The sequence below is a fragment of the Hypanus sabinus genome, chromosome 1, assembly GCF_030144855.1.
Source record: "Hypanus sabinus isolate sHypSab1 chromosome 1, sHypSab1.hap1, whole genome shotgun sequence".
Classification (NCBI taxonomy): domain Eukaryota; kingdom Metazoa; phylum Chordata; class Chondrichthyes; order Myliobatiformes; family Dasyatidae; genus Hypanus; species Hypanus sabinus.
This window is the reverse complement of record NC_082706.1, coordinates 18,951,743-19,240,100: the sequence shown is the minus strand read 5'-3', so window position 1 is coordinate 19,240,100 and position 288,358 is coordinate 18,951,743. Positions and strand designations below refer to the sequence as shown.

At 45.6% G+C, this 288,358-nt stretch overlaps 1 protein-coding gene and 3 long non-coding RNA genes across 4 annotated transcripts; 3 read left to right on the top strand and 1 right to left on the bottom strand.

Annotated features, from left to right (window-relative positions):
* Positions 1-73,573: 73,573 nt before the first annotated feature.
* Positions 73,574-79,848, top strand: LOC132391708 (uncharacterized). Its single transcript, XR_009511328.1, has 3 exons — positions 73,574-73,824; positions 76,689-76,863; positions 79,735-79,848. It is a non-coding gene; the product is annotated as an uncharacterized LOC132391708 (long non-coding RNA).
* Positions 79,849-98,839: 18,991 nt separating this feature from the next.
* Positions 98,840-110,212, top strand: LOC132391712 (uncharacterized). Its single transcript, XR_009511329.1, has 3 exons — positions 98,840-100,391; positions 109,623-109,717; positions 110,123-110,212. It is a non-coding gene; the product is annotated as an uncharacterized LOC132391712 (long non-coding RNA).
* Positions 110,213-147,463: 37,251 nt separating this feature from the next.
* LOC132391703 (uncharacterized) lies at positions 147,464-161,323 on the bottom strand. Its single transcript, XR_009511326.1, has 3 exons — positions 160,404-161,323; positions 157,427-158,217; positions 147,464-157,017 (listed from the first exon to the last, which is right to left on the bottom strand). It is a non-coding gene; the product is annotated as an uncharacterized LOC132391703 (long non-coding RNA).
* Positions 158,124-254,443, top strand: sema4c (sema domain, immunoglobulin domain (Ig), transmembrane domain (TM) and short cytoplasmic domain, (semaphorin) 4C). Its single transcript, XM_059965240.1, has 15 exons — positions 158,124-158,255; positions 190,921-191,072; positions 196,483-196,545; positions 198,203-198,301; positions 199,096-199,192; positions 208,262-208,378; positions 215,432-215,583; positions 224,010-224,185; positions 230,341-230,485; positions 231,045-231,267; positions 239,368-239,483; positions 240,238-240,389; positions 244,523-244,593; positions 245,501-246,652; positions 252,431-254,443. Exons 1-14 carry the CDS (start codon positions 158,141-158,143, stop codon positions 246,337-246,339), a joined length of 2,517 nt encoding a protein of 838 aa, XP_059821223.1. The 5' UTR covers positions 158,124-158,140; the 3' UTR covers positions 246,340-246,652; positions 252,431-254,443.
* Positions 254,444-288,358: the final 33,915 nt, after the last annotated feature.

The window sequence follows — 288,358 nt, the reverse complement described above, 5'->3', positions numbered from 1 at the left end:
TTGCAATAATCATTGGGAGTCACAGGAAAAAGTCAGTTAAATATCAACTTCTGGCTGATTGTACAGAAAGGTCAAGCAAACAAAAGCATCGCTTTCAAAGTTCTTGAGCAGTGGAATAGGTTTGTGGGGCTATTTGTGTGTATTTGGCATAATCACTATCTCATGTTCTTTCCCAAAGTACAAAATAAGATCATAAGACATCAATGAAACTGGGTACATGAGTACTTAAGCTCAATGTCAGCTATTTTAAGAATGATGGGAAAAGTTGGCATGATGTCATCCTTCCTTAAATAGATTGGTGAGGGGAGAGATGGTTGTTATTAATGAAAATAGATTGGGGAGGGGAGAGGTGGTTGTTATTAATGAAAATAGATTGGGGAAGAGAGAGATGGTTGTTATTAATGTAAATAGATTGGTGAGGGGAGAGATGGTTGTTATTAATGAAAATAGATTGGTGAGGGAAGAGATGGTTGTTATTAATGTAAATAGATTGGTGAGGGGAGAGATGGTTGTTTGTCTTATAAAGGGCAGAAAGGGAGACACATACAGCTTGCTCAATTTAACAAACTTTGTGTTCTTATTTTCTTGCAGCCTTAGGTGGATTTGATTGGTGAAAATCATGGCTTGGCTTGGCAAATTTCAACCTTCAAAGTCAAAACATTGACTTTTTGTCCTTTATTCCTCTTGACCCCAGAACTATCTGACGTGTGATCATGCTGGATTCAAAATCAACCATTACGCAAATGATAAGAGTCATTTCTTTAGAAAAAATCTTATGCTCTAGTCAGTGATAAGCATCTTTAATAACAGTTTAACTCATCATTATCAAAAAAAACAACCATTCTGTGTTTGAATCCAAAGATTGGGTGACTCAGGGGAATATGATCTATGCAGACAGGGATAGCAATCTTGTTTTTTTCCCCAAGAAGTAAAGTTTTGAATTTCTTTATAATTTTGTCAGATCTTCTCAAAATCACTCGGAACTGTAACTGTGTAAGCATCGAATACCCAGCAAGTTCAGAGAGATGGTTGGTTCATTATTGGTTTTATCAACTTTGATGTAAAGAGGGACAATAGTGGGACTGATCCCGTGCTGAAATATGTATGTGATACCTCTATTTTTCTATCTGCCAATGCAGCATACAGTACCCTTGATGCCCTATCAGAATGTTAGCTTGAGATGTTGAGATGAGTGTTCCATTATGATGGTAATGTTGTGCTGACTGAACTCAGCAGTGGCAGCTAAATAGACGATATAAACATTGTTGTATCTTACATCGGGGCACTGATGACATACCTTTCTTGGGGCCATATTTGCGAATGACATAGAAAAAGAAGTATTTTCATACCAATGTTACTACTCTGTTGCTGTTCACCGAAGCAGATCTTGTTCTCTACGTTTCTCATTAGGATTTTGTTATTTATGAGCTTCTCAGTACTAAGCAAATTGGTAATTATTTTAGATTTTTTAATGCATTTACAAATATAAACCAATATAATTATTTGGAAGGGCATTAAGCTCTGTCCGCATTGTAATAGACAGATTCAACACGAGAGAAGATAATTCCTTCCGAAGCATTTGTGCCGGCTCTTAATATAGACCTCCAATATTCCACGTTCCGAGTGTTCAAATTAAACACTAGCTTTACAGAACGTACAGAGAAATGCATCATTTGCATCAATGACCAACACACTTAGGATATGTGCTGGGGGGCAGCCCGTGAGTACCCTCATACTTCCAGCACCAACCCAGCATGCCCACAGCTTACCAAGCCTGACCATAGTCTGTATGTTTTGCAATTTGGGAGGAAACCAGAGCATCGGGAAGAATCCCATTGTTACGTTTTATAACTGTAAAATACAAAACGAATTGAAAGAGGTAATCAGTTTACTTTTAGAGGAGCGTACACTTATGATGTGGTGGAGTGACGATGTATGCCATTCACGTACGTGCAACCCGACAGGCATTGTGTAAAAACTAAGAATGATTAATCAAACAATATCTTTACGATAGTGCTGAAGTATTACTGAAATATGAAATACACAACAGCACATGGTCCCGGGGAGAACATACAAACTCGTTACCAAGAGTGGCTGGAATTGAACTGTGATTACTGATCGCTGATGTTGCAGTAACTTTATGCTAACCACTATGCCATTGTGCTGGCCCAGCGCCAGGAAGACAGCAATAAAGAGCTTCTTCTTTTTATGACTTCCTTCCTGGCACCATTCCTCAATTAGGTACAGTTCCACAAGCATTGACCATTCCCTGGTTTTATTTCACATTCAGCAGCCAGCTACTTAACCACAGAAAGTATCACGACATTGCTCATTTCATGGTCATAGAGGGATACAATACAGAAACGGGCCCTGCGGCCTGCCACGTCCATACTGACTAACAAGTATCCATCTATGCTAATCCCATCTAGCAGCAGCTGGTTTATAGCTTTCTAGTCATTGTGACTCAAGGGCATATTTAGATACCAAGGTGTGGTGGGAGTACCTATTTTCACCACTTTCTCAGGCATTGCATTACCAATTCCAATCATCCACTAGGTGAAAATGTCCTTCCTCAGATCCCCATGAAATCACTTTCTTCTAAGCCTATACCTCTACTTATACACTCAGTGGCCGCTTTATTAGATACCTGCCCACTGAGTGTATGTTTGTGGCTGCTGTGACCCATCCTCTTCAAGGCTCAGCATGTTTTCGTTCAGAGACGCTCTTCAGTTTTATGTATTCAGAGATGTTATACTGCACACTGCCATTGTAACGTATGGTTATTTGAGTTACTGTCGCCTTCCTGAACCAGTCTGGCCATTCTCCTCTGACCTCCCTCATTAACAAGGCGTTTTTACCCACAAGACTGCTGCTCAGTAGATGTTTTTTTCTGCTTTTTGCAAAGTTCACTGTAAACTCTAGAGACTGCTGTGTGTAAAAAAACCAGAAGATCAGCAATTTTTGAGATATTCAAGCCTCCCCATATGGCACCGACAATCATTTCACTGTCAGTCACATATATTCACAAGCAAACAGCATTTTGAAGGACCCCATGCACCCCTCATACAAACTCTCCTCCTTCCTGCCATCTGGGAAAAGGTACCAAAGCATTCGGGCTCTCACAACCAGACTATGTAAGAGTTTCTTCCCCCAAGCCATCAGACTCCTCAATACCCAGAGCCTGGACTGACACCTATTTACTGCCCTCCACTGTGCCTATTGTCTTGTTTATTATTTATTGTATTGCCTGCACTGTTTTGTGCACTTTATGCAGTCCAGTGTAGGTCTGTAGTCTAGTGTAGTTTTTTTCTGTGTTGTTTTTATGTAGCTCAGTGTAGTTTTTGTACTGTTTAATATAGTTGTGAAAAAACGTCTCATTTTTACTGTGTACTGTACCAGCAGTTATGGTCGAAATGATAATAATAAGTCATTTGTGTTGACCTGATTTCTTCAGCTCTCTAATGTTTGGTCTGAACAACAACTGAACTTGTTTTAGATCACATTTCTTCCCCATTCTGATATTTGGCATGAACAACAACTGAACCTCTTGACCGTGTCTGCATGCTTTTATGCATTGAGTTGTTGCATAATTGGCTGATTAGATATTTGCATTAACAAACAGGTGTGCAGGTGTACCTAATAAAGTGGCTACTGAGTGTATGTAACAAACAAATGCCTAATTCAGTACAAACATGTAATGGCTGCAGAAACCACAGGAAATCTATTAAGTATGGATGTCTGGCTGATTGTCCTTTTCCTTAGAGCAGAGGAATCATTTGTTGGTTAACTTGAGACAGAGTGGATAAGATCAGTTTTCTTTAATTTATGCTGCAAAGCAATCTCCTGCTCATAACAAACCATTTACCTCATGCCTCTCACTTTGGTCGATAGACAAAAAGAGCCCCCCCCCCCCCCCCCCGGTGTTGTTTGGAATTCTTCAATCTCATTTGGGTCAACGGTTGGGTTTCTGCAAAGCAGGAGAGTTCTTCTGTCTGCCTCGGCCATCGTCACTGACAAAGAGGTCTTTGACTTAAGTGGCTGAGAAGGTACCAGGATTACCTTTGAGTCAAAAGCCTTTGTCCCCAAGTCCCGTTGACGCCCAAGAGCAGTGCTGAGCTCCTGCTTGTCTTCTGAGGTGAATGTGAAAGGTGCACTGATGTTGTTCTGAACAAAGTGGTGCTTTACCAATTCTCAGATAACATCACAAGTAGGTTGTCTGGTTAACTTTGTGCTGCTGTCTGCGGGATCTGTTGCTCTGTGAAAATTCACTACCACTTTTCCTAAAAGCACCCTGTTACAAATGTATTTCATTAGCTCTGAAGCCCTTAGGGATTTCCTAAGGCTGTGAAACACTGAGGTCCGCTTCTTTTTGTTTTCTTTTAGCTATGGTGCCATGGTAATTTATGGGATCTTTCGGTGTACCAGTTTACCTGCAACATTTTCAAACTATTCCTTTCTAAAAGTTGCTTAATACAGGTTTTCTTTATCTTCCTCCTTTCTCCCATTCCTCCCAATTCTTTGCGCCACTCCCTCATCCACGCTCTCCCCCCCATCTGCACTCTCTCTCTACCTTACCTGCCTTCTGCCTCTTGCCTGCCCTCTCCCTTCCTCTCACCATCCCTGTCCTTCTATCTCTCTCTCCCTCTCTCCCTCCCTCCCTTTCACCTGCCCTTTCCCTCTCTTGCCCTCCCTCTCCCTCTATCCCTCCATCTCTCTCTCCCTCTCACCTGCCATCTTCCTCCCTCTCACTTCTCACATTCCTGCCTCATCACTTTCCACTTTCCTAACCCTTCTACCACCCAGTCATCATCCCTTCCTTCTCTCCTTCAACGCCAAGCTCTGCTCCCTCTCCTCCACAAGATAAGGGGAGGTCATCCAGCTCTCGGTTACAACCCAAGGACCTCCGCAGGGTGGGTTGCATGCAAAATGGAGACGGATGCGTTGTGATAACCTTATCACAAGAAATTAGTACCAAAAGAAATCTCTCATTTGATCGAGAAGCATTGACATTTCAGTACCAATATCACTGCTCTGCAGCACTCTCCAGCACCACAAGAACTGAGAGAATATTTAATCTCTTCATTTACTTGATGGTTCCGCATTTCATTTTGAGTTTGCGCTTGTCTGAGATGTAATCTTATAAATAGCTGTTTTTGAAGACAAAGTCCTCCCCAGGGAAGAACACAGAGTTCATTGTTGAATTGCCTTGTACGGTCTGTTTGCTAAAGGCCGTTCTAATGAGTCCGGCGTTCGCATTTATAGCTTGTACAGGACTTTTTTGCTTCCCGAGGTTGCAGGAGAAGTTGGCGGCTTCCTTTGACCTGGTAGAAAACTGAGTAAACTCTCTGCTCACTATGTGAAGTGTTCAAAGTCGATTTATTATCGGAGTATGTATTTAATACCATATACAACCCAGATATTCATTTTCTTGTGGGCATTCACAATAGAATTGATGTACAATAGAATCAACTAAAAACTACTTAGACTGAAAAGCAAGCAATGTGCGAAAGACAAACTGTGCAAGTGCAAAACAAATAATAATAAATACACAAACAAGTAACTAAATAATACTGAGAACATGAACTATTAGAGTTGTTGAAAGTGAGTCTGTATGTTGAGTGTTGAAGTGAATGAAGTTACCCTCCATGCTGGTTCAGGCGACTGATGGTTGCCATGCTGTGTGAAAGTGCACCTTCAACGATTGTTCAAAAGCAAAGGAGTGGGAGGGCTTCCCAATGATCAGCGGACGTGGTTTCAAGAGAAGTTAATATGCATGCATGGAGAGAGACGGTTGTGTGACATGGTCAAAAGGAGGATAGGTGCAGTTGAGCTAACAGATGGAATGGATTTATCTGTGTAATGGCTTTGTACTGATCCCAAAAATGTTATCAGCTACTGATGACCCAGGGGAAATGGAAGGAAGTTAGTGCAGTGTAGAAAGCCAAGCCATCTCATCCGATAGTGAGATAGGAACATTAGGAGTGGATTTTCCTTGCTTTGTCTTGAACACGTAGCGCCATATCAATTCACCATCCGGCTGATCTGTGATCCAACTCTATATCCTTCAATACTTTTGGGTGCTGAAGCATTCTTGATCCCGCAGTTTAATATTGGAGCTAATGTCAAATGCCTTTTCCTGCCAGAGTTCCAAGATGTCCGTAAGTCCGAGTGCTTTCAAACTTCAAACCCAAAAATTTTAGATTATTCCACCTTGTCCTAAGTACCCAAATTGTGAGAATAATTTTTCTCAAACTCACCCAAACACATCCTCTTGAATATCTTCAAAATTTCAATAAAATTGCTACCAAACCTTCTAAAATGTAATGAAGACAATGGGTTTTTCAGTCGGTTTAATGGAACCTTTGGAGTTTGTGTAATGTTCTAAAGTGCAGAATAATATTGTTGAGGGATGGGAATGGGCTCCGTCGTTGGGAAACTATTGAGGATAGGCTATTTACTACTGAATGGACCAATAAGTGAGACTGTGATTGCTCTGCATCTTGACTCCATCACCTGCCCTGGTTCCATTGCCTTCTCCATCACCAATTCTCATCCCCAAGATTAGTAATGAGAAGAGGACATGCTCTAAATGGTGAAGGTACTTGGTGACGGATGCCACATTCTTGAGGCAATTTGTTTTGAAGATGTCCTCAATGGTGGGGGCGGTTGTGCCTGAGGTGGTGTTGGTTGAGTCTCCAACCCTCTGTAGCCTCTTACAGTACTATATATTGCGATGCAACCTGTCAGAATCCTCTCCACTATATATCTATAGAGCTTTGTAAGAGTCTTTGGTGACTTACCAAATCTCATTAAACTTCTAACAAAGTAGAGCTGTTGGGATGATGGTGTCAGTATGCTGGGCCCAGGATACATCCTCTGAGATGTTGTCACCTCAGAACTTAAAGTTTCTCACCCTTTCCATCGTTGACTCCTCAGTAGTGTGTGTTCTCCTCACTTCCCCTTCCTGAAGTCCACAATCCTTGAACTTGCTGATGTTCAACATGAGGTTGTTATATATTTATTTATTGAGATGCAACATGGAACAGACCCTTCAGACCCTTTGAGCCACACCGCCCAACAACCCCCGAGTTGGCCCTAGCCTAACCACAGGACACTTTATAATGAGCAATTAACCTACCAATCGGTACATTTTTGAGCAGGTGGAGGAAACCCACTCAGTCACGGAGAGAACATACAAACTCTTTAAAGGGAGCAGCGGGGCTTGAACCCAGTTCGCCTCTGCTGTAAAGTGTTGTGCTAACCACTATGCTACTGTGCCACCCTTTGTTCCTTTATTTGTGGACAGGGCTCGGCACTTTTCCACGTTGGCAGGTAGGTGCTATTGTTATGACTAGATGGCCAATTTGTCTAGAGGCCTTCAGTTTGACAGCCAAGATCTTGTCTGGTCCCATATCTTTTGCTGCACCCAGTTCTCTCAACACTGATACTTGGTGGAATGAATGGCGTTGGCTGAGATTGGCTTCTGTGATGGTGAAAAATGCTGAAGGAATACAAGACGACTTTTCTACTCTGTACAGCAGGCTCCAAGGTGCTTACAAATGCTTCAGCCTTCGGCTTGTTAGGCCCCATCAATGTCCTTGGAGCTTCCTCCTTTCCTATGGCTGTTTAACCGTCCACCAGCATTCACAACCAAACTCAACACAACTCAGGAGCTTTGGCCTGGTGTGTTGGTTTTACCATCTCCTCTTCTGTGCCAGTTCTGCATGACACTTAATTCCTGATCTTTCAAAAAATATCTACTTATTTATTGAGGTGGAGTGCGGAATAGGACCTTCTGGCCCTTTGAGCTGTGCCGCCCAGCAATTCCCCCAATTTAATCCTACGCTAATCACAGGACAACTTGCAATGACCAAACCTACTAACTGGTACGTCTTTGGACTGTAGGAGCAAACCAGAGCACCTGGAGGAAACCCACGCCATCATGGGGAGAAAGTACAAACTCTTTAGAAGCAGTGGCGGGAATTGAACCCGGGTTGCTGGTAATGCATAACGTCGTGCTAGTCACTTCACGACGGGGCTGGTTCTACTTCCTCTAAATGACTCTACGTACTTTCGACAGTTCTCTGGGGTAGAGAACATCAAACTTTCATCTGCCACTGTGAAGAGCTGTTCCTACACATCTCTGTTTTAAATAAGCATCCTCAATTCCTGTAACTATGGCTCCTCATTAAGTATTCATGCACTAGTGGAAATGTGTTGACATCTACACAGCCATGCCCTCTTGCAGTCATATACAGAACTGTGAAAAGGTCTTACACACATATATATAGTGAGGTGCCTAAGACTTTTGCACAGTACTGTCATAACGTTATGTATTGCCCTGTAATGCTGCTGCTAAGAAAAATCAAATTTCATGACATATGTGAGTGAGGATAATGCTGATTCTGATATGGGCCTCTATTGTGGACTGAGAGTGGGAAGGAGGCAGAGAGAGGGAAATCATGATTGGAAAAAGGGGCAGGGAGAGGGGAGGGAGTGCAAAGCACCAGAGAGACATCCTGTAATGATCGATAAACCAATTGCTTGGAATCAAATGACCCTGCCTTGTTTCAGGGCAGGGTATGTCTACACCTGCGCCACCCCCCCACCCCCCCACCAGCCACCTGCCCATACCCCTTCTGCGGCACTCTACCCTCGTCATTTCCAACGTCCTTTGCTCCCGGCAGATTTACAAGCTCACTCCCCACCCCACATTTAAAAATACCGTACTGTGCAAAAGTCTTTTGACATCCTAGCTTTCTATATATACGTGTGTGTGTGTGTGCGTGTGTGTGTGTTTGTGTGTGTGTGTGTGTGTGTTTGTGTGTGTGTGTGTGTGTGTGTGTGTGTGTGTGTGTGTCTAACACCCTTTGATCTATAATGTACTGTATGTTCCAGGCTTGTGAAAGGGCAATTTGTAACACAGGAATTATATAGTGAATCCCTCTGAATTTCCTGCAATGCCAGCACTCTTTTGGTCTGCCTCACTTTAATTTATGGATGAATAGCTAAAAATACAAAGCATGTCCTAGTTGGCTTGTTTCAAGTCTATCCCTTATGGATGATTATCTAAATCTCTTCCAAGTATTGATTGGTCCTAACATATCATTGCAGTTTTAAAGAAAGCAAGATAGTAACTATACTTCATTAGGAGTTTGAAGAGATTTGGCATGTCAACAAAAACGCTCAGAAACTTCTATGGATGTACCGTGGAGAGCGTTCCGACAGGTTGCATCACTGTCTGGTATGGGGGGGGGGGGGGGAAGAGCTGTTGCTCAGGACTGAAAGAAGCTGCAGAGGGTTGTAAGTTTAGTCATCTCCATCTTGGGTACTAGCCTACAAAGTACCCAGGACGTCTTCAAGGAGTGGTGTCTCAGAAAGGCAACGTCCATTATTAAGGATCCCCAACACCCAAGACATGCCCTTTTCTCATTGTGACCATCAGGAAGGAGGTACAGAAACCTGAAGGCACACACTCAGCGATTCAGGAACAGCTTCTTCCCCTCTGCCATCCAATTTCTAAATGGACATTGAACCCATGAACACTACCTCACGTTTTAATATATATTATTTCTGTTTTTGCACAATATTAAAATCTATTCAGTATACATATACTATAGTTCTTTAATTTATTTATTTGTCTTCTATATTATGTATTTTATTGAACTGCTGCTGCTAAGTTAACAAATTTCGTGACACATGCCAGTGATAATAAACCTGATTCTGAGGCGATACCGCTTGTTTTGTTTGTTGTGGCACACAACCTGATGGCCACTGTGGGAAGGCAGGACTCCAGCTCCACAAGGACCACTGCTACCAGTGCAACTTTGAGCTCAGTTGGTGAGGAAAAGGCTCAGTAGACAGCTCCCTTGTATAGGTTCCCCCTTCATCTGCTCTCTGTCAATTAATCAGGACTAGGCCAACTCAATCACTGTAGGTAATGGGCACTGAGTTTACTGTCCGCCTTCCACTCCCACCACTGATTCGAATTTCCGCCTTTGCTGCTCTCAGTACCTCGTCCAACACCGATTGCCCGTGTGGCCAGATTTTAGATACCACTCACCATGTGCTTCACCTGAAGCGGGAACACTTGGAGCCTGGAGTCAGAGCTGGGTTTTCCCAAGGTTAATCCCGCGAATAGTGACCGGCAAGTCTGGAACACTGGATCAACGGTCAGCACAGTGGTGTAGTGGTTAGCGCAACCCTTACGTTGCAGCAATCGCCCATCAGGGTTCGGTTCCTGCCGCTGACTCTGAGAAGCTTGTACATTCTGACCGTGACCGTGTGGATTTGCTCCATGTGCTCCTGGTTCCTCACACATGTACAGGTAAGGCTTAGGGTTTTGTGGTGAACTATGTGCCTGTCGGGACACGCCCCTGCTGACTGCTCCTGTGGCTCCTCCCACAGGCCCCTGTATAAAGGAGACCTGCGGCCTGACGCTCGGCCTCAGTCTCCAGGACCTTGTATGATAGACACTCACTCCTGGTTCCTTCTTCCAGTCAATAAAAGCCGATATCTCGCCTACGTCTCAGTGTGAGTTATTGATGGTGCATCAATTTTATTGACTGGAAGTTTTAAAACATGGAACCCGTTTTGCGTCCGGACCGGTTGGATTTGGACCCTCAAGACCCTGACGCAGCTCTCGCTTTTGAACACTGGCTTGCATGCTTCCAATCGTACTTGGCGGAGCTTCGTGCGACTGAACCCGCCGTTATGCACAGAATCCTACTCTCGAGGGTCACCCCCAAAGTTTACTCCTTTATCCGGGACCTGCCGACCTACGAAGGGGCACTGGACGCCCTCAAACGACAGTACCTGCGGCCGGTGAACACCGTCTACGCAAGACATCGCTTAGCTACCCGGCAACAGCAGCCTGGCGAATCGTGCGCTGAGTTTCTCCGAGCACTACAGACACTCGTCCGAGCTTGTGACTGCAAGACGCTCACGGCAGAACAGCATGCAGAGCTGCTGGTGCGAGACGCCTTTGTGACGGGACTGAGGTCAGTGTACATGCGCCAGCGGCTGCTGGAGAACTCGGATCTTACCTTAAGCTCGGCGATAGAGAAGGCCAACGCTCTAGAAGCTGCGCGGCATAACGCCGACGCTGTCCAGTCGCGCGATTCCCCGCCGGTTTCGTGGACGCCTCAGACCCCGCCACCGCCGGCTCCCGGGAGCGAATTCGCCAACGCCGCCGCCAGTCGCCATTCCACGAGCTCCCCGACCCAGACCACGGCTGTGGCCCGTAAGAAACTCGGGCCTTGTTATTTCTGTGGCCAAAAGAAACATCCTCGACAACGCTGTCCAGCGCGAGAAGCGACCTGCTCCAGCTGCGGAAAGCGGGGCCACTTCGCCAAGGTCTGTAAGTCTCAACCTCGAGCGGAGTGCAGCGCTGCGGGTGAAACGTGGGGGCCGCCATCTTGCATGCCGGGATGTGGGCGGCCATCTTTGTCGACGTCAGCACGCCCCGCCCCCGATCCTCGGATGCTGACCGGGTACCCCAGATGTGAGCGGCCATCTTTGTCGGCGTCAGCATGCCCCGCCCCCGACCCTCCGATGCTGACCGGGTACCCCGACGGCGATCCAACTCTGGCCACTGTGACTCTCGACCAAAGCGCCCCACACCAGCTTGCAAGGTCCATGATGGACATCCAGGTGGAGGGGCATTGGACTGGATGTCTGTTTGACACGGGCAGCACTGGGAGTTTTATTCACCCGGACACAGTGCAACGCTGCGGACTTGCAACGCGGCCGGTCAGTCGGAGGTTCCATTTGGCCTCTGGGTCGCAGTCCGCAGACATCCGGGCGGGTTGTGTAGCGACTTTGGTGGTGCAAGGCACAGTATATCAGGACTTTGAACTGCTGGTCATGCCTAATCTGTGTGCACCTGTGCTATTGGGGCTGGACTTCCAGAGCCATCTCGAAAGTGTGACTATGGTATACGACGGGCCCCTCCCACCACTCACTGTCAAGAATCCTCAGTTTTGTGGGACTTCTTCACATACCCCGCTACTGACCACACACACACACGGACACACACATCCCATCCAGAACCAGGCCAACAGCTGCGCTACCGACACTTGCAGCCTCTCCACTCTCAAGATCCCTTCCCCACCGCTGTTCGCCAACCTGACCCCCGACTGTAAACCTGTGGCAACCAAAAGCAGGAGGTACAGCGCGGGGGACCGGGCCTTCATTCGGTCGGAGGTGCAGCGGCTGCTCAGGGAGGGGATCATTGAGCCGAGCACAAGCCCTTGGAGGGCCCAGGTGGTTGTTGTTCGGACTGGGCAGAAAAATAGGATGGTGGTGGACTATAGTCAAACCATCAATAGGTTTACGCAGCTTGACGCATACCCCCTACCCCGCATCGCGGATATGGTCAACCAGATTGCTCAGTATAAGGTGTACTCGACAATAGATCTGAAATCCGCTTATCACCAGCTCCCCATCTGCCCAGAGGACCGCCCCTACACCGCCTTCGAGGCGGGCGGCCGGCTCTATCACTTCCTGCGCGTCCCTTTCGGTGTCACGAATGGTGTCTCTGTCTTCCAGAGGGAAATGGACCGGATGGTGGACCAGTACCAACTGCAGGCCACATTTCCCTATCTGGATAACATCACCATCTGTGGTCATGACAGGCCAGATCACGACGCCAACCTCCAACGGTTTCTCCAAGTGGCCGCAGCTCTGAACCTTACTTATAACAGGGACAAGTGTGTTTTTGGTACCACCCGCCTTGCTATACTTGGGTATGTCGTGGAAAACGGGGTTATTGGGCCTGATCCCGAACGTATGCGCCCCCTGTTAGAGCTCCCTCTTCCCACCACTCTCAAGGCCCTCAGACGGTGCCTGGGGTTTTTTTCCTATTACGCCCAATGGGTCCCCCATTACGCAGACAAGGCTCGCCCCCTGGTCAAGTCTACCTTGTTTCCCCTCTCTGCTGAGGCCTGCGCGGCCTTCAACTGCATTAAAGCGGACATTGCCAAAGCTACGATGCATGCAGTGGACGAGACCGCTCCCTTCCAAGTGGAGTGTGATGCCTCCGATTTCGCTCTGGCTGCTACCCTTAATCAGGAAGGCAGACCAGTAGCATTCTTTTCTCGCACCCTCCAAGGCTCTGAAATTCGGCACTCCGCGGTGGAGAAAGAAGCCCAGGCCATAGTGGAGGCTGTTAGGCACTGGAGGCACTATCTTGCTGGCAAAAGATTCACTGTGCTGACCGACCAGCGCTCGGTTGCGTTCCTGTTCAGCAACCAACAGCGGGGCAAGATCAAAAATGATAAGATTTTGCGGTGGAGGATAGAACTCTCCACCTACACCTATGATATCCTGTACCGGCCTGGCAGACTCAATGAGCCCCCTGATGCCCTATCCCGGGGAACATGTGCTAGCACACAGCTCGACCAGCTGTACGCCCTTCATGCACAACTTTGCCATCCGGGGGTCACCCGATTTTACCATTTTGTGAAAGCTCGGAACCTGCCGTACTCCCTGGAGGACATCAGGACGATGACCAGGGACTGCCAAATTTGTGCCGAGTGCAAACCGCACTTCTACTGTCCTGACACGGCACAACTTGTCAAGGCCACCCGCCCTTTTGAACGCCTGAGTGTTGACTTTAAGGGCCCCCTTCCCTCCACTGACCGCAATGTCTATTTTCTCAGTGTTATTGACGAGTTCTCACGGTTCCCCTTTGCCATCCCCTGCCCCGACACCACTGCCACGTCCGTCATAAAAGCCCTGCGCCAGCTCTTCACTCTGTTCGGGTATCCCTGCTATATCCACAGTGATAGAGGGTCCTCCTTTATGAGTGAGGAGCTGCGCCAGTACTTGCTAGCTAGGGGCATTGCTACCAGTCGGACCACGAGTTATAATCCCCGGGGTAATGGCCAGGTAGAGCGGGAGAATGCCACAGTGTGGAAGGCCACACTTTTAGCCCTTAAGTCCAAAGGGTTGCCGGTCTCTCGATGGCAGGAGGTCCTCCCTGAGGCACTGCACTCTATCCGCTCTCTGTTATGTACGTCCACCAATGCCACCCCTCACGAACGCCTATTCTCTTTTCCCAGGAAGTCTGTCACTGGGACCACCCTACCAGTTTGGCTGACGTCCCCGGGGCCAGTGCTGCTCCGGAAACATGTGAGGAGCAATAAATACTCCCCGCTGGTGGAGAGGGTTCACCTTCTCCATGCGAACCCCCAGTATGCTTACGTGGTCTTACGTGATGGGCGGGAGGATACGGTCTCCATCCGCGACCTGGCACCCGCAGGTGCAGCAGACCACTACCCTGAAGGCTCTCCGGTAACTGTGAACCCTGCACCAGAGGTGACACCGTACGCACCAGGCCCTACACAGACTCCTCACGACACTTGTATACCGGGCGTTTCGTACGCGTTTATACCAGGCGCCTCGCACATGCATGAGGGATCACCGGCGCCTAGTGGGCAAGAACACGCGCAACCCCCGTCCCCTGTGCAATCGCCAATGTTGCCGGCACCTATGGGGTCACAGCCGGTGCTACGTAGATCGCAGCGACAGATTCGACCGCCTGATCGGCTTGACTTGTAAGAACCTTCGCTACATGAGGACTTTTTCAAACGAAGGGGGGGTGAATGTGGTGAACTATGTGCCTGTCGGGACACGCCCCTGCTGACTGCTCCTGTGGCTCCTCCCACAGGCCCCTGTATAAAGGAGACCTGCGGCCTGACGCTCGGCCTCAGTCTCCAGGACCTTGTATGATAGACACTCACTCCTGGTTCCTTCTTCCAGTCAATAAAAGCCGATACCTCGCCTACGTCTCAGTGTGAGTTATTGATGGTGCATCAGGTTTAGTAAACCATGAGCCTGCTATGTTGGTGCTGAAAGCATGGGGATGCTTTCAGGCTGACCCCTCGGAGAGTGTGGGTCGTTGACGTAAAAAGGACCCATTTCACTGAATGTTTCAATATACACGTGGCAAGTAAAGCTAAACTTTATTATCTTTATCTTTATAAAACTAACCTTTTCTGAGTACTGTAATAACAACTGTGCCTCTGTGGGACAGCGCTCCTAATCTGGACAATAGTCACAAAACATCGAAGAGCTTGGAAGATGCTGTATAAACATGAGAAAATCTGGAGATGCTGGAAATCTAATGCAACACACACAAAATGTTGGAGGAACTCAGCAGGCCAGGTGACAGCTATGGAAAAAAGAATACAGTTGACAGTTTGGGCCAAGACCCTTTGTCAGGACTGGAAAGGAAGCGGAGAATTCAGAGTAAGCAGGTAGGGGAGAGGAAGACGAAGTACAAGGTGGTAGGTGATGGGGGAAACCTGGAGAGAGGGAAGTGGTGAGGAGCTGGGAAGTTGATTGGTGAAAGAGATTGGAGAAGGGGGATCTGATAGGAGAGGACAGAAGACCGTGGAAAAAAGGGAAGAGGGAGGAACTCCAGAGGGAGGTGATAGGCAGGTAAGTTGAGAAAGGGAATCAGGAATGGGTAATGGTGAAGGGGACGGTGGGGAGGTGGGGAATGGCGGGCAATTACCAGCAGTTTGAGAAATTGATGTTCAGGCCATCAGGTTGGAGGTTACACAGACGGATTATAAATTATTCCTCCTCCAACCTGAGTGTGGCCTCATCCTAACAGTAGAGGAGGTCATGGACTGACCTGTCGGACTGGAACGGGTAGTAAAATTGAAATGGGTGGCCACAGGGAGATTCTGCATTTTGCGGTTTTGCTCTGTCTGAGGTGGCGAGTTAAGTTTCAATGTCATTACATTTTGTTGTGGTAATTTTGATGCAGCTCAGACACTTAGTTCAAGAACTGGTAAGGTCTGGTCGCTAATGATCCGGCTGATGATGTAATTGTTCCAAGAATGAATGAATTAATAGATGAATATCACCCCATTTAATCCGATAACAAAGTGTTGAGAAAACCTCAAAGTAGAAATTGGAAGGCTAGGTAAGTGAAAAGCATGCTTATATTGAAATAAAATGCGAGAGAATGATTGTATAGAGTGAATATACTGAAACATATCTGTCTGAATAAGTACCCAATTACTGAGCTCAGTGCTTCAGATAACACCGTGTAAATTGAGTTGGGATGTGTTCCTGTTTATTTTGAAATAAGCCTAATTATTTCAACTGTTCACTGCCCCTCACTACAAAAAAAATGCAGCAATTGAAGGGACAGAGGGAGAAGGCGGGAGATTGGGTCTGAGAGAGAAATGGATCAGCCATTACGCTTGAGTACGGGCTGGAAGCAGTCCAGCACGTATCGTTGCCGTGGGACCTGGGTCCGACTGCGGGGGACGACCCAGTGCCTGAACAATTTAAACGCCGGGCCGGATGGACTGAAAAGGCAGGGTGCCAGAGGGGAGGGTCAAGCCAGTTATGCTCTGCGAGGTTTTGCGCCTGCTCTCCTTGGGCCTGAGGCGGTGAGACTGCTCTGGCTGCTATGCACTTCGTATCGACAAGCTTTGCAGTGATTTGGCCCACTGTAGGATGAACTGAGACCAAGGCTTTGGGCCTAATCCAGTTGCTCTGGAGATTTGGGGTCTATGGACTCAATATGTTTCGGAATGCTGTTGCTTCCTTTTATTGTTGCATGATTTGTTTTTTTTTCATTTTCTCTGTGCATTGGGTGTTGGCCTCTTTTTTAAGTGGGTTCTTTCTTGCTTTGTAGCTGTCTGCAAGCAGATGAAGCTCTAGGCTGTATAGTTAATACATACTTTGATAATAGATGTGCTTTGAATCCTTTGAACAGACTCAAAGGGTCAGATAGCCAAATCCTGCTCCTAAAGCTCACAGTCTCATCAGTTTCTACTTATGTTGACAATATCCAGATTTACTCCTCCAATGTTTTTCCTGTCTACATTTGGATGTTAAAATTTATTTCAAGTAAACATTGGGAAAGCTGAACAGAAAAATTTGCTCCTGTCACTAGTTCCATTTCCTCACCACAAGCTCCATCTCTCTCTCTTGCAAATATCTTGAAAACCAACTATACATATGTTTTATAACCTTCGTGTCACCCTGAGTTGACCTATGTCCCATAAATCTGTGCTTGGAGTGATATTGCTCGCTTCAGTAATATCGCCATATTTCTCCCTTGCCTTAATTCATTTATTGCTAAGTCGCTCATCCATATTGTCCTCTTCTATCTGGCTTCCCTGTTTCTGTTCTCCATGAAGCAGGTTAACAAGAAATCCGCTGCTCTTGTCTCAGCCCCAGCATCTCATTCATGTGTCACCCTTGAAAGGTGCAAATTACTATAAAGTCACAAAAAAAAGGGATAACAGAATAGTGTTCATGGGTAAATGGACTGTTCAGAAATCTGACAGCAACGGGAAAGAAGCTCCCTTCCACAGTCCATAAAACCGTGATGAAAAACCAGGACTTCTCTTTCACAGAGAGTGGTGAAGGCGTGGAATATAGTGGTAGAGGCAGATACCTTATGGGTATTTAAGAAACTCCTTGATGGGCACACGGATGAACCCAGAGGTGAAGTTAACTTATATTTCCTCGGCAACTCACAAAGAAGCTGAAGGAACTCAGAGTATCAGACGGCATCTATGGAGGGGAATCAACAGTATGTAGTCCATTCCCCTACTTGACCATTGTGTCCCTCCAGCTTCTCTGTGTATTGTTCCAGGTATCCAGCCATCTCTTGTGTCTTACTGGGGTGGCACTATAGCAAGCACAGCCCATTTAACCTGCTTGTATTGATTGTGCTTGACTCTTCCTTACCAGCAGGCCTTACTGGTACTTCCGCCTTGGGGACTAGGCTTCCATAGACACATTTGAGAAAACATTTATCCCTCTGTAATGTTAGGGACATTTAAAAAAATCTCTTAGATAGGCACAAAATTCGAGGACTATGTAGAAGGGAAGTGTTAGATTGATCTTAGAGTGGGCTAAAACGTTGGCACAACGTTTTGTACTGAGGGGCCTGTTCTGTGCTGCACTGGTCGGTTCTATGTTCCAAAAGGAGTAGTCCACTGATTGAATAACATTACTTGATTCCTTTCTGAATATGCTCTGCTCTGCCTGTCTTATGTGATGTGAAATGTGTTGCTTTGTGGCAGCAGCACGGTGCAAAGAAAAAAATTACTACAAATTACAAAATAATTAAACAAATAGCGCAACAATGAGGTAGTGCTCATGGACCATTCATAAATCTGATGGCAGAGGCGAAGAAGCTGTTACTGCGTTATTGAGTGTAGGTCTTCAGGCTCCTGTACCTTCTTCCTGATTTTAGTCATAGGAAAGGGCATGTCCTGCTGAGGGCCCTGAGTGATGGATGTGCAGGAAGACAGGATCAGAGGGGTGCAGGTAACATGGATGGTTAACACACACAAAATGGTGGAGAAGCTCAGCAGCTTAGGAGGCATCTATTGGAGAAGTGTTGACATTTTGGGCTGTGACCCTTCATCGGCACTGGAAAGGGAGTGGGAAGAAGCCAGATTAAGAAGGTTGTGGGAGGGGAAGAAGTACAAGTTGGAAGGTAGTCATGAAATCAGATCAACAGCAGCTGGAGCAGGCGAGAGCCTCGGTTCAGCGCAGAGTCCCGGCAGAACTGGTTCGTCCCTCGCCTCCATTCCCGACACCTTGCTCTTTTCAATTTGGCCGGCCGCTTAAATCGTCCAGACATCAGGTTGTTCCTCACTCCTGGACAGCTCGGGGGCCTGGACCCCACTGCCACGATTTGGCCTGTACCCACCCTTTCCAATTCGCCTCACCGCTTTAATCAATCAGACATCAGGACCTCCCTCGCTCTTGCGTCGCCTTCGCCTTCGCCTCCTCCTCCTCATGCTTCCACACGTCTAGCCTCGCCTCTGCACTCCTCTCCATTGTTAGCGGTGATTGATATTAATAAAGTGTTATCAATAAGATGCTTAGTAGCTTTCTTTGTTTTGTATTTTGTCACCGGTAAGCAGTCGCTGGCCATCAGCAGTGCCCTCCTAAACCAGAAACCAGATTCTGTCTCTAACTCTACCTCATTACTGAAACTCCACAGTATTCCCTGAGCCACAGATCTATTTTATAGCTGGATGTTAATTAGATTGGAAATGCTTGTGTGAAATGCCTTAGGATTTGCTTTTGCTCCATTAGGCTGTTAGCTAATCAGCAAAGTGCAAGGAAGCAGTACTGAGAGAAAAGATTAGTCATTCTCAGAAGATCAGTCGCACGGTGTTCCTGTGCACTTTATTCTTTCTGTCTTTTTGTAAAGATACAATATAAATGGTGATTGTTCTTCTTGTGAGCAGCTGACCTGACCCGCTTGCTGCCTCCTCCCGACATGAGGATTTGATGCATCAAGTTCAGAGGAGGTTGCAAAAAAATCTCGTGACTTTGTCGTCACGCCAACCCGTCTGGCCAACCTCGAAGTTAACAGCAGTGCCGACCACAGATAATGTTAAGTAACAAAAGTGCTTTCTGTTCCCATCAGAAGTCTAACTCTGCTGATTGTGGGTATGCTAAGCTGCTTTCTTGCTGAGTTGTCCTTTTCCAACCATTGCCTAATCCTGGCCATTATGTTTTCCAAGCAACGTTTCCATCAGCTTCTGACCCAGCTACACCATCCATTACTTGCCTCCCTATTACCCAGTCAGGTGGGTGCAAGAATTTGGATCTGTCTTACCACCTTTTGCCCCTCTTTTCAACTGCAGTTGTCCTCAGATCTAATGCTTAGAAATTAGCTTGAGGAACAAAGCACACAGGGCAGTCTTAAATCATTTTCTTATTCTATATCAGCAGTCCAGATGAAGGATCTTGACACAAAACATCAGTAATCTATTTCCTTCCACAAATGACCCACTGAGTTCTTCTGGCATCTGGTTTGTTGTTCCGGATTCCAGCATCTGCAGTATTTTATGTCTCTTTCTTGTTCCAGGCATTCTTTAGCGTACATTTTTATTTGGTTTGTTATTTATACATATTTAGCATATTTTGTCATATTTGTTAAGTGAAAAATGTGTGAATGGTGTTGTTAACCGTTCATAATAGCTCTGCTCTGAAGAATTAGAGTATATCATTATTGCTTCTCTTCACAGCCCAGTGAATAGCGGTCCTACCCCTGAGCAGGAAGTTGTAAGTGCAAACAACACACACAACGTGCTGGAGGAACTCAGCAGGCCAGGAGGCATCTATGGAAATGAATAAACAGTCGATGTTCTGTGCTGAGACCCTTCTTCAGGACTGGAAAAAAAGTTGCAAGGTCAAGTCTTACTTTGGGCAGTTGGCCACTTGGAATTATGAACTAGTGAAGGAGTGTGGTGCCTCCCTTTTGAATGCAACATCAAATAGGAGTGGTAGTAAAAAGAAGTATTGAAGAGGAGATGAACTTACTGTGTGTCCTATGTATATTTTCAACTGCCCAAGATCGATTGTTTGATATTTCATTCAAGGAACTCCTCTGACCATGCTGTACAATTCCAGTTCTGAATCAGATTTCTTATATCTGATGTATGTCGTGAAATTGTTGATTTGTAGTAGCGATATTGCACAATACATTTTAGAAATTACTATAAATTAAGAAAAAATAGAAAAAAATAGTGCAAAACAAAGCAAAACAGTGATGTAGTGTTTATGGGCTCATGGACTATTCAGATATCTGATGGGAGAGGGAAGAAGCTGATCCTAAAAGGGGGTGGGTGTGTGTGTGTGTGTCTGTGTGTGTGTGTGTGTGTGTGTGTGTGTGTGTGTGTGTGTGTGTGTGTGTGTCTGTGTGTGTGTGTGTGTGTGTGTGTGTGTGTGTCTGTCTGTCTGTCTGTGTGTGTGTGTGTGTGTGTGTGTCTGTGTGTGTGTGTGTGTGTGTGTGTGTGTGTGTGTGTGTCTGTCTGTGTGTGTGTGTGTGTGTGTGTGTGTGTGTGTGTGTGTGTGTGTGTGTGTGTGTGTGTGTGTGTGTGTGTGTGTGTGTGTGTGTGTGTGTGTGTGTACCTCTTTCCTGAGAGGAAATCTTGGATGGTGAGGTCCTTTATAACGATGCCACCTTCTTAAGAATAAAATAGAACTTTATTGTCATTACTCGACAGCGAGATTGCATGCTGCTCTGGTCCATGCCAAACAGATATTTACAACACATGCAGTAAAAATCCCATATCTACATCCAACAAATGTTTTCAGCCATCAGGGGCCATCAGCAAGTCAGGAGGTGGCATTATTCAGCTATGCAACAGCCCTCAGGAAGACGCTGTTTTTCAGCTTCACTGTCTTGGCTAGGGTGTTTCTGTATCTCCTACCAGGTGGCAGCAGATTGGATAGACAGTGTCCAGGATGGGATGGGTCTTTAATGATGTTGCACGCGCACTCTAGGCATCAAGAGTTGTAGATTGTCTCCAGGTCCGGCAGTTGAGTCCCAATGACGTTCTTGAGGCATCACCTTTTGAAGATACCCTCGATAGTGAGGGAGCTAGGGTCCATATGGAGCTGGCTGAATCTACCATCCTCTGCAGCTTTTTCTGATCCTGTGCGTTGCTGCCTCCATGCTAGGTGGTGATGCAACCATTCAGAATGCTCTCCACGGTGAATCTATAGAAGTTTGCCAGAGTTTGGAGATTTTACCAAATATCCTCCAAGATCTAATAAGATACAGCTACTGGCATGTCTTCTTTGTTATTGCATCAATGTTCTGGGCCTAGGATAGATCCTCAGAGATGTTGACACCCGGAGGCTGCTCGCCTTTTCCACTACTGAACTGTGAAAGATGACTGGTGTGTGTTCTCCCAACTTCCCCTTCCTGAAGTCTACATCATTTCCTTGGTCTTACTGACATTGATTGAGTGCAATGTTTGTTGGTGTGACACCACCCAACCAGCCGACCGATCTCACCAATGAAGTGTCCGACTAGGTGTTGTTAGTGCCGAATCAAGAGGATGAAACCACGACTCAAGGTTTGGTACCAACACAGCTGCAGCTGACTGACTAATGCTTCCATCATCTGCGACTGTGCCAAGTTTGCTGTTGATATGACAAGCTCTGTGCCTGGGTGGGTGGATAGGCTGTGTTCAGCTTGATCATAGACCGCACCTGTTACATTCTGTGATTGAGCCATGGGCACTTATGCATAATTCGTTCATTAGTCTCGGCGCTGGGGAGGAGAAGTTTAGCTAACAAGGGAGATTGGCTCGTCTGAGGATTTTTTTCCAGGCAGGAGCCTGAGGGGAGATATAACTGAGGTGTTAAAACTCTTTGACGCGTGGGAGGAAACTGGAGCAGCCATTCGAATCCCAGAAGCTCGTAGCAAGAATGTGCAAACTCCACATAGAGTACCAGTGGTCAGGATCGAATCTGTGTCCTCTTGAGCTGTTAGGCATCAGCCCTAATTGCTCTAGTCCTGCTCCACCTGATTCCTGAAGCTCCAGTCTGTTGGTCTATTCCTGGAAAGGCTACCTGCACACTTCTGATTTTTGCACACCCTCTCCAGCATCTCTCTATCTGTCCAGATCCACAGCCCCTATTCTAAAATAGTTCAATAAAGGGTTTAGCAAAACTTCCCTACCCTTCAATTTTTCCCCTCCGGCACTAAGCTCCACTCCTTCGTTTGCCCTTGTAATAGATTCAAGATGCAAACGTGTACTCGGTCCCTGAGATGTGGGCTGATTCCCATGAGGCGGCGCGACACGGCGGCAGCGGCCTTTCAGACCTGGTGTTAATTTAATTGAATTTTCCAATTTAAGTTTGAATACACAACTTTTGATTAGGGCTCATGGATAATTTTTTTTACCTCCTGCACTGTTTAGTGCACTTTATGCAGTTTTGGGTAGGTCTGTATTCTAGTGTAGTTGTTTTTTTTCTCTCTGTGTTGTTTTTTTACGTAGTTCAGTCTAGTTTTTGGACTGTGTCATGTAACACCATGGTCCTGAAAAACGTTCTCATTTTTACTGTGTACTGTACATAGCAGTTATGGTTGAAATGACAGTAAAGGTGACTTGACTTGAGTACTCAGCCTAGGACGTTGCCTGGCTCGGCTGCCTTACGGAGCATGAGTCTTTCTCACATCTTCTGCTGTCACGGACAGTTGCGGCTCACTTGAGAGGGGGTAGCTTTCAAGGCCGCCGTTGATTTGCGTGCCTCGAAGCGTGCTCAACAGTTGTTTAGAGCATCAGGGAGGGAGGTGTCACTGGCAGAGCCAACTCTGTTGCTCCTTGCTCCGCCACATACACTGGGGATTGTTAGCCAGGCGTTGCTGAACTTTTTGTGCGTAGGCAGCCTTTGCACACTTGATGCCTGAGATGAGCTTTGTCCTGGCTACTCAGAGAACTGTTCCATCAGAGTCAGGTTTATTATCACCGGCATGTGGCGTGAAATTTGTTAACTTAGCAGCAGCAGTTTCATACAATACATAATCTAGCAGAGAGAGAAAAAAATTAATAATAAATAAAATAATAATAAAAATAAACATATAAATCATTTAGGTATATTGAATAGATTTTTTAAAGTGCAAAAACAGAAATACTGTATATTAAAAAAAAGGAGGTAGTGTCCAAAGATTCAATGTCCATTTAGGAATCGGATGGCAGAGGGGAAGAAGCAGTTCCTGAATCACTGAGTGCATGCCTTCAGGCTTCTGTATCTCCATCCTGATGGTAACAGTGAGAAAAGGCCATGCCCTGGGTGCTGAATAATGGATGCTGCCTTTCTAAGACACCGCTCCCTGAAGATGTCCTGGGTACTTTGTAGGCTGGTACCCAAGGTGGAGCTGATTAGATTTACAACCTTCTGCAGCTTCTTTTGGTCCTGTGCAGTAGCCCCTCCGTACCAGACAGTGATGCAGCCTGTCAGAATGCTCTCCACGGTACAACTACAGAAGTGGATGTGAAGGCAGCTACCACTAATAAACCAATTAACCTGTGCTGCAACTTTTCAGTGAATGGTGCATTTTTACTCCAAGATCCATTTGTTCCTTGACAGCACTTTATTTTACAAATAATGAAGAACTTTCCTGTTCTTTCTACTAAAGGTTACCACCTCACATTTCTCCGTTTTGATCTGGATTTGCTAATAAGTGAGATATTTTGCCAGCTTATTATTGTTCATGTGTAACTGTTTGCAGTCCTCCCCTAACCATGACTTTTAATCCAATTTAGTGGCATCCATAATTTAGATATTGGGTGTTTTCATTCCATATTTGAAGCAACAATGAGCTCAGCTCTCCATCCTGTCGAACCCCTGCTCACCCGCCCATCTCTGTACTCTTGGGGCAGTGACTGGCAGGGGCTTTGTTCCCATTCTCTGACCTCTGCCCAGAAAGTTGGGAGCCTCGTGCCTGAACTTGACTTTGAGCTGGAGTTCATCTGTTACTGTCACGTGTACCGCGGTACAGCGAGAGGCTTTCGTTCCGTTCATTACACAGCTCAATGAGGAACTACTAGGAAAAACAATAACAGAATGTAGAATAAAATACAGCCACGGGGAAAGTGCAGTGGAGGCAAGATCACAATGAAGTAGGATGTGAGGTCAAGAATCCATCTCTCAGTACAAGCAGACCATTTAAGTGTTTTATAACAGGAAGCAGTCCTTGAGCCTGATGGTATACGTTTTCAGGCTTTTGTATCGTCTGCTTGAAGGGAGGGGGAGAATATCTGAGATAGGTGGGGTATTTGATTAACATGCACAAAATGCTGGAGGAACTCAGCAGGCCAGGCAGCATTTATGGGAGAAAGTACAGTCGACGTTTTGGGCCAAAACCCTTATCTATAGGTGCTGCCTGGCCTGCTGAGCTCCTCCAGCATTTTATGTGTGTTGCTCGGATTTTCAGCGTCTGAAAATTTTCTCTTGTTTGGGGTCTTTGATTATGCTGGTTGCTTTACTGAGGCAGACAGAAGTGCACTACTGTGCAAAATTCTTAGGCACATACATCTAGATAGGGTGCCTAAGACTTTTGCACAATGCTGTATTTATGTGGAGCAGAGAGCGAGATTGTAAATCTGGCAGGAGCAAAGGATGTTGGGAATGGTGACGGTGGATTGCTGTGGGAGGGGTGTGGGACAGGTGGCAGAGAAGGAGTGCCAAGGACAGGGGCACGGTGTGGGTGCAGACGCAGGCAAGGTCATTTGATTCCAAACAATTGGTTTATTGATCATTACAGAATGTCTCTCTGGTGCTTCCTGCTCCCTCCCCTCTGTCTTCCCCTTTTCCCAAACATGATTTCCCCTCTCCCTGCCCCCTTCCCACTCACAGTCCTCAATAGAGACCCATATCAGAGTCAGGTTTATCATCACTCACATGTGTCATGAAATTTGTTTTTCTTTTGCGGCAGCAGTACAGTACAACAGATAAAATTAATAAGTACTGTGCAAAAGTCTTAGGCCACCAGGGCTACATATATGTGCCTAAGTCTTTTGCACAGTATTGTATTGACAGAGTCAATGGGAAAGTGGGCTGGCATGTTTCAAGTGTCCTCCTCCTTGACCTGTTCCTTGGGATTGAGGATAACTTGCTTCCATTTTGACATTGTGGGTTCTGAGGTGATTGATTGGGCTGGTGTGGGAAATGCCGACTCTCCTGCAGATGAGGCAGGAGGTACCCGATGGAGGGAGTGGCCAGGTCCTTGGTGAGGTGGTGCGCTCTCTCCACTGCTCGCACGGGGCTCCTGATGCATGGCCTTGGGGTTCTCAATACCATCCAGCCAATTGGCCCGGGACGGTTGGCACGCTGGTGTAGTGATCAGATCTGCAGCCTGGGCAGCTCCGGTCTCCCTGACCTGCGGTGCTGATGGTGTGGAGTTCGTCACTTCTCCCTGTGAATACATGGTCTCCTCCTGGTACTTCAGTTACCTCCCACATCCCAAAAATGTGCAGGTTGCTTGGTTTATTGTCCCTAGTGACTAGGTGAGTGGTGGAACGTGAAGGGGATTGAGGGGAATTTAGGGAAAATTTTAAAAAATATATTAATATAGCCTTAGTGCTTAATGATCTGCATGGTCCCATTGAGCAGAAGGACCTGTTTCCTTGGTAACCAGGAACCAGGTAACTTGGAACCAGGTTCACCCTACGATTCTCTCTATGATTTCTTTTGAATCCACAAGACCTGTATGGAGAAGTGGGAAGTAGATTAAGTCACAGCGACTCCCTTTTGCAGAGAGTTTAGTGAGTTGTAAAATTAGTCAGCTCCATCATTTGGGCTTCTTCAAGGAGCAATGCCTTAAAAAGGTGGCATTCATCATTAAGGACTCCCCACCATTCAGGACATGCCCTCTTCTCATTGTTGTCATCAAGAAGAAGGCACAGAAGCCTGAGGCGCACACTCAGTGATTCAAAAACAGCTTCTTCTTCTTTGCCATCCGATTTCTGAATGGACAGTGAACCCAAGAACACTACCTCACGACTTTTTTAAAATTTCTGTTTTTGCCCCACTTATTGAATTTGACTATTTTTACATATAATATACTAAATATATATAATACATTCTTACTGTAATTCAGTTACTTTCTATATTTATCATGTATTACATGGTACTGCTGCCACAAAGTTAACAAATTTTGCAACATATGCCATTGATATTAAATCTGATTCTGAGTTTGATTTGACTGGCAAGGACATGATGGGCCAAATGACCTTCTGCGCTGCAGGCTCTTGTGATTCCTTGGTCAGCTGTCTATTTTTGTCATCAGAGGGCTAGATGGTTCAGAGCAATCTGGCCAAGCCTGCATTTGCTGACAGAATTGTACCAGTAAGTGGGACATTGGGGAAATCTTATAGGTTATTTTAATGATAAATGTCTCAATATTGGACATCAAAGGAATGTTCTCTTCTACCAGACACCTAAACTTCACACCTGAATCAGCAGGATATCTACTTTTATTATGTTTTATTGTGGATCGGGTATATTGGCTTCCCAGTTGGAGGATCTAGTGTTAAATATAGTTGAGTCTAAACGCCCTCACTCCCTGGGTTGAATTACACTCCTGACAGAGGAGTCAACAGTATTCTTCTCTGTGTTAGCTTCCCATCCGACCCCCTTTCCTTGTCTGAGCTCAGCTACCTCTATCCTAATTCACACCTGAAAGAAACAGAATCAGAATCAGGATTAATATCACTGGCACATGTTGTGAAATTTGTTGATTTTGTAGCAGCAGCACAGTGCAATATATAATAATAAAAATGGTGAATTTCAGAAGAAGGTATTTACAAAATACTTAAAATAAATAAATAGTGCAAAAAAAAAGAAATAAGAAAGTTGTGAGTTCATATTTGTGGGTTCAATGTCCATTCAGTAATTGGGTGGCAGAAGGGAAGAAGCTGTTCCTGAATTGTCTGTATTTATTTATCTATCTATGTATTAATTAATTAATTTTTAAGAGAATTACATAAAATGAATAGAATATTAGAATAGTGAAAAATTAATATTGGCCCTCCCGATCCTGATCTGTAAAAAAAGAAAAGAAAGAAAAAAAAAAGAAAAAAAAAGAAAAAAGATAGAAAGATTGCCTGGATATCGGAGGATCCCCACATGCTCCATGGAGTTCAAAATAACTTTAGTTTTTAATTTCCCCAAATAACATAATTTTATCTTCAAAGGACCTATATACTTAATCCTATCTTTTGTCCAACGATTAGGTCCTCGGAGATCTTGACACCCAGGAACTTGAAACTGCTCACACTCTCCACTTCTGATCCCCCTATGAGGATTGGTATGTGTTCCTTCATCGTACCCTTCCTGAAGTCCACAATCAGCTCTTTCATCGTACTTACTTTGAGTGCCAGGTTCTTGCTGTGACACCACTCCACTAGTTGGCATATCTCACTCCTGTATGCCCTCTCATCTTCATCTGAGATTCTACCAACAATGGCTGGATCATCAGCAAACTAAAAGATGGTATTTGAGCTATGCATAACCACATATTCATGGGTATAGAGAGGGTAGATCAGTGGACTAAACAGTCATCCCTGATGTGCACTAATGTTGATCGTCAGCGAGGAGGAGATATTGTCACCAATCTGCATAGACTGTGGTCTTATGGTTAGGATGTTGAGGATCCAGTTGTTGAGGGATGTACAAAGACGCAGGTTCTGTAGCTTCTCAATCAGGATTGTGGGAATGATGATGTTGAATGCTGAGCTGTAGTCAATCATCAGCATCCTGACACAGGTGCTTGTGTTGTCCAAGGTGATCTAAAGCCGCTTGGAGAGCCATTGAGATTGTGTCTGCCATTGACCTATTGTGGCAATAGGCAAATTGCAATGGGTCCCGATCCTTGCTGAGGCAGGGGTTCAATCGAGCGGCCAACGATCTGCTGGAGGAAGTCAGCGGGTCAATCAACTTCCGTGGGAGGATTGACATTGTCGACACCTCATCAGGGTTCTAACTCGAAACGTTTGACAATTCCTTTCCTCCTCCGGCTGCTTGACCCAGAGAGTTCTTCCTGCAAGTTGTCTGCTACTTCAGATCCATGTCCTTCACCAAGCTTTTATTTCACCTGCATTCATATGGCCAGGCAATTTGACAATGCTCCTGCGGATCACTTCAGTGCAGGGGTTCCCAATCTGGGCTCCATGGACCCATTAGTAAATGGTATAAAAAAGAGCTTTGGGGGATCTTGCATTGTTAAAGACTAATCAGATGTAATTTCCCAAAAAATTCTGGCCAGTGCTTCTAGTCAGTGAGCCCCTCCTACACATGAGGTAAAGACAGAGCAACACACACAAAGAGGTGGAAGAACTCAACAAGTCGAGCAGCATCTATGGAGAAGAATAAACAGTCACCATTTTGGGCGGGGACCCTTCATCAGCGCTGGAAGGGGGAGAAGCCAGAATTAGAGGGGGGAGGGGACGGAATACAAATTGGCAGGCGATAGGTGAGGAGGGAGATAGGTGGGTGTAAGAGGGGCAGGATGAGATGAGAAACTGGGAGGTGATAGGTGGAAGGGGTAACAAGCTGAAGAAGAAGGAAGCTGATAGGAGAGGACAGTGGACCACGGAAGAAAGGGGAGGAGGCCACCAGTGGGAAGTGATGAGAAGAGAAGGGGTGAGGGGGAGCCAGAACGAGGAATGGATCGAAAGAGAAAAGGGAGAGGAGGGAGAAATTACTGGACATTAGAGAAATCAGCAACACTCATGAAAGTCGTCATCGTACAGGGTGTAATGGCAAACATGATGGGTACCCCAACCGTAACTATTCAGCCACTCCACTGGCGAAGCACGGTGGCAGGGGGTAGCATCATTTCCAGGATGCAGCTCTGCAGCAGCTCCTTAGGCACCACCTTCCAACCTCACCATCTCCACCAGCCAGCACGGCGGTTCCCAACCTGTTTTTACAAAGTGGAACACTGCCAATACCATGGACCCCAGGCTGGGAACGCCTGAGCTAGTGGACCAAGGGCAACAAAAGCAATGGGGCCACCAGCTCCTGGAAACAGCCCTCCAAGCTGCACAACATGCTGCCTTGGAAATATTTTGTTTTTCCCTCACTGTCTCTGGTACTCTTTCCCTGATGATACAACGGTTGAAGCCACGCCACAAAGGCTGCAGTGGTTCTTAAAGGCAGATCCCCATTACCTTTGCAAGAGTAGCTAGGTTTGGGCAATTAAATGCTGTCTCAGCCTGTAAAGCCCCTGAATTATTATTTTTTTTAATTTTATTGAGACATAGCGTGGAGTAGGCTCTTCTGGCCCTTCAAGTCACGCCACCCTGTAAGCCCCCAAGATAATCCGAGCCTGATCACGGGGCAGTTTACAGTGACCTATTAACCTACCAAATGGCACGCCTTTGGACTGTGGGAGAAAACCAGAGCACCCGGAGGAAACTCACACAGTCACGAGTAGAACATACAAACTCCTCACTGCGTTACCAGTCCGGTCTCTGGGACTGCGTTCAAGCAGAGTTCAGCTGCGACCAATGACCAAACCGTTCCTAGCCTGAGCTTCTCAGTAACCAAATTCGATATTACTAACCCCACAAAGTCAGTAGGATATGACAAAGAGCTTGCAAGACATTTACAAATGAGGCACTCTTGCCCTGGGCATTGGCTAGGGATATTTATTCATGGAAGGCTAAAAGATTAACGTCATTTTGGTTTTCTCTGAGGGCTGTGATTTCCTGTGGACAAAAGCTATCCAGAAGTGGGACAGAGGCAAGAGGAAATAAGAAAGGTTTCCAGCATTTTTATGGCAGTGTTGACGTGAAACCTGGAAAAACACTGAGCTCGGTCTGTTATCAGAAATATTGCGCAAAATTGCTCAGGTTTGAAGCGTGACTTAATTATTCACTGCCACGTCTAAGTGGAACAAAATTAGCATAAGGTCAGTCATTTTCAGTCCCAAGAGAAGGTAGCGGAGGATGAATGAAGTCAGCAAATAGATTGTCATGATCTGTAGCTGTAACTATGGGACATATGTCCACAGAGACTGCCCTGAGGCCTTGTAATCAGATCGAGCCTGAAATATACTGTCTAATTCTGGTCTGCCAGCTGCCAAAATATACTGAAAGGCCACTTTCAGGTTGGAGGAGCACCGCCTCATATTCCATCAGGGTAGCCTCCAACCTGACAGCATGAATGTTGATTCCTCTGGTAATTCCACTCCCCGACCCCCCAGGTCAGACAGCATCTATGGAAAGCAGTAAAGACCCTTCATTGGGACTGGAAAGGAAGAGGGAAGAAGCCAGAATAAGAAGGTGGTGGGAGGGGAAGGAGGACAAGTTGGAAGGTGTCAGGTGAACACACGCAGTCGACGTTTCAGGCCGAAACCCTTTGACAATCCTGCCAAAGGTCTTTGGACTGAAACGTCTATTTAACTCTTTGCTTAGAAGCTGTTTGGCCTGCTGAGTTCCTCCAGCGTTTTGTGTGCGTGCTGCTCGGATTTCCAGCAGATTTTCTCCCATAGGTGACAGGTGAGGCCAGGTGAGGTGGGTGGGTGGGGGGAAGGCGAGGATGAAGTGAGACGCTGGGAGGCGATAGGTGGCAAGGGTAAAGGGCTGAAGAAGAAGGAATCTGATAGGAGAGGAGAATGGAGCAGAAGACGCTGGATGTGCTCAGCGGATCAGGCAGCATGCGTGCACAGAAGGAAACTGTTTCAGCAGATGACCTTTCATTGGATATATTTCATCAGTGAGTTAGAATAAACTACTATTCTGTGCACATGTGGTTATTTGGCAAGCTGAAGTTTTGCAGGATCAGTTTCAAATGATTAAAACTATTTCTTGCTGTTAGTTTTTACGAACTGTTTGTACAATAGACAGGCGTGATTTAAACAGTAAATGATGTACAGGGTGTTTTATCCTTTGGGATATGGTGTCACAGCCATTGTTAGTTATGAAACAGCGGAGAGCTGTGACAAGTAACTTTGTTCTGTCACTATTCACTGCGGGGGAGTTAGCAAGCAGAGCAGGAGCAAGCACACGAGGTCCATTTCCACTGTCTTTAATTAGCCTCCAGGATGCCTGAGACAGAGAGCTCATTAGGGGAATAGAGGCCGTTGCATTCCTTCGCTCGCTTTTTAAGTAAAACCCAGCATCAGTTTTACAATGAGCACAATTTTCTTGTCATGGTGACTTCTGTCACAATGCCTATTAAGGATGCTGGAATCACTCATAATATCCTGGAAATATTTACAGGGTAATGCATAAACAGAGAGGCAGAATACATTTCAATAATAATTGCAAAGATTAAATGTGTGCTTTTGACAGAGTGGCTAAGTTTTACAGTGAGATTTGGAGAAACATTCTTGTGAAAATAGCAATATAGCTGACCACATTTTTAAACTTTTCTTTTTCTTGGCTTTTTGCACCTTCAATTCAAAGGTTTAAAGTTGAAACTTTATTTTTAAATATCAAGTTCTCTCTGCAGCCATCCACCGCGAAATATTTCCCTTCTTTTGAAATATGCTGAGTTTTAGCCCAACTTAGGCCAGCACTTAGTCGAGGGCCATTGTGTCCCTCCTTTGTGTGAGGCAAGATAGAAAATTTGACCTTTTGTAATATGTACCACCTACTCATATGACCATCCCCCACCTGCCTCCATGGCTTCACATGACCCTGATTGGTGTGGGGGAGCTAAGCAGGTCCCTTGTCCAAGGGAGACCTGTGTTCTAGCAAAAGGAAGGAACACCCTATACCTTCTTTGGTAGAGATGTATCGTCACATTTGAATATTTGATAGAAACCCAAATGAACCCAATAAAAAGACCATCAAATGCCCCAATGTGCACTGAAACCATATAACAATTACAGCACAGAAACAGGCCATCTCGTTCCTTCTAGCCCATGCAGAACACTTACTCTCACCCAATCCCACCGACCTGCACTCTGCCCATAACCCTCCATTCCTTTCCTGTCCATATATCTATCCAATTTTTTTTTAAATGACAAAATCGAGCCTGCCTCTACCACTTCTATTGGAAGTTCGTTCCACACAGCTACCACTCTGAGTAAAGAAGCTCCCCCTCATGTTACCCCTAAACTTTTGCCCATTAACTCTCAACTCATGTCCTCTTGTTTGAATCTCCCCTACTCTCAATGGAAAAAGCCTATCCACGTCAACTCTATCTATCCCCCTCATAATTTTAAATACCTCTATCAAGTCCCCTCTCAACCTTCTAAGCTCCAAAGAATAAAGACCTAACTTATTCAACCTTTCTCTGTAACTTAGGTGCTGAAACCCAGGTAACATTCTAGTAAATCTCCTTTGTACTTTCTCTATTTTGTCGACATCTTTCCTATAACTTGGTGACCAGAACTGTACACAATACTCCAAATTCGGCCTCACCAATGCCTTGTACAATTTTAACATTACATCCCATCTCCTATACTCAATGCTCTGATTTATAAAGGCCAGCATACCAAAAACTTTCTTCTCCACCCTATCCACATGAGATTCCACCTTCAGGGAACTATGCACCATTATTCCTAGAACTCTCTGTTCTTCTGCGTTCCTCAATGCCCTACCATTTACCATGAATGTCCTATTTGGATTATTCCTACCAAAATGTAGCACCTCACACTTATCAGGATTAAACTCCATTTGCCATCTTTCAGCCCACTCTTCTAACTGGCCTAAATCTCTCTAGGACAGAGAAACTGGTCAACCATGGTGGATGCACAGGTGCCTGAGGGAAGCCCTTTAGTGTAAAGGTGGCATTGTCGCAATGGGTGTGATACCTATGGGAGAATGGAAGCAAATTCTTACAGGAAGCAGAGTGGGAGGAAACGTGTGTCGGAGACTGTGCACGTGGATTGGACACTTTCATGTCCGTGCTGGCCTTTGTCCCCAAGGACAAAGTGTGGACATAAGCCACTACTACATCTTGCACAAGGGTGACCTGCAGGCTAGCAGAGGGAAGGAGCATCTTACACCTCCTTTGGTAGAGACGCAACTCCAACCTGCCACGCAGTGCGTATTGTTACGTATTCAGGCAACAATAAATATATGAGTTTGGCAAGGGTTTCTTATAACAAACAATACGTTTATTAAACACAGAAAACAAACCCCCCAAAAGTAAACAAACACTACCGTAACCGGAAACAGCTGCTGAGCGGCAGCCCAAACAGTTCTTAAAGTGATATTCCAAAAACAGTTCTTAAAAGTGGCATTGCCAAAAACAGTTCTTTAAAGTGGTATTGCCAAAAGGTCGATATGCTCACAGTCCATTTAAAAGGAGAGACTTTACAGGATGATTTAGGTTCTCTTTCACGTCGCTTGCTTCAATTCCCGACGTCGAACTTCCCACGAAGACTTTACGAAACAGAACGGCTTAAAGGCACTGACCTTTCCTTCTCCACTACCTTCAATCCTTTCTAGTTAAACCTAGGGATTAACACGAAGATAGTCAACGAAATCCTTCCAAATAAGGATCAAACAAAGGTCGGCCCCGTTTCACCGTAGAAAGCGATTCTCCTCGATCTTTAACTTCCGAACTTCCAATCTTCACTCTCCACTGTCTCGAACTAACAGGATCGTAAAGAACCTGCTGGCAATGACCTTTTAAACTTTAGGCATTAAATAAAAACTTCATCCTTCAACTAAACTGCGTCATCACTTAAAACACGCAGTGGCATGAAGTCAACCTGGCAAATCCGGCCACGAACTGCCCCTCCTCACAGGGTGGGGTCTACCTTTTATAACCTGTAAAAAAAACCCATCACATGATCTCTACTGGCGGGAAAATGACGTCACCACCATCACAAGACCATCACCTCAAGTCCAGTACAGCTTCAACCCCAGTCACGTGACAAGGGCTCCACTGTCATGTGTCACGAGTACGTAACAGTATGAAAATAAACTGAACTTCGACTTCAGTTTAATGCAGGAAATGGGATTAATGGAGATGGGGGCAAAGGCTAGCATGGACATCATGTGAAAGGGAGACGGAGAAGGGAAGGAGTCAGGATTAATGTCGCCCTCTGTTGCAGCTTCCATTCACCTTCCCTGTAGCTCCAGTGTCAGATTCCAGCTTCCTGTCAGAGAGTGAAAGAAGTTCCATTCAAAGTTTAAAAACTCCAACGTGTTATTTTATTCAATCAAACAGCTGAAAGGCTTCTTTTATATCAAAGTAAAATGCAGAGTACAGCTCCAATTCTCTTCAGGTGGCTCTCGTTGCTTCTTAATTATACTTCCTCCTCATCTAAATGTACTGGCTAAACAAGTTGGAGTGTGATTCACATCGTATACCACACGAGAATAAAGCCCTTCAGCCCATCTTCTCTGTTCTAGCACTGAGCTAAAATGGTTCAAAACAATTCTTTGCATAATGGATCTGGCATTCCCCCCTTCTCACCACCCTCCCCCAGCACTTTTGACCGATGCCACTAACTATCCTACCATTATTCTAGGCCATGCCAGAAAAAAAAGTGACTCCAACTTCACAAAGGACCTTTCACATCCTTTTTGATGCATCCCGAAGGGCCTCATAGACAAACCATGACTTTTTAATTTGTTTATTGAGATAGAGTATGGAATAGACCCTTCTGGCCCTTTGAACCACACCACCCAGTAGTCCCGATTTAATCCTAGCCTAATCATGGGACAATTTCCAATGACCAATGAACTTAACAACCAGTATTTCTTTGGACTATGGGAAGGAACCAGAGCACCCGAAGAAAACCCATGCGGTCACTCTCAGAACCTACAAAATCTTTACAGACGGTGGCAGGAATTGAATCCCAGTCGCTGATACCGTAAAGTTCCTTGGGGTGTTCAGGATTCATCCCACGTCCTAAACACACGTTGCAGGTTAATTAAACACTATTAGTTTCAGCTAGTTGTGTGACTGGTTAGAGAATGGGGAATGGTGGACGGGTTTAGGTGAGTGGTGTGAGCTGGAATTGGTTGTGTGGAAATAGTGGAAGAGTGGAGCTGATGGAATTTCTCTGTCAGCCAGCATAGGTCTTTGGCCAGATATCCTCCTAATTTACTCACAAAGCCATGCAGCTCAGAAAAAGGCCCTTCACCCCATTGAGTACAGGCCAACCAACCATCAACATTAAGCTCTTGAAATGGTGCAGATAACTTTGGTTCCCCTGCCTCTGCACTGATTCTGTGAGCTACAGACTCACTAACCGGGACTCTTTACAACTCACGTTCTCTGTATTATTTTTTATTAGCACAGTTTGTCTTCTTTTGCACTCTGCTTGACAGTTTTTGTAAATTGTAGTTTTTCAGTAAATGGCTTCAAGAAAATGAATCTCAAGGGTGTATAAAGTAACATATATGTACTTAGATAATAAATTTACTTTGAACTTTAAATTTAAGCTCCCATTTACACTAATCCTATTCTCCCCCACAGATCCATCAACTCGGATTCAATCACTCACCTTCCCTCTAGGGACAACTTCCACTGGGCAATTAACCCCCAAGCTCTCACGAATCAGACCTCCCAGAGAAAAGCAGAACCAGCAAACTCCACGTTGACAGCAGCGGAGGTCACAATTGGACCCGGGCCACAAGACCAGTGAGGAGGTGACTCTGCTGACTGTAAACACAAGAGCTTCTGCAGGTGCTGGAAATCTTGAAAAGCACACACAAAATGCTCAGCAAGTCAGGCAGCATCTATAGAGAGAAATGCACAGTTGACGTTTCAGGACAAGCCCCTTCATCAGGACCGGAAAGGAAGAGGACAAAAGCCAGAATAAGAAGAGGAAGGAGTACAAACAGGCAGGTAATAGGTGAAATCAGGTGAGGGGGTAAGTGGGCAGGTGTGGGGGGAAATGAAGTAGGAAGTGAACGGGTGGAAGAAGTAAAGAACTATACGAGAAACAAAAGAAAATCTGTAAACTGTTAGAAATGCAAAGCAACACACAAAGAACGCTGGAGGAAATCAGCAGGCCGGGCAGCGTCTATGGAAGCGAGGAAACAGTTGATGCTTCGGGCCGAGAACCTTCCTCAGGACCGGCCTGCTGCGTTCCTCCAGCAGTTCATGTATGTTAGCTGACGAAGAAGGAAGCTGATCGGAGAGGACAGTGGACCGTGGTAGAAAGTGCATCATTGTGTTACCAGATTGGACAAGGAAAGTTCCGTGGTTTAAGAAAATACAAAATCTGAAGAAGTCATATGCCCCCTTCATCACTCTCATGACCTTAATTCAGATTTCTCTGCACTGGTGAAGGCATTCATCTCCCAAACCACAACACTAGAGAGGTTTTTTTAAAATATATTTTTGGAATGCTAATGATTTGCTGCTGCATTATGAAGTGGAGAAGATCAGGCTGGCTTCCTGTGTTCCAACAGTATCCAGTGACTCATGCCAGGAAGCACATATGTGTGACTGTCAGATGAATGTTCTACCATCAAGAAACCTGCTCACATTGACTGCTGACAGTCAGACAGGAAACACTGCCATTTTAACAGATGGCTATCCATGAAACCCGTAACCCTGGCAACAGACTAAAAGAATAATCGTGCCTTCAGGGGCAGAAGATGTAAGTGCACTAAGCAAAGTTTGGGGAAGAAAAAACAAAGATGTTGTTGATAAAGGTACAAAAGATAGCAAAGAATTTTCTTTAAAAGAAATAGTAGACCGCACATCCATGCTACAAGATTCAGTAAGAAACATGGCTGATCTTTCACTTCACTGACACTAACTGCTTATCCCCGATTCCCTTAATAATCTAAAATCTATTGCTCTTTGCCTCAAATGTACTCAGTTCAGAGGATTCTAAAGATTCATCATTCTCTGAGTGAAAACATTTCTTCTCATTTGTGTCCTGAATGTCCGACTTTTGTTCTTGAGATTATGACTCCGGCTCAAGGGAAACATCATCCCTGACAGACCCCTGTAAGAATCTTATATGTTTCAATAAACTCCAAGAGTGTAGGCAAATCTTATTTAACTTATCCTCACATGTACCGTGGAGAGCATTCTGACTGGCTTTATCATTGTCTGGTATGGGGCGTTGGGGGGGGGCGGGTGGCTACTGTTGTAATTAAGCTGTAAAGAGTTGTAAAATTGGTCAGCTCCATCGTTGACACTAACCTCTGTAGTATCAAAGATATCGTCAAGGTGGGTGCCTTAAAAAAGCAGCATCCATCATTAAGGACCCCACCTCCACCCAGGACATGCCCTCTTCCCATTGTTGCCATGGAGAAGGAGGTACAAAAATTCAGTGGTTCAGGAACAGCTTCTCCCCCTCTAACATCCAACTTCTGAATTGACATTCAACCCACGGAAACCTGCCTCACTACTTCTTTTCATTTCTATTTTTGCATTACTTATTTAATTTAACTATTATATATGCACACATACTGTATTCACAGGATTTTTTCGATATTATCATGTACTGCGTCGTACTGCTGCTGCAAAGTTAACAAATTTCACCACATATGCTGATGATATTAAACTTGATTCTGATTCTGATTCTGATAGCAAGCCAACTGTTCCAGCATAGAGTCTGGTAAATGTTTGTTACACTGCCACTTAGGTAGGGGGAACCAGGCCTGTGCATGATATTCCAGATGTGCTCTCACCAGGGCTCTGTATAATTGAAACAAGATGTCTCCGGTCTCGTGCTCAAATCTGCTTGCGATAAAGACCAGCATACTTCCGTGTGCCTGTACCTTTGTGTTAGCTCTCAGTGATACAAGTATAAAGACATCCAGGTCTCCCTGAACCCCCTTCTACTCCTTGCTATTTAAAAGTTATTCTGCCATTAATCTGCCATTTTATCTAACGAAGTGCATGACCTCACATTTTCCACATTTAGAATCCATCTGCTCCGTCCATTCATTTAACCTGAAAGTTTCTCTATATCCTTCTTGCCCGTGAGGTGCTGTGAGTGTTTACCAGACTCACTTCAGGAATTATTGACCAAGGACCAGTGCTGTTCCTCAAAATAATGCTTTTGAGTTTTTGTGCCTGTCTTAGATAAAAGATACATTAGTTCATCGCTTTATCCATCTGAAGCAGCGCTTTATTCCTTAGTTATTTGTGCTCTCGTTCTTTACTAAGTCAAGTGAAGTTTATTGTCATTTAATTACATACATTTATATAATGTATATAACCATATAACATATATAGAAATGAGACAACATTTCTCCAAACCGGGGTGTAAAGCACAGTAACACACATTACTCATGATCAATTATGAAGGTAAGGATAAAATCTACAGATGAATTGCACATGAATAACAAACTATAAGTGCATCAATATTAAATATTGTAAGATGCAGAACAGTTTAATCAGTGACACTTCAAATATGATGCGGATAAGAGTTCTGATGCCTAATGGCCTGGGGAAGAAACTCTTTCTCATCGTGGCTCTTCTTGTTTTTATGCATCGCGGTCTCCTGCCTGATGGTAGAAAGTCAAGAGGATGCTGGATGGATGGGCAGGATCTTTAATAATACTAAGGGACCTGCGTACACAGTGCTCCTGATAAGTGTCTCCGATTAAATGGTAGGGAGACCCCTATGATCCTCTCGGCCATTCTCACAGTCCTTTGTAGTGACTTTTGAGATTCTGGTCTGTCCAATTACAGGAAGGACGGGGAGACTTCGGAAAAGGTACAGAAGAGGTTTGCCAGCATGCTGCCTGGATTAGAGGCCAGTAGGCCATAAGAAAAGTTTGGACAAACTTGTGTTGTTTCCTCTGGAGCTTTAGAGGCTAAGAGGAGACCTGATGAAAGTTTATAAAATTTTGCAAGGCAGGGTAAACAGTCAGAATCACTTTCCCAAGGTAGAAATGTCGAATACTAGAGGGCATGCATTTCAGGTGAGAACGAGGAAGGTTAAAGCAGAAACTACTTTTTTTAAATGCAGAAAGGTGGGTGTCTGGACCAGACTTCCAGGGGTAATGGTGGAAGCAGATACAATAGTGGTGTTTATGAAGTTGTAAGTTAACACATGTCTTGCTCTGTATTGCTGCCACAAATTTTACGATATACACTACTGTGCAAAAATCTTAGGCACATATGTATAGCTAAAGTGCCTAAGACCTTTGCACAATGCTGTCAATGCAGAGTGGAGAGCAGGACTGCCACAGGAGGGGTGTGGGGCAAATGGCAGAAGTGTGTCAGGGCTGTGGGGGAGGGGTGTGGTTGGGGGTTGAATTTCTTTTGTGTTGCAGCAGTACAGGGCAATATATAAAATTACTACGGCACTATGCAAAAGTCTCAGGCACCCTAGCTATACAGTACATAAAATCTTCCCTCACTCCAGGGAATAAAGTACAAACCTATTCATACTATCTCTGTAACTCAGGTGTTCAAGTCCCAGCAATACGTCCTGCTGGAGGGTCTTGGCCCGAAACGTCAACTGTGTACTCTTTTCCATAGATGCTGCCTGGCCTGCTGAGTTCCTTCAGCATTTTGTGTGGGTTGCTTGGATTTCCAGCATCTGCAGATTTTCTTTTGATTGTGATTGAATACCCTTATAAATTTCCCTTGTACTCTTTTAATCTTATTGGTATCTTTCCTGTAGAGAGATGACCAGAATTGCACACAATACTCCAAATTTGGCCTCTCCAATGTCCTGTACAATGTCAACATAACATCTGGACTCCTGATTTATGAAGGCCAATATGTCAAACCATCTCTTTCCAGCCCTGTAATGCCACTTTCAAGGAGTATTTGTATTATTAGGTTCCTTTATCCTACCACAAACCTCAGACGAATTTGTGCATCTGTACATATTTTGCAAAGGGTTAAAGGTCATTTCCAGTGTAGCTGTGCATTACTTCAAGTTCATTGTCATTCAACCATACATAAATACCCATGCTTAGAGCAAAATGAAACAGCATTCCTCCAGGGCCAATGCACAAAACACAATCCCAACAGTCACACACAGTACAGGGTACATATAGCACACAGAATTACGAAAGCAGTAAACATACAGTCATAAAAATGTATATATATATATATATATATATATATATATATAGCCCAAGTCCCTAAATGTCATGTCCTGTGTAGATTGACTGTACATGGGACGTTATCCAGAAGCCATGTTTCTGCAAGAACTAGGACACAACAGTCTGATCATCACATGCTAGTGTAGCAATCTAACAATCGAGCTTGTCTTTCACCAAGCGAACGCTGGAAGACAACACCGAAGGGAGGGGACAGAACCCACTACCCACTGTGCCTCACTGCCTCCGATGTCTCCTTCGCTGGCGACAGGTGACCCCGCGGCACGAGGACCAGGCTTGTGCAATGACGGAGGCCCCGCAGCTCCCCCGCCGCCTGTTTCCTCGGCGAACCAGTGAACTGGGCTTGCAGTGCTCCGCATACCAATATCCATCAGGGCCTTGAGATCATTAAAAAATAGCATCCAAGACAAGTACCTGCACTGCTTCTTGGATCACATACCGCCTCCGCATCTATCCCGAGTGGCAAGTTCGAGTCCAGCCCTGCCTCAGTTATTAGAGAGTTCAGATGTTCCTGAGCATGTGCTTCAGCAGAGCCTCTCTTTGTGGCATGTGTTACACAAGCCAAATGCTCAAGGGCTCTCTCCATGACCCAGCACAGTGTTGAAAAATTCCCCGAATTTCAGCAACCCTAACTTTAAGTGGGAAAGAACAGCTTAACTCGTCTCGTTCCAGTGCGATCTTGAAAGAATTATTTTTCATTCCCAAAGTTTGCAACATACAGCAATGAAATCAAAGAGGAACTTATAGTTTAGTCACTTCTGTAGTCTACGAAACCATGTAAACAACTCGAAAGCTGTATCTGGAAAGGTGATAAGGACTCTCTTAATGCTCTGATGTCTGCATGCCCCCACCACATCCTCCTGAACACAAATTACACATTTCACCTATGTTTCTATGTACAGTATTGTGCAAAAGTCCTGGGAAAGGTGTATATAGCAAGGGCGTCGAAGACTTTTGCGCAGTACTGTCGTAATTTTATGTATTTCATTGTACTGCTGCCGCAGAAGGAAATCATGGCATATGTGAGTGTGATAATAAACCTGATTCTGACATGGGTCTCTATTGTGCGCTGAGAGTGGGAAGAGGGCAGGGAGAGGGGAGTCATAGTTGGGAAAAGGGGCAGGGAGAGGGCAGCGAGCAGAAAGTACCAGACAGACATTCTGTAATGATCAATAAACCAATAGTTTGGAATCAAGTTACCTTGCCTGGTGTCTCAGGGCTGGGTGTGTCTACCCCCCCACCCCACTGGCAACTCTGGCACTTCCTTCTCTGTCACCTGTCCCACACCCCTCCTGTGACACTGCACCCTCATCGTTCCCAAAATCTTGCTCCTGTCAGATTAACAAACTCTCTCTCCGCTCCACTTTGACAAATACACTGTGCAAAGGTCTTAGGCCTAAGACTTTTCACTGTACTGTACATATGATAAGCAAATGTGGTGAACTACATATACCTGTCTGGACACGCCCCCTGCTGACTGCTCCTGTGGCTCCTCCCACAGACCCTGGTATAAAGGCGATTGGAGGCACTGCTCCTCCCTCAGTCTCCAGGATGTTGTGTGGTGGTCACTCACTGCTTGTTCCTTCTTCCAGTCAATAAAAGCCGATATCTCGCCTTTACGTCTCAGAGTGAGTTATTGATGGTGCATCAGCAAATCAAATCTGAATCTGAAATACCATGAGGACACCAGTCATAACTTGTCTCCCAGGTTCTTTTACATCTACCTCAGAGAGTAGGCAGGGCCCCATGTGAACCCAGCCAAAAGGTGGAAATTCTGAAATGACACCATGCCTGGAGTTCTGCACAAGATGAACAGCAGGGATCTCATAGTCCAATATCCAGAATGGTTGCACTTGAATCTCCACTCACATAAGTGGGAAGCCCCCTGAGTGACAGTGGGATCTTGAGTACATAATAGTTGCTGTGTGAAAATCAGTGCCTCCCGAGGAAATTCTGTGCAAAGTGACTGGAAGGAGATGTGCCCTGTCTTTCCTTTTTTCGGAAGCAGACGTTCCAGCGAAAGAGCAGAAAGCTGAGCGGACTGTGCACCAAGTGTCGATCGTCGTGAATCAACGTACAAAGCAAAAGCTAGCTATTTCTGACTTCCCGTACTTTAAATGGTCCCGGAGCAAACATTTCTGGCAGCCGTGGGGACTAAACCAGCCACCATTCCCACAACCCCTACACAATTCAAAGGAAATACTGAGACAGACTCATTGGGGCTCTTGATGTAGGCAGTTCAAGAGAACTGCTCGATGTCACGGGGGAGAGAGTAAGCAACGCATTCAGGATGCACAAAGGCTTCTTGTTAAGCTTGCTTCTGCACATTGGGGCTAACCTTTTGTTCCCCTTGAAAATACCCAGTTTTCATCCTTCTCTCTCACTGGGGAGTCGAATGCGGATGTAGGAAAGTTAGGTTTCAGTTACGAGGGCAATCATAAAGCCACATCTGGAGCACTTTGCATGGCATTGGTCTCTGTATTTGAGGTAGGGGATTAATGGTTTGGAAACAATTCAGAGGCCTGTTGATTTAACATCTGGAATGGGCGGGTCACCAAGAGGAAAATCTGTGTTGGCTCAGCCTGTGTCCACTGGAGTTTAGCAGATCTGGAGGAGACCTATCTGAAACATGTAAGATCCTTATATTGACAGGCTGGAATTGGAGAGGCTATCTCCTTTTGTGAGCGGTCACTGTTTAAAAAATAAAGTGTCAGACACTAAAGGCAGAAATGAAGCTGTATCTTTTTGATGTTGGAGTCACTGGAATTCTCTTCTTCAAGGGCAGTAGAAGCGAAATCTGTGAATATTTTACAGGCTGATCGAGGCAGATGCTTTAGAACCCAGAAGTTCAATGTTTGATGACACACTACTATGGTTACACAGAAATGTCGCAGATTCAGATCAAGATTCGTTTAAGCATACGGTGAAATATATAATTTGTGTTAACAACCAACACAACCCAATGATGTGCTGGGGACAGTCCATAAGAATCACCATGCTTTCCAGTGTCAATGTAGCATACCCACAATGCTCGGCAGAACAAAACATGCAACAAGACCAAAGTAAGCCCCATTCCTTCCTCCCACACACCCCTACAGATAGTCCACCATCTTCCAGTGGACTTGTGAATTCACAAACATTGGCCCTTTGACTTCCCCAGTGGACCTGCAGAGAGTCCGGACTTCCAATCAATCTTCAGTATTGACCCCATGACCTGCTGATGACGACAAATGAGGATCTCAAACACTAGGCCTTGAACTCTGGACTCGATGATGACTGGGACCATAAAGACTAGGCCTTGAGCTCCAACCAACACCCCAAGCACTAGGTCTTAAACCCCTGACTTGACAGTAACCAGGTCCCCAAACACTAGGGAATGTGGAGCTGAGGTGATAATCAGATCAATGTTCCAATCAGTAAGTGAAGCTTCTCATGTTGACCTCCTGCAGTTGCTGCACAGAGCAATTAGTGCTCAGATCTTGGGGAGTTTGAGAGATCCGGAGCTGTACTTTAGAGATTCTGCACAGGTTGTAACCCGTTAGAGAGAAGGGTCCATTGGTGGTTCAAGGGCAGAGAAAATCCAGCAGGTACAAATACCTCCATTACCTTTGTTTGAATCTTTGCTTCTAATAGCTCCACATGGAGTCCAAATGAACCAGGTCCTTTCCCCACTGACTCCACAGGCGACCATTTACACTAATCACATTTTATTCTCCACACATCACCCTCATCCCCACACTCATATTCCACTACTTTCCTACACAACAGGGTGTAGTTTACAGTGGCCAATGAACCTATCGAATCAGAGACATTTTCCACTACTTCAAAGAACAGAATCTGCTGTCAATGATCCTCATGACCTAGGTCGTCCCCGCTTTTCCCTGCTACTGTCAAGCAGAGGCTAGAGACGCACAAAGTCTAAAAGGAATCTGCACAGCTCTAATCCTTCTCCACAATACAACACAATGGCCGTCTCTTACTCTGCCGTGGACTCCACTCCCTATTCTCCTCTCCTGGGCATTCATGACTTGTCCATCAGCACCCTCCTGTTCCCCACATTACCCCCTTTTGTTCTGCTGCCCTCACCTATTAGATTCCTTATTCTTCAGCCTATTGAAGAAGAGATTTGAAGAGATACCATTTATCTCTCCGAACTATAATCTCCTGGCGTCTCGCATCATGCCCCGCTCCCTCTCCCACCTCCCTACCTTTCACCTCATCTGGTTTCCTTTCCTTCCCCCTCATTCTTATTCTGGCTATGGTCCCCTTTCTTTTCCAGTCCTGATAAAGTGTCTCAGCCTGAAACGTCAACTGTTTATTCCCCTCCGTAGATACTGTCTGGCCTGCTGAGTTTCTCCAGCATTTTGTGTGTTTTGCTCAAGATTTCCAGCATCTTCAGAATCACTCATGTCTTACCGTTGATTTTTTTTACACTGGTGCCTTGTTTTGCACAGTCAGTTTTCCCTCACTGTCTTCGATCATTTGTGTCTTGGATACTTAGGTTCTGTGTGTTGCTGTCTTTGCCAACATAAGTGCAGTACTCAGCAAGTATGCTCTTTATTGTACTGTATCTTACCATTCTTGTGCATGTGACCATAAGATCCAGGAGAAGAATTAGGCCATTTGGCCCATTGAGTCAGTTCCACCATGGCTGATTTATTATTCCCCTCAATCCTGTTCTCTTGCCCTCTCACAGAAATCTCTGACACCCTTACTGGTCAAGAGAAGCTAGAGAGCCCGGGGGAAAGCAACATGGCTAAAGGATGTTCTAGCTCCAAACAGAAAGCACCAGAGATCAGGACTGAAAGTCCTCAACTCTAAACACACTTCACTTTCACCTCATCACCCTGGCTGTATCTGTCCCTTGTATGGCTGCACCATTCTCAATGTTGTGCCTGCCACCGTGTAGCTTCCAGTACTCAGTTAAGGCTGATTTATACTTGTGCGTACGGGCTACGTCGCAGCCTACGCCGTAGCCCTGATTTTCACTTCTGCGTCGCTCTACGCCGTAGCGAGCATGCGTTGGTGTGTGCCAAAATGCTAGTTGGCGGTGGGGTTTCTATGTCACTGTGTTGAGTTTATATATATATATATATACACACCCTCCACTTCAGTCCAGAACAGACCCTCCGGCCCTCACTCTGATCCAGACTCACTTAAATCACTGAGTTCAGTCCTCCCCTTCCCTGAACACTCCAGACGCCACAGAAATAACTTTTGAAGAGCGGATGTATGTTCCATAAATATTAGGAACTGTCGTGTTTGGGAAATGTTTGTTTAAAGTGTGTGGCAATGGCGGCAGACTGTACTTAGCTCACTGTCTTTTATTTGTGCTCTGCAGTACCCTAATCAATATAGTTCAGCACTTTAATCACTTAGCATTAAAATGGACTTCTGTTTTTAATTTTCCTTTCTGGTAGAAGTTGAGCACAATTTCTGTTTAATAATATTCCATCTGGGTACCCTCCAACCTGATGGCATGAATATCAATTTCTCCCTCCAGTAAACAAATTCCACCCCCTTCCTCTTTACCCCACTCTGACCTTTCACTTCTTCTCACCTACCTATTACTTCCCCCCGGGTCTCCTCCTCCTTCTCTTTCTCCCATTGCCCACTCTCCTCTCCTATCAGATTCTTCCTCCTCCAGCCTTTGACCTTCCCCCATCCACCTGGTTTCACCTTTCACCTTCCAGCTAGCCTTCTTCCCTCCCCCCGTGTTTTTATTCAGGCAGCTTCCCCCCCTTGAGTATCAGCCCGAAGTGCCGACTGTTTACTCTTTGCCATAGACGCTGCCTAACCTGCTGAGTCCCTCCAGCGTTTTGAGAGTGTGGATTCTGTTTAATAATGTTTTTTTTCTCGTGAATACCCCTTATATGATACTATGTGCCCATGATGCTGCTGTAAGCTTTTCATTGGACTTGTGCACGCATGGACTAGGTCACATGACAATAAACGCCTCTTGTTTTTGACAATGGTGCCTTTCAGAAGGGAACCAGCTTCCAGTCACCCCGAGAGAATGCTGGGTTCAGTGTGCTTTGGAAACCAGTGCCATAAATAAATGTGATGAGCAGCAACTGGCAGTAGCTGAAGTTTAGAGACTAACTTTGTTTGTCACATGTATATTGAAGTTAGTTAGTTACTGCCTGTTATGCCGTTGGTGTTTAGGGCAGCAATGAAGATTCTCCATCTCCATCTGTCACACACAGATGTAGAAGAATTGGGTCTCTGCCGAAAATGTCGACTGTACTCTTTTCTATAGATGCTGTCTGGCCTGCTGAGTTCCTCCAGCTTGCGTGTTGCTTGGATTTCCAGCATCTGCAGATTTTCTCTTGTTTGTGGAAGAATTCCTCATTCCTCATTCCGTAATGATTTTTTCTTTTGACTGGTTGTTGGCCCCCAAGGACTGGTGGACCACTCTTAGTCTGGCCTCTACCCTTTGACCTGTTTGGCATGTGTGACCCTACCAAGAGCCAAAGCATAAAGCCCTTGACTCCAGCCAACATTGCTCTCCAGGTCACTTAGACACACAAGCCTCCAAATCCCATGACAAGGTTGTGGTCCTCTTGGAGGATGTACATCGAAACAGATAGTGAACTGTGTTGTTTTTTGCGTCAACAGCCAACACAGTTGAGAATGCTCGTACCTCCTGTTGCAGCCAGTCACCCTGTAGTTCAGAATAGTCCATGAACACCATCTCACTATACCTCATTTACAATATATTTCTTACAGTACCTTACTCAGTGGCCACTTTATTAGTTACACCAGCTCATTAATGCAAATATCTAATCAGCCAATCACGTGGCAGCAGCTCAGTGCGTAAAAGCACGCCGGCGTGATCAAGAGATTTGTTTGTTGTTCAGACCAAACATCAGAATGGGGGGAGAAACGTGAAGGAAGTGACTGTGGAATGATTGTTGGTGTCAGATGTGGGGGTGTGTGCATCTCAGAAACTGCACGCCACCTAGGATTTTCACGCGCAACACTCCCCAGAGTTTACAGAGGTTAATGTGAAAAGCGAAAAAAAACGTCCAGCAAACAGCAGTTTTGTGGGTGAAGGTGCTTTGGGGTTGAGAGTGGTCAGAGGAGAAAGGCCAGACTGGTTCAAACTGACAGGAGAGTGACAGTAATTCAAATAACCATGCGTCACAACGGCACTGCTCGGAAGAGCTTCTCTGAACATACAACACATTGACCTTGAAGGGGACAAGCTACAGCAGCAGAAGACAATGACCATACTCTCAGTGACCACTTTGTTAGGTGCAGGAGGTATCTAATAAAGTGGCAACTGAGTGTAGAGTAATTTCTTATGTCTGCACAGTACAACTGCCACAAAACAACAAATTTCATGTCTTACTCTATGTCAGTGACAAAAGCCCGATTCTGATTCTAAAGGGAAGGCTAACAGAATCAGTGTTCTCTACAGAGAATCTCGGTTGCTTCCCCTCCTTCCAGTGATGACCTTCTGCCGCACGGAACTGATGGAACAGGGGGCCTTTCATTATGGGGTGGGAAGAACAAGTCCTTACTGCAGCGCTGGTAAGAAAAAAAATAATTGGCTTCTGGGGAGCGACGTTACCCAGCAAATAATTGAGCCAGGAAAGGACTGTTCAGGCTGATGACCCAAAGCTAGGTTAACAGAACGAGGTTTCAAGGAGTTGGTCAAGTGCAGGAAGGGAGGTGCCGGTGGAAGGAAGGAAGGAATTGCAGAGGTTGTGGCTCCGGCTGTTGAAGGTTTCCAGCACCAGAGTGATTGGAGTCAGGTCATGTAAAAAGTTAAAAAGTAAACTGTTGGAGGGACACAGTAGTTCAACCAGCATTTGTGTGGGGGGTGGGGGGAGAGGAATTGTCTGATGCAGGAACTTGACCTGAAACAATGCTGTCCAACCTGCTGAATTCTTCCAGCAGCTTGATTTAGAACACAGAACGGTACAAAATTACACAGGTTCTTTGGCCCAGAATGTTGCGCTGACTTTTTAATCTGCTCAATGATCAATCCGATTCTTTCCTTCAAGTTTCATTTCATCAATATGCCTATCTAAGAGTCTCTTAAAAGGTCCTAGTGTATCTATCTCTACCACCAACCCGGCAGAACGTCCCACACACTTGCCACTCTCTGTGGAAAAAAAACTTACTTCTGACATCCCCTTCAGTACTTTCCTCCAATCACCATAAAATTATGTTATTTTGGATATTTAATTCTCCCTATTACCACAACGAATGTCTGCCCTCAGCCTCCTCCGCTGATAGATGAGGGTAAATGTAAATACTGAAACACCACTTCATCTTCGTGTTCCAACTGGGTAGTCTCCAACCTAGCAACATGAACATCAGATTCTCCAAATTCCAGTAACTACTGCTTCCCTGCCTCCTTTTCTCTATCCTCCTGTTCCACCTGGTTTCTCTCCCCCCCCCCCCAACACCCTCTCTTTCTGCCCATTACGCACACACTCCTCCCACTGGTTCCCTTCCCTTCCACTCTCCTCTGCCCTCCATACCTCCTTGCTTTCCATCTATGCTCCCCCTTCCTCTCCTATCATATTCCATCACCTCCCTACTTTAATCTTTTCTCATTAGCCTATCCACTTGCCTGCTTTTGCTGCATCCCTTCACCTTTTTATACCGACCACCTCCTTTGCCATTTTCAGTCCAGATGAAGAGTCTCAATCTGAATCGTTGACTATTTCCCACTGCGGGTGCTGCCTGACCGCAGTGTTCTTCCAGCATTTTGTGTGTCCCTCCAGCAGTTTGTTTTTTCACTCCAGATTCCATCATCTGCAGTCTCAAGTGTCTCCATGCTAGAGGTTAGAGCTAATTAAAATGACCACAAAATGGGAGTGGGAGCAGTACAAAACAAAGGCAGCGTGGTTGTCACGAGCCCTTTGGGTCTCTGTGGCTTACCTCAGGGCATTGGGCCTCGAGGTTTCTCTAGTTCCTATATTTACTAATTCTTATCTTAACTAGAGCAGTTAAGCACTTGTGCTTTTGGTTTAATCTTGTCAAGTAAATTGTGATTGGCACAGGTTTCACACATTCAATGACTATTTAAAGGGGTCTCTCCTTTTAGCACAGGAGCAGGGTCCTAGCTGTTTGTGGATAATGATTTGTCTGGTGCAGTTGCTTAGGCATGCCTCTGATGCTCTGTTGGTATTCCAATGTATAACCTTTTGTTTCCTTCTCTTCACGGGGGAGTCTGCCTTTCCGCCGCTCCTGGGTTCAGTTGTTGCTAGCGCTTACCGTGACAGAGGTTTGGCTCCCGCCGCAGTCTGACAGGAGTTTGTCTGTTCTTCCCATGGTCGTGTGGGTTTATTCTGGATGCCTCTGTTTCTTCCACATTCCAAAGATGCACAGTTAGGTTTAGTGAGTTGTGGGCATACTGTGTTGGCATCCAAAGCATGGCGATGCTTGAGAGCTGCCCAGTGCAATCCTCGCTGATTTAACCTGACATAAAAAGACACATTTCACTATGTTTCAATGTGCATGTGACAAATAAAGCTCATGTTCATCTTTAGCTTAAATTTCATCTGGGTAGCCTCCAACTTAATGGCATGAGTATTGTTTTCTCCTTCTGGTAAGAAAAATTCCCACCCTCCCCTCCTCTTCTATCCCCCACTCTGGCTTCAAATCTCTTCTCACCTGCCGAGGACTTCCCCCTGGGTCCCCTCCTGCTTCCCTTTCTCCTATGGTCCACTCTCCTTTCAGATTCCTTCCTCTCCGGCCCTTTGCCGTTCCCACCCACCTGACTTCGCCTATCACCTTCTAGCTATCCTCCTTCCCCCTCCCTCCCAGCTTTTTATTCTGGCATCTTCCCCTTCCTTTCCAGTCCCGAAGAACAGTCTCAGCCTGAGATGTCGACTGTTTATTCATTTCAAGCTGCCTGACCTGCTGAATTCCTCCAGTGTGTGCTGCTCTGGATTTCCAGCATTTACTGGCTTTCTTCTGCTTATGATTTTCTCCCCACCCTCCCTGCCTTTCTTCCATGCTCCACCTTCCTCGCCTAACATATTCTATCAGCTCCCAGCTTCTAATGTGCTGTCCAGATGAAAGTTCTCGACCCGCCACAGATGTTGCCTGGTTCATTAAGTTCCTCCAACAATTTGGTTTTATTACAGTTCAGCTTCCAGAATCTACAGTTGTTGAATCAGCTGTTGCTCAAGATTTCCAGCATCTGCAGAATCCCTTGTTCTGATGATCTGCAGTCTTTTGTGTGTCTCCAGGCTAGAGGAGCAAAGCAAAAAGATCAAGAAATGTGAATCAGAATGTGATTTAATATTACTGGCATACGTTGTGAATTTGTTGATATGGGTCAGAGTATAATGCAATACATAATAATACAAAACTGTAAATTACGGTAAGCATATGTGTAGAGTGCCTATAAAAAGTATTCACTCCCATTGGAAGTTTTCATGTTTTTTTGCCTTACAATATTGGATCTCATTGGATTTAATTTGGCTTTTTTTGACACTAATCAACAGAAAAAGACTCCTTTGTGTCAAAGTGAAAACAGATCTTTACAAAGTGATCTAAATTAATTACAAATATAAAACAGAAAATAATTGATTGCATAAGTATTTACCCACTTCAAGTTGGTATTTAGTAGAAGGACCTCTGGCAGCAATTACAGCCTGGAGTCTGTGTGGATAGGTCTCTATCTGGGCTCTGCAATTTTTCCCCATCTTTCTTTGCAAAACTGCTCAAGTTCTGTCAGATTGCATGGAGATCATGAGTGAACAGCCCTTTTCAAGTCCAGCCACAAATTCTCAATTGGATTGAGGTCTGGACTCTGACTTGGCCAGTTCAGAACATTAACTTTGTTGTTTTAGGCCATTCCTCTAGTTTTGGTGTTATGCTTGGAGTCATAGTCTTGGTAGAAAACAAATCTTCTCCCAACTTGCATTTGTCTTGCAGACTGCGTCAGGTTTTCCTCCAGGATTTCCCTGTAATTCACTGAATTCATCCTGCCCTCTACCTTCACAGGGCTTCCAGGGCCTGCTGCAGTGAAGCACCCCTTAGAATCCTGTAACAGCCACACTGCTTCACAGTAGAGATCGTGTGTTTTTGATGATGTGCGGTGTTTGGCTTACACCAAATATAACGTTTAGACTGATGGCTAAAAAGCTCAATTTGGTTTCATCGGAACATAGAAGCTTCTTCCAGCTGACTTCAAGGTTCCCCACATGCCTCCTGGCAAAGATTTCATGTGAGTTTCTTCTTCTCCAGTGGCTTTCTCTTTGTCACTCTCCCATACAGCAACGACTGGTGAAGCACCTGGGCAATAGTTGTCTGTGTAGTCTCTCCCATCTCAGCCACTGAAGCTTGTAATTCCTCCAGAGTTGTCAGAGGTCTCTTGGCCTCCCTCACTAGTCCCCTTCTTGCCCAGTCACTCAGTTTTTGAGGATGGGCTGTTCTAGACAGATTTATAGCTGTGCCATATTCTTTCCATTTCTTGATTATCAGCCTGACTGTACTCCAAGGGATATTCAATGACTTGGATTTTTTTTTGTATTCTTCTCTTCACTTATGCTTTTCAATAAACTTTTCATGGATTTGTGTTCTTTTGTCTTCATGGTGTAGTTTGTGCCAGGATACTGGGTCACCAATAGTTGGGTCTTCAAGATACAGGTGTACATTTACTACAATGGATAAAACATTGGTCTAGTGATCTGAAGGTCACTGGTTCGAGCCTCAGCTGAGGCAGCGTGTTGTGTACTTGAGCAACGCACTTAACAACACATTGTTACTTAACAACACCAGTGCCAAGCTGCTTGGGTCCTAGTGCTCTTCTCTTGGACAACATCGGTGGCATGGAGAGGGGATGCTTGCAGCTCGGGCAACTGCCGGTCTCCCACACAACCCTGGAAAAACCTTCCAAGGTGCAAATCCATGGTCTCTCGCGACTAACAGATGCCTATTTACTACAATCAATTGAAATACCATAACTGCACACAAGTCTCCAAAAGCAGATCTCCTTTTAACTAATTATGTGACTTTTAAAATAAATTGGCTGCACCAGTGATGATCTGGTGTGTCATATTAAATATTTGGTGTCATATTTGGTGGGTGGAATACTTATGATGGAGATGGGGGTGTGCGATGGTTCCTCTCTGTTCTTGTGGTCAAAGCAGGCATAGAAGACATTGAGCTCACCTGGAAGCGAAGTTCTGCTGTGTGCTATGTCGCAAGATTTAGCTTTGAAGGAGGTTATGGCATCCAAAACCTGCCACAGCTGTCAAGCATCCCTCATTGATTCCAGTCTAGTCCAGAATCTCCACTTCGTCAAAGATCATGCCTGCACCTCTTCTAGCATTCTTGATCTCCAGACTTGAATAACTCAGACTGTTATTATGACACTTCAGCATGTTCTTTACAGGTTTCTGTCCCACTCTCGGTGTCTTCTACCTTCCTGTTTGCCGTGGGTGTCTTTCCATCAACTGTGGTCACGTCTGGTGTGGCCGGCTGGTATGCCTCTCTTAGGTTCTCTGTAATTGCGCGGTTACCGGGTACACTTGATCCCCCACTCTATCTGTGCGAGCAACAAGAAGGTCAGTCACATGGTTTCCACTACTAATCCCACAATGAGAATGGGTGTGTATTCCCTCAGTTTACCCTTTCTGGAGCCTGTAATCAATTCTCTAGTTTTACCATTCTCTAGTTGAATGGAAGGTTGTTGCTGCAAGGACTTGAACAATGAGGAACATTTTAAAAAATGGGAAAACATCCTCACAAAAGAAGACTGTATTTCTCAGCGTTCAAGTTTTACTGGTTCTTTCCCATTGTCGGTGACCTACAGTCTGGGTTGTGTAACTTGATGCTCTATTATGTAGAACTCCTACCTTTGCCATTTCAGCTATAGCCTGGAGCATGTGCAGGTGCTTTAACGAAGGAGAAAGAAGCATTGTTATTGTTTAGTTACACGCAAACATAGCTGCTACTTTGGATTCTGCAAGGACCCCAACATAGCAATGAGATCATTAGCCAATGAAATGGTTTTAAGTTCAAAGTAAAATTTAACATACAATGTAGAACGGTAGAGGCCCTTCACCTGCAATGTTTTACTGACCTTTGTTTATTTATTGAGATACAGTACAGGTTAGGCCCTTCTGGCCCTTGAGCCATGCTGCTCAGCAGTCCCCTGATTTAATCCTAGCCTAATAACAACTTACAATGACCAATTAGCCTACTAACCGGTACATCTTTGGACTGCAGGAGAGAACCAGAGGCACTCACAAATTTCTACAGATGTACAGTGAGAGCATTCTAATTGGCTGCATCACCATCTGGGATGGGGAGGGGGGGCATGGCACTGTACAGGATCAAAATAAGCTGCAGAAAGTTGTAAACTCAGTCAGCTCCATTATGGAGCTTCACATCCAGGATGCCTTTAAGGAATGATGCCTCAAAAAAGTGGCATTCAACATTAAGGACCCCCATCACCCAGGGCATGCCCTTTTCTCATTGCTACCATCAGAGAGGAGATACAAGGGCCTGAGGACACACTCAACGATTCAGGAAAATCACTGAATGCAAGCAGGCTTTCTCCACTGAGGCTAGGGGAGAAAATAACCAGAGGACATAGGTTAAGGGTGGAGGGGGGGGAAGTTTAAAGGGAACATGGAGGGGGGGCTTCTTCACACAGAGAGTGGTGGGCGCATGGAATGAGCTGCCAGATGAAGTGGTAAATGCGGGCTCACTATTAACATTTAGGAGAATCTTGGACATGTACATGGATGAGAGGTGTATGGAGGGATATAGGCCAGGTGCAGGTCAGTGGGACTCAGCAGAAAAATGGTTCAGCACAGCCAAGAAGGGCCAAAAGACCTGTTTCTGTGCTGTAATGTTCTATGGTTCTATAGTTCTATAAAATCTTCTTGTCCTCTGATACGAGGCTTCTGAATGGACGTTGAACGCATGAACACTACCTCACTTTTCTTTTCTCTTTTTGCATGACTTATTTAAATTAACATTTTTAATATACAGTATATATATTCCGTAATTTACAGGTTTTTTTTTGTTATAACAACAAACTTCATGACATATGTGAGTATTACTAAACCTGGTTCTGTTTCTGAGCAATTCGAGTTTTGGTCTGGTCGGCAGATGATTGAGGTAAACACACAGAACATTTACTCACATGTACGTCTGGGTAAATATAAATAATCTGCTGGAATTTACAAAGAAGTATGCACATACACGGGGAGAAAAAAACAAAGGTAATCATAGTCACTGAGAATATATGAGTGATGTTGCGTAAGGTACCTTAAAATACTTTAGAACCAATAAAATTAGCCTTTGCTGTAATGCGGGGGATGAGGTAGACAATTTATGCATAATTAACGACCACAGAATGAAACTTGGTTTGAACTTGTCTTTCCAGCACTTTCCGTTTCTATTTCAAATTTCTGGCACAACTAGTTTCTTATTTTTATCAAGAATCTCTTCTTGTTTTCGAGTCTCACCCTTTCAATAATCTCCTGACAATCGTCTGGGACATCTATAATCTAATCTAATTCTAAACAGAAACCAGAATAAGAATATGGGGGGGGGGGGGGTATGAGCTGGTAAGTGATAGGTAAAACCATGTGAGGGGGAAGGTGGGTGGATAGGGGAGGAGGAATGAAGTGAGAAGCTGGGAGGGGATAGGTAAAGGTAAAGGGCTGGAATATGATAGCAGAGGACAATGGATCATGGAAGTAAGATGAAGGAGGTCTGGAACCAGAGGGAAGTGGTGGGCAGGTGAGGAGAAAAGAAGAGAAGAGAGGGCAACTAGAATGGGGAATGGAAAAAGAGAAAAAGGGGGAGTTAGAGAAATCGATGTTTTTGCCTTCAGGTTTGAGGCTACCCAGATGGAATGTGAGATGTTGCTCGTCCAACCTGAGTTTGGCCTCATTGTGGCAGTAGAGGAGGCCCTAGACAGATAAGTCAAAATGGGAATGGGAAGGTAAACTGAAATGGGTAACCAACGGAAGATTTTGCCTTTTACAACAAACAGGGCAAAGGTGCATGACAATTCTGTTCAAGTGTGCATCTAAATATGTAATCTCTCCATCACTGGCATCTTGACCTACTACTGTCAGGGCATGAGGTTTCACCACTAAATCTCTCTACCACCTTTCATCCATTAACTCCACTCAAAATCTTTATGTCCGATTAACTTACAGTTGCTCCGATGTACAACAGCAGTGGTTTCAGTTGAATGGCACTCCTCTGAAAAACCAAGAGGCAATTTTGGGAATGGCATATTGAAAATAGGAGAGAATAGCGGGCGTTCAAGACTGTGCTTGTAGGGGTGTTTAGCAAAGTTGATATCCACTCTAAAATTAGTCCACCAACTGTGGATATGGTCAATTATAGAGCAGCAATTTTTTACGATCCAGAAAGCAAAATTGAGGTTCCAGGTAGGAGGGTGTGAATGTGCAGCTGATGTATCGCTTGTACTTGGCAAGGCTTCAAGAAGGTGGCATAAATCACTTGGGACCCTCGCCATCCAGGACGTGTCCTTTCACATTACCTACCATCAGGGAAGAGATGCACACACTCAAACAGCTTCTTCCCCTCCACCATCAGATTTCTAGATGGTTCGTGCACCCATGAACACTCCCTCTCATTTGTACTATTAATTTATTTGAGTTTTGTGACCGACAGTGTGTTTTTTTAAGGTTTTGCACTCTACTGCTGCAAAACAATAAATCTCACACCCTATGCCAGTCACAGTAAAGCTGATTCTGGTTCTAATTCTGAAAGGAGGTGCATAGGATTACCCGTGAAGGTGACAAGGGATGCAGAAGTGAACTAAGTTGCTTTTGGGTGACCCTTTCGCATAGCGATAAGGCAGCGGGACTGAGTAGCTGGGCAATTCATCTCTTGCAGCCTCTTATGGAACTGGAGCCGATCTGACAATCAATCACTTGGAGATTTTATTAAACTTGACAACCAGTTTTTAAACATGACAAACACAAAATGCTGGATGAATTCAGCAGGTCAGGCAGCGACGACAGGAAGGAATAAAGAGTCAATGTTCTGGCCCAAGCCCGAAGGGTCTCAGCCCGAAACGTTGACTCCTTTCCGTGAATGCGGCTCTGCTCCAGGTGTGTGTGTGTGTGTGTGTGTGTGTGTGTGTGTGTGTGTTTTGCGTTGCTCTGGATTTCCAGCATCTGCAGAAACTCTTGTGTTTGAACACGACAAGCGCAGTGCATGCCCACTTAACCGCCAAATCCCCTTTATCTCACTGTTTCTTTCATTTGAAATCTGTAAGAGTTCCAGAACCTTCTACTTCTATTTCAAATTCCCAGCACAATTCATTGTGATGAAGAGTCTCATCTCAAAACATTGGCTGTTTATCTTCCTCCATAGATGCTGCTTGGCTTGTCGAGTTCCTCCAGCATTTTCTTAAAGATTTCCAGCAACTGCAGAATCTCGTGTTTATGATTTGTATCTCACTTTAGCGACTCTGCGAGGAGCACTCTATTTTTAATGTCCTTGTTCCACATATACAGGATGCTTTGATGATGTTAATTCTGTCTCCTGTCAGGGAACACTAACAGGACTTTCCTCAGATAGGCTGCAGATGTACAGGAACTTAGTTTGGTGTACATTTCAACAGCTGAACCGCAACTTCTTGTTCTACCAGAATGCCAACTGCAGAAAGTGATATTGCATTCCATCTGGTGGAATTGTGCAATATTCTGATTTTAAAAACTAATAGAATGGACACAGGGAGGTAGTTTCCTCAAAACTGATTTCTTCATTAAGTGCCACGTCGTATGACATAGGCGATCCATGGTCTTTCCATGACCATGAATGTTCTTGGCAGATTTTTCTACAGAAGTGGTATACCATTGCCTTCTCCTGGGCAGTGTCTTTACAAGATGTTGACCCCAGGCACTATGAGTATTCTGCAAAGATTGTCTGCCTGGTATCAGTGGCCGCATAACCAGGTCTTGTGATGTGCACCAGCTGCTCATACGACCATCCACCATCTGATCACATGGCCTCACGTGACCCTGATCACCTTGCCCAAGGGTGACCTGCAGGGTAGCGGAAGGAAAGGGCACATTATACCTCCTTTGGTAGAATCATGTCTCCACTCTGTCACACACTCCTCAAAACTAGTCACGGCTTAATCTCAGGGTCAGAGTCAGTGATAGTACGCTACAGAAATGGGCCCTATGGTCTACTGAGTCCATTGCACTGATCTACACTAATATTTTCATTGTCCCTATCAATACCCTCAAATCCTACCATTCACTTACTGTACGGGTTGGTAGGTTGATTGGCCAATGTAATAATAACACAAGCACCTCTGGGATGTGGAGGGAACTGCGGGGGGAATGTGCGAACTCCACACAGATAGCAGCAGGAGGTCGGGATCTGCCTGCGCCACCATCCCTAGCAGTGCATTGCAGGCATCCGCCACCCTGAGTAGACAAAACCAGCACCACACAATTCCTTTGAAGATTCCTCCTTTCACCTTAAAACGCATTCCCTCTGCTATTGGATATTTCACCCCGGGGGAAAAAGAAGATACCAGCTATCTTTGTGGGCATCCTTCTGTCTCGAGAGGCGGTGGGTGGCACACGAGAACAATCAACTCGTGGTTGCGCACTACCTAGAATGTCCGAGGAGATTCCGAGGTGGCAGTCTCCCCCGCACTGGCTGCAGGTGAAGCGAGATGGGCTGTTATTTGGAGTGGCCCTCTCCTTCTGTTGACCCCTCTTGTCAGGCAGCACATCGATGCAGGTACTCTCTGCTCTTTGCATGTCTTTCTGAACTGCCAGACTCCAGGCGGCCCAGCCTACTCTACCTCTGCCTCCCATAACTTCTCACTGCCTTGATAAAGCTGCAGTCAACATAATTAAAGACATCGTGCATCCCAGACATTTTCTCTTCTCCCCAGTCCCATTGGGCAGAGGCACAAGGGTACCACTGGCTCAAAGACAGCTACTACCCCACTGCTGTGAGACTATTGAATGGTTCCCTTGTATGATAAGATTCACTCTTGACATCACAATGTACCTCATCATGGTCTTGTATCTTAATGTCTGCAGGCACTGCTCTTTCTTTGTAAATGTTACACATAATTCTGCATTCTGTTATTGTTTTTCCCTTGCACTACCTCAGTTCACTGAAGTGTCTGTATGGATGGCATCCTTTCAGAATGGAGACACTTTTAGAGTTAGAGAGGGGTGAATCTGTGGAATTAGTCGCCACAGGCAGCTGTGGAATCATTGGGAATATTTAAGGCAGTGGTTGATTTGTCAGGGCATGAAGGGATATGGGGAGAAAGCAAGAGATTGGGGCCGAGAGGGAAATGGATCGGCCATGATGAAATAGCAGAACGGACTCAATGGGCCAAATGGCCTAATTCTTTTCCTATATCTCAGAATTAGCATCAGGTTTAATATCACAAGCATATGCCATTAAATTTTCCTATGGTGGGAGAGTCTAAGACCAGAGGTCACAGTTTTTTTCTGTTCATCAGTGACAAAAAAAACAAATTAAATCCACTGTGATTCTCTGCTGTAAAATAATAAAACATGAAAACTTTCAAGCATGTGAATACTTTTTCTAGGCGCTGTATACAATATATATTTACTGTAATAGATTTTCTTTCTTTTCTATATTATCATATATTGCATTTACTGCTGCTGTTAACAAAATGAAAACAGTTCTCTACAAAGTGAACTAAATTAATCACAAATATAAAACACAAAATAATTGATTGCATAAGTATTCACCCCCTTTACCATGATGCACCAGTTCATCACTGGTGCAGCCAATTGGTTTTATAAGTCACATAATTAGTTAAATGGAGATTATCTGTGTGCAGTCACGCTGTTTCGCTTGATTATAGTAAAAATACACCTGTATCTGGAAGGTCCAATGACTGGTGAGTCAGTAGCCTGACAAAAGCTACACCAGACAAAAGAACTCTCCAATCAACTCCATGAAAAGGTCACTGAAAAGCATAACTCAGGAGATGAATACAAAAAGAAAATCCAATTCATTGAATATCCCTCAGAGTACAGTTAAGTCAATGAAGAAATGGAAAGAATATGGCACAACTGTGAATCTGCCTAGAGCAGGCCGTCCTCAAAAACTGAGTGATCATGCAAGAAGGGGGCTATGGAGGAGGCCACCAAGAGACTATGACAAACCTGGAAGAGTTACAAGCTTCAATGGCTGAGTTGCGAGAGACTGCGCATACAACAACTATTGCCCAGGTGCTTCACCAGTCACAGCTTTATGGGAGAGTGGCAAAGAGAAAGCCACTGTTGGGAAAACACTCACGTGAAATCTTGGCTAGAGTTTACCAGAAGGCATGTGGGAGACTCTGAAATCAGCTGGAAGAAGGTTCTATGTCTGATGAAACCAAAGTTGAGCTTTTTGGCCATCAGACTAAACACTATGTTTGGTGTAAGCCAAACACCGCACATCATCAGAAACACACCATCCCTACCGTAAAACACAGTGGCGGCTGCATCATGCTGTGGGGATGTTTACTGCAGCAGGCCCCAGAAGGCTTGTGAAGGTAGAGGGTAAAATGAATGCAGCAAATTACTGGGAAATCCTGGAGAAAAACCTGATGTCATCTGCAAGAGAACTGCGACTTGAAGATTTGTTTTCCAGCAAGACAATCACCCCAAGCATAAAGCCAAAGCTACACAGAAATGGCTTAAAAACAACAAAGTTAATGTCCTGGAGTGGCCAAGTCAGAGTCCAGACCTCAATCCAATTTTAAATTTGCGGCTGGACTTGAAAAGGGCTGTTCACTCACGATCCCATGCAATCTGACAGGACATGAGCAGTTTTGTAAGGAAGAATGGGGAAAATTGCAGTGTCCAGATGTGCAAAGCTGATAGAGACCTATCCACACAGACTCAAGGCTGTAATTGCTGCCAAAGGTGCATCTACTAAATACTGACTTGAAGGGGTTGAGTAATTATGCAATCAATTATTTTGTGTCTAATAATAGTGCCGAGGGAGAGTCAAACTGTGGGAGGGATGGCACTGAGGAAGGGTCACACTGTGGGAGTAAATGGCAGGATACTTGGAAGTGTGGAGGAGCAGAGGGAGGATACATGTCCACAGATCCCTGAAAGTTGCCTCACAGATAGATAGGGTAGTTAAGAAAGCTTATGGGGTGTTAGCTTTCATAAATTGAGGGATAGAGTTTAAGAGTCATGAGGTAATTATGCAGCTCTATAAAATTCTGGAGTACTATGTCCAGCTCTGGTCGCCTCACTATAGGAAGGATGTGGAAGCATTGGAAAGGGTACAGAGGAGATTTACCAGGATGCTGCCTGGTTTAGAGAGCATGGATTATGATCACAGAGATTAAGGGAGCTAGGGCTTTACTCTTTGGAGAGAAGGAGGATGAGAGGAGACATGATAGAGGTATACAAAATATTAAGAGAAATAGATAGAGTGGACAGCCAGCACCTCTTTCCCAGGGCACCACTGCTCAATACAAGAGGACATAGCTTTAAGGTAAGGGGAGGGAAGTTCAAGGGGGATATTAGAGGAAGGTTTTTTCACTCAGAGAGTGGTTGGTATGTGGAATGCACTGCCTGAGTCAGTGGTGGAGGCAGATAGTCTAGTGAAATTTAAGAGACTACTAGACAGGTATATGGAGGAATTTAAAGTGGGGGGTTATATGGGAGGCAGTGTTTAAGGGTCGGCACAACATTGTGGGCCGAAGGGCCTGTACTGCGCTGTATTATTCTATGTTCTATAATTATAATAATTTTAGACCAATTTGTAGAACATCATTTTCACTTTGACACAAAAGACTATTTTCTGTTGATCAGTTTAAAAAAAAAGCCAAATTAAATCCAATGTGATTCAATGTTGTAAAAAACAATAAAACATGAAAACTTCCGGGGGGGGGGGTGAATACTTTTTATAGGCACTCTATGTATATTAAATAGTTAAATTAAAAATAGTGCAAGAACAGAACCTTTAATAAAGTGAGGCAGTGTTCATGTGTTCAATGTCCATTTTGGAATTGGATGGCAGAAGGGAAGAAGCTGTACCTGAAGTGTTGAGCGTTTGCCTTCAGGCTTCTGTACCTCCTTCCTGATGGTGACAATGAGACGAGGGCGTGTCCTGGGTGATGGGGGTCCTTAATAATGGATGCCGCCTTACTGAGCCACCACTTCTCAAACATAAGAAATAGGAGCAGCAGTAGGCCTGTGGTGAACTACATATACCTGTCTGGACACGCCCCCTGCTGACTGCTCCTGTGGCTCCTCCCACAGACCCCGGTATAAAGGCGATTGAGGTCTGAGCCCGGCCTCTCTGTCTCCAGGATGTAGTATGGTGGTCAACCACTGCTTGTTCCTTCTTCCAGTCAATAAAAGCCGATATCTCACCTTTACATCTCAGAGAGAGTTTTTGATGGTACATCAAGGACATCTGCCTCATTGAGCCTGCTCCACCATTCAATAAGATCATGGCTGATCTGGCCATGGACTCATCGCAACCTGCCTACCTTTTCTCCATGACTCTTAAACCCTCACTACGCAAACATCTACCTTGGATACCACAAATATTAGTTCCCCTGACGGAGCTGACTAATTTTACGTTTTTTTCTAGCTTCTTTCAATCCCGTGCAGTGCCCCCACCCCACCCCCATACTAGACGGTGCTGCAGCCTGTCAGAACGCTCTCCATGTACCATATATCAAGGTCCTGTGTTCTAATGTTGAGGCTGGAATGCTTTTGAGGAAGGAAAATACTCTCCACACTTGAGCAGCTCTCCACACTGCCAGCAAAGGAAGCCATTGACCTGGACACCAAAACACAAACCCGATCATTGTTGCTACTAATTTGATGCCTCATCCAGTGGGTATGATTGAGTTACACCTGAATCAGCCTCTGTATCTTTGATGTTTCTGAAGGTGGTTTCTTAGTCCTTTCTTCCTGCTTGTTCCCACCCAGTAATATGAGCCCCTTTTCTTGTTGTGTTCATTGAAGCAAATCCGCATCAAACCAAGTTAATTATCAGCGCGCCACAATGTTGAATCAAACCCGAGATTAGAAAGGCCTTTCTTCTGCAGGAACTTTCGGTGTAAGAGGTAATTGGATCTGCAATCGCCTTATTCACTTTAGGTTACACATAATCAGACCATAATCTTAAAGTCACTAGGTTCAAAAATAAGGCATAATTAACACCCTTTGAAGTACCTTTATTTTTAAGAAGTGATTGCTTTTAAATAGAAAATGTCTAAAACAGGGGGAACTGGCACCATGGTAACGTAGCGTGGTTACATTACAACTGGCGGTGTTCTGGAGTTTGGAGATCAATTCCAGCCCCATCCTATAAGGAGTCTCTGTACATCCTCTCCATGGAATTTGTGAGTTTTCTCTAGTTTCCTCCCGCAGTCCAAAGACCCGGTAATTTAATCGGTCATTGTAAATTGTCCCGTGATTAGGTTAGGGATTACAAGCGCGAAAAGATCTGCAGATGCTAGAAATCCAAGGCAAAATGCACAAAATGCCAGAGGATTTCAGCAGGTCTGGCAGCATTTGTGGGAATGAAGAAACAGTCAACGCTTTGGATCCGGGATTGTTAGGGGTTATGGAGGCAGCATGTCTTAAAGGGTCAAGGGGCCGACCTCTCGCTGTATCACTAAATAAATGAATAAATACTTCAAGCGTAAATTCCCAGGAATGAAAGGGTTATCATACATTTGATGGCTCTGGGTCTGTGCTTGCTGGAATTCAGAAGGATTGGGGGTGGGGGGGGGGGCGGTATTTCATTGAAACCTTCTGAATGTTGAAAGGCCTAGACAGAGTAGATGTGGAAAGGAGTTTCCCATGGTAGGGGAGTCTAGGACAAATGGCACAGCCTCAGGATAGAGGGGTGCTCTTTCAAAACAGAAATACAGAATAATTTCTTTAGCCAAAGGGTGGTGAATTTGTGGAATTTGTTGCCACTTGCAGCTGTGGAGGCCAGGTCATTGGGTGTATTTAAGGCAGAGATTGATAGCTTCTTGATTGGACATGGCATCAAAGGTTATAGGGAGAAGGCCGGGAACTGGGATTAAGGTGGAGGAAAAAAGGATCAGCGATGATTGAACGGTGGAGCAGACTTGATGGGCCAGATGGCCTAAATCTGCTCCCATGTCTTATGGTCCTGTGGTCTAAATTCAAAACTATCTCAGGCCTGAACCTCAGTCTAAGTTTCACTTTAACAACACCTGCATTTCAGCTAGTTCCTTTAATGTACCTCCAGTAGCAAAAAGACATTCTAAAGCCCTGCAGAGGAACATTTCTTACCAAGACAAAATTAATGCAAGCCACATTAAATCTAATGATTAAAAGTTTGGGTAATCTACAGGGCATCTTTAAGAAGAAAATGGGGGCAAAGGAGGCTGAGTTAGAGAGGGAGCAAGTTAGAGACACCAAAGGATTACTAATTAATGTTGGTGTCAGTAGGCACAAGAACGACAGGAAGGTGGGATTTGCCTTCATGATTATGAACACAAAAGATCACCTACCAAGTAGGTGCTGTGCAGGAAGATAGGAGGCGTAGATGAAGTGAACAGCCCAAGACTTTTTCCCCAGAGTGGAAATAGCTAAATCGATAGGGAAGAATTTCAATGTGATTGAAGGAAATTATAGGGTCCATGTTAGAGGCAAGTTTTTTTTTAACAGAGAGAGGGGTGGATGCGTGGAACGTCCTGGTGTTCCATAAGATGATGGTAGAAACAGCTACGTTAGATAAATTTTTTAAAAAACTCTTAGATAGGCAGTTAGGTGACAGAAAAATGGAAGGGAAATGCAGGAGGGAAGGGTTAGATTAATCCTGGAGTAGGTTATAAAGTTGGCCCAACATTGTGGGCTGAAGGGCCTGTACTGAGCAGTAGTGTTCTATGTTCTCCCCCACCCACTCACCCACTCACCTATAACCTGACAACTTGTACTTCTTCCCTTCCCTTCCCTCTCCATCTGACTCGCTGAGTCCCTCCAGCATTTCTGAGTGTTTCTCAGGAAGGTGGTTCAGCTGGAGGAGATTTCAGAGATGGGGAAATTGCTACAGCTTAGGGCAAGGAGTGGAGGAGTTGAGGTGATCTCATTCATGGAGAGATTTCTATAGCAGATCAACTGAGCGAGTTCAAAACTGCTTATCCAGTGTAAAGGAGAAAATTAGACAGCGTTTCTGCTCCTGATTGTCATCTTGTGACCTCTCCCATGTGATGAATGTCAGTCTTCAACATTGAGAAACAAAGGCAAATTGAGAGAGAAAAACAGGTCAGCTGTACAAAAAGAAGTCAAAAAAATGTCAAAAGCAAATTTATTATCAACATGCGATATACTTCCTTGAGATTCATTTTCTTGCATGTGTTTACAGGAAAATAAAGAAATAGAATGGAATTTATGAAAAATTGTAAACAAACACTGATAAACAACCAATGTGCCCAAAAGAGACAAATTGAACACATAAATAAAAATTACCGAGAACATGCATTGTAGAGACCTTGTAGAGTCTGTAGGTTATGGAATCAGTTCATTTTCAGAGATGAGGAGAATGGAGTTATCCACGCTGATTCAGGAGTCTGATGGTTGTAGGATAATAACTGTAACTGAACCTCATGGTATGGGACCTCAAGCTTCTGTACCTCCTGCCCGATGGCAGTAGCGAGACGAGAACATGATCTGTGGTGAGGAAGCTTGATGATGGATGCTGCTTTCTAGTGGCAGTAATGTGCTCAGTGGTGGTGAGAGCTTTGCTGGTGATGGACTGAGCTGTATCCTCCACTTTCTGTAGACTTTTCTGTTCCAGTGCATTCCTGTGCAAAGATTTTATTGCTAATGTTATAGGGCAGGGCACTCCATGCAACGTTTTTTTTCCCTGTTGAAGTGGTGTGTTCTGTTCTCAGTGTTTGGGTAACTGTGAAAGATAACGGAAAGCTTAGGAAAGTTGTGTCAGCCAATCAGGTGGGTGGAACTGGCAGAAGGTTCTAGAGAAAGCTGGGGAGAGTTTTTGTGATGGACACTGAGCTGGGTCAAGGTCTTTTTCGGCAGAAGATGGAGAGAGAAAAAGGTCAACAGAACCAGACGTAGGATTCAATCAAGCGGGAATGCGCAATTCGATGGAGGTGGGGGGAGTTCTGCCAGGGATTGGTGAAGATGAGGTGATTCCATGAGTACCTTGGGCACAACAGATTTTGCAAGATTTGAGCTCCAGCCTGTGCACATGTGACTGTTTAATTACAATGGACCCTTTTTGTTTATTTTACTTTCTTTTCTTTATTAACTCTTTGGTTAAGTTAATATTCATAAATATACCTTCTTTATAATTGTATGTAGTGCACAATGTATTACTTCTTGCCAACAGGTGATTGCATGGAGCAGTAAATCACACAATATTCACACAAACTGGAGTTTGGGTGGGCAACACATCCCGATGTCAAAGGTTTGGTGGGACCCAAGTCATATCTACCCTGGACATAAGTGAGTCTGAGAAAGGTGGCTTTCTCGACACTGAGCTAATGAGGGGCTAACAAGCTGCATCTCTAGAGACAGCTGCTAAAAAGGGGTTTTATGTGTTTCCATACCAAACCTTGACGTTACCAGGCCTTCTTCCTCTGACATCTTATTTTTTCAGTCCTGATGAATGTTCTCGGCCCAAAACATCGACTGTTTACTCTTTTCCATGGATGCTGCCTGCCCTGCTGAGTTCTTCCAACATGTTGTTTGTATTGCCTTAATGTTACCTGTCAGTATACTCTCCATTGTGCATCTACTGAAGTTTTTTGAGGTTTCAGATGACTTGCCAAATCTATGCAAACTTCTAAGAAAGCAGAGGTACTGTTGTTCCTTGTGATGGCATTTGCATGCTAGTCCCAGGACAAATCATCTGATATGATAATGTCAAGGAATTAATGATTACTGACCCTCTCTACCTCCAATCCCCTATTAAGGACTGGTTCATGGACCTGCAGCTTCATGCTCCTGTAACTAATTATCAGCTCCTTGTTTCTAAGAAGGCAGAAGTTCTATTTATAGAGTACCTTCTGCAGTGTCCCAATGATCCAAAACACTTTACAAAAGGAATGAGGGATAATGGAATTGCATTAGTTTGGGAAGTCAAGTATACAAGGACATTTTGGCTGACTAAGGAACAGATGACGAAAGACCAGGATTTCAAATCTGACTCCATATAATCCCTGGGCCTAGGCCACTGAACTGATGAAGCAAATGAGTGTTTTGTCTCTCTGTGATGGGAGGCAGAGGTGAAACAGTAGAAGGGGCGCACAACATCCCGACCAATCGACCACACCTCTGCCAACCAACATTTAAGCCATCTCCCAGGTTGGTAAGTCAATTGGCTGCTAAAAATTGCCTCTGGCATGTAGGTGAGTGGTAGAATTAATAGGGAATTGAGGGGAATCAGCTTCAAGTTCATCGTCACTGACATACAGTGCAAAAACATTAAAAATATATATGTAATTTCTGAAATAAAGAAGTAGTACAGAGAAGTGTATGAGGTAGTTGTCAGAAACACACTGAGTCTCAGCAATTTGCAGAACGGTAAACTTTATTTTTCGAGTCTGCAGAGTCGGACCCAACCAGCTCCTGCTAGATTGAGTGCCGAATTACACTTTGCACAGTTTTTTATACCCTACTTGTTTCCGACTTTGTGAGTTGCACCCATGTGAGGTGCAGACATTCTTCCTTAATCTCATTACAAAATTACAAATGTGATAACCCTTTGGCCCACTTATCAGCCTCAGCGCATTAACACCGTTATTGTTCAACCGTTAAGCATGTCTTCCCGTTACCCGTATCGCTTCTTTAATCAGCAAGCTATTGTTTCATCCTGATTTTGCAAATTGGTTTATACGTTGCCCTGCAAGTTGCTTTGCACGTTCTTTCTGTGTCAGCACATTCTAAATGGACTCCTTAAGTACCGTCTTTAATTTAATCATTTCTCTCAGTAGTGTTCGTGGGTTCATGACGGTTCAGAAATCAGATGTGGAGGGAAGAAACTGTTCTTAAATTATTGAGTGTGGCTTTTCAGGCTTCTGTACCTTCTCCCTGATGGTAATAAAGAGAGGAGGATGTGTCCTGGATGGTTCAAAATTCAACTTATATTTATTATCTAATTATGTAAACAGTATACAACCTTGAGGTTCATTGTCTTGCAGGCAATGAACAAGAGGGTTCTTACTAACGGATACTCGAGGAAATCTGCAGATGCTGGAAATTCAAGCAACACACACAAAATGCTGGTGGAACACAGCAGGCCAGGCAGCATCTTTAGGTCTCAGCCCGAAATGTCGACTGTACTTCTTCCTATAGATGCTGACTGGCCTGCTGCGTTCCACCAGCATTTTGTGTGTGTTGCTCTTACTAATGGATGCTACTTTCTTAAGGCACCAGCTCTTGAATATGTCCTTGATGGTGGGGAGGGTTGTACCCATGATGGATCCTGAGATCCTGTACGTTGGAGGCTCCATGTCAGCCGGTGATGTTAGAATTTCTCTCCACCGCGCATCTATAGGAATTAGCAGGTCTCTGGTGATATACCAAATCTTCTCAAACTCGGAGCACCCAGAGCCACAGGTAAATGTGCGCAAACTCCACACAGTCAAGCCCTAAGGTTGGGATTGATCCTGGGACACTTGCCCTGTGTAACAGTGTCTCCACCAACTTTAAACCACTGTGATGCCTTTTTAAGGTAGCACTGGAGCCCCACCACCAAAGAGAAAGAGTTTTCATCCGGCTACAGATCCATTCCTTTCAAAATCCTCAGGGGTTTCAACAGGAAATGGTGGCTTCCTGTTTCAGGAAAATTCATTCATAGTGTGACTGTTAGCACAAAAGAGGTGTGAATGCTCCCCTTTACCAGTCAATTGAAAGCACAACTATCTGCAGGAGCCATTTCCTGAAACTTTTGCCAGTGTGAAGCGGACATTGTGATGTAGTGTCAATGTAAATCAATGTAAAACACGCCCACCTCAAACTGGTTCTCCCAGGTCAGTGAAGTGATTATTGCACAGAAAAATCTTTTCTTGTTTCAGAACTCTATTTATATAATATGCAGCGTAAAGCCAATGGTGCATGATCTTTTGTGGGTTTATTTTCTGTTAATCCAATACATTATTTTACATTACCTCATACAGACATTGAAAACTACAGCTCAGAAACCAGCCCTTCGACCCATCTACTTCATGCTGAACCATGCCTAATTCCATCGATCTGCACCTGGACCATAGCTCTCCATACTCCTCCCATCCATGTAACCAATGGAAATCAGAATCAGGCTTAATATTGAATTGACTTTATTACTTATATCCTTCACATACATGAGGAGGTATAATCTTTACGTTACGTCTCTGTCTAAATGTGCAATGTGCAATCATAGTAATTTATAATAAATAGAGTAGTCAATGTAACATAGAAATGCACTCATATCAGCGTGAGTTAATCAGTCTGATGGCCTGGTGGAAGAAGCTGTCCTGGAGCCTGTTGGTCCTGGCTTTTAAGCTGCAGTACCGCTTCCCGGATGGTAGCAGCTGGAACAGTTTGTGATTAGAGTGACCCAGGTCCCCAAAGATCCTACGGGCCCTGTTTACCCACCTGTCTTTGTAAATGTCCTGAATCATGGGAAGTTCACAACTACAGATGCACTCAGCTGTCTGCACCCCTCTCTGCAGAATCCTGCGATTAAGGGAGGTACAGTTCCCATACCAGGGAGTGGTATAACTAGCATATTTCATGAAATTTGTTAACTTTATGGCAGAAGTACAATGAAATACATGATAATGGAGAGAAAAAGAGAATGTGAATTACAGTATGCATATTACATAGTTAAATTGAATAAATAGTGCAAAAATTTGAATTTTAAAAAAGTAGTGAGGTCGTGTCCAAGGGTTCAATGTCCATTCAGAAATCAGATGGCAGAGGGGAAGAATCAGTTCCTGAATAACTGAGTGTGTGCCTTCAGACTTCTGTGCCTCCACCTTCCTGATGGTAGCACTGAGAAGAGGGCAATTCCTGGGTGGTGGAAGTACATAACGATGGACGTCACCATTATCTATGCAAGTTTCTCTTAAATATTGAAATTGAACCCAAATCCACCACTTCTGCTGGCAGCTCATTCCACACTCGTGCCACTCTCTGAGTGAAGAAGCCCCCCTCATGTTCCCCGTATACAATTCACCTTTCACCTTTAACCCATGACCCCTAGTTTTAGTCTCACCCAGCCTCAATGAAAACCTCACGTTTCCACTTCAAACAATGCCATGAGCATCCGAGAAAATATGACACGGAGCCCAGTTTCCTTGTGTCCTGTGGCAGCAGGTGTATCTGTTGAGTGCACCACCAAACATCAAAGTACATTTATCATCAAAGAATGTATGAATTAAGCAGCCTTGAGATTTGTCTGCTCATGGGCAGCCGCAAAGCAGGGAACACAAAAGAACCCAATTTAAAAAATAAAGACCAACCTCCAACGCACAGAGAAAGAGAAAAAGAAGCACAAATAATGCAAGCAATAGAAGTGACCAGAACAGCTTTGAGTCCTTAGATCCAAGTCCCCCAAGCTGCAGAATCCATCATATTAGCGGGGCAAGTTGTCGCAAAGTTTGGAGACACAAAGCATAGCAGTCGGCAGCAGTCTCACAGACTCAGCAGTGTGAAGAGAGGAGCCCTCGGTCTATCTGGGCAAGCGTTTAAATTGTCCGAACAGCAGATTGTACCTTGTATTAGGACCTGTGTTCTTCTGCGGTGAGTTGCTCCAGGCCTAGAACACGCCACCCAGCGATTCACTTTGGGCCTAGATTTCACGACTGAAGAAGCCGTTCTCACCCTCTCCGAATTGGCTTCCTGCTTAGAGCGACCCACTATCGCACCCCGGTTAGTTGGACGGGCGTTGACATGGGTTCGTTGACTGTTCACAATAGTGATAGGGGAGGGGAAGAAGCTGTTCCTGAATCGTTGAGGATTTCAAAGAGATGATAAAATTGACCTTGAACGCTGAACCTTTTTAGTGCCATGGCCCCTCATCATTAACCGAGGGGGTCTGTGGAGCCCAGGTTGGGAACCCCTGCCGAGGACTCAGCACTTCACAGCCATCAAACAGTTAATGCGATTTCACCGTCAGAGAGTCGGGTGAACCACAGAGACATTGTGCAGAAGCCACCAGAGCTGAGATGAGCTTTGCTGTCATTCAGTATTGAAATGTCAAGTCAAGTTTATTGACATTATGTCCAGAGTATTGTAATATACACAAATATGTGTATACACAGGTGCAAAGAAAAGCTTACTTGGAGCAGCATTGGTTTGACATAACTTTAGAGATCAAATGTTCAAAAGAAGAACATAAATGATACAAAATCACAAAAAGTACTTACTGCCTGTTATGCCAGTACAGTTTAGGGCAGCAATGAACATCCGCCATCTCTGGCAGTGTTCAGGCCTTCCTTCATCATGTCAGTAGCTTCCTCTCAGTTTTCACTACTCTGTCTTGCAAGTCCCGGGTGGAGGCTCAGGAATACCGTTGCGCTCAAGTGTAGCATTCGTCTTTGCTGTTTCCGTTTTACTAGCCCTGAGCTTAACTTCCAAACCCGGTCTTAGTCTGGTCTCTACCCTTTGACTGTTTTGGAACGGGTGACCCTGCCAAAAGCCAAAGTATAAGGCCCTGACTCCAGCCAGCATAGCTCTCCAGGTCAGTGAAGCGCGCAAGCCTCCAAACCCTACAACGAGGTTGTGGTCCTCTCGGGGGGGGGGGGGGAAATCGCACAAGGAGGAACTCAATTTGAACAAAAAGGAAGCCAGTTGGATTGCAAAGTGTTGGTATTCTGAGATAGTGATTAGGATTGTTCAGAAAGCGAGTGGTTTTAGGGAAGTAGCTGTTCTTGAACCCGGTGGTGTGGAGCTGCTACCGACAGTAGCTGTGAGAAGTTGCATGGCCCAAATGGTGAGGGTCTTTAACGGACTTGGCTAGAACAATGAGTGAGGGCTTTCCTGTGTTGACACATTTCCCAGGTTTATCTATTTATTGATTGATTTATTGATATACAGCACGGAGTAGACCCTTCTGCCTCTTTGAGCCATGCCACCCAACAAAACTCACTTTAACCCTAGCCTAGTCGTGACAGAGTTTGCAACGATTAATTAATCTACCAACCGGTACGTCTTTGGACAGTGAGAGGAAATCAGAGCACCTGAAGAAAACCCACGCGGTCACGGGGGAGAACGTACAAACTCCTTACAGGCAGATCTTACTGGCTCCCTCATCACCACCCATTAAGGTATGATGGAAGTTTCTGCCTGCACTTCTCTTTGTTTCGACTTAGAACCATAGTGCCTACACAGCATAGAAACAGGACCGAACAATTTGCAAGTCAGAAATGCAGCCGGAAACTGAGTTCCCACATAGCAGAAGGTACAGCAGCTGGCAAATCCTTCCCACCCGTCAAACACTTGCTTGTTTGTACAGTTGTACATGAGTCCGGCAAATTTTTTTTTTTGCATTCTGTGAGTGCAATTAGGCCATTCAGCCCATTGAGCCTGCCCTGTCATTTCATCAATGCTGATCCATTTTCCTCTCAGCCCCAATCTCCTGCCTTCTTCCCGTAACCTATCACACTCTGACTAATCAAGAACCTATTAACTGCCACCTTAAACACACCCAATGACCTGGCCTAAGTTTTGTAAGCTGGGGAGGACATGTAGTGCCTTTCCTAAACTCAGGATATCCCAAAGTACCTGCCAGCAAACAAGGTCCTGCAGAAGTGCAGCCAGCATTGTAAAGGAAGGTCCTCATCGTCCAACTTGCACATAAGAAATGTAATATTGTATTAGATAGATAATCTGTTTATAATGTTGAGTGAGCAATAATCGTTGGCCACAAGGGTCGACTCAGGAATCTCTCCCCTGACGTTGAGAGTGACGGTAAGCAGACTAAGGATATCTGAAGTTTATGCCTCCACTTCACACTCGAAGGCCAGCCATGTGGGTGTGGAATGAAGGACATCTGTAATCTAGGCCTCTGCTCCAATCCCCAGTGACGTGGATGTGTGATGAAGTATGTCCGTGGATACAAGGCTGTAGCAGGACGGTGGGTCCCAGGATTGCATGTCTATACAACCCTGAGGTATAAGGGCCTGTGAGTCAACGAGGCCAGAGTTCCGAGTCCAATCGTCAGCTAGTCCAGGAGTCAATATTGAAGATCAAAGCCTGAGGGCCAGTCAGAAGTCTGGAATTTGAAGGCCAATGGCCAAAGGCTTGGGAATGGAGACAGAAGCCTGTCCTGGGGCTGGTACACAGTCCATGAGCAGGCTGCCCTCCAGCACACTCTTAGGTTGTGTTGGTTGTTATCACAAACAACACAGTTCACTGCAGGTTTCGATGTACATGTGATGAATAAATGAATCTGAATCAGAAGATATTAGGAGATATGGGGAAAAGCAAAGTGTAGTTAAGATGAAGATCAGTTGTGATCTCATTATGGTATAGGCTACGGGACTGAGTGATCTCCATTCAGTGACTTAGGCGTTCTGCTCCCATTTCTGGAGTGAGAACTGAAACCCCACAACTTCTTTATTCTGTGTCATTCATCAGGCTGCAACATAGCGTGCCCACAACTCACTAACCCTAACGGTAGCATGACCTAGTGCTTAGCGTGATCCTATTACAGCTCCGGGTGTTCCAGTGCTTAGAGTCCAATTCCAGTGCTGTCTGGCCTTGGACTTGTACGTTTTCCCCAAGAATGCGTGGTTTGCCTCTGAGTGTCCAGGTTTCCTCCCACGTCCAAAGACGTACCAGTTGGTAGGTGAGTTGGTCATTGTGAACTGTCCTGTGATCAGGCTAGGAATAAATTGGGGGAGGGGGGTTGCCGGGCAGTGCAGCCCAAAGGGCAGTAAGGGCCTATTCCACGCAGTATCTCAATAAGTGAAAAATAAATAAATGACCCCCCCCCCCCACCCCAGTCCCCAGGACTCGGTTCCCAGCCATCACTGGGCCTGTTCCACTTAGGGAGGCACAGAACTGTTTGCTTTCTTGAGCCTCCAACCTGATGGCATGAACATCAACTTCTCAGACTCCTGGTAACTGTCCCCCCCACCCCGCCATCTCCTTCGTCATTCCCCATTCCCATTTCCCTCTTTCACATTATCTCCTTACCTGCCCATCACCTCCGTCTGGTGCTCCTCCCCCTTCCCTTTCTCCCATGTCCTTCTGTCCTTTCCTATCAGATTTCCCTTTCTCCAGCCCTTTACTTCTTTCACCAATTGTCTTCCCAGCTCTTTACTTCACCCCGCTCCCTCACCTGGTTTCACCTATCACCTACCTCCTTGTACTTCTTCCTCCCCCCCTCCACCTTCTCACTCTAACTTCTCATCTCTTTCTCCAGTCCTGATGTAGGGTCTCGGACTGGAACCTCGACTGTTCACTCCCTTCTATGGACGTTGAGTTCCTCCGGCGTTTTGAGGGTGCTGCCTTGCGATATGCTTTAAACCTGGCTGTGGGCGTACGGTCTGCGACACAGATGTTTTCAAACCACATTGAGACGGAGGAGGATCAGTAGCAGTTAGACAGCAGCCTCGGTAGGACGACAGTCTCCACTGTCGAACTATACAAACCGCCTCGTCTAAAGGCGAGAGCAACAGCGTAGCATCTCTTTGAAACATTAATAGGCGAGCTCTATTACACTTATCAATGAATGGGGCTCTGTTACACAATGGCTCAGATCACAGCTGAGGCAGCCCACAGTGCACAATGTACAGGATATGTTGCTCTATCATTACTAATTGCTGAAGTGCATGCAGCTAGTCCTGAAGGAGGAGTGGGGGATGGGAGATTATGCTGTTCCCAACTCAGGTTTTCAGCTGTTGTTAGGGTTGCTCAGAAATCCATTTAAAAAAAGCACTTAAAAAAAAATAGACATAAGAGGTACTGCAGATGCTGGCAACCTGGAGCAACACACACACACACACACACACACACACACACACACACACACACACACAATGTGCTGGAGGAGCTCAGCAGGTCAGGCAGCATCCATGGGAAAAAGCAGTTGACATTTCATCAGGGTCTCGGCCCGAAATGTCGACTGCTTATTCCCATCCATAGATGCTGCCTGATCTGCTGGGCTCCTCCAGCATGTTGGCTGTGTTGCTGTTTTTTTAAGTTATTTTCCATCTGGAAGTGCTGCCGCCTGGTTGCCTGGGTTGTGGCAAGCTCCTGTGTACTTCAGCGAGTCGGGCAGCATCTGTGAAGGGAAGTGGACGGCTGATATTTGGGGTTGAGGCCCTGTATCGGTCTACTTCAGCTTCAGTGCACCCAACAGGCCTCTAACATATCACTAGAAATTGATTGAAAATGGAAGATCCTATATGCATCTCACTGAGTCGTGCAGCAGGAAAGCAGGCCTTTCAGGCCATCAAGTTCCCATTGACTATCCCCAACTCTCTCCCTTTACTCTATGATCAACTGTCCTCTCCTATCAGATTCCTTCTTCTTCAGCCCTTTACCTCTTCCACCTATCACTTTCCAGCTTCTCACAACTCACCCCCTCACCCCACTTTCTCACCTTTCAGGTATACTCCACCTCACTCCCCCCTTCGTATTTTTTATGGCTTCTGCCCACTTCCCTTCCAGTCCAGATGAAGGGTCTCTGCCTGAAACACAGGCTGTTCATTTCCTTCCATAGGCACTGCCTATCCTGCTGTTCCTTCAGCATTTTCTGTGTGTTGTCTACTTGTACCAGTTCCATTTTATTTTCTCAGACTCAACCACTTCCCCTCACACAAAAAACAATCCACAGAGGCCGGTGAATGTGCACGACCAGGGGGCGAGGAAGGAGACCAGAGCACGCGGAGGGAACCCACATGGCCACAGAGAGAAACCCAAAGGTCACATGTTTAACGCTTGAGGTCAGGTCACCAGATCAGACCCAGATTCCAATCACTGGATCACCAGGCATCATCTATGGTTCGGGTTCCGATTAGGTTTTCTGAGTCAGGTTTATTATCACTGACATGTGTTGTGAAATGTGTTGTCTTCAGGCACAGTACAGTGCAATACATAAAATAATACTTACTATAAGTTACAATAAAAATAAATGGGTAGCGCCTAGCCGTATGTCAAGTGTAGAGCGAGTGGAACAGTGGCTGAGCAAGGATCTTTGAAATGCACCTGTGGTGATTGTCGGCAAAAAAGTTGTTATTTCTGATCTAGTTCTTCAGCGAGGAAGTCAAAAATCCAGTTGCAGGGAAAAGTGCAGAGGCTTCAACAAGTTTTGAAGCTGGTTGATTGGAACTGAGTGAATGTTGAGCTGTAGTTGATAAAGAGCAGCCTGAGGTAGGTATTTCTTTTGCCCAGGGTAGTTCAATCCTGAGCGGAGAGCCAGTGAGATTGCATCCGTGAGGACCTATTGTGGTGGTAGGCCCAATTTTGTGTGTGTTAGAGGCTTACCATTACCGGTGCGGCAGAAGAATTCCTCTTGTATACCAGAAGATGATTAGTGCATTTGAAGGGCTAGTTCTCAGTGACCAACTGTCAGACAGGATGCCATCATCACCGAGTGGAGGAGCAACACCTTATATTCCGTTAGGGTGGCCTCCAACCTGATGGGATGAACATCGATTTCTCTTTCCAGTAATTGTTTTTCCCTCCTCCCACCCTTCTTCCTCTTTTCCCCATGCTGGCCTTTTACCTCTTCTCACCTGCCTATCAGTTCCTCAGGTCTGCCCCTCCTTCCATTTCTCCTATGGTCTTCTCTTCTTTCCTATTAAATTCCTTCTTCTCTAGCCCTTGACCTTTCCCACCCACCTGGCTTCACCTATCACCTTCTAGCTATCCTCTTGCCCCCACCCCCCTACCATCTCTTTATGCTGGCATCTTCTCCCTCCCTGCCCTGTCCTGATGAAGGGTCTCAGCCCAAAACACCGGCTGTTTGTTCACTTGCATCGATGCTGCCTGACCTGCTGAGTTCCTCCAGCACTCTGTGTGTGTCCTAATCACAACCCGTTAAATCCTACTCACATCTCAATTACAGAGCAAGGGCAGATCAAATTTGATAAAAGCAACCACAGATCTCTCTATGCAGCCATGAGTAAAATAAAACACTGGATTTCTAAAGTAATTTCCACTCGCAAGTCTTAGGAAATATAAGCACATTAAACTCTGACCGCTGGAGTTAGTTTTTTCGTTCTGGGGGAAGGGGTGTTTTTTTTTGGTGGAGGGGGGAGGTTGATGTTCCTTTCCTGTTTTGTGTGAGGGGAGGGGTTGATGATCGGGATGCGGTTCTTTTTTGTGCAGGGGTGGGGGGTGGGTTTGATGTATCTCTGAATGCCTCTCATGTTCTTTCTTTGTTCCGTGGCTATCTGGAGAAGACAGATTTCAGAGGTGTGTACAGATACATTTTTTGATAATAATAAATGAACCTTTGAACCTTTGGAGTCAGGATCAACACCACAGCCCAGAAGGGAGTAAGGACGAACACCTTGGACTGCTGCAAGAGGACAGACATCCAACACATTCAGAAGATCAGTGGTGCTGGACTGATGAGTCTGCAGATAAAACCAAGATTGGGGCACGGTGACAAAAGTTATCGAAGCTTGCAGCATGATCTTTACAAGGTGGGAAAATGGGTGCAAGTACGGCAGATGGAGTTTAATGCAGACAAGTATGAGATGTTGCACTTTGGGAGGACAAACTAAGGTAGGACTTACACAGTAAATGATGGGGCTGTGAGGTGTGCTGCAGAACAAAAGAAGCTGGGAATACAGACCCATAAGTGCTTGAAAGTGGTAGCTAGAGTCATGAAGAGAGTTGTTGGCACATTGGCCTTCATTATCAAGGTATTGAAAACAGGAGTCAGGATGTTGTGTTGGAGTTGTACAAGATGTCAGCGATGCCAATTTGGTGCATTGTGTGCAGTTCTGGGCTGTTCACACGAATATTATGAACAAGCTGGAAAGAGTGCAGGGAAAACATTTATAAGGATGTTGCCAGCATTTCAGGACCTGAGTTATAGGGAAAATCTGAATAAGTTTGACTTTATTCCCTGGAGCATAAAAGAACGAGGGAAAATATTGTGGAGGGGTGAATGGGGTGAATGCATGCAGGCTTTTCCCCTTCAAGTTAGGTGGGATGAGAACTTGAGATCATAAGTTTGGGGTGAAGGTTGAAATATCTAAAGGAACCTGAGAGAGATCTTCTTCACTCAGAGGATGGTGTGAGTGTGGAATGAACTGCCAGCAGAAATGGGAGATGCAAGTTCAATTGTAACATTTAAGAAAAGTTTGGATAGATACATGGATGAGGGGGAAATGGGCAGGTAGATGGGACTAGGCCAGGCATGGGCAAACTACGGCCCACGGGCCATATGCGGCCCGTTAAGCTTTTTAATCCGGCCCGCAGAACTTGATGAAATTATATTAATAAACCTTGTTAACGTTTTCTCCCCGCAATTCTGGCGTTTTCCCAATAGATGACGCACTCTATATACATTGACCTTTGTTGAGGTGCAGCGTATTACTTCACATTTGCGCTTTACTTTGTGACCTTGTGGCAACCCATTTCCTGGCACATCCGATCCGGCTCACAATTAGCCAGCGTTCCAGCTAAGAGAGATCGCCTGCGGGGATTTGCGAGCACAGAGCTCCGCATACCGGCGCGCTCTCCCTGCTTTGTCATTGTGCGGGTCGTTGTTGAGTTTTGGCACAGGGGACAATTGAATAAGAAGGAGCAGGACAAGTAGACCTGCATCTCCTACCGTTTTTGAAATAAAGACAGTCAGGAGGAGAGTGATGATGATAATATCTTGAAGGATAACAGAATTTTCAGTGCTTTAAAATAATAACTGTTACTATTAAAAAAAGCTGTATTTTATTCATTTAATTTTCAGTGTTTTAAAAGTCATTTCAATAAATAGCTAAATACCATGGGACTTCAAAGACAGATATTTTGTTGTAATGCATTTGTTCATTTTCAATTGAAATTAAAGCACATGTTTTCTACATATCCCATGATATTTTATTTTCTCTTATGAGGTGTATTACCAAAACACTCCATCCATCTGCTCCTGATCCGGCCCCCCCGTCAAATTTTAGAACCCTTTGTGGCCCTCAAGTCAAAAAGTTTGCCCACCCCTGGACTAGGCAGAAGACCATTTGAGCACATACAATATTGCATGAAGGGTCTATTTCTGTGCTGGAACACTCTATGACTCTATTAGGTGTCATTTCCATTAACATTTCAACATACTTTTAATTAACTGTATTTAGATCTTACGCTGCTTTACTAAAATTTCCAGTGCACCTTGTAAATTGAAATGGCACACAAGAACTGGTGCTCTAGTGTGTTAAAGGGAGGGAGAGAAATGTTACTTTGTGGCGACCCATTTCCTGGCACATCCGAACCGGCTCACAATTAGATAGCCTACGGGGGTTTGCGAGCACAGAGCTTTGGAGCCTCTGCGCCACGGGGAGCAGGTTGAGGGAGGCTTAAAAGTGAGGCTGAGGATTTCGAATAAAGTTTTTTCCTTCGACTGCAGTTACCGACTCCGTGTCGTAATTTTAGCGCTGCATGTGGCACACCGCTACAACTTCATCAATCAGATCCTGAACCATCAGGAATTTCAAACAGCAACTTAAAAGACACTGCTGGAACTCAATGGATCAGAGAGCATCTATGGACGAAAATAACAGAGGATCTCAACATGAAACATTGGCTATGAACTTTCCTCCACTGATGCTCCCTGGCCCACTATGTTCCTCCAAATTCTTGTGTGTTGCTCCAGGTTCCTGCATCTACAGTCTCTACTGTCAGGATTTCCTAACAGTTGCATGGCAGATCGATGGTGTACAGCAAGGCAAGGAGAGTGTGTGGAAAGAGAAAACGAGTTAACGTTTTAGACCTGCAGCTCAGTTTTTCTCTCTCCACAGATTCTGCTTGGCCTGTTGACCATCTTCACTATTTTAAGCTTTTATTTTGAAGTTCCAGTTTTTTAAAAAAAATTGCATCAATATATTTTCATAAAACCAAGATTTCAAAGGTTTAAGAGAGGTTTGGATAGGTACATGGATGGTAGGGGTATGGAGGTCTATGGTCCCAGTGCAGGTTGATGGGAGTAGGCAGTTTAAATGGTTCAGCATGGACTAGATGGGCCAAAGGGCCTGTTTCTGGGCTGTACTTTTCTATGACTCTATGGGTCTAAGAGACTACAGGTGTTGGAATCCGGAGCATAATGTAAACTGCTGGGAAAACGCCTACATCTTATGCCTTATAAACTCAGAGGGTCAAGCAGCACTTGTGGAAGCACTCCTGGTGATATTAACTTTGGTATAACTATATTGATCAGGTCTCTAGGGGTAATTTTCCTGTTTGAGCAGTGTATTGTTTCTAACAGAGAGACTGAAGGAATAGAAGTTGGTATTGCAATTGGTTTATTATTGATACGTTACCGAGATACAGTGAAAAGCTTGTCTTACTTACTGTTCATACAGATCAAATCATTATACCAGATCCTGAACCATCAGGGACCTGGAAGAAGATGGCGTCAGCGAACAACGCGGCCAAGGGCGACATCCTTCACACGATTTGCCAAGCTACTTCTTTTGCTCTCAAATGTGGTTCTGCTGCTGGGAGAACCTGTGATCTACATTTTGGTGATGTGTTTTCAGGCCAATAGAGCAATCTGGTGCTTTGCCGTCCCCAAAGGAGGTCAGGGAGGGTTCCGGTGAAGTCTGTGGCCTCGAGGCCAAGAACCTGGAGGTGGGACGTGAGCCCGTGAGCTTCTTGGCTGTCTGGGGGAAGCTGAGTCTGGCATGTGTCGTGAAATTTGTTGTTCTGTGGCAGCAGTACATTACAACATGTAACAATAAAAGCTGTAAATTAGAGTAAAAAGTGTTTATATCTCATTAAAATAAATAAGTAGTGTGAGGAAAAAGTAGTGAGGTAGTGTTCATGGGTTCAGTGTTCATTCAGAAATCTGATAATGGAGGGGAAGAAACCGTTCCTGAATTGCTTTCCCTGTGGCTTTTATAAAGGACTTAATTAAACATCCATATAAAAAGCAGCATTTCCAGAAATGTAATAATCTTTTACTCCCGTTGTAAATTGGAGGGGTGGGGGAACCACTTTGTCAAGCACCTCTGCTCCATCCTCCAAAAGCTGAACTTCCTGGTGGCCCAACATTTTAATTCCGATTCCCATTCCTGTTCCCACATGTCGGTCCGTGGCCTCCTCTTGTGCTAAAATGAGGCCAGCCTCGGGGGAGGAGCAACACCTTGTATTCAATCTGGGTTCACTCTCCTGGCTTGCTGTGGCTCCATACTCTGTACATTTTTGGCCTTGGCAGGCTCGCTCAGCCATAAGCTGACAGGCCTGGCATCCATTCAGATGGGAAGCGTTCTGCAGCCAGCCACAGCAACAGCTGGGTCCGATCCCACTCCCAGCGGAGGACTTCCAGTTCTTGGGAGGCAGGAGCTTTTCCAGTGTATGACCGAGTCCTGTCTCCAGGGCAACTGGTTACTTGGAAACTGTGACAGGGAGAGGTGAGGTGTGGAGCTAGGAATCTAATCCCAGGCCGCTGAGGTCTTTGGAAACACAGAGACATAGTGCAAGACAGCTTAGGAACAGACCATTTGCCACACTGCTTCGTCGAGCACCTTCACCTCCTCCTGCACAAAAAGCAGGATCTCCTGGTGGCCACCCAATTCAACAGTACATCCCATTCCCATTCTGACATGTCATTCCATGTCTGCCACTACTGCCGCGATGAGTTTGCAGGAGCAACACCTTATCTTCCAGCTGAGTAGCCTCCTCAATTTCTCTAACTTCCAGTAATTGTCCTCCTCGCTTCACAATTCCCCATTCCTGTTTCACACTCTCAACTTACCTCCTTACCAGCCCATCACCTCCCTTTGGTGCTCCTCCCCATCCCTTTCTTCCGTGGCCTTCTGTCCTCACCTATCCGATGCCCCCTTCTCCAGCCCTTTACCACTTCTCACCAAATCAACTTCCCAGCTCTTTTCTTCAGCCCCTCTCCTCTCCCGGTTTCACCTATCACTTACCACCTTGTACTTCTTCCTCCCCTCCCCCACCTTCTTACTCTGACTTTTCCTTTCTCCCCAGTCCTGATGAAACGTCTCGGTCCGGAACTTCGACTCTTTACTCATTTCCATAGATGCTACCTGGTCTGCTGAGTTCCTCCAGCATTTTGTGTGTGTTGCTTTCCAGTGTCTGGAGATTTTCTCAGATTTGGCCCATCACACATTTGCTAACCATCATGTTTGATACCTACAGTGCCTATAGAAAGTATTTCCCCCTGTGGAAGTTTTCATTTTTTTTTACAACATTGAATCACAGTGGATTTAATTTGGCTTTTTTGACACTGATCAACAGAAAAGACTATTTCATGTCAAAATGAAAACAAATTTCTACAAATTACTACTATTATGTTGACTCAGGCCTAGGGGGCCGGTGTCAGGCAAATTGGTGTAAATTAATAATGATTATTTGATTGCTTAATTACTCAACCCCTTCAAGTCTGTATTTAGTAGATGCACCTTTGGTCGGAATTACAGCCTTGAATCTGTGCGGATAGGTCTCGATTAGCTTTGCTCATTTTGACACAGCAATTTTTCCCCCTTCTTCTTTACAAAACTGTTTAAGCTCTGTCAGGTTGCATGGGGGTCATGAGTGAACATGTCTTTTCAAGTCCAGCCACAAATTCTCAATGGATTGATGTCTGGACTCTGACTTGGCCACTCCAGGACATTAACTGTGTTGTTTTTAAGCCATTCCGATGTAGCTTTGGCTTTATGCTTGGGGTCATTGTCTTGTTGGGGAAAAAAAAATCTTCTCCCAGGTCACAGTTCTCTTGCAGACTGCATTAGGTTTTCCTCCAGGCTTTCCCTGTATTTTGCTGCATTCATGTTACCCCCTACCTTCACAAGCCTCTCAGGGCCTGCTGCAGTGAAGCATCCCCACAGCGTAATGCAGACACCACCATGCTTCACAGTAGAGATAATATGTTTTTGATGATGTGCAGTGTTTGGCTTAAGCCAAACATAGCCTTTAGTCTGATGGCTGAAAAGCTTAATTTTGGTTTCATCAGACCATAGAACCTTCTTCCAACTGACTTCGGAGTCTGCCACATGCCTTCTGGCAAGCTCCAGCTGAGATTTCATGAAAGGTTTTTTTCAACAGTGGCTTTCTATTTGCCACTCTCCCACAAAGCTGAGACCGGTGAAGCACCTGGGCAACAGTTGTATGCACAGTCTCTCCCATCTCAGCCACTGAAGTTTGTAACTCCTTCAGGGGTGTCATAGGTCTCTTGGTGGCCTGGCTCCCTTCTTGCATGGTCACCCAGTTTTTCAGGATGGCCTGCTCTAGGCAGATTTACAGTGGTGCCATATTCTTTCCATTGCTTGATGAACGACTTAACTATACTCCAAGGGATATTCAGTGACTTGTATCCATCTCCTGACTTGTGCTTTTCTTTCTTTTAATTATTGATTTTGAATGCATTTTCTACAACACTACAAACAAAAAAAAACACAAAAACAAAATAGGAAATTAACACAGTGCAAGATAAACATACAATAATAATATAATACAGAATAAAATCATTGAAAAAGTACCCAAGTTTAAGTCGTGTAAAGTTAGTGTCCACCCCCAACCCCACAAAAAAAAAGCTCCAGACCAACCAAAACAAAATGTAGAAAATATAAATCAGAACATTCAAACCCCCAAAATTGTAAATACACTTGAAAACAGAAGATATTAATGCCTACTACCAAAAAAAAGCACTGAAAGGACTGAAAAAAAACTTAATTAAAAGGAAAGTTATGAAAATACTCAATAAAAGGTCCCCAGACCTTATGAAACTTTATATCCGAATTAAGAATAGAATAATGAATTTTTTCAAGTTCTAAACAGGACATGATATTGTTAAGCCATTGAGCATGCGTGGGTGGGGCAACATCGCTCCATCTAAGAAGGATTAGACGTCTAGCCAGGAGAGAGGCAAAAGATACTATTTGACATTTAGTCAAACTCAAGCATATATCTGTCTCACCCAAGAAACCAAACAGAGCAATTAAAGGGTTAAGTTCTAAGTGGCAGTTCAGAATACAGGGATAAGGTTGTTATAAAAACATCTCACAAAAATTTCTCTAGACTAGGACAGATCCAATACATATGAATAAGAGAAGCCTCGCCACTTTTGGTTTTGCTTTTGCTTTTCAATAACCTTTTCCTGGAGTTGCTTGGAGTGTTTCTCATTTAGTAGTTTTTGCCAGGATACTGACTCACCAGCAGTTGGACCTTCCAGATACAGGTGTATTTTTACTACAATCAAATGAAACACCTTGACAGCACAGGGGGATCTCTATTTAACTCATTATGTGACTGCTAAAACATATTGGCTGCACCAGTGATGATTTGGTGTGTCATATTAAAGGGAGTGAATACTCATGCAATCAGTTATTTTGTGTTTTATAATTTAGATCACTTTGTAGAGATCTTTTTTCACTTTGACACGCATCTTTTTTTCTGTTGATCAGTGTAAAAAAAATGCCAAATTAAATCCACTGTGATTTAATGGTATAAAATAATACAATATGAAAACTTCCAGCTGGGGGGAGGGTGAATTCTTTTTATAGGCACTGCATGTAATCCCAGTCACCTGTATTAATTCCAGTTCCCTCTTTGCCTTCCTCATTTAACCCATTATTTAGATTAAATTGGTATTAACCTAATTAATCATAGAACATAGAAAACCTATTCGGGCTCATCAGCCCACAAATCTGTGCCGACCATGTCCCTGCCTTAGAAATTACCTAGGGTTACCAATAGCCTTCTATTTTTCTGAGCTCCATGTACCTGTCCAGGAGTCTCTTAAAAGACCTTATCGTATCCGCCTCCATCAGCACTGCTGCCAGCCCATTCCATGCACTCACCACTCTCTGCGTAAAAAACTTACCCCTGGCATCTCCTCTGTACCTACTCCCCAGCACCTTAAACCTGTGCCCACTTGTGCTAGCCATTTCAGCCCTGGGAAAAAGCCTCTGACTATCTACACAATCAATGCCTCTTATATGTTCTTATTGTTCCTGCCTCCACCGTCTGCATTGTCATCTTCATCCAGATACCAACCCCACTTGGTGTGAAAAATGTACCCCTCAGATCTCCTTCATATCTCCTCCTCTTTCTCACCTTAAACTACTGCCCTCACGTTTTAGACATGCTGCTCATGGGAAACTGACACTTACTACCTTAAAAGATTGAAAAGTTTGGTTTTGTTTGTCATGTGTACAACAAAACATCTAGTGAAGAACGTCGCTTGCATTGGGGATGTGCTGGAGGCAAACCGTAACCGTTGTCACACCTCCAGCGCCAAAATAGTATGTCCACAACTTACCTAACCTTCAGATTTTGAACTGTGGGAGGAAACCTGTGTGGTCACAGGGAGAATGTTCAAATGCCCAAGTGACTTTGACCAGGGAATGATTGTTGGTGCCAGAAAGAAAGAAACCGAGATTTTCACACACAACAGACTCTAGAGTTTACAGAAAATCGTGCGAGAAACCAAAGAAATCCAGTGAGCGGCAATTCTGTGGGTGGAAGTGCCTCATTCACAAGAGAGGTCAGAGAATGGCCAGACCGGCTCAAGCTGTCAGGGAGGTGACAGTAACTCAAATAACCACGCGTTACAACAGCGATGTGCTGAAGAGCGTCTCTGAACGCACAACACCTCGAACTTTGAAATGGATAGGCCGCAACAGCAGAAGACCATGAACATACACTCAGTGGCCAGTTTATTTGGTGTACAAAGTACCTAATGAAGTGGCTACTGAGACTATTTGGTAATGTACTTTGGGGAGCATTCCATAAACTGGCATTGAATTGATGATGTGCTGGATCTGGGAGCACGCTTAAGGAATCCCTAAGGGAATTAGAGATACAGCAGACTAACAGGCCCGCCCTTCCGACCCAATGAGACAGCGTTACCCAATTACACCCACGTGACCAATTAACCTACTAACCTATATATCTCTGGAATACATGAGGAAACCAGTGCAGTCAAGCAGACGTAGGGAGAACTCATTACAGACAGTGGCAGGAATTGAACCGGGGTTGCTGGTGCTAAAATAGTGTAACGCTAACACCTATGCTACAGTGCTGCCTGCTAATATTTGAGTCTACTCCTGGTAGGATTACGGGTTACTTACTTCTGTTATTTCCGTAGGTATCTGTCGGAGAAACAGTCTTAACGTCCCATTGAACTAAAGTCTGAATTTATGGTAGGAAGGGATGAAATTCTAAGAGATTTGATAGTGCGTTAATAAATGGATGGACACCTATAAATGGGCACGTCCCATTCCCATTCTGATATGTCTATCCATGGCCTCCTCTACTGTTAAGATGAAGCCACACTCAGGTTGGAGGAACAACACCTTATATTCCGTCTGGGTAGCCTCCAACTTGATGGCATGAACATTGATTTCTCTAACTTCCGTTAATACCCCCCACTTCTTACTCCATTCCTATATATATATAAAATTATTTTTTTTAATTTCCCTTTTTTTCTCTTTTCTCTTTTGCTTTTTTTCCTCTCTCTGTTCCCTCTTGCAATCACTCCTTGCCTCCTCACCATCTCCCTCTGGTGCTCCCCTCCTTTCTTTCTCCCTAGGCCTCCCATCCCATGATCCTTTCCCTTCTCCAGCTCTGTATCCCTTTTGCCAATCAACTTTCCAGCTCTTAGCTTCCTCCCACCCCCTCCTGTCTTCTCCTATCATTTTTGCTCTCCCCCTCCCCTTCCCACTTTCACAGCTCTTACTATCTCTTCTTTCAGTTAGTCCTGACAAAGGGTCTCGGCCCGAAACGTCGACTGTTCTTCTTCCTATAGACAATGCCTGGCCTGCTGTGTTCCACTGACATTTTGTGTGTGTTTCTTGAATTTGCAGTATCTGCATATTTTGTTGGGTTTGAGGAGAAAGAATCCTCCCACTATGGAGAAAAAGATACCTCTCTCTGACCCTAATCTGTGCACTCGCTGTGCTACAGGCTCCTGACCCTTGATGACATGAATTGAGATCCTCCAGAAGCGAGATAGCCAACAAAATAGTTATCCGTGCAAGAATATACAGTATACACTGTGCAGTGAATGCACAGATACCCAATGCAATGCACGAGGAAGATATCCACCACAGTGATTCTCTAAAAATGAGTGAGATACTCACTTTTGATATTTTAGGGAATATTTGAGCTTCAGAAAGTAAATGTGTTCGAATACTTTAAGAAGCATTGGTGCCAACCATTGTTGTGCTCTTTCTTCAGGCTGTCTCCTCTTTCTTAACTCCTACCTTCCTCCTTTTATTTATTGATTGATTGATCGATTGGGATACAGCACAGAATAGACCCTTCTGCCCCTTTGAGCTGTGCTACCCAGCAATACCCCAATTTAATCCTAGCCTAATTACAGGACAATTTTCAATGATAAATTAACCTACCAACCGGTACGTCTTTGGGCTGTGGTAGGAAACCAGAGCACCCGGAGGAAATCTCTGTGGTCATCAGGAGAATGGGGAGAACGTACAAACTACTTACAAACAGTGGCGGGAACCTGGGTCGCTGGTACTATAAAGATTTGTGCTAACACCTACTCTACCGTGCTGCACCATTGTACTGTAACAGTGAATTTGCCATTTTGCTGACTTTATGTTCTGTCTCAATGCTGCCAAACTTGTAGTTTTACCTGCCAGACATCAGACAAGCTCTACTGTCCTCTCGAGCAGCAACTAAATGTAATTTATTCCCAAGCCAGATGTCTGCTTCTTCTCTGCTGACACTTAATGTTTTGGGACTGACCTAAATCACTTTCTGCACAAAGGCTTAAAGTGGTTTTGACAGGAATGAGACAACTCGAAAGGTACAGCAAAAAGAGAAAGCATCATTACTGTAGAGGAAAACTGTGCAGGTTAATGAGAACGATTGCGGGGGAAGGAGGACTTGGATTTAGGATCGTAAGACATAGGAGCGGAATTGGGCCATTCTGCCCATCGAGTCTTTGCCACTCATAGAAGCATCGAAATCTACAGCACATTACAGGCCCTTCGGCCCACAATCTCGTGCTGACCATGTAACCTACTCTAGAAGCTACATAGACCTCCATTTTCCTAAGCTGCTCATGGTGCTTCTGCAGGTTCACCTACAGAAACCGTGTTACAACTTTCTCTTCCTCTAGATAGTCAAGTTTGATCATCTTCTCGGTGCTCCACGAGAGCTGTTGCTGACCCCGGAGGGGCCAATCTATGAACTTCACTAAACCACCCAATTAGTAGTAGCAACGGGCAGTGTGTACAAAGGCCATTCTATCATAGCTGATTTATTATCTCTCTCAACCGTTTTCTCCTGCCTTTCTCTTTAACCTTTGATGCCCTATTAATCAAAAACCTCTCAACCTCCAAGGGCTGAATAATTAAGATACATTAATAACCAGCTACATGGTAACCCCACACTGCACCAGCGGGCACCAGGATCTTGTCCAGCTGCCAGTGAGAAGGGCCCTCCTAGTCAGATCCTTTCTGCATGCCCGGAGCATCACACCCACCTCGCACTGCCCGCAAGGTGATTGTAGTGAGGACGAAATGGCCGCTCACTTCGTTGCAGACTGTGGAATAGTGAAGAAGGTTTGGAGAAAGACGCAAGGGTTGGTCTCACGTTTCAGGCTGTGATTCTTCCTTGCGTGTCGCCACTCGGTACGTTGGGTGATTACACTCTCGCAAGGACATCTCCACTTGTGCTCTGTGCTGGATAACTCCATGTTGCACAGACACCCATTTAGCACTGTGTCGATGGGCCGAGTGGCCTAATTGTGCTCCTACATCCTATGGTCTTGGGAGAACTTTCTCTATGTTAATAATGAGCAGTGCTCTTGAAGAACTTCCACTGATCAGACTAGAGGTGAATGGTCTCTCGGTCAATTCAAAGCCTGAACCAAACCATTCAACCTGGGCTGCAGGAAATCTTTGATCTCACGTACTGCCTAGAACCTCATGAGTCACTCTAGAGCAATGGGCCCATGGGAGTTGCTCCAGGATAAGTGTTATCTGCTCTATTATTCATATGGATCTCCCATACCAACATTTTTATGAAGAATTTAGGACAAGTTTGCACTGGTATTGAGAGCAATTTTGGGCCCCATATCCAAGGATGTATGTTGTGGCCTTGGGGAGGGGCCAGAGGAGGATTTCGTCAGGAATGAAAGGCTTTAACGGATGAGGAGCGTTTGATGCCTCTTCCCTTGCATTCGGTGGAGTTCAGAAGGATGAGGTGGGATCTCACTGAACACCCCCCCCACCCCTCAGAAAAAGATAAAGATTAGCTTTTTTTCTCTCACATATACATCGAAACATTGAAGCGCACAGTAAAATGTGTTGATTTGCATCAACAGCCAACACAGTTCCGGGATCGCTCCCGCGGCATCCCGCAAGTGTCACAACGCCTCCAGTGCAAACACAGCATGCCCGCAACTTGCTAACTCTTACCCGTACGGTACAGCTTTGGAATGTGGGAGGAAATCAGAGCACCGGGAAGAAACACCCGCTGTCATGAGTTCAGCATACAAACCCCTTACAAACAGTTGCAGGAATTTAACTCTAACCCTGCTCACTGGCCTTGTAAAGCATGAGGGTGTCTGGCTCAGACTAGATGGGCAGAAGGGCCTGTTTCTGTGCTGCAGTCTTCTGTGACTCTATTGGAGCTTCCCAATTCACTTAAATAACTTATTGCGGGTTATATGTATAAATGCATGAATTGCATACATGGTCAAGCTACCATGTGATACATGCACACCTTGCTTAAAGTAAGATCGAAGTTAGACCCACACTTGGAATCCCGTGTCTTCCTTTGAATTAGTTTAATGAATTGAAATAGCAAAACATAACATTAACCACTGTGCTACCATGCCACCCCAGTTGCTATTGTGCTGCCCCGGTCTCTACTGTGGATACTGAAAAGGCCTGGATAGTGCAGATATGGAGAAGATGTTTCCAGTATATCAGAGGTTAGAATCCAAAGGCACTGCCTCAGAATAAAGAGAAGTCCTGGAACTGAGACAAGGATGAATTTCTTCAGCCAGAGGGTGGTGAATCTGTAGAATTTGTTGCCATTAATGTTTATGAAGGCCAAGACACTGAGTGGACTTAAAGGCAGAGATCTACGACGGCTGATTGATATGTTCGTGGCCTAAGGTAGAAGATGTCAACTTTAGAAAACCTAGCACATTTATTTTTCAACATAGTTCCCTCCTACATTTACACACTTAGTCCAGCGGTCGTGGAACATACGGATCCCTTCTTTGCAGAAGTCGGCGTCTTGGACCTCCAGAAGTGGTCCACAACATGGGATGATTGATAAGTTCGTGGCCTAAGGTAGAAGGCGATGAGCTATTAACTTCAAACTTTCTGCATAATCACTCAAAGAGTTGAACTGTATAACTCATCTCCTTCTACCTTAAGCCACAAACTTATCAATCAATCCTGCTGTCGACCACTTCTGGAGGTCCATGATCTGTATGTTCCTCGACCGCTGGACTAAGTGTGTAAATGTAGGAGGGGACTATGTTGAAAAATAAATGTGCTGGATGTTCTAAAATTGACTCCTTCTACCTTAGGCCACGGACATATCAATCACCCCTCGTAGTTATTGAGTGGTAGGGATTTAAGGGTTATGGGGAGAGGCGGGAGAATGGGGCGGTGGTGAAATAAACCAGCCATGATTGATTAGCGCTCATTAGGCCAAATGGCCTTAGTTTGCATCAATATCTTACGGTCTGATATCAATTTTCCTTGTGTTCTTGGGGTAAGGTGGCAGTGCTTTGAATCTCCTGTCCTGTTAAAATAGACTGCATTTCTTGAAATACCTCATGAATCTCCCTAATGCTTCATGTTGTACTTGAAGGCAGCACTGACACTAAGTGACAGGAGTTGTTAACCCAGAGCACAGCTTGGAAGGTCACTGTCATCATTTGTCATGATGTCCGGACGTGTGAGCCGCTCGTAATGAGGGAGCTGTGACTCAACCTGCCTTTATCTTGCAGAGCGGTTCATGTACATCACTGTCAGGTCCAAACCAATAGAGGAAGAAGTTGACTCAAACCATGGGCGCTGGCAACGTGAAATAAAAGCAGGAGCTGTTGGAAGTGCACAGAGGGCTTGTCGGCATTGGCAAGGTCAAAGCCAAAGACAACTTTATTGTCATATACACAAGTGCAATGCCTACGTGAGGAACTTGTTTGTGGATTTTAGCTTTGCCTTCAACAGGATTGCTCTGGAGTTACTCCACAGCATGTTAACCCAGCCATCTGTACCCTACAGTATCTGTCAAACATCCAGACAGGAAGGAAGCAGTATTGAAGGCTGTGCTCCACTTGCCCAATCCAGCATCTATAAGCACAGGCTTTCCCCAGGGCTGTGTTTTTTCACTTCCTCCTTTTCTCACTTTATATAGATGATTGTAGCTCCACAGACGAATCCATTCAAATCCTAAAGTTCACGGATGACACGACTGCAATTGGTCTGTTCTCTAATAATGATGTGAACTGCTGTCAAAGAGAGGTAGACCATCTTGCAACATGGTGTGCTCATGACAGCTTGGAGCTTAATGCCATCCAGACAGTGGAAATGTGGATTGATTTACGCCGGCAACCCTTACCTACAATCCCTTTCGAAATTAATGGTCTGGCTGTGTCTGTGGTTGAGTCGATCAAATTCTTGGGGATTACCATCACTGATACATCGAAGTGGGATAAACACATTACGCTCATCACTAGGAAAGCCCAGCAGAGATTGTTCTTCCTGCGCCAGCTCAGGAAACATCTCAGGGTGTATCCTGAGAAGATGATTAGTCCACCCACCCTACTCACCAAATTGCCATCAGGGAGACACTACAAGTCCATCACCACCAGGGCTACACATCATCTCCGAAGCTTCTTTCCTGGAGCTACCCAGCTTCTCAACAAAACTCACTCAGGTGTAATACCCTGTCACTGCACAACATCTGTTAAATGGTCTTTCCTACTCTTTTTTTTGTTGATAATTATTGAGTCTGTTCATGTGTTCACATTTAAATAATTTGATTACTTAAAGTTTACACATGTGACCATTCTGCTAATTGTTGATTACTCATGGCTGTTTGCACTATTCGTCTTGTAAATTGTTGGTTGCTATTGTGTTGCCTGTCCTGTGTTTTATGCCTGGCACCAATCACAATGAGTTCTTATGCTTTTCATATACTGGCAATAAAATGATTCTGATTTTGATACGAGTATAACTCTGCCACGGACGACTCCAAGCCCGGCTGTGAAAGGAGGAGGGTTAGGCTTGGAGTTAGCAACCCCATCCCATAAAAAACCCAGAGCTACAGAAATGCCAACAGAAACTTCGAAGACCTCATCCCTGAAAAAGAAACGATTTTTGAAGATGGGCTACACCTGGGAACAAATTGAAAGACCAGCCCACGACAGAAGACTGGTGAGCTGCTGTCTGCGGTCTATGCCCAATCGGGGTGACGGGCTTTAGAAGAAGAAAAACGAGTACATAAATGCACAAACTTACGTGTACCAGCAACATACACAGAGGACTGTCCTTGTGTGGTTGCATGGGAAAGGAGGAAAGGGGCTTGCTTTGCTGTTGTTGTTTTGTTGCTTGTTGTGTTCTGTGTTGTTCCACCCAGCACGACGAGCATGCGCTGCTGGTGCCAGAATGCATGGCAACACTTGGGGGTTGGGCCAGCACTTTCTTAAACTGGTAACCCAAACGATGCATTTCAATGTACGTTCAACGAAAGAAAACATCAAACACCCAACTTACAGAAAAAGGGATCAAATTGCACAAACGGCAAAAAAAAAGTTAATTAAAACAAGCATATAAACCGTCGAACCATAAAGTCCTTGAAACAGTCTAGGAATGTGTAGTTTATTTCGGTTCAGCTCAGTTTCAATGCACATGTGTTAAGTAAATCCGAATCTGAATCAAAATCACAGACACATAGCGTCATGCTAGCATGATTCACAAGAAAAACGTAAATTGATTCTACACTTATTTTACAAGAAAGCACACTATTAGGATGAAAAACTCCACATTAGTGCAAAGTGACCAAAGATAAACAGTAATGATTACATTGTGATGTTTGAAGGGAAGTGGACAGTCTTGATCCTGGTGGTCTGGTCATCCAGCCCAATGGTAGCTGTGAGAAAATGACATGGCCTGGATGGCGGGGATTTTTTGATGACGGATGTTACCTTCTTGAGACAGCGCCTCCAATAGATAGCACCGTTGACGGGGAGGGATGTTTTTGTGATGTGTTTGGCAGAGCCAGCCAATGATCTCACTTTAAGGACGCTCACGTTCTCGTTAATTATTGCTATTTATTTATATTTGCATTTGCAGAATTTGTTGTCTTCGGCACTTCGGTTGATCTTTCACTGATCCTGTTATAGATACTACTCTATAGGAGCCCGCAGGAACATGAATCTCAAGATTGTATATGGTGACATATATATCCTTTGATAATCAAACTTACTTTGAACTTTGAATGTTAAATTTGAGTGCACTACTCTGCAGCTTCTTACATTCCTAGGCACAACTTACTTACTTACTCGCTGCCCGTTATGCCGCGGGTGTTTAGGCAGCAATGAAGATCCTCCATCTCTGTCCTTGGCCATCTTCTCTATTGTGCCCCCAGGTGTGGTTCAGGGTCCTCATTTATGCCTCTACAGTATGGCATCAAGTTGACTTTGGTTTCCTGCATTTCCTCCATCCTTCAAGGGTCCAGTGAAGTGCTGTCTTGATGATGAAGTTGGCCTCTTTTCTTATCTCGTGCCCAACATTTTCTTGTGGTGATTGTGGCCATGTCCTTTGATGACACTGAAGGAGTACGGCATGGCTGGAGGTCTTTCTCGGCCAGAATATACGGAGGGTCATCAGGAGAATGACGACAGCTTGGCAACATTGCTCTCTGTCATGCACCAGCATTTCTGACCCCGTACAAAAGATTGGGGACAGAACATAGCTCTGGTACAGCTTCACCTTGGTGTGAACGCTATGGAGTGACAAGGCAAGGTAATTCGCAATGAATAAAGCGCATTGACTGGTGTGGAAGAACAGAGCAAGTGGCTGTCCACAAATCCCTCAAAGTAGTGTGACAAATAAATGGTTAAATATGCTTTTCCGCATTAGCCAGGGCATTAAATATAAGGGTAGGGTGGTCATGCTAGAGTTGTATACAATGCTTGTCAAGCCACACCTTGAGCATTGTATACGTTTCTGGTCACATTACCGGAAAGATGTGGAAGAGTACTGCTTAGATTTATGAGCACACTGCAGGGAATGGAAAATTTTAGATCTCATGAGAGGTTGGATAGTACTGGGGTCCTTTGTTCTGGAATGGATGAGACTGAGGAATGACTTAATTAAAGCTCAGGCTTGCCAGTAGCTTATAATAAGGGTATAAAATTATAAAAAACCTATTTAAAGTCAATAGAAAGGACAAATTTCCTTGAGCAAAGGAGTCAAAAGACAGGATACTGTTTAAAAAACCTGTGGGAAGATTAAAAATTGATTTCATCCAGAGAATCTGAACTCATTACCTGAAAGGAGAAACCATATGTGTGAACCTTCAGGCAATCCATCAAGTTCGAGAAAGTAGATAGAAGTTGGCAACTATGATCAGAGTGAGCTATCTCTCCTCTCCTTTTTAGTCCAAATAAAGGGCCTTGACCCAAAATGTCGACTGTCCAGTCCCCTCCCTAGATGCTACTTGGCCTGTTGAGTTCCTCCAGTGCTTTCTCCATTGCTAGGATGAGTACCTTTCTTTATAACCAGCACAGACATGATGGGCTGAATGGTCTCCTAGCTGGTAAATATTTCCAGACTCTGTGATTTTATTTAAATATTTGGAGACTTATTTCTTTAGTAATGCCTCAAACATCCCAATGTTGTTGGTGTTTTCACAATTGTTATTCATACTATTCACCCACTGTCACTGGGAGGGGGTTCTTTTTACAAAGTAATATGCCGAGAAAACTCTGTGGGTCAGTTAGCATCTGTGGAGATAAATAGGCAATCAACACTTTGAGTCAAAATATTTCATCTGGGCTGGAAGGTGTGGACTGTAGAGTCCTTTCACAAGCTCTACAACTCATGTCCTCAGTACTAGTTATTTATTTATCTGTTTATCCATTAATTTAATTGATTGATCATTTGTTTATTTGTTTGTTTATTCATTCCTTTATTTATCCTTGTTCCAGTTTGCCCTGTTTTCCCCACTTTGGTTGTTTGTCAGTCTTTGTGTGGGTATAGCTTTTCATTGATTTCACTGTGTTTCTTTGTCCTGCTGTGAATGTCTGCAAGAAGATGAACCTCAAGGCAATAAGCGGTGATACACTTTGATAATGGATTTACTTTGAACTTTGAAAGAGTAGAAGAGGATAGCCAGTATAAAGAAGAGAAGGAAAGGGGTGCAGCAAGAGCTGGCAAGTGATAGGTGGATCCTGGTGAGAGTGGTGATAGGCAGATGTTCCCTTAAAGATGCATGGGTATGCGGCCGCACCGTGACTGAAGTGCTTCCGTGCACATACCCTTTGTTGCCACGCAGCGGGGTTTTTCTTTTATATAATGTTAACATATTTTGAAATTATGCTAATATAATTTTGTTATCTATGTTTACTTATTTGTGAAGTACCCTGTGATTAATTATGCTAATTTGTATAATCCATAAATATTCTAAATAGTTAACGAACCACAACTTTACTTTGAAACCTTTTGAGCTTTGAATTATTTACTGTCAGTGTCTCAAATTGTAACAATAAACACAGAATGGACGTTGATAGCTCATTATTAATTTTTTCATTACTGTTTTAGTGAGAAATTATGAAGCTTTGACCCAGTATTGCAAAAACCAAGTTAATGAACGTAACAATCCAATCAGCAGCTACTGCCTGAAGATTTGACTAATCCACAACATTGAGTAGCATTAACTGTCCTTAATGATGTTTTATAAGATCTGGCACCTCTTTGTAAATTCCTTTCAGAAAACCTGTTTGAATACAGTGCATTTGAAACACTGCAGTATGCAAAAGCAGAAATTAACAAGTTACGGTCACAGTATCTTGGCGATACTGTTTATTGGAATGACCAAGTGAAAGAGCTGTTTGCATCTATAGTTCTGACGTCAATACTGCGCCTATTATTTGATTCATTCAATGTGCGGATAATCACTTGGATAATAGATTTCCTGACAATGATTTAAGAGAATGGCAAGCTTTTGACCCTGTTGCTATTGCAAACACAACCAATTTTGAATTTGGAAAAGAGAATGTTGCACGACTGACAAAAAAATGTTCAGCTACTATTACAAACTATAACAAAAGCATTGCTTCAAAAAATATCGCAATGATACTGTGATTTCAAATTTGTTATTTCTGAGAAAGTTAAGACTGGCTCAATCAAGATGTTCACTGATATGTTGAACTACAGTACTGTATGTGCTTAGAAACAAAGATTTTGAAGAACAGTCAATTCTTTTTGACAAAATTGGAACATTGCAAGTTTCAAGTGCTGACTGCAATTGTGGATTCAGTGTTATGAATTCAGTCAAATATAAACACAGAAACAGACTAGAAGCAAAACATTTTTATGACCTAATGTGGGTTGAGACATACCTTTCATCTGGACGTGAAATTAATCTGGGCAGTGTTTATAGACAATGGATTTGTGATAAAGAGAGATCAGAAAAAGTTTACAAAAAGTGAAAGATTTTCTTTGATGTACTGTAATGTATTTCATTACACATTTCAATTAATACATAAAATCAAAAGTATGTGATTTTTCAATTTACATTCTAAATATTCATAGTATGGATATTACAAAAAAAAAGAGCCACGCAGTTATCAGGATGTGTAATAATTTCCTGCTCAGAGCAGTGGCTGGTCTGTCCAGTTGTTAGAAAGACAGAAGGAAAGCTGGATAGAAGAGTGGAAATAGTGACAGAGGATGGGCGATGATAGACGGAGGCTATAAAGAGCTGCAGATGGTGGAATCTGATCGGAGAGGAAGGTGGAGCCTGGAATCAAGTGAGAAAAGTGGCAAGAGCAAAAGGAATCAATAGGGAAATCAGAAGGGAACAGTAGGAAGAAGGGATCCTGTGGAAGGGGCGTGTGGGCAATGGGAGGATAGAAACTTTTAGGTTTCTGGTTTTTTGGATCAGTTTGGGGATAACTTCTTGATTCAAAACAGCAGATATTTTTGATGATTTAAGAAACGATTAGTCATGAAATGCATCAACTTTCAGTCTCTCCAAGCTACAACTAAGTTGAAATCTGTCCAAGTAACTCCTTCTGCAGTCGAAGTCCATGGCCTTGTTCGAGCTTGCTCTCATCTCTTACCACCACCTCGCTCAGACCAACGGACTTAGTCAGTGGTCTCTCTCTACCTTTTAACTGTTGCCTTTCTAACGTAAAGTGAATAAAAGTGCAAACGCTGCCTGGTTGACATTCATTGTCAGCTTGTGGCTTTATCTGTAACGCGGGGTGGCGTGGTAGCATAGTGGTTAGCACATCACTTCACGGTACCAGTGACACAGGTTCAATTCCCGCTGCTGCCTGTAAGGAGTTTCTACATTCTCCCCGTGTCCACGTGGGTTTCCTCCAACTGCTCCGGTCTCTTCCCTCAGTCCAAAGACGCACTGGTTGGTAGGTTAGTTGGTCATTGTAAGTTGTCACATGGTAAGGTTAGGGCTAAATTGGGTCGCTGGGTGGCATGGCTTATCTGAATAAATAATAAATAAATAAATATGAGTAAGAGATAGTTACAAGCTTTCCAGCAAGATAGTTACAAGTTGTCCAGGTCTTTTGTTTCAGTTTTTTAATATACAAGATGAAAAGTAGGGGTGAAAATATCTGAATTTTGAAGCACTTATGAACACTCTATCTTCTTGTGCAGAAGCAAAGAAATCTCAGCAAGCTGATGGTTTAGTATGGAGGAGCCAAATTTCCATTTAAGTACAAAGTTTTCCTTGTAATCTGGACTGTTGGCAGCCTGTGTTGGGCAGAATAGGTGGTAAACTAAAATATTAATTCTGTTCCTGTGGAAAGAAGGAATCAGGGGCTCAGACTGGGTTTTGCAACAGGAATGTACTTTATTTGCCATAGTCTTGTCTCTCAGTGTATCCCTTGACTCCAAAAAATACTGTAAAGTCAATCAAGAAACCACAGGAGCTGGAAATTCAAAATAAAAGAAATAGAAATGCTGGAAACATTTAGCAAGTCAGGCAACATCTGTGGGAAGAGAAGGAGTTGCCTACGAACTTCAGGTAGGGACGCGCAATAGTCCTCATTGAGAGGCCAGGAGTGGAAAGGGTGAGCAGCCTCAAGTTCTTGAGTGTCAACACCTCAGAGGATCTGTCCTGGGCCCAACACATTGATGCAATCATGATGGAGATACACCAGTGGCTCTACTAGGACTTTGAGGAGATTTGGTATGTCACCAAATTTCTTTAGATAGATTGTGGAGAGCATCCTCACTGGCTGCATTGCCAGCTGGAATGAAGGATCCAATCCACAGGATCGAATGCAGAGTGCTGTAGCCTCAGCCAGCTCACCAGCAAGGCTTCAAGAAGGCAGCATCAATCATTACAGGCCCTCGCCATCCGGGGCACGTCCTCTTCTCTTTACTGCCACCAGGGAGGACGTACACGCACTCAATATTTTAGGGGACAGCTTCTTCCTCTCCGCCATCAGATTTCTGAATACTCCATGAACCCACGATTCCACTTTGCACGCATTTATCTATGGTAATTTATTGTAATTTTTTTTATGTCTTGCACTGTAATGCTGCCACAAACCACAAATTTGACAATGTACAGCACTGTGCAGAAGTCTTAGGCACATGTAAAAAAAATCCTGTAAAGCAAAAATAATGAAATGAAAAGTTTAAAAATCTCAAAGATATTTACTATAAAGAGCAGTAAACAGCAAAAAAAAACTAAATCAAATCAATATTTGCTATAGCCACACTTTACTTTTAAAACTGTATCAATTCTGTTAGATACATGAGTTTTTCTGCAGACTTAACCTTTCTTGCTAGCTTCTATCTCTCCAGGTAACCGTAGACAGCCTGGTTAATGTAGAGACTTCTGAATGATCCATGAGCCCATGATGACTACCTCACTATTCCTCTTTAATATTAATTATTAATTTTATTTTTATTTAAATTTTTTATGTCTTACACTATACTGCTGCCACAAAACAACAGATTTCATGACATACTATAAATTACTGGTAGTAATCCTGCTTCTGTTTCTGTTTCAGGTTTTGATAAAGGATCCCAGACTCGAACCATTAACCATTTCCCTCCCCGTAGATGCCGCCAGACCTGCTGACAGTTTCCTGCATTTTCTATTTTTATTGCAGAAGTAACAGGACTGTAAAAACCAACACCTCAACGTCTGGTTCCTCTTGTATCTCCGAGATGCTGGGGCAACTCAGTGGGTCAGGCAGCATCTGTGGAGGGAAATGGACAATCGGTGCGTCAGACCCTGCTTCACCCATTCCCTTCAGCTTTTTATACAGCTAGCCACTCCTCAATCTTACGGTGCAGCTGAAAGGTCTCAACTCAAAACGTCAACTGTCCATTTCCCTCCACAGATGCTGCCTGACGTGTTGAGTTCCTCCAGCACCGTGGTTATTGTCCCTCATAATCTCAGTGGCCTTAAGTGTGGACGTCTAATTATTTAGTGATACTGATTATTTAGGCCCTTCAAGCCACATTGTGCCCAGCAACACTGGAATTTAGAAGGATGAGAGGGGATCTGATTGAAACATAGAAGATTATTAAAGGATTGGACATGCTAGAGGCAGGAAACATGTTCCCGATGTTCAGGGAGTCCAGAACTACAGGCTACAGTTTAAGAATAAGGGGTAGGCCATTTAGAACGGAGTTGAGGAAAAACTTTTTCTCCCAGAGGGTTATGGATCTATGGAATGCTCTGCCTCAGAGGGCAATGGAGGTCAATGCTCTGGATGATTTCAAGAAAGAGTTAGATAGAGCTCATAAAGATAGTGGAGTCAAGGGATATGGGGAGAAGGCAGAAATGGGGTACTGATTGTGGATGATCAGCCATGATCACAGTGAATGGTGGTGCTAGCTTGAAGGGCCGAATGGTCTACTCCTGCACCGATTGTCTATTGTCTATTATCAATCCCACCCCAATTAGCCCTACCCTAATCATGGGACAATTTACAATGACCAATTAACATACATGGCACGCCTTTGGACTGTGGGAGGAAGATGGAGGACCTGGGGGAAATCCCATACATTCATGGGGAGGACATATAATAGAAATTCCCTACAGAATGGTGCCAGAGTTGAAGTCCAAACTCTGGAATTCCCCGAGCTGTAGTAGCTATAACTTGGGACAGCCCCTTTCCCTTAGCCAAGAAGTTGATGATCATGGGTTATTAGCTAATGGTGGAAGGATTAGAGGGGAGATGAAAAAAGGATTTCTTCAACCAGTTAAGCTCTGGAATCTGTGCTGGGTGGTAGGTACCAAGGGTGGTAGGGGCAGACGTCCTGTCCCACCACATTTAGGATGTTTTTGTGTGAAGTCGGAGATGTGACCTGCAGAGCCTTGGTACAGTCACCGGATAGTGGGATGAGAATGGTGGCTCTATTTTGACCAGCAACTGGTCTTTGCTTCTGTGTCCTTGAGTTTTCCATGAATGGGAAAGGTGCAAGGGAAAGTAACTAGTATGGATCGGTGGAGCAGAAAGGTCTAATTCATTGATGGTTTTTGTGTTAGTTTATTGTTGTCACATGTACCGAGACACAGGGAAAAGGTCATCTCACATAGATCATTACACAGTGCATTGAGCTAGAGTATGTAAACAATAACAACACAGAATAAAGTGTAACAGCAAGGGGAAAAGTGCAGGTAACTGGTAAAATGCAAGATCATTTTGAGTTTGATTATGAGACCAAAAGTCAAGCTTATTGTACAAGAGTCCGACAAGGCTGTCCTCGACCCTGGTGGAACGCACTTCCAGGCTTTTGTATCTTCTGCCCAGTGGAAGAGGGGAGAAGAAAGAATGCTCAAGGTGGGTGGGGTTTCTGATCATGCCGGCTGCTACTACATCTCTTAGCTACCTCTCATTAACACACCATTGTAATCTACATCCTTAGCTAGCCTCTCATTAACACCAATCTTCTACATTCTTAAGATTTCATTCTCCTACTAAATTAGATACAAACATAGTAAATAGCAAACTCAAATCTGACTACATAATCTTGGTTACACAGCAAACAATGCAACTTTTATACTCCAATAGACACTCTGAACCTCTTATCTTCAGCAAACCATCCAGGATTCCAATCACTCTCACCTCTTGCCGGTTTCATCAGTGTTCTCCATAAATCACAAAAAAATAAACGGCTCCCCGAGTGAAATTCTCTGCTCTTCCAAACACACTCGTCCCGTTTACCTCCAAACCCTTTCTCCTTCCATAAGCTTTTTACAATTCTTCAACATATCGCTAATAATTTATTGGTTTAAAAAAAGCCTAACTTTCAGAAACATTTTATGCTTGTTAGTTTGCAATTTCAGTTTTCCTCAGATGATGATAATCACCATTTACCACCAGCGACATTTTTTAAGGGCTGATCAGGTAAACTTATCTGTACTTTGTGTCCATTTGTCTGTTGTTGTGGATGTCAGACTTGGCTGTAGAATAACAGACTGTTGTCTCAATCTTCCAGTACCGCCCAGGAACAGGCCCTTAGGCTCATCATGACTGTGTCGACCATGATGCTAATCTAACTAATCGCATCTGCCTGCACACAGGGTGTATCCCTCTTTTTCCCGTTTGTTCATGGCCAAGTGCTGTGAATGCTTCTTAAACAAGGGTAACGGGGCGGTGATACGTCTCTACCAAAGGAGATGTAAGATATCCCTTCCCTCTGCTAGCCTGCAGGTCACATTTGGGCAAGGGATAACACCTGCTTAGCCCCCGATCAGGGTCATGTGAAGCCATGGGAGCAGGTGGTGGATGGTCACATGAGCAGCTGGTGCATATCACAAGTCCTGGTTATATTGACGCCGGACAGACAGACAGACAGACAGACAGTCTCTGAAGAGTATTGATCATGGCTAGTGTCACCCATCTTATAACTGCCCAGAAGAAGGCAATGGCAAACGACTTCTGTAGAAAAATTTGCCAAGGACAATCACTACAAATGGGAAAGACCCAGGTCATACACACAGTACATAATAATGACAATGAGCAGTGAGGGTTTTGATTGGTGGAAAGGAAGAAGGTGAAGGGTGATTGTTAATGAGGAAGGAGCTGTGAGGTGAATGGTAATCATTCCACATTCCAGTTCACCTCTCACCCCTTCTCTTCTCCTTGTCTGTCCATCACCTCATTCTAGTTCTACTTCTCCTTCCCTTTCTGTCATGGTCCACTGTCCTCTCCTATCAGATCCCTTCCTCTTCAGCTTGTTACCTCTCCCACCTATTACCTCCCAGCTTCTTACTTCAGCTCCACTCCCCAAACTACCAATCACATGTTCTCTCCACCTTCTTATTCTGGTTTCTGTCCCCCTTCCTTTCCTGTCCTGATGACAGAGCTCAGCCTGAAATGTCTCCTCCATTGATGTGACCTGGCTTGCTGAGTTCCTTCAGCATTCTGAGTGTGTTGTCTTGCTTCATCTCTGCTTCCATGATACAATGGCAACCTTAAAGAGGCATTTAGGCAGATACAAAAATGGGCAGGGAAGGATATGGAGAATGCACGGGCAGATGGGATGAGTTAGATCGGCATCTAATGAGAGGCAGAAAGGCCTGCCCCATTAGGGTGGGCGGTTGCGAGCTCTGCCAATAAGGCCCACACTTCCTCGAGAACAAATAACAAAAGGTAACCTTCTTTTCAACCGGTTGGCAGCGATCTTGAGAAACTCAATTGCTTTAAACATGCTTGTCATTTACACATTTCCCCCTCTTAATGAACGGGCCTTTAGCACTCTGTGAGGCCTTTGTGAATTGAAACATGGGCTGTAATGGAACATTCATAGAGGAGGCCACTGAACAAAAGTTAGTGTCTATCAGCACTGGGTGAGTGGCAGGTCAAAACAATGGAACTTCTTCTTATCAGGACTTCAGGGTCATGGAGCTGAATGAGCGACAGACTAATGTGTTGAGTGTCCTTTACTTTACAGGAAAACAGTCATTCCAGCCTCTTCTGAATCACACAGTTGTGCTGAGGAGAGGCAGGCCTGGCCTGACCCAGATGTACCCAGACAACTTCTAATGTAGAAAAGCCCTTCAGCTACTTGACAGGAACAACAAACATAAGAAGGCATTTTTCCAATCACAGAGAAGAGAAAATCTGCAGTTGCTGGAAATCAAAGCAACACACACAAAATGCTGGAGGAGCTCAGCAGGCCAGGCAGCATCTATGGGAAGAAGTATAGTCGATATTTTGGGCCTAAACCTTTTGGTAGGACTGGGGAGGAAAAAAAAGACGAGCAGTAGATTTAAAAGTTGGGGTAAGGAGAGGAAGAAGCACAAGGTGATAGGTGAAACCAGGAGGGAGAGAGATGAAATAAAGAGCTGAGAAGTTGATTGGTGAAAGCGAAACAAGGTTGGAGAAGGGGAAGTCTGATAGGAGAGGACTGAAGGCCATGGAAGAAAGAAAAAAGGGGAGATTGATGAAAGAGATACGGGGCTGGAGAAGATATTTTTCCAGTCTTTTAATGAGTTTAGTTAAAGATTTGAAGTATCTTCTTAAAGGGAAGAGTGAGGTAGAGAGAACTCGAAGGATTCAAAGACATTATCAAAGTAAGTATGCAGTACAAAACCCTGGGATTCATCTTCTCCACAGACAGCGACGAAACAAAGACAACCATGAAACCTGTTCAAAGAAAAACATCAAAATCTTCCCTTCATTTGTGGCTGAAAGAGTGCTAAATATAGAAGGTAAAACACAAGATTTGCTGCACACTTGAGTGCTTGATGGGGGGTGGGGGGTGCCAATGCTTTCTGCTGGTGGGGAAGAGAGGGTTGTTGCTGTGCTGCTGCTTGTGCGTGGGGGGAGTTGGGGGGGGACTTTGGGATTTTAACATTTAGCTGTCTTTCATACTTTGGGGCACTCCTCTGTTCTTGTGGATGCTTGCGAAGCAAAATACTTTCAGGATTTATGTTGCACACATTTCTCTGACATCAGCATACTTATTGAAACCTATTGAAGATTGAAAGAGACCAGGCATGAGAAAATCTGCCGATGCTAGAAATCCAAGGCAACACGCTCGAGACGCTGGAAGAACTCAGCAGGTCAGTCAGCATCCATGGAAGGGAATAAACAGTCAACGTTTCTGGCTGAAACCCTACATCAGGACCGGGGAAAAAAGATGAGAAGTCAGATTAAGAAGGAGGGGGGAGGGGAGGAGGAAGTACAGGGTGGTGGGTGATACGTGAAACTGAGGGGGGTGTGTGAAGTAAAGAGTTTGGAAGTTGATTGGTGAAAGAGATAAAGGACTGGAGGAGGGGGAATCTGATAGGGGAGGGTAGAACATCAGGGATTAAAGGGAAGGGGGTGATGAGTAGGTAATGAAAATGGTGAGAGATAGAAACCGGAATGGGGAAATAGCGAAGGGGAGGACAATTATCAAAAGTTAGAGAAATGCCATCAGGTTGGAAGCTAGCCAAATGGAACACAAGGTGGTTGATGAGGCTCTGGACCAAAATGTTGGAATGGGAACGGAGAGAGGAATTGAAAAGGGTGGCTACAAGGAGATCCCATCTTCTTCTGGTAGGTGCTCGGGAAAGTAGTCACCCAATCTACATTGGGTCTCACCAGGAGGCCACACTGGGGGCACCGGATACAGCAGATGACCCCAGCAGTCCAGGTACATTCAGTTCAGTTCTAGCACCGTGTCATTAGTTATCTGCAGGCCACCTTGATCAAAATCATCCAAAATAGTAACCAAAAAAAGGACGGGAATGTACTGCCTGGGTTATGTATTTACATTGTAAATGTATGTTAGTATTCATGCACATTTTATTTCCTATCCATACTTTGACCTGATTTTTATATAATTCTTTATTCTTCATGATTGTTGAATATTGTTTTTGTTACACGTTGTGCCAACGTACCTCAGCAAATTCCTAATAGATGTAAATATATATGGTGAATAAAATTGATCCTCGATCCCTGATGATGGGGCAAATAAAATCATAAGACCATAATATATAAGAACGTTCGGCCCATCGAGTCCGCTCCACTGGTCCATCATGGCTGATTTATTATCCCTCTCAACCCCATTCTCCTGCCTTCTATCCATAACTTCTGAGCCTTTATGAACCTTTACTTAAAGTAACAGGGCCCAGGTCTGAGGGTGAGGAACGATCCAAGGTTTGACCAATTTAAGTGCCTGGGCAGATTGGAAATGTCAGTTATGAGCCAAATCAAGGTGGTGGGTCCAGGGCCCGAGAGCATACTGAAGCTGGAGGGCCCAGTACCTAGAGCGAGGAACAAGCTGAGTGTTGGCCGATTTAAGCACTGGGCCGAATCGGGGCAGTGTGTTCTGGGCTTGAGAGCGTATCGAAGTGGCAGGGGCTTGGTCTGAGAGTGAGACCAAGGCTGAGGTTTGACTGATTTAAGTGGTGGGTCAGGTTGAAAAGGTCAGCATTGTTGGGGCTGGAGGAGAGGGATGGGTCAGAGTTCAGCTCACTGCTCCAAAAGGTGTATTCATCTCTGCGCCAAACTGAGGCTGCGGCCTGCAATTAACGGGCTCCTGGATCAGCTGCAATGACGATGGGTCTCATGGCAGTGAAATGACTTTCGTGAACTTCAGTTCTGAATGTTATTTACTTTCTTTTGTTGCTTGCACAGTTTGTTTTCCTGCACAGTAGGTAATTGACAGTCTTTTTATAATGGCTTCTATTGGGTTTCTTTGTTTTGTGGCTGGCAGTTAGGAGACAAATTTCAAGGTTGTATAAAGCATTTTTACTTTGATAATAAATGTACTTTGATCTTTGAACTTTGATTTGGCTTCCACAACAATCTGTGGCAATGAATTACACAGACTCACCACCTTCTGGCTAAAGAAATTCCTCCCCATCTCTGTTCAGCAGGAACATCCTTCTATTCCAGGGGTTCTTAACCTCGGAGGGGTCCCTCCACTTGGATGGGAAAAAATTAGCACCTGTATTTTTACTAACCTCTAACTGAAATTAAGCATTTCCTTCAATTACGAATGTAGACGACAACCACAGTAGTATTAGCAGTGCTTGGGACTTTGTACCAATAGAAATCACAGATATTTTCAAATCACATTATAGTTGTTACAAATATCTCAAAATATCATTTACTACATCACAACTTCAAAATTATGGTAGTTAATTAATGTGTTGATAAAGGAGTACATATATCTGCTCATGATTTAAACAGCTCTATAATCCTAATCAGTCCTCATTGTTTCAATGAATAAAGTGCTAACCTTCTCAACATTAAACCAGAAGAGTGCAGAGGAGATTTACAAAGATGTTGCTGGAACTTGAGGTGGAGAGAAAATGAGCAGGAAGATCTTTGGTGCTTTGCAGAAAGAGGGGCAACTTTACAGAGGCATGTTATACTCATCAGAGGCATAAATAGGGTGAATGAGCACAAGGGTTGAGGATTAAAGAACTAGAGGGCATAAAGTTAAAGTGAGCGGGGAGGATTTCAATAGGAATATGAGGAGCAACCTTTTCACCTACGGGGTGGTCCATGTATGGACTGAATGGCTGGAGGAAGTGGATAAGCTTGATACATTAACATTTAAGCGGTTTTTGGACAAGCACATGGATTTATTTTCTGTTCTTTAGCAGTACAGCATGGAGCAGGCCCTACGATCCGCGCCCTGCAATGCCCTGACAAACCCGATTATCCCCAAACTAGTCACGGGACAAATTACAATGACCAATGAACTTACCTGGTACATCTTTGGATTGTGGGGAGGGAACTGGAGCACTTGGGGAAATCCCATACACCCCACAGGGAGGATGTACAGAGACTTAGTATAGAATGGTGGCGGTATTGAACTCTGAACTCTGGAACACCTTGAACTACAACACCGTCGCGCTAATCGCTACGCTAAGCTTTGAGCAGGGGTTCTTAACCTTTTTTTATGCCTCGGACCCCTTTGTCAGTCTGGTGAAACCTATGGACCCCTTCTCAGAATAATGTATTTCAATATATAAAATAAATAGGATTACAAAAGAAACCAATTATATTGAAATACAGTTATCAAAACAGTAAAAAATTGTGATACAGTAATATATGTGCTTCTTTATTAACACATTAGTAAGGAGCGATCAGCCTGCCGTAAATGACATTTTGAGATATTTGTAACAACTATAATGTGATATGAAAATATCTGTGATTTCTATTGGTGACAAAGTCACAGGTACTGCTAATACTTCTGAGTTTTGTTGCCTTCATTCATAATTGAAGGAGATGTTAAATTTCAGTTTCGAAATTAGTGAAAATAAAGATGTAATTTTTTTTCCCATCCAAGTCCATGGATCCCTGGGACTCCATTCACAGATTCCTGAGGGGTCCATGGACGCAGGTTAAGAACCCCTGGTTAAGAGGGATATGGAGCAAATAGGACGTTTAGATAGGAATCTTGGTCACCATGGATCACTAGGGCAGAGAGCCTGTTTCCATGCTGTATGACTCCTTAGCAGCTTAGTGTAAAAAAATTAGGGGCTTGCCCCAAAATATAGAGAAACAAACAAATAAATCCCGTTCAATAAGGCTGGTTGCAATGCTGTGGACATGGTACTGCAAGGGGTGGTGAGGCTAGGCACAATCTTTCATTATCAGCCAAGTAACCTCCTTCTTTGTTGCAACTTTTCTATAATTCAGTGATTCAAGAGAGTTGAACACATAGATCTGCCTCACACTTCACTGCGGAGCTGACTAAGTGCTGCCCTCATTGTCGGAGAGGCCATCTTCTGGATGGAATTTCAGATCAAGAACTTAGCTGATCTCCTGAGTGGACGTGAAAGACCTTGTGGCCCCAGTTTGAAGAACAAGTCCCCATTCCCGTGTTCTGGGTTTGTCCCCACTCACTATCACTAAAGCAGATTATCCAGTTACTCTCATGCTTGTAGAAGCTTGTGGTGTACAATTGTGTTGCCTGCATTAAGGTGGTGACGGACTTTAAAAGAGCACTCTAGAACTACTGGAGGCTGTGAAAAGTGATGTATTTCTGTTTCCACAAGGTCAAGGTCTATAACTCCACTGCATGCTGGTTGTAAGACCACAGAAGGGTCTTCAACGTAAGATGATCCCTCTCTCTTTCCACAGATGCTGCCTGAACAGCGTGTTTTGTTTTATTTAAACAGGACAGATCTGCAGCAAGCATCTCAGCAGAGGAAAATAGAACAGGCATATAATTGATAGGAGAGTCCTTGTGAAAGAATTTTTAGTGCAGCTTGACATTGACGATTGCTGAGCGGAGATGGATTGTATCTCAGTCAGGAGGACTTTTATTTCTCGAACACCTATCTTCTCCTAATGAGGGCCCTGACCTACACCAAGGTCCACTTCTGCTGATAATTCTTTTCTCTAGTACGTCATCCAAGTAGCTGTTCTTCCGGTGTGAGTTTCTGCAGTGAATGTCAGGGAAACAGGCTCGGAGGATATTGAAGCCAACATCACTGCTTCACAACAGGACAGCTTTACTTGGTAGGGGGATAAATATCCCACAACCTATGCTATGTTGCCGCCAAATGCGTGGGAAATCTTGCAAGCTGCCCAGCATAGTCCTCGCTGATTTGATATTTACCATTTCACTCTATGTTTCCATGCACACGTGGCAATCAAAGCTAATCTTTATCTCTTATCCAGGACATTGTTTGGAAGGTGAGGGGTGTGATGCAGAGTTGGAGTAGGGTTGGGGTCTAGCTCCTGATTGAAGTAATCCCCCAACGTCTACCTGAGTGACACTTAGCTTAATGTCTCATCAGAAAAATGGTGTCACGAGCCCTTTGGACTTCCAGAGCTTGCCACAGAGCTTTGGGCTTCTGGGTTTCTTGAGCATGTGTACTTACTAATTCTTGGAGCCATTAGGTCTAGGTGCTTTCTGTTTGGACAAGTCAGTTGGATTGTGACAGACTCGGGTTTCCTGCATACTATGATTATTTAAAGGGGATTCTCTTTGTGCTCTGGTAGCGGAGTCCTTGTTTGCTTGTGGGGGATGATTTGTCTCACGGTGTTGTTCACTCCTGCCTCCGATGCTCTGTTGGAATTCCTATGTCTAATCTCTCGCTTCTGTGTCTTCATAGGGAGTCTGTGTTCCTCTGCTCCTTTGTTGGGTCATTACTTTTGCCCACCGTGGCACAGAGAGTCTGCCGTTCCTCCACACTGGGGTCCAGTCCTGTGAAAGAGGGCGTCTCTGGTACCGGAAAACAGGATTAGCCACAATCAATTTAGAATTGATTGAAGTTTATCTGTCACGTGTAAACCGGATCATACAGTGAAATGCACCATTTTTGTTAACAACCAACAAACCCGAGTGTGTGCTGAGGGCAGGCAGCAAGTGTTCCCACACACTCTGACAACAACGTGGCATGCCCACAATGTTCAGCAGAACAACACAACAACAACAAAAGCAAAAGAAGCCCCGTTCCTTCCTTCCACCTCCACACATACGCAGTCCACTGACTCCAAGACAGGCAAACTTCTTCGGCCTCCGGCCACCAGCAAACTCAGATTCGGACATGGACACACAGGCATCGGGCCTTCAAATACCCCAGCATACTTGTAGAGATTCGCAGACCCAGGCTGCTGTAATTATCAGAATAGGATGTGGACCATTTGTGGAATCAGTCATGGCTTAGCCTCACATTTGAGATCAAAGGGTCAGACATCGCAGAAACTTGTATTTCAGCCTATCGAGACAGCATCAGTCATTTTCTCTCTAATCCTATTTTATTAGCCCCAATCCTGATGAAGGATCTTGCCCCAAAATGTCGACTATACTCTTTTCCATAGATGCTACCTGGCTTGCTGAGTTCCTCCAGCATTTTGTGTGTGTTGCTCAGATTCCCAGCATCTGCAGACTTTCTCTTGTTTCCTATTTTATTATGTCTATATTCCCCTCATCTCCGTCTTCAGTTGTACCGCCCCTGTACATCGTTTGCTCATTATGTGCCGTGTCATGATGTGGGCGATCATGGTCTTTCCGTGACCGTGATTGATGTCGGCAAATTTTTCTGCAGAGGTTCTTTGCCATTGCCTCCTTCTGTGCAGTGTCCTTACATAATCTATTCATTTCCATAGCTGCTGCCCGGCCTGCTGAGTTCCTCCAGCACTTTGTGGGTGTTGCATCTGAATAAAGTTGCCAAACATTCTGAAGGAGGATGCTGACAGAAACAGTAAGAATGGGTTCTGCATTAAATTTCATATAATAGTAGATTACTTATCATTAAACCAACATCTACCTATACATTGAATGATTGATAGTTCTCTATATATGGATTTTTAAATCTGTATTTAATATAATTTGTCTATAAGGTTGATAGGGTCATGTCTAGGGAGTTTTTGTTTTACATCTCATCTAACCTGTAGTTGATCAAATACCAATCCTGGGAATGAAGTACATTTGATTTCTCTGCATTAACAATCCCTATTTTGTGGAGCACAAAAGGATATTAAAGTATAAATGGAAATGAGCAGATCCAATAATCCATGATGGGTTGAGGAGAAGATTTGTATTGAGACCTTTCACATGCAATGTTTCATAAAAATTCTAATGAGCTGTCAAATATGTAAAAATGCAGTGTTGCCTTGGAGACTTCCTTCAAAGGACGCTCGTCTGCTCGAGCTACTTTCAACATAAATATATTCAATCATAATGGGAGAGAAACACAGTTTGCAACGAGCAGGTCCAGGGTGATCAAAGAAACACAAGACTCCCAAGACGGATGAGACGCAATCACTGGAAAGTTACTGTAGGCAATAAATTAGTGTGACATTGCTTTTGGTTACATTCATATGCTAATCACTAATTGCTAACCAACATCACTAAATCTGTTCATTTGGCTATAATCACGTTGTTTTCTTTTGTGGGATCTTGTTGCACCACATTTCCCATGTTACAACAGTTCAGACTTAATTAGGTGTGAGGTCATCAAATGTACATAGAAATGGCTCCAATGCTAATGGGGGGAGGGAAATCAAGATTCCAAGGAAGCGTTGCTGGCAAGAAGCAGACGGTATGTACAAATTGAACGGTCACCAGCCTCCATCTCATAAACCTCCGGCGCCGATATGTAGCCCATTATACCTATGCTGTCCATCAAGACCCCATCTATACCTTTCCCGTTTACCAAGATCTGGCCTATAGCCTTCCATGCCTTTGCAATACAGTGCGTCTTTGTTGGAAACTGACACATAGTTGAGCCGGTGTTAAGATCAAAGAGGGTGTTGAAACACATTTTGAAGGCTTGTGCTGGATAACAGGAAGACATCGTAACAGAATTCTCCAAATTTCTTTCATCAGAATATGCTCTGAATAGCCACAGTCAGTGTTTTAGGAACAGCTTCTTCCCCTCCACCATCAGCTTTCTGAATGGTCCATGAACCCATGAACAATACCTGGATATTCCTTTTCTCTTGCACTCTTTATTTCCTTTGTAATTGATAGTGATTTTATGTCTTTGAACTGTACTACTGTTGCCAAACATCAAATTTCACATCAAATCAAAACCACAAGAAATTCTGTAGGTGCTGGAAATATTGAGCAGCACAAAACACTGGAGGAACTTGGCAAGTCAGGCAGCTCCTACGGAGGGAAATAAACAGTCAACGCTCCAAGCCAAGACCCTTCATTGAGACTGGAAAGGAAGGAGGCAGAAGCCAGAATACCCATATCTTCTTCTGGCCTCCATGGTGGCAAAGGGACTGTTGGCATTTCGGGTTGAGACCTTTCATCTCAACTGCTGAAGGTTGAACAGCCTATTTCAATGCTTGGATCATTGACTCTTTGACTCTACACTCACAGATCGGATTGAGGTTTTGAAAAGGGTAATTTTTCACTTTGTGTTTGGAAAACACATGACTCCAGGTGCAGAGCAACATGAATGACTTTTAATCACAATCTTAGATGTCCTTGCTATGGTGCCGTATGTACCCGATTGTGCCAGCTTCCAGGGTTTTTCAATCGGGCTATTGTGTTTCTTGTTTTGTATTTGCCCACAAGCAGACGAATTTGAAGGTCAAGAGCCTTTGAAGCTCTCTTCTTCAAAGGGTGTTTGAATATTTTTAAACCAAAGTCAGAAAGAAACTTGATAAATAAGGAAATGTAAGGTTACCATGGGGTAGATGGAATTGCAGGGTTGAGTTCTGATCAGCTCTGATCTTACTAAGTTGTAGAGGATATTTGGACAGTCAAGTGACCTACATAACTCCTAATTGATAGGTTGCTATGTCTTTATTGTAATCTGATATCCAAGATGTTTCCTCCAGCACAAGAGATTTCGCAGATGCTGGAAATCTTGAGCAACATGCACAAAATTAGGAAGAATGTAGCAAATAGCTGAGTTTCTCCAGCATTCTGTATGTGCTGCACCTTTACACCAACATCATCTTGCTTCTTTACATCAACATGATCTTACTCCCCTTAAAATCCTGGAAACCTACTCTTCCTTAGTCTTTTCTCTTAAGCCATCATACGTGCCCTGTCCTGGGCCCAGCACAAAGATGCTGTTACAAGGAAGGCACACCATTGCCTTTACTTTCTTGAGATGTTAAGGACGTTTGGCTTGTCACCAAACTTCTACAGATGTACCATTGAAAGTATCTTGACTGGTATGGTATAGCAATTTGAATGCGCAGAAACATAAGAAACTGCAGAGAGTCATGGACTCAACCCAATACATCATGAGCACACCTCTGCCTATCATTGGTAGAAATCCTGAGAAGGCAACATCCATCATCAAGGATCCCCACTATTCAGTCCATGCCATCTTCTTGCAGCTACCATCAGGCAGGAAGGAGGTACAGAGCCTGCAGTCCAACACAAACATGTTCATGGACAGCTGCCTTCCCTTCAACTGTTGGGCTCTTGAACCAACCCTGCACAATATTAATCACAACAGTTTAGCACACAACGACCACTTTCATCTCTCTGCTCTAGAATTGGACTTGCTTTTTGTGTTCTTTCTTGTTAAAATTATGTAGAACATGGTTAATTTATGTTGTTTCTTGTGAATTCCAATGATCTGATACTATAGTATATGCCTGCAATGTTGTTGCAAGTTTTCCACCCAGCTTGTGTGTATATGTACAGTGCAGATGACAATAATCTTGACTTTGACAACTTTCCCCTTGAAGCCACATGCGGTCACTTCCCAACTTTTTTCTGAAAATATCCATTTCAAATCTCTTTAATATTCATCCGGTCTCTGAGAAACGTGGTAGTCAAAGTGGACTTTGGGATGTTCCCCATTTTGGTGCTCTCTCCATCCTTAATTTCTCCATTCCTAACATGACCATCCACTCCATACTATAACACCATAAAACAAAGGAACAGAGTTCAACCATTCAGACCATCAAATCTGATTGATTATATTTTCCCTGTCCAATCCATTCTCCTGCCTTCTCTCTGTAACCTTTGATGTCCTTACTAATCAAGAACCTCCAACTTAAGTATATCCGATAACATGGACTCCACAGCCTTCTGTGGCAATGAAATTCCACAGATTCACCACCCTCTGGCTAAATAAATTCCTCCTTATCTTCGATCTAAAGGGATGTCCTATTCCGAGGCTGTGCCCTCTGGTCCTAGACCAGGCATGGGCAAACTACGGCCCGCGGGCCATATGCGGCCCGTTAAGCTTTTTAATCCTGCCCGCAGAACTTGATGAAATTATATTAATAAACCTTGTTAAGGTTTTTTCCCCGCAATTCTGGCGTTTTCCCAATAGATGACGCACTCTATATAATTTGTGGCGACCCATTTCCTGGCACATCCGAACCGGCTCACAATTAGCCAGCGTTCCGTCTAAGGGAGATAGCCTGCGGGGATTTGCGAGCACAGAGCTTTGGAGCCTCTGCGCAGGGGGGCAGGTTGAGGGAGGCTTAAAACTGAGGCTTGAGATTTTGAATAAAGTTTTTTCTTCGACTGCCGTTACCGGCTCCGTGTCGTAATTTTAGCGCTGCATGTAGCACACCGCTACACATTGACCTTTGTTGAGGTGCAGCGTATTACTCCACATTTGCGCTTTACTCTTTGTTCGGCTCGACCTATTTGTGTGAACAGGCGTTCAGCATCATGAACATCAACAAAGCCAGCCACAGATCCAAGTTAACTGACCAACACCTCAGATCCATCCTGAGAATCGCCACAACAAAACTAAATCCAGACTTTGATGCGCTGGCTAAAAAGGGAGACCAACAACACTGTTCCCACTGAAATTAAAAATAAGTTTCTTCGTTGTGTTATGTAAAAAATGCATTTGAAAATATTTTTTTCAATATGCCTTACATGTTACATGTCATTTCTGTTAAGTGATGGATATGAGTAATGCGCAGGTGCACGTACGTTCTCAAAATAAAAAATGCGCTCCAGATCAAATAACGCGCTCTGCATACTGGCGCGCTGTCACTGTTCTGTCCTTGTGCTGGTCGTTGTTGAGTTTTGGCACAGTGGACAATTGAATATGAAGGAGCAGGACAAGTAGACCTGCATCTCCTACCGTTTTTGAAATAAAGACAGTCAGGAGGAGAGTGATGATGATAATATCTTGAAGGATAACAGAATTTTCAGTGCTTTAAAATAATAACTGTTACTATTAAAAAAGCTGTATTTTATTCATTTAATTTTCAGTGTTTTAAAAGTCATTTCAATAAATAGCTAAATACCATGGGACTTCAAAGACAGATATTTTGTTGTAACGCATTTCTTCATTTTCAATTGAAATTAAAGCACATGTTTTCTACATATCCCATGATATTTTATTTTCTCTTATGAAGTGTATTACCAAAACACTCCGTCCATCTGCTCCTGGTCCGGCCCCCCTGTCAAATTTTAGAACCCTTTGTGGCCCTCAAGTCAAAAAGTTTGCCCACCCCTGTCCTAGACTATTCCACCTCTGTTATCCACCAGTGGACACCAGTCAAAATAATTTGATTGATTGTTAGCCATATATCTCAAGAATGTCTTCCACCCTTTGCCCTCACAAAGCTCATTAAAGATTAAGCACTAGGTGTTGAGCATACTAATTTAGTTTTTGCTTATTATTGAGATACTGCATTGAATAGGCCCTTCCAGCCCTTCGAGCCACCCGGCCCAGCAACCCTTGCTTTAATCTTAGCCTACTCAGGGGAAGATATACAACGGCAAATTAACCCATCAATCAGTACGTGTTTTGAATGTGGGATGTACAAACTCCTCACAGGCAGTGACAGGAATTGAACTTGGATTGCTGTTAACCACTACCCTACTCTGCTGCCCTATTTACAATGTATGTGAGACTCTTGACCAGTGTGGCGCTTATCTCTGTGCACAGAATATAAAATCTAGTCTAACTAAGCAATGCCCATGGTTAGATTCTCCATGAGTCTCCCCTTCAAGTTCCAGTGTGCACTCGTGTGGTGTTTTTAGCATAATAGGGCACCCTATTAATAGTGTTTCTTAGTAGTGCTTCGCAGGAACATTAATAATCCTGTGCAGTAGCACCTCCCCTACCATACCATAGGGTGATGAAGCCAGTTTCACCAGTTTAGCAGCTGCGCATTCATCACGGGCTATTTCTCGTCATTTGTGCCATATTTTCCAGATCAGATGATTTCGGAGAACTGCTTCCCTTCACTTTGCACAAAAGGAAGTTGTTTTCCTGCACGTCTGTTGCTTTGCAAATGCATTACGTCGTGTTCAATGGAGACCATTGTACTCAGCGTGGTACATTGCCACACATTTGATCTTTGCACATGCACGGCACCAGACTAGTTGCTTCCTCTTTGTGTATTATCCATGAATATAATTCTGCTTGCAACTGCAGCATGCACTCTGAGAGTCTGCTCATGATCTTCTGTTACCGCGGCACATCCACTTCAAAGTTCAGCGTGTTGCGCGTTCAGAGATGCTCTTCTGCACTCCGCTGTTGGAACGCGTGGTTACTTGAGTTACTGTCGCCTTCTTGTCAGCGTGAACCAATCTGCCTGATCTCCTCTGACCTCTCTCATTAACAAGGCTCGCTGGATACCTCTTGCATTTTGCACCATTCGCTGTAAACTCTAGAGACTGTTGTGCGTGAAAATCCCAGGAAATCAGCAATTTCTGAGATACTCAAACTACCCTGGGCTGTTGAGCAATTATTTTTTACTAAAAGAAGGACATTTTGCTCATCAGTAATCTAGCTTGTGCAACAGATTGGGGCACCATCAACGATGGAACTCCACCGCGGGGTTATTACTTTCTTGAAAAAGCTGTACCAATCATATTTATCATTTGCAGACAATACCTTGTCACAAAATATCCCAAGTGATTGTTTATGCAAATCGTTAAATTCTGTTATCTCAGTGATGAATAAAATCAAATCCCATGCTCTCAATTCTCGACTACTTTGAAAGCCTTGTATTGAGAATGACTAACAGTTTGAATTCACGTAGAATTCAGATGGCTCTCAAAAGGAAACTGCCTGAGGTGCTTCTATACGATTTTAAAAATTGTGATAAAATTCTTTGAAGACTCAAATGCTTAATTAAGTAATCAGCTCAAGATTATTTGGCATGACATTGCTTACTCGTCAAAATTATTTGCAAAGTCTAATGAAATTAATCTTCAATTGCAAGGAAATTATGTAAATCTTATCAAAATCATATCAGTTGTCTCCACATTTCTGTCCAAATTAGTGTGATGTAAGTGCAACTTTAGCCATTGTGACCTTTTCCAATTTTCGAGCCACTCTGAATTGGAAGAGAAAGAGAGAATACCAGATGACGATCTTCGAGTATACTGTGCCTGTCCGGGTGAGCCGCATATAGACATTTCAGAGAGATTTCGAGATTTTCTCTAGATCCAAGTTCCAGATTGGGTAATCAGTCCTGAATACTTGTAATGAGGAATTAACGGGAAGGATGGAGGAAGAACTGATCTGACTACAAGATGACTTTGAGCTGAAGCTGAGGTTAAAAAAAAAATCAGATCAAGACTTTTTGTTGCAGAAAGAAATCTCTGAATGCTATCCTGCACTGCGGAAAAAAGGTCAACATCTTTTTTATTGCCTTTCCAACATCATATTTAGTAGAGCAGTTTCAGAGCAGTCACCCAACTTCTTTCAAAGGAACAAAATAGACGGCAAATTACTGAACGTGGGGATCTGAGACTCCTTCTGAGTGACTTTCAGCCTGATGTTGAGGAGCTGATGTCGCTAAAGGAATAATTTTATTTGTAGTTTTCAATAGATTTGAATACATTTTGCAATTATTTGTCACTGCAGTTCCTATTTTCATTCACTGAGCATCGGAAATCAAAATTCTTTATCGTTTTTATGTAATGACCAGAAAGGGAGAGGGAGATGCTGGGGATGTGGTCTGGGAGCCGAAAGGGTGGTACCCAAACAAAATTTGGGAACCACAAATCTAGGCCTTTCAATAGTTGGTCACTTTCAATGAGATCCTCCCTCATTCTTCTAAACTCCAGCAATTACAAACCCAGAGCCATCAAATGTTAACCCTTTCATCACCGGGATCATTCTGTGAACCTCCTCGGGGCCTTCTCCAATGCCAGCACATCCTTTCTTATACAGGAAGCCCAAAACTGCTCACAAAACTCCCAAGTGCTGTCTGACCAAAGCCTTCATAAAGCCTCAGTATTACCTTCTTTCTTATATGTTCTAGTCATCTCAAAATGAATTGCACTTGCCTTCCTTATCACAGATTCAACCTGCAAATTACATTAAAAGCTGAAGGAACACATATATTAAGAACATTTGATGGCTTTGGGCTTGTGCTTGACAGAGTTTAGAAGAATGAAGGAGGAGGATCTCACTGAAACCCATCAAATATTTAAAGGCCTAAACAGAGAGGACGTGGAGAAGATGTTTCCAATAGCAGGGGAGTCAATGACCAGGGTCACTGCCACAAAATTCAAGGATGTCACGTTAGAACGGAGATGAGGAATTTCTTTAGTCAGAGCATGTGGCACGGTATGGAGGCTAAGTCATTTGGTACATTTAAAGCAGAGGTTGATTGGTTCTTGATTGGTAAGGGCATCAGTGGTTTTGGGGTGAAGGCGAAGAGAATGATGTTGAGAGGGAAAACAAATCAGCTGTGACTGAATGGCCCAACTCTGCTCTTTTGTCTTATGGTCTAACACACACAGTGATGGAGGAACTCAGCAGGTCATGCAGCATCTATGATGAAGAATAAGTAATGTTAGAGCATTATTTGGGTTTAACAAATTTACTTTTAACAAATGACTTCAGCCACCAGTCTTTTAAATCAATTCAAATTTTATTTAAAGAGCAGTTCCCTAATAGCTTGAATCACCAGACAACGCTGATTTAAATTAACTTAGATGTATGGGGTGGGTGTAAATCAGGAGCTGTGAAGTCTTTGTGTCATTTCAAAGAAAGCATTGTGAGTATATTGTAAATATGGATTGTCCTTTGATGTTTAGCCCACATTGGGCCAGCCAGAGCTTTCACTGAAAACATCTCCACATGATGCCTGCTGTATCTTGTTTTGTCAAATAAAGGAGCTGCTTCATATCTACCAGTACTTTTCTCCAGTGTCTTCAATCTCAAATGAACTAATAGTCAACATTTTGAACTGAGACCTTTCAGCAGGTTTCTCAGCCTCAGAACATTGCCTACTTATTCTCCTCCACGAATGCCACCTGGCCTGCAGAGTGCCTCCTGTATTTTGCGCATATTGCTCAAAATTTCCATTATCTGCAGAATCTCTTGTGCCTGCTAAGAACTGAAGACCGATTCTCATTTGGATTAATAGATAATAGACACCAATAGGTGCAGAAGTAGACCATTTGGCCCTTCCAGCCTGCACTGCCATTTTGAGATCATGGCTGATCATCTACTATCAATACCCGGTTCCTGCCTTGTCCCCATATCCCTTGATTCCCCTATCCATAAGATACCTATCTAGCGCTTTCTTGAAAGCATCCAGAGAATTGGCCTCCACTGCCTTCCAAGGCAGTGAATTCCAGACCCCCACAACTCTCTGGGAGAAGAAGTTTTTCCTTAACTCTGTCCTAAATGACCTACCCCTTATTCTCAAACCATGTCCTCTGGTACTGGACTCTCCCAGCATCTGGAACATATTTCCTGCCTCTATCTTGTCCAATCCCTTAATAATCTTATACATTTCAATCAGATCCCCTCTCAATCTCCTTAATTCCAGCGTGTACAAGCCCAGTCTCTCTAACCTCTAACTCTCGTAAGACAGTCCAGACATCCCAGGAATTAACCTATTTGCTATATTCACATAATTCCCCAAAAACCTCTACCAGAGTTGGACAGTCATCTTCTGACATGGTGGAAGAAGGTCAATGACGAAGCAGCTAAAGATTACTGTGCCTGCAGTAGTGATTTGAGGCAAATTATTAACCACCAGCCACCACAACCATATCACAGTCTTCAAGATAGCTCTACAACCACCCCCTCCAGTGGCTATTTTATTAGGTACACTTGCTCGTTGATGCAAATCTCTAATCAGCCAATCATGTGGCAGCACTCAATATATAAAAGCATGCAGACATGGTCAAGAGTTTGAGTTGTTGTTCAGACCAAACATCAAAAATGAGGAAGAAATGTGATCTAAGTGTCTTTGATTGTGGGATGATTGTTAGTAAAAGGGGGGGGGGGGTTGAGTATCTCAGAAATGGCTGATCTCCTGTGATTTTTATGCACAACAGTCTCTGGAGCAAGGTTTCCTTAACTTTTTTTTATGCCATGGACCCCTACAATTAACCAAGGGGCCTGAGGACCCCGGGTTGGGAACCCTGCAGAATTTACAGAGCATGGTGCGAGAGACAAAACAAAAATCCAGTGCGAGGCAGTCCTGTGGGTGAGAATGTCTTGTTAATGAAAGAGGTCAGAGGAGAATGGCCAGACTGGTTCAAGCTGACAGGAAGGTGACAGTAACTTAAATAACCATGGCGTGACAACAGTGGTGTGCAGAAGAGCATCTTGAACCTTATAGTTGGTAGGTTACAGTAACAGAAGACAGCTAATACACGTGCAGTGGTCACTTTATTAGGTACAGAAGGTTTTCATTGTGCCTGCACCTCTCTGTAGTGCACATGATAATAAACTCTGCCTGTGACTGTTGAAGAATATTGGTGAGGATTGGGGAGGGGGGCAATTTGTTGCGCTCCTTCACTTTGTCCGCAGCAGGCAGAATTCGAGATGGCTGACCATTTTATTTCCACTGCCTGTTCCTATTTGGTCCTCTACTGCCACAATGAGGTCCCTCTCAGGCTGGAGAACAGTTCATATTCTGCCTGGGTAGCCTCTAACCTGATGGCATGAGCACCGATTTCTCTAACCTGATGGCATGAGCACCGATTTCTCTAACCTGGTAATATCTCCCCTCCCCCCCTTTTCCATTCCCCACTCTGGCTCCCTTCTTACCCCCTTCTCTCTCCCCACCTTCCTATCACTTTCCTGTGGTCCACTCTCCTCTCCTATCAGATTCCTTTTCCACGTATCACCCCAACTTCTCACTTAATTCCCCCTCTCCTCCACCCATCTACCTTTCCCCTCACCTGGTCTCACCGATCACCTGCCACCTTCCTCTCCCCCACCCTCTTTTTTGACTTATTTCCCCGTCCTGATGAAGGGTCCCGGACTGAAACGGCAGCCGCTTATTCTCCTCCATAGACGCTGCTCGACCTGCTGAGTTCCTCCAGCATTGTGTGTGTTACTCTGGATTCGCAGCATCTGCAGAATCTCTCGTGTTTACCATGCTCCGTCATCTGCTGCCTTGATTTTAAGGGATGTCGTTTAAACCACATATCCCAAGAACAAGAGAGTTCTTTGCACAGTCGGCTGAAAATAAAAGCTGAGTTAGGGTGAGGGAGTTCTCAGCGCCGCTTGACCGCATTCTAATGATATCTTCCCTAACTTTGTCGATGGTAACCGTAGACAGGGGATGGATATTTGTAAGAAAGGCAGAAATGGTGGTTGACTGTGGAAAGAGAAACAGTTAACCTTTCGGGTGGGAGACCCTTGGGGAGGGGGAATATCTCTGGGGGGTCAGGATTTGTCTTTTTTTTAGGACCAGTCCAGGTGAAATTTCCACGTTCATCCAGCATTCCAACATTCTCTGAGCAAATTAGGGTTTATTCTGTTCGGGCGCGATCTTTGCCTGCGCTCAGCGATGCCTCTGTGTGTGCGTGTGTTACTTCCTTCGGATTGCACGGTGTCGTTGACTGGGCGGGCAATCTATGGGTTAGAGGCTGCGTGGGGTATCACACACAAGTTACAATAAGGAGAACGAGTGTTGGAACCGCGCGTGGAAGAAAAAGGGCGAAGGGAGTGAGGCTTCTGTTGACGATCCCTGAACAAGGTTCTGCCCGTGCTGAACATTTGTCCACGGGAAAAGGTTCTACAGAGAGAGAGAGAGAGAGAGAGAGAGAGAGAGAGGAGGAGGAGGAAAAAAGACTGGAGACTCCTCGCAAGCTTTCACGATAGAGTTTTAACCATCTGGTCATTTTCAACGCGAATCTGACAGGCTCCTTTATACAATTTCCTTCCTCTCCTCCCTCTCGCTATTTTCCAGCCGGACTTCCCTCAACATCTGCGTATTGAAGTTTCACAATAAGGGTAGAAATCGTGGCTCGACTTTGGAAAGGAACAGGCTCCAAACCGGGGTAAGTAGAATTTAAGTGTCCAATTGTGTACAGCGCTGTGCCCACATTCCCGATTATTCTGTTAAGCTTTGTGAAAAGAAAGCGTTTTTTTTTGTTTGTTTTGCTGTTACGTTGAGGCAGGAATATATTCCGTCTATTTTCACACTGCCGCAATTTTTCGCTTCTATCAATCGTGAATTGATTTAATTGAATTAAAGTGAATTCCAGCGAAGCCTTCATTTGCTTCAAGACAATGAAAACAAGCGAGGAATGGGCGAGACCAGTTAATTCAATAATTATATGACCAAAATTGCCTCATCTTAGAGAAAAAAATTAAAGTACATGGCTTTTCCCCCTAATTTCTCTCTCGAGTTTAAATACTGTTTGCAGTTAAAAAAAAACAGTTTGTTGGCGAGCCGAAGCGTTTCTTTGGTTTTAAATTGCATTTTCCGTGCTTGTGTTGTTACACAGTCACGGGGGTCAGCGGGTTGTTGTAATTCCTTATCTTGTGGGGTTTGTTTCTCTCCGCTTCTAAACAGAAATGGGTTTAAAAAAAAACCCCGTTGCGTGCAGGCTTCCTCAATGCAAAAATACAAAGAGCGTGCAGATGTTTAGGAGGGGTGGGGTGGATGGAAAAGATTTAACCGAGGGATCATTTGGATCTGGAGAGAGGCGCCGTGCAGTTCAATGGAGTGTTTGTAACCGTGCCCCGTTTGCAAATAAAAAGATTTAATAATTTTATTTCCACAATCGGAACGAATTCCAGTGTGGAATAAGAGGTGGGGAATTGTCAGCGGCTGAATCTGCTCCTGCACCTGAATGTTGTGTGTGTAACACCTTTTGTCTGATCTGCATAATATTTGTGAATCTCCAGACTGGGAGACGCAGACACACAGAGCAGCAGCTTCTTATTCTCACGTTGCATTTTTTTTTGTTGTTGTGTGGAATCCCTCTGCCTCAAATAAAAATCGGCTTTCTAAAATGTGAGGGCTTTGAAGGCTGTTGTTTGGTGGTGGAGAAGGCGCTGGATGTGTAACTTCAGCCTATTTTGTTTCAAACTGTGTATGACGTAATTTCATTTAAAGGGGCAGTCCGCCTGTTCAGGAATAATAGACACCGTTTTGCTCAGCCCTGCACAGAAAGAGGCCACTTGGCCTATCAAGTCTGTATCTACGTTTTTTGGGGAAAGGAATAACTGTTTAGTGTATACGGTTTAGCATTTTGGGGTTTCTAGAATTACTTTAAAGCCACTGAGTTATTTCTCCCAAGTTGCTTGCTTGTTGGAAATGTGACAACCAAATTGTATTCGGCAAGCTCCTACAAGTATCTTGCATTATAGCTACCAGATCTATGTCTTTAAGAAATGTTGATTTGGGTTTGATTTGGCCGGGGGGGGGGGGGGGGGGATTTGCATCCATGTGGAAGGTGAGTTAATGTCCGGTTTAACCTCTTGCCCAACAGTGCCGAAGTTCCCCCAGCACTGCTTGGGATCTCTTGCTTGGGGATGTGGAGTGCATGAGGTACAGGGGGACATTAGAGGAGGGGATGAGATTGTTCTGTGAGCCTGCAGCGATGGGCAGAATGGCCTCTTATGCCAAGTTGTGTGTGGCACGGTGGCGTAGGGATTGGCTCTACTGTGCCAGCGACCAGGGGTTTGGATCCCGCTGCTGTCTGTAAGGAGTTTGTAGGTTCTCCCTGTGACTGAGCAGGTTCCCTCAGGGTGCTCAGGATTCCTCCCACATTTCAAAGATGTACGGGTTAGTAGGACAATTGGGTGTAACTGGGCTCATTGGCTGGAAGGGTCTGTTACTCTGCTATGTTATTGTCTCTAATACTAAAACTAAAAGCAAAAATCCATATTTCCTTATCAATGGTCTGGACTCATCTTTATTATGGATGTGTCTAGGGGACATTTTCATTTAAGAAGAATTGGGCTATTCTTCGTGCCAGCTGTGCTCAATATTTATGCCTGAATCAACATTTATATTTAATTAAAAATAGATTTATTTGACAATTTCTTGGAGCACTGCTCATGTTTCTCCAGTGGGATTGAATCCAGAGCTTTTTGACTCCCAGTCACTATTTGCCCCCATGCCAGTTAGCAGCAACACCATCTTGTGCTCATGTATGGGGCATCAAAGGGGGCAAGTGAGCTCTAGTCAAAGTGTTGGGTCATTGGGACCCTTTTTAACTGTTTCTGTCACCCTTTGCCAACACTAAGCATTTATTGTGTTCAAAGCAGTACGTAATTAACCAAGTTCAATATCACCAGCAATTACCGTGAAATTTGTTGTCTTTGTGGCAGCAGTACAATGCAATACATAATAATAGAGAAAAATTGTGAATTGAAGTAAAGTAAAAAGTAGTGAGGGTAGTGTTCATGGGTTCAGTGTCCATTCAGAAATCAGATGGCGGAGGGGAAAAAGCTGTTTCTGTATCGTTGAGTGCGTGCCTTCAGGTTCCTGGACCTCCTACCTGATGGTAGCAAGAGAACAAGGTGTGACCTGGGTGATCGGGATCCTTAACGATGGACGGCACCTTATTGAGGCATCGCTCCTTGAAGATGACCTGGAGGCTACGGAGGCTAGTGCCCACGACGGAGCTGACTGAGTTTACAACTACAGTTTATTTCGATCCTGTGCAGTAGCTCGCCCCGTACTGGACAGTGATGCAGCCAGTTAGAATGCACATCTGTAAAAATTTGTGATTATCTTTCTGACGCACCAAATCTCCGCAAACTGCTAATGAAATTTGGTTGCGGCCGTGCCTTCTTTGTAACTACATCAATGTGTTTAGTCCAGGATAGATCCTCGGAGATACTGACACCCAGGAGCATGAGGCTGCTCACTCTTTCCTCTTCTGATCCCTCAGTGAGAACTGGTGTGTGTTCCCTCATTTTACTCTTTCTTTAATCCACAGTTTTTTCTTTTGTCTTCCTGACATTGAGTGCAAGGTTGTTGCTGTGACACCACTAAACTAGCTGATAGATATCACTCCAGTACACCCTTTCGTCACCATCTGAAATTTTGCCAACAATAGTTAAGATCAGAATGAAGCCTCTTTTTACATTGCCAGGTCAGATATAGCAGTAGTACGTCTGGATTAAAGCTCCCTCGGCTGCCCTATTGACCGGTTGCAAACAAAAGACAAAATGGAGTTGGATTTGCCTCTATGTTGTCTTTAGGTTAAGCTGCCTCAACCAACAATAAATCAGATCTGGTCATGGTGACCTTTCCCTGCTTGCACTGTAAGATTAGATTTGGCACAATATGAATCGTGGAGTTGGGTTACAGATCGATGGATATTGTAATTTGGAACCATTTCCATTCAAAGCTCTATTGAATTTAATACTTTGGATTGTGGAAGACCTTTTTACCCCAGTTATTCTGGTTCCTGATTTGGTTGTCTTCAGACCGTTCACATTCCTGAAGTCGGGGTTTTTGAAGTTGCTCAACTTCCTTAAATTTTTTTTCCCCCAATTTAAGGTATTTCCCCCCTCCAACGCAGCAGTTCCTTCTGGTCTGATGGATTATGGAGGCCTAGTGTTTGGTGATTGGCCGGTCCCTGGGGTCAATGTCGATAGCTGAGGCCTTTGGGGGAGGGGGAGGGTGGAATTGGAAGTCAAGGCCCCTTGGGTGGAGTCCTGAGTCTGTGGATCTCTTGAGTCCACTGGGGAAGGTGAAGCCCGATGTTCGCAAGTCTGACTCTGCTGGAGGCCGAAGAAGACTACCTGTGTGACAGGGAGGGAGGGATGGGGTTTGTTTTGCTGTGGTTCTTTTGTTGCTTGTTGAGTTCAGTTTTGTTCTGCTGGGCATTGTAGTTATGTTGGCGCTGGAATGTGTGCCGACACTTGCGAGCTGCCTTCAAAACATCGTTTTGTCTGTGTTAGTTGCCAGTGCAAGTAGTGCATTTCACTGTATATTCATGTGATCTTCAGTCTGGTGAAATTCCACTGGTGGTCCATGTTGTTTGGCGATAACAATGTCCTCCTTCCTGATCTGGAGCTGGCTGGGCCATGAGTGAGTAGCCCCTGACTGGGCTGGTGGGCATTAACCCACAGTTGGGTTGGCACTGGGTGCCAGTGGGCATAGCATAATAGCTACAACTTTTCTGAGCACAACATTGGTGTGCTTTCCATGCCCAACACCAGCTCATGGGCATCATCAAGTCACGCATGATGGAAACAGGCTCTTTGGCTCACCAAGTCTTTGGCAACCATCATGTACCCATTTAGAACACAGAACAGTATAGCACAGTGTGGGTACTTAGGCCCACAATGTTGAGCAGACCTTTATGTACATATTTAGCTCGTTTTTACATACGTACTAGTGATCAATTTAACCTCTTCCTCCTACTCAGACCATAGCCCTCTGTTTTTCTTCCACTCCTATCCTTATCTAAGAATCTATTAAATATCTCTTAATGTATCAGCCTCAAGTATTCGACCCCCTTTCCCTATGGCAGTGCGTTTCAGACACCTACCCCTCTTTGTGTGTTTTTAAAAAAAAGCTTACCTCTGTCATCTACTTTTTTCCACTCATCTTAAAAGGATGTCCTCGGGTATTGGCCATGGCTGCCCTGGGGAAAATATGTTGGCTATCCACCTATCTCTTCCTCTCATAATCTTGTACACCTCTATCAAATTGCTTGTCATCCTCCTTCGCTCCAAAGCAAAGGGAAAAACCCTTAGCCCACTCAAGCTTTTCTCTGACGGCATGTTCTCTAATCTAGGCAACATCCTGGTAAATTTCCTCTACCCTTTCTCTAAAGCTTCCACATGCTATTCATAATGAGGCGTGGTAGTGACGCTTTACAGTACCAGTGACTTGGGGTCAATTCCCACCATCGCCTGTGAGGGATTCGTATGTTCTCTCTGTGACCATGTGGGTTTCCTCAAACAGTCCAAAGACTTACGGTTGGTAGGTTAATTAGTTATGTAAATTGTCCTGTCATTAAGTTGGGTCAGTGTGGCTCAAAGGGCCAGAAGCCCATATTCTGCACTGTATCCCAATAAATAAATAATTGTATTATTAATAATTAAAATAACCAGAACTGAACATAAGTGTGACCTGACCAGAGTTTCACAGAACTGCAACTTCACCTTGTGACTATCAAGCTCAAACCCCCTAACAGATGGAGGGCAATGCACCATAGACCTTCCTAACTACGTTATCAAACTGATTAGCAACCTGTGTAAACACCACTGCTATTTTTATTTCACCCCCCCCCCCCACCTCATTCCCATCAGCTCTCCAGAGAAGTTTGGACAGGTACATGGATGGGACAGTAAGGAGAATGATGGTTCAGGTCCAGGTTGATCAGAATAGTTCCTATTCTATGGATTTGCTGCATATCCCTGCAGAAAAAAGAATCTCGGGGTTGTATGCTGTGACGTGTATGTACTCTGATAAATTTTAATTTGAACTTTGACAGTTTGGCATGGGCTAGATGGGCTGAATGGCCTGTTTCTTTGTTGTTGTGCTCTTAAGTCTATGATTCTGTCATTCGCCTCCACGTGGGTGCCAATTTACAGCGGCCACTTTTTGGACGTGGCAGGGAAACTGGAGCACCTGGAGTAAAGGCACAGAGAGAGAGAGGACACCTGAAGTCAGGATTGAACCAGAATCGCGCGAGCTTCGAGGCAGCAGTTCCTCTGTGCTGCCAGGTTTGGATCACGTCCTCCATCTGAGCAATTGAGAAGTTGTTGGGGGGAGCTCACCCTAATGTTCTGGCTTGGCAATGAGACGACGTGTTAATTGGCTGAGGAGAGTTCCTGTGTGAACATTGGTTTGGTGTGTGGTTTACACTGAATCAGAATCAGGTTTCATTGTCACTGACATATGTCGTGAAATTTGTTTGCTTTGGGGCAGCAGTACAGTGTAATACATAAAAAATACTATTAAATTACAGTAAGTGGTTCAAAAAGAGAGCAGAGTAGTGTCCTGGGGAATGGTCTCAGCCCGAAACGTCGATAGTGAGTCCTGACGAAGGGTCTCGGCCCAAAATGTCGACAGTGCTTCGCCCTATAGATGCTGCCTGGCCCTATAGATGCTGTTTGTTTTGTTTTTTTAAATTTCCAGCATCTGCAGAATTCCTCGTGTTTGCATAGTAGTGTGGTAGTGTTCATGGACCCTTGAGAAATCTGATGGTGAAGGGAGAGAAGCTGTTCCTAAAACGTTGAGTGTTTCTTCTTGTACGTGGCAGTAATGAGACGATGGCATGCCCTGGATTGTGCGTCTCTTCAATAATGGATGCTGCCGCCTTGAGGCATTGCTCTTTGATGATGTCCTCTCGTGGGGAGGCTGGTGCCCAGGCTGAGGTTGGGTGGGTCTGCTGCTTTTTCCAACCCTGTGCATTGTCCTCTCTGTACCGGTCAGTGATGCAGCCAGTCAGGATGCTCTGCACGGTGGGGTCTTTGGTGACCTAGCAGGTCTCCTTAAACTACCCTCTGAAGTCTTCTTCGTGATTGCATCAACATGCAGCACCCAGGTTAAATCCTCGCGTGATGTTGGCATCCAGGAGCTTGTAGCTACGCGGACTTTCCGCTGCTGACCCTCAATGAGGACTGGTGTCTGTTCCGCTGACTTTTCCTTCCTGAAGTCCACAATCTTTGGTCTTGAAGGCAAGGTTGTGGATCATAGCTTGATCACTGAGACCACTGCTTTACCCTGGATTGGCACAGCTCAGCACTGGAAACTGCCATGAGAATTTTTTTTTCTCCTGACACTCTTAGGGCACGATTGTCCAGTCAAGTTCATTGTCATTTAACCATATACATGTTTACCACCAAGGGCGACGACGTTTCTCCAGACCAGGGTGTGAAGCACAGTAGTACACATAACAAACAATAACTTAGGAAGGTAAGAAGTCAATCTACAAATGATTTATGCATAGATAAGTGAAGTGCATAAATTAAATATTGTAGGGTAGAGTACAAATTATCCTGAATGTGTGCAGCAGGGAGTTCAGAAGCCTAAGGTCCTGAGGGAAGAAGCTGTTTCCCATCCTGACCGTTCTTCTCTTTATGCATCGGAGTCTCCTGCCTGATGGTAGAAAGTCAAAGAGGATGCTGGACGGATGGGTGGGATCCTTAATAATACTAATGGCCTTGTGTTACGCAGGGCTGCTCTCAGCTCTCAGCCGTTCTTTGAAGGGACTTCTGTTCCGATGCTCTGCTTCTCCCATATAGGATTTAGATGTAGCTTCTCAGGATGCTCTCAATTGTTGACCTGTAAAATTCCCTCAGCATGGGGGCCTTATTTAGAGGCCCATGAGGTCCAGTTGTAGGTGCGCCCAGTCCTCTGTTGCTTTAACTGAGGCTGTGGTCTTATACTGTGATCATATGTACTTATGAACTCAGAGACCTTTGTCTAATGTTTTTTCTGCCTTGATGTCTTGTGGCTTGTGTTCAGATTCTGTCAGGAATCAAGAGGCCGAGAGATGGGGAGGAACCTCTCAGTGAGAAGACATGGCTGAACGGGAGAGTGATTAAATTTTGGCAGCAAGCAGCAGGGGAGAGTTAGATGTGCAGAGAAACATGCAAAATGCTGGCGGAACACAGCAGGTCAGGGAGCATCCAGAGTTTGACATGTTGGGCTGAGATATTTCATTCTAGCATCTTCAGAATCCTTGTGTTCAGATGGTCAGAAAGCTTGGAAGGTTTGTGGAAACACTATTGAGACATTCAGCAGGAAGCAGGCCATTTGGCCCCTCGGATTTACACTGATCCTTATTCTGATGATGGCATCACCTCCACTACACCCCGGATTTTATAACCCACCTACACACTGGGTGTAATTTACTGTGGCTAATTAAACTACCGATCCTAATTTCTCAGGCGAGACCTTCGTGGTCAGAGGAAGAATGTGCAAGTTCCACAAAGCAAGCAGCGAAGGTTGGGTAGCTTGGAGCTGTGGGGAACATCTCTACTTAACTCAAAGTTCAAAGTAAATTTATCGTCAAAGTACATATGTGTCCCGGTTGCAACCATGAGATTAATTTTCCTGCGGGCATGCTCAATAAATCCTATAACCATGTAGAAACAATGAAATTCCGCCCCAGCGGCGTTGAACTAGTGTGCAAAAGACAACAAACTACAAATACTAAAAGCAAGTGATACTGATCATAATAAATAAGCAATAAATATTGAGACCATGAGATGAAGAGTCTTTGAAAGTGAGTCCATCAGTTGTAGGAGCATTTCAGTGAAGGGGCAAGTTATCCCCTTTGGTTCAAGAGCCTGATGGTTGAGGGGTAATAACTGTTCCTGGACCAGGTGGTTTGAGTCCCAAGGCTCCTGTACCTACATTCTGATGGCAGGAGTGAGCAGAGGTGGCGGGGATCCCTGATGATGGATGCTGCTTTCCTCTGACAGCACTCCGTGTAGATGTGCTCAATGGTGGGGAGGACTTTCCCTTCGCCGTATCCACTACTTTATGTAGGATTTTCCAGTCAAAGGCACTGGTGTTTCCTCATCAGACTGTGATGCAGTCCGTCAGTATTCTCTCACATCTATAGAAGTTTCTCAGAGTTTTACAGTACATGTCATGCTGAATCTTCACACTCTCCTAAGGAAGTAAGGGGGACTGTTGTGCTTTCTTTGTAATTGTACTTTGTGCTCGGCCCAGGGCAGGTCCTCTGAAATGATAAACATTGAAGAATTTAATGTTGCTGACCCTCTCCACCTCAGATCCCTCAGTGAGGAATGGATCATGGACCTCTAATTTCCTCCTCCTCGAGTCAAAATCAGCTCTTGGTCTTGCTGACGTTGAGTAAGAGAATGTTATTGTGGGCAGACTTTCAATCTCCCTCCTGTATGCTGATTCATCACCACCTTTGAGTCAGCCTATGAAAGTGGAGTCATCACCAAACTTGAATATGGCATTGGACCTGTGTTTAGCCTTACAGTCATAAATGTAAAGCGAGTTAGAGTAGGGGGCTAAGCACATAGCCTCGTGCACCTACGCTGATGGAGATTGTGGGGAGATGTTTTCGCCAATTCGAACTGACTGGGGTCTGCAAGTGAGGAAATCGAGGATCCAATTGCACAAGGAGGTTTTGAAGCCAAGGTCTTGAAGCTTATTGATTAGTGTTGAGGGGATGATAGTGTTGAATGCTGAGCTGTAATCGATTAAGACCATCCTGATTGTGCACATTTTCCAGGGTTGAGTGAAGAGATAATGAGATGGCCCCTGCTGTGGACCACTTGTACTGGTAGGCAAATTGGAGTGGATTCAAGTTGCTTCTCAGGCAGGAATTAATATGTTTCATCGCCAATCTCAAAACACTTCATCACTGTGGATGTAAGTGCGACTGAATGATGGCTATTGAGGCAGGTTACCATGTTCTTAGGCACGAGTATAATTGAAGCCTGCGTGAAGCAGCGGGGTACCTCAGACTACTGAAGTGAGAGGTTAAAGATCTCAGTGAACACTCCAGCCAGTTGATCAGCACAGGTCTTCCAGTCCCCGGCCAGGTCCCCATCTGGACCAGTAGCTTTCCGTGGGATCATCTTCCTGTAGGATGGTCGCGCACTGGCCTCAGAGACTGCACGGTTCAAAGTAAGCTTATTGAAGTACATATGTGATACCGTGTACTACCTTGAGATTCATTTTCTTGTGAGCATTCACAGTAGAACAAAGAAATGCAATAAAGTCAATGAGAGACTAAAGCTAGCAAAGTGGTTAGTCTAACCTTCTACAGCGCCAGTGATTGGGGTTCAATTCGTGTCATTGTCTTTAAGGGTTTTTTTTTAATGTTCTCCCCACGATCGAGTGGATTTTCTCCAGGTATTCTGATTTCCTCCCACATTTAATGACATACAAGTTGGGGTAATTTGTGGGCATGCAATGTTGGCGCTGGAAGCATGGCAACTCTTGCAGGCTGCCTCCAGCAAATCCGTGGTCTATGCTGCTTGTTGACGCACATGCATTCCACTGTGTGTTTCGATATACATGTGACAAAGCTAGTCTGATCACTGCATTGGTGGAGATTACATCAGAATATGCCTGGATTCTTTCGATTTTTGTGTTTTATATTGTGTTTTTTGCTTGTTTTTGTTGCCGTGTGCGCTTTTTTGTGCATTGAGGTGTTTGATGTTTATTTTCCTCTGGGCGGGCTCCATCACTTTATTTGTTTCGTGCTGCCTGTGGTGAAGACGGTTGAAAATTGCATACATGCTTTCATAGTAAGTGCGCTTTGAATCCTTGAATGGTAGTTTTGCCACTTGCAAAATTATAAACTTTTGCTTTCTCTTGGTTAATGGGGCACTTCTGTGATAGAAACAGGGACCTCACTCCCCTGTCATTTTTCTTGATTTAAGCTGTTCTTTCTCTCTATAACCTATGCCCCCCCCTAATTCATGTATCGGAATTAGCTGGAATATTGCCCCATCATCTGCGACGAACTTCCTCCTGCTGACCCCAGTGATCATCGCTCACGGCTGAGCTTGGACGTTCAGTGTCATCATTCCAGCTTCATCCGCCTTTTTTCCCCCCTCGCAATCTATGCAGCCCAGGAGAGAGAGCGGGGGTAAATTGTCTTAATGTACACTGGTTCAACCTCCCCCCCCCCAGGACACCAGGCCCACTGAAGCTTGTTGCACTATTCGGTCAGTGTTTATCTTGCCTTTTCAGTTTTGAGGTGTGCACCGCTTGATTCAGTGTGACTTGTCCTGACCATAATTGCAAAAGGAAGGCGAAGTCCTGATGACCCCTCACCTTGTCTGTTGTGGTTGTCTACTATAATCTAGTGCTCCCGATGCGGCCCCTCTACACTGATGAGACCAGATGCTGATTAGGGGACTGCTGTGTTGAGTGCCTTCGCTCTGCCTGACGCAAATGGCAGGATCTCCTGGTGGCTATCCATTTTGATTTGACTTCACATTCTGACATAATTGGTCCATGGTCTCCTCTACTACCATGATGAGGGAGCAACCCTCGTGCTCTGTGTTGGGGTAGACTGCAACATGATGGTTCCTATAACTTCCAGTAATTTCTCTTCCTCCCTCCCCATTCCCCATTCTGGTTACTGTCTCGCCTCTTCTCATCTGCCTGTCACCTCCCTCTGGTGTCTTCCTCCTTCCCTTTCGTCCATAGTCCACTGTCCTCTCCTATTAGAATCCTCCTTTGATTCTTCATCTCTTTCACCTATCACCTCCCTGCTTCTCATTTCATCTCTTTATTCTGGCTTCTGCCCCCTTCCTTTCCCGTCCCGATGAAGCGTCTTGGCCTGAAGCATCAAATGTTTATTCCCCTCTGTAGATTCTTGCTGATTCCCTCCCAGGATTTTGAACAAAATCTTGAATTTCATTTGTGCCCCTTGGGTCATTTTCAGCATATTTTCAAGATGTGTTGCAGGTGGTGAGGTTCCTTAGAACTTAAGGAGGGCAAGTCATTGGTATATTGAAAGTGGAGGGTTGATTGGTCCTTGATTAGTTGGGGAGTCAAAGATCACGGGGAGATGGTAGGAGAGGGATAGTAAGCCATGATGGAATGGTGGTGCAGACTCAATGGGCCAAATGGCCTCCGATGTCTCATCATCTTGTGGTCTATTGTTATTTGAGAAATATAACAGCTAGCCTGCACGCCGCAAGACCTACAAACAGGATAAGTTCCAGTTCCCCTTCCACAGATGCTACTTGACCCACAATTCCTCCAGCAGATCTTTGCCTCAGATCACACGCACGGCCGCAGATTCAGAGCCAGTGCCATTTAGTGATTCTCGTTTTTTTGATGACTATTGTTCAGGAAACCAGGGAGATGCCCTAGCACAGCTCTTTCTTGAAGTGACTCCTTTGGATCTTTCATGTCCTCTTCAAAGCGTTAGATTAAAACACAGCCCAGAAGGATTAAAAACTTTTTTTTTGCAGTCAGTGTCCCAGAGTTAGAAAGAAAGGAAGACATTTTCTCCCAGAAAATTTCCAGAGGAAATGTCCCTCCCTTCTACAGAAGGCGAAGGGTATCGTGGTTCCTTCATGAGACACGAGTTGTATTGAGTCATTTCTCGATTTTTAAAAAATATATGTACATATACAAATTGCAATTTTTCATGTATTGCACTGTACTGCTGTTGCAAAACAATTCATTTCATGATATGATTCTCATCTGCGATAGAGATGATCATGACTTCTAGGGTTTGCTGGTGAAATTCTTGTAAATTGGTGCTGCTTTTCCTGCACTGCGTGAGCGACCACACTTCGGGATTACTGCCGTTCAAAGCACTGAATGACGACACACAACGTGGGTCAGGCAGCGTTGATGGATGGAAATATCTGATGAAGGGTCTCAGCCCGAAACAACGACAGTTTACTTTTCTCCATTGACGCTGCCTGGCTTGCTGAGTTCCTCCAGCGTTTTGTGTGAATTACTTTGATTTCTAGCATCTGCAGATTTTCACTTGTTTTGTGGAATTCCAAGCAGTGGTGCTTTAGGACACGATGATCACCAGCAAATGCCATCTTTTGTTCGTTGAATTTTTCCTCTTGTTTACCAGATGTGACCCACTGTGGTTTGATGAAACATTTTCAGTATGATGCTAATGTTTGTTTGTCAATTCCCAGCGAATCTCTTTTTTTTACAACACATTTGTGTCATTATTACGCAGGCTCTTGAGAATGAGTCACTAGGATTTATTGATTCAACCAAATTGTCTCTTTTTTTACAAGTGGTTGCAAGTGAATTATTGGTTTATTTGCCTTTCCTAAGTGTCCCACAGTATGGTGGGAGAGGGAGCAGTGAAAGGATAGATGATGGGCTGAATGATTGTCACCGAGAGAAGGGGTTAAACTAGGGTAGGGAGGGTGAAGGTCTGACTTTTTGAGGGACATAAGAGACTTGCAGATGACTAGAATCGGGAGCAAAACACAAAATGCCGGAGGAGCACAGTGGGTGAGGCAGCATCAACGGGAAGTTGAGGGCCGAGGCCCTTCATCTGAATTAGGAGGGGAGATAGCCAGCCAAAAGCGCACGGTGGCGTGGTGGTTAGCATTATGCCTTACAGTAAAGGCAGACTGGGTTCAATTCCTGCCTGTAAGGAGTCTGTACATTCTTCCACGTGACTGTGTGGGTTTCCTCCGGACGCTCTGGTTTCTCCCCCAGTCCGAAAGACGTACCAGTTGGTAGGATAATCACCCCCTACTCCCCCGCCATCGATTTCCAAAGGGCATTGAACCCATGAACACTGCCTCACTACTTTAAAAAAAATCCTTTTTTTTTGCACTACTTATTTAGCTATTTTTATAAGAACACATTCACACACTTTAAATCCCAGTTTCCCTTTTCTCTGTATTATCATGTATTGTACTATATTGCTGCCACAGAGTTAACAAATTTTACAACCTATGCCAGTGATATTAAACCTGATTCTGAATCTTAATTGGTCATTGTAAATTGTCCCGCGTTTAGGCTCGGACTAAATCGAGGAGATAGCTGGACGGTGGTGCGGTTTGAAGAGCCTATCTGCACTGTATGTTAGTAGTAAGATAACAAAAAAGGTGGAGCACAGGTTCCACAACTTATAGGCTCTTCCAAGGACTCTGCAGCTCGTTCTCAGTATTATCTATTTACTTGTAATTTATGTGCACAGTTTGTAGATTTTCATTGATTCTATTGTACTGCTATGTTTAGCTGTAAAGGAAATGCTTCTCGGGTTAGTATATGGAGCCATATATTAACCTTGATAATAACTGGGTGGTGGTGGGGGTTGAAAGGCAGCTGGGGGAGTGGAGAATGGGAATGATGCCAGGCAAAGGGTGGACTGAGGGACGGTTTAATGACTGGTGGGCATGTGTATGGAAGTGAATATAATACTGATGTACAAGAGAGGGAGAGGCGGGACTGGTATCTCAGGGGGAAATTTGGTCCTGAAAGAACCCCGTTGGTTTCATAATTGCGTGGAAGAGACAGCCCTCGAAGTAGGTACTGTACGTGTCAGTTTCCGACTGTGGTAATAGAAGCCCCTAATGCACTAATGCAGCGAGAAGCACAGCCCTACTTACGCAGGAGCGGTGGGGAACATTTTCGAAAACACTCGCTCCTTCTGCTTCAGTGGCTATATCCTGTCGCTCCTGCCTGGAGTTTTCTGATGTTGGAAAACCGATTTGCTGGTTGATACTGACATCGCTGCAGATAATTCCTGCACTCCTTTTGAACATCTGTTGTTTGTTCTGTCTTGCATGACAGCGCTGGCTCCGGTGCTTCTCCTATGCCAGAGGAACACCGATCATCTGTCGTCTTTATTTATTTAGCAACACAGCGCCGAGTAGGCCCTTCCATTCTTTCGGGCCATGCCGCCCCAGTAACCCCCTCCCCCCCCCCCACCGATTAACCCTAACCTAATCAGGGAACAATTTACAATGACCGGGGGTCGCCCTGGAGAAAACCCGTTCACTCTGGGGGAGTATGCTGGAATTGAACTCTGAACTCTTAAATACCTCGTGCTGTAGTCGAGTTGCTCTGACCACTTGGCTACCTTGGCGTCCAGTGTTTCAAGGCTTGAAACTTGGTCTTTCTAGTCACCGGGTGTTAACTTCACTTACAGGCCCACAGTTAATACCCATCATTTATTGGCCTTGCTCTCAGTAGCTTTCACGGGTACTTGAGCGTCAACCACAGTGAGTTGGTTTGACAACCAAAACTGGGGTTAGACCCAGCATGGATTCCCGTACCTGAAAAAAACACGTTACCAAAGTTACTTTGAACCTTGTTAACGACTCAGCTGGACTTCTGTTAACTTCAGCCTGGCCTAGCATGGTGTTGGTGCAACCGAGAATTGAGCTGCCCACATGCTGAAATTGCAAAGAAAAGTCTTGCATTTCCTTAGTGCCTTTCCTGTCCCTTTTCAGTCAAGGTCTGCTTAGGCTTACATTAGTTGTGGGGCATAATTGGATTCTACCCTGACAACATGTGGTCCATGATGAGGCATGAGGCACTGACTTTCAGTTCCACCAGTGTGCTGAAGTTTAGTAATCTTTGGTGTGTGGGTTTTGTCTTTGGGGACATGGTACTCCACTCCCCCTCACCCCCACCCCATTGGACCCCCATCTGGTTTACCCAGTCAGGACCACTACCCCACTCTGTGTTCCCACACTCCTCCCTGTTGTCCTTGTCTCTTCAGTGAATATAACCAGCACTCGTTCTTGTCTTTATTTGTCAAGAAGTAAGCTGCATTTGCAGTTTTATAAAACTCCAATTGGGTGACCTCTAGTGGAATGCATTCAGTTCTGGTCATCCTGTTGTAGGGATGTTGTGGTATGTGGAGAGGGTGATGGATCCCAGAGGACCCTTTATCTCATGGCCCACTGTCCTCTCCTATTAGATTCCTCCTTCTTCAGCATTTTACCTCTTCCATCTCCCCTCCCAGCTTCTCTCTTCATGTGCCCCCCGCCCCACCCAGCCACCCACCTTCCCCACTCACCTGGTCTGATCTCTCACATGCCGGTTTGTACCACCCTCCCCTCAATCTTTTTCATTCTGGTTTCTGCTACTTCCCTTCCAGACCCGATGAAGGTTCTTGGCCCCAATGTTGACTGTTCATTCTCCTCCACAGATGCTGGCTGGCTTGCTGAGTGCTGCCAGCATTTTGTGTGTGTTTGCCGGGATCCTACCCGAGTTAGACGGGCTGTGTTATAAGAAGTTAGACACATGTGCACTGTTTTCTTTGGAGTGACTGAGACTGAAGGGAGATCTCATAAACATTTATAAAATTGAGAGGCATAGATAGAGTAGGCAGCTGGCATCATTTTATCCAGGGTCTAATTACCTAATATTTTTTATTTATTCATTGAGATACAGCGCAGAATAAACCCTCCTGGCGCTTTGAGCCAAGCTGCCCGGCAATCCCCCAATTTAATCAGAGTATAATGACCGGTTAATTACAATGAGCAATTAACCTCCCAAATGGTGCATCTTTGGACTGTGGGAGGAAGCTGGAACTCCCGGAGGAAACCCACACGGTCACGGGGAGCACATGCAAACTCCTTACAGGCAGCGGCGGGAATTTAAACCAGGTCGCTGGCACTGTAAGGCGTTGTGCTAACCATTACGCTACCGTGCCCCCCCCCCCACAACAAATACGAGAGGGCCTGTATTTATGTTGAGTGGAGCAACGTTCAAAGGGGATGTGTGGGGCAATTTTCTTCACACCAGCGAAACTGCTCACTTTACACCAGTGGGTGCTGAGTGCCTGGGATGTAATATAAGCAAATATGAAAGAGGTGTTTCAGAGGCTCTTGGATAGGTGCACATATATCCAGAGAATAGAGCAGTGGTTCCTAACCCACAGACCCCTTAGTTATGGTCAGGGTCCATGGCATAAAAAAGGTTGGAAATCCCTGAAATAGAGCTATATAGACAGAAAGGATTAGTGTAGTTAGCCAGTTAATTACGAGTTTAATTAATTCAATACTTAATTATTTAATTGGCTCAATCTTAAAAGCAGGGTACAAGGTCAGTGGCAGGATTCTTGGCAGTGTGGAGAAACAAGAGATCTTGGGTTCTGACTCTGTAGACTTTCAAAGTTGAGACGCAAGTTGAGAGGATGGTGAAGAAGGTTTATATGGAGTGCTGGCATTGGGTTCAAGACCCACGATGTTACATTGCAGCTCTATAAAACTCTGGTTACAGCACACCGTGTTCTTTTCTGGTAATCTCATTTCTGGAAAGATGTGGAATCTTCAGAGAGAGTTCACAGGAGATTTACCAGTGTCAGAGAACGTGTATTAGGAGGAAACACAAGGTACACTGCAGATGCTGGGGTCAAAGCAACACGTACAATAAGCTGGAGGAACTCAGCAACTGTAGTGTACTTTGTGTTTACTCTTCGTTACTCCACTGCGAAGTCTCTTCGAAGTATGCCTACCCTGAAGACGTTTAAATCTTCGGGAGTTCAGTGAGACCCTTTCTCACTGCTCACACTCTGTGATCTCCTTCTCTCTCCGACTCTTTGATCACCTACCAGCCTTCTCCTTCCCACCCTCCCTCTTCAGTCCTGACGAAGGGTCTCAGCCTGAAGTGTTGACTGCTCGTTTCCACGGATGCTGCCCGACCTGCTGAGTTCCTCCAGCTTGTTGTTAGTATTAGGAGGAAAGGTTGGACGAGCTAGAGCTTTACTCTTTGGAGCGAAGGAGGATGAGAGGTGATAGATGTGTTTAAGCTGATGAGAGGCAGAAAGAGAGTGGACAGGCAGCACTTCCTCCCCAGGGAGGCACTGGCCAACACCAGATGACATGCATTTAAGTTGAGTTTATGGGAGACGTCAGAGGAAGATTTTTTAGCCAGCTTGGAATGTACTGTCAGGGGTGCTGGTAGAGACTGATACACTAGAGACATTTCAGAGGCTCTTGGCCACATGGATGTAAGAGAAAAGGAGTTTTATAGACTGTGTAGGAGGGAAGTATTAGAAAGATAGTTGAGAAGGTTTATCTAGGTCAGTGCAACATTGTGGGCCAAAGGCCCTGTACTCTGCTGTACTCATTTATGTACATCAAGGGCTGACGGGCCGGGACTGTTCTATGTACAATATCATCAGCTCACAGGTTCAGACTCTGTTCTTCGGTTCTATGCCCCTCGTAATTTTCCATTCCTCTATAAAGACTCCCCTTACTCCCCTGTGTTCCAGGGATGTTGTGCTAAAGTGAGATTTGAACCTTCCACCTACCTTCTGCTAGATTGATACCTTACTGCCACCGGTACTGGGATACAGTGACAAACTTGTCTTGCCTACTGTTCAGTTCTGCGCGTTGGGTGTTGACGGTCTTATTTTGATGGCTTCTTTTGGGTTTCTGTGTTCTGTGGCTGCCTGTAAGGAGATGAATCGCAAGGTTGCATATTTTGATAATAAATTTACTTAGATCAAATCATTACAACTGTGCATTGAGGTAATACAAGATAAAACAATAACAGAATAAAGTTCAAAGCAATTTTATTATCTAAGTACATATACGTCACCATATACTACCCTGAGATTAATTTTTTTGTTGGCATTCGGAGTACATGCAAGAAACACAATAGAATCAATGAAAGAATACTCCCAACAGGACGGGCAAACAACAAACGTGCAAAAGACAACAAAAGAGAGGGGGAATCAGTAAAAAGAGAAAATAGAGAAAAAAGAGAACTATGTGTGTGACAGCTGCAGAGAAAGTGCAGGGCAGAAAGGAAATTAGTTGTGAGGTCATTTAGAAGTGTGAATTCTCCCCGTGGAGGCTTGCGACTGATCCAGGCCGACTGGGCCTCGTTCCATGTTTCCTGGATTCTGTCACTAATGCCACGTTTGGGAGCTCGTGGCTGCTTATAATAAGGTCTGATTATGAAGCTCCTGGGGCCAGTGAAGCCTTGCTTGTTGCAGGCGGCAGCCTGGCGTCTCTGCCAGGAGTGACAAAGACCTTACTCCTCACCTCGCGAGGTGGCGAATTCTGCCTAATAAGGCCCTAGCAGCCAACTGTCAGGCGTGACAGATAGAAAGTGGTTCCGTGGTGTTGACGGGGGGGGGGGGGGGGTGTTACCATTAATAATTTCTGCCGCTCTCTCTCCAAAATCCTTGGGCATTGCATTTAGCAAAGAAGCGGCTAAACTTCCTGAAGCTACGTGGAGCGTGTGACCGGTCCAACTCTCGATGCCAAGACAATTACACAGTATGGATTGGCACACTGAAAAGGTAGTTTTAGTCACACAATACTGCGATTGTAGGAAGTGTAATCGAAGGCTTTTATTACCCCCTTCTAAAGCGCCAATTATTACCATTGCAATTTTGCCCCTCTGACGCCTGCCTACATTTCTCCCCTCTCTGCTAATGGTGTTTCTCTCTCCCCCCCTCTGGGAGCCATCTTCAGTGCTAGTTCAAATCGTTATTCCTCCTCGAGAGATGTATAAAGTTGGCAAGTGGCAAGTGAAATTGTTGCTGGAGGCGATGCAGCTCAGATGCTACATAACAGTTCTGGCTCTTGTAAAATAGCTTGCGTAAGCCTATTTCATTCCCTTGAGGTTATCCAAATCCTTTCCCGAAATGATGGGAATTTAGTGAAGATGTAAAAGCTGCCTTCTCTGGTGACGAATTCAGAACGAGGGAGGGGAGACGAGAGCGAAAGAGAATTAGCATTATTTGTCACATGTAACTCAAAGCGTACAGTGAAATGCGTTGTTTGCGTCAAATCAAATCAGCAAGGGTTGTGCTGGGAAGTTTCAGAATTGGGTTTAAAGTTGGCGTGTCATGAAAGGTGTTGTTAAGATGTGGCAGCAGTACATCGCAATACATATATAAAATGCAAAGTTACCCAGTTTATTATCAGAGTATGTACGCATCACTGCATACAACTTTGAGAGCGAGAGTGTGTATGTGTTTGTGTATAGAATGATGCAGTGACCACTACACTATGTGCCAGTATTCGGCAGTAACATCAGAAGCAATTTTTCTCAGACAAAGTCTACGTCTCTCTCCCCCCCAAGAAATAAAATAAGCAGTGCAAAAAGAGGACAGCGGAAAGTGTCCATGGTTTCACTGTCCACTCGGAAATCTGGTGGCGGGGGGGTGGGGGGAGAACCCGCTCCTGAATTGTTGAGTGTGTGCCTTCAGTCACCCACACTTCTGGCACCGACGTGCCTGCTCGTCACCAAAGGAGGCAGCAACATTTGCATCTTCACTGAATTTCCATCATTTCGAGGAAGGATTAGGATCCAAATTCAAAGGGAATGAAGCAGACTTGCGCAAGCCATTTAACAGGAGCCAGAGCTATTACGTAGCATCTGAGCAACGTGCTAACCCTAACCGTCCGTCTTCAGAATGTGGGAGGAAACTTTATCACCCAGCACCTTAGAGACAGCAGCAGTACCTGAACCCCTAACCTTCTAGTTGGTGCTGCAGAGCGATGTGTTAATCTCTGCTCTGCCTGTCAAGTGTTCAGCAGTAAAATCAGCAGCAAATTTTCTCACATAGTCTGTGATTCTCTCCTCCAAGAGAGCAGTGAATTCTGGGTCAGCATCTTGAGCTTTGCATTAGTGGAGAGCTGACCTAATCCTCTCAAGATATCTGGAATGTGAGACCAGTTTAGATTTTGCTTCCAGATAATTTGACTGTGTGGGTTGTCTCACACGATAGATCTTTTTGCTCATGAATATGTAGGGAGAGTGTGCAGCACTGGGTACAAATGATAGATTTCTACACCACAGCACAGAAACAGACCATTTAGCCCATCTTGTATGTGCCATATGAGATGGGAGGATGGTTTTTGTCCATCTAGTATAGCTGTTCAGAGCAACTCTGTTCCCCCACTAACTTGATGGGCTGAATAGCCTAAATCTGCTTCTGTCTTAGAATATAGTCTTATTTTGATTTTTCATTATTTATAACCTCTCCATAAGACATAGGAGCACATGAGGTGAAAATGTTCTAAGATGTACGGGCGGTGTTTTTTTTACACAGACTGGTCAGTGCCTCGTATGTGTTACTGGGGGAACAGATATGAAAGTGATGTTTAACAGGCATTTAGACAGATAGAGATACAGGGAATGGAGGGATGTAGACCATATGCAGGCAGAAGGGATTAAGCTTAATTTGCCATGACGATTGGCACAGATAGCGTGGTTTGAAGAGCACCACACAAAAAATGCTGGAGGAACTCAGCAGGCCAGGTTCATCTGTGGAGGGGAATATGGAGGGTTGAAGAGCTGGACTGTGCTGTTCTGTGTTCTAATAACAAAGGTTTGTAGGAACAGAGTTGGTTGCAGGGTTGCAGGGAGAGAGAGACTGTTTCCACCATATGCATTGCGGAGGTCTGGAATTTGTTAGAGTGAGTTTGTCCATTATGTTTAAACCGGATGTGGATGAGCTCTTGAAGTGCTTTAACGTACAGGCCCAAGGGCTGGACTTTGGCATTTTATTGTATAATTCTTTATCGGCCGACATGGACGGACTGTCCCCCTCCTGTTCAATTTTATATAGTCAGCATTTCATACTGTAACGGCTTAATGCAAGGCTAAAAATCAAACAAAAGGCCACTGTGTTGCTGATGTCTGCAAACAATCAGCAAATGAGTGGCTTGTGCTCACAATGCGATTTATGCATGAGCTCACTCTTAGACCCTTTCTTCCTCAGTCCCTGCTTTATTCTCCCCACCCCTCTCTTCCCTCCCTCCCCCAACCCCTCTCTTCCCTCCCTCTCCCCCAACCCCTCTCTTCCCTCCCTCTCCCCGACCCCTCTCTTCCCTCCCTCTCCCCGACCCCTCTCTTCCCTCCCTCTCCCCGACCCCTCTCTTCCCTCCCTCTCCCCGACCCCTCTCTTCCCTCCCTCTCCCCGACCCCTCTCTTCCCTCCCTCTCCCCGACCCCTCTCTTCCCTCCCTCTCCCCGACCCCTCTCTTCCCTCCCTCTCCCCGACCCCTCTCTTCCCTCCCTCTCCCCGACCCCTCTCTTCCCTCCCTCTCCCCCGACCCCTCTCTTCCCTCCCTCTCCCCCGACCCCTCTCTTCCCTCCCTCTCCCCCGACCCCTCTCTTCCCTCCCTCTCCCCGACCCCTCTCTTCCCTCCCTCTCCCCCGACCCCTCTCTTCCCTCCCTCTCCCCCGACCCCTCTCTTCCCTCCCTCTCCCCGACCCCTCTCTTCCCTCCCTCTCCCCCGACCCCCTCTCTTCCCTCCCTCTCCCCCGACCCCTCTCTTCCCTCCCTCTCCCCCGACCCCTCTCTTCCTCCCTCTCCCCCGACCCCTCCCCTCCCTCTCCCCCGACCCCTCTCTTCCCTCCCTCTCCCCCGACCCCTCTCCCCCCCCCCCCCATTCCAGGCTTGGACAGATGTGCAGAGCAGCTGCACAAGCGGCTTCTGATCAGCTGAATATTGGATGGATCGGCTTCCTCGTGTGTCCTGGGCTTTTAGCCATCCCGGCTCTCCCAGGCCAAGTTCTGCCTGATTTTTGTAGCAGCTGCCTCCAGTGTCTGGGTGGATGGGTTCGAGAGGATAATTGAACTTGCAAGAAATTAAATAAAAATCTTATCAATCTCTTAGGTGCTGTAATTGTTTTTGGTCAGTTACAAAATGGGTTCTGCTTCCAATGAACAGGGTGAATATTGAATCTGTCCAAGTGATTATGCAAAGGATTATAATTCAGTCAGTGTGTTATAAATGTCAAAGGCAAGATTAAGTCAGTGATGAATCTAATCAAGGCTTTTGAATGGTTTATGTAAAGGAAGTTAGACAGAATGAATCACAGGCCAGGATGTAATCTGTGTACAGTGAAGTTAGACTGGGAGAAACATGTCATGCAAGACTCCAATAATCTGATTCAGAGTTGGGATCTGAAATTCAGTCGTGTTAGGATTAAGACCATAAAATATAGGAGCAAGCTTAGTCCTGTTTGGCGCATCGACTGCACTGTGCCATTCCATCAAGGCTGTCTTTGTTATTATTTCTGAACACCATTCTCCTGACTTCTCCCCCATAACCCATAACCCCTTTACCATTCAAGAACCTGTCAATCTCTGTCTTAAATACACCCAGTGACTTGCCTCCACGGCCCCCTGGGGCGATGCCGTTCCGCGGATTCACTGCCCTCCGGCTGAAGAAATTCCTCCTCATCTCTGTTCTAAAGGAATGTCCTACTCGGAGGCTGTGCCTTTGGATTCTGGGCTTTCCCACTTGTGGAGGCATCGTAGACGGGGACTAATGAACTGGGGTATCTATTGAAGTTCAGCTGCTCTTCAAAGGTGAGGAATAGTGGCAGATGTTGTGACCGGTGAAGGGCCACTCCTGCAGATCCCCAGACCGTGCTCAGTGGGCGAGTTTCCCAAGGCTGTGTGGCAACGTAGTGTGGTGTCCATTAATTTGGCTCCTGCAGGCCGTTCAGAGGATGCTTAGCAGCGCAAAAGCCTCAAGATCTGCTATCCAACAATTTGGAAACCCCAATAACTCAGTGTTTGGCTCATCTTCATTTGCCGTACTCCTCGACTTTGGGCTGGAATTCCATTTCCCTCACTCCATTTTAAAGCCACTACCCCTTAAAGGCAGCGGTGGGAATTGAACCCTGACTGAGATCACCAGCGCTGTAAAGCGTTACACGAGTTGCTACGCTACCGTGCTACCCCCTGAAGCTGCTTAACAACTGAAGTGCCCAGATGGCACGGTGCCGTTTTCTACGTCGTTCTTTAAAAATCGTTAGTGGTGTAGCTGGTAGATCCACAGCCCCAGAGACTCGGCTCAATCCTGATTCAGTGCGCTGTCTGAACGCGCGGCATTAGTGCGTCCCACCCCATGATTGGGTGCGTTTTGCCTTGAGTGTTCTGTTTCCTCACACATCTGGAAAGACACATGAGTTGAGAGATTGATTGGCCTAAATTCCTCTGTGTGAAGGTGAGTGGAGGTGTCTGAGAGGAAGGTTGTCCAGCGGTTCAATTTGCTATCAGAGAATGTATCTTGTATACAACCTGAAATTCTTACTCTTCGCAGACATCCACGAAACGGGGAGAAAAAAACCCAACGGATGAATGACAGAAAATTGTCAGAGCTCCAAAGCCCTCCTCCCCCACCCATGGGCAAGCAACAGCAAAGGCACCAACCCTCCCCCCTCACCCCTGCCCCCACTTGTTGCAGCAGGAAGCAGCAGCCCCCACCACCCACCAAACAAGCAATAGCAAAGCCCCCAGTGAGACAATGATCTGCAGTCCAACAAAAGCTGTGTTGTGAGGAGATTTGTGGCGATCTGTGAATATCCTGGACCCACTGAGTACGGGATATGATTTATCTGAACTGGCTTCATGTTCTAACCAAGAATGGAGACTTTAATCTTATCAGTCTGGGCCAAACCTGTAGCTTTTATTTTTATCGACCTGTTTGGTCAATCTCCTTAATGGATTAATTAAACGTAAAGACACAGGAGAAAAGCCAGAAGTAATTGAGGCAGTGAGGAATTAGCTTCGAGAGAGGCTGTGCAGACTGAGTGGGGCTCTTTGCCCTTGAAATTTTCATTGTCGATTTCTGATGGCTTGCATCTGCCCAGCTGGGTTTGGCTCTTGCAAGTGCTGAAATAAACTGGTGTTTTACACACTGCTGCCTGCCTGTCCCAGCCTGGAGAGGTGGAGGTGTTGTGGGATAGGGAGGGAGCAGAGTGCAGCCGAGACAGAGTTTGGAAGTTGTACATTCATTTGCGGATGGGTCTGTTGAGATGACCTCCCCACCCACCTTCACATTTGGCCCAAATTGACCATGTTAGGGCTATTTAGATGCCGATCCTGGTGGGCATGGCGCGTTGGGCGAAACGGCCTGTTTCTGTGCTGCATTACTCTCTGAGCTTAAGCAGTTGACAGTCCCCTGGTTTCACGGAGGAACAGGCCCCCCTCACCTGGTTTCACCTATCTTCTGCCAGTTTGTACTCCCCTTCCTTCCAACCGCACCGCACCCCCCCCCCCCCCCCCACCGGCTGCTCTCATATTCTGTCTTCTTCCCCCTTCCTTTTCAGTCCTGATGAAAGGCCTTGGCCCAAAGGGCAACGGTTTCTTCCCCTCCCTCGATGCTGCCCCACTTTGCTGATATCCAGAATCTGCAGAAATACTTGCGTCCAGTGCACATCCAGTTCCAGCAGGGCTTGATAGGTTCTCGATTGGACACGGCATCAAAGGTTGTGGGGAGAAGGCTTGGGAGTGGGGCTGAGGACGGGTGGGGGGGTGGTGGGGAAGGATCAGCCATGATTGAATGATGGAGCAGACTCGATGGGCCAAATGGCCTAATTCTGCTCCTATGCCTTACAGTCGTTTCCAGGAAATCTCTGTCCTAGAAGATGGTGGAGGCCTCATTAGGTGTACTTAAGCTGAAGCTAGATAAATATTTGGAATATTGAGTGTTTATCAGGAAAGGAGGCAGAAGGCGAGTTAAGGCCAACATAAATAAGCCGGATCACCTTTATTTATTTTTTATGTAGAGTTACAGCACGGAGCAGGCCCTTGTGTCCAACCCACTGATTTAACCCACCAACCGGTACATCTTTGGAGTGTGTGTTTGTGTGTGTGTGACAGAGAGCCAGAGCAGTCACAGGGAGAACTTACAGACTCCTTCCAAGCGGCAGTAGGAATTGAACCCGGGTGGCCTGTACTGTAAAGGTCGTGATAACCACTACCCTACCGTGAGGCGAGCTGTAATAATGCCGCTCTAACCTCCGCGTCACCGTGGCGCCCCAAGGTAGGCCGGAGAGGCGGAATGACCGACTACCTGTTCCTGGTCGGGGCTCAATGGGCCGTGATGAGTCCAGACTTGACGCCCAGCGCCTCAAACCCAAAAGTTTTGCTGCCAGCAGGGCAGAGCAAAGCTGGAGACTGTTTTACAGTGTTCTTAAAGGAAAACAAGTGGTGAGCTGGAGGCGGGAGATTGGGAGATGTTCCCACTGGGGTAGTATAGATGCAGATAAGAAGCTCCATGGCACTGGATGGGAAAGCAGTTGGAAGTTGTGTGCTGATAGTATCAGAGGAGGAAGGATGGGAGGAGGCTCGGGTGGGACACAAACTCCGGACTGGATCTCGTTTACAATCCTTGCAGTTCCTGGAACCACTCGGGGCCGTGCAAAGTGCCCTTGGCACTTGAGGCTGCAACTCCCCACAGTCTCTTCTCACGTCACAGCCACATACAGGACTGTGGGAACTGAGTCCAGGATCCTGAGGGAGTATTTATCTCCGTCATGACAACTTGCCTGTAAAGCTGGGAATGGGATACAAGTGATGCTGTCTGTTATCTGTAGAGAATCTTACTTCAGAGCTTCCACAGGAGGTCCTTCTTTGTTCTCAGTGTCAGTCTGCTGATCTGATTTCTTAAAAAGTGCATGAGGAAGCTTCTGCCCACCATTATTCTGTTTTAACTTCCTGGCCGGTTATCTTGATTGCAATTCCTCACTTCTAGTGGTACCACTGGCAGATCGTCTTTTTGACATGCAGCCATTAAACAGAGTCCCACGCCCGTTACCAAAGTGAGAACTATGGCTCCCCTCTCTCCTCACCTCGAGTACATGACTACACTTCCAGCCTTTTGACAGATTGACTTCTGTCAATCACTGTCACTCCTTTAAAAAGGAAGGGAATGTGTGGCAGCTAAGTTCCAAAACTTTGCCCTCTGTATGTGTCTTCCCCCTCTCCCAACCTCCCTGCCCCTCCCTCCCTGTGTCTCTCTCTCTCTCCCCTCCTACCCCTCCCCCTCCCTACCTCTGTGTGTGTGTGTGTGTGTGTGTGTGTGTGTCTCTGTCTGTCTCTCTCTCTCTCCTACCCCTCCCTCCCTGTGTGTGTGTGTCTCTCTCTCTCTCTCTCTCCCTCCCTCTCCCCATCTCTCACTCCTCCTATCCCTCCCCTCCCCCCCCCCATCTGTCTGTCTGTCTCCCTAGACAAGGTAGACAAGGTCACAGGAGGCTGCGTGAGCTGCTGCCCTCTCGCTACTCGGCAGAAGTGGCTGATCCATTACTCTCGTCAGATTTCCTTCCACACACTCACAGGCGGTATTGCTCGGGTAGAGAGTAACTGCTGGCTTGGCATAATCCTATTAGGTTGATCCAGTAAACTTGCTGTCAATTATTAGCTGTTCTCCTTGCTAAGCTGGTAAACTGGTACATTTATTTTTAAAAAAACTGCTCAAGCATGTCCTGTTCACAAAAACCTGTTGAAATCTAGTCTGACTTTTTGCTCCCCAATAAAAGTCAAAGAGTACATTAATTATCAAAATACATATATATACATGACTGAAGATTCATTTTCTTGTGGGCATTTAAGGAAAATAATGAAATACAATGGAATCTGTAAAAAAAAAACACCCAGAACATTATAAACAACCAAAGAGCAAAGGAAGACAGAATTTGAGTGAATAAAAATAAATAATATTGAGAACATGAATAGTGGAGTCCTTGAAGTCAGTCTGTTGATTTTGGAGTCAGTTCAGAGTTGTGGTGAGTGAAGTTACCCATGCCAGTTCAGGAGCCTGATGGTTGAGGGGTAATAACTGCCTGAACCCGATGCTGAGGGACTTAAAGAGACCTGTACCTCCTGCCCGATGGTAGTAGTGAGAAGAGAATGTGGCCTGGATAGGGAGGTCCTTGATGATAGAGGCCACTTTCTTGTGGCAGCATTCCTTGTAAATGTTCTCAGATGGCTTTGCCTGTGATGGACTGGGCTGTATCCACCTTTCTGTAGGCTTTTCCATTCCCGGGCATTGGTGTCTGCATACCAGGGCGTGAAGCAGCCAGCCGGGATGATTTCCACTGTACATCCACAGACATTCAGGTGACCGCTGAATCTATGCAAACTTCAGTCGGCCTACTCTTGAAGCCTAGTTGTGGAAGGTTTTCTCTCCAGGAACTTGGTCACCAAAGCCCAGTTTCAAGATTCATGGACAGCTTCTGTTGTCAATACTCTGTCTCTGCCCTTCTATCTCTTTGACTGCCATATTGGTCATCTTGAATAGATTGAATGTGCTTACAGTAAACGTGACCTCTTGATCTGTTTGTCTCCACCATCAGCATCTGGAGGTCACCACTAGTTGGAAACTTAATAAGATTGGCCACACACACAAAATAACTGATTTTTAAAAGCTAGTGCAAAGAGAACTGGAGGAGAGAGCAAGGTATTTTGAACATGATTCAGCGTGATATGATCTGGAAGACCCTGCCAGAAGAGGTTATTCAGTACTAACTTGAAGAAAGGGAAGGGGCTGAAGAAACACAAAGTTCTGGCTGAGTCATGATGGCCTTCTGTAGTGTGTGAGTCTATTCAACCTTGACAGCAAAAACAATTTTGGAAAGTAATGTTTAGACCAAACCCAGTTCTGAGGAGTTGTTTTTGTATCCTATAGGCTGTGTTTTCAAAAAGCTTCTGTTCTCTATTGTACGCGGCAGTGTGAATTGGATGTGCTCCAGACAAGTTCTCTAAATGTGTGCCAAATGCAGGTACAAACAGGAAGGCAAGGGTAATAATGAACCTTCACGCTTCGAATTCAGTGTGTAACTTCAACACTTGTGGAATAATTAGAACCGTGCTTGGATTCCAGTCTTTCAGATTGCTTTTCACCTGGTTTCCCTCATGACATCAATGTGCTTCTGCTCCAGAACTTTCCAGCTGTCCTGTGGGGTTAGTGAGCACTGGGTGGGCCATGTCCCACTCTGATCCACTGTCGCTGGTGGTGGGGGAGGTCCAGGTATCTACATTTCCTACGCAGCCTCCTGTCATGGCAGCAATGTCGTCCCAGCGAAACACGTAACTCAAGCAAGTTGATAAGGTGGTTGAGAAGGCATGTGATATGTTGGCTTTCATTAGTCGGGGGAATGAGTTCAAGAGCCACGAGGTAATGTTGTAGCTCTATAAAATTCTGGTTAGATCACACCTGGAGTATTGTGTTCAGTTCTGGTCGCCTCATAGGAAAGGTGTGGAAGGTTTAGAGAGGGTGCAGAAGAGATTTACCTGGATTCAAGAGCATGTCTTAAGACGAAAGGTGGAGCGAGGGAATTCTGTTTTTCTTCGAAGTGAAGGAGGATGAGAGCTGGTTTCATAAAGATGCTTAACATAGTAAGAGGCATAGAATGGACAGCCGGGACATTTTTCTTAGGCTGGAAATGGAAGATGTAATTTTAAGATGATTGGAAGAAAGTATCGGGGGGATGGGTTTTTTAACACAATGAATGGTGGGTGTGTGGAACGCTCTGCCAGGGCTGATGATAGATCCCTGATTGTAATGTAATCTGTGAATACTGGTTTGATTGGCGTTCCTGGAGCCAAAGATTTAAGAACCGGTGATGTGGCCTTTTGCTCTTGTGTACCAAAAATCTGGATACTCTACTGAGATAGTGCAGTGGAATGTTTTAAAACACTTCTCCAAAAAAAAATCTACTTTAAACTTGGCCTATTTATAGGATTATATAATGCTTAATGATGTTTGATATATTGATTACATTTTGTTCTATATACTGTAATGTCTGACTTTATGGTTTTCAATTTGTCTCGTATTTTTATGACTATTGATATGTCTTTACAATCTGTGTAAAGCACTTTGAGCCTGCATCTTAATGTATGAAGGGTGCGATGTGAATTTATTATTACTAGAGGCAGATACATTAGGGTTATTGGAGAGATTCATAGGCATATGGATGAAAGAAAAAGGAGGGGTTTTTGTGGGAGGGGAGAGTTAGAATGATCTTGGAGTAGGTTAAAAGGTCAGCACAGTGTTGTGGGCCGAAAGGCCTAAAATGTGCTGGTCACCTCAAGTTGAGGTTACCGTTTGCCCAAGTACAGTGAAGTACAGGTATAATGAAAACCTCATAGCTTGCAGTATCGCAAGCACACGCAGTTCTGATGAAGGATCTCAGCACAAAATGCCGACTGCTTATTCCTTTCCGTGGACACTGCCTGACCTACTGAGTTCCTCCGGCATTTAATCTGAATTAGTCTGGAGTTCACTGGCCGGCTGGCAGTGTAGTGGCATCAGTTCCAGACTTTGAGGTGAATGGTTCTAGGTTCAGATCCGGCCAGCTCCTTGCAATCTTTACATCTGTGCTGGATTGAGTGTCGGGCTATCAACTTGGCCTCGTCAAAGACAAATGCTGAAGAAAAGGCACGGTTGCCAACCGATGCAGAATCTCCCGTATTTAGTATCATGGGCACGTAGATTCAGACAATGTATAACATTAATGAAAAGCATTAGACCACATTAGCACTTACGAGGACTATGTGGGTGCATTGAAACCTGCAACTCTGAGCTGGCAGGCGACTTGTGTTTGGGCCCCGAGTATGGTGCCAAGTTTAAACGGTAGCTACCATTCTGCCTGCCTTTAGCAACACACTCAAAATGCTGGTGGTGCTAAGCAGGTCAGGCAAATTTGTGGAGAAGAAGTGACCATCTATTCCCCATCGTGGATGCTGCCTGCCTTGCTGAGCTCCTGCAGAATTTTATGTGCTTTTCAGCATCTGCAGAGTCTTGTGTGTTTACGAATCAGCTTGTCTTGCCCCCGCCACCTCCCTAAGCTGTGACACACGAGCACAACAGTTACCCAGCTCTTGGATGCACTGTCTCTTCTTCAGCATTGAACTTGAGGGAATGGGTCCTATGAGCTGCTTAGCCGTGTGAGGCTTCAGACTTGCCTGTTTGCCTGTTTCAAAGTTCAGATAAATTTATTATCGAAGTACGTATGTGTATGCCACCATACTCTGGATAGTCACTTTCTTGCACACATTCATAGTAGAACAAAGAAATACAATAGAATTAATGAAAAATTACATACGAAGACTGACAAAGAAGACAAATAATAAATAAATAATAAACCTAACCTCCAACTAGATTATCAAACCCTGCACATACATATCCTGCAAGGGGACCACAACCTTGTCGTAGGGTTTGGAGGCTTCCATGCCTCAAGGAGCAGGAGAGCTACGTTGTGCTTTGGCTCTTGGTAGGGTCACTAATGCCAAACAGGTCAAAGGGGAGAGGCCAGACTAAGAGAGGTCCACTGGTCCTCCAGGTTTGGGGGTTCAGCTCTGGGCTAACCACTTTGACAGGTTAAACAAAATTGTTACGGAAACAGCAAAGAGGAATCTTTCTGCCTTTGAGTGCGATGGTATTCTTGAGTTTCAGCTCAGGACTTGTAGGACTGGCAGTAGTGAAAACCAAGAGGAAGCTACTGAGATGATGAAGGAAGCCCTGAACACTGCCAGAGATGGAGGACCCTTGTTAACAAGTAATAAACTATGTTGAGGACATGATTTGTAGAGGCTTTAAAGGTAGAGGTTGTGGAATCAGTTCATTGCTGAGGTGAGTGAAGTTATCCATGCTGGTTCAGGGCCTTGATGGTTGAGGGGTAATAACTGTTCTTGAACCTGGTGGTGCAGGACCCAAGGCTCCTGTACCTTCTCCCTAGTGGTAGCAGCGAGAAGAGAGCATGGTCGATGTTTCTTTTTGCACTATCCTGACTTTATTTATCTATTTAGGGATACGGCGTGGTAGCAGGCTTTCTGGTCCAATGAGCCATGCTGTTCAATCACACCCATGTGACCAATTAATGCTGATGTCTTTGGAATGTGGAAGGGAACAAGAGCACACTGAGGAAACTCATGGGGTTATGGAGAGAATGTGCTAATTCTTTACATAAAGTGGCAGAATTGAACCCGTAATTGTGTGTGTGTTTGTGTGTGCACGTGCATATTGTTTAGAGATCCCTTGTCTCATTAAACCGCCGACACTTTGTATAATGCAAAGCAGATCCCCATGGAGTCTCATCTCCCTGTCACCTTGATGCGGTGACGATGCATTAGATCATGGCTTGTCCCCAATTACATCATGTTCATTGTTCGCTAGCTTTAAGAGTTCTCCGAGTTAAGGTGCGAACCACCAGCTGTCTTGCATTGAGCAGACTTTCCCCCCAGCAGCCAGTTTCAGAAGCCTCTACCCTTAGTGAGGTTTAACAGAGCAGGGCTTCCTGTACATAATAAAGTGGCCACTGGTTGTATGTTCATGGTCTTCTGCTGCTGTAGCCCATCCACTTCAACGTCAACAGGTTGTATGTTCAGAGATGCTTTTCTGCACGCCACTGTTCCAACACGCAGTTATTTGAGTTACTATCGCCTTCCTGTCAGTCGGACCATTCTCCTCTGACCTCTTTCATTAATGAGGTATTTTCACCAACAGAACAGCCACTCACTAGACTGTTTTGTTTGCATCATTCCTTGCAAATTTTAGAGATTATTGTGCAGAAAGTCCCAGGAGATCAGCAGATTCTGAGATTCTCAAACCATCCTGTCCGGCACCAACAATCAAAGTCACTTGGATCACATTTCTTCCCCATTCTGATGCTTGACTTTTATACATTGAGATGCTGCTATTATGATTGGCTGATTAGATGTTTTCAGTAACAAGCAGATGTACCTAATAAAATGGCCGCTGAGTATACGTAGCCTGGACCACTAAGGATGTGGCGCTATAAAAGTTAGAAGTGAGCAATTCTTGTGGAATTAGGTCAGATTTATTTTTAATGCACGTGTACACACAGTTACAATGAAAAGCTTACTTGCAGCAGCATCCAATAAGCACCATTCACCAGGAAAAAAACATAAACACAACTTTTTACAAAAAAAAACATAAACAAGAATTTCCATTTCACTGCAGTGGTCAGAGAAAATTTTAGCTGTGGGGAAAGGCCAAAACTAGAATATAGAACATAACAGCACAGGCCTTCTGGCTATGATGTGTGCTGACTTTTAACCTACTCTTAAGATCAGTCTAACTCCCCCCCCCCCCCCCACGTAGCCCTCCATTTTTCTCTCATCCATGAGTGATTGCAGAGATTTTTTAAATGCCATTAGTATAACAGCCACCACCTCTGTGTGTCTTAAAAATATATACACTCTGTCTTCCCCACTATCCTCCAATTGCCTTAAAATTATGCCCTATCATATTGGCTGTTTCTTTTTGGGGGGTTGCGGGGAAAAGGTACCGTCTGTTAATTCTATCTGTGCCTCTTATCTTATACATCTCTATCAAGTCGCCACTCGTTCTCCTTCACTCAAAGGAGAAAGGCCCTAGCTCACTTGCTGTGCCTGTAAACTATGAGACTGGCCACTGTGACTCCACTGCAGACTTGGGGATAGATTTCTTCCCTCAGGTTCTGGCGAGGGACGTAATACTCGAGCCCGCGTTGTGTGATTGAGACCGATACCTGCGTCCCAGGGGTGGGGGGGGGGGGAGGAGTGGAGGGGCTCCCAGATAGTTTGGTCATTTGGGAGGGATCGGAGGGGAGCGCAAATTTCCTGCAAGCGCCGGTTGGCCAGCAGAGGTGGTGAGAAGCTCGCCCGGGAAATCACATTTATCCTTTTCTCACTCTCCTGACAATGTGGCGTTGTGATATGGTGCGGAGCTCCAAGGAAACAGCAGAGATGATGTAAGTGGGGACAGGCCATGATCTAATTTATCTCCAGTATGTCATGCCCACAAGGGGGACAGGCTCCTTGGGGAGCTGCTCCTAGTAATGTAAAGGGTGAGTGTTTTAATAGGAGTGATCTCACTGCTGCGGATTCATGTTAGATTGCTCAGTTGGGACTTGAGACAGACTAGATATGCGGTCTTGCCTGCAGAGCCTCTACTGCCTGTGTGTTAACCAGGACCCCTCGTCTTGCTCTGCCTGTGTCACTGATTTGGGTTCGGTCTGGGGCGTTTGGAGACCAAAGGAAGTGTTTTTGAGGGCATCTGGGCAGTGGGGCAGCTGAAGACCCATTGTGAAGCCCTGCTGAGGGTGAGGTAAGAACTGAACCTTTATCATGCACAATTCTGGTCGCCCCTTCTAGGAAGGATGTGGGGGCTTTTCGTAAAGGGTGCGGTAGAGGTTACTATCCAGATAACAATAGGGGGCATAGTTTTAAGGTGCTTTGAAGTAAGTACAAGGGGGATGTCAGAGGTAATCTTTTTTCAAAAAGAGTGGTGGGTGCGTGGAATGCAATGTGGTAGAGGTGGATACAATAGGGTCTTTTAAGAGATAGGTACATGGAGCTTAGAGAAATAGAGAGCTATTCAGTAGGGAAATTCCAGGCAGTTTCTGGAGTAGGTTACATGGCCAGCATAACAATGTGGGCTGAAGGGCCTGTAATGTGCTGTGAATTTCTATGTTCTGTTAGAGGGAATGAGCTACGAGGAGAGGCTGGACAAACTTGGCTAGAGCAGGAGCTCCTAACCTGGAGTTCATGGAACCGTTTGGAACCGTTTGTTAATGGTAGGGGTCCATGGCATTTAAAAGAAAAAGGCGGGGAACGCTGGTCTAGAGTATCAGAGGCTGAGCGAAGACCTGATAGCAGTTTGTAAGATTGAGAGGCATTGATATGGTAGACTATTTCCCAGGGTAGAATTGTTAAGGTCTAGACGAAAAAAGTTTAAAGGAGATTTGCTGGGCAAGTTTTATTATCGGAAGGGTGGGTGCTGGAATGGGCTGCCAGGGACATTGGCGGGTGCAGGTATGAGAGTGGTGTTTAAGAGGCTGTGAGAGTGTGCGGGGGGGGGAGGGTGATGTGGGTTATGTGCAAACAGAAGAGGTTTGGTCTCATTTGAATTCATGTTCAGCACGTTGTGGGGTGAAGGGCCCAGTTGAGTCCTGTGGAGAGACTTGAGACAGGTGGGCCACACGCGTGCCCATGTATACGTTGAGATCGTCGCGTCTGTGAAGGCCACTAGGAGGTCATAAAGGGGCAAGTGTAGGGAGAGTGGTGGGAAAAGCTGTACTTCATGACCTCTGAGTATCAGCTGGTGCGATGTCAGTCTGAAGTAACCTTTTTCCTTTGACGACAAAATGACATAGTCACGAGGGTGGTTATTGAAGCTGTTTTTCGGCTTCAGGGACACCGGCTCAAAATCAACCTCCAGTGCTGTCTGTGTGGAGTTCGCTTGTTTTCGTTGGGATGGGGATAGGAATCCCTCTTCTGTTCCAGTTTTATTTCTCACCATGATGGTGGGGCTGCTGGGCTAACTGGCCACAGTACGGTACCCTGTAGTAGAGGGGAGTGACAAAGGGAGGCACTGGTCAGTGGGTGGGTGTTTGATGGACATGTCCTGGTTGACGGAGTGGAGATGTGCCTCTACCAAATGAGGGGTAAGGCGCTCCCTCCTTCCACTAGCCTGTAAGTAGTACCTGCTTAGACCCCAATCAGGGTCACGTGAATCCGTGGGAGCGGGTGGCGGATGGTGCTAGCTGTGCAACCACTGACGCCAGGCAGACAATCTCTGAAGAGTATTGATAATGGCTGGGATCACCCGTCTGGTAAAGACACTGCCCAGAGGAAGGCAATGACAAACTGCTCCCGTGCCAAGAACAGTCATGGTCACGGAAAGACCGTGATTGCCCACGTCATACGACAAGGAACAAAACGAATGCCCGCGCTGCCAGGGGTGGTGATAGCGGTAGATACATTGGGCGGCACAGTGGCACGGCAGTTGGCGTAGTGCTTTCCAGTGCCAATGATCAGCGGTCATGGTTTGGTTTCGGTCACTGTCTGTGAGGAGTTTGCAGGTTTTCCTCGTGACCACGTGGTTTCCTCCCACATTCGGAAGACTTGTCTGTTGGGGTCACTGAGTCATGGGCGTGTTCTGTTGGTGCCGGAAGCGGGCTGCCGCCCCTGGCACATCCTCGGACTGTGTTTCAGTGCATTTCAGTGTATGTTTTGATGTACGTGTGATAAATGAAGCTAAAACATTTAGGAGACTCCTGGATAAGCTGTTTGGGCAAGAAGGGTTAGCTCGATCGTGGAGTAGGTTAAAATGTTGGTATACCATCATGTTCTGAAGGGTCGGTGCTGTTCTGTGCAAGAGCGAACAAGTTTAAGGGGTGCAGGGACCTGAGAAAGGAAAATATCTGGTAGGATATGCTCAGCTGGGGGGCCAGTATAGACCCAGAAGGCTGAATGGTCTCCTGGTCTGATTGGTTTCATGTGAGGCAGTGTGATAAGCTTCCTCCGCACCTCACACCAAAGAAGGCTGATGTGGAGATAAGATCACAACACTATCTTTCCTCCTCTATAGTGGTTTAACTGGTTGGCACTGATAAGACAGCAGGGTGGGTATTGAAGGGGTAGGCATTGCTAAGGTGTGCGTTGCTGTCTGGGTGCGGCCTTTCTCCAGTCTCTTTGACGCCAGGATTGGAAGGAAGTCTCTCTTTTGCCCCGTGCATTTTATTGCTGCTGATCTGCTCGGTATGGTCTGCCTCGTGCCTCCTAAAAGCCGGCATTGTTTCCCTCCGCGAGCCGGGAGGATTGATGTGGATTCGATGCGTACTTGCAGTCCTGGCAGAGTACATGCCTGCTGAAAAGCCGTTCAAAGCTAATTGGCACAACATCTGCGGAGAGGCACGACGAGGATTTGCTCTTAACTCTTGCACTTCCTGCGATGCGAAATGTGTTGCCTGCAGGGGAGTTGTAAGCAGATTCAAAAGTAATTATCAAGAGGGAATTGTGGATCTACTGAGGATGACACATTTTTTTTAAAAAGCTGTGAGGGAATGTTGAAAGATTAGGTAGAGTTTTAAAAATTGTGTACTTCAAAACATACAGTGGAATGCATCGTTTGCACTAACAACCAATGCAATCTGAGAAAGCAACACACACAAAATGCCGGGAAAGAGTAAACAGCGTTTTGGCCAAGACCTTTCATCAGGACTCTTGTCCTTTCCATCGATGCTGCCTGACCTGCTGAGTTCCTCCAGCATTTTCTGTGTTGTATTTGGATTTCGAACATCTGCGTGTGTGTGTGTGTGTGTGTGTGTGTGTGTGTGTGTGTGTGTGTGTGTGTGTGAGTGTGAGAGAGAGATTTACCGTCTGTGCTGGCGGAAGCCTGCAAGTCATGCTCCCTTCTCACTGCTGCCATCAGGTAGAAGGTACAAGGGCCTCAGGACTCACACCACCAGGTTCAAGGGCAGTTACGACCCCTCAACCCTCAGGCTCTTGAACGAGAGGGGATAACTTCACTCAACTTCATTTGCTCCATCTTTGAAATGGTCCCACAACCAATGAACTCGCTTTCAAAGACTCTTCAGCTCCTGTTCTCGTTATTTATTGCCTTTATTTATATTTTTTTTGTCTTCTGCACTGGTTGGTCCTGTAACAGTTACTATTATATAGATTTGCTGAGTATGCCCACTGGAAAATTAATCTCAGGGTTGTATGTGGAGACATATATGTACTCTGATAATAAACTTTCTTTGAACTTTGATTCCCCCATCCCTCTTTGTTTCCTCGTAGGGTATGCTGGGAGGGTTAGTAGGATAGCCATGTGCACTCTCTGTAAATAGAAAGGTCCTGCTGGACCCAGGTTGTCTTCCTGCCTCTGCTTTCTCACATTTGTGTGTTGATCTGCCCATCTGTTTCCTTCTCCACAGATCCTGTGCTTGTTGACAACAGCCGAGGCCCACCAGCGTCATTCACCTCCCGTTCCAGCCGTTCCGGCAGCGCGCAGAGTTTGGAGGCAGCGAGGGTCATTGCGTCGAAAGTTGCCCGGCTCTCGGGGGTGGGGGGGGGAAGTCTGAAGAGATGGCCGCCGATGCTCCCAGGTCCCTGGTTTGCAAACTCGTGATCGTGGCACTGGTTCATTTAGCCCAGACCGACGGCTGGAACACAATACCACGCAAGACTGTGAGGCACGATGGTAAGTCACAAACCTTTGCCTTGTTCCTGTAATTGTTTCTGAGGGCCCCAGGGCAGCTGTCCAATTGAGAACTAAAGGTGAATTAAAGAGCGTGCCTGGTGTGAGGCAAAATGGGGGGAGGAAAATACCCATACTCGGAACATTACCACAGCGGGTGGTTTGCGTGATTAGGTACAATCTCTATCTGGTTAGCAAATACTCATCCCGGCTCTTTTAAAAGCACCGATGAAAGAGTGGGAACAGACAGGGCATTCCAGAAGAAGGGTCTGTTGGTCACAGAGTGAATTTGGTGGTGAAGTGAATGTTGTTTCTAGTTTGTACAGCACAGAAACTCAGCCCTTTGGCCCGTCTATTCTGTGCCAAGCTCTTTATTTTTAACTTTACTTGGAGACGCATTGCGGAACAGGCTCACCCCAGCCCAACGAGTTGCACCACCCCAGAAGCCCACCTGTTTAACCCTAACCTAATCCCTGGACAATTTCCAATGACCAATTAACCGACTAACCCGTACGTATTTGGAATGTGGGAGGAAACCGGAGCACCCGGAGGAAACCCACATGCTCACGGGGAAAGGCGTACAAACTTCTTACAGAGGAAGGTAGAATTGAACTCCAGACTCCACCCTGAGCTGTAATCGCGTCGCACTAACCACTACGCTACTGTGCCGTTTTGTTTTCATTCTGCCAAGTCCCTCCGACCTGCACTTGGGTCCATAGCCCTTCATATTCTTCCCATTCATGTACTTATCAAACCTCCCCTTAAATATTGAAATCAAACCTGCATCCATCACTTGCGTTGGTAACTCACCTTCTGAGTGAAACATAGAAAATAGGTGCAGGAGTAGGCCATTCGGCCCTTCGAGCCTGCACTGCCATTCAGTATGATCATGGCTGATCATCCAACTCAGAACCCTGTACCTGCTTTCTCTCCATACCCCCTGATCCCTTTAGCCACAAGGGCCATATCTAACTTCCCCCTCATATTCCCCTTAAACATTTCACCTTTCACCCTTAACCCATGACCTCTGGTTCTAGTCTCACCAATCTCGGAGAAAAAAGCCTGCTTGCATTTACCTCATCGATTTTCCCCTCGTGATCTTAAATACCTCTGCCAAATCACCCACTCTGCTACTATCCAGGGAATAAAGTCCTGACCTATTGAACCTTTCCCCGTCACTGGGGTCCTCAAATCCAGCAATATCTTGGGTCTTAACCTGAAAAATGGGGCTGTCGTGTTGCCTCTCTCGATGCTGCCTGACCTGCTGAGTTCCCCAGCAGATGGTTTCCCTTCTTAAACAAGAGGAAATCTGTAGATGCTGGAAATCTGAGCAACACACACAAAATACTGGAGGAATTCAGCAGGCCAAGAAGCATCTATGGGGGGGAGTATAGTTGACGTTTTGGGATGAGACCCTTCAGCAGGACTGGAGGTAAAAAAGCTGAGGAGTAGATTTGAAAGGTGGGGGGAGTGGAGAGAGAAGCGCCAGGTGATAGGTGAAATTTGTAGGGGGAGGGATGAAGCGAAGAGCTGGGAGGTTGATTGGTGAATGCAACTGAAGGCCATGGAAGAAAGAAAAAGGGGGAGGGGCACCAGAACATAGAACAGTACAGCACAGTACAGACCCTTCTGCCCCAAAATTGTTGCAGCCTTTTAACCTACTCCAAGATTAATCTAACCCCACCCACATAGCCCTCCTTTTCTCTCATTCATGTGTGTGAGATTCTCTTAAATGCCCCTAATGTACCGGCCTCTACCACCTCTCCATGCACCCACCACTCTGTGTGTGAAAGAAACAACAACGTAAACAAGAAGGAACAAACTGTCCCCGAGTCCCATCCCCCTATACAATCCTCCAATCACCTTAAAATTACGCCCTCTTGTTTTAGCCAATTTTGCCCCGGGGTAAAGTCTGGCTGTATGCTTGTTTACTGTATCCAATCCTCTTGTCATTTTATACAAGTGACCTCTCATCCACCTTCACTCAACATCTTCTCATTAGGGGAGCTCTTTAATCCAGGCAGCATCCTTATAAATCACCACTGCACCCTCTCCAAAGCCTCCACGTGCTCCCTGTAATGAGGTGACCAGAACCCGAGTGCAATATTCCAAGAGTTGTCTAAGCAGAGTTTTGTAGAGCTGTGACATTACCTTAAGGTCTTGAACGCAGTTCTCCTGACTAGTGAAGGCCAATGCACCAGACGCCTCTCTCTTCTTGCGCAGCAACTTTGAGGGATCTCCGGATGTTAATCTGGGGATCCCTCCATTTCTCAACACCGCTAAGTTAAGCGTTGCTTCTCTGGTACTCTTGCTTCTCAGCCTCCCTTCACATACCGTGCCTTGCAGGAATCTAGCTCCCACGGATATTATTTGAGCCAAGCAGAAAGCTCAATACCGTGACATCGTTGAATTGAAATCTCACTGAGGCACTGCAAGTTAATAGGTGCTTTAAATGGGGACATGTATAGCTCCCTCGACGCAATGAACTCGCTAACTGCAAGCAAGTTAAGTGTTCTGCTGCTTGGCAAAGCGAGTCAGGCTTAATTATTAATGAAACAAATCCTGTAACAAGGGAATGAAGTCTTCAACACATAGATTCTACGAAAAAGCCAAGTACTTAGATTATCTCACCCGTGGAACTGTGTGAAAAGCTATTGTTTCATTCATCCAAGTTTGTGAAGGCTTTTAACAATCTCTTTTCAGTATTCTGTTCTTCTCCATACTTCTCCAGTCTTGTTGAAGCCACTTCCACCAGCCTAACAGGTAGTCCTTTCCAAATGCTAAGCCTTCCTTAGGCTGGTGGAAGTGGATAGAATAGCACAATTTAAAAAGGTGGATTTAAAAATTAACAATTTAAAAAGCACTTAACAAGCACTGGGGGATTGTGGAGTTCTTGAACTCTTGTAAGGTCCTGTTGGAGAATTTATTCATTGAGGGATACAGCGTGTGCCCTTCTGGCTCTTTGGGTCATACCACCCAGCAATCCCCCGATTTAACCCTACCTAATCACGGGTAGTCAATTTACAATGACCAGTTGACCTACCGGACTGTGAGAGGAAACTCGAGCATCTGGAGGAAACCCAAGCGGTCACGGGGAGAACGTACAAACTCCTTACAGGCAGCGGCGGGAAATGAACCCGGGTCGCTGGTACTGTAAAGCGTTGTGCTAACCACTACGCTACGGTGCCGCCCTGAAAAACATTGTGCACCAAACATGCCATTCCATGTTGCAACATTTCCAAAGCCACACTGATGGAGTTTATTTATTCAAAGTCCATCTCTTTCCCATCAATCCTTCTAGCCATGCAACCTGCTTAACTGAGCCATGGCTCATGGTACATAGTTCTCTCTGCTCAGGTCGTGACTGTTGACAATCTTTCAAACCATCCCTGACCCCCTCGGAATAAACATCCACTTATTATTCCACTTACTGGCCAAGACTCCACCTCCATCTTCCCTTTCTTCTGGAGTCTCTCAGTGACTTGCTGGCTGCCCAACACTCCACCAGTGGGCATCTCCAACTTGCTCCTTTGGAAAGCTTCCCTGGTCTGAAACGAGCTCACGGAGATCAGGAAGTTAACAAGGCCGAGTGGTGAATTTACCAGTGGAGGGAGGGAAGGGCTTCACTCCTGACTACCAGTAGCAACCCCCTCCCCAGCCAAAAATCTTGTGCTGTTTAGTTGAGTGAAGATCTGTTTGTACGTCACGTTCCTAATCTCTTGGAGCTTTTCAAATTACAGAGTGCCTCTGCCAGTTTATGATTTCAAGCCTGTAATTATATGCAAAGAATATAATTTTCAGTGGACTGGAATGGTGTGTGTGTGTGTGTGTGTGTGTGTGTGTGTGTGTGTGTGTGTGTGTGTGTGTGTGTGTGTGTGTGTGTGTGAGTTTGTAGTGGGGGAAGGGCTGCTTCAGCCATTTCTTGGCTGGAGTATGAGTCGGTTTGCTTAATGACTCTGTTGGTGACTCTCAGGTCAGCTGAGGGGCACCTTTTCAGAGTTTCCCCAAAACTCCATAATACGGTTTGCTGCAGGGTTGATTTAATTTAAGAAGGCATGTGTTCATCGTTAGGAACAGTACACCATGATTAAAAGCCCGACCAGTTCACTGTGCTTCAGAATTGCCCCTTCCTGTTGTCCTCCCTCTTGAAATTTCTCCCTCTCCCTCTCCCTCTCCCTCTCCCCCTCCCTCTCCCCCTCCCTCTCCCCCTCCCTCTCCCCCTCCCTCTCCCCCTCCCCCTCCCCCTCCCCCTCCCCCTCCCCCCTCCCCCTCTGTTATTACCTCTTTCATCCAACTCTTGGCTACGTGCACCCCCAGATTCTCTCTACCCTGCTGGTGTGCCTCCTGCCCTGTTCCTCTTGCACGACCCCATGCGGTGCCCTGTCATATGTGCTGCCTCCCCCGCCGTATGTGCCCTGCCCCACCTCTCTCAGCGTGCCGTGCTTCCCCCATCTACCTCTGTGCTGCTGCTGAAGGAGACGGGGAGTGAATCCCGTGGACCGATGACCGCCACCCGCGGTGTGCGTGCATGGGGATGCTCAGTCCTTCCTGTTGCGGCTGGGGCTGGCGCTGATTTCCAGCACTGCTCACTGAGCTCAGCTTCTATCCAGTGCAGGTGCTCGGCAGCTTCATCCGCCCTGTTGCCGCCCTGAGGCCCGGGGGGTCATGCTTCTTCCTCAGTTAACATCTGCTTTCGATTGCTGCGGAAGAACGCCCCCTGAAAAGTAGTCCTTGTGAAACGTGAGCTGCATGCTGGATTTAGAACAGACAGCTGTGGCCTTGATACCCATCCAAGGAGAATTCCACGTTGGATCTGTTATTACCCATTGTCCTCCTAAAGGATCATTGTTTCATGTGTCACCAACCTTCTAATACTAGGGCCATGTGCTGGAATGAGGCAGATGTTAATCTTAATCACTCAAAAGGATTGTGGGCCTTGCGGGCTGAGTCGCCAGTCGGCAGGGTGGTGGTGAGCTGCCTTCTGAACCAGGGCCGTACCCGCAGGGCTGTTAAAGGAAAGGGTTTGCTGCACTTCGACCCAGCAACAGCGATATATCCACCGGGTGGCCACTTTATTAGGTTCAGTTTGTTGTCTTCGTCAGCTGTTCACGTGAACACCACTGAATGAAACAACGCTCCCCCCCATCCCCCCCAGACCAAAGTGCACAACGTGGTACTACATATACCTCACACACCTAACTCCAGGTGCTCCAGTTTCCTCCCACAAACCAAAGACGTTATCGTTTGTTAGGTTAATTGGTTGTGGTAACTTTTCCCATGATTAGGCGAGGGTTAAATCCAGGGAATTCTGGGCAGCTTGGCTGGAAATGCCTGAAGGGCCTATTCCATGCTGTAGCTCAGTAAATAAATAAAGTAGTGTTACTAGGTATAATAAGGAGCATTTATGACACAAGTTAAAGAGAAATGCTACTAGTGTTTCATACATGATGAAACCTGGGTGGTGGCAGGGACTGGGGAGAAGAACCTATATGTCACGGTACATCCTGCCTGATCTTTTTTGGGAGGGGGGGGCGCGGAAGGTCAGAGAGATTGTTGAGTGTCCAATGAGCGCGTGTGTTCGTGGTCTTCCGCTGCGGTAGCCCATCTACTTCGAGGCTGAATGTGTTGTGCGTTCAGCGATGCGCTCACTTTGTGGGGTTATTCGAGTTACTCTCACCTTCCTGTCAGCTTTATCCAGGTTGGCCATTCGCCTCTGCTCTCTCTTGTTAACTAAGTGCTTTCGCCCACAGTATGGATACTTGTTGGATTTATTTTTCTGTAAGCTCTTGGAGACTGTTGTGCATGAGAGTCCCAGGAGGCCAGTGGTTTCTGATAACCACCCTATCTGGTACCAGCAATCATTCCACGGTCAGAGTTAACTTAGATCCCATTTCTGATGTTTGGTCTGAACAGCGACTGAACCTTTTGACCACGTGTGCATTTTATGCATTGAGTTGCTGCCACATGACTGGCTGATTAGATATTTGCATTAATGAGCAGGCATAACTAATAAAGTTGCCACTGAGGTGACAGATTGAAGATATGAGTAAGAGGATAAATAGCTTTGGGTGATGGGTGTAGGGGCGTGGGGGGGGGGGAATCATTGATGTGAGGAAGGAACAGTGAGAGAGGAGAGGGGACCATGGGAATGGAAGCCATCATTAAACATCCTGTCAGTTGTGCAGATGGAGAAGGAAGCAGATAATGAGTTTACTGTGCTGAGGATGCTTCCCACAGCGACATGAGATAACACATCAGGAATCATGTTTGGGCATCAGAGAAACAGCAGTGCCAAGAAATCATCTCTACCTGTCCTCCAATTTTTCTCCCCTCGAGTTCCGATCGAAGGATCGTCGACCAGAAGTATCGGCTGTGTTACTCTTCCTTCAGATGTGGCCTGACCTGCTGTACGCTTCCACCATGTTCTGATCTTTCTTTGATTTCCAGTAAACCCCCAATTTAACCGTAGCCTAATCACGGGACAATTTGGAATGACCAGTTCATCGAATAATTTTGGACAGTGAGAGGAAACCGTACAGCTGGAGGAAACCCACCCTTTCCCCGGGGAGGAAGTACAAATTCTTTACAGAGGATGCTGGGATTGAACTCTGAACTCCTGACGTCCCAAGCTGCAATAGCATCTCACTAACTGCTACACTACCATAGCAATCAATAATAATAATTTGTTTTCATATAATTTCTTTACAAAAATATTTTTATATAATTGCATTTCTTACATAAAGCAACACATTTCATGGCATTCACAAACGATAAAATTTGCAGATGCTGGAAATAATCTAAGCAGCATGCATAAAATACTGGAGAAACTCAGCAGGCCGGGCAGCATCTGTGGAAAAGAGTCCAGTTGATGATGTGGGCCAAGACCCTTCAGCAGAATGGACTTCAAGGCATTAGTCAGTGATAATAAATCTGAATTTGATTCTGATTAACACAGTCCCAGGTTATTTTAGATTCTGTTGGTGAGGGCCATCTTTAAACCAATTCTCCATCGATTAGATCAGTCAATTTTCAGTAGTTACCCATACCATAATACTATACCATAGTTACTCATACCATATTACTAAGTACACTTGGATTTAATTTAATCAAATATTCACCCTGTCATTACCCACAATTAAACTAATGGAATTGCCTTCAGTGAGTAATGAGCCTTATAAAACATTATTAATATTAAAGTCCAAAGTTCATTTATTATCAAAGTATATGTACGTTATACAACCCCGAGATTCGTCTCCTTGCAGGCAGCCACAAAACAGAAACCCAAAAGAACCCAAAAATAAAGACCATCAGATGAGAGGGAGAGGGAGAACATTGTTCCTCACTCTTGGGCCGCTCTGGGTCCTGGAGCCTGGCGTCACGATTCGCCTGGTGCTTAAGTCAATCAGGCGGCAGGACTTCCCTTGCACTCAGGGAAGCCACAACTCTGCTTTGATCCCGACTCGGATCATAAATTCACGATAAATTGCTACTTATCATCATGAGGAGTACTTCTGAAAGTAAGTGGATGAATTTGCATAAAGTCAGATTTCCATAAAGCAGGTTATCCGTAATTTGCAGAGCTTAATGACCCCAGGCAGTTCCATGGTCATTAGTAAATGGCAGTGGCCGAGTTCCTAACATGGACACTGCTCTATGAGGAGGTTAACTGGACTGGGAGTAAGAAAGTTGGTGGTATGTTCAGGATCAGATGCACTATGGGACACAAAGACTTCAGGGTCGTAGAGCACAGAAACAGGCCGTTCGGCCTGTCAGGTCTGCATCAGCCTGGTCTTCTGCCTAGTCCCTCCCGTTCTCTTGTGCTTCTCTGAATGTTACAACTGAACCGGCAACCACTACTTGTGCTAACAGCTCGTTCCACACTCTCACCACCTTCTCCCCCTCAGATTCCCCTTAACTATGTCCCCTTTCATCATAAGCCTCTAGCTCTAGTCTCACCCAAGCTGAGGGGACAAGGCCTGTGCATGTATTTACCCTATCTGTACCCTTTCCAATTTTGCATACCTCTGTCGGATCTCCCCTCGTTCTCCTATGCTTCGGTGAAGAATGGGAGTTCACCTCAGGAAGGAATAATGCTGTTTATGAAATGAAAGCAAGTTTCCCATCAGTGATGCCATCTGAATGATACGAAGTTGCTCGCACGAGTGTTACCAGCATGGATACTGAGTCGGGTAATGGGGCAGATGCCAAGGACGTAGAAACGCTGGGAAGGATGGAAGCAAGGTGAAGAGGTTTTAGGTTTGTCGCTGAAGAAGGCCTGGCTGCCAGCGGTTCAGTGATTAAATGTGGTGGTTATCGGGAGGCTGGATCTGCAAGCCTGGTAAGCTGGTAAGGAAGGTGGGCTCTGTCGTGGGCACAGAACTGGAGAGTATGACATCGGTGGCAGAGCGGAGGGCGCTGAGTAGGCTACGGTCAATCATGGAAAACCCTGAACATCCTCTGCTCCGCACCATCCAGAGACAGAGAAGCAGCTTCAGCGGCAGGTTGCTGTCAATGCAATGCTCCTCAGACAGGATGAAGAGATCATTACTCCCCAACGCCATTCGGCTCTGCAATTCAACCACCAGGAGCAAGACATGTTAAAGTGCCGGAGTTAGGACTGAGCTTAAGTTACCACTCAATGCACTTTAGTAAACTATTTAAGAACTTTTTATAAGCTATTTATTAATGCTTTTTGGGAGGGTGATTTTAGATGCATATCATATTTATACTGAGTTAAATACTGTATGTAATTAGTTTTGCTACAATAAGTGTATGGGACACTGGAAAAATGTTGAATTTCCCCTTGGGGATGAATAAAGTATCTATCTATCTATCTATCAAGGACACTGCTACAGGAGTAGAGGAGGGTTCACCAATACAGAGGGTGAGAACCGTGGCGAGATCTGAAAAGTTAATGAATTTTAAAAAGGAGATTTTTTTTTACAGTGTGGTTGGGGAGCAGAGCAGTCGTGTGAGGCAGCACTTTTGAGAGACAATGCTGCAGAGGGTGGAATTAGGAAGGCAGTGCATGAGGATAGTCAGATATGGGTCTGGCCAGATTATATTTGGAGGGAAAAAAATGGACTAAGAGATTAGTCTTTTCTTCATGTAATGGGGAGGGAAGGTCTCCAAGGAGTCTTGACACAAGGAAATAGCGGGAAGGGCACAGTGGCCTGACCGTCTCCGGTGGAGTTGTTCAGTGTATAGCCTTGCAGTGCCATCCTGACCGATCATTACGGGGCTCCCAGCCATAAGGGATATGCACCAGTGTGTGCACGTTGCACCTGGCTGTCGTGAACAAGGCACAGAGAGCTGGCTGATATTATAAACCATTCATTTGAAGCTGGATTGTAACACAAACAGGCGACCAGGCTGCCAGTTACTGGCAGCGGGCAGGAATCCTTGGGGAAATAATATTTCCTGTTTCGCTATGGGAGAGTATAGCAGCAAACTGGAAAGGGTGTGGAAGGAAACACTCACAGAAAACACCAACTCAGGATTTCTCTTTTGTGTTTGATTTTGCCGTTTGTGAAGTTGTCAACATAAATTCTGTCTTTTTCCTCCTTTCTATTGGTAGCTCGGGTACGCTGCTGAGTAGAAACGGGGGAAAAATATTTCCTCTGCATTGTCCCACAAGTATATACTGTGTTAGATGAAGGGTCAAACTACCAGTTATATCAAATGCACAAGTTAGATACAGTGTAGAATGCCACATGTTATCCCTTAAATACACCAAGGCTGGTACAGCATAGAGTCCTAGGAAAGTACAGCACAAAAACAAGACCTTCAGTCCCATCTATTCCATGCCCAAACCATTTAAACTGCCTCCTCCTGTTGACCTACACTGGGGCCATAGCTCTCCATACCCTGACCACCCTTGTATCTATCCAAACTTCACTTAAATGTGGAAATTACGTTCGTTTGCACCACTTGCGCTGGCAGCTCATTCCACACTCCCACCACCCTCTGAGTGAAGAGGTTTTCCCCATATTTTCACCTTAAACGTTTCACCTTTTACCCTTAACCTATGACCTCTGGTTGTAGTCCCACCCAACCTCAGTACGTGCTTGCACTTGCCCTATCTATACCCCTTATAATTTTGTATATGTAACCCCCTGGGTCGCCTCAGGCTCGCTCATCTCATTCTCGTCTAGGGGGAGCAGCCTTCGGCCCCGCCAAACTGGGTAATCAGCTGGTGTGGATGCTGTGTGAGGTCCCCGCCTCACCCAAAAACAGACAGTACACCATATGCGATTAAATGAGTACAATTTATAAAGGTTACTATAACTAAGTGATTAATAACGATACAGTATATATGAAGAGAAAATTAAAGAAAAGGCGCCAAACTTATCAAAGTCCAAACCACTTCGTGCACAGCCGTTGGAGCTCAATTACTGAAGTCTTCTGGCCACCATTCGATCCCCTCCGAACTCCTCGACTCGCAGCTCAGGACCCTCCGACCTCCTCGGACTCTCCAAACTGCTCAGGACCCTCCGAACTCCTCGGACTCTCCAAACCGCTCAGGACCCTCCGAGTGGTCAACCAAGCACATCTAGCTTCATCCCCCCCCCCCCTCGGAGAATCTCCCGGCCTCGGACCCCCCTTTGGGGTCCGATCCTCGCCCAGCTTAGAGCATTGCGTCCTCTCTCTCGACCCCCTCGTGCCGATCTGCCCAAAAGCCCGTCAACAAAAGCTTACAGACTCAGAAGAAAGAACATTAATCCCCATTTGGTTTACAAAGGAATACCATTCTCGTTATCAGTAAATTAGCATTCCTGCTAGTTAACAAAAAAGAAGAAACCCTCTTTACATATACCTCAGTCAAATTGGCTGGTGGCGCAGTGACATCAGCGCCGGACTCTGGAACGGAGGTTCCCAGGTTCGAATCCAGTCGGGCCGCTCCACGCTTTCCATCCGTGCCGGGTTGAGTGTTGAGCTCGCAACTCGACCTTGTAAAATAAAGAAAAATACTGCGAAATGTCTGTGTGAGTCTTCCGTTCCGTACCTTGTAAGGTGTGAAAATGCCCGATGTTGGCCTTTCAGGCATGAGTCAATGTCATCATCATCAGTCAAATCTCCCCTCAGTCTTTTACATTCTAAGGATTAACGTCATAACCTGTCAGGCAACATCCTGGTAAATTAATTCTGTACTCTTTCAACCTTACTTACCTCTTTGCTAGGTAGGTGACCAAAACTGCACACAATACTCCAAATTAGGCCTCACCAATGTCTTGTACAACTTCAACATAACGTCCCATCTCCTGCACTCACTACTTTGATTTGTGAAGGCCAATAGCACACGGGAATGCCTTTTGCTTCAGGAGATCCTTTTGGCTGGATTGGTAGATAGGGTTCTAAAGAAGGTGTACGTTATACTTGGCTTCAATGGTTGGGACATGGAGCACAAGAGTAAAGAAGTTGCTGTACGCAACTTTGTTAGTACGTTGTACATTTTTGGTGGCGTCATTACAGGATTGGGAGATGGGGTGGAGGTACAACTCTACCAAGGGAGGTGTAAGGTGCTCCTTCCCTCCGCTAAGCTGTAGCACCTGCTTAGCCCCCCGATCAGGTCACGTGAACCTGTGGGAGCAGGTGGTGGATGGTCATATGAGCAGCTGGTGCGCATCACAAGAGCACTGACGCCAGGCAGACAATCTCTGTAGAGTACTGATAACGGCTGGGGTCACCCGTCTCTGAAAGGCACTCCCCTGAAGGCGGCAATGGGAAGTACTCTAGGATAGGACATGATCATCCACGTTGTAGGACATGGCACATCATGACGGTGAACATTACTGGGCAGATGAAGAGGGTACAGTAAGGGTTTACCTGGATGCTATCTGGATTAGAGCATATGAACTATAAAGAGAGGTTGAACAAACTTGTGTTATTTTCTCTGGGGGAGTCAGAGGTTGAGGGGAGATCTAAAATAAGTTTTTAGAAATTTTAAGTGGCATAGATGATGTAGACAGTAAGAATCTAGAAATGTCAAGAACAGCAGACAGGAGGGTGAACTGAAGGGAGATGTGTTTGGTAGGGTTTTTTTTTACAGAATGCTTGTTGCCTGGAATGGACTTCCAAGATGAGTGACAGAAGCAGGTATGTTGGTGGCATTTAATAGGTTGTTAGAACATGAATACGCAGGGAATGGAAGGATAAAAAGTGACGAAAACAGGTGACGTGGTGGACTTTTAACATCAAGGGCACTAGCCTCCGGTATTACCCAGGACACCTTCACGGAGCGGTGCCTCAAAAAGGTGGTGTCCATCATTAAGGATTCCTCGCCACCCAGGTCATGCCTGCTTCTCATTGGGAAGGAGGTATAGGAGCCTGAAGGCACTCACTCAACAATTCAGGAACAGCTTCTTACTTACTTTACTTTATTGTCACCAAACAATTGATACTAGAGCGTACAATCCTCACAGCGATATTTGTTTCTGCGCTTCGCACTTCCCCAGTGCCATCAGATTTCTGAATGGACATTGAACCCAAGAACACTAATTTTTTATTTCTATGTTTGCACTACTTATTTAATTGAAGTATTTTGCATATACTTACTGGAATTCTCGGGTTCCCCCCCCCCCCCACTATTATGTATTGCATGTACTGTACTGCTGCCTCGAAGCTGACAAATTTCGCAACATATCCCGGTGATATTAAATCTGATTCTCATTCCGACCTTCTGCATGAAGGACGATCATTATTGTAAAATCTTTGTTCCTCCGGCATTTAATTGAAACCAGAACTGGTAAATACCCATCTCTGGCAGGCCAGGCTCGGTGGGACCGTGTATGGGAAGGCCCTGAGATTTCACAGGAGGTTTTGTTTACCTGCTTTGGGGCCACAGAGTGGAAGCTGAGCATGCGCTGCCCACTCCACCACCCAGATTTTTAATTAGGCCTGCATGAGTAAAAATTAATCCTTGCGGTCCCTTTGTTGGTTCTGTGTTCAGACTGGTGTTGTGGTTTTCATTTCAGAAGCTTCTCGGGTAATTGCAAGCACGAAGGAGGTAGCTTGCAGCTGTGAAGCATTAGGATGCGATGCAGTGCCCTGTGTTGGGCAGTGTTGGGCAGCTTCCAACCTTGTACAGTGTTGCAGCTGGCAAGGTGTTACTGCCAGCTGTGGGCGTGTCTGCCAGCACGGTGATGAGTCGAGCCACAGCACCTGGCAAACGCAGCAGTAGCCTGATGAGTTAGAACATAGGACAGTACAGCACAGGAACAGGCGCACAGTGTTACGTTGAACCTATTAAGTCAGTGATCAACTGGCTAAATAAGCTCTTCTCTTCTGCCTGCACAATGTCCAAGAAGTCTGGAATACGAGAGCTGGGATGTGTTGCTGAGATTTCATCAGGCATTGATGGGCCTCACGTTGTGTACTGTGAACAGTGTTGGGCTCCTCATCTGTGAAAAGATGTGCTGGCTTTGGAGAGGGTTCAGAGGAGGTTCACAAGGATGATTCCGGGAATGAAAGGGTTATCGTACGAGGAATGTTTGATGGTTCGAACTTGGAAGGATATGGGGGGGGGGGGGGGGGGGAAATCTCATTGAAACCTTTGGAATGTTGAAAGGCCTAGACAGAGTAGATGTGGAAAGGATGTTTCCCATGGTGGGGGAGTCTAGGACAAGAGGTCACAGCCTCAGGATACAAGGGCGTAAGTTTACAACAGAGCTGCAGAGAAATTTCATTAGCCAGAGTGTGGTAAATTTGTGGAATTTGTTACCACTTGCAGCTGTGGAGGCCAGGTCGTTGGGTGTATTTAAGGCAGAACTTGATTGGTTCTTGATTGGATGCGGCATCAAAGGTTATGGGGAGTGGGGCTGAGGAGGGGAGTAAAGGATCAGAATGGCAGACCAGACTTGATGGGCCAAATGGCCTGATTCTGCTCCTACATCTTATGGTCTTGTATCCTTTCATTTTCCTCACATTCATGTGCCTGTCTAAATGTCTCTTAAGGTCTCTCACTCCAGTCGATTGGTCAGGCAGTTAGATGCTCAATCTGGTCGGTCAAAAGTGTGTATCACGAAGTACTGTAATGTCATACGGTAGGTGTCTGATGCTTCAATCACTGAATAAAACTCTTGGAAAAGGGTTAAAAATGAGCTTACAATTTACAAATGTTTGTAAATTCCATGCTGCTCGTTAAGTAATTTGGCCATGGTTGGTTCTGTTGTGTTAAATCCATCACAAAGTGGAGATATCATTGAATCATTCTGAAATGCCTAGATGGACAGAGGCTGAAAGGTGGGTTTCTCGGGCTGGAGAATCCAGAAACAGAAGTTCAGAGAAGAGGGATTTCAACTGTTCCTCCTGGAGCAGAGCAGGTTAAGAGGAGAACGGGGTGGCATAGCAGTGCAGTGTATCGTGCTGCTACCTCACAATGCCAGACGCACAGGTTCAATCCCAGCGCCGGGTGGAGTTAGCACATTCTATGTCTGTCGGTTTCCTCTGAGTGTTTGATTTCCTCCCATGAGCTAGCGATGTGCGGGTTGACATGCTAATCGGCCTCTGCAAGTTGCCCTTTTTTTCTAGATGACTTGTGGAAAATAAATGCATTAATATAGGCTAGCTTCCAACCTGATGGCATGAACATCAATTTCCCTAACTCCTAGTAATCACCCCCTCCTCTTACTCTCTTTTTCCACTCCCCTATTCTGGTTACCTTCCCACCCCTTTTTTCTCTTGACTTGCTCATGACCTCCCTCTGCTGCCCCTCCTCCTTCCATGGTCCTCTGTCATCTCCTATCAGACTCCCTCTTCTCCAGCCCTTTAGCTCTTCCACCTATCACCTCCTAGCTTTCTTCAGCCCTCTTCCTACCTTCCACCTCACCTGGACCTTGTACTCACTCCTCCACCTCCTCCCATCTTATTCTGGCTTTTGCCCCCTTCCTCTCTAGTCCTGATGAAGTTTCTCGGCCCAAAGCATCCACTGTTTGTTCCCCTTCGTGGATGCTGCCCAATTTCCTGAGTTCTTCCAGCATTTGGCTTATTTTTTAAGAGATTCAGCAGGGTTACAGTCCTTTCTGCCCTAATGAGCCTGTACTACCCAATTACACCCAGGTGACCAATGAACATATTAAGCCATACATCTTTGGAATGTGGGAGGAATTCTGTATGTCACTGAGATTTGGTTTGGATTATAAAAGATCATGATGCATTCAGATAAATAGAGGTGCTTTTAGGTAAAACACATACAAAATGCTGGTGGAACGCAGCAGGCCAGGCAGCATCTATAGGGAGAAGCGCTGTCGACGTTTGGGGCCGAGACCCTTCGTCAGGCGTCGTGTTTGTGCTTTTGGGTAGAGTAGTTATTAGTTCTAAGACCGTGCATTTGAAAAATGCGGGTTTGAGGCTGAGTTTTGATGCACAGAGAATGGGTGATGCTCTATAGCTTGCTTTCAATAGTGTTTGGAGAAGCAGCTTCCACCCGGGATTTTTAAAAGTAACTGGATGAGGACCCAAGTGCAGGAACGGGACTGGCAGGATTGCTCTACCAAGGGGCTGAGTGGGTGTAACATGTTGAACGAACCCCCCCCCCCCTTCATGTAACAATTCTCTGAACCAGGAGCAAAGTGCTTGAGATAAGGGATTGAGTGGGGAATTTAAAAAGAAATTGGTCTTATTTAGAATACTCCCCCCGCCCCGCAGAAGTACGCGGACGTTCTGTGACTGAGCCTGTACGAGGCAGAGATCAATAGATTCCTGGATACCAAGAGATTGAGAATGATCTGGATCGCCCATGACCTCATTGTGGTGGAGCAGCCTTGAGGAGCTATATTGGATTTCAAGCTTCCCACATCCATACAAGGCCATCCAGCTGCTAACTGAAGTCAGTTGTTATTACAGCAGATTTTCTTTGCCAGCAGCTGTTTAATCAATGATCTTGCTTATTGCCAAGGTTTCAAGAGATCTGCAGACATTATTGAATTTTTTTTAAAATGCCCATGCATTTTAGGGTGTCCGGCTGTGAAATTACTATTCTGTCCCGAGGCATCTTTATCTGCAGACGCTGGTAGCAGATATAATTTTATTGTGATGTAGGGGCAAGATCGAGTAAATGGTCTCTGTCATTTCAGCTCTACTATTGTAAGCACATGCAATATGCTCGTGGTCTTCTGCTGCTGTAGCCCATCTACTTCAAGGTTCGACGTGTTGTGCATTCAGAGATGCTCGTCTGCATTTGTGGTTGTTTGAGTTACTGTCGCCTTCCCGTCAGCTTGAACCAGTCTGGCCATTCCCCTCTGATTTCCCTCATTAACAAGGCATTTTGCCTGCAGAAATGCCACTCACTGGATACCTTTTTGGGGTTTTTTTGCACCATTCTCTGTAAACTCTGGAGACTGTTTCATGTGAAAATCTCAGGAGGTTAGTTTCTGAGATACTCAAACCACCCCATCTAGCACCAACAACCACTTCACAGTCAAAGTCATTTAGATCACATTTCGTCTCCATTTTGATGTTTGTTCTGACCAACAATTGAAGCTCTTTATCAGTCTTTTTTATTGAGTTTCAAATAGATAAAGATAACAACGATAATGATAAAAAGAGATCGGGATTACATTAATAATGGTTAACGGATACGGAGACAGACTCTGAGTAGTTTGAGTAATCTAAGCCTCCCAATCTCTTAGTAACTAAACATGAGAAAGATTCAAAGAAAAAAGATTTTTATGGGGGAAAAAATCCTCCTAAACCTACAAAAAACACCAAAATAAAAACAAAACAAAAGCTGGGCTGCCTGGTTTCATCGGTTAAAATCTTTATTTGTCATTAACTCTGCTCCGCTCCTCTATACACGTAAAAAAAAGTTATTGAGAAGGATTCGAAAAAGATCAGTTTACATTCATATGAAAATGTTGAACCTCTTGACCACGCCTGCATGCTTTTCTGCATTGAGTCTCTGGCACGTGATTGGCTGATGAGATATTTCCGTTAACAGGGCAGGTGTAGCAAATAAAGTGGCCGCTGAGTGTATGAAATCGCAGGACTGACTGGGTACTGGTGCACAGAAAGATCTCAGTTTTGATTTCCCCAGCCCCCTTTCTGGACTGAGCCTCAACCGGGTTGAACTTGACAAGTGTCACCTGTCCAGACTCTTGATCACAATCCTGTGAAGCCTTCATGTGGACTTTGGGTGAGAGTAGTTTGGACTCTTGTGGTGGAGGCTGGTACAGTTGAAACGCCTGTCGTCGATCACTGTTCACCCATTTAGGACCCTTGCCATCTTGCCATCTTCTTGTTGCTACCATCAGGTAGGAAGTACAGGACCCTGAACGCCCACACTCAACAGTTCCACCCTTCCACCATCAAATTTCTGAACGCTGGTGTTCAGTTCATGAACAGTACCTCCTAGCTTTGCTACTTTTTTTTGCAATTTTATTGCTTGTTATATAGTTTTGTAAATTATAGTAAATTTATGTATTGCACTGTACTGCTGCCACAATCAACAAATTTCACAACATATGTCAGTGATCATAAATCTGATTCTATTATTGACACTGTGGAGCTTTGCGTTACTAGTAGATTCTAACTGGTGTACTATTGAAAGGAACAACCATTTGAGCCATATGCCTGGGGGAGGAAATTGGAGCACCGTTGGCCATTTTGCAGTAAATCCACACATCAATGCGAGTAGCTTCCCCTCTTCTGAGGCAGGTACTCCAGATTCTGGGGGGGGGGTTTTGAGTATGACCTGCCTCTCAGGACCCCTCCGTTAATGGTAAGGGTCCATGGCATAAAAAAGGACTGGGGAACTTCTGCTCTAAGGAGAAGCTGTGTGAGAGCTTTACCTTGAAAGAGCAGTTCCTGTTTAAAATCGCTAGCATCTTCCAAAGCTCCAGAGACCAAGTGCCTCCTGGATGGTGATGTCATCTGTTGTCGCCTGAAGTCTCCAGGCGTAGTCCCTCAAAGGTTCCCTGCGAGAAAAGGTGCTGAAGAAGTCCTCCAGCCCTGCATGTACTCACTCTTCACACTGTCATTGCCCAAGAAGAGCAGGCTGGGCTACCTCAGTGGTCACATGGGTGTAGTTGAATGGCGTGGGCTTGTTCGGCCAGTAAGACCTGTTTTTCCATGTTGTATCCAATGTATCTGTGAGTGGTGGGGTGGAGATACGTCTCTACCAAAGGAGGTGTGAGGTGCTCCTTCCCTCCGTTAGCCTGCAGGTCACCCTTGGACAAGGTGTAGTACCTGCTTCCCCCACCGATCAAGGTCACGTGAAGCCACGGGAGCAGTTGGTGGATGGTCGTATGAGCAGCCGGAGCACATCGCAAGTCCTGGTTATGTGACCACTGACGCCAGGCAGACAATCTCTGGAGAATATTGATAATGGCTAGACTCACTCATCTTGTAAAGACAATGACAAACCAGGTCTGAAGAAAAATTTGCCAAGAACTGTCATGGTCATAGAAAGACCATGATCACCCACGCCATACCCACGCCAGATAGTGAACGAATGATCTCTAAATAAGTTTAAAAAGCAGGATATAAGAGTGGTGTTAGAAGTACAGAGGCTTAGTTTTGCTCGTATCCCATCATCAGCAATATGTTGAGAGTCTTCAGTGTCTCCTTCAAAGGATAAGTATTGGCCAGGACACTAAGGATTCCTTCCCTAATCTGTGTCATCGGAATCGGGTTTAATATCACCAGCATGTGCTACGAAATTTCTTGACTTTGTGGCAGCAGTACAATGCAATACATGACAATAGAGAGAAAAACAAGAAACTGAATTGCAGTAAGTATATATATATTAAATAGTTAATTTAAATAAGTGCAAAAATAGAAATAAATCAAGTAGTGAGGTAACGTCCTTGGATTCAATGTCCATTTGGAAACTGGATGGCAGAGGGAATGAGGGGAAGAAGCTGCTCCTGAATCGCTTCTGGCTTCTGTGCCTTCATTGCGATGGTGACAATGATGTTGTGGCCTCCGTCGGTTAAGGTCAACCATGGACGTTGCGTTCGAGCTGTCTGGTTATGCAAGCCATGGCAGTACATTATGGAGAGCAAGCTCAGTACGTCTGATGAACCCAAAGGAACGGCAGAGACCGATACGGTTTGGTACCAGCAGCGTCTCCGGAGTTGCCAGTCTGCACTGAACTCAACATAGGACTGCCTTAGAGACCCCAGCTCTGGATTTTTCCCTCGGGGGTTACTCCCGAAGTCTTCCCCATGAGTGAGTACAGCCACAAGGCGGTGGAGGTTTGAGATCAGGATTTTGCTTCTCCTAGATGAGCTGTCAATCACTGCTGACGAGCCCCATCTGCCCGAAGCGACGGGTTTTAAGGCGCCGTTAGCCCACCTTTGCCTCTTCCCGTCTGTTGAAATGGTTCCACTGGGATTAGTAACTCAGCCACACGTGAAGGCTGGGAGCTGGATGTTCTTGTCAGAGACTATCTGAGGTGCACGGCATTTGGAGCATTTAATAGATAGTGAGAGCTTACCCCCAGTATCACCCCTGCTACAACAACCTTGAGGAACAACGAGAACGAGGCATGGCCTGGGTGATGGGGGTCCTTAATGATGGACATTGCCTTTTTGAGGCATTGCGCCCTCTCTCATCTGGTCTGCAGAGAGATTTCGCAGGATTGTGGCCAGGAGTGCAGGCAGCTGCCATTTTGCAGATGCCAGCTGGGCAAGGCTCAGTTCACAAAGGAGAAGATTCGAAATTGAGATCTTATTGTGCATCGCTTGTTCCTGCAGCTTCACACGTGCTCACGACAGTGCCTCAGTGTGGATGATACTGTTGGGTACCAGTGGTACTCTCCGTGTTCGTGCTCAGTGCAGTGGGACTTGAGCTCTGCAGCTGTGTGAGCTGTGAGCCATGGGTTTCATCACTGTCACGATGCACACTTCCTTTGTGTTCCAATAGATGCTACTAAATCCTCGGTGCTGAGGTTTTCAGTTGAATTATGTGAGTACATTGCATTGAGGTCTGTAGAGGGAATCTGTCATTGACTGTAGATTCCACAGACCTCCCACAGCCTCAATGCCAAGTTTACATTATCAATGATCTCACTACTGGGTAAAACGTTATCAAAACATGCGGTCAAGACTGTTCCTCAAGAGACTTTCTTGGTCACTGCGCTGAGTTGAATCATGCAGATGTGGCCTCCCATCCCACGCAGTGGTGGATGTGTTGCAGTGATCTCGGTATCCATGGATAACCATCGGTGTGGGGAATGGCAACTCCTATTTGTGATTGTATAAAGTGTCCGAAAGACCTCCCAATGTCAGAGAATTTTAAGCAGGCTCTTATGCCCAACTTGTCAACATCAACCAAGATGTCAATCCAAGCTTGTCCCAAATCATACCCATTCATGTACCTGTCTAAATCCCTTTTAGGTACTGCAGTTGTGCCCACCTCTACCACCTTCCCTGTTGGCTTTCTCTGCACTTCTGCCATCCTCTGCGTGAAGTTGTACCTCAGGTCCCCTCTACATCGATACCCTCTGAAGAATTTTCCAGAATTTTCTGAGGACTTAGAGCACTTTTGCAGTGAAGTTGCCCCTGAGGTCCACTCTAAGTTGCCACCCTCTGAAGAATTTTCCAGAATTTTCAAAGGAATTCTCCAAGCACTTTTCCAGAGTTGTTATTCCCGCTCCCCTTTTTTATCCCGGGATCTTTTCAGTTTACCTACTTTTGCACATGCTGCCCCTCCTCTCTGATTAGCCATCATGAGCTAGGGGCAGAAATAACCAGTTTGATGGTTAGTTCCTCTCTGATATTTCTTCCACCTTTGCCAAGCGGGAAGACGAGTCGGCTTGCCTTGCGTGGAGCTGAACTTTCACATGGTTTTGGACTCGCATACAAAATCCAGGCAGAGATGGCCTGGCTTCTATATACTGTGAAAGATTTTTTTTTATCCCCTCTGTTTGTTGCTTTGTTGTGGCTGCAACCCCAAGCGGTGTTAAGGTTAGAATCTGAATAAAACTTGGGAGACCAGCTTCTTATAGTTACCACAGTTTATTGCACACCCTCCTGCAGAAGCTCGAGGTCCAGTTGTCGAAGGGAAGGCATGTAAGTGCTGCCACCGTCTGACAGGTGGGCTCCCTTAGTCATGTTACAGCCGTATATTTATACATAGTAAGCCCTATACATTACTGTTGCAAAATGTTATTTGAACTGGTACGCCCACCAAGTCTGTTGGTGCACAACTTAGTTTCAGATAAGAGAGTCCGCTAGATCAAGGCTTAATTACAGATGGATGTGCTGTCCAGTCCTTATCAGTTATTCCCTTTGCTAGGCCCTGACTTAATTACAGATGGATGTTCATTCCTGTCCTTCTCAGTGAGTCCTCCTTCTCCTACTCAAATGAGGGTACATTTGTACAATTCTATCAAACTCTCAATGTCTCTCTGCAAACCAAGGGAGAGCTAGTATAAGCCACTTTTTGCTAACTGCTGAAGACTGAGTTTATTTCAGTTCAAAAATTCCTATTCAGTCCCAATTATTCTTTTAGCCAGAGGTTACATAGGTTCAATATGATTTTTTTTAATACCCTCAGTGGGGAGGATTGGAGACGAGTCTAAGCCACAACAGAGTAAAAATCCTCCACAGGGCTACCTGCCGAAGCCACTTGTGTTGAAAAGAGACAGCTGTGTTGTTTGACCTAAGTGAACTGGTTTGAAAATTCTATACAAGGTATCAAATAGATCCCCCCTCCCCCCCAGACCTGTGAACTGCTCTTGAGACCTGTTAAAGAATAAAAGATTAAATAATAGCTTTACTTGTCATGCACATTGAAGCACATTTCCGATGAAATGTGACGTGTGCATCAAATCGAATTAGCGAGGACTGTGCAAGTGTCACCTCGCTTTGTGTTGGTGGGGAGGCGATTAGCAGATAGAATTTTCATCCAACGATCGAGGTGTTTAGTTTGTAATAATGCTTTTGATCTGACATTTTCTCAGGTAACGTCTGCGCTGCACAGTGACCTGGATCTGTTACTGGGTTGCTTGCGGGGTGGGGGGGGGGCGGCGGGAGAAAACTTTATGGCGGTCATCTTGTTCTGGCCAATAATGGATTCCTCAGAAATGAGATACATATAGGGATTTTGGCTAAAGGTGTATGTGGAAGGTAATTGATACCTGGGTGTGATTTCCTGCCTGAAACACTTTTGTCATTCTCAGCTGTGTGTAAGGCCCCAGGGCCTGCCTCTCAACATGGGGATTACCTGCTAGCGTTCTGAAATAGTAACAGGTTTAACAGCATTTTGATCCAGTATCCTGGTTTATGGGAAGAGCAGCACTGGTAACAGCCCGGGAGATGTGGTGTCTTGCCTGTAACAGCAGCTGGAAATACCTGTTCCACAGCATGTTGGTTTGAACCAGCGGCAAGAATGAATTGTTCCCGTTTGGTCAGGTGTACAAACAACAAGCTGAGGTACTCCTCCTCATGCAGTGGGAGCTAGTAATGAACTACAATTGGAGGTTCCAGTTTTGGAAAGTGCAGCAATCATTGTCTCAGCATGATGATTAACTTGGTGTCTCTTTCCACAGACGCTGCCTGACCCGCTGTTTTTGTGGCATTTTTTCATGTTATTTCAGATGACAGGCTTTTCATCTTTCAGCTTTTCAAACGGAAATGGAAATCCAATCAAACCACATCTAAAAAAATATGGTGGGGGGGGGAAGGAGGCGGAGGGAATAGGGTATTTATATTTTTGCCTTCCAGATGTGAAATAAATGATTTTGAAAAATCTTCACAGCTGTGATACAAGGTGAAGTTGTTTTCACTTTGAGTGGATCTTTTCATCGGAACACAGCAGTCGGCAGCGTTACAGTTGACTTCTCTTTCTTTCCAGTCCCGATGAAGGATCTCGGCCCGAACGGCGATTGTTTACTCTTTTCCACAGATGCTGCCTGGCCTGCTGAGTTCCTCCAGCATTTTATGTGTGTTGCTTTGGATTTCCAGCATCTGCAGATCATCTCGTGTATGTGACTACAGTCTGGAGCAGGGGTTCTCAACATTTTTTTTATGCCGTGGACCAATACCATCAAGCCAGGGGTCTGTGGACCCCAGGTTGGGAACCTCTGTCTTAGACGAAGATTAGCTGTGTTGACACCATCCAGGATAGAGCAATGTGCTCGAATCCTCCCACCCATCTCCCATCATTAGTATACCAGTTATGGTTCATGGTGAGGCAAGGTCTTGCAGGACTTAATTAGGTGCCCACTTCCAACATGCAACTCCACATTAGAAGACACTTTCCTGTCCTGCTTTTGCACCTTCCTGATTCAGAAATGAATCGTCATCCCTCAGCAATGGGGTTCGGATCCTGTGACTCCTTACCCAACGCACGGACATTCATCACCTAAACTGCAGCAGTTTCAGGCAGCTTGCCAATACCAACTCAATCTATCGATATTGGTTTATAATTGCCACTTGTACCAAGGTACAGTGAAAAGCTTTGAATGTCATCCAGATCATTCCATACACCGTAAATTAAATCAAAATCAGATTTAATATCACCGGCATATGTGGTGAAATTTACTTTTGCAGCAGCAGTACAATGCAATATATAATAATAAAAAGAAATGTGAATTACACTAAAAATATTGTATTTAAATAAGTAGTGCAAAAAAAAATTGGTGAGGTAGTGTTCATGGGTTCAGTGTCCATTCAGAAATCTGATGGCAGAGGGGAAGAAGCTGTTTCTGAATCATTGCTTGTGCTCCTTCAGGCTCCTGTACCTCCTCCCTGATAGGTAGCAATGAGAAGAGGGCATGTCTCGGAGGATGAGGGTCCTTACTGATGCCGCTATTTTGAGGCATTGCTCTTAACTTTATCGGTCACCCATACATAGAATCGTACAATGAGATGCATCGTGTGCGTCGACAGTCAGCACAGTCTGAGGATGTGCTGAGGGCATCTACGAGTTCAGCCAGGCTTCCGGCGCCTGCAGAGCACGTCCACAACTTGGCAACGTACCGAGCAGTATCAAGACAAACAGGATAAAGTGTTGTAGTTACCGAGAAAGTGTGGTTCAGGTTGACTAAGTACAGGCTACGTGACTTTGTAGGGTGGGAGATCAAGGGTTCATTTTAAAGAGATCAGGACTCTGGCTCTTTGCTACAAATGCACCAAGGGGAGCATTCTGCCTGGTTGCATCATCGTCTGGCTCCGATGCACGGGATAGAAAAAAAAAGCTGCAGAGGATTGTAAACTCGGCCAGCTCCATCATGGGCACTACCCATCCTACTACCAGAGGCATCTTATAAAGGAAGTGCCTCAGGAAGGGGCATCCATTTTGAAGGACCCTCACCAACCAGGAGATAGCTTCATTACCACCATCAGGGAAGAGGTACAGAAGCCTGAAGGTCCACACTGGAATAGCTTTTCCCCCTCTGCCGTCAGATTTCTGAATGGTCCATGGACACTCATCATTTGTCATTATGTCCTATGACATGGGCGATCGTGGTCTTTTCATAAGCATGATTTTTCTAAGTTGCTTTCTTCTGGGTAGCGCCTTAGCAAATGTGTGACCCTGGCCATTATCAATACTCTTCGGAGACTGTCTGGTTGGCATCAGTGGTCGCATGACCAGGACTTGTGATAAGCACCAACTGTTCAGATGACCATCTAACCTGCTCCCATGGCTTCTCATGACCATGATCAGGGGCCCAAGTAGGTGCTACACCTTGCCCAAGGGTGACCTACAGGCTGACAGAAGGGAGGAGACCTCCGAGACAGGGGGGACTCTGCCACCCATAAGCATTATCTCACTATTTTTGATCTTGTATGTATTTTTACATTACCTTTATATACTGCTGCCACAAAAACAACAAACTTCATGACATTTGTCAGTGATAATAAGCCTGATCTTGAAATGTATCATTTGGGATGTCTGTTCAAGAGTCTTATAACGGCCCCGAGCCTAGTGGTATGTGTTCTCACATTTTGTATCTTCTGCCCTGACGGGAGAAAAGAGAATTAATGATCAGTAAATTTGGGCCTTGCCAGAAATGAATGCGAGAGAAAGAAATGTTTTATTTATTTATTGAGGTACAACACAGAATTAGCTGTTCTGGCGTCATGAGTCACACCACACAGCAACCCGGCATTTAACTCTAACCTAACACAGAACAATTTACAATGACCGACCAGCCAATATGTCTTTGGACTGTGGGAGGAAACCGGAGCACCCGGAGGAAACCCACGCATTCCATGGTGAGGCTGTACCGACTCTTAGAGGATGCTGGAATTGAACTGTGGAATACCCTGAGCTGTAGTAGGGTCACGTTAACTGCTGTGCCACAGTCCCCTTCTTAAACTTTTCACCTTTCACCTTAATCCATGACCTCTAGTTGTAGTCCCACCCACACTCCGTGGAAAAAGCCAGCTTACATTTACCCCATCTATACCCTCATAATTTTATATAGCTCTATTAAATCTCTCTTCAATCTTCTATGTTCCAATGAATAAAGTCCTAACCTATTCAATCTTTCCTTGTAACTCAAGTACGCCAGTCCTGGCAATATCTTTCCTGTGATTTTTTTGTTTGTACACCATCGGTATCTGTATGTGTGAAGAAAAATGCATTACCTTTGAGTCATCCCGTGTATGATTGCTTTGCAGTGACTTTGCACCTGGGAACTGTGGTCACTATGTCCTTCAAACTAAAGGCGATTTGTGCCTCTGTCAAATCTCTTACAAAAGACAAGCTGCTGTGGGAACTCAGCAGGTCAGGCAACATCTGTGAAGGGAAACGGACAGCTGAAGTTTCAGATCGAGGCCCTTCATCTGGACTGGAGGAATAGAGGGGAGATAGCTGGAGTGAAGGGGTGAGGAAGTGAGCTGGGGCAAGAGTTGACACTTGATAGGTGGGATCCAGGTCAGGAGGGGTTGATTACCAGGTGGAAGTTCGTGGGGGAGGTAAGGGTGACGATGGCAACGGAATTAGATGATAGTTGGACATGACCAATAGGCTTGAATGGGAAGGTTCCATCATGGGCGATAGCCTCTCCTGCATCCGGGACATCTTCGAGGAGCAATGCCTCAAAAAGGCAGCATCCACTATGAAGGACCTCCATCACCCTCTTCTCAATGCTACCATCAGGGAGGAAGTACAGGTGCCTTGAAGCCGCACATCTAATGTTTCAGGAATGGCTTCTTCCCCTCTGCCATCGATTTCTGAATGGACTTTCAACACTACCTCACTATTTATATTTTCTCTTTTTGCACGATTTATTTAATTTAGCTTTTTAAAATATAACATATAACAAAAATAGAGGGCTTTGGGTAACCCTAGGTAATTTCTAAGGTAAGGACATATTCGGAACAGCTTTGTGGGCCGAAGGGCCTCTATTGTGCTGTAGGTTTTCTATGTTTCTATATACTTTAATTTACAGTTTTATTATGTATTGCAATGTACTGCTGCTCCATAACAACAAATTTCATGACGTATGTCGGTGATATGAAAACTGATTCTGAAAATAAAATGGGATGGCGGGCAGATTGGAAGATTGGGGAGTTAGTTGGGGAGGGAAGAGGGTGATCCCGGAAGATAAGGGGAAGAGAAGGAAATAGGGCGATGTGTAGCGGTGGGGTTGGAAAGGAGGAGGTGTGTGAGAGAGGAATAGGGTAGATCAGAAGGCGTGAGGGAAGGATGGGGAGCAGTCGTCTGTAACAGGCGAATTCTAAATCTTAAGTGTTGGTGTGAAATCTCCCATAGTCACGGTGACATCCATCTCTGTCGCACACAACCTAACTGAATTATCCCAGAACCCTGCTGCTTATGCATGTTTCAGCCTTGGAAACCAAACTTATTTTCTTCCAATCGAACCTGGGAGAATGAGGTTGACGAATGCCAGCTCCCATTGTGTTGTCGGTTCCCTGCAGTCAGGCTGTGGAACTAGTTCCATTGTCTGCCTTCTGGTAGCTGAGGTCTGGAATATCCTTGTTTACACAGACCATTCTTTGAAAACACCAAACAGCTGGGCCTCTCCTGGTACACAACTTTACTTGCGAGTTCCTGTTGAAGTCTTTGCAAAAGACTGTGTCAATCTTGCGGGCAAAGATTCTTCCAGGAGAATGTCCCCTTCTGATGGAGAGTTGAGACCGTAAAATACAGGAACAGAATTAGGCCATTCATCCCATCGAGTCTTTACTACTCAATTATTCTACCCCATCATCCTGCCTTCTCTCAGTGACCCTTATCAATCAAGAACCCATCATTCTCTGTCTTAAATACACTCTGAGACCATGACAGTGAGGCATGACAGCAGCTGTACTGATTTTGCAGACCTCTGGCAAGTTGTATATTTGGCTTGTCTGCTGAGACCACTTGCTTGACACAAGGTTGAGCTTACCACTGTTTGGGAACAGAAGTGGGGTGTTGGGAAAAACTTGGAGCAACAGTTATTGTCACTCCTGGAGAGATGCAATATGGAAACAGGCACTTTGGCCCATTGAGTCTATACTGGCCCCTCAATAATCCTGTGTATTTTATTGCCCCAACATTCCTACTAACTCCCCCCAGATTCTGCTACTCACCTCCACACCAGGGTGGGGTTTAAATTCACGGTGGCTGATTGACCGACAAACCTGCATCTCTTTGGAATCGGAGCAAGCAGTCAAAACCAATGTGGTCAACAACGTGAGAATGTGCAACCTGCACGGGCAGCATCCGCGGCCGGGACCGAACGAACCCGGGTCTCCGGTGATGCAAGCCAGCGGCTCGACCAGCTGCGCCGATGTGGAAGCACGTTTGGGCTAAAAGCGAACGCCTCAGCCAGATCACGGTCGCAACGTTGTGGAGTCTGGGTACACCGGGCCTCCCACAGAGCCGGGTTGTCCATCCTGCCTGCTGCCAGGATCGCCAGTCGTCCCCCTGGCCAGTTCCCAGGGATTCGGCCTGCTTTCCTGCAGGGGGTGGGAGGGGCTGTTTTCTCACGAGCTGCTCGGGAGGCTCCTCTAAGGGGGTCACCGGCGTAGAGGGCTCCAGCCTCTCCCTGAGTGATCTGTTCTGGTCATTGTCCAATGCTTCTAACCCACCTTCTGCCCACTTAATCACAGACACAGCCAATCAAATCCATTGCACCGCTGAGCTGCGGTTCTTCACATGACCCTTCTTTCCTAAAGAATCGATTATTGAGCAAAAACACTGCACAGTCGTGATGAAATTGTCATAAACAGATAGATAAAAAGCATTTTTCTGTAATGTGTGGGCTTCACCCCCTTCCTGAAAGAAATAATCCCATTGACGTTTGCAAATTACCGCAGCTATTAAAAACTGTTCCACTGTTTTATGAAGTCCATTCAGTGTTTGGGAAAGGCCTCGCTTTTGTTTTGCTATCAGTGGATTGGGATGAATGTCAGTTGTGGTTGGTTGTGGTACAGAAGGGCAACGTTTAGTCATGTCCAGCCCCCGTGTAACCAGATCATGGTTCATAAGAAAGAGCCCTTGATGTTCAGTGATTAAAACCATAAGTGAGGGATGGTGCTGGAGAATTGTTTATTTGGTCCTTTTGATGTGGCCCCGTTTAAAACTCCCTGTCTGATTCTCAATTGGACATTACTGACAAGAGGGGAGTGCAGCCACTTCGGGATCAATTGTCCCACAGCTCAAGCAGCAGGAGAAGGATTTAGAGGAACAAAGCTCCTTTGCCAGCTAATCAGGAACAGATTTGACCATCGGATATTCAAATCCAGTCTCACCGTCATGTAAAACGGGCTATTGAGTAAGTGGATAATGTGAAAATAATGGCAGAGCCATCCACACATCAGAGAAGCAGGTTGCTTTTATTAAAAGTGATTGAGCAGAAGGACCTAGATGTACTGGTGTGCAAGTCACTGCAGGTGGAGCAAGTGGTTAGAAAGGGAAATACTTTGCTGTGATCCTGTCGGGCCTCGGTGAGACTACTGTGAACTGTATTTGCCTCATTGTCGTAGAAAGGATAAAGACCACAAGGGATAGGGACAGAATTAGGCCATTCACCCCATTGAGACTGCTCTGCCACTCCATCATGGCTGATTCATTATCCCTCTAAATGGACTTTGAACCCATAAACACTACCTCACTACTTTTTTAATTTGTTTTTGTTTTGCACAACTTAATTTATATTTAAACTAGTAGACATAGGTCTAGTTAACAGACGTATATATACTTAATGTAACTGTATTTATCATATATTTCATTGTACTGGTGCCGTAAAGTTAACAAATTTCACGACGTATAATGGTGATATTAAACCTGATTCTGATTCTTCCCATTCTCCTGCCTTCTCCCCATAACCTTTGATGCCCTTACTAATCAAAAACCTATCAATCTCTGCTTAATTACGCCCAATGTCTTGGCCTCCACAGCCATTAATTCCACAGATTCACCACCTGGCTGAAGAAATTTCTCCTCATCTCTGTGCTAAAGGGGCGACTTTCTATTCTGAGGCTCTGCCACTGGTCCTAGACTTTCCCACTGTAGGCAACATCTTCTACACATCCACTCTAGCTAGGCCTTTTAAAGTTTGAAAGGTTTCAGTGAGATACCCCCTCATTCTTCTCAATTGCTTGCTGTAGGGAAATTGGAAGAACTTAGAGAGCAGTTGGTGATTGACTGCCATGGCAGGCGTGGGTAGAGGCAGACACATTAGAGTCATGTAGAAAACTCTTAGATAGTCATGTGGATGATAGAAAAATGGGTGGGAGGGAAGGGTTAGATTGGTCTTAGAGTATGTCGGCGTAACATGATGGGGCCGACAGGCCTGTGCCGTGCTATATTGTTGTACGTTCTTGAAGATTCAATTGGACCAGTTCCAGAGAAGCTGGGTTTGCTGTATTAGAAGAGATTGAGTTAACTAGGCTTGTTATATCTAGAGTTTAGAAGAATGGTTTTTTAAGGTTGTTACAGCCAGGAGTGGTAGTGGGGGTAAGCTTCCACCTACTAAATGCACCTCTCAAATAGCCTCTGACAACTCCTGGCCTTCATGTGTGGCTAAGCTACTATGCCTGTTTCTACTGATAGGAGAAGGGGCACAGGCTGGTTCCCATTGCATTAAAACCAGTCGCTTTGGGAAGATAGGGTCGTGATCGTTAGCCATGGCTGGAACTCCCTCGTTGGAAATATTGGTTCATCATTGTCACATTTTATCTATTTATTTATTGATTGATTGACTGAGATGCAGCCCAGATTAGACCCTCTGGCCCTATGAGCCATGCCACCCAGCAGTCCCCCGATTTAACCCTAGCCTAACCACAGGTCAATTACTGTGACAAATTAACCTACCATCTGCTACATCTTTGGTCTGTGGGAGGAAACTGGAGCAAACCCACACGGTCACAGGGAGAACGTGCAAACCCCTTGCAGTCAGCGGCGGGAATTTACCAAGATACAATGAAAAGCTTGTCTTTCACACTGTTTACTCGGATTAATTAGATACACAGTGCATTGAGCTCGAATGATGTAAGCCAGTAACAAGGCAAAATAAAGTGTAGAGGCTATTGAAAGGTGTAGTGCAGGCAAGTGATAGTGAAAGTTTATATAGAGGTAGACTGAAAGGCCAAGATTCCATCTTGTCACACAGGAGGGTCCTCAGAGTCTGCTAACAGTGAGATGGAAGCTGTCCTTGAGCCTGGCGATACGTGCTGTAAGGTTTTTGTATCTTCTGCCCGATGGGAGTGGGGAGAAGAGAGGACGTCCAGGGTCTTTGGTTATGCTGGCTACCTTCAGTAGGCAGCGAGAAGTGTAAATGGAGTCCACAGAGGGAAGCCGCATTCCCATGATGTGCTGAGCTGTGTCTAAAACCCTACAGTTTCTTGTCGTCACGTGTAGAGCAGTTGCTATACCAAGCTGTTGTGCGTCCAGACGGAATACGCTGCGGTGTAAGGATAAAACTTGCTAAGGGCTGATGGGGATATGTCAGATTTCTTCTGCCCCCGCCCGCTCTGAGGAATCTATCTTTTACTTACGGATCAAGTGCAGGTAAATGGGATTAGTATAAATGGGTACACAATGGTCGGCAAGGGCCGATGTCTGTGCTGTCCAAATCTGTCTTCAGTGTAACCAAGGCAGACCTATAACTCAGCGGGTCAAGAAAGGGATTACTTGCAATGAGCCAGACTGCTTGGAAGCCTCCAGCTGGCCACCTGCGTCAAGGATTCCCAACGTGCCAAATGACCGCAGTACCTCCCAAAGTGGCTACTGAGTGTATGTATGTGGTCTTGTACTGCTACAGCTCAGCCACTTCAAGCTTCGACTTGTGCGTTCAGAGACGCTCTTCTGCGCACCGTTGTTGTAACACGCGGTTATTTGAGTCACTGTCGGCTTGAACCAGCGTGGCCATTCTCCGCTGACCTCTGAGCTCTCTTATTAACAAGGTATTTTCACCCACAGAATCACCGATCACTGGATTTTTTTTTGTTTCTCACACCATTCTCTGTAAACTCCAGTGAATGTTGTGTATGCAAATCGCAGGGGGTGAGCAGCTTCTGGGCCACTCAACTCATCCCATCAGGCACCAACAGTCATTCCACGGTTAATGTCACTTAGATCACATTTCTTTCCCCATTCTGATGTTTAGCCTGAACAACAACTGAATCTCTCGACCATGTTTGCGTGCTTTTCTGCATTGAGTTGCTGCCACATGATTGGCTGATTAGATACTTGCATTAACAAGCAGGTGCACCTCATAAAGCAACGGCTGATTGTCGTTAACAGTGGCATGGAAAATGTTTTCTAGTGTGATGGTGGTGTTGTGGTTTGGGTTTGCAGGTTTGTAGGTTTGTGTGGTGATCTGTAGTGTTTAGAAATGGGTTCAGACCGTTTTCCTTTGGGAAGTTAATGTGGGGTGGTTTGTGACACTGAAGTAATGGCCTCGCTGATGTTCTAGTGTGCTGGGGCTGTAGTTGTGAGTTTCTGGGTCTGAGTGGCTGTGAAGTGGGAGGCAATGTAGTGTAGTGGTTAGTGCAACGTTTTACAGTGCCAACAGTAAGAAGGGTTCAGGTCCCGCCACTGTCTTTAAGGATCTTTCTGAATGGCGGGACAGGCTCGATGGGCCGGGTGGCCTACTCCTGCTCCCATTTCTTATGAGTTTGTACATTCTCCAGGTGATTTGTAAGGTTTTCTGAGCATCTCTGTCTCCTCCCACATTCCAAAGATGTAGCATTAGATTTCGTAAGTTGTGGGCATGCTAATTTGCATGGCTGCTCAGCACAATTCTCGCTGATTTGCTTTAACCTGACGGAGCATTTCACTGTATGTTTTGATGCACGTATGACAAATAAAGCTAGTCTTTTAAAGCTTCTTTCAATGACCGCACATCCAGTCTACCAAACCTGGGCACAGTCATGCTCTCATAATCCACAATCACTCAGACCGTGGTGAGACTGAGGGCTTTCTTCACCGATCTGCAAGGCTTAAGTAGGTGAGAGGGGAGAGGTTTAATGGAAACCTGAGGGACAACGTTATCACCCAGAAAGTAGTCTGTATATAGGAGGAATGCGGGGCAACATGGCTGAGGCAGGTTTAAATGGTTCCTGGACTGGTACGTGGATAGGAACATTGAGTGGAATATGAGCCAAACACAGTTAAGTGATACTGCCTTGGATGGAATCTTGGCTGGCATGGGCCATCGGGCTGACGGCCTGTTTTCCATGATGCAGGACTCTCACTATGAATGCTTGTACCCTGTGTGGTTTCCACGATTTTACTAAACGGGAGCCAATCTATTCTCTTGCAGCAGTGAAAGAGGTGAAACGCTTCTCAAAGCCCAGGATCTTCAATTACACCACCCTTCGCCTGGACGAAGACGCGCAGGTTCTCTACGTTGGTGCTCGAGAGGCAGTGTTTGCTCTTTCAATGGAGGACATCACGGTGGAGGTGAAGGAAGTGGTGAGCATCACAGTCCGTCTCAGTTACATCATTCTCATTTGATTGTGGGGTGACCTCTGTCCCTCTATTGCACCTGCTGATCCACTGGGAAATCTAGGCTGGTGTCACCTATAGGTACCTGAGGGCCTTTCCAGAATACCCATCATGCTTTGGAGCAGCAGGCAGTAGTTCCTTCACACATCCCAAAGACACGTGGATTGGTAGATTAATTGGCCTGTATGGATGGGTGATTAAAGAATTAAGAGGGAAATTACTTTATTGTCACCAAACAATTGATACTAGAGCATACAATCATCACAGCGATATTTGATTCTGCGCTTCGTGAGAGCTACAGGGAAATTAGATTTGATGAGAGTTAACATCAACCCCTGGACTGAATGGCCTCTTCAGTTGAAAGCTTTCATTATTCCCTTCCACCACCATGATGTTAAAATGTTATGAGGATTTTTAATCCAGTAACCTACAGTATAGATATAAGGGCAAAAGAATACATAACCTATGGACTGTTGCAGTGATGGGGGTGTTGTTATCTGTATATTGCCTCCAATGGACAATGATCAAGCCATAGCGTTGTCAACTGTACAAGGGGTGCTGTTCAGGCAGATCAGTAGTGTTACGTCACAGCTAAATCCATCTCTCCCAGTTCCGCTTTGCTTTCTCTCCCTCTCCCGTTGCAATATAAATATCTGGCTAATGGCTGTGTTTAATTTTAGCGACATCTCGAAGTCGAGGGCACTGCTGGGTGAGGAGTATTTTTGTGCCCATCGGAGGAAGGGAGGGCACCAGCTCTGTGCCAGAGTCTTCGAGTTGAGCAGTGTCGATGTGCAGCTTTACGTTCCTGGAGCTGTGGTCAATTTCCTGTTCGTGTCCAAGCAGGCTCCGTAGGCGATGCTTAATCCCAGTGAATTGACCAAGTATATTTGATAACTGTCATCGTCTCAGTCAGGGTCTGCAAGGAGGGCTTGCATTTGATAATCTTGCTAATGCTTCTTACCTGTACCTTAATACTGACTGTCTCCCCTATCTTTCAGACCAGATATATGGTCTCAGCAGAAACATTGTAGCATCACAGAGCATTATAGCACAGAAAGAGGCCCTTTGGCCCATCTAATCCATGTCTGGTGTTCTGCCTAGATCCATTTACTTGCACCAGGACCCAAGTCCTCCATGCCTCTCTCATCCTTGTACCTATCCAAACTTCTAAACCAACTGAACTGACATGTGGCACCTCGGCCAGCAACTCACACCACCCTCTGAGTGAAGAGCTTTCCCCTCAGATTCCCTTTAAATATTTCACCTTTCCACCGTAAATCTATAACCTCTAGTTCTAGTTTCACACAAGTTGAGGCTGAAAGGCTGAAAGTGTTATAGTGTCTCCTTATCTATAGTGTCCAAATGAACACTGCTATCAGCCCAATACCCTGGTTGCCTCCATTCTTGATTTTGCCTGACCCCCCAGCTGCAGTCTCGTGTCTCCATTTAGCTTAAGACGTACAGTACAATCTTTGTGTAGTGAAGGACTAGCCAGATCAGTCTCGCTTCTACCCCACTTCTTTGTAGCCCCTCATCTAGCTGATGAATTCATAGACTAATCCAGAACAGAAACAGGCCCTTCGGCCCATCTGGCCCATGCTGACCAAGATGCCCATTTCCTCTAAATAGATTTTTTTAAATCTCTGTTCTAATGGAGAGTTGTTGTTTCAGCTGACAACTCGGTACCACTGTGGAGTTGTTTTCAAAAAGACTCTGAGTGTGAATCCCTTTTGTGTTGGGCTAGCTGCACTTGGCTTCAGCTAAACCAGGGGTTCCCAACCTTTTTTTATGTCGTAGACCAATACCATTAAGCAAGAGGTCCATGGACCCCAGGGTGGGAACCCCTGACCTACACCTTCCATCTCTCAGTATGGTGCACCTTAAGAAGCTTATCGTTGTATCTTTGGTTGATTGCCAGGAACATCTCAGGTGTGCCAGGCCATTCAGCCCCTCTACTCAATTCTTCCAGTCAGTGAGGCTGATGCCAGCTACAGATGTACAGTTTCTAGTCTTTTAGCTGCCAGATTTATGATTAAGATTCAAGAACTTAAATTTTCAAGGCTTAAGCTTCTGAACTAAGCAATGGGGACTTGAAGTAGGGTGGGGAGAGAGAGGGGGGAAGTTATGAGGGAAGGCTTTATACTAGGCTTGTGTTCTCTGTGGTATGAATGGGTAAAGGGCGATTTGATTGGCAGTAGGTCGGCAGTTATTATTCCATCTGGTGAGAGAGTTCACCACGAAGGAACTCGATATTAAAATCTGAGCTGGTCTTCAGTCATCAGCTGCACTTCCTGTGAGGACACAGGAGACACTCTCGTGAGGGTGTCGAGCCGTCGCCTTGGAGGTCTAGGAAGCTGGGCTCAATCTTGACCTCCAATGCTGGCTTTGCGGATTTTGCATGTGGCTGTGTGGGATCCCCCTGGACCTTATAGTTTCCATGCACAATCCCAATGACGTGTGGGTTGGAAGGTTAATTGGCCATTGTGAATTGTCCCTAGTGTGTGGGTGTTTAGTGGAATTGAAGGGAACGTGGGGAACTGTTTAAAGGAAATACTGGTGGGTGTGAAGTGGGATGGGACTGCTTTGTGATTTAACAAAGTTTAACAAGCACAGTTTAACAAAGAAATATAGAAAGTGTAAGAATTTTCTAACTCCAATTTTAATATTGGCTCTCCTTTACTTGTCATATGTCACCCTTGGGAATAGCTCTCACAACCTATCCGCAATGAGCTAAACTCACTCGAGTCACCATTTATATTGTGGAAATTATGAGCCTAGAATGAATCTTGCCTCAGAACTTTACCTCCAGTTTAGTTCTATATTGTACCCATTCTGGAAGCCATGCGCACAAGTTCTGGGACCACGAGTAATTTTCGAAGTACCAGATCTTCAAGAATTTCCAAAGATATTCCTGGCCTCAGAAGTTTGGCTGCAGCTGGTATGTTTGTAGTTCAGGGCAGGAGGGTATGGGATGGAGTGGTAGAACACAGAAACAGGCCCTTCAGCCCATCATATTCTTGCCCATCACATACTTGACTGCACTAATCACCACTTGGTCTGTCACTTTCTGAGCCTTGGTGATTCAATGCTCGTCAGCGAACTCGCCAGCGTTGAGTTGATGAGCGTTCTTGTGCAAACGCACGTGAATCATGAATGCATGAGTGAAATAAAAAAAATAACTTGGACCTGCATTTTCGGCACATAACATCAGATAAACACGATTCCTGAGGAAAAAAAGTATAAATTATACAAAATTTTACAAGTGTATTGCCAGGATTTGAGATACTGATTTATAGAGAAAGATTGAGCAGGTTAGGCCTTTATTCCCTGGAGTGCAGGAGAATGAGGGGAGCTTTGATGGAGGTTTTAAGAGGGGCGTAGATAGGGTTTTTCTCCCCACGTTGGGTGTGACTAGAACTTGAAGTGATAGGTTTTGTGTGAAAGGAGAAATATTCAACAGAAGTCTGAGGGGAAATTTCTTCACTCAGGTGGTGTGAGTGTGAAATGAGCTGCCAATGGAAGTGGTGGATCTGTGGGAAAGAGTACAGTCGACATTTTGGGTCCTGCTTGAAGGGTTTCAGCCCAAAATATTGATGGTATTCTTTTCCCACAGATGCTGCCTGGCCTGCTGAGTTCCTTCAGCATTTTGTGTGTGTTGCTTTGGATTTCCAGCATCTGCAGATTTTCTCTTGTTTGTTGGGGGGCGGGGTGGGGTGGGAAATGGTGAGGTAGTGCACATGAGTTCAGTGTCCAATCAGAAATCTGATGGCGGAGGGGAAGAAGCTGTTCCTAACACATTGTCTTCACTACAGCAGGAGCAGGCAAAAGATCAGGTTGGTATGCTCTGGATGGGCCATAAGGCCTGCTTCTGCATTGTAGTAGTTTATGACTCTACAGTTTTTACAAGGGCACGCATTAAAAGTAAAAAAAAAAGTCCATTGTACTGCAAGGTGGTTCAATGCTGTTCCAGCCTCCAGATTCCAGGTCAGTTGCCCTCTGGGTGATGACTTCTTCCTCAGATTCTTTCCCTCTAAACCTCGTACAGGTTGCACATTGGGCCCCCGTTCCTTGGGATGCAGGGTGAGCCTGTGGAATTAGTGGATCTGTACCCCAGAATTACCCCTCCAGTTGGCTTTTTGGGGCAAAATGTGGAAAACTGAGGCAAGCACGTTTCTGTCTCCTTACTCTCTCCTCTTCATCCACCCAGTTCTTCCCACATTCACCCAAGCCTCCATCTCCTTATCTTTTCTCCCCTCCCCAGCCTATCCATTTGCCCATCACCCGCAAGTTTCCCTTCTCCATCCTCTCTTATGAGATCCCATCACCTGTAGCTCTTTATCACACCCACTAGTGACCTCCCAGCTGCTGGCGCTATTCTCACTCTCCCATTGCCCCATCTGCCTACTGCCCTCCTTGCCAGATCATGCTGCACCTTTTTTCTCTGTCTCTTTCTACTGGCTATTCATCATCATTATGTGCTGCGTCATATGACATGAGCGATCATGGCCTAAATTAGTTCTTGGCAAATTTTTCTACAGAACTACAAAAATTTCTGTAAAAATTCTATTGGTCATTGTCCTTCTATTAGGCAATGTCTTTGCAAGACAGGCAACCCCAGCCATTATCAATACTCCACAGAGCTTGTTCGCCAGGCGTCAGTGGTCGCATAACCTGAACTTGTGATCTGCATTGGCTGCTCATATGACCATCCACCACCTGCTCCCTTGGCTTCATGTGACCCCGATCGGAGGCGGGGGGCGCTAAGTAGGTGCTACACCTTGCCTAAGGGTGACCTGCAGGCTAGCGGAGGGTAGGAGCACTTTACCCCTCCTTTGGTAGAGACGTATCTCCCCGTGTGACACATGGCCAAGTGGCTAAGGTGTCAGTCTATTGCTTGGAAAGTTGCTAGTTTGAGCCTTAGCTGAGGCAGTGTGTTGTGTCCTTGAGCAAGGCACTTAACCACACATTGCTCTGTGACAACACAAGTGCCAAGTGCCAAGGTGTATGGGTCCTAATGCCCTTCCCTTGGACAACATCGGTGGTGTGGAGAGGAGAGACTTGCAGCATGGGCAACTACTGGTCTCCCATACAACCCTGCCCAGACCTCAGTCATCATCGAAAATCGATGGACAGCCAAAGAGATCTCCACCCCACAACCGGCTATTGCCCCCTCTTATCTGCAGACCTGAAAGATCTCAACTGGAAGTGTCGACTGTTCATTTCCCTCCACAGAGGCTCCCTGACCTGCTGAGTTCTTCCAGGTTTATGTGCGTTGCTGCAGGTTCCAACATCAGCCACCCCCTTTGTCTTCAAAAGAGCTGGACCATTTAGCCGGGGCTAATTGTCATTTTTCTATTTACGCTCTCTGTTCAAACAGATCATTTGGAATGCCCCAGCGGAGAAAAAGAAGGATTGTGTTCAGAAGGGGAAGAACAACCAGGTTTGTGTCCCATTGATGGTGTGATCGTACCTCGGGCCGCTTATTTCAGAAGTACAGAGCATACAGTAAACAGATTAAACCATCGGGGTGGGGGGGGGTGTGTGTCAGTATGCAGCACAGGCAGCACAACACTGCAGTCTGGACTGTGTCATGACAACATGGCGTGTTTTCCTCTTTGCGTTCCGCTGCCTTTTCTCATTAGGGTAGAAGGGCTCTGAGGAAGAGCTGGAATCCCAGCAGGTAGGGGGGTGTGCGTGTGCGTGCGCGTGCGTGTGCGCGCGCCTCAAGCGGCAAGCCTGCCCTGTTGTCTGTGTGCGCTGTAGCGGCTCCATTGTGTTGACTAAACTCTGGTTATTGTTTCCTAATCCCTCCTCCCCCACCCCCCGAATGAAGCTTGTTGTTACAACGCATACATGAATCGAGCCTTTTAATACTCTCTCATTCCCCTCCGCCCCCATTACCTCTTGTCCCCCTTCTAAACCTGTTAACCCCTCAAGGTCTCCATTGGATGGTGGATCTCAAAAAGCTCAAATTAAATTTATTATCAAAGTACTGTACATACATGTCACCATGCAGCACTCTACCCTGAGGATCATTTTCTTGTGGGCACTCACAATAAAAGGAAGAGGTACAATAGAATCAGTGAAAAACTACACACAAATGAAGGTTGATTAACAACCAGTGTGCAAAAGAGGATAAATTGTGCTAAATCAAAAAAAATGTAAATAATAAATAAATGAATAAAACCCTACCTTTAAAAAGCTCCACCATTGTCACCCCCACCCCCCCGCCTTCAGCTGCCAAGGTAATTAGTTTTCAATCTCCCTCACAAAACTCAAAGAGGCTCCTTGAAACCTACTTCTCGCTTTAACTAAATCCACAGTGTAGCTCCATGTAACATCATGTTCGATGCTGGGATAAACACTGGAGGAACTCCTTAAATCCGGCCATTCATGAAGGGCAATAAGCAAAATGTCAAAGGTTCAAAGGTTTATTTTAATATCAGAGAATGTATACAATCTGAAATCCTTACTCTTCACAGACATCCACAAAACAAGATACCCCATAGAATGAATGATAGCAGCATCAAAGACTCCTCTCTTCCCCCCCCCCCCCTTCACAGTCTTGTGCTTTAGGCCGTTATTCCTCCTCTGTAAGTGCTGCCAATCTTGCCGAGTTCCTCCAGCATTGTGTGCGTGTATGGAGCAAAATCACAGTCGATGTTTCGAGCCAAAACCCTTCAGCAGGATTTTAGCCTGAAATACCGACTGTGCTTTTTTCCATGGATACTGTCTGCTGAGTTCCTCCAGCATTGTGTGTGTGTGTATGTGTGTGTGTCTCTCTCTCTCTCAAGATTTCCAGCATCTGCAGAATCAGATGTGCTTTGATGTTGTAAAACACCTACAGATATTTTTAATATATTAAAATCATTATTTAAACATGATGTTATTGAGAGAGCAGGCAATAATTTGGTAACCTGCCGGCGTTAATTCCATTTTTCCCCCTTGTTGTTTGGTTAATTACACTAGTTACTCAGACTTAACCCTGTACTTGATGCACTTATGTTCACCAGATTTATACTTAGTGTTTCCTTGGCTCAGCTTTGAACGTCACCTTGTCTCGGTTGAGGAATAAAGTATTTTCCCTCTCTTTATAGACCGACTGTTTCAATTACATTCGCTTCCTGCAGAACTTCAATAGCACCCACCTGTACACTTGTGGGACCTACGCCTTCCAGCCCAGATGCACGTATATTGTAAGTACCCCCTTTATAGGGCATGAATGCTGTGTTATAAAGACATGAAATGCTGCCTCCGGGTTTATTGTCACTGACGTTAGTGTGAAATCAGTTGCTCTGTTGGTAGCAGTGCAAATACCTGGTGCTTGGGTTACTCCAGTTACTCCTTTGATAAAAATGGAACGGGACGGTGGTGTGAGAGCTCGCACTACGCTGTGCAGTGCCAGCTGTGACATTGGGGTTCAATTCCTGTCACTCTGGAGGGAATTTGCACGTTCTCCCCTTGAACACTGGTGCTTCAGTTTCCTCCCTCATCCAAAGATGTATGGTTAAGGGTTAGTAAGATGTAGATGTCCTACGTTGGCGCTGGGAGCATGGCGACGCCTGTGGGCTGCCTCCTGCGCTTGATCGTACTGTGTCGGTCCTTAACACAAATGAAGCTTTAGCCTTTAAGCTTCCAGGTTTCCAGCTGCACGCTCTCTGTGCTGACTGGCTTTCAGTCCTTGTAGCAAAGAGGAGGCAGAGACTGGGCTGGCTGGGCCCGTAGGTAGTGTGCCCCTTCCCTCTGGTGCAGACTCTCTGCGGTCCTTGGCATGTACTCCTGCAGCCTAGAATGTGCCAGCCGGCAGCAATCCTGTATGGACATCTCGGTGTCCTGGCAGTCCAGCAACTTCCTGGATTCCCAATTGGCCTGAAGTTTTGGGACTTTCTGCAATTAAGTGTTTCCTCAGCAGATGTTGCTCAGTGCAGTAAGCCTTATTGTGGGGATGGGATTGAAATGCTTTCTGGTGAACTTTTAATTCTTCTCACAGGACATGCAAAATTTTACTTTAAGCAAGGCGGACATCGGGAGCGGGAAGGGGAAGTGTCCCTACGATCCTGCGAAAGGACACACAGGCCTAATTGTGGGTGAGTACCTCGGCCCTAGCTTGCGGGCTGTGCCATATTCAGTCCTAACATTCCCTCCTTCCTGTGCACTGTGGACCTCCGCCACACCTCCCTGGAGGATTCTGCTGGAAAACCGTGCTGCTTTCTCTTCTTTTAAGTTCCCCAACACATCAATCAACGCAATTCTGTGGGGATTTGAACTCGTTCCCTCTTAACTAAGGGCGACAATTCGAAAGTGCCGGTTCATTGGCCTTGTCCAAGAGCTATGCGCTCATCGGGCGCGCAGTGTGACTTGACCAATCATAAGACGGTGTCAGTGTGTGGCTGGATTAGTGAGCTTCTGAAACCTGAAACTTGTAAAATGAATGGCTTTCTGGCTGGGCTTTTGTTTGTTTTTGATCAGGCTCAATTAAGTACTTTGATTGCCCTGGAAGTTAATTGCATCACCCTGTGAGGCGTTGTGTGATTCCGCTTCGCGTTCCTGCAGTCCGCCTCCTTTCTATGGTGTCAGCTTCTAAAGTGTCGGCCATGGTGAGAGGGGGTAGAAGCGAGATGGTGCACTGTCAATTTGTGTGTGCTTCAAGACAGGGAATGGCCGGGCTGTGAGCCTTGCACTGTGGACTGAAAGCAAGTTTGGGTGATGAGGGGTTAATAGTTACTGGAGAGGGAGAGGGAGAGGGAGAGAGAGAGAAAAAAAAAGCCTCTTGTGTGGAGCAAGACTTTGTCACAGGGGCAGGGCACGAGTGGCCTAAATCAAAATGTTTGAGACCTCCTGCTTGCAGATATTGCCTGCCTGATCCTCACACTCCTTAAACCAGTTGAATGCAGGGACACTTCCTGCAGTGGGGAAGTCCAGGACCAGTGGGCTCAGTCTCAGAAGAGAAATAATTTCTTTAACTAGAGGATGGTGGATCTGTGGAATTCATTGCCACAGATGGCTGTGGAGGCCAAGTCATTGGGTACATTTAAAGCAGAGGTTCATAGGTTTTTGATTAGTAAGGGTGTCAAATGTTAAGGGGGAAAGGCAGGAAAATAGGGTTGAGAGGGATAATAAATTGAACTTGACTGAATGGCGGAGCAGACTTGATGGGCTGAATGGCCTAATTCTGCTCCCATCATCGAATTACAGGAAGGATATTAATAAGGTTGAAAAAGTGCAGAGAAGTTTTACAAGGATGTTGCTGGGACTTGAGAAACAGAGTTACAGAGAAAGGTTAAATAGGTTAGGACTTTATTCCCTGAAGCGTAGAAGAATGAGGGGAGACTTGATAGAGGTATATAAAATTATGATGGGTATAAATAGAGTGAATGCAAGCAGGCTTTTTCCACTGAGGCTAGGGGAGGAAAAAAAACCAGAGGACATGGGTTAAGGTTGAGGGGGGGGGGGAGTTTAAAGGGAACATTGGTGGGGGGCTTCTTCACACTGAGAGTGGTGGAAGTGTGGAATGAGCTGCCAGATGAAATGGTGAATGCGGGCTCACTTTTAACATTTAAGAAAAACTTGGGACAGGTACATGGATGAGAGGCGTATGGAGGGATATGGGCCAGGTACAGGTCAGTGGGACTAGGCAGAAAAATGGTTCGGCACAGCCAAGAAGGGCCGAAAGGCTTGTTTTTGTGCTGTAATGTTCTATGGTTCTATGTCTTAGGGTCTGAAGGGCTTCGAGTGCTAGGAGCAGGATCTGCTAACGTTGGAGAAATTGAACAGCTTGCACAGCCGAGCAGCCGTGTTTATGTGGGAGTTATCCTGTCTGCCAGCTCTTGTTCCAGCTGATTGCTACTGTAAGCTGACCTGTGCAAACAACCGGCGGTCTGTTCAAACACAACTCTCCTTCCCCGGTTGCACTCCCCCTCACAAATCTTCCCATCAAAACACACGGTTTGCACAGGCGAGGATGCAGCAGCCAGCTTCGTCCCAGAGAGTTCTCCGCTGCCTCAGCATGCTTCAATAGAACAGTCACTTGTGCTCCATTGTTCCCATTGTGACCTCCTCTACATTAGTAAGATCAGCATAAACTTTGCTCTGTCCGCTGTGGCGGTCAGATCTCCCACTTCCCAGCCATTTTAATTCTCTCTCCCCCATTTCCGCACAGTCTTGCCTGTTCTTGGCTTCTTCTGCAGCCAAGTTGATGCGATACACAGACCAGAAGAACAGCACCTCAGTTTCTGCCTGTTGGTGTAAAAATTGTGAATTCTACAACTACTGGTAAACTGTTCCCCCTCTATCTTTTCTTCTCTCTCTCTCCCCCTGGTCTACCCTGTTCTTCCTACACTCACCCCACCCCTCATTGTCTTATTCCCCCACACACTCCATCTGCTCCTCACCGACACTCCTCCCACTCATTCCCCTTCTCCACTACTCCCCTCTGCCCACCCCACTCCTCCCCCTTGATTCCACCTTTCTCTCCCATCAGCATCCATCACCTTCAGCCTTTTAACACCTCCTGACTCTCCCTTCCCCAATTTACCCCCCCCCCCACCCATCACCTGCCAGCACTTTAAAGTTCAGAGTAAACGTTATCAAATTTCATATATGTTGCCATATTCAAACCTAAAATTAGTTTCCTTGGGGCCTTCACAGTAAATAGAGGAAACATAATGGAATCAGTGAGAGACCTCACCAACTTCGGCATTCAACCAGAGTGCAGAGGAGAACAAACTGAGCAAGTACTGGAAGGAGAAATAGTAATAAGAAATAAATGAAAAAATAATAAATATTGAAAACATGATGAAAGAGTCCTTGAAGGCAAGTTCGCAAGTTGTGGGAACACTTCAATGATGGGGCGAGTGAAGTTGAGTGAAGTTATCCCCTTTGCTTCAAGAGCCTGAAGGTTGAGGGGTAGTAACCGTTCATGAACCTGGTGGCGTGAGTCCTGAGACCTTGGTACCTCCTTCCTGTTGGCAGCAGTGAGAAGTGGTGTGTGTCCCTGATGATGGCTGCTGCTTTTCCGTGATATTAGTGTGCTTAGTGGTGAGGGGGGCTGTGCCCGTGATGGACTGGGCCGCATCCACTGCTTTTTGTAGGATTTTTCCATTGAAGGGCATTTGTGTTTCAGTGCCAGATTCTGATGCAACCCAGTCAGTATACTCTCCACTACACGTGTATAGAAGTTTTAAAAAGTTTTAGGTTAGTCGCCAAATCTTTGCAAACTTCTAAGGAAGTAGAGGCACTGCCGTGCTTTCTTTGCAGTGACATTTACCGAGTTGGACCCGGGTCGGATCCTCTGATTTGACAAAAGTTGCTGATCCTCTCTGCCTCTGATACCAATGAAGGCTGGCTCATGAACCTCTAGTTTCTTCCTCCTGCAGTCAGTAATCAGCTCCTTGGTCTTGCTGACATCGAGTGAGATGTTGCCGGTGTGGTACCGTTCTGCCATATTTTCAGTCTTCCTCCCATAGGCTGATTTGTCGCCACCTTTTATTCGGCCAACCGCTGTCGTCAGCAAACTTAAATATGGTGTTGGAGGTGTGTTTGGCTTCATATTCATGAGTAGAAAGTGTAAAGTGCTCCACCATTTCCCTTCACGTCATTTTCTGCTGGCTCTGTTCTCTCACTTTCAGTTCAACTGAAGGGTCTTGACCCAGAGTGTCAACTGATCAGATCATTCCCTAGATGTTTCCTAATCTGCTGGGTTTCTCCAGCTCTTTGTGTGTTGCTCTAGATTTCAGCATCTGTCGTCTCTTTTGCTTCCAGTATTTGTTGCTCATTATTCGAGCAGGTGGTGAACTGTCTCCTTGACCCACTGCAATACCAACTTCACTTCCAGCCATCTTGACAGTGACCGTGTTGCCGTGAGCCTGGAGTCACACGCGGGCCAGCTGGGTGGGGCTGACACTGAGCTTTGATGAGCCAGTGCGCCGCGGTGGCACAGCGGTTACGCAATGCCAGCCATAAGGTCAGGTAGAATTCCGGCCGCAGTTTCCCCGCGACCGCGTGGATCTTCTCCGAGTTCTCCGGTTTCCCCTCGCTTCCAAAGCTGTATGGTTCAGCGTTAGTGAGTGGTGGGGATGGTATGTGTTGTGGCGTGAACAAAGTCACTGGTAGATATGAAGCCACCTCTTTATTCATCAGAATGAGATACAGTGAGCATCGCATGGACACCCTCTCAGAGGAAGGTCTGCCTGACCCAATGTGACATGGCATTTTACAAGGGGTGATTGATAAGTTCGTGGCCTAAGGTGGAAGTCCATCTTAGAAAACCTAGCACATGTATTTTTCAACATAGCCCCCTCCTAAACTTACATACTTAATCTAGCAGTCTTGGAGCATACGGATGTTGGACCTCCAGAAATTGTTCACAGCAGGGGTGATTGATAAGTTTGTGGCCTAAGACAGAAGGAGATGAGTTATACAGCTCTCATTACATGCACATGCAGCTCAACTCTTTGATTATGCAGAAAGTTTGGTTAATAACTCATCAGGGGTGATTGATAAGTTTGTGGTCTGAGGTAGAAGGGGATGAGTTGAACTACAAGTGCATGTAACGAGAGCTGTATAACTCATCTCCTACCTTAGGCCACAAACTTATCAATCACTCTGCTGTGGATACTTTCTGGAGGTCCAACATCCGTATGCTCCATGACCGCTGGACTATGTATCTAAATGTCGGAGGGGACTATGTTGAGAAATAAATGTGCTAAATTTTCTAAAATTGACGCCTTCTACCTTAGGCCACAGACTTATCAATCACCTTGCCTATGTGCTAAAGATTTTTAAAAAAGTTCAGGACAATTCCACATTTACGATGCTTCCTTGGAAGTACACACCACCCTCACAACTTCCTCTTCAGACCCACACTGCGGACACCCCAACACACGTAAATAACGAATTTAAAGCAGCGATGTCTGCTGTTCCCGTTCACAGCTCTCAGCTCTCATCCATTGTTAGGGATGCAGTTCAGAGTTAATCCACAGCTCACATTTGAATCTGAAGACCGGTGGCTGAAATCAGTTGCTGAAGTTATTTGCTACATGTTCTAACCCCTGAAACAAAACACTCTAACAGCACGTCAGCAACGGAAACGTGGCGACCCTCGTGGGCTGCCCCCCGCCTGCCCCCCGGCCCACCTTGGTCTGTGTTGGCCAAGCAGTACATTTCAGCCTGTCTCGCTGCGCGCGTGACAAGTGGAGCTAATCTTTTCTTAATCTTGTGTTACTGCGGTGGTCATTACTGGGATTGGATTTTCTTTGTAAATACCTAATTATTAATCAAATTTAAATTCCGCTGTGAGATTTGAAGTCTGGTCTCTTGATCCTCACTTCAGGCCTTCTGCTTATTAGTCTTGTCGCTTTAAGCTGACCCATCACTACCTTTATTCCTTCCATTTATCTCCCAAGGCCCCTTGACCAGCACGTATCCTGCGTGCGTTGGTAATTACCTCATAACGCAAGGTAATTCCCACTGGCTTGGGAGCCAGTTTTTCCACACGTTTTCAATTTGATGGAAAGTTCGTAACAGGAACTGGTAAACAGGACATGATAATTGCAGATTGAGCTGAAGTTTTTAACTGCAGTGTAAATTTTACCCATTGACCTCCTGCTGACATTTTAAATACTGTTCTATTTTTAAAGGATTAATTCTGCCTCCCATGGAGGCACTGGCTCACCAGTTCTTTGTCTCCCGATTTAGCCAAGCATTCAAGGCAGTTTCTTGAAGCAGGCAGTTGTTTTCCCAGGGTGGGAGGTCTCCGAAACAGGAGGGGACAGGTTTAAGGTGAAAGAGGAAAGATTTAAAAGGGATCGGAGGGGCAACTTTTTCCACTCAGAGGGTGATAGGTGTATTAAGTGAGCTGATAGCGCAGGGTTTCCCAGGCTTTTTATGCCTTGGACCCTTACCGTTGACGGAGGTTGGGAACCCCCGTGCTAGAGCGAAGTGTGGAGGTGGGTAGGTTTGCAATGTTTAAAAGACATCGAGCAAGGACGTTTCAGGTGACGCAGTAGTGTAGCGCTGTTACATCGCCAGCGACCCGGATTCAATCTGTGCTGCTGTCTGTAAGGAGTTTGTACATCTCCCTGTGACCCCGTGGCTTTTCTGGGGGTGTTCCAGTTTTCTCCTGCATCCCAAGGTCACCTGGATGTAATTGAGCCGCAAAGGTCTGGAAGGGTTGGACGGGCCTGTTCCCGTGCTGTGTCACTGATTAAATAAAATAACAAACGTTGATTGGAAAGGTCCAGAGCAAGAATTCACAACCCTTGCTTAATGGTAAAAGGTCGGGGGTCCCCTGGTTTAGAGGGGCATGGGCAAATGGGTCTCACTCAGTGGATGAATTGAATTGAAGGGCCTATTTCTGTGCTCTTTAAGTGTATGATTACCAGGCACGAGGACTTGGCATCAGTGGAGATGATTCTACTGGAGAGCTAGCAGGCCTTCGGTGGGCTGTTTGACAGACATTTTGATCTAAGACATTTTGGTTTGATCTGACCCTGTCTTTGTGGAGACAGACGTATCTGTGTATGTACTCTGGAGGGATTGAGCTGATCGCACGTGCCTCAAGTTGGTGAGACGATGGCCCGGCTAGAAGCAGAGTCCCGGGTTCGATCCTGACCTTGGCTACTGTTCCTGTGGAGTTTGCACGTTCTCCGTGTCACTATTGGGTGCTCTGGTTTCCTCCCGTGTCCCAAGTATCTGTGGGTTGATAGGTCAATTGAACACAGTAAGTTACTGTACCCCATGTGTGTAAGTGAACAGTAGAGTCTGATGAGAATGTGGTGGAGTAAAACAGGATTAATAAGGGATTGGTGTGGCTGGCATGAACTTGCTGGGCTGAAGGGCCTACTTCCCTGATTTAGACTGAAGCAAAGAGGGCAACACCAGAAGTAAAAGGGTACTCTACTGACATACCACGCTAGAGACTTAGAGTCACAGAAACTGGCCCTTCGGCCCATCTAATCCATGCTGAACCATTTAGACTGCCTACTCCCATTGATTTGCATGGGGACCACGGCCCTCCATACCTGTACCATCCACGTATGTATCCAAGTTTTCCTTGAAAGCGTTGAAATCGAGCTTGCACAGGCAATTTGTTCCATGCTCTCACCACCCTCTGAGTGAAGAAGTTTCCCCTCGGGTTCCCCTTAACTTTTTCACCTGAGATCTAGTTATGGTCCCTCCCAACCTCAAAATAGCCCTCTTGCATTCACCCTACCTATACAACTCATAATTTTGTTTACCTCTATCAAGTCCTCCCTCAATCTTCTACATTCCAAGGAGTAAAGTCCTCACCTCTTCCATCTTCCCTTACAACTCAGGTCCTCTAGTTCTGGGAACATACTTGTAAATTCTCTCTGTGCTCTTTCAACCTTAATTAAATCCTTCCTGTAGGTAGGTGACTGAAAATTAGGCCTCACCAATGCCTTGTACAACTTCAATGTCCCATCTCCTGTACTCAGTACTTTGATTTATGAAGGCCAATTTGTCAAAGCTCTCTTTGTGACCCTATCTACCTGTGCCGGCAATTTCAATTAATGATGGACCTGTATTCTGCCACACTACTCGGAGCCCTACCACTCACTGTAAGACCTACCCTGATTGGTCCTACTGAAGTGCAACACCACACACTTGCTTGCATTAAATTCCATCGGCCATTTTCCCAGCCAGTTCAGATCCCTCTGCAAGTCGTGATTGTTTTCTTCGCTGTCTCCAGCCTTGGCGTCATCTGTGGTTAGCGTTAAACCTCCAAAGATAGGAGCGCTGTCGACGTTTCGGGCTGAGACCCTTCGTCAGGACTAACCGAAACGTCGACAGCGCTTCTCCCTATAGATGCTGCCTGGCCTGCTGTGTTCCACCAGCATTTTGTGTGTGTTGTTGGTTGGAGATTAAATTAGAGTATCTCAAAGGAGGAGAGGTGCTAGTGAATTTCAGAGCTAAAAGTCATTGGTAGTTCAAAATGTTGGAGTAATTAAAATCCGGAAATTGCGTGTGTTCAGTTTGACTGAAATTTGCTAAGCTAGAGAGCTGAGTAAGAAGGAGGAGAGTGTTGAAATGAAAGATGGCGAACTTTTAAAAAATTGAGGCATTGCTGAACAGAGAGCTAGTGTAATCTGCAAAGAGCCGGTGCTTTTTCCAGAAATGATGGCTCCTAAGTGTTAATAGAATGTGTGTGGATCGCCTGAGCCTGCTCGGAAAGTAATTAAGCTGAATATCATGGGAATAGAGGACAGGGTGAGCTGTTGTTGAATATAATGCCAACTAGTGAGGAGAAAGTGAGTGAGTCAGCGAGGGGGAGGTACATGGATGGACTGTACATAGTCTTTTGTACATAATTGACCTAGATACCATTACATCTGAAAATAGCGAGGCAATGGGAGGAGACAGTGCAGCCTTTTCTTTGGAAGTGATTGTACACTCATTATATGCCCATCCAGAAAACAAAGTAAAATTGAATATGATAGCGGAGTATTGCATATCGTTATGATTAAATCGTAGAAGGTCCTGGGTTGGCGTGAAAGGTTCGGTGTTTGGTGTCAAGTGTGTGTGAGGCCATGAGCCCTTGTGAAGGGCTAAGGATGGGTGATTAAGTCCTCTTCGTGCATGGGGCAAGGCACACGCGGGCATTGTCACCTTCAGATGATTCACTTCACTCAGCACAATCCTCGCTGATTCGATTGAATGCAAACGGTGCATTTCACTGAATACTTCTACGTGCATGTGACAAAAAAAGAAACTAATCTTTAATCTTTGAATGAACTAAACGTGAAAGGCACAACAATGGAAGAAAGTTTAGGGAAACTTCATGCAGAATGGAAGGACAATTTTGTAATCTTTTAATTTGTTAGTAATTAATAGATAAGATAGCGTAACTCATTAACTATCTGAAAGTTGAATTCAGGTGAATTTTTTTTTTCTGTTTGTCAGTTTTATAACTAATCCACCAGGTAGAATAGTGAAGGTTTTCAAGGTTCAGCACGGACAGTTTAAGAGTACAATTCCATCAGGAATGCCCATTTTTCTTCACCTTGACGGTTTGTCTCAGGCAGATCCAGAATGGCTGGATGTTGCAGGGAGGGTGAATGTTTGTTAACGCGCCCATCCTGCGCCGCTATTTCCTTCTCGGAAACATCTGATTAGTTCTGCTGTTTGCTGTTTCACAGATGGCGAACTGTACTCTGCGACAATGAACGACTTCCTTGGCACGGAACCAGTTATTCTGCGGAATCTAGGGCATCGCTACTCGATGAAGACCGAGTACCTCGCTACCTGGCTGAGCGGTAATGGCTTAAAATAGTTTACCTTCTGCGGGCTTCTGCGATTTTAATCAAATGAATGGCGGGATTGGTGACAACAGGAATATCTTCTAATGTCAACATGAACTTGGGTGAAGAGTCGTAATCCAAAATAAATTTGTCTTTGCATTGCCCCATCAATTACTCCGGGGAGGGGCAACTTAAGTCAAGTACAGAGTAAAGCTCCCCCTGTGCTGATCCATCACGTGGCCAGCCCCAGGGCAGGACAAAACAGGTTAAATATGAGGTGATCCTAAACACAAAGTCCGCAGGTCCTCAAAGTCCAAAGGAACACATGCAAAGTGCTGGAGGAACTCAGCAGGTCAGGTAGCATCCATGGAAATGAATAAACAGTCAATGTTTCAGAATCAGGTTTAATATCTCCGGTATATGTTGTGAAATTTGTTAACTTTAAGGCAATAGCACAATGAAATACATGAGAAATCCACACACAGGAAAAAAAATGAATTAAAGTAAGTTTAGTATATCTATGTATAGGTGTCTGTGTATCATATATATGTTAATTAAAATAAGTAGTGCAGAAATAACAGAAATAGAAATAACAGAAACAGAAAGAGGTAGTTTTCATGGATTCAATATTCATTTAGAAATCAGATTACAAAGGGGAACAAGCTGTTCCTTAATCGCTGAGTGTGTGGCTTCAGGCTTCTGTACCTCTTTCCCGATGGTAAGGGTGGGCAGAGGGCATGTCCTGGGTGGTGGGCACCCTCGATGATGTACTCCATCTCCTTAAGGCACCGCTCCTTGAAGGGAAGGCTTCCCGAAATGGCCTGAAATGTCGACTGTCTATTCCAGGGGTCGGCAACGTTTACCACTGAAAGAGCCAATATGGACACATTTCCCACAGAAAAGAAAACACTGGGAGCCACAAAGCCCGTTTGACATTTAAAATGAAATAACACTGCATACAACGGTTTTTTTTGCCTTTATGCTATGTATAAACAAACTATAATGTGTTGCATTTATGAAATTGATGAACTCCTGCAGAGAAAACGAAATTACATTTCTGCATGCAACAAAAACATTTTGAACTCTGAAAAAAAGACGTTGGGTTGAAGGTTACTCCATAGTTAGCCTACCTTGGATCGAAGAATTAAAAGAAAGCACGCACTGGCGGGTGTCAGGCATTGGCAGTGGTGATGTATATTAATAGCGATAAAAAACACGTTGTAGCGGTGTAGCGCTACACACAGCGCTAAAATAAAGACACTGCAGTCAAAGGTAACTTTATTCGAACTAAACAGCCTTGATTTAAAGCCTCCCTCAACCCGTCCCCATGGGCACGGATGCTCCAAAAGACTCGAACTCACAAACCCCCGTAGGCTATCTCCCTCAGCCTGAACGCTGGCTAATTGTGAGCCGGTTCGGATGTGCCAGGAAATGGGGTCTCCACAACATTTTTAGATTGTACAAGATCACCATAATCTTCAAATTTCGAATTACATTTCAAAAACTAACAAACTACCGGGAGCCGCAGCACAGAGATCAAAGAGCCGCGGGTTCCCGACCCTTGGTCTATTCATTTCCACAGGTGCTGCCTGACCTGCTGAGCTCCTCCAGCATTTTGTGTGTGTTGCTTTTAATTATGAAGCAATGTTCGCACTGTTATCTAATCAGGCTGTCCAGGCAGGCGCAACGAGTGTTACCATCCCTCTGCATGCCCGGGTCACGGAGAACACAGATTAAATTAGATTGAGATTCTGATTCATTTATTTATCACTGGGGCACCGAAGCATGCGGTCAAATGTGTTGTTTCGTTGACCTCCGTTACAACTTAAAGATGTGCTGGGGGCCGTTTGGAAGTGTTGCTGCGCGTTCTGGTGCCCACCAGGTTCACATGACAAACTTAGAGGGTGGTGAGAGTGTGGAGCCAGCTGCCAGCGCAAGTGGTAAACGCAAGCTCGATGTCAACAGTTAAGAGAAATTTGGATTGGTCCCGGTGCAGGTCGATGGGAGTAGGCAGTTTAAATGGTTCGGCATGGACTAGATGGGCCGAAGGGCCTGGTTCTGCGCTGTGCTTTCCTATAACTTTACCTCAGCAAAACGTGACCCGATGCTCCCAGCCATCAATGTGCATATACATTCAGTCCTTTTTAAAAAAAACAGTTAAGTCAGAGCCACAACCTTGACAGAGGCGGCAGCTTGGCGCCATCTTGACCAGAGTCCCCCTGCACTATCCCATCTGACATTCCCAGGGCAGGGACAGCATGGGTTAAAGAGAGAGCAGAGGCCCCACTTGGCTGGCCTGTCAGACTCGCCCAGTGCGCGCTTGGCATGGTACCCACCACTGCCTCTACCTCATTGCTTCAGAACGTCAGTGCTGCCCGAGCGGAGTTTGCACGTCCACCCTGTGTCGGTGGGATTCCTTCCCCAGAAGAATGAGAGGGGATCTCCTGAAGCGTGCCGATAGAGTGGACGTGGAGAGGATGTTTCCGTTAGCGGAAGCCTTTACCAGAGGACACAGCCAGAGAATAGAAGGACAACATTTTAAAACAGAGATAAGGAGGAAATTCTTTAGCCAGAGAGTGTTGAATCTTTGGAATTTATTGCCACAGATGGTTGTGGAGACCAAGTCATTGGGCGTATATTTAAAGCAGTGGTTGATAAGTTTTTGATTAGAGAAATGTTTTGGAGAGAAGACAGGAGAATGGGGTTGAGAGGGAAAATAGATGGGCTATGATCAAGTGGCAGAGCAGAGTGGAATGTCCCAATTCTGCTTTTGCGTGTTCCGCCCAAATCCCAAATATGCGCTGATGGCAAGTTAATTAGCCACCGTCAATAGTAGGTGGGTGACTGGAGAACAGCGGGCAGTTGATGTGCCCATGAGAGAGAAGGGCATTACAGGGAAATCAGTGGCAGAATGGGATTTTTCAGAATGATAATCCGACATTGAGTCTATGGACCAAATGGCCGTCCCCTATGTCATAAGGAAACATAAACTATGATATTCCATCTAATAGTTCCAGAGTGGGGACTGCATGGGTTAGACACCGAGTGAAACACTTTGTACTGTCCTTTCATGCCAGCTTGTAAGGATTAGCAGACACATGGGACACAGTGATTATTCTTTTACCAGTGTATTCAATTTCCTTCTCTGTCAGCAGTTTTGTAGCCTCAAATGTCACTGGAAACCGTGTTGCTTCTCCCCCGGGAGAGGTGAGTTGCCTTGGAAATACTGAAGTAACCTCTTTGCCCTCATCCTGCACAGTGGCTTCCGCTCAGCTGGTATAAGCTGAGCACAGCCAACCTGACGTAAATTCATCATCTCCCCTTGCGGGTCAGTTTCACTCTCAGTTTCAGGCTCTCAAGTAGTCCTGGATATTTTAACTGAATCCTGAACTTCAGTGGTGTTCTAACCCAACAGTTCGTTTCCTCTCTGTGTCATCCACCTCCTCCCCCCTTCTCCCAGGGACAGCGGAGTAGAACAGGCCATTTGGCCCATAGAGTCTACTCTGTCATTCTATCATGGATGATTTCTTGTCTCTCTCAAGTCTCTCGTAGCTTGCTTATCTACCATTGAGCCACTGGCTGATTTATTATCTTTCTCAATGCTACTCTCCTGCTTTCTCCCTGTAATGTTTGGATGCCCTTGCTAATTAAGAATCCATCAACTTCCGCTTTAAATATATCCAATGGCTTGGCCTCCACAGCCGTCTGAGGCAATGAACTTCACGGATTCCTCACCCACTAGCAAAAAGAAATCCTCCTCACCTCTGTTGTCATCTTTTTGTAAGTTATGTACCCAGTGAATATACAGGGTCAGGAAAGTAGTCAGGCAGATCTGTGCAGGAGAGTGGACAGTCGAGGTTTTGGATCAAGGATCTTGGTAAGGACTTAGGAACAGAAATATTGGCTGCCCATTTCCTTCCAGATCTCTTCCAATATTCTGTTTGTCGCTGCTGGTCCTACCACTTGCGGACTCTTGTGTCTCCATGTAGCCAGGGATCCGAGTGCAGGTCCTGGTGGATTTGACGTTGAGCTACAGCTCAGAAACAGGCCCTTCGGCCCACCATGCTGAACTGTTATTCTGCCTTGTTCCATCGACCCCCACTTGGACTATAGCCCTCCTGTCCATGTACTTATCCGTATTTCTCTTAAATCTTGCAAGTAAATTGCATGTCCCATTTGAGCTGGTAGCTCGTTCCACACTCACACCACCCTCTAAGTGAAGAAGGACCTCTTAAACATTTCACCTCTCACCCTTAACCTATGACCCCTAGTTTCTGTCTCACCCAACTTCAGTGGAAAAGGTGGGTAAACAACACATTTCATGACATATGCTGGTAGTATTAAATCTGATTCTGATTGTTTCTCTACCTGTACCCCTCACAGTTTTGTACACCTCTGTCAGATCTCCCTTCATTCTCCTATGCTCCAGGGAACTACTACTGTTTATCCGGGCCCTCGTTTTGACCTCAGACTCCAGTTCATCCAACCCCGCCATTGATTTGTTTCCCTGTGAGGCTCTGACTGAGGAGAGAAAAGAAAATTGACTTAGTTTAACCTTCACTGCTGTGCCTGTTGATACGGCGTGCCATAATGGACCGATATAATCAAAATCCGGTGTATAATCACTTAAATGATGTAAAATCTGTTGTTTTGTGCATTGTGGTACAATAAAATGACATAAAATTACTATAGTTTATAGAAAGTAAATAAATAATGCAAATAGAGAAGGAAATGGGTTTGGGTCAAAACACACACAAGGAGCCTTGATGAAGGTCTCAGGTCTCAACCTGAAATGTCGACTGTTTATTCCCCTCCATTGATGCTGCCTGAGTTCCTCCAGCATTTTGTGTCTGCTGCTCTGGATTGCCAGCATCTACAGAATCTCTTCAAGTCAAGTCAAGTTTATTGTCATTTTGATCATAAACTGCTGGTACAGTACACAGTAAAAACAAAACAACATTCCTCCAGGACCCTGGTGCTACATGAAACAACACAAAACTACACTAGCCTATGTGAGACAGCACAAGGCTACACTAGGCTACATAAAACAACATAAAAACTGCACTAGACCACAGACATGCACAGGCTACATAAAGTGCACAAAACTGCAGTACAATAATTAATAAACAAGACAATAGGCACAATAGAGGACAAATTACAATATAATAATAAATGATGTACATGTCAGTCTGGACTCTGGGTATTGAGGAGCCTGATGGCTTGGGGGAAGAAACTGTTGCACAGTCTGGTCGTGAGAGCCCGAATGCTTCGGTACCTTTTGTCAGATGTCAGGAGGGAGAAGAGTTCGTGTGAGGGGTGCGTGGGGTCCTTCACAATAGTTTGCGGGTGCAGCGTGTGGTGTAAGTGTGTTTTTACCATAGATTCACGTTTTGTTGTGACCTTCAAGGAGAATATTTCCCATCCTGTCGCCACTAGCTCACAAAATAATCCTTTTCTAATTTTTCCCTCTCTTACACGGTTATTATGAACAAAATGGGCACCACGGTAGTGTAGAGGTTAGTGTGACACTATAAAAGCATGAGACACAGGAGCAGAATTAGGCCATTTGGCCTGTCGAGTCTGCTCCGCCATTTCACTCATTTTCCCTAATCTTCTGTCCTCTCCACATATCCCTTCATGCCCCGACTGATCAAGAATCTTATCAGGCTGTGCCTTAAATACAGCTCAGGTCATCAGAGTTCTGAGTTCAGTCCCAGCCTCCTCTGTAAGGAACCTGCACGTCCTCCCCGTGGGATTCACGTGTTCTCTCCGGGTGCTCTGGATTCCTCCCGCAGTCCAGAGACGTGAGATTAACTGGTCATTGTAAGTTGGCCCGTGATTAGGTTAGGTTTAAGTCGGGGGTGGTGAGGAGTTGCTCGAAGGTCTGGAAGGGCCTATTCCGCGCTGTATTGCTAAATAAAATAAAACTGGAATTAAAATTCCTAAGCATAGAAGGCTGGTAAATGTGATTGTATCAATGGTACTTCAAAGTCAAGTTTATTGTAAAGTACACCAGTCCATGTATGCACATATGTAATGAAATTCTGATTTATTAATTTATTGATTGATTAAGATACAGGGAGGAATAGGCCTTTACAGCCCATCAAGCTGTGCCGTCCAGCAAACCCCGATTTAACCCGGACTAATCACAGGTCAAATTATAACGACCAATTCATCTACAGTGGGGTCACTGTTTACGATCCTTGGGGTTCTTCCAGGTCAGAAATGACAAGCAGTCTTACTTCTAAGATTTCAGTTTGTTTTAAAGTAAAACATACAAGTACTAAACAAACTAAAAAGGGGGCGAGAATTGATGTTTAGAGGTGAATGCATGCAAAGACAAGAAATAAGAAGCAAAGATGGCACCTCTGAAAAATCTGGATCTTTTATAGAGAAGATGAGATGTTCCTTAGATAGGAATAAACTAGTTAATAGACTACATAATTATAATAGTTAGATCACATGGGTAATGTGCCAATGAGAAAGGTGGTGAATTTTAATGAGGTTTAATTTCTATACCGCTTTCTGCCAGTGATTGGGGATGAAATGCCACATACTGTGGAAAAATACATGAGTTTGTTAAAAAGTAAACATTTTATTAAATATTTAAAAAACCCAGTAGTTTCCAGTGCTACCAACCGGTATGTCTTTGGACTAAGGGGGGGAGGGGGGAACCAGAGCACTGGAGGAAACCCATGCGGTCACGGGGAGAACGTACAAACTCCTTACAGGCAGCAGTGGGAACTGAACCTGGGTCGCTGGTACTGTAAAGTGCTGTGCTAACCACTATGCTACCAGACTGCTCACACACACAGCAGCATCTCAGGCATAGAGCATCACACAAACAGCATTCTTAAGCAAATGGTATATCAAACATGAAATTATACGCAATTTTTACAAGGACACGGGAAAAAGAATTGCCAATTTTCATGCAAAGTGAGACTTGATGGTTGCTTGGAGATAGTTCTGTGCTGTATGACAAAGATCAGGGCATGCGATTCGATTAAAGAAATCGAACTGTTGACTTACGTTTGTCCTGTTTATGCAATTTGTTCCACTTCATTCTAGAACCAAATTTTGTCGGTTCCGCCTACATCCAGGAAAGTGCGAACAGCGACTTAGGAGACGATGATAAGATCTATTTCTTCTTCAGCGAGAGAGCTGTAGAGTACGACTGCTACAGGGAGCAGGTGGTGGCGAGGGTTGCCCGCGTCTGTAAGGTAAGAGGAGTGTTGAGGTGGTTCAGTGCTGATGCACGTGAGGGGGGACTGATGGACTTTGCAGAGAAGACACCATTCTATTCAGGATGTAGGCGTGGACGCCGACAGCTCTGGAAACTCATTCAGAACCTGAGCCCTTAGAGGGTCTTTAGCTTGGTACGTTGTGCCATCTTCTCCAGGATGTACTGGTGCAATTTCATACTGCTATCCTAGAGAGCATCCTCATGTCAGCCATCACTGTTTGGTTTGGTGCAGAATTTGGTGTCGTAGTCAACTAGGTCGGTTATCAGGATTGACAGAGTGTTCTTCATCAGCTGGGGTAGGTAGACTGGGAAATGGCAAATCGAGTTTGTTTGTTTGTTTATTTATTGATTATTTAGAGATACAGGGTGGAACAGGCCCTTCTGGCCCAGCAACCCATCTATTTAACCTTAGCTTAATCACAGGACAATTTACAATGATAAATTAACCTACCAACCAATACGCCTTTGGACTGTGGGAGGAAAGTGGAGCACCCGGAGGAAACCCACACAGTTTATGAGAAGGGCGTACGAGCTTCCTACATATGGCATCAGAATTGAGCTCTGAACTGCAGCATCCCAAGCTGTAATAGCTCTGCGCTGTTTAATTTGAATAAGAACAAGATTTTGGGAAGGAAATTTGGGATTGGACTTTAACAGTATGGTTCTGGGGAGTACTTTGGAGTGCAAGTACTTGGTTCCCGGATGATAGCATTCTACTAGGGTGATGAAGAAGGCTTTTGGTCATCTGGCCTTCAGCAGTTGAGGCATCTACTGTAGAAGTTAGGATGTTATGTTGCAGATGTGTAGAACGTTGTGTGAGGAGACCTATGGAATATTGTGTTCAGTTTTGGTGACCCTGCTATAGGAAAGGTACTGATAACTAGAAAAAGTGCAGAGGAGATTCACAATGGATGCCAGGAATTTAGGAACTGAGTTATGGAAAGGGGTTGAGGAGATTGGGAGTTTACTCATTGGAGCATAAGGGAATGAAGGCTGATCTTATAGAGGTGTCTGAAGTCATGAGGAGCCTAAATGGGGTGAATGCGCCCAGTCTGTTTCCCAGGGTTGGGGAATGTAGAAATAAAGGGCATAGGTTTAGATGAGAAAGGAAAGGCATTTCACATGAACCCAAGGGACATCTTTTTCCACCCAGAATGTGGAAGGAGCTAATCATAAGCTGAGTGAGTGAGTGAGTGTGTGTGTGTGTGTGTGTGTGTGTTATATGGAAGGAGCTACCAGAGGAAGTGGTACAGGCAGGTTCATTAACTGTATTTTAAAGGTTCACAGATGGGAAAGGTCGAGAGTAATAAGGGCTAAAGATGAGTAAATGCTACTAACTTCAGTGATAATCTTGTTTGGCATGAGTCAGCACGGCAGAAGGGCCAGTTTCCGTATTGTATGACTCCATAACTACTGTGGTTCCGTCATTCACCTTTGTTGCCACATATTTTACCCTACCTCCAATTCCCCTCAAACATCCATTAATGTAACAGTGTCTTATTTCAGCTTGTACTGCTGTAATGAGAGCGAAGTCACAGGAGAAGCAGTGAAGCCAGTGGCTATAGAAATGTTTTATTCAGTGAAAACAAGCAGCAGGCACCATATACAGACACTGGTGAAATTAATATTTGCTATATACTGTGACACCGAATACGCCCTAACGCTGTGTCTACAGGGCTTTATAATCTAGTTGGAGCTTGGGTTTCCATCCCACACACCCACTTGTTCCTCTGGATCACTCTACCTTTCTGCATATATCCTATATCCTCCCCTCAATGCCGGAGTGATTGAAACCCAGAACTGATAGGGCGTTGGAGCTGAAATTGTAAGATGAGGTATTAACAGACAGAATCAGGTTTATTATCACTATCATATATAGAGTGTCATGGTAGCTTAGTGGTTAGAACAACTCTTTACAGTACAGGGGACCTGGGTTCATTTTCTGTTGCTGCCTGTGAGGAGTTTGTACGGTAAACAGTGTAGGTTTCCTCCGGGTGCTCTGGTTTCCTCCTACAATCCAAAGACGTACCGGTCGGTAGGTCGGAGGGTTGCTGGGCGGCACAGTTTGAGGGGCAGAAGGGCCTGCTCCACACCGTCTCTCAATACATAAACAGAACATGTAGTGAAATTTTGTTTTGCGGCAGCAGTGCCGTGAAATACACAACAATAAGAAACGTATAATCAATAAGTAGTGCGAAAAGAAAGTGAGGCAATGATGACGGGTTCACGGACTGCTCAGAAATCTGATGTTGAAGGGGAAAAGCTGTCCCTAAGACTTCATGCTCCTGTACCTCCTCCCGGGATTGCAGTAACGAGTCAAGGCTATGTCCTGTGCGGCGAGCGTCTTCAATAATCGATGCTGCCTTCCTGAGGCATCAGCTATTGAAAATGTCCTTCACCTGGGGAGGCTGGAGAGGAGAGAGGGAACGATAAGGCAGTAAAACCCACTGCCAGGCTATTTCACAACTGTTTGCCAGTACCCTAGCCCAAGGAATGTTGCACTTCGTCTTCTGGCCATTGATTTATGCACTCTTTTCCATCAAAGCCTTGGGACGTTGAAGGATACCCCTGTCATTCTGACCTCCTGTTTCCCGTCCTCCCGCCCCACCGCCTTGCGTTTGTGCCTGCATTCAAGTTAGCATCCACCATCCCCCATCCCCCCACTTCCCATCTCGCATCTGCTCTCTAACGAATCCTTCCTCTCCCTCCCCCTCCCCACAATCGCTTCTCGTTAAATCCCCTTCCATCATGCATATCTTTCAACAAATGGGGCTTCCCACTGGGGTGGGTGTGGCAAAAGGGGTGGCAACCTTTTGACCCCCAGGTCCTCATTTTCAGTTCAATTGGAATCAGATCGAGGTTCCAGCTGCTGGAGGAACTGACAAAGTAATTTCTGGTCAGCATCAATTAAATCCCAGAAGGCTTGTGTTTTTTTTTGCTGCAACCCACATAATTTTGACAACCTGATTGGGAGAGGTCGTGGGTTTAAAATGCATCTGAAATGTAAAGGGCAGAGTAGGTCAGACAATCTTGGTCTGAGAGGTTTGATTTTATCGCCTGAGCTAATCACATTCTGAGCTATCTAGACTGGCTTCAGGGCACTGAGAGTCCTGTGTAGGCTCAGAAGCTAATTGCGTCCCAAGTCATTAAGCAGTCTCCTCCCTTACTTGCCTCCGATTCGTGCGCCTTGCCGCTCCAGATTTCAGTAGATTCTGTTCGTTCCCACTCTTACCATTCTCCCTTTCGAGTTAACTCTGCTTCCATTACTCGAAAGAGAGGAAGCAGCTGGGTATTGTAGTGGTTAGCGCAGTGCTTTGCTGTACCGACGGCCTGGGTTCAATTCCCGCCGCTGCCTGTAAGGAGTTTGTATGTTCTCCCTGTGACCACATGGGTTTCCTCCGGGTGTTCCAGTTTCTTCCCACAGGGTAGGTAAAGGTTAGGCTAGGTTCTAAGCTGGTGAAGCTGGAATTCTGCACTCTATCCCAGTAAATAATATAGATATTCAGCCAGCTGCTGAATATCTAGAGCAGGCATGGGCAAAATCCGGCCCGCAGAACTTGATGAAATTATAATAATAAACCTTGTTAAGGTTTTTTCCCCGCAATTCTGGCGTTTTCCCAATAGATGACGCACTCTATATACATTTGTGGCGACCCATTTCCTGGCACATCCGAACCGGCTCACAATTAGCCAGCGTTCCGGCTAAGGGAGATAGCCTGCGGGGATTTGCGAGCACAGAGCTTTGGAGCCTCTGCGCCACGGAGGGCAGGTTGAGGGAGGCTTAAAAGTGAGGCTGGGGATTTCGAATAAAGTTTTTTTCTTCGACTGCAGTTACCGACTCCATGTCATAATTTTAGCGCTGCATGTAGCACACCGCTACACATTGACCTTTGTTGAGGTGCAGCGTATTACTCCACATTTGCGCTTTACTCTTTGTTCGGCTCGACCTATTTGTGTGAACAGGTGTTCAGCGTCATGAACATCAACAAAGCCAGCCACAGATCCAAGTTAACTGACCAACACCTCAGATCCATCCTGAGAATCGCCACAACAAAACTAAATCCAGACTTTGATGCGCTGGCTAAAAAGGGAGACCAACAACACTGTTCCCACTGAAATTAAAAATAAGTTTCTTCGTTGTGTTATGTAAAAAATGCATTTGAAAATATTTTTCTCAATAAACCTTACATGTTACATGTCATTTCTGTTAAGTGATGGACATGAGTAGTGTGCAGGTGCACGTACGTTCTCAAAATAAAAAATGCGCTGCAGGTCAAATAACGCGCTCCGCATACTGGCGCACTGTCACTGTTCTGTCCTTGTGCTGGTCGTTGTTGAGTTTTGGCACGGGGACAATTGAATAAGAAGGGGCAGGACAAGTAGACCTGCATCTCCTACCGTTTTTGAAATAAAGACAGTCAGGAGGAGAGTGATGATGATAATATCTTGAAGGATAACCAAATTTTCAGTGCTTTAAAATAATAACTGTTACTATTAAAGCTGTATTTTATTCATTTAATTTTCAGTGTTTTAAAAGTCATTTCAATAAATAGCTAAATACCATGGGACTTCAAAGACAGATATTTTGTTGTAATGCATTTGTTCATTTTCAATTGAAATTAAAGCAAATGTTTTCTACATATCCCATGATATTTTATTTTCTCTTATGAGGTGTATTACCAAAACACTCCGTCCATCTGCTCCTGGTCCGGCCCCCCTGTCAAATTTTAGAACCCTGTGTGGCCCACAAGTCAAAAAGTTCGCCCACCCCTGATCTAGAGCAACACATATAAAATGCAGGAAGAATTTAGTAAGTCAGGCATGGAGGGAAATAAACAGGCTGAGACCTGTCATCAGGAATGTCAGCTGTTTGCCACAGTCCATAGATGCTGCCTGACCTGATGTTGTTTTCATTCTTCACTGCACAATGTGTTCTAGATTGCAGCTGCTCACTGTACAGAAGTAATTTTGCCTTCCGCAGAGAGCAGAGCACAAGGATGAAAGGGGGAAGGACCCCACAAATTGTTTTAAAGCCCAAAGCTGGAGTAGCATTTACTCAAAGCGCAGCAAGGACGCAGATTGGGAGCTGCCAGTTTCCACTCCTTTGTTCCAGCAGCTATCTACATTCGCCTCTGGTGCTTTCCCCTGAAAAGCATCCTCAGTGAGTCCCTCCGTCCAGGGTTTGCACTTTCAGTCCCGCAGAAGTGCACCTTGAGAGGTTGAAGTATTGCACTGAGGCCCAGATTAATGTTCAGAAATTAGATGAAATCCCACCTCTCTAGTACGTGCAGGGCGGGCTTAATTGTTAACCGAGTACACCGGATCTCGAAGAGGACCACAACCTTGTCGTGGTCTGGAGGCTTGCGTGCCTCAATGACCCGGAGAGCCATGTTGGCTGGAGTCAGGGCTGTATGCTTTGGCTCTTGGTAGGGTCACCTATGCCAGACAGGTCAAAGGTTAGAGGCCAGACTACGAGTGATCCCACCAGTCCTCCTAGTTCTGGAGTTCAGCTCAGGGCTAACGACCTTGATCGGTAATCAGTAAATTAGAAACAGCAATGAAGAATCCTTCTACATCTGAGTGTGATGGTGTTCCTGAGTCCCCACCTGGGACTTGCGTGACTGACAAGGAGTGAAAACCGAGGGGAAGTTACTGACGTGACGAAGAGATGGAGGACCTTCATTGCTGCCCTAAAAGCAGTTTATAAAAAAAGTACATCGGAAGTACAAAACTAGTGTTGATAATGTGCCAACGAAACTGGATTTTTTCAACACAGAGTCATGACTATCATAGAGGGAGACAGCACGGAGAAACATCTGTTAATGAAGAAATCCTGGGGCGGAAGAGATTTACCAGACGCTGCCTGGATAAGAGGCAGTTGCTATATAGAGAGAGTGGACAAACTTGAGTTGTTTCCTCTGGAGTGGGGGTGGCTGAATGGAGAACTGGCAGAAGTTTGTAAAAATTATGAAATGTATAGAGCTGACAGCCAAAATCTTTTGTCCCAGGGTTGAAATGTCTAACACCAGAGGATGTGCGTTTAAGGCAGATAAGGTGTGGGGGGGGGGGGGGGGTTAAATTAAAAGGATTTTTTTAAAAACTCAGAGTGATGGGCGTCTGAAATGTACTTGCAGAGCGATCAAGAGGTTCTTAATTAGGCATGAGAATGTGCATGAAGTTCTGTAGGAAGAAGGGGTATTATTACACAGGTTAATGTAGGAAGAAGGGGAATTATTACACAGGTTAATGTAGAAGAAGGGGTATTATTACACAGGTTAATGTAGGAAGAAGGGGAATTATTACACAGGTTAATGTAGGAAGAAGGGGTATTATTACACAGGTTAATGTAGGAAGAAGGGGAATTATTACACAGGTTAATGTAGGAAGAAGGGGAATTATTACACAGGTTAATGTAGGAAGAAGGGGAATTATTACACAGGTTAATGTAGGAAGAAGGTATTATTACACAGGTTAATGTAGGAAGAAGGGGAATTATTACACAGGTTAATGTAGGAAGAAGGGGAGTTATTACACAGGTTAATGTAGGAAGAAGGGGAATTATTACACAGGTTAATGTAGGAAGAAGGGGAATTATTACACAGGTTAATGTAGGAAGAAGGTATTATTACACAGGTTAATGTAGGAAGAAGGGGAATTATTACACAGGTTAATGTAGGAAGAAGGGGAATTATTACACAGGTTAATGTAGGAAGAAGGGGAGTAATTACACAGGTTAATGTAGGAAGAAGGGGAGTAATTACACAGGTTAATGTAGGAAGAAGGGGAATTATTACACAGGTTAATGTAGGAAGAAGGTATTATTACACAGGTTAATGTAGGAAGAAGGGGAATTATTACACAGGTTAATGTAGGAAGAAGGGGAATTATTACACAGGTTAATGTAGGAAGAAGGGGAATTATTACACGGGTTAATTGGAATCTGCATTGCTCTGCCTGGAAAGATGGTGAAGGCAGGTACTCTCTCTAGAGTTAGAAACATTTCTGCCTGCCTCGAATTGCCAAGGTGAACAAAGTCCAGATGTGGGTAAATGGGACGAGAACATAGAGCACTGTACAGCGCAGTACAGGCCCTTCGGCCCAGTATCTGCCAACCTTTTAACCTACTCCGAGGTCAATCTAATCCTTCCCTCTCACATAGCCCTCCATTTTCCTATCATTCATGTATCCATCTAAGAGTGTCTTAAATGTCCTAACATGTCTGACTCTACTACCACCATGACACCATGTTCCATTCATTTGCCACTCTCTCTATGTAAAAAGAACCTGCCTCTGGTGTCCAGGCACCTTAAAGTTATTCCATTTTGTATTGGCCGTTGCCACCCTGGGGAAAAGGGCACTGGCTGCCCACTCTTTTCAATGCCTCTTATCATCATGTAGATCTTCGTCAAATCATCTCTCATCCTCCTTCATTCCAAAGAGGACAGCTCTAGTTCACTCAATGTTTCCTGATTTATACTTCTGCGTCAAACCTGCGTTGTACCCTACGCCGTAGTCTGACGGGCCCCTCTCCAAAAATGGAACTGCGCGACGCAGACCCCAACAACTGTGATTGGTCCACTTGGTAGCATCACATTTCCTCCTGTCTATAGGCATACTGTGCGTACACTGATGCAAAATAAGTGGTTGGAGGCAATGAACCAAATCGTCAAATCTACCTGCCGACATCCGAAAATATTTGAAATGCATTTCATCGTCCGTGTCTCTCAGTGGCTGGACAAGCACAGAAAATTCACCTCAATCTGTTCATAACCATCTCCCCTGATGTCTTCTCTCGTTTCTGCGTTGCAGTAATTTCAATAAAAGTAACCCCTGTTCAACATTTATTACCTCCAACTCCAACATGATGCGCTCAGTACACAAAGAAACACTACACAGTGGCATAGAAACCCTACCACCAACTAGCACTTTAGTGGTGAACTGCAGAGCGACACAGACACACCAATGCACAGGTATAAATCCTCACAACGGCGCAGGCCCCTTACGAAGGCTGCGGCATAGGCTACTACGCAGAAGTATAAATCAGCCTTAAGATGTGGTCTCTAATCCTGGCGTCGTCCTGGTAAATCTCCTCTGCACCCTCTCTAAAGCTTCCATATCCTTCCTATAATGAGGTGATTGGTATAGATAAGTACAGTGGTTAGTATGGGCCACTGGGCCTGTTTCTTTGCTGTATGATTCCATGACAATGTGTGATTTCCAAACCCCCATGGTCGTGGCTGTCTGCAGGCTTCCCATGGAAGTGGCACACCAATCCGCTCAGTTCACAGGCACTTTGAGGTGGGGCACGTACAGTCGGCTGCGGAACTGTGACTCTTCTTCAAAAGCTGCAAGGAATTGTGAAGTTGCTCGGCAAAGTTCACGTTTTGTCCCTTTCGATTGCAGGGTGACCTGGGAGGGGCTCGAACGCTTCAGAAGAAGTGGACCACCTTTCTGAAGGCCCGGTTGCTATGCTCAATCCCCGAGCAACAACTGCACTTCAACAAGATTCAGACGATCTACATGTTGAACGATAGTAGCTGGCAAAACACAGTGTTTTTTGGGATCTTCCAGGCTCAGTGGTAGGTTTTCATGTCTGATTTATCCCTTTCCCTTCCCGAAGAGCATTTGATGGCTCTGGCCCTGTATTCATTAGAATTCAGAAGAATGAAGGGTGACCAAATTGAAACCTATCGAATGGTGAAAGGCCTTGCGAGAGTGGATATGGAGAGAATGTTTCCTATGAGGGAGAGTCTGGGACCAGAGGACACAGCCTCAGAATAGAGGGGTGCCTTTTTAGAACAGAGATGAGGAGGAATTTCTTTCGCCAGAGAGTGGTGAATCTGTGGAATTTGTTGCCACAGGCAGCTGTATATTTAAGGCAGAGGTTGATAGACACTTGATTGGTCAGGGCATGAGGGATAAGGGGAGAAGGCAGGAGATTGGAGCTGGGAGGAAAAACAATCAGCCATGATGAAATGGTGGAGCAGACTCGATGGGCCAAATGGCCTAGTTCTGCTCCTGTATCTTAAGGTCTTGCGGTTTCAGCCCCACACCTCCAATGCCACCACTCTCAGCCTGTGTCTCACTGCATTTCCTCGATCTAGTCTGTCTTTGAGAGTCTCCACTGCAATAGAAGCCAGTTCAGCTTTCACGGTTTCACTGCTGACCCTTGCACAGAGAGTATACTGTTCAAGGCCCCAGCTGGAGTACTGCATGCATTTCTGCTCTGCTTACTTAAAGATAGACTGGCTTCGGAGCCGGCGCAGGGGAGCATCACCAAGTTGATCACAGAGATGAGGGGGTTAGCCTGTGAGGAGAGATGTTGCCTGGGCTTATCATCAGACGAATGAGAGGGGATCTTCTGGAAACGTGAAATGGATGAATGACATTACATTCAGGAACGTTACTTCCACGAGGAGGTGAGATTAGAACTAGGGGACATGGCTCCACTCTCCTCAGGGGCAGTAGATTTAGTGCAGAGGAGGGGAAAGTAGTGAATCTGTGGAATTAGCTTAGGGAAGCTGTAGAGGCTACTGAACACAGTAAAGTAGATTTTTGCATAGCAGGAGTGTTAAGGGTTATGAGGAAAAGGCAGGTGGGTAACGCTAGGTCGAAGGCCAGATCAGCCGGAGCAAGCCCGACAGGCTGATGGCCTACCCCTGTTGTTCTATGTTATGAGGCCTCAGACTTCAGACACACGTACCATGACTCCACTCCTCACAGATTGCGAAGCTGACGGAGTGCTTTGGGCATCTCTGTTGACCATTCCACACTGGGCCAAGGTGTTGTGGGTGAATTAGATAGATCCATAGAAACTCTCTTAGCAAACCGGAAGGCCATTTGGCCTACCACGCTCACGTTTCACCAGTCACTCGAGACACAGATTGCAGTGTCTGGAGCAAAAATAAAGAGCCCGAAGAACCCAACGGGTCAGGCAGCGTCTGTGGAAGGAAATGGACGGTTGACATCTTGCGTCAAGACACTTAATCAGGATTGAGAGAGTAGAGAAGGAGGCAGCCAGTATTATTTTTTAAAAAAAGGTGTGGGGGAGTAAATCAGAATCAGCTTTATTATCACTGATAAAATACTGATGCTCAGATGAAGGGTCTCGGCCCCAAAATGTCAACTGCTAATTCCTCTCCTCAGGATCTGCTGATTTGGTGTGTGTTCTGGATTTCCAGCATCTGCAGAATCTCTGGTGTGTTTATTGTCACTGACATAAATCGTAAAATAGTTGTTTTGTGGCAGCAGTACCATACAAGACATTTAAGGGAAAAATGCTCTGAGTTAAAAGTAAAATAAATAAACATCCCAAAAAAGGGAGAACGAAGCCGTGTTCATAGGTTCATGGACTGATGGCAGATGGGAAGAAGCTGGGTAAGACAATGTTACTACATCTTGCCTGCTCTTGCTCTGCCTCATCCTCTCACCTCTTATCTCCCTCCTCGTCTTCTAGTCCAGCTGAGCAGTATTGACCCAAAATGTCGATTGCCCACACAGAGGTGGCTGACTGCCTGAGTTTTCCCAACAGCTCGTTATGTAGTCAGATCGGCTCCCATGCTCTTTGCCCTGAGTACTGCAAATTATTCCCATTCCAAAGACTTGATTGACTGTTTTCACCCTGATTATAATTACTCTGTGTAAGCGATTTTCTCACATCCCTCTTTTATCGTCTGTCCTTCACTTTAACTCTGTGGTCACTGAACTCTGTACCAATATGAGCTGATTCCCAGTGTGTTCTGTCCAATAACAACCCTGGCCAAACCCTGGAGATCTATTTATTTATTCAGATACGGCGCCGAATGGGCCTTTCTGGCACTTTGAGCCAAGCCACCCAGCAACCCCTGATTTAACCCTAGCCTAGTCACGGGACGATTTACAATGACCAATTAACCTCCCAACTGGGAGGGAAGCCAGTTTGTACGTTCTCCCACCTGAGGAGACCGTACAAACTCCTTACAGGCAGCGACGGGACTCGAATCCGCGTCTCCTGTACTGTAAAGCATTGTGCTAACCACTACACTACCATGCCAGCAGTCCCCAAACTTGGGGACGCGGACCCCTTTATGGTATTGGTCCATGACGTAAGAAAAGATTGGGAACCCCTGCTGGAGATGAACTTCAGTGTCCCAGCACATAGATCTGCTGGTAAATGTTAATAACCATGCCTTGATTGTTCCAGTATCACCTCCTTCTCTTACCCCCCCCCCCCCACCCCCGCCCCACAGCGGCATAAAAAATGCACCTCCAAGCTATTTCTTTTGAGCATCCTGTATATTAATTTTCAGTTTGTGTGTGCTTATAGAAAATGATATTACAGCCTAGTGGGGGAATGTGTTTGAGTCTGGCTTCTAATGGTAGGGATGGGGGAAGTGTACAAGAGTATCATTGATTCTGTCTGCCACTGAACGTAAAAGGACTCGACCAAAAGCATCCTATCTGGAATTTAATGCACGTTCCCGGAAAGAAGAGCAGTAAGTCAGCACTTTCACAATCGACCTGGCGATCGTGGATTTAAACTACTTGTTCCACAGGGAAATCTGTTCTTCCAAACTCCAGAGGCTTACGTTGCGAGTAATAGCTTGGGGAAAGTTTCGGGTAGCAAAGGTTGAAAGGTTTGGTGTAGCCTGAAGCGTAGAGGGTCACTGATGATCAGCACCTTCCAGTGGGCCCCAGTGGGAAAGATCTGGGAGGGAGCTTTAGACAGCATTCACAGCTCTATGCGAGAGAGCCCTGGCGCTGCCAGTGGGATGTGAGGAGGGGTTGCTTCCTGTGCATGAAGGGAGATAATGGGAGGCCTATTACTGTTGCCATGTCAGCAGGGGAACAGCATTGTCTAGGCAAGAAACCATGGCTGGTTATGTGTTGTCACACATGATGGGTATAAGACATTGCCTAGAAAATGTTCCCTATCCCAGCAGCCATCAAATACATTCTCGCTCACTCTCTTTTGTGTGCTCTGATACTCTTGTCCCTCTCACCCCCCCCCGCCACTCTATCCCCTTTCTGCTCCTACTCTTGCTGTGACCCCTCTCCTGCTGTCATTCATTCTCCCCCTCTCCCCCCTCCCCTCTCCCTCCCCTCTCCCTCCCCTCTCCCTCTCTCTCCCTCTCTCTCCCTCTCTCTCCCTCTCTCTCCCCCTCTCTCCCCCTCTCTCCCCCTCTCTCCCCCTCTCTCCCCCTCTCTCCCCCTCTCTCCCCCTCTCTCTCCCTCCCCTCTCCCTCCCCTCTCCCTCCCCCTCCCCTCTCCCTCCCCTCTCCCTCCCCTCTCCCTCCCCCTCCCCTCTCCCTCCCCTCTCCCTCCCCTCTCCCTCCCCTCTCCCTCCCCTCTCCCTCCCCTCTCCCTCCCCTCTCCCTCCCCTCTCCCTCCCCTCTCCCTCCCCTCTCCCTCCCTCTCCCTCCCTCTCCCTCTCTCCCCCTCCCTCCCCCCTCCCCGTGCCTTTTCTCCCCTCACTATAAGCCAACCCATCCACACCTCTCTCTCCCCCCTCTCTCCCTCCCCTCTCCCTCCCCTCTCCCTCTCTCTCCCTCTCTCCCTCTCTCTCCCTCCCCTCTCCCTCCCCTCTCCCTCCCCTCTCCCTCCCCTCTCCCTCCCCTCTCCCTCCCCTCTCCCTCCTCTCTCCCCCCCTCTCTCCCCTCTCTCTCCCCTCTCTCTCCCCTCTCTCTCCCCTCTCTCTCCCCTCTCTCTCCCTCTCTCTCCCCCTCTCTCTCCCCCTCTCTCTCCCCCTCTCTCTCCCCCTCTCTCTCCCCCTCTCTCTCCCCCTCTCTCTCCCCCTCTCTCTCCCCCTCTCTCTCTCCCTCTCTCTCTCCCTCTCCCTCCCCCCTCCCCATGTGCCTTTTCTCCCCTCACTATAAGCCAACCCATCCACACCTCACACTCTCTCTCCCCCCTACAGTGTGTTCCCTGGAAGATGTCTGCATTGTAGTTTCTCTCCTGAGCTCCTGTAGTCATCAGCCTGAAAGCCATGGAGTTAATTCTCGGACTCTGTGCCCCTGGGGCCAGGGTTGCTGGCATCGTCTGTTGTGTACAGGTGGAGTGTCTCTCACAACCTGAGTTTGTCCAGCAGGAAGTCTCCTGATATAATGGCTCCTCGCTTTGTATTTGCTCCCATTTTAACCTGATGGGATTGGCCTTGACAGGAGCGGGGTCAGGGTGAAAGACCCGGCATATCCGCATTTCCTTCCACATATCTCCAGGATTCTTGAGATCCCCCTATTGCGCGGAGAACAGGAAATCGGTTGTGTCAGAGGCTGGGGCACAGCACGGCAACTGGCAGTTTATCTTCCATAATCAGTGTGATCCTGGCCCTAAGTATAGGAGGAGTAGGAAGGCAAGGAATAAAAGAAGATAAAGGGGAGTCAGTGGAGGACCAAAAAAAAAATGAGGCAGGAGGGGGAGCTGGGAACAGCAGGAGATGGAGGATTCTGTCAGTGCAGTGCTGGGGCGTGAAGAGGCGAGGCAGGGAGCTTAATTTAGTGGACAGGGTCGGTCAGGGAGGAAGTCACGTGAAGGTTGTCTGCGATTGGGGAGAGGCAAGGAGCAGTGAGGAAGGGGGCGGGTGCAGAGAAGGGAAGAAATAAGTGGCTCAACGGTGGGCCCAGAGAGAGGAGGCAGATACAGGATTAAAACCAGCAGATGGGCACATTTGGGCAAGGTCCAGAAGTGAGTTTAACAAGAAGTAAGTGATCTGGAAACTTTGGAGAAGAATTAAGGAAATTCAGATTCAAAAACCAAATCAAGAGGGCAACACTTAGTGGCTAGCAAAACATTTCCCTCTGTGCAGCCCATTCCTAACTATTAAATCTTCAGATTAACTGGTACATCTTATTTGCCAGCTTCTCCCACAGCTCAGCTCCACACTTACGGCCTCTCGATCAAGAGGCATTTACGCCTCAGCTCTTTCATTGGGACAGGAGGTTTGAAGCTGAGTGAGGGTGGGGCAGGTCTGAGAACAGTGGGTGAAGTGGGTGAGTAGGCCCCAGAAATCCGTATTTGGGAACTCGCGCCTGACTTGCAGACGGGTGACGAAGGAGGCGCAGGAGTCTGCAGCAACATGGGTGCAGCTGGTGGTGGGGCAGCAGCTGTGGAGGCTTCAGGTCAAAATCGGGTGAGGTTCCAATGAAGAGTCCTGATCCAATGTTGACTTGCCTCCATAATGCTGCCTGACCCACTTGGTCCCTCCCAACGTCTAACTTTCCTTGCTGGATACACATCAAAACAGAAGAGTGAAATGCATCTTTTTTTGCATCAATGACCAGCACCATAGAAAGGATTGCATTGGGCCAGCTTCTGGGACCAATTTTGCAAGCCAGAACCCACTGACCCTAACCGTCACCGTGCGTGGTTTTTGTTTTTGGAGATCGAGAGGAAACCAGACCACTGGGTGGGAACTCACGCAGTTCCGGGGAGAACGTCCGTTCTCCTCACAGAGAGCAAGTGAGCCCAGGGTGCTGTGAAGCGTGTCTAACTCAAACCGGGCACCAGCCGTACAGTTGTTACCCCTCCTGCCCTTTGCCCTTTTGCTCCTGCTTGGTTGTCCGGGTGTAAGATTAAGCTCTGTGATGCGACTCTCCAGATCAGCGTATTGTGATGCTTCTGGAGATCAGAACCATCTGTCGTTCCCCCCAGTGACGGGCGGAGCTCCAGCACCTTGGCACTGAGCCACTGTGTGAGCTTGCCGCGTGAAATGGCTTCCCTGTCTAACTGGCTTCTTTCCCCGTGCATCTGCCCACAGGGCTGACCTGGACGTGTCTGCCGTCTGCCAGTACCGGATAAAAGATATCCGGCAGGCGTTTGATGGGCCCTATAAGGAGTACCGGGAGCAGGCAAAGAAGTGGGGGCAGTACTCCGATAAGGTGCCCAGTCCCCGACCTGGAGCGGTAAGTCATAACGCTCACGGTTCGAGTTCAAATTTATTGTTGTACAGGGAATCAAAGCTGTGAAAGTGAGCTTTTTGCAGCAGCTGCACAGTACACTACAAGACAACAGGAGCTTCGAAGTTAACACAACCCTAAATTAACATAAATTATACTTCCCTTTTGCTCCTCTCCACTGCTCAACTCATCGTCCCCTCTGTTCCGTTCTGCCCCTCGGCCCCACCTTCAGCTTCTCAACACACCCTCCCTCAGCTCCTGACACCTCCTTCACCCCCTGCACTCGGGTCCTAAGCTTCTCGCACACGTGCCTACCCACGCACCTTCCACTCCTGATATCCCCTTCCCTTGTTCCTACCCCCTCCGCACCTCATGATAACTTGATCCGATGTTAAATCCTGCCCTGTCCTCTTAACCACAATTGCCTAATCAGTGGGCCACACTGAGAGTGGGATCTTCCAGGCCCAGGGTGGGTGGTGGTCTCGGGCTCAGCATTCAGGGTGATAATGGCCCCCCCACCCCCCAGCTCCTCACGTGTGTGTCTCTCCTCCCCTCCCGCTTCCAGTGCATCACCAACAGCCACAGGATGAGCGGTTACAACACCTCCCTCGAGCTGCCCGACAGCACCCTCAACTTCGCCAAGGAGCACCCCCTGATGGATGACCTGGTGCAGCCTGTGGGAGAGCGGCCATTACTCATCCAGAAGAACGTCAACTACACGAGGATCGTGGTGGACCAGGTCCTGTCTTGGAATGGGATTCAGTACACCGTCCTGTACATTGGGACAGGTCAGTCTTCCTTTTCGTTGGGGAATGGGGATGTGTGGTGCTGTGTTTGAAACAATTGGATTCGGTCTCAAAAGCAAGGCTGAAGTTCCGCTGGAGCCGTAGAGTAGACCAGTTTGGAAACAGGCCATTTGGCCCACTGAGCCTTTACTGACCATCGAGTTCCCATTTACACCTATCCCATGCTAACCCATTTTATTCTCCCTTTATTCCCGCCAACTTCCCCAGATTCTGCTGCTCAGGAGTGGCGAAACTATGGTATGCACAAGTATCTTGTTAGCATGTGGCATGCAGAGCCACCAATCAATTCTTTAAACTCCACCCATAATGGGATAGCATGGTAGTGGAATGGTTAGCCCAGGGGTCAGCAACCTTTACCACTGAAAGGGCCACTTGGACCCTTTTCCCACAGAAAAGAAAACACTGGGAGCCGCAAAACCCGTTTGACATTTAAAATGAAATAACACTGCCTACAACGTTTTGTTTTGCCTTTATGCTATGTATAAACAAACTATAATGTGTTGCATTTATGAAATTGATGAACTCCTGCAGAGAAAACGAAATTACATTTCTGCATGCAACAAAAACATTTTGAACTTCGAAAAAAAGACGTTGGGTTGAAGGTTACTTTTAAGTAAAATACTCAACGTCTATTTGAGTCCTTCTTGTATTTATGAAAAACGCCAAACTTAAATTTGCCGCCAGCAGCAAACCAAAAATAACCTGAAAAATAAAAGGACTATTTCACTGAACAATGAAAACATATGAATATACGTAAAATAATAGGCAATTAAAATATTTATCATACTTGGTCAGGTTGACTCACACCTGACAATGCAGTCGTATTCAGTAGGGATGGATCGATGCTTAGGGGAGTGACCGGGAAGGATAATGTGTTTTTTTCCTCTCTGAACTCACAGAAGCGTTTCCCAAATGATGTTTGCATTGCGATGATTGCAGAATGTAAATACTCCGAATTTATCATGTCGTGACCTTGTTTGAACTCTCTCAAATTGGGGAAGTGAGACAATGTGCCTTTCTGTAAATCTCTGGCAAGCACTGTCAACTTGCGTTCGAATGCCAAAACATCTTCCAACATGTGCAGGGCTGTACGTCCTTACCCCTGAAGAGCTGTGTTCAGCGTGTTCAGGTGCGCTGTCATGTCTACCATGAAGTGTAGCTTTTCCAGCCACTCTGGCTGTTCCAGCTCAGGAAAGGTGGGCCCTTTGCTGCCCAGGAAAGTTTTCACTTCTTCCAGACACGTGACAAAGCGTTTCAGCACCTTCCCTCTGGACAGCCAGCGATAAAAACACGTTGTAGCGGTGTGCTACACGCAGTCAGTAAACTGCAGTCAAAGATAGCTTTATTCGAACTAAACAGCCTTGCTTTTAAGCCTCCCTCAACCCACCCCCCATGGGCGCGGATGCTGCAAAAGACACGTACTCACAAACCCCCGTAGGCTATCTCCCTTAGCCTGAACGCTGGCTAATTGTGAGCCGGTTCGGATGTGTCAGGAAATGGGTCGCCACAACGTCTTAATTAGATTGTACAAGATCACCATAATCTTCAAATTTAGAATTACATTTCAAGAACTAACAAACTAACATAAAATACATTTTAATTAAATACTGACCAATTATTTCCCAAAGCAACAGGGAGCCGCAGCACAGACGTAAAAGAGCCACATGTGGCTCCGGAGCCGCGGGTTGCCGACCCCCGGGTTAGCCCAACCCAGTCTCCCTGAGTGTGTGTGTGTGTGTGTGTCCAGGTGATCCGGTTCCCTCCCACAGTCCGAAGACATAAACCCATGGGTAAGTTAGTTGGTGATTGTAAATTGTCCCGTGGTTAGGCTAAGATTAAATTGGAGGGTGGCTGGGCAGCGTGGTTGGAGGGGCCTATTCCACTCAGCATCTCCATAAATACATAAAAAGATGCATAATGATTATCTCTCCTACCAAATGAAGCAGCAAATGATCTTTTACAACCCAAAAGCAGTGAGATGTTTTCACAAAATATATCTTGTGCCGCCTTGACATCAATGAAATGGTTTCACGGACATGTGTTGTTGGATGATACGTTTAGAAATCGTCGCCGCCAATATTTGGACAGCGAACAGTACATAACAATACTATTTAGAAACGGTGTTATTTTCAATTGTATTAATATTAATTCATATTTAATATTAATACATGTTTTCTAATGCTTCATTTACTTCTATCTGTCTCTTATATACTTTGAGCGATGATTCGATGTGAATATACAACGGGGCTAATCCTTTATCCTGTAAAATGTCCACAGTTAATTTATTAAGCAGTTGACAGGATGTTTTTATTGCCAATTTGGGAGGGCGCTCTCAAAAAGGTTCCCCACCCCTGCCCTCGGGGCCATTTCCAGTGGGTGATTGTGGAAGAAAACCCACACGGTCACCGGGAGGATTTGCAAAGCCCACACAGGAGCTGGAGCTCCGGGCCGAACCCTGATCAATGGAGAGGTGAGGCAGCGGCTCTGCTAACTGGACCACTGTGCTGTCTGCTCAACATCGTGGGCAAGCGTTGGGTTTGGGCCACTCCAGTGACGGGATAAAAGTGGGGGGGGGGGGGGGGAGAGGATGCAGTGATCCAGCAGGTACTCAGCCCCTTCAGTCTCTTTAAATGGGTGGCAGTGGTTAGAGGAACACTACTACAGCACTATTTGTCACGCGGCTGTTATTAGGCAGTGTCGGCTCATTGGGCCGCAAGTGCCTGTTGTAGTGCTGAATCTCTAAATAAATAATAATAAAAATAAAACTCTCAACTGGTCAAGCCCTCTCCCTAAATCTAATCTGTTACAAGAACATAGTACTGGTTCAGAATTCTTGGAAAAGCTGATGGGAAAGGATGGTGACTTGAATCAATAGAGCATGTCTTATGAGGATTTTCTCTTTGGAATGAACGAGGAAGAGAGGCTGCTTGATAGAGGCATATAGGATGATCAGACGCATAGAAGCCAGTGGAAAGCTGGAGACTTATTTCCCAAATCATAAATGGCTCGTACAAGGGGGCATAGCTTTAACGTGATTGGAGGAAAGTGTAGTGGTGATGTCAGAGCTTATTTTTTTTAACGCAGAGAGTGGTAAGTGCATGGGACACGTTGCCAAGGGTGGTCGTAGAGGCTGATACATTAGGGATTTTTAAGGAACTTTTAAGAGGCATGTGGATGATAGATAAATGGAGGACAATGTAGGAGGGATGGGTAGCAGGGTGGAGATATTCTGTCCCGAAGGAGGTGTAAGGCACCCCTTCCCTCTGCTAGCCTGCAGGTCACCCTTGGGTGAGGTGTAGCACCTGCCTAGCCCTCTCCGATCAGGATCGTGTGAAGCCACGGGAGCAGGTGGTGCATATTACAAGTCCTGGTTATGCGACCACTGATTCCAGGCAGACAATCTCTGAAGAGTATTGATAATGGCTGAAGTCACCCATCTTGTAAAGACACTGCCCAGAGGCAGGCAACGGTAAACTACTTCTGCGGAAAACTTTGCCAAGAACAATCATGATCAAAGACCATGATCGCCTACATCATATGACATGCCACAAGATGATGATGTAGGAGGAAAGGTTTAGAGTGATCTTAAGAATAGGGTAAAAGGTCAGCACAACATAATGGGCTGAAGAGCCTGAACTGTACTGTAATGTTCTATGTTCTGTCTCAAGTTTTCTCTGGAAGACTGGTGGAGGGAGAGGGATATATATATATATATTTGGGGGGGGGGGGTCACACAAAATAGCAGGAGTAGGTCAGTTGGGCCCCCCCCCCACCAGGTGTACTCCATCATTAAACGTAATCATGTCTCATCTGTCCTGATCTTAATTCCCCTTCTGCGCCTGTTCCCCATTTCTGATAGTTTTTTTAAAATAATCATCCTCCACAATCAGCTGGTGTGGAAAATTCCAGAGTTTTGCCATCCTCTGTATGGAAAAAATTCTGGCACACCTTAGTTTTAAAGATCACCCTCTTGTAGCCTCATACCATCATTCAGGGTTCTCCCATGAGCGGAAACATCGACAGCACAGCACAGGCCCATAACATATCTGCTGACCACTTAAACTAATCCCATCTGTCTGCATCGGGCCGAGGACAAATTCCTTTCTCAAGTGTGCTGTGAATGCATGGTATTTCTTGTCAGTGTGAACAGAGGTATAACGTTGAGAAGGACAGGCTGGTGGGGAGGAGTCTGTATGTCTTCAGGCTCTGCGCCTCGACGTCCCCTCGCTGGGAAACTGTACTCTCTTGAAAGTGGGCAGACAGATTTAGTTCAGGGGTGGTACTGACGACAAGCAGACTCGCATTAAGAGTCACACGTGGTTGGGTTATTTCTGGAGAATATTGCAAACAGATCCAAGCCCTGCGGCACAGGGAGAGCACATCAACCCACACCCCTTGCCAGCTTGCTTAAACTAGTAAATGTTGGATCCTGATGCTCCTCCAATCTGAAGCTTCTTCAGAAGTCAAGAATGAACCACAAAAATTATTGCTTACGATTGTTTTGTTAAGTATTACAAGTACAAAGAAGAAGCATTGAGAGAACAAAGAAAAGCCCAGACTAAATTGTAGCTGTGGACTTCATGTAGACTAGAGATTAACCCAGAAAAGCCAGGTTCATGTGGCATGACTCCTGCTACAGAAAACTTTAGAAGTTTCTAGGTAAATATGGAAGTAACTACACTGTAATTACCAAAAAATTCACTGAATAATTACATGTATTTAGGTGATTATATTAAAAATACAAGCAAGCAGGAAAATTTAGGTGGAGGGCAGGTAGTTTTGAGGAAGTAGGGAGGCTACAGAAGGACTTGGATAAGGAGAATAGGCAAAGAAGTGGCAGATGGAATACAGTGCCAGGAAGTGTACGGTTATGCACTTTGGTAGAAGAAATCAAAGGGTGAACTACAAACGTTTGTATTTTCTAAACGGAGAGAAAATTCAAAAAATCTGAGTTGCCAAGTGACTTGGGAGTCCTTGTGCAGGATTCCCGAAAGGTTAATGTGGGGGTTGAATCGGTAGGAAGACAAATGCGATGCTGGCATTCATTTTCAGAGGACTAGAATATAAAAGCAAGGATGTAATGCTGAGGCTTTATAAGGCACTGGTGAGGTCTCATTTGAGTATCGTGAGCAGTTTTTGGCTCCTTATCTAGGAAAGGATGTGCTGACATTGGAGAGGGCTCAAAGGAGGTTCACGAAATTGATCCCGGGATTGAAAGGCTTGTCATACTTACTGCAATTCAGAAGAATGAGGCGTGACCTCATTGAAGCCTATTGAATAGTGAAAGGCCTCAGTAGACGGGATGTGGAGAGGATGTTTCCTATGGTGGGGGAGTCTAAGATCAGAGGACACAGCCTCAGAATAGAGGCATACGTTTAGAACAGAGATAAGGAGGAATTTCTTTAGCCGGAGAGGTGAATCTGGAATTTATTGCCACAGATGGCTGTGGAGGTCCTGTCATTGGGTATATTTAAGGCTGAGGTCAATAGATTTTTGATTAGTCAGGGCATGAATGGACATGGAGGGAAGGCAGGAGGTTGCAGCCGAGAGCCAGAATGGAGCAGCCATGATGAAATGGCAGAGCAGGCTCGATGGCTGAAATGGACTAATTCTGCAGCGATACATTATGGAAAATTAAACTACAATAACAATTCTAATGCCTAACTAAGCTAATCCACTCTGCCCACACAATATCAGTATCCCTCCACCCTTTGCCTATCCAAGAGCTTTTTAAATGCACCTTTCATAGTTGTGTAATCCTTTTTGAATTAACAAAACATTCTGTGCAAGCTGAATGCACTTGAAAGGTACTTTGCAACTTTCATGTACTGTATATACCTCCTTTTGATGTAAGGAATTGTCTTACGGCTTTTCAATAGAGAAGCAGCCAGAACTGTATGAGCTTCATTGCCTGTCCTGCTGAGTCCCTCAACTATGTTATTTAGTTTTTTGTTTGTTTATTTATTGCGATAGAAAGGGTGCAGAGGAGATTTACAAGGATGTTGCTTGGTTTGGGGAGCATGCCTTGTGAGAAAAAGTTGAGTGAACTCAGAGGCTGAGAGGTGACCTGATAGAGGTGTATAAGATGATGAGAGGCATTGATTGTGTAGATAGTGTGTTGTGTGGAAAGGCTTTTTCCCAGGGCTGAGATGGTTGCCACAAGAGGACACAGGTTTAAGGTGCTGGGGAGTAGGTACAGAGGAGATGTCAGGGGTGAGTTTTTTACTCAGAGAGTGGTGAGTGCATGGAATGGGCTGCCAGCAACGGTGGTGGAGGTGGATGCAATAGGGTTTTTAAAGAGACTTTTGGATAGGTACATGCAGCTTAGAAAAATAGAGGGCTATGGGTAAGCCTAGTAATTTCTAAGGTAGGGTCATGTTTGGCACAACTATGTGGGCCGAAGGGCCTGTATTGTGCTGTAGGTTTTCTATGTTTCTATTTATTTAGAGATACAGCGCGGAAATCCCTCCTGGCCTTTCAAGCCTCACCACCCAGCAACCCACCGATTTAACCCTAGCCTAATCATAGGACAATTTACAATGACCAATTGACCTGCTAACCAGTCTGTCTTTGGACTGTGGGAGGAAACCAGGACAACTCAAAAGCAAATATTGACTAACAACTAATGTGTAAACGGAGACAGACTGTTCCAATAGGGGGGGGGGGGGGGGAAGCCCAGTAACAAGAGTGTGTGTAAATTAACTAATTATTTCAATAATACTGAGAACAGGAGTTGGCAAATGCTTGAAAGCGAGTTCATAGATTGTGGAATTAGTTTGGTGAACTCGATCAGGGTCATAACTGTTGCTGAACCTGATGGTGTGGGAGCTAAAGCTCCTGTATCTCCTTCCTGATGACCGTAATGAGAACCGAGTGTGGCCTGAATGGTGTCCGTGAGGATGGAAACTGCTTCCTTATGACAGCGCTCAATGTTACTTTCAGGCCCCGTGTCTGTAGGCTCCTCTGCTCCTGCGTAACCTTCCCCTTTTATCTGCTCCTCCAGTTCTGGCTTCATGACTCTCCCTGAATTTAAGTGTTCTGCCACTTAGTGACTGCTGCTTTGACTTCAAGTCCTGGAAACGCCTCCATGCAGAGTTCCTGCGTCTCCCTCTCCTATAAAATGACGCTAAATACTACAAATATGAGAAAATCTGCAGGTGCTGGAAATCCAAAGCAATGTGAAGGGTCTCGGACTGAAATGTCGACTATTCAGTCTTTTCTATGGACGCTGCCTGACCTGCTGAGTTCCTCCAGCATTGTGTGTGTTGCTTAAAACTGTCACTTAGCCCAAACTGTCACTAGTCTAAAATAACAACAGGAAAATGCCAGAAGCACAGCTGGTTAGGCAGCATCTATAGAGAGAGAAGCCTGAGCATGGATGACACGCAAGCTCGTGAAGCATCCCAGATTGTTTGCTAATATGAGGAGGTATAATTTTATGTTGATTAGAGGAAAGTATGGTGGGAATATCGGAGGTAGGCTTTTTTGTTACACAGACTGGTAGGTGAATGGAACACACTGCCAGGGATGTTGCTAGAGGCAGATACATTACGGACACTTAAGAGACTCTTAAGTAGGTACTTAAGAAAAATGAATGTCTGTGTAGGAGGGGAGGTTTGGGGCAGGGGTTTCCAACCTTTTTTAAGTCATGGACCCCTACCATTAACTGAAGGGTCTGCGGATCCCAGGTTGGGAACCCTTGGTTTGAAGTTGGTGGAAGGACTGGCACGAGATTGTGGGCCGATTGGCCTCCACTGAGCTTTATGAAACAGTTTTACTTCAGTTTGATGACTTCATCTCTCCATCATGCGAACTTCTGATTGCTGCGTAGATGCAGTTTGCTATTTGACTCTTGTTTCTTGGGGAGTTAAGCCTGTTTGGTTACATTTCCCTGTTCAGAGGAAAACCGAGATCTCTGTTCCATCTGCTGACCGGACCCACTGAAAGAAAGAGCCGTAACTTGGGCTGAATCCTGATGCGGGTGGATTTGTGTCTTGGTTTTCTCATCGCTCGGTTTGCTGAGGTCCATTTCATGTGATTACAGTACCGTGTGCTTTCCTCTTCCCCCTCCCCACCCCCCAGGAGCGGGATGGCTTCAGAAGGCCGTAATGATCGGATCTACGGCGCACATCATTGAGGAGGTCCAGCTGTTTCAGGAGGCGCAGCCCGTGGAAAGCTTGGCCATCTCCAAGAGAAAGGCAAGTCGGCCCAGTTTCCTGTTATCAGACCAGTGGGATGAATCCACCTCCTAAACTGCATGCAGCAGCCTCTGAAGCTCGATGTGCTGAGGCATGTGCACCGGAGGATAGGCCCACAGTCCTTTCGGCTGTGTCCCTGTCGGCTGCAGTGTGTGTGCCTCTGAGTGGGACTGTGCAGTGGCACGTGTCAGATGGGCAAATCTACAGTAGGGTCTTCCAACTTGTGAAGGGGAAACCTGGGCCAGAGAGACAGTGAGAGGTTGCAAGCCCGTTTTGATACCACCTACAAACATGGAGGTTTTTGCTGTTGTGTCGAACTTTCGACCTACTCCAAGAGCAATTTAACCCTTCCCTCCCATATAGCAACCCCTCCATTTTTTCTGTCATTCATGTGCCCATCCAAGAGTCTCTTAAATATTCCTACTGTATCTGCCCCTGGCAGTGTGTTCGACATACTTAACACTCTGTTTTTTTTTTAAAAAAAGTTACCTGTGACATCTCCCCCAGTACTTTTTTCCAGTCACCTTAATCATATATCTTGCTGTAATTAGCCGCTTTGGCCCTGGGAGCAAAAGGTGCTGGCTGTCCACTCCATCTACGCCTCTTATCATTTTGTAAACCTCTATAAAGTTGCCTCTCATTCTCCTTCGCCCCAAAGAGAAAAGTCCAAGCTCGCTCATCCTTTCTGCTGTTCTGGATCCGTTTAGAGTAACGAGTTCTCGATTAATTCTGACAATCCCCTTCCTTCCCGCAGAAGCTCCTGTTTGCCGGCTCACGGAGTCAGGTGGTCCAGATCCCTGTCAGTGACTGTCAGAAGTATCAAAGCTGTGCGGACTGCCTGCTGGCCAGGGACCCTCACTGCGCCTGGGCCAACCACGAGTGCTCGGCCATCGACGGCTTGACGAAGTAAGCAGCGCGATTCCTGCCGCTCCTCAGATTATCCTGGTCCACTTGGCCCAGCATCAGAGGGGGGATACAATATGAGAACAGCTTTTACATCAAGGCACATGATGAATATAGGTATCATGAATGTTTAGGAGAAAGCTGATTGATATTTATTTATTGAGGTACAGCGCAGAATAGGCCCTTCTAGCCTTACAAGCCACCCAGCAATCCCCCGATTTAACCCTAGCCTAATCACGGGACGACTTACAATGACCGATGGGCTGACTTTGGACTGTGGGAGGAAACCGGAGCAAGTGGTGACGGGGAGAACGTACAAACTCCTTATAGACAGTGACGGGAATTGAACCGGGATCGCTGGCACTGTAAAGCGGTGTGCTAACCACTTCGCCCGATTTGGAATGGCACTGTGTGTGATTTATCTTCTCAAGTCAAGATGGGTACAAGTACAGTGAGGGACGATAACAAGCTTGCTTTCAGAAGCGTCACAAGAGTACAGGTACAGACACCATACAGAATGCAAGTGATCTATAATTAAACAAAATGATACTGTATGGTGGAAATAAAGACTGCGAAAGCAAGACGTTAGTGCAAAAAATATACAATTAAGGGCAAGTCCATGGCTGTATGCCCAAGGTTCAAAGTTCAGAACAAGTTTATTATCACAGTACATGTATGTCACCATATGCTACTGTGAGATTTGTTTCCTTGCGGGTGTTCACACTAGAATGGAGAAGTACGATAGATTCAGTGAAAAAAGATTGACAAACAACCGATATGCAGAAGAAGGCAAACTGTGCAAATAAATAACACTGACAGTGATTTGTAGAATCCCCTCATAACGTGTGCCTACGTCACCATATACTGCCTTTTCTTGCAGGCATTCACAGGAAAGTAAAGGAATGCAATATAGTTTATGAGAAGTTATACCTGGCTAGGACTGACAACCATTTAATGCGGAAAATCGTGCCAATAATAATTTTTTTTAAAAATGAATAAGTAATACTGGGAACATGAGGCAGTCGGTAGTGTTCTGATGTTGAGCTAGGGTTAAGGTTGTGCTGGTGGTTTCAAGCTACTGATGGCTGTAGGAAAGTACCTGTACCTGGACCTGGTGGTGTGGCATTTTAGGCCTCTGGTTTATGCGCTTTGACCTGTGTTGCTTCAGTGTCAGCCGTGCACACGAGGAAAATTGCAAATTTGATCTTTCATTTCTATCTTTTGCAAGAGACTTTGTTCTGCTGTCCAGCTCTCTGGGAGAGGGAGCAAAGCTCAGGAAGGTCCTGCCACCAATCACATGCATTTGGCATTAAGAAGCTGAGCTGAAGTAGTTGCTGCACGTGGTTTTCAGATGTTCCTTGAACTTTCTAGACTGCACGGTGGTTGGGCAGCAATTTTTAATCTGCCTTTCATGGGTTAGCGTTTACTGCATATGGGCTTTGGGCGAGGAAAGCTGAAGGTGATGCCTCTCACAGTCAAAAAGCCGAAATGTGTGAGAATTGGCCACAACCGAACAGCAAGGGTGTTTGAGGACAGACTCCTGACCTCACTATTTATGTCGTTATGATCTTGTCTGTCTACTTACTGCCCCTTACTTCACGGGCACTTGGGGCAATGATGAAAGTGATGTGGTGTTCGGGATTTTTTTCATCACGTCAGTAGTTTCCTCTTGAGCTGTGTGCATTGAGCAGAGGATGTCCTTTATTGAGTTTGCAGTCAGCTACTATGCAAGGAGGTGGCTTCCTTTTAGGAAGAGGGCAGGTTTTGAATCCTTGAATAATTGTTTGACCCCAGGGGCCGGGGCTTTGTGTTCGCGAAAGGAAGCGGTACACGCGGAAGTCAAGTTGTACAAAGGGTCAGACCTGTGTTCTAATCTCTACTGCTTCGTGTTGGCCAGAAGCCATGAGAGGAGAAGCTGGGGAGGAAAAGGAAGTTGCCTAGATAACTGCTGTGCAACCTACTCTTCATCGGTGAGAGCGGACGAAGATTGGGAATTGCTTTATCGAGCACCTTTGCTCTGTCTGTTACGGAAGGCAGGATCACCTGGTGGCTACGCATTTCAATTCTACTCCCGATTCCCAGACAAACACGTCTGTCCGTGGCCTCCTGTACTGGCACGATAAGGCCAAACTCTGGTTAGAGGAGCAACACCTTATAATCGGCTTGGCTAGCCTCCAACCCGATGGCATGAAATTTGATTTCTGTAACTTCTGATGATTGCTCCCTTCTCCCTCCCCCTCACTTTCCATTTCCTAGTCTAAAGAGTTCTTCTGTGAGATTGCACCAACATGTAACGCTCTTCCATTCGATCGGCTGACCTCCACGCTTGTATAACCAAGTCTGACAGATTAAAGCAACAGTGATGGTGAACACCAGGTAGTGCTGCTCCCTCACAACCCCAAACATCTGGGACCTGACCTCGAGGGCTAGCTGTATTCTTCCCGTGACTGGATGAATTTCCACCAGGTGTCCCAATTTCCTTCCACATCTGAAAGACAGGTTAAGTAGCCATAGGAAAGTTGGCGCAAGCTTTTGGTGATAAGTGTATGGAGTCATAGAGAGATACAGTATGGAAACAGACCCTTCTGCCCACCAAGTCTGTGCTAACCACCAACAGCCCATTCACACTAAGCCATCATTTATGCTCCTGAGGTATCTTTATCTTTCTGCCATTTTGTCTCGTGTCTTTCAAGCTCCAAATAACATCTCTGCTCTTCCTTTTTGAATGTACTTCCTCGTGTTTATCTGTGTTTGCCTATTCTTTACTAATTCCCTAAATGTGTTCCTTAAGGTTGTAATAGCCGGGGGTGGTGGTGGGGACAAGCTCCCACCACCTATTAAATGCTCCCAATGGTGCGTGCCTCAAATAGCCTCTGACAAGCAAGACCAGCTCCTGGCCTTCAGGTGTGGCTTAGCTACTAAGCTTGGTAGAACTGTTTTTACTGACAGGAGAAAGGGCAAAAGCAGGTTACTGGTGCCTTAAAGCCAGTCACTTCAGGTAGATGGGGCTCATCAGCTGTCGTTGTCAGCTCATCTAGGAGAAGAGAAACTCTGATCTCAAACCGGTGCTGCATGGTGGCTATACTCACTCATGTGGAAGGCTTTGGGAGTAAACCCAGAGGAAATATCTGGAGCTTGTTTCCCCAAGGCATTCCTATGTTAACTACAACGCTGACTGGCAACTCCTGTGATGTTGCTGGTGCCAAATTGTATCGGCCTCTGCCGTTCCTTTGGGTTCATCGGTTGCATGGAGAGGGGGAGCTTGCTGCCTGGGCCACAGCTTGCCCTCCATATTGTGCTGCCCGGGCTTGCGTATCCAGAGAGTTAGGGCTCAACATCCATGGTCGATCCTGACCACAGAAGGTTAAGTACAAAAAGAAAATCATATTAAGAACCTCTTGCGATCTGATTACTCGTGCAAAAAGGGACTGCCTTTGAAATGTTGTGTTGAGCACAGTTAGCCAATCATGACCAAAAGCAGTCATCAGCATGAAACATCAACTCGTTTCTCTGTCCACATAAGCTTTTGAGCAATTACTGTTTTGAATTCTGATTTCCATTGACCATGGTGTTTTAAGGAGAGGGGCTCGGTATCTCAAGACAAGTCAAGTCACTTTTATTGTCATTTCGATCATAACTGCTGGTACAGTACATAGTAAAAATGAGACAATGTTTTTTCAGGACCATGGTGTTACATGACACCGTACAAAAACTAGACTGAACTACGTAAGGAAAAACAACACAGAGAAAGCTACACTAGACTACAGACCTACAAAGGACTGCATAAAGTGCACAAAACAGTGCAGGCATTACAATAAATAATAAACAAGACAATAGGGCAGTAAGGTGTCAGTCCAGGCTCTGGGTATTGAGGAGTCTGATGGCGTGAGGGAAGAAACTGTTACATAGTCTTGCCGTGAGAGCCCGAATCCTTCAGAGCCTTTTCCTAGACGGCAGGAGGGAGAAGAGATTGTATGAGGGGTGCATGGGGTCCGTCATAATGCTGTTTGCTTTGCGGATGCAGGGTGTAGTGTAAATGTCCGTGACGGCGGGAAGAGAGACCCTGATGATCTTCTCCGCTGACCTCATTATTTGTCGAAGTTAACCTCCAGCCAATCTTCTTTTTGTTTCCTTAGAAATGCTGTGGTGTATCAGGACGTAGAATTTGCCAACGTTGATTTGTGTCAAAGGATGGAGCCTGCCAAAGGTAACTGGTGTCGGAAAGGAAAGGGTGTTGTCTCATGATGTTCGCGTGTACTGGGAACCTCCATCTGGTCAGGAGCAGGCAGACTCCTGCTCAGCTCGGCAGCTGGTATGAGGTACCCATCACAAGGACTCACCTGCCCTGGCTGGTGTGTTGGCATTCTCGAACACACCTACTAAGAGTAGGTGGCTGGTGACTTGGTCCAAGTTCAATAACTCTGTGCTCGAACAACCGTACTGACATCTGGGTTTGTGTGTGTGAGTGAGGGAGAGAGAATTAGGCAGTTTCCCCCCCCACTCCCTTGCCATATACTATCTTATCAATTGGTTAATATTTACATTGAAATTGTTCAACCACCGTTCAAACACTCCTGTCTTTTTAAGATAAGGTGTTTCAGATTGATTTCCTCTCCATCTGCCCTCCAACGCATCTCCTTCGGGAATTACAGCCGGAAGTCATGGCTGACTCTGTAGTGTGACACCGAGATGCTCTACTGTTGGAGGTGTGGCCACGGATCGGCCTGAACGAGTCGGGCCGAAGGGCCTCATCCCCTGCTGTGTACCTCTGATGCCAAGTATTTGGGTGTTTGTATGGCATGATTTGTGATTGGTATGGGGGCTAGTAAGGGTTGCAGGGAGAGGGTGAAGAATGTGATCGGGGGGGGGGGGGGACTCAGCCAAGTTTGAATTGCAGAATAGGCTCGATGGGCCAAATGGCCCAATCCTAAGTCTTATTGAATCAGACATCAGAAATCAATAGATCAGAAGATCTCCAGAACTAAGGGAGTGTAGATGATGGGATCAGATCAAACTGTGGAGCTGTCTTATTGATTGATGAAGCAGACTCGTTTGTCTCCTGCTTTGGTTTTCTGCTTGAGACTGATTATTCTCTCTCTCTCTCTCTCTCTCAGGGGACCCGAGATCCAAGACCGTCACCGTGGTCGCAGGCACTGACATCCTCATGCCTTGCGTGTTGTTATCCAACATGGCTGAGCCCAGGTGGCTGTTTGAGGGCCAGGACCTGACCAGGGGCTCCAGTAGAGGCTACGAGATCCATCCCAAGGCCCTGCAGATACTGGACGTGAGCTCGCAACATGGTGGCAGCTACTCGTGTTACTCGGAGGAGAAGCACGGGCGAGTTCTAGTGGGGAACTACTCATTGGTCGTGTTCTCCAGTCAAGCTGTGGCCTTGGAGAGCCGCTCTGCAGGCTTCAACCTCGGCTTGGTCTGGCTGGCCGTCTTGATCCTGGGTGCGCTGATCTTGACCTGCCTGCTGGGGACGGTCATCTACCTGAACCGCAAGCTGAAGAAGCAGCTGGAGAAAACGGCCGAAGCGAGGGAGGCTTCGGGCTCTCGGGCCACCGAGCTCATCCTGCCCAAGGAGCTGCCCCGGGGCACCACTTTCATCCCCAGCCAGACCTCCAGCTCAGACGAGAAGCTGTGGGAGGCGCCCTCCTACTATTACTCTGATGGCTCCCTGAAGATCGTACCGGGGCACGCCGTCTGCCAGAACGGGGGATCGCCGTCGCACAATGGCGCGGCCAACGGAATCCCCGGCCAGCCCCTGCCCACCGCCGTTCAGTCCCCCACCCGCCTCAACCTGGCCAACATACGCGGCGCCAACACCAACGGCTACATCCGGCTGCAGCTGGGCGAGGAGGGGGCCGACCCCTTCTCCGAGGAGCTGAGGAAGAAGCTGAAGCAGCGGCAGATGTTGCCCGACGCCAACCCCGAGGAGTCTTCGGTATGACCAGAGGGCACGGCCCCTTCTCAGCACCCAGCTACCTCAAGTTCCCTGTAAATAGCAGCGAGGAACCCAACACTGAAAACTTGTACATAATTCACGAGAGACGACATTTAAACGCTTGAATCCCGAACAAAAACTAACTCCAAAAGACATACGCAGCTGAGGCACCACAGGCTATATCTGTGCACTCCCATTCACTCTTACTGTGGCTGAACTTTATCCGTACTGTGAACAAGCAGAGAGAGACTCGTGGGCTGGCGCATGCTTTCCCTTCGTTCCACGGTTGCTCTGGATGGGGCTGCTGCCCGGTGGTCAGGTAAGGGCAGGTTACCGCGAGGGCCCTTTCGTTTTGCGCGGGCGGGCGGGACGGTGAAGGGGGCCTTTTTGACGCGCTGGGCTTCGTAAGCCAAGGCACCGAGTGTAGACGCGGGAATGTCTTTACGAAGCTGTCGTTAAAGATGTTGGCGAGGCTTCATTTGGAGTATTGTGTTCTGTTTTGGCCACTCTGCTGTAGCGAAGATGTCGTTCTGCTGGGAATATTGCAGAGAAGGTTTATGCGGACTTGAGGTACTGATTGATAGAGACAGGTGAGCGGGTAGGGGCTCTATTCATTGGCGAGTGAAGGGTGATCTTATAGGAGAACGGAAAATGAGGGGCTTAGATAGTGTGAATGCACACGGTCTTTGTTTTACCAGGGTTGGGAGAGTCTACAATTAGAACTCATAGGGTGAGAGGGGAGAGAATTAATAGGAACCTTAGGGGCAACTTTCTCACCCAGAGGGTGATCAATACATGGAATGAACTACCGGAGGATGTGGTTGAGGCAGCACATTAACAACATTTAAAAGGAGCTTGGCCAGATACGTGGATGGGAAATCTTCGGAGCAGGGGTTCCCAACGTTTTTCATGCCATGGACCAATAAGGCGCGGTAGCGAAGTGATTAGCGCAACGCTTTACAGTACCGGCGCCCTGGGTTCAATTCACGCCGCTGCCTGTAAGGACTTTGTACTTTCACTCCGTGACCTTTTTCCTCTGGGCGCTCTGGTTTCCTCCCACAGTCCAAAGTACCGGTTGGTTGGTTAGTTGGTCATTGTGAATTGCCCTGTCATTGTCACACAGTGGGTACGTGGAATGAACTGCCAGCGACAGTGGTAGAAGCGGAAACAATAGGCTCTTATACGAGACTATTAGGTAGGGTAACTCTAGGCAGTACATGGTCGGCACAACATTGTGGGCCGAAGGGCCTGTAGGTTTCTAAGTTCTATGTATGTTCTATTAGGCCAGGATTAAATCAGGGGGTTGCTGGGCAGCATGGCTCAAAGGGCCAGAATGGCTTATTCTGCGCTGTACGTCAATAATAATAACAATTAATTAATACCATCAAGCAAGGGGCCTGTGGGCCTCAGACTGGAAGCCCCTGATTTAGAGGGATATGTGCCAAATTTTGGTAAATGGGATTTGCTTAGTTGGGAATCTTGGTCAGTGTGGGCCAAGGTTTGCAGTTGGGCTGAAGGGCCTGTTTCTCTGCTCTGTGATTCGATGTGGTGAGGTATTAAGGTGAGTGGTCTATACCTCTCCTTGAGCTGTGGAGCCACATGGTGCAGAAACAAGCCCTTCGGCCACCAATTCCATGCTGACCTTCAACCGCCCACTTACACCAATCCCACCAGCACTCACCTACACACCAGTGGCCAATTAACCTACCATCTTTGGGATGTGCGGCGGGGGTGGGGGGGGGGGGGTGCAGGAGCACCCGGATAAAAACCACGTGGTCTCAGGAACAACTTGCCAACTTCACATGGACAGAGCCAGAGGTCAGGATTGAACCGGGATCATTGGAGCTTTGGTGGGGCAGCGGATCTATTAGCTATTTATGGAGAGGGTAACGGTCAAGCTATCAGGTTGATGACCATGGGCGTGTTGGGAGTAATGCTACTGCATCTTGATGGATGTCATTACTATGGACTAGCTCCGCCTGTCTCTATCATCCCCGGCACAGCCAGTGTCAGAGGACGCTGAGCCAGAGGGGTTGACAGCCCAGTTTGTCCTGCTGCCCATCTGGGATTCAGGGGTGGATGTGTCCCAGTCCCATCAAGTTTGCTGCCTTGAAGTTCATGCCAGAGCTGGTCTCTTCCCTGAAGATGACCTTTGGAAAATGGACCTGGGGCCGGTGCCTATCTCATTTTAATGGGACTGCTGTTAGAGCATGTAGAACATAGAACGGTACAGCTTTGAACAGGCCCTTTGACACACAATGTTCTGCCAACCTTCGATCCAACTCCATGATCAACTTAACCCTTCACCCTACACAGCCAGTGCCCTGCATTTTTCTTTCATCTGTGTGCCGACCTAAGAGTTTCTTAAATTTCCTTAAATGTATCTGCCTCTACATCCATTGTCTTCCAAGCACTAAACAGTCTCTGAGTAAGCAAACCTACCTCTGACAACCCCCCTAAGCTTAAAAGAATACCTGCAGGTACTAGTCATTGGCACCCTGGGGGACTGTCCACTCTAACAATACCTCCTATAATCTCATACAGCATTATCAAATCACCACTCATCTTCCTTTACTTGAAAGAGAAAAACCCTAGCTTACTCAACCTTTCCTCATAAGATATATTTTAAAAAAAAGGCAGAAAATAATTAATTTCACTTCTCCTTGTCGTCAAGTCCCAAATGCAGGCTGGAGTGTAATCGAGGGTTTGGGTATTGGCTTGGTTGTAGCATCCTTTGAGGGGCGGACTTTGCCACTTGCCCCACCCACCCGGACCTGCTGTGATACAAGGATCAGCCAATTAGATTGTGGTGACCTTTTATCTCAAAGGAATTTTCCAGCCCTACAGCATGGAAATGGGCCCTGAGGCCTATCTGACCTGTGCTCACCAAGCTGTCAAAATGAGCTTCTCCCATTTTGCCCGCCTTCAGCCCAAATCTCTCTCAGCCTTTCCTATCCATGAAGCTGTCTAAATGTCTTCATAATGTTGCAGTTATACCTGCCTTGACTTCTGTCAGCTTGTTGAATACACCCACCAACCTCTGAATGAGAATTCCCTTCAATTCCATCTTAAATCTTTCACCTCTCGTTTTAACTCTTTGCATTTGTCCTCTCCACTGGGGATATAAAAACACACAAGGACCCACAGGCCTTGATTCTCTTAATCTCAAAACATCTCTGTCAAATACACTCAGCAGCTGAGCTTCTACAAGCTATGATTTAGATAATTCCAACAGTTCAACACTCTGGAAAGACATTTCACTACATCGGACTCAGCCCCTCATTCTAAGATGGACCGCTGACTGTAGACACTGTTGCCAATGGAAACATCAATTTTCTGTAAGAATTTTCTATGTTTCAGTAACATTTTATTTTTCTATGTTCTGAGTAAACAAACCTACCTCTGACAACTCCCCTAAACTTTCCTCCAGTCACCTGGCAGCCTAAACTCTCCATCCCAGGAATCAACATGATGAACCCTCTGTCTCTTCTGTCTCTTCTCCCTACAGCACAAATGTATGTTGAGGGTAGTGGGTAGCGTGAGGTTTTTCATCACCGGCTGTAAGATCACGGTTCATTTACCACCACGGTCCATTTAGGAGTTTGTACGCTGTGTGTGTGTGTGACGTGAGGCTCTTCTCTCTTCTCCCCCCCCCTCTCCCCCCCCTCTCTCCCCCCCTCTCTCCCCCCTCCCCCCCTCTCTCCCCCCTCTCCCCCCTCTCCCCCCCTCTCCCCCCCTTTCCCCCCTCTCTCCCCCCTCTCTCCCCCCTCTCTCTCCCCCCTCTCTCTCCCCCCTCTCTCTCCCCCCTCTCTCTCCCCCCTCTCTCTCCCCCCTCTCTCTCCCCCCTCTCTCTCCCCCCTCTCTCCCCCCCCTCTCTCTCCCCCTCTCTCTCCCCCCTCTCTCTCCCCCCTCTCTCTCCCCCCTCTCTCCCCCCCCTCTTCCCCCCCTCTCTCCCCCCCCTCTCTCTCCCCCCTCTCTCCCCCCCTTCTCTCCCCCCTCTCTCTCCCCCCTCTCTCTCCCCCCTCTCTCTCCCTCCCCCCCTCTCCTCCCCTTCCCTCACTCTCCCTCTCCCCCCTCTCTCTCCCCCCTCTCTCTCCCCCCTCTCTCTCCCCCCTCTCTCTCCCCCCTCTCTCTCCCTCCCCCCCTCTCCTCCCCTTCCCTCACTCTCCCTCTCCCCAGGTGCTCTGATTTCCTCCCACATTCCAAAGACAAAACGTTAGGCGTAGAGAGATGTGGCCATGCTGTTTTATTGCCAGAAGCATGGTGACTCCTGTGGGCTGCCCAGCACAATCCTCGCTGTTTTGATTTGACGCAAACAATGTATTTCACTGGCTGTTTCAATGTCCATGTGACAAAGCTAATCTGTATCCATTCTTGGGCTGATCAGCATGAGGAAAGAAGATTCCAGATGTCGTCTCGCCAGGCACTGTATTACTGGATTAACGCATCCCTACTCTGCCTTCATACCTTACTTGCTTTTCTGTTTCTTTGTCCCATGACGATGATCTCTCATTTTCCCTGTGTTTATATTCCATCTGCCTCATCCTTACTCAGTTACAAAACTGCTTTGTGTCTCTCAGAAAGTCTCACTGCTTCTCACAGGTCACACAGCGATGTGGCTTACTGTGATCAGAAAACGTGGAAGTATTGCCTCAGAACTGTCATCCAGACCATTGTTACACACTGTGAACAGCTGAAGGCCTAGCTCTGTTCACGCTGGTCATAGTCTCCCTTGTGGGTGGCGTGGTGGCTACTGCCTCCCAGCTGTGCTCAGTGCTCACCTCCACTGCTGTCTCTGTGGACTTTTCCTGTCTCCATGTGGGCTTTCTCCAGATTTCCTCCCGCATCCCAAAGATACTGATTTTTCATATCTTTGTATTAGTAAGTAATCATTAATTTGGGTGGTGGAGTGGAGATGCATCTCTACCAAAGGTGCTCCTTCCTTCCGTTAGCCTGCAGCTGTCCCCCACCCCTCCCACAGATCAGGGTCGTGGAAAGCCATGGGATCAGGTGGTGGATGGTCGTATGAGCAGCTGGTGCACATCACAAGTCCTGGTTATGCGACCACTGGTGCCAGGCAGACAATCTCTGAAATCTTGTAAAGACACTGCCCAGAAGAAGGCTGCGGCAAACCACTTCTGTAGATATCTTTCCCAAGAACAATCGTGGTCATGGAAAGATATCATACGACACGGCACATAATGAATGAATCATTGATTACTGTAAGTTATCCCTAGCATGAAAGTGAGTGGGAAGGATGGTGGGGAAATCAGTGATATGTGAAAGAGAGCATAGAAAGTACGTGAGCAGAATGGGATTGTTCTGTGAGTCAGCATAGACGTGATGGTTTCATTGGCCTCTATTGTAGAAAAATTATTTCCTTCTGTCTTCTGTTCAGCAAGCCCACTGAGTATTTCCCTTAGGACATTGGTCAAACCACTTTTGGGGTATTGTGAACAATTTTGGGCCCCATATACTGGGTGTGCTGGCATTGGACGAAATCCAAAGGAAGTTTACAAGAATGATCCTGGGAACAAAGGGGTTAACATCTGAGGGGCGTCTGGACCTGTACTCACTGGAGCTTAGGAGAACAATGGAGGATCTCAGTGAAACCTCCTGAATACTGTAAGGCCTAGGTAGACTGGATGTGGACAGGATGTTTCTTATTGTGGGACGGTCTAGGACCAGAGGGCACAGCCTCAAACATCCCTAGAACAGAAATGAGGAATTTCTTTTAGCCAGAGGGTGGGGAATTCATTGCCACAGACAGCGGTGGAGGCCAATTCATTGGGTATATTTAAAGCGGAGGCCGATGGACTCTTGATTAGTCAGGGTGTCAAAGGTCACGGGGAGAAGGCATGAAAATGGGGTTGAGAGAGAAAATAAATCGGCCACAATGGAATGGCAGAGCAGGCTGGAAGGTTTGAATGTTCTAACTCTGCTGCTATATATTATGGCCTGAGTGCTGGGGCTGGAACATTTTGCAGTGCTGAGTTTAGGTACCAGAGCAACTGAAGGAATGATGGGATGCTGTTGTATGTTTCTGGTCTGTTCCCTCTCCCTCACCGAACTAACCCGGCTTTCCAATCCTTTCCAGCGTGACCTGCCAGTGGACGAGCGGTTACTGCAGTGACCCCACCGAGAACTGCCTGCTGCCATGCCACGTTGGGCAAAGTCGCCAGGATGTCCTCTCTGGTATGACAGCAAGAGACACTGGGGCAGATGGTGTTGAGGGGCAGCGTCTCTCGTCGGAACGGCGGCCGTCTCCCTCTGCGCAGAATGGGATCGTTGAACAGGAGCTGAATGTGTGGCCAAGTCTGGATGGAGTGATCTTGCACTTCTTACAGTCCTGCTGGGAAAGGAAGTAGTGAAGAAGTCAGTGCGGTTCAAACAACATTGGTCGCCGTAAAATCGGGCAGCAGACCGAGAAGTTGGATGATTTCTATATAAATCATTGGACAATCAGAGAGCGAATTGCCAGACAGGTCTCTACCAGGGGTTAAGGAGCCTTTGTATAGAATGACCCTGCCACGCGGGTGGTGGGAGTTGGTTTGAAAACAGCGTTAAAGGTGGCCCCTACTGCCTGTGTTCATGGACTGGGGCATGCGCTGTGAACATTCAAGGAATGTTTAACTTGTTGGTTGCTGTTGTACTCTACACTCAGTGGCTACTTTATTAGGTACAGGAATGGAACCTGGTGTGGTCCTCTGCTGCTGTATCCCGTCCACCTTGAGGCTCAACATGTTGTACTTTAGGAGGTGCTCTTCTGCACACCACTGTTGTGATGTGCGGGTGTCTGAGTTACTTTCACCTTCCCGTCAGCTTGAACCAGTCTGGCCATTCTCCTCCGACCTCTCTCGTTAATACAGCGTTTTTGTCCACCAAACTGCCACTCACTTTGGTATTTAATGCACCACTCACTGTTAGCTTTGGAGACAGTTGAGCGTGAAAATCCCAGGAGATCAGCTTCTGAGATACTCAAATCACCCCATCTGGCACCAGCAATCATTCCGTGGTCAAAGTCACTTAGATCACATTTCTGATGTTTGGCCTGAACAACAGCTGAGCCTCTTGACCATATCTGCGTGATTTATGCTCTGAGTTGCTGCCATATGATTGGCTCTTTGGATATTTGCATTAATGAGCTGGTGTACCTAACGTAGTGGCCACTGAGTGTATTTAACAAGATAAGGATATGTCAGTGCTGTGTGGAGTAATGTGACAAGATGATCTGCACTGTTGTGCTCATTTGGAGAATTATTGTGAGGATAGCTGATAATTTTTAAGGAGACTGAAGGGACTGACTCAGTATCTGCACATCCCAGTCACAATCCAATTGTGGGAGTGTGCCTGATCCCTCTTTTGTCTTGTTTAAAAATGTTTTAGTTGTACATAATGATTGTGAAGGTGCGGAGAAGAGGTTAAAGGAGTGAGATCGTCCTATGAGGACGAGAGAAACCGGGGGGGATTAAGTATGTGTAATATAAAGGGAGAAAAAGTGGGTGACACTCAAAGTAAGACGGTGTCGAGGGAGAGAGAGAAAAACGAGGAACGTTTTAAAATTAGTGTGGTGCAGAGGTGAGGTTTTAGGAGGATCGGAGAGAATTTCCTGAGGTCTCGCCCCGATTCTGCTAAAGGGAGGGGGGGCAATTATCACCTATTTGAATGAATCGAGAGGGAACAGTAGAGAAGGGTGCCAATGACTTGGAAGCAGTTGGCGATGAGCGGGAAACGGCAGAAAAGAGGAGGGTTGTCCAGCTCGATGCTCTGCAGAGAGGTGACAGCCTTCGGAGTCACACGAAGCAGCAAAGCTCACGCCGACCGGGCCCCGTTGGCCTTGGGTTGATGTGAGGAGGGGCGATGGGGAAAAAACCAAACCCACCATCAGAACAAAGTAGCACATTCTGCTGTTGCGTATGCCCAGCGCTGTGGATCTGTGTGTGTGACGTGGTTGCGTCCAATGTACTTGAATCAATCTGCAGGTGATACACTACTTTCTAATGTAACTTATTGAGTTCAGCATGTAATTTAAATAATGTACAGCCTCTCTGGAGAAATATTTATGAAAGTATTTTTATATCAATTTAAAGGATTAAAATTTAGTAAGGCACCAGCAGTTTGTCTTTATTTCTTTGTCATCTGATATTGCTGCTGAACGGGGTCTGTTTTCAGATGAACTTTAAATGGCGAGGAGATTCACAAGACTGAAAGGGATCTATGTGTCATGTGTACGTCAAAACATTTCAGGTACATGCCACAAAGCAAGAAACCGGAAAGGACCCAATTTAAAAAAAGAATAGAAGACCAATGCCTGATGTGCAAGAGAAAGCCAAAAAAAATACAAGTCATGCAGACAATTGTAAAATGTGTCGTTTTGCGTCAAATCAGATCAGGGCAACCCGTAAGTGATGTCATGTTTCCGGTGCTGACTCTAACCCGTACGCCTTTGGACTGTGGGAGGAAACCAGAGCACCTGGAGGAAACACACTCGGTCACGGGGAGAACATACAAAAGTTTGTTACAGACAGCGGTGGGTATCGAACCCCGATCTCACAGCTTGTTGATGTAAAGCGTTGTGCTAACCACTACGCTACCATGCTGCCTATGAACAGGCTATCCGGCCCCCAGTGTTGTGCCAAACTGACTAAAAAGTAAATCAAAAACCCCCAAACATTAAATCCCCTTACCTAATATTGAGGAGGCATACATAGGTTCATTGTCCATGATGGAGGGGAAGAAGCAATTGCTAAAATGTACTTGGAATTGTCACTTCTGTGGTTAGATAAACCTGAATGTAACACAAAACCATAAGACAGAATTGAGCTATTCGGACCATTGAGTTATGCTCTGCTCATCACAGAAACCCTACAGCACAATACAGGCTGTTCGGCCCACAAAGTTGCACGGAACATGTCCCTACCTCAGAAATTACTAGGCTTACCCATAGCCCTCTATTTTTCTAAGCTCCATGTACCTATCTAAAAGTCTCTTAAAAGATTCTATAGTATCCGCCTCCACTCCTGTTGCCGGCAGCCCATTCCACGCACTCATCACTCTCTTGAGTAAAAAAACTTACCCTGACATCTCCTCTGTACCTACTCCTGTACCCTCTTGTGGCAACCATTTCAGCCCTGGGAAAAAGTCTCTGACTATCAATGCCTCTCATCATCTTATACACCTCTATCAGGTCACCTCTCATCCTCTGTCATTCCAAGGAGAAAAGGCCGAGTTCACAACCTATTCTCATAAGGCATGCTCCCAAATCCAGGCAACATCCTTGTAAATCTCCTCTGTAGCCTTTCTATGGTTTCCACATCCTTCCTTGTAGTAAGGCAGCCAGAACTGAGCACAGTACTCCAAAAGGGGTCTGACCAGAGTCCTATATAGCTGTAGCATTACCTCTCAGCTCCTGAATTCAATTCCACAATTGATTAAGGCCTTACGCCTTCTTAACCACAAAGTCAACCTGTGCAGCTGCTTTGAGCGTCCTATGGACTCGGACCCCAAGATCCCTCTGATCCTCCACACTGCCAAGAGTCTTACCATTAATACTATATTCTGTCATCATATTTGACCTACCAAAATGAACTAATTCACACCAATCTGAGTTGAACTCCATCTGCCACTTCTTAGCCCAGTTTTGCATCCTATCAGTGTCCCGCTGTAACCTCTGACAGCCCTCCACACTATCCACAACACCTCCAACCTTTGTGTCATCAGCAAACTTACTAGCCCATCCCTCCACTTCCTCATCCAGGTAATTTATAAAAATCACGGAGTAAGGGTCCCAGAACAGATCCCTGAGGCACCCCACTGGTGACCGACCTCCATGCAGATTATGACCCGTCTACAATCACTCTTTGCCTTCTGTGGGCAAGCCAATTCTGGATCCACAAAGCAATATCCCCTTGGATCCCATGCCTCTTTACTTTCTCAATAAGCCTTGCATGGGGTACCTTATCAAATGCCTTGCTGAAATTGATATGCACTACATCTACTGCTCTTCCTTCATCAATGTGTTTAGTCACATCCTCAAAATACTCAATCAGGCTCGTAAGGCACGACCCACCCTTGACAAAGCTATTCTGACTACTAATCATTATGCCTTTCCAAATGTTCATAAATCCTGCCTCCCAGGATCTTCTCCATCAACTTACCAACCACTGAGGTAAGACTCATTCCGTCCTGGTGACTTACCCGACTTGATGCTTTCCAAAAGCTCCAGCACATCCTCTTTCTTAATATCTACATGCTCAAGCTTTTCAGTCTGCTGAAAGTCATCACTACAATCACCAAGATTCTTTTCCACAGTGAATACTGAAGTAAGGTATTCATTAAGTACCTCTGCTATTTTCTCTGGTTCCATACACACTTGCCCACTGTCACACTTGATATTTCCTATTCTTTCACATCTTATCCCCTTGCTCTTCACATACTTGTAGAATGCCTTGGGGTTTTCCTTAATCCTGCCCACCAAGGCCTTCTCATGGCCCCTTCTGGCTCTCCTAATTTCCTTCTTAAGCTCCTTTCTATTAGCCTTATAATCTTCTAGATCTCTAACATTACCTAGCTCTCTGAACCTTTTGTAAGCTTTTCCTTTTTCCTTGACTAGATTTAATACAGCCTTTGTACACCACAGTTCCTGTACACTACCATAACTTCCCTGTCTGATTGGAAAGTACCTGTACAGAACTCCACACGAATATTCCCTGAATATTTGCCACATATCTAATGTACTTTTACCTGAGAACATTTGTTTCCAATTTAAGCCTCCAATTTCCTTCCTGATAGCCTCATAATTCCCCTTACTGCAATTAAATGCTTTTCTAACTTGTCTGTTCCTATCTCTCTCCAATGCTATTGCAAAGGAGACAGAATTATGATCACTATCTCCAAAATGCTCTCCCACTGAGAGATCTGACACCTGATCAGGTTCATTTCCCAATGCCAGATCAAGAACAGCCTCTCCTCTTGTAGGCTTATCTACATATTGTGTCAAGAAACCTTCCAGAACACACCTAACAAACTCCACCCCATCTAAATCCCTTGCTCTAGGGAGATGCCAATCGATATTTGGCATCTCCCTGGATCATGACGGAGTTGTACCTCTAATGTTATTCTCCTGCCTTTTTCCCGCAACTTTTGACACCATTACCAATCAAGAATCTGTCAACCTCCACGTTAAATACAGAATATAGAAGAGTACAGCACAGGAACAGGCCATTCTGCCCACAATGTTGTGCTGAACCAGCCAAAAAGAGTCAAGAACACTCGAGCACTGATCCCTTCTACCTTCACACTCTATATCCCTCCCATCTTCCTTACATCCATGTACCTAAATAATAGCCTCCAATGTATTTGCCTCGTGTTGGCGTGTGGCCTAGTAGACAAGGCATCGGACTAGTAACCTGAAGGTCACTGGTTTGAGCCTCAGCTGAGGCAGCGTGTTGTGTCCTTGAGCAACGCACTTAACAACACATTGCTCTGTGATGACACCGGTGCCAAGCTGCTTGGGTCCTAGTGTCCTTCCCTTGGACAACATCGGTGGTGTGGAGAGGGGAAGGCTTGCAGCATGGGCAACTGCCGGTCTCCCATACAACCCTGCCCAGGCCTGCGCCCTGGAAAAACCTTCCAAGGCGCAAATCCATGGTCTCACGAGACTAACGGATGCCAATAATAATAAAGTTTGCCTCTACCACCGTACCAAGCAGTGCATTCTAGGCATCCCCCACTTTGAGTAAAAACAGTTGCCCCTCATATCCCCTTTGAACCCACCCTCTCTCACCTTCAATGCATGCCTTCCGGTATTAGACTTTTCTATCATGAGAAAAATACACTCCCTGTCTACCCTATCTATGCCTCTCATAATCTTATAAACCTCTATCAGATCTCCCCTCGGCCTCTGGCCTCCAGAGAAAACAACCCCATTTAAATTCAGACATCACAGCACCAAGGGAGAGACACGAGAGACTGCAAATGCTGGAATCGAGAGTAGCAGACTGTTAAAGGAACTCAGTGGTTTGAGCAGCATCTCCGAAGGGTGTTGGAACTGCGTCAGGGTTTCTGATGGTCCTGATGCAGGGTCTCGACCCAAAACATTGACAATTCTCCCTTCCCCACTCCCCCAACCCACAGAAGCAGCTAGCGTTCCTCCAGCTGATTACTCGTATCCCAGAGCCAAAGGATTCCGAAGGCAGTTGGTCAGGATCGAGTATAATTCATACTTTCGCTCCTGTGGGTTCCAGAGTGGCTGATGAGGTGACTATAGCAACCAGAATCCCTTCTGCAGATGCGACTAACGTTGATTCCTTCCACAGGCTGTTAGAGTATTCCTGATGCATGGCGTCAAGGTTCTGAATGCTCCTTTGAGTCAGAGATGTCCAGCGGATTCTTGCATTCCTTTACCTTTTGAGCACCACCTCCTTATTGTGTGCTGTATCATCAATAAAACGTGAGCCAGCCCTCATTAGGGAAAATGGAGGCGGGGAGGATCAGAGCTTTAAAATCCTTGATGTTATCATATCAGAGAATCTGTCCTGGGACCAGCATGCATCGTGGTTTCTTCTGCCCCACAAATGACCAGGAGACGCAGAAGATTCTTCAAGAAGTGTTAAACTTTAATTTGCAAATCAAAGCTGAGACAGTCTGTGAGCTAGTGGCTGATTGCCCACCGATCCTTGTACATAGCATTTTTTATAGCAATCTCCTGGTTTAGTTGCATTAGCATATCCAATATGGTCTACAGTTGCATATCACCAGTACATCAGCTCCCTACTTGCCACTATTGTTCCTACTCATTAACTTAATCATGTTCTAATCCACTTTTTGGGCCATGTGTTATCTCATCCCTGGCGACAGTTATCTCTTAGCTAGCCTCTCATTAACACACCATTATCTTATTTGGCTACATTCTTAAGTCATTGATGTGTTCAATAGTACAGAGACAATATAGAGATTTCATTCTCCTACTAAATTGGATACATACATAGCAAATAGCAAACACAAAGCTGACTACATAGTTTTGGTTACACAGCAAACAATGCAACTTTTATACTCCAATACATGCAAATGCAATAACACAGAAGTTTCCATAGGTTCATGGTGGAGAGTATCCGAACTGGTTGCATCCTAGCCTGGAATGGAAAAGCCAGTGCCCAGGAATGGACAGGTCTACAGAGGGTGGTGGACACAGCCCAGTCCCTCATACGCAAAGCTCTCCCCACCACTGAGCAAACTTACAAGGAACGCAGCCACAAGAAATCTGTATCCATCATCGAGGACCCCACAATCCACGGAAACATAGAAAACCTACAGCACAATACAGGTCCTTCAGCCCACAATGCCATGCAGAACACGTACTTACTGTAAAACTTACCTAGGGTTACCCACAGCCCTCTATTTTTCTAAGCTCCATGTACCTATCCAGGAGTCTCTTAAAATAACCTGTTGTATCCACCTCCACTACCTTTGCCAGCAGCCCATTCCACACACTCACCATTCTCTGCGTAAAAAAACCCAACTTATCCCTGACATCTCTGTACCTACTTCCAAGCACCTTAAATCTGTGTCCTCTCGTGTCAGCCATTTCAGCCCTGGGGAGAATGCCTCTGACCGTTCACACGATCAATGCCTCTCATTATCTTATACAACTCATCCTCTGCCATTCCATCCAGGGCATGTTCTCTTAGAACTACTACCATCAAGCAGAAGGTGCAGAAGCCTCAGCTCCCAAGCCACCAGGTTCAGGAACTGTTATTCTGTAAACAGGCTTCTGAATCAGTGTGGATAACTTCACTCACTTCAACTCTGAACTGATACCTACAACTTACAGAATTGCTGTCAAGGACTTTTCACAACTCATCTTCTCAGTATTATTTTTATTTAAACATATAACCATATACCAATTACAGCACAGAAATAGGCCACTCAATCCTTCTAGTCCATGCTGTACGCTTACTCTCACCTAGTCCCATTGACCCACACTCAGCCCGTAACCCTCCATTCCTTTCCTGTCCATATACCTATCCAATTTTACTTTAAATGACAATACCAAACCTGCCTCTACCACTTCTACTGGAAGCTCGTTCCACACAGCTACCACTCTCTGAGTAAAGAAATTCCCCCTCGTTTTACCCCTAAGCTTTTGCCCCCTAACTCTCAACTCATGTCCTCTTGTTTGAATCTCCCCTACTCTCAATGGAAAAAGCCTATCCACGTCAACTCGATCTATCCCCCTCATAATTTTAAATTCCGCTATCATTTCCCCCTTAACCTTCTACGCTCCAAAGAATAAATTTACACAATTTGTCTTGCTGTTGTTTGTCAGTGCTGAAGAAGGGTCTCAGCCTGAAACATCAACTGTATATTCATCTCCATGGACACTGCCTGGCCTGCTGAGTTCCTCCGCCATTTTGTGTGCATTGCTGTCCACTTTCATTTATGTTTAATTCTTCATCTTTTCTGTCGAATTTCTTTATTTTTCCTGTAAATGACTGCAAGGAAATTAATCTCAAGTTAGTATATGGTACTTTGATAATAAATTTTACTTTAAACTTTAACTGTTGTTTCCAGTGATCTGCATAAAGCCAACACAAAAACCGGTTGGTTTTGAAGACCTGCTGGTGATAGCAAATGGTGGGAGGAATGGGTAAACGTTCAGGAGTGGGAGCACTTCAGGTAATGCATGGGCGGTTTAGAGGTCAACTTAGTTTGTTCTATTCAGTGGGTCTAGACTCGTGGTCATGGCTGTGGGTTTGAATTCTTGCTTTTCACCCTGGGAAATTAGATTTGGTTAAATATTACTAGTGGTCTTAATAGGTGATCAGCATTGGTAAGCAAGTAAACAGAAAACAATGTACAGTGTACCCAGAAGGTCAAACAGGATCTATGGAGGGTGGGGGAGGAACTATTGGCATTTCAGTTCAAGACCCTGCTTCAGAACTCGCAGAATCCTTGATGCTGGGTTGTAACCCGAAACGTGGCCAGTTCCATTCCGCAACAGATGGTGCTTTCCTCCGGCAGATTCTTTGCTGTTCCAGATTCTAGCATCCGCAGACTCAAAGAAAACATAAAATCCATCAAATTCACCACAGCCCTTTTATGCAGAGATGAACAGTCTTGGCATGAAATATCGACTCTTTATTGCTCCTCATAGATGCTGCCTGGCTTGCTGAGTTCCTCCAGTATCTTTATTTATGTATCCCTTTGATACAGAGATCAGCTGCCTCACTGCCTCTGACATGTACAGTATTTGCCTCCAGACCCAAACCAACCTGATTCACTCTGAATACCTTGTGACATCAGCAAGCAAGCAATTCAGTTGGCATCATAAGGTCAGGCCACCAACATCTTACTGGGGAAAGTCAGAACGGTCAATGCATGTTGTCATTGCAGCTGTGCCAGTTTGTGTCAATAGATGGCGGAGGTTGTGGTAGGAGATGTGTAGTGATACCTGTTGCCCAACTGAAAGATAATTCTGGCTTCTGCTCTCTTCCTTTCCATCCTCGATGAAAGGTCTCAACCCAAAATGCCAAATGTTTATTTTTTATTTATTGAGATGCAGTGTGGAATAGGCCCTTTTGGCCCTTCAAGCCTTGTTGCCCAGCAACCACCAATTTAACCCTAGCCTAAGCACAGGACAATTTACAATGACCAATTAACCTACCAACTGGTGCGTCTTTGGACTGGGGGAGGAAACCAGAGCACTGGGAGGGAAACCCATGCGGTCACGGGGAAATTATACCAACTCTTTACAGACTGCAGTGGGAACCCCTCCACTGATGCTGCCTGAGTTCCTCCAGCATTTTGTGTGCATTACACTTGATTTTCAGCATCTGCAGAATCTCTTGTGTTCACAGTTATCTGGCTGGTTACCGTTTTTATTTAAATATTCCAGTTACTAGGAAAAGGAAGCTTTAAGGTCAGAAGTTAATGGTCATTCTGTTGTGTTTGGGAGCGTTTCCTTTTGTCAACAGGGAGCTTTCCATCCCAGCTTGACTGGCCTGGCTGATAATGATATAAGGAGTGAAAGATAACCACTGTTGGTTGATGTCACTGGAGGTCAGCTTAATGGTGAAGTGGACAAACGCAGTGTGTAAAATGTTACCTTAAATGGTTTGGGTTCAGCCTGAGACACAAAGAAGCTTAAAGTTATGCAGAGTGAAAGAGAATGTAGATCTTGTTTGTGTGTCTTCCTCAAGATTCAATATTGTTTAATGCCATTTCCAGTATATATGTGTAAAGGGGGGCAAAATAATTGTTACTCTAGATACAGTGCAGCACAAAACAAAACACAATAAGATAAAAAAAATAAATATAAACACATAATATTGCTTAGATACATAGATTGATTGTAAAGTAACGCTAGGCACAGGAATGTCTGTACATACGGTGACTGAAAGGAAGTGATAGTAAAGGTACTGGTGGCAGTCAGTATTAAGGATTGCGATGAAGGAAAAAGTATTTTTTAGATCAGCAGACACCCTGTCTCTCTCTGACTTTGACTTCTCCAACTCATTTTTATGATATCCTGAGTTCCTTGAGAGAAGTGCTGCATTATTTTCATGAATGTCTTTGTGAGTACTAGATGTGGAGCCCAGCTATCTATTGAGGCTGTGTCTTTCTTGCAGTTTTATATGCAACATACTCCAAGAGTTGGGGTGCTACTTACGGGGCCACCGGAACTGCCTCCTGATCAATCCGTCGCTTTACAGTGCCAGAGATCGCCGATTGGGCTTCAATTCCTGCCACTGCCTCTGGAGGGTTTATACATTCCCTCCATCGGTGCTCAGGTTTCTTCCCAAATTCCAGAAGTATACAGCTAGGGTTAGTGAGGTTTGGGCATGCTACAAGGGGTGATTGATAAGTTTGTGGTCTAAGATAGAAGGAGTTAATTTTAGAAAACCGAGCACATATATTTTTCAACATAGTCCCCTCCTACATTTACACACTTAGTCCAGCGGTTGTGGCGCATACGGATCTTGGACCACCAGAAAGTGTCCACAGCAGGGGTGATTGATAAGTTTGTGGCCTAAGGTTGCAGGAGATAAGTTAGTAACTTCAAACTTTCTGCGTAATCACTCAAAGAGTTGAACTGCATGTGCCTGCAACGAGAGCTGTATAACTCATCTCCTTCTACCCTAGGCCACAAACTTATCAATCACCCCTGCTGTGGATACTTTCTGGAGATCCAAGATCCGTATGCTCCACGACCGCTGGACTAAGTGTGTAAAAGTGGGAGGGGACTATGTTGAAAAATAAATGTGCTAGGTTTTCTAAAATTGACTCCTTCTGCCTTAGTCTACAAATTTATCAATCACCCCTCGTGTGTTGGTGCTGGAAGTATACATCTTACAAATAAAGCTAATCTCATAAGAATTTTATCCTTACAGAACAGAAGCAGGACCTTCACCCCATCTAGTTCCTGCCGATCTGTTTTACTGCCTCGTCCCATCTACCTGCATGTGGACCACAGCCCTCACGCTCCACTTATCCATGTACCTATCCAAAATCCTCTCAAATGTTACAATTGAACCGACATCCCACAACTCCACTGGCTGCTCATTTCACTCTCTGTTTGAAGAAGTTCTCCTTCAGGTTCCCCTTGAATATTTAACCTTTCATCCTTAACTTTTGAACTCTAGTTCTAGCTGTGTGGAAATTGCCTGCATGTATTTACCCCTCATTAATCATGCTTTCCCGTACAAGATCTTTCCTCGTTCTTTATGCTCCAGGGAATAAAGTTCTAACCTTTTCAACCTTTCCCTATAACACAGGATCTCATGTACCAGCAGTGTCCTTGGCTTAGAGTCATAGAACAGTACAGCACAGAAATTGACACTTTGGCTCATCTAGTCCATGCTGAAGTTTTTAAACTGCGTACTCCCATCAACCTGCACTGGGACCGTAGTCCTTCATACCCCTACCATCCATGTATCTATCCAAACTTCTCTTAAATGTTGAAATTGAACCTGCATTCACCACTTCTGCTGGAAGCTCATTCCACATTCTCATGACCCTCTAAGTGAAGAGATGTTCCTCATGTTCCCCTTAAACTTTTCACCTGTAACCCATGACCTCTAATTGTAGTCCTACCAACCTATAAATAGGGTAAGTTGCATTTACCCTATTTATATCCTTCATAAGTTTTGATACCTCTATCAAATCTCCTCTCAGTCTTCTACCTTCCAAGAGATAAACTACTAAGCTATTTGTTCTTTCCTTATAACTCAGGTCCTCTAATCCCCGCAACATCCCTGCAAACTTCTCTGTACTCTTTCAAACTTATTTACATCTTTCCTGTGGATAGGTTACCAAAACTGCACACAGTGCTCCAAATTAGTTGGTAGCAATTTCCACTGTGGGTTCAAACCCCACTTCAGAGCCTTGGAGAACTCTAGGCTGACTCCCCTGCAGAGACAAGGGTGCGCCAGAGGAGTTGTTTTCCTTACGAGACTTAAACTGAAGCTTTGTTTTTCCACAGGTGGATGTTAATGCCCAAGACACTATTCTGAGGAGAAGCAAGTGAGTTCTCCCCAGTGTCCTGGGTCAAGCATGATCAAGAAAGGCAATTAATTGCCAAATCCCATATTTCCCATCTCAGAGCTTGCTGTGCCAAAAAATGGCTGCAGGTTCAGTATCTGAATGAGTGCTCTCCATTTATCTGGATGAGTATCATCAACAGCACTGCATGGCGCACAACATAACAGCCTGCTTGATAAGCACTTCATCAGCAACCAGTCACCCCTGAAGCACAGAGCAGCAGATTGTACCATCTCCGTGATGCATTGTTGCAACTCACCAAGACTCCTTATACAACAACTTTCCAAACCCACCACCTCTACCAGCCGGAGAGTCATAGAGAGCAAAAGCCATGGGTCCACCGCCACTTGGAAGCTGCCTTCCATACCACCCTGACTCGGAAATATAGCCCAGTTCTATCACCGTCGCTTGGGCAAAATCCTGGAACACTCTCCCTAAAAGCACTGTGGGTGGACCCACAGCTCAGGGAGTAAGGCAGAGTGCCACCACTTTCTGAAGGAGTTGGGGAGAGGCAACTAAATGCTAGCTCACACCCAGCAAAGTCCACAACTCTTGAATGTATATTTTAAAAATGTTTCCAACAGCGTACTTCAAAACTCCTGGAAGATTTACTCCTACGGGGTGCGGCCCAATTTCTCACCAGTGTCGCCGACTGAAGTTTGGCAGGAGATTGGAGCATCGAGAGCAGTGCACGTTGCAGGTGAAATAAGTGACGCTGCAGACTGCAACTTGGAAACAGCGAGCTGTTGGTCTCCCCTCTCGCTGTGGCAGGAGCGATCTCTCTCTCTTTCTTCCTAGTGAGAGACAGAGCCTGTGGCATGTCGAAGTATTAGGATGAACAGTAGTTTTTTTTTGGTGGTCTCTTTGGGGGCTTTGCTATTGCCTGCATGTGGGGTTGATGCTTCTGCTGAGGCAGGTGAGGGGAGGGGGAGGGTTGGTGCTTCGCTGCTGCTTGTGCTTGGGAGAGGGACTTGGGGGTTCTGACACTTTTCTGTCACTCATTCTTTGGGGTTTTTCTTCTGTTTCGCAGATGTCCGTAAAAAGTAAGAATTTCAGGCTGTGTACTGTATACATTCTCAGATATTAAATTGAACCACCTCATTGAAAAGCGGAGAGTGTTGGGATGTTCGGAACGCGATATGAAAGGCCATGAGATTAGCATTATGGCATTGAGACAAGCAGTGTGCAATGAACTGGGGGGGGGGGGTGAGCCTTACTCCTGTTCCCAACCCTTCCTCCTTCTCCAACTCTCATCCCACACTCATAGTGAAGTATTGCCCCATATCAGTCAGAACCATCTGGTAGAGGGGTTCAAAGTACATTTAATATCAAAATATACAACCTTGAGATGTGTCTATGCAGACAGCCACAAGACAAAGAAATACCATAGAATCCGTTTATAGAACCCCCCCTACACACACAAAAAGACCATTGGATATATGTGGAAAAAAAAGAACAAAGACAGCAGAAAGCGAATTATGCACAAAATATTAAACTTCAAGCCGTAGAGTCCCCGAAAGTGGGTCCGCAGCCATGAGTCATCGAGGCGAGTGAATTCAGTCTGCGGCCTCTGAGTCAGCCAGTTCAGCACTGTGCTGTTGACGGCTTCGGATCACAATTGCAGATCAATTCTGTACTGAAGTGTTGTAATATGGTTAACCATTTTCTTATCTTAACCCTAGATGATAGAAGTTTATATCACAAGAAAAGGCCCCTTCAACCCATCTTGTCCATGTTCACCATGAGCTAGTTGCACTTGGTCCTGTTTGGCTCACATCCCTCTAAACCAGGGGTCCACGTACCCTTTGGCAAATGGTAAGGGTCCATGGCATAAAAAGGTCGGGAACACCTGCTCTAATCCTTTCCTTTCCACGTACCTCTCTAACTTTTAAACATCTGGAATTGAGCCCACCTCTACTCTTTGTTCTGCCAACTCATTTGACTTTCCTCCAGTCGCTATGTGGAAAAATCTGCCCATCAAACGGATTCCATGGTCTTTCTTTGGTTTGTGACTGTCTGTGGGGAGAGTTGTATACTGCATCCATACTTTGATAATAAATTACTCTGAACCTTGAAATCATTCCCCTCTTACCTTGAATCCAATTCACCTTATCTACCTCATTCATGAATTTGTAAATCTCTAGAAGGTCACTTTTCAGCCTCCTACACTTCAGGAAAACAGAATTAACCAGTCTCTCCTTGTGCCTCAGACCCTACAGTCCCCGTAACACTATTGTAAACCTGACCTGCATCCTTTTCAACTTAATGACGTCCTTCCCATAGCTGAGTGACCAGAGCTGTTTACAATACACCCAAATGTGGTCTCATCAAATACTTGTACAGATGCAATATGACATTCCAGTGCTCAGTGCAGTGACTGATGAAGGGAAAAGTGCCCAATGCATTCTTCACCACTTGAGTGTGCTTATTAGGTACAAGAGTGGAACCCAGTGTGGTCTTGACGTGTTGTACCTTCAGAGATGCTCTTCTACTGTCATAATGTAGTTATATTCAGATTCAGCTTCAGTTTATTGTCATTTAGAAACCACAAATGCAATGCAGTTAAAAAATGAGACAATGTGCCCCAGAATGATATCAACAAAGCACATGACAAAATAGACTACACCAGAAAATCCACATAACGTTTGGCAATCCCCAATCCAGAGTCCGGACAGGCTGCTGCGTATTAATATCGCGCTACCGTCTTAGCGCATTCCCCGGAAAGGATCTCCAAATCCACCAGACAAAACAAGACCAAAAACTAAAGATACAAGACATGCAAAAAACCATATAGTTACAACAGTGCAGACAATAGCATAATTGATAAAAAAAAACAGACCATGGGCACAGTAAAAATAGTCCAAAGATGTTAAAAGACTATAAGTTCGAAAGAAACCACCACACAGTTTCCACAAGTCCTCAGGGTCCCGATAGACTCGTCTTCCCACGCCGGCGGCAGTAGGGAATCCTCCCGCTATGGACTTCCATTGCCCCGCCCGACTCAGCCTCGCAGACGCAGCACACAATGTAAGCTCTATCGAACCTAGCCTCGCAGACACAGCATACACTGAAAGCGACCTGACTGCAGCGGACTCCAAGTCCATCAAACCTCTGAGCCGATGAACATCCCCTCCAGCACAGCTTCTCCGAGCTCCATCCGCTGCCAAGCGTATTAAGACACCTCCGCCAGCGGCCACTGGCAACGCGACCCCGAGGTCTCGTCCTTCTCAGCAGAGACCCAGACCTCACAGCAGCAGCAGCAACAAAGAGGGCCTTCCTGGAGATTTCCAGATGTTCCTCCATGCTCCCACGTCCATTTTCAACCGATTATGATTGCGCACGGCACCCCGCTTCACAAATAACAGTTAATCAGCTCCAGAGTGGCCGCTGCAAGCTGCATCGCGCCGCCATCTTGGATCTTGGATATATGAGTTACTGTCAGCTTGAACCAGTCTGACCTTTCTCCTCTGACATCTCACATTAACAAGGCATTTTTGCATTTTTGCTCGCAGAACCTCCACTCACTGGATTTTTTTTTGCATCATTCCCTATAAAGTCTAGAGAATGTTGCGCATGAAAACCCAGTTTCTGAGATATTCAAACCACTAACAATCATTCCATGGTCAAAGTCACTTTGATCACACTTAGTCCCCATTGCGATGTTCCAACAACTGAACCTCTTGACCATGCCTGTGTACTTTTATGCATTGAGTTTCTGCCTTATGATTGGCTGATTTGGTAGTTGCATTAATGAGCAGGTGTACCTAAAAAAAAAAGTGGCCACTGAGTGACTGATGTCACAGGGAACTATGTACGTACATGTACTGCAAGGACTCTGTGTTCTATCTCTCCAAGGCCCTGCCTTTTACTGTGTATGCTCTGGCCTAGTTTACCTCCCCAAAATACAATAACACACTGAGTTAAGTTCCATCTGAATGCCTCGGCCCACTCCCTCAGGTGTTTTGGATCCTGTTCTCATCTTAAATAACATTTTTCACTATTTAAAAAAAAAACACCGCATTTGGTATCATCTGATTCCACACCTATGGCCTCTCTTTCAAGGATTCTACAACTTGTATTTTTAGAATTATCTAAATTATCTATCTCTTTTGTTCATTCGTTATGTGCCATGTCATATGATGTGGGAGATCGTGGTCTTATCTATGACCATCATTGTTCTTGCCATTGCCTTCATCTGGGCAGTGACTTTACAAGACGGGAGACCCCCCAGCCATGATCAATACTCTTCAGAGATTGTCTGCCTGGCATTAGTGGTCACGTAACCTGGACTTGTGATGTCCACTCATACGACCACCCACCACCTGTTCCCATGGCTTCACGTGACCCTGATCAGTGGGGGTAGGGGCAGGGTGGCTAAGCAGATACTACACCTTGCCCAGTGATGACCTGCAGGCCACCAGAGCACCTCTTTTCATAGAAACGTACAATATCTCCACCCCTTCCCCAAACTATCTATCTATCTATTTATATTCTTGCATTTGTATAGTTTGTCTTTTGCAACCTGGATGCTGGTCAGTCTTTGTGTATAGTTTTTCATTGGTTCTGTTGTATTTCTTTGTTCATGAATAGCTGCAAAAAAGTTAATCTCAGGAAGTGTGTGGTGACATACATTGCCTATCAAAAGAATTCACCCATCCCTCACCCCAGAAGTTTTCATGTTTTATTGTTTTACAACATTGAATGAGAATGGATTTAATTTGGCTTTTTTGACACTGATCAACAGAAAAAGACTCTTTCGTGTCAAGGTGAAAGCAGGTCTCTACAAAGTGATCTAAATTAATTACAAATATAAAACACAAAATAATTGATTGCATAAGTATTCCCCCCCCTTTAATATGACACAGCAAATCATCACTGGTGCAGCCAATTGGTTTTAGAAGTCACATAATTAGTTAAATGGAGATCTGTTTTAGGAGGCCTTTGTGCTGTCAATGGGTTTCAATCGATCGTGGTAAAAATACACCTGTATCTGGAAGGCCCAGCTGCTGGTGAGTCAGTATCCTGGCAAACCTACATCATGAAAACAAAAGAACACTCCAAGCAACTCCACAAAATGGCTAATGAAAAGCACTAATCAGGAGATGGATAGAAGAACATTTCCAAGTCACTGATTATCCCTTGGAGTGCAGTTAAATTGATTATCAAGAAATGAAAAGAATATGGCACAGCTGTAAATCTGCCTGGAGCAGGCTGTCCTCAAAAACTGAGTGACTGTGCAAGAAGGGGACTAGTGAGGGAGGACACTAAAAAACCTGTAACAACTCTGGAGGAGTTACATGCTTCAGTGGCTGAGATGGGAAATAACAACTGTTGCCCAGGTGCTTCACCAGTCACAGCTTTATCGGAGAGTGGTAAAGAGAAAGCCACTGTTGAAAAACCTCACATGAAATTTCAGCTGGAGTTTGCCAGAAGGCATGTGGGAGGCTCTGAAGTCAACTGGAAGAAGGTTCTATGGACTGATGAAACCAAAATCAGACTAAATGTTATATTTGGCATAAGCCATACACCATACATCATCAAAATCACACCATCCCTACCGCTAAGCATGGTGGTGACTGCATCATGCTGTGGCGTTACTTCACTGCAGCAGGCCCTCGAAGGCTTGTGAAAGTAGAGGGTAAAACGAATGCAGTAAAATACAGGGAAATCCTGGAGGAAAACCTAATGCAGTTTGCAAGAGAACTGCGACTTGGGAGAAGATTCGTTTTGCAGCAAGACAATGACCCCAAACTAAAGCCAAAGCTACACAGGAATGGCTTAAAAACAATAAAGTTAATGCCCTGGAGTGGCCAAGTCAACGTTGAGACCTCAATCCAATTGGGAATTTGTGGCTGGACTTGAAAAGGGCTGTTTACTCACAATCCCCGTGCAATCTGACAGAGCTTGAGCAGTTCTGTAAAGAAGAATGGGGATAATTTGCAGTGTCCAGATGTATAAAGCTGACAGAGACCTATCTACACTGACTTAAGGCTGTAATTGCTGCCAAAGGTGCTAAATACTCAAAAATACAACTGCAGTTGCTGTGGATCAAAGAGTACGTACACGACGCTGGAAGAACTCCGCAGGTCAGGCAGCATCTGTGAGAAAAGAGTAGCCAACGTTTCGGGCTGAGACCCTTCATCAGGAATGGGGGGGGGAAGAGAGGGCCGAAGCCCAGTAATAGAGATAGGGGAGGGGGAAGGGCTGGAGGCGCCAGGTGGAGAACCAATCAGAGGAAGGATAAAGGGGGGAGGATATAAGCATGAAAGAACTGTAGAGGTAAAGGAGCAGAAAGTTGAAAGGGGAGAGAGGCAGAGAGAGACCTAGGATAGGGGAAAGGGGAGGGGGAGGGAATTACTGGAAATTGGAGAATTCAATGTTCATACCACCAGGCTGGATGCTACCCAGATGGTAGATGAGGTGTTGCTCCTCCAACTCGAGTTTGGCCTCATCATGCTCCTCCAACCTGAGAATTGCATCCGGTTCTCTCGGCGTGGTCTCCTCTACATCAGCGAGACCCGACACAGATTGGAGGACCGCTTCATCGAGCACCTCTGCTCCATCCGTCACAATAGACAGGACTTCCCGCTTGCCACCCACTTCAACTCTGCCTCTCATTCCCATCTAGATATGTCTATACATGGCCTCCTCTACTGCCATGATGAGGCCAAACTCAGGTTGGAGGAGCAACACCTCATCTACCGTCTGGGTAGCCTCCAGCCTGGTGGTATGAACATTGAATTCTCCAATTTCTGGTAATTCCCTCCCCCTCCCCCTTTATCCTTCCTCTGATAGGTTTTCCACCTGGCACCTCTAGGTCCTACCCCATCCCCTATCTCTATTACTGGGCTTCGGCCCTCTCTTCCCCCACCCCCATTCCTGATGAAGGGTCTCGGCCCGAAACGTTAGCTACTCTTTTCTCACAGATGCTGCCTGACCTGCTGAGTTCTTCCAGTGTCATGTACGTATTCTACTAAATACTGACATGAAAGGGGTGAGTGATTACACAATCAATTAGTTTGCATTTGATATTTGTAATTAATTTACATCACCTTATAGAGATCTGTTTTCACGTTGACACAAAAGTCTTTATTTTTGTTGATCAGTGTCAAAAAAGCCAAATTAAATCCAATGTTGTAAAACAATAGAACACAAAAACTTCCGGGGGGGGGGGGGTGAATACTTTTTAAAGGCACTGTCCTATAATAAATCTACCTTGAACTTTGATCTGATCATGAGGCATTGAACTTCCCCTTGTTTCTGTTGGTGGCATTGTGTGAGAGATGAAACTTTGGGATGAATGAGTCACGTTCATGTTTGTGCTTCTGCATGAATTGTTTAATAAAGAGTAAATCTCTCTCTGCACGCTCCCATCATACAGCCATGCCTCTAGGCAAGGAAAGGCGATGCTGTTTAGATAAATCAGCAAGCAAGTATTTAGAGATAAAGACGAGCTTTATTTGTCACAAGTACCTCGAAACTTGCAGTGAAATGAGTTGTTAACATCAAATCAAATCAGCGAGGATAGTGCAGGAGGCAGGCTGCATGTGTCGCCATGATTCCAGCACCAACGTAGCATGCCCACAACTCAGTAACACTACCCGTATGCCTTGGGAATGTGTCCTTCTAGACAGTGGCAGGAATTGAACCCTGATTGGTGGTCATTGGCACTGGAAAGGAACTGCGCTAACCGCTACGCTGTGACAAGACTCAGCAGATGCCGGAAACTAGAGCAAGGTACGCGGGCGGCATCCGTGGAGGTGAATGGACAGTCGACATTTCGGGTTCAGATGCTTTGTCTGGACTGAAAGATTGTTGGGGGGGGGGGGTGTGGTAGCCAGTATAAAGAGGTGGGAGGAAAGACAGAGCAAGAGTTGGCAGATGATAGGTGGAGCCAGGTGAGGTAGGTGATAAGCAGATGGGGATGGAAGAGTGGAAATGGTCACAGAGGCTGGGAGGTGATGGATAGACCACATGACATAGGAGCACAATTAGGCCATTCGGCCCATCAAGTCTGCTCACCATTTGATCATAGTAGATGTATCTTCCCTCTCAACTCCAATCTTCGGCCTTCTCCCCGTAACCTTTGAAGTCCCTACTAATTAAGTACCTATCCACTTCTGCTTTAAATACACCCAATGACTTGACCTTCACAGCAGTCTCATTTCAAAGATTCACCAGCCTTTTGGCTGAAGAAATTCTTCCTCATCTCTCTTTTTAAAGGCACATCCTCCTATTCTGACTCCGTGTAATGAAGGGCTGGTGAAGACTGGTAGGAGAGCAAGGTGAAACATGGAACCAAATAAGGGAGGTGGGGCGGGCAGATGGGAACAGTGTGGCGGGTACATAGTGGGGGGAGTGTTTGGGTGATTGATGGGCAGGTGGAATGAGTGGAGGAGGGGAGATGAGGGGCTGTGCACGTCAGGAAAAGAGAGGAAAGGGTCAGAGGGGGAGCACTTTCCTGAAATTGGAGACTTGGAGAGCATGAAGAATTGCTGTTGATTGGAGATTGGATACAGCTGTATCCAATCAGTCAGAAGTAGTTGCAGTGTCTGGAGCTGAGAGAAAACATTTGCGGAATGGGTGAAGCAGAGGAAGAGATCTGCCCCCCAACACAAAGACTAGAGAGGAATGTCTTAAGGTAGGTGGCTGAATGTCAAGAGTGTTGTGGGAGGTGGAGAGGGTATAATTCCAGTGCTCCAGTAGAACTCGGAGGGATGATGGAGGGGGGATCTCACTGAAACCTATTGAATGTTGAAAGGCCTCGATGGAGTGGATGTGGAGAAGATGTTTCCTGTAGTGAGGGAGTCTATGACCGGAGGGCACAGCCTCAGAGTAGAGGACCATCCATTTAGAACGGGAGATGAGGAGGAATTTCTTTAGCCAGAGGGTGGTGAATCGGTGAAATTTGTTGCTACAGGCTGCAGTGGAGGCCAAGCCATTGGGTGTATTTAAGGCAGAAGTAGATAGATTCTGGATTAGTGGGGCTGTGAAAGATTTGGGGAAGAGGCAGGAGATTGGGGCTGAGAGGGAAAGGGATCAGCACGATGAAATGGTGGAGCAGAATCGATAGGCAAAACGGCAAAATTTCTGCTCCTGTAGTTTTATAAATGGTCTTATAAATATCACAGTTCAGACTCTGGGAGGCTTGTGAACTGTATATTCCCCTCTCTATTTTGACACCTGTGATCCCTATTCCCGGTCTGGTTCTACCAGAGACTGTAGATGTTGAAGTCTGGAGCACCAAACCATGTGCTGGAGGAACTCAGTGGGCTGAGTAGCATCTGTGAGGAGGAAAGGAGTTTCTGACGATTTCCTTCCCTGCACAGACGCTGCTCGACCCTGTAGGTTCCTCCCACAAATTGTTCCTTGCTCCTGATTTAAATAAGCTGTTTGGAAAATCTCCAGTTAAATCTTGAACCTTAGGGAGATCCGGGAAATTTTTATCTATCCTGATGTGAAGTCCTTTCTCCAAATGTAAATCCATCCTGAAGAGCTGTAGAGGCTCGGGATAGCTGGAGCTGTTTTCCCTGGCTTACCACGAACTTTCCTATTTCTGTCCACCACCTACTCAGACACTGGGAAGCGAGTCCACCTGTTGAGTCTGAGTTAAGGCCCTGGGGAGCCAGGTTAGAAGGTGCTGTGGACTGGCCTCTTAGATTAAGGGAATCTCACTCATTGGCAAGGGGTTGGAAAGAGCCCATGGATTCTACTGGCCTTCCGGAGACCTTCTCTGACCAGTGGACAACAAATAAGATTTGTTGTCATTGCAAAATTATTAAGGCAAACACCCCCAAACTGATGGATGAAAATGGGGCCCTGGTATGAGGGGCCAAAAGAACTCAGTCAGATGGAGGGTATCTGACTATCCATCTGTACCATCCCATTGAAACAAAACTAGCTGAGTAAGCAAAGCTCCCTGTGCATCTATTTATTTATTTACCAATACCAAGTGGAGTTGGCCCCTTGGAGCCATTGCACCCCAACTCTAACCCACAACCCCAATTAACCCCAACCTAATCACAGGACAATTTACAATGACCGATTGACCTACTCGTTAACGTCTTTGGACTGTGGGAGGAAACTGGAGCACATAGGAATGTCGCGCATTCCACCGGGAGGATGTACAGAGACTCCTTACAAAATGGCGCAGGAATTGAACTCTGAACTCCGGAACGCCCTGAGCTGTAACAGCGTCGCGCTAACCACTATGCTACCGTGGCACCCATGGTACTCGATCAGGGCAAAGCAAATGAGCCTTGGTGTGTGAGAAATCGTTGACGTGGTGGTGGGGCAGTGAGGTCTATAGACTGTGTGAGGGCTGATTCCCTCGACCTGTTCTGTTGTGTTAGTAGAAGGGGTTGCTTTTATTGAGAGATTATGTGGAAGACCTTTTCAATTTGAGGGATGAATATCAGGAACTGGAAAGGTTGCTCACACTAGTGTCCATTTATTATGTAAGTCTTGGGCACTTGTACAAAAAGTTCTGTAAAGCAAAGATTCTTCCAAAAATCATGAAATGAAAAGTTTCTGAATATCAAAAAAGTACTATTAAAAAGCAGTAAACAGTAACAAATGAAATCAAATCAATATTTGATGTGACCACCCCTTGTCTGTAAATCAGTTCTCTTAGGTACACTGTTGTGCAGTTTTATATATTAAAAAAAATCGAATGCTAGGTGTTCCAAGCTTCTTGGAGGCCTTGCCACCACAGTTCTTCTGCAGACTTTGGCTGTCTCACTTCCTCTCTCTCGGTAATCCCAGACAGCTGAGATGATGTTGTGATCGGGGCTCTGCCCAGGCCATCTGAAACCATATAGTAAAATTTAGGGTGCCTATGACTTTTGCACAGTACTGTACTTCCTGTACCTAACGAAGTGGAAACTGAATGTATATTTATGGCCTTCTGCTACTGTAGCCCATCCACATCAAGGTTCAATGTATTGAGCATTCAGAGATGCTCTTCTGTACACTATTGTTCTAACGAGGTTATTTGAGTTACTAACACTTTCCTTTCAGCTTGAGGCCATTCCTCTCTCTCATTAACAAGACACTTTCACCTACAGAACTTCCTCTTGCTGGATGCTTTTTCCGTTTTTCGCACCTTTCTCTATAAACTCCTGAGACTGTCGGGCATGAAAATTGCAAAGTATCAGCAGTTTCTGAGATACTCAAACCATCTTTTCCGGCACCAACAATCATTCCATGGTCAAAGTCACTTAGATCACATTTCTTCCCCATTCTGATGTTTGGTCTGAACAACAAAAGAACCTCTTATTTTAGTTTAGATTAGATTCAACTTTACTGTCATTGTGCCGAGTATAGATACAAAGCCAGCGAAATGCAGTTAGCATTTAACCAGAAGTGCAAAAGAATAGTGTTATTTACAAAATAACTGCAAATAAGAAGTATGACCATGTTACATGACCATGCTCCTGATTTAAATGAGTTTGACATACTGACCATGTCTCTTGACCATGTCTACGTGCTTTTATGCATTGAGTTGCTGCCACATGATTGGCTGATTAGATACTTGTGTGACCCGAGCAGATTTACCTCATAAAGTGGCCCTTGAGTGTATCTGGATTATTAAGGTGAGAAAGAAATGGGCTTGAGATGTTAAGGTTGGGGCACTGTGTTGAATTCAGCCTGTGTACTGGCATATAAGTGGAAATGCCCAAGAGTATTTGTATATTATTGTCGCATAAACTGAAGCACAGTGTAAAGCTTTTGTGTGCGTGCCACCCTATCAGATCATTCCTTAGATAAATCCATGGTTGTTGTACAAAAAGAAATAAAAGAATGCAGAAAATCATAAACATAAGACATCCTGCAGATGCTGGAATTCCAGAGCAGCCGAGACAAAATTCTGAAAGCACTCAGAAAGTGAGGCAGCATCTGTGGAGAGGAATGAATGTTTTGGGCTGAGACCCTTCATCAGGACTAGAGAGGAAGGAGGAAGAAGCTAGAATCAGAAGTTGTGGAGATGGGAAGGAGTACAAGCGGCCGGTGATTGGTGAGACCAGGTGAGGGGGAAGTTGGCTGAGTGGGAGTGGGAAGGGGTGATGACGTGAGATGCTGGGGGTGATAGATGGAAGAGGTGAGGGGCTGAAGGAGGAAGAATCTGATAGGAAAGGAGAGTATACCATGGGAGAAAGAGGAAGATGGGGTGATGGGCAGGTGAGGAGAAGAGAAGGGATGAGGGGGGAGCCAGACTGCAAATAGGAAAAGAGAGAAGGGCAAGGATGGAGAAGTTATCGGAAGTTAAAGAAATCAATGTTCGTGCCATCAGGTTGGGTATGGTGCAGCTACAGAGGGAGTGGAATGCAGATAGACAAAGGAAATGCCTGGACTACGACAAGATAGACGGAGATCAATAGTTTATCTTGATCAGGTTTACACAATATGTTTGTGCAGCATTCTAGATGTCTCTGTTTCAACTTCCTGAGCAGCTGTTGCATTGTTCCCCAGGCGCCAAAGGGTCAGGTCAGGGAGGATAAGCACATCTGGACTTCATCCAATGCACATGCACGTACTCTTCCGTGCTTCTGCCTGACACCTATAGAGGTCCCCAGAGGAAGGGCTGTCTGTAAGGGGAGTCCTCGCTGCTTAGACTGGGGAGGAGACTATTGCACAGAGCTATGTGTGTGACCACCCTAGAAACACACTCATTGGAGCACTAACTTACGGAAGAGTTGTCTGCTTTTGTGCATCAAGACTCGCCCCCCCCCCCCCCCCAGTGAGCACTCCAACACAAAACGCTGTTGCAAGAAAGCAGTATCCATCTTCGAGGACCCCACCACCCAGGACATGCTCTCTTCTCACTGATTCCATCAGGAAAAAGGTACAGGAGCCTCAGGACTCACACTACCAGGGTAAGGGACTGTTACTACCCCTCAACCAAAAGGGATAACTTGAACGAAGAGGAGTAACTTCACTCAACTTCACTTGTCCCATCATTGAAATGTTCCCACAAACAATGGACTCACCTTCAAGGGCTCTTCATCTCAAGTTCTTAAGATTTATTGTTTGTTTGTTTATTTATTTATTATTTTTACTTTTTGCATTTGCACAGTTTGTTATCTTTTGCGCTCTGGTTGGATGCCCAAGTTGAGTGATCTTTCATTGATTCCGTTATGGTTTTTTATTCTATAGATTTATTGAGAATGCCCACAAGAAAATAAATGTCAAGGTTGTATATTATGGTGACACAATGTACATTGATAATAAATTTACATTGAATGAAGAACACATTACTCTTACTCTAGGAACAGTTATAACCCTGGTTGATTCCTCAACCAGCCATGGATAACTTCACTCACTCCAACTCTGAAACGATTCCACAAACTACAGACTCACTTTCAAGGACCCTACAACTCGTGTTCTCAATGCTACTTGTTTTTTTTTCACTTGCATGATTTGTCCTCTTTTTCCAATTGTTTGTCAGTATTTGTTTTATGTATAGAATTTCCGAAGAAACTATCGTGTGGTTTTATTTTCCTGTAAGTGCCTGCAAGAACTCTGTCTTGTAGTGAGAATTTGACTTTGTACTTAACCTGTTTAAAATAACTATTTGCAATGACAAGTACAAATTTCCTGATGATGTAGATGGCTATTCAGCCCATTTTGGTGGCTCATCTCTCTGCTGAATATTTTTCTGTAATCTGCTCCCCTCAACTTCTGCCACACACCCTGGGGTTAGAGTCAATACATAACAATTAATCGAGCAACCTGCACATCTTTAGGATGTGGGTGGAAGCACCCAAGAGAAAGCCATGTGGTTACAGGGAGAGCGTGCAAACTCCACACAGACAGTAGAGCTCACAATTGAACCCAGGGCACTGGGGCTGAGCGGCAGCAGCTCTACCTCCTATGTCAACTATACTCAAATATTACCTTTGTCCAGGAGGTACATTTGGTGCCCACCAGTCCTGAAAAACCTCCAGGAAGCCAAGGAATGCTGTGCTCCCTTTCCAAAGATATCCCTGGCAGCAATGGAATCTCGGATGGGTGCAGGGAATGGGATCCAACAGATCCCCCTCCCCGCTGTCAGCTTGCTGTCTGGGCCCATGAGTGGCTACCCCAGCCAAGCCCAGGCGCAGGTTCTCTGGTGACTAGCCATGTTGTGTCCCCAAAGCCTGGGAGTTCTCAACCAGAACACCATCATGAACCTTGCAGCGGTTCCCTTCGTTACTCAGACAGGAGTCGCAACATCTTGTGTTCCATAAGAACCTGGAAAATGGTTTTGTCCAGATCAGGGAAAGCACTATCAACCTAAAATTTGATTGCAGGGAAGGGGTCCACCATGCTTTCTCTGCTCCAGGTCTCCAACTGGCTGCCACTGGCCCAGTGATGCTCTCCACCCTCCCTTTCCACCGCCTCCACCCCACTGTGTCCACCACCTTCCAAATCCTATCTGGTTTCTTAATTCAGGATTATTCTGGTTTCTGCTCCCTTCATTTGCAGTACCTGTGAAATGTCAACTGTTTATTCCCCACCATGGATGCTGCATGACCTGCTGAGTTCCTCCAGCATTTTGTATTTGTGTGTTGCTTGGATTTCCAGCATCTGAAGATTTTCTGTAGTTTGTGATGAACACTACCTCACATTTTTTACTTCTATTTTTGTACTATTTATTGAATGAACTAATTATATTATTACACACACACACGTTAAGTCGCATTTTTCTTTATTATTAGGTAATACATTGTACTGCTGCCACAAAGTCAACAAATTTCACGACAACACACACAAATTGCTGGTGGAACACAGCAGGCCAGGCAGCATCTTAGGGAGAAGCACTGCTGACGTTTCGGGCCGAGACCCTTCATCAGGATATATGCCGGTGATATTAAAACTGATTCTGGCTGAGTGGGTTTTCCTCTGAGCACTCTGGTTTCATCCCACATCTCAGAGACATTGGTAGGAAATAATTTTTTGCTATTAATTGCCCTCCAATGTGTAGATGAGTGGGAGAATCTGTGGAATTGTAGGGGGCCCACACTGGACCCCCTACAGTTTACCTACTGACACAACCAATCAATAGCCAGAGCTCTACACACCATCCTTACACTTCTGCAGAAGAAGGATGCTTATGTGAAAATGCTGTTCTAAGACTACAGTTGGGCATTCAACACCATAATCCCCTCCAGGCTTGACAAGAAGCTCAGAGATCTCGACTTTCACCCTGCCTTGCATAGCTGGATCCTGGACTTTGTCAGATTGCCGGCAGATAGTAAGGGTGGACTCCCTCACCTCCAACCCTCTGACCCTTAACACAGGTGCCCCTCAGGGATGTGTTCTAAGCCCCCTTCTTTACTCTCTGTACACCCATGACTGTGTCATCACCCACAGCCCAATCTGCTAATTAAATTTGCTGACGACGCCACACTGATTGGCCTAATCTCAAATAATAATGAGACAGCCCACAGGGAAGTCATCACCCTCACAGTGGTGTCAAGAAAACAATCTCTCCCTCAATGTCGCAAAAACAAAGGAGCTGGTTGTGGACTACAGGAGGAATCAATGGATCTGGGGTTGACAGGCTGGACAGCTTTAAAATCCTCAGCATAAACATTACTGAGAAGCTCATGCCTCTTTCACCTCAGATGGTTGAAGAAGTTTGGTATAGGCCTCCAAATCCTAAGAACTTTCTACAGGGGCACGATTGAGAGCATCCTGACTGGCTGCATCACTGTCTGGCATGGGAACTTGATGCACCATCAATAACTCACTCTGAGACGTAAGGCGAGATATCGGCTTTTATTGACTGAAGAAGGAACCAGCAGTGAGTGACCATCATATTACATCCTGGAGAATGAGGCAGAGGATTAGACCTGAATCGCCTTTATACAGGGGCCTGTGGGAGGAGCCACAGGAGCAGTCAGAAGGGGGCGTGTCCAGACAGGCACATAGTTCACCACAGAACTGTACTTCCCTCAACTGCAGGGATCTGCAGAGAGTGGTGCAGACAGCCCAGTGCATCTACAGATGTGAACTTCCCACTATTCAGAACATTTACAAAGACAGGAGTGTAAAAAAGGCCCGAAGGATCATTGGGGGCCCGAGTCACCCCAACCACAAACTGTTCCAGCTGCTACCATCCGGGAAACGGTACCGCAGCATAAAAGCCAGGACCAACAGGCTCTGGGACGGCTTCTTCCACCAGGCTATCAGACTACTTAATTCATGCTGACGCAATTGTATTTCTATGTTATATTGACTGTCCTGTAGTACATACTATTTATTATAAATTATTATAAATTGCACATTCAGACGGAGATGCAACGTAACTCCTCATGTATATGAAGCATGAAAGTAATAAAGTCAATTCAATTCAGGTCAATTCAATGTGGTAAGGATAGGTTCCTTAAGGTTGTTCTAGCTGGGAGTGGTAGTGGGGGGAATCTCCCATTACCTATTAAATGCTTCCCCTGCCATTCATCTCAAAAAGCCTCTGACAACCAAGTCCAGTTCCTGGCCTTCATGTGTGGCTTAACTACTAAGACCAGCAGAACCATTTCTGGCAGGAGAAGGGGCCAAGGTGGTTTTCTGGCCCTTTAGAGCCCGTTGCTTCAGGCAGATGGGGCTCATCGGCTGTGGTTGGCAGGTTGTGTAGGAGAGGGAAAACTCTGAACTCCAACTTGCAACTGAACTCCTTGCAGCTAAGTAACCCTCAGTGAAAAATCTGGAGCTGGAGTCCCTAAGGCTCCCTTCCACCACCACTCTCCTTCGCCTAGCAGAACCTGTCCTCACTCTAAATAATTTCTCCTTTGGCTCCTCCTACTTCCTGCAAACAAAAGGGGTATCCATGGGCACTCGCACGGGGCTCAGCTATACCTACCTGTTTGTCAGCTACATGGAACAGTCTACGTTCCAAGCCCACACTGGTGGCCATCCCGCACTTTTCCTAGGCTACATTGATGATTGCATTGGTGCTGCTTCCTGCACGCATGCTGAAATCGTCGATTTCATCCACTTTGTCTCCAACTTCCACCCAGCCCTCAAATTCATCCGGTCCATTTCCGACACTTCCCTTTCTCAATCTCACTGTCTCTATCTCCTGAGACAGCTTATCCTCCGATGTCTATTATAAACTAACGAACTCTCATACTATACCTCGTCCCTCTTTGCTACGTGCAAAAATGCCATCCCCTTCTCTCAATTCCTCCGTCTCTGCCATACCTGCTCTGAGGATGAGGCTTTTCATTCTAGAACAAAGGAGATGTCCTCATTTTTCAAAGAAGGGGGCTTCCCTTCTTTCACCAGCAACGCTGCCCTCAATTGCATCCTTTCCGTTTTACGCATGTCTGCTTTTACCCACCCTCCTCCCACCTTACCAGGGCTAGGGTTCCTCTTGTCCTCATGTACTACCCCATCAGCCTCTGCGTCCAGCACGTAATTCTCTAAAACCTCTGCCATCTCCAATGGGATCCCACCACCAAGCACATCTCTCCCCGCCCCCCCCCCCCAACTTTCTGCTTTCTGCAGGGATCGCTCCCTAAGTGACTCCCTTGTCCATTCATCCCTACCCACTGATCTCCCTCCTTGCATTTATCTTTGCAAGTAGGAAAAGTGCTTTATCTATCCCTACACCTCCCCCCTCACTACCACTCAGGACCCCAAACAGTCCTTCCAGGTGAGGCGACACTTCACCTGTGAGTCTGTTGGGGTCATTTACTGTTCTCAGTGTTCCTGATGCAGCCTCCTGTATATCAGAGAGACCCAACATAGATTGGGAGTCTTCTTTGCCGAGCCCCTACGCTCTGTCTGCCAGAACAAGCGGGATCTCCCAGTGGCCACCCATTTTAATTCCACTTCCCGTTCCCATTCCGATATGTCCATCCATGGCCTGATAATGGCCACACTTCGGTGGAGGAACAACACCTTATACTCCGTTTGGTTAGCCTTCAACCTGACGGCAGGAACATCGATTTCTCAATGTTCCCATAATGCCTCTTCCCCCCCTCCCACCACCATTTCCAAACCCCCTTTCCCTCTCTCATGTTATCTCCTTGCCCACCCATCGCCTCCCTCTGGAGCTCCTCCCCTTCCCCTTTTTTCTTTATCCACCAATCAACTTCCTCACTCTTTGTTTCATCCCTCCCCCTCCAAGTTTCACCTATCACCCGGTGCTTCTCTCTCCCCTCACCCCACCTTTTAAATCTACTCCTCAGCTTTTTTTCTCCAGTCCTGCCGAAGAGTTTCGGCCTGAAATGTCGACTGTGCCTTTTTCCATAGATGCTCCCAGGCCTGCAGAGTTCCTCCAGTATTTTGTGAGTGCTGTTCCCTGAGGTAGTCTTACACTGAAATCAATGCTGACTGGCAGCTGATGACAAACTGCATCGGTCTCTGCCGTTCCCTTCGATTCATCAGCTGTGAGGAGAGGACGAGCTTGCCCAATGGGCCACAGCTTGCTCTCCATTTTGACCTGTCCTGTCTCGCTTATTATGTAGACAGCTAGGAGGCAACATCCATGGCCAGCCCTGACCAATGGAGGACACACTGGTGAGGAGGGAATGGGTAAATGTCATTGGGTGCTTGGTGGTTGCCATGGTATTGTTGGGCTGAAGGGCCTTTTTCTGTGCTCTATGGCTCTACAACTAAGAGGAGAGTGTGCAGGAATGCCTCAGCTGTATGCTGTATGCAACGGCAGGAGGGTGCTTCAGATTGTGAGGGCAGATCTCTGATCTCGAGGGCAGTTCTGATGAGCTGCGTTCGTTCTGCATACTCCACATGGAAGTGTACCTTCAGCAGCGAGAGGTGGACAGTCAGCCACCAACTAACAGTAATATTTGTAAATATATTATTTGATTAATCAGTCTTGTTAACCTAAATACAGCAAATTTCACGAGTTACAAAACAACATTAACTGGAGATTCAGAATGACTAACCCATGCCAGAGACTCAGAACCTCAGTGGAGTTTCCAGGACACCTCCTTAGACCATAAGACGTAGGAGAGGAATTAGCCTCTTGTCCCAGAAGAACTCAGTGAGCTGCTTCCTTACCTTGGTGACACACAGGGAATAAGTTCCAAACGTCCAGCTGGGATCACGCAGCACTGCATCCGTCCAACACTGATAGATATCCGGAGTAGTCTGTTTGTATTTGACTTTTGTCTGTCTGCCAGCCAGGTTTTCTCAGTAAAGTCCCAGATGGGACCAGCTTCAGAAGAAAGCCTCTGCACGGATGATTGTGGAGTAACGCACACAAAATGCAGGAGGAACTCGGCAAGTCAGGCAGCAGCCATGGAAGGGAATAAACAGTTAATATTTCAAGCTGAGACCCTGCATCGGGATTGGAAAGGAAGGGGGCAGAAACCAGAATAAAAAAGTGAGGGGCGGGAAGGAGTACAAGTTGTCAGATGAAACCAGGTGAGTGAGTGAGTGGGTGGGGGAGAGGGAATGAAGTAAGAAGCTGAGATGGGAGTTAAACAGTTGAAGAAGTAGGAATCTGTGTGGTGAACTATGTGCCTGTCGGGACACGCCCCCTGCTGACTGCTCCTGTGGCTCCTCCCACAGACCCCTGTATAAAGGCGATCTGAGGCCTGACGCTCGGCCTCAGTCTCCAGGACATTGTATGATAGACACTCACTCCTGGTTCCTTCTTCCAGTCAATAAAAGCCGATATCTCGCCTTACGTCTCAGTGTGAGTTATTGATGGTGCATCAATCTGATAGGAGAGGACAGTGGACCATGGGAGAAAAGGAAGGAGGAAGGGAACCTGATGCACAGGTGAGGTAAAGAGAAAAGAAGGTGTGAGGGGGTGAGCAGAATGGAGAATAGATAAAGATGAGGAGGGAGTAAATACTGAAAGTTAAAAAATTGATGTTTATATAATCAAGTGAGATGTTGATTTTCCAACCTCTCTCATTTTCTTCCCCATTCTGTATTCACCTCCCTCTGATTCTCCTCGTCCTTCTCTTTCTTTCAAGGTCTTCTATTAGATTTCTTTTACTTCAGTCCTTTATCTCTTCCACCTCTCCCATCCCAGTTTTTTACTTCTTCACCAGAGACTTGGTTAAGAGAGGGACAGGAAAGGGTGCTTAATGCCCCAGGGTTTCAACGTCTCAGAAAATATAGAAAGGGGGAAGTCAAAGAGGAGGCTGCTGAGTTGCACTACTAATCTGGGACAATATCACAGCAGTACTCAGAGGGGACACAATGTAGGGTTTGTTCATTGAGTCTAATGGATAGAAACTCAAAAATAGGAAGGGTGCAGCCACTCTGGGATTGTACTACAAACCGTCCAATAGCCACAGGGATGCTGAGGAACATATATTCAGGCAGATTTAGGAAATGTGTAAAAACGAAAGTGCTGTCATCATAGGAGACTTCAACTTTCCTAATATAAAATGGGACTTTCTATGTGCAAGAGGTTCAGATGGGGCAGAATTTGTTTGATGCATCCTGAAGGGTTTTTTAGATTAACGTGTAGGTAGTCCAATAGCAGGACCTGTACCAGACCTGGTGCTGGGTAATGAGACCAAACTTTCAGCGGATAAGCATTTAGGGAACAGTGACCAGAACTCCTTAAGTCCTTAGATAACTATAGCTATGGATAAGCTTGGACCTTGTGAGAAAGTATTACTTAGGAGCAGGGCATAAATGCCATGGATGAAAGTGTACTGTGGATGAGCAGGTTAGTAAGTTTGCAGATGATGCAAGGATTAGTGGTGTTGTGGATAACGTAGATGACTGCGAAGAATACAACAGAACTCAGATCAGTTGCAAATATGGTCAGAGAAATGGCAGATGGAATTTAACCTGGCCAAATGTGAAGTGTTGCAACTTGATAGGTTAAATAGTTAAATATGAGGAGACAGTACACTTTTAAGAGCAAGACCCTTAATGGTGTTCATGAACAGAAGCATCTTGGAGTCCAGGTTCATAGCCCCCTGTAAGTGGCCACACAGGTTGATAAGGCGGTCAAGAAATAAGTTACTTCTCTTATAAAACTCCATTTAGGCCACATCTGGAGTATTGCGCACACTTCCAGTTACCCATTATTGGAAGTGGTGGGAATTGAACCCGGGCCGTTTGTATTGTAAAATGTTGTGCTAACCACTACACTACCATCCCCCCCCTCCCCCCCCCCCCCCCCCCCCCGGCAATGTGTTTGCTGCCTTGAGGCAAATTTGGGTCAACAAATCCTCGTGGCCTGAGAGGGTGTTCCCTTGGATCCTTTGGGAGATGTGCAGAAACTGCAGGGGCAATAACCCAATATATTTAAATTGTCCTTAGTGACGGGTGAGGTACTGGAGGATTGGAGGGTAGCTAATGTTGTTCCACTGTTTAAGAAGGCTCTGAGAATAATCAGTAGTGGGAAAGTTTTGTAAGTTATTCTAAGGGGCCAGATATATGAGTACTTGTTTAGACAGGGCTTAATTTGGGATAGTCAGCATGACTTTGTGCATGATATGTCGTGTCTAACCAACTTTAGAGAGTTTTTTGAGGAAGTTTCCAGGAAAGTTGATAAAGGCAAGGCAGTGGAAGTTGTCTACATGGACTTCAGCAAAGTGTTTGGCAGGGATCCACATGGGAGGTTGGCCAAGTAGGTTCAGTTGCTTGGCATTCAGGATGAGGTAGTAAATGTTGGATTTGTGAGAGAAGCCAGAGAGCGTTTGTAGATGGTTGCCTCTCTGACTGAAGGCCTGTGACTAGTGATGTGCCACAGGGATCAGTGTTATATCAATGATCTAAATAATAACGTGGCTAACTGAATCAGCAAATTTGTGCATGACACCAAGATTTGGGATGTACTGCACAGCGAGGAAGACTATCAAAGCTTGTGGTAGGATCTAGACCAGCTGGAAAAACGGGCTGAAAAATGGCAGATGGAATTTAATGCAGACAAGCGTGAGGTGTTGCACTTCGGTAGGACCAACCAGGGTAGGGTAGGGCTTACAAAGTGAACGGTAGGGCACTGAGGAGTGTGTTAGAACAATGGGATCAGGGAATACAGATCCATAATTCATTGAAAGTGGCGTCACAGGTCAATAGGGTTATAAAGAAAGCCTTTGGCACATTGGCCTTCATAAGTCAAAGCATTGAGTACAGGATATAGGATATTATGTCGAAGTTGTATAGGACTTTGTTGAGGCCTAATTTGGAGTTCTGTGTGCAGTTTTGGTCACTTGCCTTCAGGAAAGATGTGACAAGGATGTTGCTGGGACTGGAGGACCTGAGTTATAAGGGAAGATTGTATAGGTTGGAACATAAAAAGACTGAGGGGATATTTGACAGAAATACACAAAATTATGAGGGGTATAGATAGGGTAAATAAAAACGGGCTTTTCCCACTCGGACTGGGTGAGACTACAAATAGAGGTCACAAGTTAAGGGTGAAAGGTGAATTGTTTCAGGGGAGCACGAGGGGGAGCCTCTTCACTCAGAGGGTGGTGAGTGTGTGGAACGAGCTGCCAGCACCAGTGTTGGATGTGATTTTGATTTCAATGTTTAAGAGTAGTTTTGGATAAGAAGATGGATGGTCGAGGTATGGAAGGCTATGGTTCAGGGTGCAGGTTGGTGGACTAGGCAGTTTAAATAGTTCAGCGTGGAGTAGATGCTCTTTCTGTGCTATAGTTTTCTGCGACTCGATGTGAATCAAGAAAAGGGAGAATGGATTCCTATCACCTGAGTTCCCGGGTTCCTTGTCAGTGTGGAGGAGGTCATTCAGTGATGTTCTGGAGCTTTAAATGCAGGTCAGACATTTTGGGAGTATCTCAGTCCTGACCGTTCAGTGGGGTCGCGGACCATGAACAGAAGGGTGGTCGCTGATGTTTCTCTCATTAAACCGAGGCAATTGGGCTCTCTGGTCAAATCACAGCAAACCTTCCTAATCTGTATGAGTCAGAGGCAGCCTGTGGTTAGTTTAACCTGTAGGGAGGTTGAGAAGCAGCTTCTCTGTGATGTTTACCGTGCAATGGCCCTGTCGCTGAGCCAGGTACTGTTATGGTTGAGCAACTCGTGTGTATCTAGCAACAACACATTATCCATTCAATAATATTTGTAAAGCGTTCCCTCACCTAAGGGCACGCGCAGCTGTGTTTGTGTGCGGACCGATCTGTTGGCCGACATCAGCAGGTAACTGACTGCAGCCGTTCCTGGAAACAGACTGGATATCAGAGAACGGGTCCAGATCACGGTCAAACAGGGGCTGGATTCCAAGAGGACGCGGGGCGATAAACTACAGTTTCCTTTGGTCCGTGTCAGGGACCGCTGCAGTGTGAAGTGTGTGAGGTGAAGGCTGAGCTTGTAATGAATCAGAATCAGCTTCTTTTTCACCGGCTGCAAGTTGTGAAGGTTAATGCTTTGCGGCGGTGGCACAGTGCAGGCATAACAAATTACTAGAAATGGCAAGTTAGTTAAATAAATTAATAGTGAAAAAAGAGGATTAGTGAGGTGATGTTCATTGTTTCATGGACCAGTCAGATATTTGACGGCAGAGGGGAAGAAACTGTTCTTAAAACATTAATGGTGGGTC

Bases quoted from the DNA above. Each gene is read 5' to 3' on its own strand.
- sema4c (XM_059965240.1), top strand. From the start codon at position 158,141: ATGGCCGCCGATGCTCCCAGGTCCCTGGTTTGCAAACTCGTGATCGTG. The intron at 196,546-198,202 runs GTTTGTGTCCCA...CTCTCTTTATAG, and splicing joins AGAAGGGGAAGAACAACCAG to ACCGACTGTTTCAATTACAT. The intron at 244,594-245,500 runs GTAACTGGTGTC...TCTCTCTCTCAG, and splicing joins AAGGATGGAGCCTGCCAAAG to GGGACCCGAGATCCAAGACC.